Raw genomic sequence first — 243,793 nt, forward strand, 5'->3', positions numbered from 1 at the left:
AAGGCAGCAGTTGAAGTGCTAGCAATTTAGCCAAGCTTGCATTCAACCGCTGGGCATGTGGATGGCTGGGAGTGAACTTCTTTCGCCATTCCAGCAGCTGGGGCAGGGACATTTGCCTGCTATAATCGGACATCGGTGTACTGCTAGCAGAGTGCCCGGAAGCACTTGGCTGTGACACACCTAATTCTACACCTTCATTCCTCTCATAGCAGGTTTCCGAGAGGACTGAAGGTCTAGTGGGGTTGGAGATCCCAGCTGATGAGGAGCAAGGAGAGGTCCGCTTTGTTCTTTGGTGTGGGTCTTTGAGGTACGCTTGCCAACGAGCTGCATGGCAGGTCAACATATGTCTGGTTAAGCATGTGGTGCCCAAGCGGCTGATGTTTAGGCCACGCGAGATACGCTTGAGACATATGTTGCAAATAGCAGCGGTGCGATCTGATGCACTCGTCTCAAAAAAGGCCCACACCAAAGAACTTTTAGAATAACGCGCAGAGGCAGCACCCTGCACAGGCGGAGCTCTGCGGTGTGATTCAGTCGGTGTGCTGCCCCTAAGCTGGCCCCCGGAGGGCATCCTGCCTTGTTGGACATGTGCCTCCTCCTCCTCCTCCTCTCTCCTACCAGGCACCCACGTGGAGTCAGTGCCCTCATCATCCCCTCCCTCTTCATCTCTTGAGCAAACCTGGCAGTATGCTGCAGCTTGTGGAACATGACTGCCAGATTGCTGTCCTTCTTGAGCATCCCCTCTCTCTGCATTCACGCTACTACCTTTCTCTAGCTGAGTATCATCATCAGAGCCTACAAAACACTGGGCATCCTCCTGGAGCATGTACCCAACACTGTGCTCAAAGAGTTCAGGAGACTCCTCAGGAGGACGTGGTGGGTCTAGGGAAGGAGTCACTGATGATGACATTGAGAGGAGGGAAGACGATGCGTTGGCAGCTGCTTTGCTAGTACCCAGAGCCTGGGTGAGAGAGGATGAGGAGGATGAAGAGGGCTTGGTCATCCACTCTACCAAGTCATTGGCATGTTGCGGCTCAACATGTCCAGCTGCCGAAAAGAAGGACACGCGTGTCCCATGGCCACGTGCTGATGATGACGATGCACCGCGTCCACGACCAGCACCGTTGTCTCTAGACACAGAGCCTGCTTGCCCTCTTTTATCGGCTCGCGCCTGTCTGCCTCTCCTTGCTGACCTTCCAGACATGGGAAAACCAGCAATTGGGTAGTATATATTGTGCTGGAGGCACACACAACATCCACTAATTCCTGCAGATGGCAGATGGCTCAATTAGAGAAGAGCTATGTAGGTGGATATAATGGTGTATACTGGGTTAAGGGCACGCAGACAGCACGCACAATCTCCTAAAACTGACTGCAAGCTCTATTTAAAACGAGCAAGATAGTTAGCTATATAGGTGGATATAGCGGTGTATACTGGGTTCAGAGCACGCAGACAGCACGCACAATCTCCTACAACTGACTGCAAGCTCTATTTAAAATGAGCAAGATAGCTAGCTATATAGATGGATATAGCGGTGTATACTGGGTTCAGAGCACGCAGACAGCACGTACAATCTCCTACAACTGACTGCAAGCTCTATTTAAAAAGAGCAAGATAGTTAGCTATATAGGTGGATATAGCTGTGTATACTGGGCTCAGAGCACGCAGACAGCACGCACAATCTCCTACAACTGACTGCAAGCCCTATTTAAAAAGAGCAAGATAGTTAGCTATATAGGTGGATATAGCGGTGTATACTGGGTTCAGAGCACGCAGACAGCATGCACAATCTCCTACAACTGACTGCAAGCTCTATTAAAAAAGAGCAAGATAGTTAGCTATATAGGTGGATATAGCGGTGTATACTGCTGTCAGGGCACGCAGACAACAACCACTACAGAAGAGCAAGAACGCAAAATCGGCCGAATTTGGCGCGAACGGCCCATAACGTTCGGAATTCGCCGAACAGGCTAACAGCCGATGTTCGAGTCGAACGTATGTTCGACTCGAACATGAAGCTCATCCCTAATAGGGATATCCTTCAGCAAAACCTGTACCACTCTGTGATTTGGGACTAGGATGGAGGTTCACTTTCCAGCCGGACAATGACCCCAAACACACTGCTAAAGCAACACTTGGTTTAAGGAAACATGTAAATGTGTTGGAATGACCTAGTCAAAGCCCAGACCTCAATCTAATAGAAAATCTGTGGTCAGACTTAAAGATTGCTGTTCACAAGTGCAAACCATCCAACTTGAAGGAGCTGGAGGAATGGGCAAAAATCCCAGTGGTAATATGTGGCAAGCTCATAGAGACTTATCCAAAGCGACTTGGAGCCGTCATAGCCACAAAAGGTGGCTCTACAAAGTATTGACTTTAGGGGGGGGGGGAAGTTATGCACATTGACTTTTTTTTGTTATTTTGTCCTATTTTGTGTGCTTCACAATAAAAAAAATCTTCAAAGTTGTGGGCATGTTCTGTAAATTAAATGATGTAAAGCCTCAAATAATCCATGTTAATTCCAGGTTGTGAGGCAACAAAACACAAAACATGCCAGGGGGGTGAATACTTTTGCAAGGCACTGTAAATAAAAGTCAGAAGCTACAATTGCTGTAGCTGCTGACTTTAAAAACAAAACAAAAAACACTTACCTGTCCTGGGAACCAGAGCCATCCTCACTCAAGCCGGTTTTTGCTGGTCTTCAGGTCCCCCTGTGGTTTCATAGCCAGCTTCCCACTGCACACACTCAAGCCGCCCTGCTCTTTATTAATGGTCCCGCAGCCTCATGGGACCTGTGACTTTTCCAAAAAGTTTGTGGGGGGGGGGGGGTGGGACATCCACTCTAACTGCCCAGGTGGTTGGAGCAGAAGAGGAAGCAGGTGCCTGCTAAAACTAGGTATCCACCCCCGCCCCCCCCCCCAAAAAAACCCTCCAAAAGTGGGAGGGGAGGGGGAAGGGGGTATTACAGAGGAACTTCCCTTTTCCCTTTATCATTGACTGTCTAAACTTAAACTAAGCTATAGTGCTCAAAAAAAACTTTTGTTATCCATTGAATTATTACTAGTAAAACAGATATTGTATACTATATAATATATTTCATAAGATTAATCTGAAAGGTTACACTATTATCTTCATCTGCAGTTCATCAGTCCAGTAAGCATTTTAATCTTTGCAGGTCAGAGTAAAAACATTTGCATAGGTGTTCATCCATTAGAACTGCATTAGATGTGTTTTGTGGAAGTGGGGCAAAATAAAATGTTCTCAGGCTATTTTCTGCAGGTCAAACGTTATTTATTGAAAAAAACTGTGTCAACCGTGAAAATACCGAGTTATGGCCACTAGCTTGCGATGAGGATCAGTGCATATAAGTATTTTCCTCAGCTCCATATTGTGACCAAGCGGTATTTTCCCCAATCACACTTTTTTTTAACAACTTAAATTCAGTTTGTAGAGAATAAGGATGAGCCGAACACCCCCAGGTTCGGTTTGCACCAGAACTTGCGAACAGGCAAAAAATTCCTATTCCAAAGTCTATGGGACACTAACATGAAAAATCAAAAGTGCTCATTTTAAATGCTTATATGCAAGATATTGTTATAAAAACTGTTTGAGGACCTGGGTCCTGCCCCAGAAGACATGTATCAATGCAAAAAAAAGTTTGCCACCACCATATTTCACTGTGTGGATGGTGTTCTTTGGGTGATGTGATGTGTTGGGTTTGCGCCAGACATAGCGTTTTCTTTGATGGCCAAAAAGTTCAATTTTAGTCTCATCAGACCACAGCACCTTCCTCCATACATTTTGTGAGTCTCCCACATGCCTTTTCGCAAACTCAAAACGTGCCATTTTGTTGCTGAAAGTAATGGCTTTCTTCTGGACACTCTACCATAAAGCCCAACTCTATGGAGCGTACGGCTTATTGGTGTCCTGTGTACAGATACTCCAGTCTCTGCTGTGGAACTCTGCAGCTCCTTCAGAGTTACGTTAGGTCTCTGTGCTGCCTCTCTGATTAATATCCTCCTTGCCCGGTCTGTGAGTTTTGGTGGGCGGCCATCTCTTGGCAGGTGTGCTGTTGTGCCATGTTCTTTCCATTTGGTCATGATAGATTTGATGGTGCTCCTAGGGATCATCAAAGATTTGGATATTTTTTTATAACCTAACCCTAACTTGTACTTCTCAACAACATTGTCCCTTACTTGTTTGGAGAGTTCCTTGGTCTTCATGGCAGTGTTTGGTTAGTGGTGACTCTTGCTTAGGTGTTTTAGCCTCTGGGGCCTTTCAAAAAGGTGTGTATATGTAATAACAGATCATGTGATGCTTAGATTGCACACAGGTGGACATCATTTCACTAATCATGTGACTTCTGAATGTAATTGGTTGCACCAGAGCCTTTTTATGGGCTTCATAACAAAGGGGGTGAATACATACGCACATGCCAGTTATCAGTTTTTTTATTTCTGAAAAATTGTTTTATGTATATATTTTTCTATTTTTACTTCACCAACTTAGACTATTCTGTTCTGATCCATCACATATAATTCAGATTAAATAAACATTGAACTAAATGCTGTAATGTAACATAATATGTAAAAAGCCAAGGGGGGGGGGGGGGGGGGTGAATACTTTTGCAAGGCACTGTGTTTTTTTAAGACTGAAGAGCCTTTTATTATTATTTTTATATATAGATATATTTTTAGTCCAGATGGTCTTAAATAATGGTTACTACTCTATCTGCAATTGTGCCTCAGCACAAATGTGCGCAGTCCCATCAAAAGTCCATGCCGAAGAACAGTTGGAAGACAGAGTGTTGTCACTCTCTAACTGAAGTGCCTGCATGACAAGATCACCAGGTGTTATTTTAATTAAAGTTGCATATTTAAAAACAGTGAAAATGTCTTTTGAAATAACAATAACCTGTCAATGCCTACAGTATATAAGTTTTAATGATTGGTTTTACAATAAGTTTAAATAGATGATAAAGGATTCCCAACGAGCAAATGGACAGCAAATAGTGGCTGCTTGCTGTGTGGCTCGGTTTGAAGGAAACTTTAAACCAGCTGTACGATAAGGCAGGCCATAGACATTGCAAATTCCTTTCCTGCAACCCAAGAAATTTGCACGATTCCCACATCAACACAATCAGTGCTGACAAGGGAATCCCTCCTGCCAAGCAATTATCTGCTCCCAGCGGGACGACGAGTTAAAAGACAGTGATTATTGCTAGCTGCTATAATAGCCACTAGCGATAGTCACAAGTGAATCTGAATCCATTAATCCATCAGGCTGGTTTAACCCAAGTCAATTGATCGATTAACTTGGTACATTCAGCCTGCACACACATGGTTTGAACCTTGGCCGGTTCCTGCAGAACCAATCGAGATTCCAACTGTCTATGGCTGGTCTAAGGGATAAGTCACTGCTGATTTGACATATCCATCTGGGGCAGTAATTTTACAGTCTGTATAAAAAAAAAAAAAAAAAAAGGAATTTTGTTTTGACTTACCTCTAAATTTCATATGTTGGAGTACAGTATAGGGCTGGATGTTCATTGATTATAGGCTGCTACTTTCAGGTAATTGGACACTGGCAAACCTTTTGGACACATCCTCTTGACATACACCTATAAACCTACTACATTCCATGAGACTTCTGTTTTTTTTTTTTTAGCAAGCAATGCAGAATAACACATTAACAGAAGGGAGGGTACTGTACTGTACTCCATGACATGAAATTTACAGGTAAACCAAATTCCTTTTATCTTAGTTGTACAGTACAGGATATAGTTTGATCATTCATAGATTTGGGACATCCCCAGGCAATGAATCAGAGAGGTGGCAAACAACAATTACAACAGACGAGTGCCAACAGGCCCAACAAAACAAACTAGGGCCAAAGACTCAACTCAGAGTGCTGCTAAAAGAACCAACCTGCGTCCAAATCCAAGAACAGGCTACATCCACGGAGGCCTGCATGTTCATCTGGAGAAGTTGTGTAACAAAGACCACGTGGCAGCCTTACAGATCTGGGCAACAGAAGCTTAAAGTAGTATTAACCTCCCTGGCGGTGTGATTATGTCTGATTTTTGAATGTCAAAGTGGTACATTGTTGCATGGAAATTTGTTTTATACTGTAGGCCTGTAATTCTTAGGAATAACTCACTTAAATCTGCCCAAACAAGAGTCTAGTAGACATCAATAAATAACTATAAATAATTATAAAAAATAATAATATAATAATAATAATAAAATTAATTTCCCCATGAATCACTATTGCTCAATTATGTAAGTGATTCCAATTCGCTATTGCTGTTTTCTAGCTGGCCTAAAACCTCTTGACGCAGAGGGACGCTTTTTGGATGCCATGAATGTTCTCAAGTTTCCAGCCAGAAAGAATGTTTGAAAGAATAGTAAAAGTGTAGGCAGGGCACTGGACAAAGCACTGGGAACAAAATTGAGGTCAAATGATTTGATACAGTAATGTAATCCTAACAGATTACAATGTATTGTGTGTGTTATGAATTTGCCGCCGGTTGCTCCTCCATGCGTCGCGACGCTTGCAGGGAAAGGAACCCGGAACACAGAGGCATTGGGCGGAGGATCCAGCCGGAGGACATAGCATTAGTACATTGCGGGCCTTGCTCTATCCTTCTATAAAACATATAGAGGCATGGCTCGGCCCAACCCCCTATCTCTCCTCATTGGCTCACTGGCTGTGAATGACTCAGCCAATGAGAGGGAGTCCCGTGACAGCTGAGGCTCTCGTGCACATTGCTGGATTGAGAGGGAGCTCATGTGAGTATTAGGGAGGGCTGTGGGGGGAGCAGCACACAGGGTTTTTTACCTTCATGCATAGAATGCATGAAGGTAAACAACTTTCAGCCTTTGCAACAACTTTAATGTCGGAAAGCCCAGGAAACTCCAACTTGATTTGGTGGAGTGTGCACATAGAAGTACTGGAGGTACCATATACTTACAACCACTTGGTTATATTGCTATAATCGCCTATGTTAGATAATGTTGTGCCCCACTGTACGTGCTGTATAAAAAACATGATGATTTGTACCTTATTTCAGAGAGCCTCCCGGCGCTCTCGTGACTGTTCACCTCTTTCCTCCTCTGTAATAATACCATGATCAGTTTACAGGGGGGAGGGCAGAACCAGGCAGGACCAGCCAGGCATTTTAGATTATACAAGGAGCCAAATTATACAGCACAAGCTCTATGCTGTTATTCATGGTTTAAGGTAACAGGATCAAATTTTTATTTTATGTTAGGATTACAAACACTTTAAGAGCATTAAAGTGATAGTGAAATCAAATATGTAAAAAACAAACATGTTATACTTACCTGCTCTGTGCGGTGTTTTTGCGCCAAGCAGCCCCAATACTCCTCTTCTCATGTCCCCCTGCCAGCCCTCCTGGCCCCTCCTTCCTGTCAATTGCCCCCAGAGCAAGCAACTTGCAATGGGGACACGCAAGCAGGGTCGCTCCCAAGCCACGGCTCTGCATGTCCATTCACACACAGAGCTGTGGCTCGGCCCTGTCCTCTCTTTCTCCTCATTGGCTCACTGTCTGTGATTGACAGCAACTGGAGCCATTGGGTCTCTTAGCCAATGAGTAGGGATAGTCCCCCGAGAGCCGAGGCTCTCATGCACATCGATGGAGGAAGATCTGGCTCAGTATTAGAGGGGGCTACTATTCAGAGAAAGTTTTTTCATAGAGAGGGGGAGGGGCCAAGGGAGAGGGGGGTTGAAAGAAGGGGGCTGAGAGAGGGCTAAGCGAGGGAGGGCTGAGAGAAGAGGGTTTAAAGGCAAAGGGGCTGAGATAGAGAGAGAGAAAGGAGTGAGGGGGGAGATAAGAGAGACCCCTAGCCCTGTCCCTATCTGCAGTCCCTCCTCTGTCCCGGTTTTCGTCTGCAGATCTACAGGCCAGGTCTGTGTATGATGACTGTACCTTCCATGATGCCAGTTTGTACCCTTCTTGATGTGCTTTGATCCTTCCAGTGGCTCCCGACCATACTCTGTGCTCCCCAGTCAGCCTGTCCTCCGGGCCTCACATTAGAGCGCAGAGGAAGTTGGAGGAGTCCATACTCTGGAGGCGTGGGGTACATTGTGCCCACTGTTTCTCACAGCTTCAGAGGGGTAAAGTCAAGGAAGAGGCAGCTCTTCTTCCGAGTCCCAGGCTCTCACTGGTCACCTTGGCCCCCGTGGGGCGATGGATGCCCGGCCGCCTGCACCCCAAGGATGCTACTGATTGCTGAACCTGATTCTCTGGGATAACAATGGGCTATTTGCCCCGTAATAGATTGCCCACACTCGGGACAGCACCCCTTTAAATTGTGTACAAGGAGCGGTAGACCTGCCTGACCCCCCCTCCCCATGCTATGCCACTGGTCACACTATGGGGTAGCGGATGGGGCACTGACAAGCTCCAGGCACCCCCATCCTCCCAGTGGAGAGTAGATAAGCCAGTGGCCGTGGCTACACCCTAGGTGGCTGCCTAGTTTGCCTAGCGGTAGCACCAGCCCTGGAAGCAATTAGGATCCTGACTTGAGGGAAGTGTTATTATGAGGCTTATGAAAAAACAATCTTGCAATTAGAAATATATTTTAGTTTGATCAATGTGGATGTGTAATATTTCTTTATATTTATCCATGTTCTGAAGATGATTGGGAATGGTTTGATCTGAATTTAAAGCTGGCCATAGATGGACTTAAATAGACTGATCTTAAAGATTGCTTTCTCATGAAGGGCTTGCTGGAAAATGTTGCTTTGATCAGCACATGCAGCCACTTGGAGGAGTCCAGATGTCAATACAATGACACAGCAGGCTAGATTCGTGCATCCACCTCAAATTTGTGGATGGGGGAATCTTTTCAATATTTTATTTCCAACCCTCTGGCTTAATGAAAAAAACCGAGCCATCTATGGTCATCTTAAGATGCCAAGGGAATGAGGAGCTTCTAGCACAGGGGTCTCAAACTGGCGGCCCTCCAGCTGTTGCAAAACTACAAGTCCCATGAGCATTGCAAGACTTGGCAGTTACAAGTATGACTCCCTTTAGGCACAGGCATGATGGGACTTGTAGTTCCACAACAGCTGGAGGGCCACCAGTTTGAGACCCCTGTGCAGATCATCCGGGGCCATGTTAGTTTATCGAGAATGCAGATATCAGCTTCCTTTGGTTAGATAAGCAATAACGGGAGACATTTGCAGCTACAAAAAACACCAGCCGATATTCTGCCCATGTGTCCGGTCTGGCCGGTGTTCTGGCAGATAGTGTCCTGCCATCATATAGTGTCCGCCCCATACTGCGCATGCGCAGTACGGGGCAGAAGAAGCTTCTAAAAATTTCCGAAGATGAACGGCGCCTGCGCCGTGAGTGGAGGCGGTAGCCCCACCATCCAAGCGGACATAGGGTTGTGAAAATTAGAGGGCCCCTTGCGGGTGAGCTTCGCTCGCCACGCTTCGGGCTCAGCCTCGCCACGCTTCGGGCTCGGCCTCGCTCAGTGGGGGAAATCACTGAACTAATCTCGCACGTTTAGTACAGCAGCTCCTAACTGGAGCTACCAGTCTACTGTACAAATGCAAATATTTAACATACTGTACATAAATCACAAAAATCAAGGTTCATAAAGACATGGATGAGTGAGATTGGGGTGGAGGAACTTGACTGGCCTGCACAGAGTCCTGACTTCAACCCGATAGAACACTTTTGGGATGAATTAGAGTGGAGACTACGAGCCCGACCTTCTCATCCACATCAGTGCCTGACCTCACAAATGGGCTTCTGGAAGAATGGTCAAACATTACCAGATACATTCCTAAACCTTGTGGACAGCTTTCCCAGAAGAGTTGAAGCTGTTATAGCTGCAAAGGGTGGGCCAACTCAAGATTGAACCCTACGGACTAAGACTGGGATGCCATTAAAGTGTGTGCAAAGGCAAGCATCTTAATACTTTTGACAATATAACGTGTGTATGTGTGTGTGTATATATATATATATATATATATATATATATATATATATAGTGTTTTTCACCTGCTTTGCCAGTTTGGGAAAGGCAGGGGGGCTTTTTTACTGTCTTGGGGGGGGGGGGGGTGTCTGATTGAGGAAGAAGGAAGTCAATAATATTCCTCCATACTCAGTTTTCTAGGGATTCTTTTTTCCCCCCCGATTCTCCACCTCTGGGCTGGTGCAAGGATTCTGACAGATATTGCCAGTGAAGTGCCGAGATTACACCTTCATAAACTGTCCGTTTGCATCAATGATAGACTCTCTGCATGCTGAGATAAGCGGAGAACATGTCCTCCACTGGATCATCTCAGTTTCATAAACCGCTAATGTTCTGACCGCTAATCATCAGGATCAAAGCTCAGCTCAGTTTTATAATTAGATACCTAAATGTGAGTCAATGGCGATCTGTCACACATTGGGGTTGATTTATTAAAACCGAAGAGTGTAAAATCTGGTGCCGCTCTGCAAAGAAATCAATCAGCTTCCAGGTTTTTTTAGTCAAAGCTTAAAGAAGCTGAAGTTAGAAGCCAATTGGCTACCATGCAGAGCTGCACCAGATTTCCTACGCTCCAGTTTTAGTAAATCCAGTATATTAACGATGCAGGGAACCAAAATATTTATTTTTATATTCACATGGTGTGCTTGTGAACCGTCACAAAGTGAGTCATGAAGGAACATCTGACATTACTGTCGGGAGTGTGCTGAGTGGGTGCAGGCGTGAACAGAGAAGGCTAGTTCCACGTGTCTATGTAGTTGCATTGAAGAGCACATTTAGCATCTTTTTTGGTTTGCGACATGCTTTAAAAGAAAGCAAAAATCACAAGGAACCCCCATTTTATTGGGCTGTAGGGAATGGATATTTGCACTGTATGTCACCCTCTCAAAGCCACATCATCATTCACTCTTCACATCAGAGTCCCTTTAATGCATTAGCGCCCCCCCCCCCACCCCTTTCACACCAAAGCCCATAATCACATCATACTCCTCTCCAGATTAGGGCTCCCCTCCACACATCAAAGTTCCCATCACAACGTCCTCAGTCCCCCCCCCCCCCCCTTAAAAAAAATAGTCCTACCTTCAGAACTTTACTGTGGCATCATGGCAAGGGGGTGGAGGGTCTACAGCAGGGGTCTCAAACTGGCATCCCTCCAGCTGTTGCGGAACTACAAGTCCCATGAAGCATTGCAAGGCTGAAAGTTACAAGCATGACACCCACAGGCAGAGGCATGATGGGACTTGTAGTTTTGCAACAGCCAGAGGGCCACCAGTTTTAGACCCCTGGTCTACAGAGAATAAGAACTTATGACTACTTGATGACTGCCTGGATCAATGTCATCTCTTTGCATCGTACAAGCAAGCCTGCTGCCAGCACCATGGCAACAAATAACATAGTACATGCAACCTGTATGTGTGACTGCCCTCGATTAGGATAGAAGGTTGTCAGACAGTAGGGTGCTGACAAGGGACCCCCACTTCTCTAATTTTGGGTGGTTCATCAGAAATGCATGGCCAGTTTTACAATGGTCTTCCTCATTGTATCCAAACCAAAAGATTACAAAGCAATTGCCATCATTCTAATTTGTATTTTTTTTTTTTTTTTCAAATAAAGATGTGTATCTTCAGACTAAAAACGTGCAACTATCTCCTGCAACAAGAAATATACTATAGCACACATTGACACCGAAATCAGTAGCAACAGAGTGAATTTCCTTCCTCTAGGAAGACTTCTTTAAATACTTAACACTGCTTTCAGGTCATTTCAAGTGAATAAGCTTAAGCTTTAAAACCACTTATGTAGATTAAGTTGGCCAGAAAGATAATTAGGATAATATTTGCAGGGGCAACTTAAAATATGTGAACCTTGTAGAAGCAATCATTTGTGTTTGAGTTGATATTTAGGAAAGTTATAAGTCTTTAAAATGAAAACTGAAGTACCCTGTGAAGAAAGCAGCGAAATACTTAGCTGTCTGGTGTTTGCTATGTAGCAATATTCCTGACACTGAACCTATTCCACACTTATGGATATGCAGAATATGTCCACTGCTGTGGTTCCTCCCTTTGGCCCCTTCTTTACCATTGACACCAGGAAGACTAAAGCACAGCAGCCATTGGGATGATGTGCTTTTTGACCAGCAAATGGTCCATCAGACAAGTATAATGCTTGTTTCTTCACAGGGTACTTCCATTTTTATTATTTAACTTCTAATCTATATCCTGCTGTAACACTGGGCTTACCTAGAGCTCCATTCACACTTGGAACCATGGCAATTGCTGCGCAACGCGCATCAAGGGGCCATTATCCCTTAATGACACCCCAACCCGCGCCTTTCAAAAGTGCAGGCCTTAGGAGCCCCAGGAGCAGGGCTGGAGGGGGGTGTCATATGTACTATGACAGGGCAATACACACCTGTGTGCTGCCAATGGTACATGTGCTGTGCCTCCATTGCAGGACTATAAGTTCCCAGCATGTGCTGTACCCCACTTATTACAATTTTAATTTGACTAAAGTGTTTTTTTTTTTTTTTTTAAAGCCAGCAGCTACAAATACTGCAGCTGCTGACTTTTAAAATAAGGACACTTACCCGCCCAGCACGCCCGCAATGTCGGCACCCGAAGCCGATCTCTCGATCGTCTCTCGGGTGCTGCCGCCGCCATCTTGGGTATGGGAATCAGGAAGTGGAGCCTTGCTGCTTAATTTCCCGGTTCCCTACTGCGCATGCGCAATAAGGATGGTCCCCGCTGTCTCTGGGATCTGTGCGTTTCCCAGCAGACAGCAAATTCTGCGGATATCTATGCCGAAAGTGGGTGCAGATACCTGTACTGTACAGGTATCTGCACCCCCCTCCCCCCTGAAAGGGGTCAATTGTGGCGCCGGGGGGAGTCCCAAAGAGCGGAAGTTCCACTTTAGGGTGGAGCTCCGCTTAAGTTCTTAGGGATCCCAAGAGTGGCTCGCAGCAGGAGGTCCGGGGTGTGTCCCCGTTCTCCATTTCAGCTGCGAATCAGGTCCGAATTGTTGCCTGAAATTGATCCAAAGAAGCACAGGACCCTTCTGCAGTGGGCTCCATGGTCGTCTCAGAGATCTGTGAACTGGCTCCATAGAGAGCTGGTCACACTCTCCTGACATGCAAATTGGATGCGGCAAAAGCCACATACAATGCGGATCAGTGTGAACCCAGCCTTCTAGACAAAAGCTGAAAGGCATAAATGGTGTATAAATCTGAAAAAAATAAAATATATATGTACACATATGAGAAGGGGTTATTCGTTAAAAATAAAGCTTAATTTAAGCTGGCTTCTAGATTCAAAGCAGATATAATTTCATAAAATTATTCTGAAGCAACTATGACAAGTCATGTATAGTAAAATAAAATATTTATTTAAAAAGGTAACATTTGTATGGGTAATAAAAACTTAAAAAATAAAACGTTAGGGATAGACTTTCTAACCACAATGTGGCTCATCCCCAGCATATATAGATACTGCTGCACAGCAGCAAATTCAGTCATTAATCCACAAGGTTGCTAGACATTCATATATACACACAGGCATTCAGTTACGTCCTCAAGACACACAATGCAACCCCGCACTCCAGCAGTCTATGCGTGAACAAGAAGTCTTTATGATGCATGGCCCCTATGAGCAACACTTCTCCCCCTCACTGCCTGGGGGTTGGTCTTCTCCACTAGCACCTCTTCTTTTTTTTGTGGATGTGAAGGAGCTGGCAGCGGTGCCAAATGCTTGATTTCATCAAAGTCTGTGTCGTCTCTCCTTGCAAATGGACTGCACACGGTCTCCACCAATGCAATCATCACGCCAAAAAAGGCCAGCACGCTGCCCAACACATACATTTTCACCATCTTCTTGTTGGGTTTCTGGCTCATTAGCTCTTTGGCGAAAGGGATCAATTCATTCATGGTTTCCATAGTGAAGAGGATTATGTAGACTGAAGCAATCTCCTACCTGCAGACAAACAAAAAAGGAAACATTACTTGTCAGTTTTCAGAAGTGATTACACCAAACTATGTACAACAAAAAATGCTACAGTGTCCAAATAACCAAACATACATACTTGGGTTCATTCTTATTACAGGTAACCATGTGCAGCTGACAATTTACACAATATAGACTGCAAATTCACATCAGTCCCTGCCCTCAAGTACCCAGAAGAAACCTACATAAGCAAAGAGAACATGCAAACTCCATACAAGGAGTTCACTGGGATTTGAACCAATTACCCCAGTACTGCAAGACAGTAAATTTTTACCCACCAAGATGGCCTTTTCCCAATGTCTAACATAGAGAACCTTTTAAAATAGCTTTCTGGTCTCAGGGAAACCTTGCCAACAATCGCCATACACTACAGCTCAGTGTACATTATGGTGTGATGATCAGAATGCTCCTTATGTTTGTGTTCATTAAGGAAGAATCCCCTCCCCCGCTTCCCTTACAGATCGCTAAAAAGGTCACTGGTATCCGGTTTTACTTATCCCATTAGGAATCCCCAGCAAACTTTGAGGGGAACCCTAAGGTTCCATGTAACCCTGGTTAAGAAAGGCTGCACCGATGATTACCAATCCATACATAGAACAATTTTCTATATGATCATATTGTCAACAGATTTACCATCTAGTAAAACAAACTTTTTTTTTTTTAAATCATCTAAAAGAGGAAAAAAAAAAAAAAATCCCCACCCCCCAGTTTAGAATATTTTTTTTTTTTACTCCACTTTAGGAGATAAAAATAAGTCACTTAAAGAAACAATTCTAATTAACCTTTCTGCAATCGGAATCAAGGATTTGGGTTTTGCTCAAAATCAAGTAATGACACAGTTGAGGGGGGGGGGGGGGTTTACTTAACCGGAGGACTCAGAATCCGGTGCAGCTTTGACAATAAAAAAAAAAAACTTGGAAGCATCAATTTGCAGAGCTGCACACAGTTTTGCACTCTACAGGTTTAGTAAATCCCCTCCTACAATGTGCCTTTTCACCAACTCTTGGCTTCAATGACATTGGGTTCGATTTACTAAAACGGGAGCGTGCAAAATCTGGCACAATTGTGCATGGTAACCAATCAACTTCAGCCAAAAATTAGCCTGGAAGAGGATTGGCTTCTGTGAAGAGCTGCACCCAATTTTGCACTCCAGTTTTAGTAAATCAACCCCATTGCCCGACAAAAAAAAAAAAAAAATTATATATATATTGTGCAACCAGATCATTAAGTGTATGGTCATCCTTCGATATTGGCAATCAATATAATCCTACATTGTGCATTTACAGGGAGAGTACAGTACAGATCCAAGTTATTCTCATCAGATACCCAAAAAAGTATATATATTATGCATACACTTCATTTAAATGACTGACTGCACACAAATCATTAAATTACAGAAACTGAAAGATGGATTATTAGATGTTATGTGTAGGAGAGATTTTCTGAAAGAGGACCAGCAATCATGTAATCTTACCTGCTTGTACAGATCGTGCTGCCTGCTTTGCTCTCTTGCGATCATGAAGCAGTAAAGTCATCTGGCTGCATGTTGAGTCCCTGAAGCCTTTTAAATGCCAGGCCCCGCCCCCGTGGTGTGAGGCCCCGCCCCCGGAGGGTGACCATGTGCTGATCACGCAGAGTGTTGAAGTGCCGTGCGCTCCTCCTTGTAGCCAGGTCTACGTGTTCCTTGGACTAGCGGGATCTGTGAAGGGCTCGTATTCCCAACAGCGTGATCAGTGCATGCACACAGCGGGCGGCTATTGTCCTGGGATGTGTCTGTGGGGGGGTTGCTCCTATTGTAGCCATTCCTTACACTCTCCTAGTCACGTAGTAAACGTGCAGGATTCTTCTTGTGACCTCAACATCAGGAAATCCCCGGATGGACGGTGCTGTGGTCACTGCTGGGTGACCTGTCCTGGGGCACGTCCCTATCATTAAGTATTACTAATAATACATGATATACACCCTCCGGTGTTATCATCTAATGACAGGAGAAAAATATAAACTGCCCTGTTTGCTTGTGTTTTGCCTCAAATACAAATTTGCAAAATAGTAAATAGTAAGATCCATGTTAATATTCTTACCAGCACTGTTCGGGATTGGTAAATTGAAAGTAAAGTCAATTAAATTTATTTCATAAAACAATAATATATTATGTTACTAACCACTTGCCTTTCGGAAGGATTTACCCCCCTTTTAATGCCCAGGCCATTTTTTGTGATACGGCACTGTGTTGCTTTAACTGACAACTCCACGGGCGTGTGACGCTGTACTCAAAATTGATGTCACCCCCCCCCCCCCCCCCAGAAGGCTGTGGGACCATTTACAAGTGCAGTGTGGCTCCTGCATGTGCAGTGGGAAGATGGCTGTGAGTCACAGCTAGCTTCCCACACTAGACATGGCGGTATCGTGAACCCGAAGACTGGCGAAGAACTGTGCCAGGTGAGGTCAGTGACAGCAGCTACAATATTTGTAGTTGGTGATTTTTGAAGGGGGGGGAGAACCAAAGATCTTCTTTAAATTCTTTTTTACATTAACTTAGGGCCAGTTCACACCACATGCAGTCCAGGGTGTTTTTTTTTTCTGCATCAAAAATGCATGGAAAGTCGGTTGGGTGGTTTTCAATGTTATAGTTCACACCAGTGTTTGCAGTTCCAGTGCGTTCCAGGTCCAGAAAAAAAAAAAAGAAAGTAGAACATGCTGCATTTTTTCTGCACTGGAACGCTGTAAAACGCATCAAAAACGCACTGGAACACACCTAAATGCACTGCATCCCACTTGTCCTTATTTAAGGTTAAGAAAAAAGAGAAGGAGGGGGGAAGCACTGGACTGCATCAACAACGCACATGCAGAAAAGCACCTGGAACGCATCTGAACTGCGTGTCTATGGTGTGAACTGGTTTTAAGGATCAGTTCACACCATAGAAACACAGTCCGGATGTGCTCCAGATGCTTTTTGGCATGCGCATTTTTGATACGTTCCAGTGCGTTTTTGATGCAGTCCATTGCATTTCCCCCCCTTTTGTTTTCTTAACCTAAGAACATGGGTGTTCCAGTGCATTTTTGGTGCGTTCCTGTGAGTTTTTGATGCTTTTTACAATGGTTCAGTACAGTCCAGTGCGGGAAAAATGCAGCATGTTCTACTTTTTTTTCTGGAAGTGGAACGCACTGGAACTGCAAGCACTGGTGTGAACTACACCATTGAAAACCATATAACCTACTTTCTATGCATTTTTGATGCAGAAAAAAAATGCACTGGACTGCATGTGGTGTGAACTGGCCCTTAAAGAGGAATTCCACACTGTATAGATTATCCACAAAGGTAATGACATGCGCAGCAATCCAGCAGTGCTCTGTAGGGATCTTTAGCACACCGGGCCCCATGCTGGCTGTCTTTTCTGGGTTCTTGCAGCCAGCCTCCTGATGATGTGCATGCACTGTGGCTCGTCATCAGGGTGCTGGCTGCAATAACCAGGAGTAGACGGTTGGTCCCTCTGATGACACGACACATGCGTAGTAGTGTAATGGGATTCATGACAGGGCTGGGAAAAAAAAAAATCGAGTTGAGAGGTCAAATCGATTCAAATTTTCAGCCAATCATTTTTTTTCGATTTTTTCACCAGGACCGGCGCTGACACCGCGCCAGTCCTGAGGAGCTTTTTAGGTGAGGCTGCGGCTTTGGCCTAGTCCGCGAGGCTGGATGCCGCAGACTAGGCCGAAGCCACAGCCTCGCCTAAAAACTCCTGGACTTGAGCTGACACCGCGCCAGTCTTGAAGAGCTGCAGGCAGGAGTTTTTAGGTGAGTCTGCAGCTTTGGCCTAGTCCATAAAACAAAACAAATAAATGTTGAATCGTGAATCGAGTTAAAAAAAAAAAAAATTATATATAGAGAGATATAGATATATATTTATATATATATATATATATATATCTATATCGCAGATTTTTTTTTTTTTTGAGAAAATTGCCCAGCTCTAATGCATGACATGGGTATCCCAGGAGGCAAATCCACTGTTTGTTATCTAAACAAAAGATGTTGTTATGAGCATACACAAAGTGTATAATAACATAGTCCTGGAAGCCAGAACATCCAGTCATATAAAAGGTGATATATCTGTAATATCTGTATAATTACTTGTATAACTGCCCCCAAAAATGGCTTCTCTGAATATCCGGGGGGGGGGGGGGGGGAAGAGGGCAGCATTTACATGTGTGATACACACTGATCTCTATTTGGCAATATAAATAATATTGATATGTTAGGATTAAAATGAATATGTTTATCAGTTCCTGATTTGACTATTTATGAGGATCTTTCTACCTATAGACAGTATATGTTCTAGTAGCTGTCTTGTACCAGGATTGCTATGTGTAGAATTCTCTCAGTTGCGGAGCATGTCCTCTGTGTGTATACTTGTTACCTTTCACCTACATAGGATCTGAACTTGCAATCATAGGATGGCTTGTCTGTGAAATGAGTCTTGGTGTGATGTAGAATCTTACGACAGAGTCCTGGGGCCATGCTGAATGAAAGTTCTAAAACAAAGTTACGACTTTTGAAGTCAAAATTCTATGTTTTAAAGTCTAATTATGTGATAACTAAATAAATAAAAAAAATACTTTATAATCACTTATTTTTTCAGATGTTTTAGTTGACTATTAATGAGCTATAAAAGTAACTTTTAAAACATAAATTCTTCAACTATAGAACAAACATGAATTTCCTTGTTCTTATTTAGTGGTTAATATTTTTTTGCAAGTACAGTGAACCTGCGTCAACCCAATCTGGTTAACAGCGAGTCCGATGTTGACCTGTGTGTTGAATGAAAGATATCCAACGGATCCCTCCGACCAGTGGCAGGCCCGTCCATTGCGTCCCCATGCATCCAGCCGCCTGATCTACATACAGGGCGCTGGTCCATGGATTACAATTGGGGGGGGGGGGGGGGTTATAGCACGTGATTAGAGCCAGAGGCTCTAATATGCTTAAAAAAAGAGTAGACTCAGGGCGCAGAGCACTGCACTCAGAGTCCACCCAGTTGTGAGACAATAGCGAATGAATATTTGCAATTACGACAATGATTCTCCTCCCGGCCAATCAGGAAGCGGGTTGGGAGACCGTTTCCTGATTGGACGAAGGGGGAAACCATCCTATTGGCCGATGAGGAGGAAAAGTACAGCCGGGGAGACGCATCCCAGGACACGGAGAGACTGAGGGGGGAAGCCGCCACCCACTGTTAGCACAAAGTGAGTGAGCTGGCGACAGGGGGAGGGGGTGCAGTGCGGGCTGAAGCGACAGGGGCCCCTCCGATTGATGGCAAACCAGCTGCTACTGCCTCCAATCTTGCTAAACAGCGCAGATGGGCAAATCTCTCCTGTCAGCTATTGTTCTGTATCTCTGCTGGCACTCACAGCTATCAGAATACCTGATCAGTGGCTGCTTCTGACTGGATACGGTCAGTGTTTTACCACCAGGCTCTTTTGACAAAAGTCAATTAAACAGTCTTTTTTTTTTTTAGCTGGGTGATGCCAATTGGGGCACCCATGGCTTGAATTTTGTCAGATTCAGTACAAATTGGCTGAAATACGAGCCCTGTATTACAGCCTTGACACAATCAAAGTTCCATTGTCAGTATTACCGTACACATTGCCCCATTGTTCATTACCCCACAGTCTAAAGACAGCTTGAATTTTGATTGCTTTGTACTGTGAGATGTGAACCATAAGTGGCCTGTAAGTACTGCTGGCTCAACAAAACTAGATTTAAAAATCCACTGAGCCGGTTTGAAAATTATCTGTTGAACAGTGATAGCATTCCATTAAAGTCACTGTTCAACATCACCATTGTTTTCAGGCAGCCCCAGGTGCCATAACTGCCTGAATACAATAACTGGCAGTGGAGCTTGGTCATTCAAAAGGAGATTGTACAGATTGTAACGTGTGCTTAGCTTTAGACACACGGTAGATTTCCATAACTTTTTTTTAAATCTATGAATAGGGTAAGGAAGTGTTGAAACCCATCACATGTCTTGTTGTCTTTGCTCCTACTGAGGAAATTTACCCTCATGTCCCCTGATTCTAAATTGGGCTCGTCCATAGTGGACACCTGTTTAGGTGACAGCTGTCCAAGAGGGGTTTTCTCCTTACTTTGAAGAGATTTCCTTTTACTTCATGTTGCTTAAATCCTAATCACTGACAGGAATGAACTTTGTTGGGCTGAGGACTGAAGTCAGGGGAAATTTCTCCAACTGACCACCAGTGTAAGGGGCACATCTTTTAGTGACCATTAGTTTAGGTTAAAACTTCTTCTCTCAATGACCACCAGTGCAAGGGGGCATTTTGCCACTGCCCCCCAGTGTAGAAAGTGGTTCTGTTCCCACTGACCACCAAGGGGACACTTTTCCCTCTGAACACTAATGTAAGCGAGTATCTTTCCCACTGGCAACAAGTGTAAGAAACCATCTCTCCCACTATCACTAAATGTAAGAGGGCATTTCTCCCGTTAAACACCAGTGCAAGAGACCATCTCTCCCACTGGTCACCAGTGTAAGGGAGCACTTCTCCCTTTGAGTACCAAGGTAAGAGGGCACTTTTCCCATGTAGGACATTGACCACCAAAATTTCTAGAGCTTACATGGTGCCAGTAAGGTAGTGGGTAAAAATAACTGATTGTTCATGCCAGTTGGTTCCTTATAAGAATCCTTCTCCCTCACATCTTGCTTTAATGCAGGTGTCCCCAAACTGCAGCCCTTTGCTGGTCTTAATTGGAACTTGGTGCACTATTTCTTCCACTGGCAGCAACAGTGAGATCCTTCCCCTGAAAATAATGATGATGCACCATTCCTCCCTCTGACCCCACTGATGTGACACTTTTCCTCCCACTGTCATCAACCATGGGTCACTATTCCTCAACACCGATACCAACAACAGGACACAATTTCTCCTACTGACATCAATGATAAAATATTATTCCATTCCCTGACCAGCAATGGGCCATTTTTCCTCCCAATGACTCCAAGTGGCACTATACCTCCCACGTCCCCCCAAGAATGAGGTACTATTCCTTTCACTGACACCAACAATAGAGCCTCCAACTGACAGCAACCATGGGACACTATTTCTTCCACTGACACCAACAATGGGGCATTATTCCTCAATCCACCACTGACTGTTATGAAATTTATAAGCCCACTGATCACTGATCCTTGGCCTTTTTTTTTTATTTTATTTTTTATCACTGATGCCAGGGCCCTGAACTGGCCTTTAGTTTGGAAAAGTTGAGACCGCCACTAAACAGGGCATGCATTCACATGTCTTTATTTGATGTAAAACATAGACTAGCTTTTCTGTATAAGGGATTGCAAGAGGCCGATATCAGGTTAAATGCAGGTGCGTGCATTCAAAAATGATATGCAATATATGATGTATAGATGTGTTTTAGAACACAGTCATATGTGCCTTTTATATCTACCCGCTTTAAGCCAGTGCAAGTTTGCAGGTCAATATAGTGGTGGTGAAAGGATTTTCATAGTTGTTTTTTGTAGAACTGGCACTGAGTGAAATATAGGCAAGACTAAATGAAATAAAAAGCTGCTTCACAGAATCAAATATAGCACAAGTCATTAACAGAAAAATGTGACACTTGCACTACATTGGTCTTTTGGTCACAGCATGCTGGCTGTCATACAGGATGTAACACTGATGTCTACACTGATTGCAGCTAGATCTACCCAGATGTCATGTGTTTAGAGAAAATGTCCCAGATGTTGCAAGTCACAAAGCCTTCAAAGTACATTTGCGAAAAAAAATAAAAAAAATCTCTTTTGTAGAAAATGAAGAGCTAACAACTTTGTCTCCTATATTGTTACATATGTGATACCAAAAGGCAACCGCTCAGAGTCTCATACCTAAAAAGCAGACACCATTTGGATCAAAGGCTATGTGATAGCAAGCATGCTAAGAGTATTTAAAATCCCCATTATCATACATTTCTTTATTCCCAACAGAAAGGGCAAATATACTGTTTTGAATTTGATGGAGATATCCATTTTTTTTGTTTCTTTTTTTTTTAATTAGACATTTGCCTGTCTGGGCAGTCTAAGCGGTCATTTTTCTGGTGATTATTTGTAGCTGGATAGCAATATTTTTTACCATTTTTATTATTATTTGCAGAGCCTCCGAATTCATTGGACATCATATAATACTGTTTTCAGAGCCATCCTTAATATTGATTTGACCCTATGCAAACTTTTTCTTGGGCTCCCCCAGCTCCCTACACGCAATTTCCGTTCACCACCTGCTCTGAGACATACAAAAATAGCAGTTGCGATTGGTTTCCAGAGGTTACATTGTGTCATTACTGCTCACTGATGGTTGCTAGAGGTTACAGCACTCATTATGCCTCATTGATTATTTGCTAGGCACATGACTTCTGCTTGTTGATTGGTTGCTAGAGATTACTGTACATCAATACTGTACTGCTTGGTTACTAGACATCCTTACCAGTCACAAATATTTTACTAGAGTTTACTTCACATCATTACTGCTCACTGATTGCTAAAAGTTACAACACATGATCTCCTCACTGCCTGCACATCATTGACTGGGGAGGTGAGGGGACCCATCAATAGACAGAAAACTCCTAGGGATCCTAGAACTCCTGGGATCAGTGGCAATGCTGGGGGGGTTGATGGGATTAGTGGCAGTGGTGGATCAAATTAGTTAGGAGACAGTACACTGTTGCAAATTTTGAATTATGTAGAGATGGAAATCTTTGGCAAATATATAGTGGTGGATTCTACACTGACCACCAATGTAATGGGAAATTTACAATGACCACCAATGAGAGGGGGGATTTACACTGACCACCAATGTAATGGGAAATTTACAATGACCACCAATGAGAGGGGGAATTTACACTGACCACCATGTAACGGGGAATTTTTTACGCCATCCACCAATATAAAGAGATTTTTTACACTGACACCAATGTAATAGGAGCATTTACACCAACCACCAGTGGAAGGGGGAATTTACACTGACAACCACTGTCAAGAGATTTGTACTGACCACCGATGTAAGGTGAAACTTCTACACCGACCACCAAAGTTAAGGGTAATTTACACTCACCACCAATATTAGGGGGATTTACCCTGACCCCCAGTGTAAGGGCAATTCTGCACTTACCACCAATGTAACAGGAAATATACACTGATCACCAATGTAATGAAGAATTTACACTGGCAACCAATGTAATGGGGGATTTAACATCAACAACCAATAAAGGGGGATTTCTACTCTGGCCACCATTTGTAAGCAGGGATTTACACTCACTACCAATTTAAAGGGGGCTTCTACATGGACCACCAATGTAAGGGAGGATTCAAAACTGACCACAAATGCAAGTTTGGATTTTTTTACTTGATTACCAATATAAAGAGGAGTTTTTACACTAGCCACCAAAGTAGTGGGCATTGCACTAACTACTAATGTACGTATTCAAATGCACCAAAATTCACGGTGCTGTGGCACCATGTTATTTTGAAAAAGGGTTCCACCTCCAATTTGCTTACCTTTGCAGAACAGGCTGATGCTGGGCTTAGCCACTTCAGTCCCAGAAGATTTGGCTGCTCAAAGATCAGGCCATTTTTTGCGGTATGGCACTGTGTCGCTTTAACAATTGCGCATTTGTGTGATGCTGTACCGAAACAAAATTTACATAATTTTTTCCCCACAAATAGGGCTTTCGTTTGGTGGTATTTGATTGCGTCTGCGGTTTCTATTTTTTGTGTTATAAACAAAAGAAGAGCGACAATTGAAAAGAAAAAAATATATATATCTTTTACTTTTTGCTATAATAAATATCCCAATTTTTTATTTTTTTTAAAAACTAATTTTTCCCTCAGTTTAGGCAGATATGTAGTCTCTCTTTTTTTTTTTTTTTTTACCAAAAATGACACAATAAGCGTATATTGATTGGTTTGCGTAAAAGATATACAGTCTACAAAATAGGATATAGATTTATGGCATTTTTATTATTATTTTTTTTTCTTTACTAGTAATAGCGGCGATCTGTGATTTTTTTTTTTTAATCGGGACTGCTATATGGTGGTGGACAAATTGGACACTTTTAACACATTTTTGGGACCTTTGACAATTATACAGCGATCAGTGCTATAAAAATGCACTGATTACATTATAAATGTCACTGCCAGGGAAGGGGTTAACACTAGGGGGCGGTCAAGGGGTTAACTGCGTTCCCTAGGTGTGTTCTAACTGTAGAGGAGATGGGACTGTCTAGCAAGGGAGAGAGGGAGAGGCAGAGATCGGTGTTCATACTTAGTATGAACACACGATCTGTCTCTACTCCCCTGAAAGAACTGGGATTTGTCTGTTTATACACACAATACCGGTTCTCGCTCTGTCACGAGCGTTCGCGCGTGCTCGGTGGTCATCGTGCCTGCCGGGCACTCGCATTGTCTCCGGGAACATGCTGCGCGTGCGCCCCCAGTTACCAAAGTGCGAAGCGATGTAAGGTAACCTTGTTTCACTCAGCCGTGCCAACTGAGGCAGCAGGTCGGCAAGCAGTTAATGATCACAGTTGTAGGCAGGACTTTCAAGAATGTTCCTTTACCTCCCCAGTGGGAAGGATTCAGCAGAAGTGATGGATATGAATATGACCTCAGGTGGGCATGATATACATATGAATTATCAATTACTTATCAATGCCGCCGATCCATGGCTATTTACATATCAATGCCACTGCTATTTACATATCAGTGCAGGTTATTTACATGAGTCTGCAGGTGAGCCATCTGAACACAGCAATAGGGCAGAGCTGGACAGCATTAGTAACAGAACTTCACACTGAGATATCAGGAAGCAGCGCTGGACTAAAACTTTAAGGGATAAGAGAATTTAAACTGGGAGAGTTGGCAAGTATGAGGCAGCTGCTTTGGGCCCCACGACAATGATGGGGCCCAGGGCAGCTGCCCCTTTTGCCCAGCCTTGGCTGTTTTAATAATGGAGTTTGCTTGTAATGTAAATGGCACAGGCTCAAATGGTATTGGTAAACCATGCACAAGGCAGGGTGCCAAGGAACAGTCCAATCAGGTGTGACCTGTAGTGATGGACGAACTTCCGACGGGACGTTTTGTGGACCGCGAACGCGGCCAATAGTACGCGAACCGGAACGTTCGCGGCGGGCCCCATTGACTTCGATGGGAGGCGAACTTTGCAAACCTACAGGTCAAATTTGCAGCCACAAAATAATTAAAAGCTGTGCAAACATAGTCCCACCACATGGCCAATGACATAACACATGTATGAGGTGAATCTGGGATCGACAACTACAAGCATTCTTTTTTTATATGGGAAATTGTTGTGACAATTCGGGACTGTGGAACGCATGAAGACAATGGAGGAGCGGGAAGGTCAGGGTAGGCAAAGAGGGTGCAGGAGATGATCACCAGCAGCGTGACATACAGCAATGACACCTGCACCGTGATAGAGTTATCTGACAACAGCACCGTGATAGAGCGCACTGACATCAGTAGCGTGACATAAAGCACTAACACCAGCACCGTGATATACAGCACTGACGGCAGCACCTTGATAGAGAGCACTTACATCAGCAGCGTGACATACAGCAATGACACCTGCACCGTGATAGAGTGATCTGACAACAGCACCGTGATAGAGCGCACTGACATCAGTAGCGTGACATAAAGCACTAACACCAGCACCGTGATATACAGCACTGACAGCAGCACAGTGATAGAGTACTGACATCAGCACCGGGATATACAGCACTGACACCTGCACCGTAAGCAGCCCCAGAAGGAAGTCAGCATAGCACAGGGATGGTGGGAGCCCCTCATAATGAGCATAGCACAGGGATGGTGGGAGCCCCTCATAATGAGCATAGCACAGGGATGGTGGGAGCCCCTCATAATGAGCATAGCACAGGGATGGTGGGAGCCCCTCATAATAAGCAGCCCCAGGAGGATGTCAGCATAGCACAGGGATGGTGGGAGCCCCTCATAATAAGCAGCCCCAGGAGGAAGTCAGCACAGCACAGGGATGGTGGGAGACCCTCATAATGAGCATAGCACAGGGATGGTGGAAGCACCTCAAAATATGCACAGCAGAGGTACAGCCCCAGGAGGAAGTCAGCACAGCAGAGGGATGGTGGGAGCCCCTCATAATAAGCAGCCCCAGTAGAAATATGACACCGCTCAACCTCTTCAAAGAGGAGGGTACGGGCATATAGTACGGTGTGCTTTTTTTGGACAAGGAAGTGAGCCAAATGAAGAAAGAAGGTCTCTGTGCTCGATAAAAAAAATTGTTTATAGACATATACATGGTCTACTGGTCACATGTGTTGAATTCCTCCGAGATCCATGCCTCATTCATTTTTAGAAATGTGAGGTAGTTAACACTGTCGTGAGCTAGGCGAGTATGCTTATCGGTCACGATCCCCCCTGCTGCGCTGAACGTCCTTTCGGACAGGACACTGGATGAGGGGCAAGCCAACAGTTAGATTGCAAATTGGGCAAGCTCTGGCCAGAGGTCAAGCCTGCCCACCCAGTAGTCCAGGGGTTCATCACTCCTCAGAGCGTCCACATCGGCCGTTAACCCGATGTAGTCGGACACCTGACGGTCTAGGCGTTCCCTGATGCTGGATCCGGATGACACCTGTCGATGGGTCGGCTGAAAGAATGACCTCATATCCGAAGTCACCAACACATCTTCAAACCGGCCTCTTCTTGCAGGCGCTGTTGGATTGGTACCCGCAACTCCTTCTCTGGGAGTGGGAATTGCTCCTCTGCCAGCGCACGCAAAGGCAGAATGCAGCATTTCTCCAAGCAAGGCCTGGAAGTGCTTCATTCTGACAGCCCTCTGTGACGGCGGTAACATTTCCGCCATTTTGTGTTTGTACCGGGGGTCTAAGTACGTTGCCACCCAGTACTGGTCCTTGACCCTTATGCTTTTTATACGGGGTCCCTATTAAAACACTGGAGCATGAAGGCCCCCATTTGCGGTGGAAGCGGTGTGGTGGTCTGGCTCCTGCTCATCATCCAGGATAATGTTGTCCTCTTCATTCTCCTCTCCCCATCCACGCACAACAGGACAACAGGGATCCGAGAAAGGGTTAAAGCATGCTCTTCTTGCTCCTCCTCATCCGCCCCGGCACCATCCTCCTGACTCCTCTTTAGACTCCTGTTGTTCACTTGTCTCAGATAGAGTAGCCCCCCCCGGGAATTCATCCAGCATTGCGACTTCCTCATCTTCCCGCTCCTGATCCTCCACAGCTTGATCAATGACACGACGCAATGCACGCTCGATAAAGAAGGCATAAGGTACCATGTCACTGATGGCGCCATGGCTGCGACTGACCAGTTTGGTGATCTCCTCAAATGGGCACAGAAGTCTGCATGCGTCGCGCATGAGCAGCCACTGGCGCGGTGAAAAAAAACCCAGCTCCCCAGAACCTGTTCTGCCGCAGAGTTCATGCAGGTAGACATTAACTGCACGTTTCTGCTGGAGCAGCCTATCAAGCATATAGAAGGTTGAGTTCCATCACGTCGGGCAATTGCAAATAAGACATCTGACCGTCAGATTGTGTCGCCGCTGAATGTCAGCAAGGCGAGCCATGGCCGTGTAAGATCTTCTGAAATGGGCCGAGATTTTCCTTGCCTGCCGCAAGATGTCCTGGACCCCAGGGTATTTGACAACGAATCGCTGCACGACCAAGTTTAAGACGTGTGCCATGCATGGCACGTGCGTCATTTTGCCCTGTTTCAATGCGCTAAGCAGATTGGCACCGTTGTCACACACCACTTTACCAACTTTCAAATTGAGCGGTGTTAGCCACTGATCTGCCTGTGAACGCAAAGCTGAAAGGAGTGCCGGGCCAGTGTGGCTCTTGGCTTCCAGGCACAACAGACGCAGCACGGCATGGCAACGTCTCACCTTCCATGTCGAATAGGTTCTGGGGAGCTTGGGCGGCGCAGCGGAAGAGACTCTAGCAGCGGAAAAGGAGGAGTTAGCCGAGGAGGAGAGGGAGGAGGATGGAGTAGGAGGAGGAGGAGAAGAAGAGTCAGGCCTGCATGCAATCCGTGGCGGTAAAACCAAATCTACACGGGTGCCACGGGTTACATGCTTGACGGCCGTCAGAAGGTTCACCCAGTGGGCAGTAAAAGTGATATACCTTCCCTGCCCGTGTTTGCTAGATCACGTGTCTGTGGTCAGATGTATCTTGGCACCAACACGGTGTGCCAGAGATACATTCACTTGCCGCTGAACATGGCCATATAGCTCTGGGATGCCCTTCTCTGAGAAATACTTCCTTCCTGGGACCTTCCATTGTGGTGTTCCAATGGCCACAAATTTGCGCAAGGCCTCCGAGTCCACCAGTTTATATGGCAGTAGTTGGTGGGCTATGAGTTCTGACAAGCCAGCCGTCAACCGCTGGGCAAGAGGGTTATCCGGCGTCATAATTTTTTTACGCTCGAACATTAGGCCCACGGAAGCCTGCCTTTTTGCAGAAAAACGTGAGCTTGGCGTGATGGAAGGTGGAGTGGAGGACAATTGTGAGGAGAGAGGAGAAGGAGAAGTAGAAGACGAGGCTGGACGGTGAGAGCCTGGAGTGTGGCTTTGTGTGTTCCATTGCTCCCACTCGGCTCGGTGATGGCTGCTCATGTGCCTTCTTAAGGCGGTCGTCCCTAGGTGAGTGTTGGGCTTACCGCAACTAATGCATTGACTGCAAAGATTGCAGATGGCAACGCTATTGTCAACAGCGGACATGTTAAAAAAAAATCACACTGCGGAGCCATGTGCCAGTGTCCTGGGAGCACCAGATGTGACCGTACATGGTCGATGACTCGCTCCTGATACATTTGCAGTCTGCTTTGTCCCTCCTGTGCAATGTAAGTTATTCCTGCTTCTCCCCCCTATCTGCTGGCCCATATCTCCCTCTGAACTCCCCTCCTCTTCCTCTCTTGTGGGCACCCACGTGACATCACTAGACACGTCACCGTCGACGTCACCTTCCCCACCGCTATAAGTAGAGATCTTGGAGTAGGCAGCAACACCGGGGTCCAACCTCCTCCTTGGGCTGATCTGGGTACTGTCGTCAGACTGCTGAGTAGCGGTTGTTGCTACCTCCTCTTCCTGATCCGATACCAAGAGTGGCTGCGCATCAGAAATGTCTTGATATGGATTGGAAAATAATTCCTGTGACACAAGCGGAAGGTATGTGGTGGTGGTGGTGTTGGTGGTAGTGTCTTTGGGGGTGCACATAGCAGAGAGTGAAGAAGAGGGTGCAGATCGAGAGGATGAGGAGGGTGCAGAAGAGTAAGGCTGAGTGAGCCACTCAACCAAGTCTGGTGCGTCCTTTAAAGTAATTGAATGCACCTTCTGCAACTTCCCACTTTGGCTCAAGCCTGTTGCTCCTGCCCTACCCCTACCACCCCTGCGGAAGGGCCTGCCTCTTCCTCTGCCTGTCATTTTTTAAATGACCCTGTGACAAAACTCTACGTCCCTATACCGATGAAGGACTGCTGCAGTATAGGGCAGCGGTCAGCAGCAGTGCACCTCAACCCTATGTATTGGGGACCTATACCAGTCCTTATAGAATAGCAGACTGTACCTCACTCAACCCTATGTACTGTAGTACCCTATACCTTACCAGTCCTTATAAGGACCTTTGTGGAACAAGTAGGTTGTGTGTGAGTGATTAGCATACTGTACGTCAGTCCCTATACCGATGAAGGACTGCTGCAGTATAGGGCAGCGGTCAGCAGTAGTGCACCTCAACCCTATGTATTGTGGACCTATACCAGTCCTTATAGAATGGCAGACTGTACCTCACTCAACCCTATGTACTGTAGCACCCTAGACAGACCAAGTTACCAGTCCTTATAAGGACCTTTGTGGAACAAGTAGGTTGTGTGTGAGTGATTAGCAGACTGTACGTCAGTCCCATTACCGATGAAGGACTGCTGCAGTATAGGGCAGCGGTCAGCAGTAGTGCACTTCAACCCTATGTATTGTGGACCTATACCAGTCCTTATAGAATGGCAGACTGAACCTCACTCAACCCTATGTACTATAGCAACCTACACCAGGTTATTACCAGTCCTTATAAGGAGCTTTGTGGAACAAGTAGGTTGTGAATGATTAGCAGACTGCAGCAGAAGGGCAGCAGTCAAGTATAATACTCTTTCTATATTTGGAAGAAAGAATATTATACGTGTACAAGCCTATTACCATACCACTGATTTCAGTCCTGAAAAGAACCTTTGTGGACCTAATATAGTAACAGCTACTGATTAAACTGACCCTCACTGCCTCACACACTGCTTCCTGCCTGTCCCTGTATAAACTGACAAAACAGAGGCTACTGGAACAATAACTGGAATAGCACTTTTGTGGACCTGATAGTAACAGCTAATGACTAAACTGACTGTCCCTACATCAGACACACCGTCCTGTCCCTTTCTCTAAACTCACAAAAGACACTCAGGCTGCTGCAATAATCAGTAGCACAGCAAACCTATATCCTGAACTGTGAACTACACCTAACACCTATACCAGTCCTGAAAAGAACTTTTGTGTACCAAATAGCTAGCGATTTGGGTCACTGCAATCTCTCCCTGCTCCACAGAGCAACCTCTCCCTATAGTGACAGAAGAAACAATGTAAAATGGCCACCGGATCGGGTCTATTTATAAGTTAGGGGGAATGTCCAAGTGTCCATGTGCTGTAATGTCTCAATTGGCTGTCCTGTACCCCATGATGGATGTGTCATCATAGGTCAAAGTTCTTTTACACAGTAAACACGGAAGTCCGCCGGGCGAACGGCGCCAATAGTCCGCTGAACGGGCGGACCGGGAACAGCCGAAATTCGCCGCGAAACGACCGCCGGGCGAACCGTTCGGCCATCACTAGTGACCTGCACTTTAATTTAGCAATGTAGCAAGTAAACACAGTTTAACCTCCCTGGAGGTATGATTAGTTCTGATTTTAGGTGCTGAAAGCGGTACAATTATTTTGCATGGAAATTTGGCGCTTTATATTGTAGGCCTGCAATTCTTAGGAATAACTTTCTTAAATCTATTCAAAACAGAGTCTAGCAGACATCCCGGGTATGATAAAGTTTATAATATAATAAATAATGATAATAAATAATAATACAAATTATTCAATAATGTAATCAAATCCAAAAACACTGAAATTTGCTCATTTTCAGAATTGTCGCTGTCATTAGATTTAGTGTTTGACGAATTTCCCCACAAATCGCTATCGCTCAATTGTGCAAGTGATTATAATTTATTATCGCTGTTTTCTAGTTGGTCTAAAATCACTTTTGACATAAAAGGGACAGTTTTTGGTTGCTATGGGCAATCTCAAAATTCCAGGCAGAAAAAACAGTATTTATAATATAAAAGTGCACGCAGGGCACTGCATAGACCACTAGGGACAAAGGGTGTGTGTAATTTTTTTTATTCAGTACTGTGATCTGTAAGATTACAGTACTGTGTGTGTTATGTGTTTTAAATTTTTTTAATTTGGCGCCGGTCTCCGCTCCCGTGCGTCGTAACATCGCAGGGAACGGAGCTCGGCGGCACTAGGGCACTGTGTGAATCGAGCGGAGGACATCGCTGGATCCAGGGGACAAGGTAAGTAACCTCTCCCTGTATCCAGCGATGCGATCCCGAGTCTGGCTTGGGGTTACTGCTTATGGTACTGAAATCCCAACCCGTGCCAGACTCGGGATCACCGCCAGGGAGGTTAAGTGCAGGAGGGCTTTTTAAAAGTCTAGATCATTAAACAAACAAAACATCTGCTTGTCTTTGCCACTCACTACACTTAAAGTGGACCTTCAGTTGTTTTTTTTCAACTTTCCATCTAATAAATCCTCTGCCCTTGTTGTTTTAACTTTGGATAGTAAAATCTTTTTTTTCTGCCAGTAAATACCTTACACAGCTCTCTTCCTGTTTCTTGTCTGGTAAAATGGCTAGACTTATGACATCATGCCCTCTCACTCTCACTCTTGCCAGGAAGGGTGGAGGGATGAGTCATAAGAGGGCCAATGAGAGCAGCAGAGCTGGAGGTGTGTGTCTGTGTAAATCCAGGAAGTTAACAGGAAGCAGCTTCAGCTACCCACAGTTAAAATGGCTGCAGCCAGACTTAGTAGAGGGAGATTTCTGCAGAATGCAGTATTTGGCAAGTACAGAATTACAGTATATATAAAATATGCAAAGTGGATGGAGGGAAGTTTCAGAATGGCAAAGATGTTTTTATTACAAATTAGGTGAGCAGACTGCAGTTCCTCTTTAAGTCAGTTCCTGACTAGCAGGGTGTCTTCTAATGCCCCTTTCACGCAGCCTTTGTGATCAGGTCAGCCTGTCAGTTTTCAGGTGGACCTTATCTGAAGGTCCATGTATCTCTATGGACAGGTGGGTGTAAATAGACTTGTGTCCAATTATGCCCACCTACCTCAGGGTGTTGACAGACATTTTACCGCATGATAAAACATCTGTCATCGCAGGCACACACGGGAAACAATTGTTTTATAAGTGTCCCATTCACACTGCAACACAGTCTAAAGCTGCTTTAAATGGAGATCTTATCGCAGTGCACTACCCAGAATCACACTGCAATGTCAGCCAGCGCAGAGCATCGCGCCACTCGACATTGCAGCGTATGAAGTCTATGTTTTGTACAATTCACATACATTTTGTTTAAATAAAAAAATAAAAAACAAAGGGGGCAGTGTGCTGAATCTTACACCACACTGCTCCCTAGCCAGCCGGCAACACAGAGTGCTCTGCAATATGACTGAAGGACATTATTAATTGGCATTCAGAGTCCGTTCGAGTCCATTAAAAAAAAGTTGAGGACTGTGTAGCCCAATGTAAATGGACATCAAAGTCCATTAACACCCTGCCATAGAGGAGAGCAGGGTCTCCCTGTGTCTGTTCTGCATAAACTGAGTGGACATGGATGTGTCTTCCATTTCGAACTGCTCCAATCTCCGGGGATCAGCTCACAGGTCACAACAGAGTCTGCCCCATTTGAAAGGTGCCTAAGAGTATAATCAAAACAAACAGGGAGCGCTTGTATCTTTTTATTGTTCTGTCAGTACTCAGCCTTTTCACCCAGGAGTAAACACATACACATATACACACATTTTTATGTCAGCAGAGACTAATAATGAGGTCTAACTACCAGGTAAGATGTGGACCTAGGAATGGAGACTTTACCCCCCACATAGTAAACCCACAGTCTCCAGGACCCAGGACATGAGCTAGTAAGGCCCTTTGCAGACATGGATGTGCAGATGCAGTGTGTTCCTCCTGGAGTTTCAGTGCACCCAGTTGATGTGTCCAGCCCTGCTGTAGGCAGCCTGCCAAAGTCCATCATGTGTGGATGCACAGGGCTGAACACTAAGGACTGGTACCAATATTTAGGGCCTTGCTCGTTCAGGGATGAAGGTCTGGAAGGCAAGATGGATGACCCTGTGTGCAAGTTTCCTAGGTTCTGAGAAACTAAAACATTTAATGTGGAGAAAACAGTCATAAACCTTGAGCCCCTCACCATGTGTATGTGAGAAACCTAGAGGACACATACTCACCATCCACAATCCTGTCTGCCAGCACCTCCCAGTATCTAGGAATTGTGGTGAGGGATGTAGAAAAAAAAAGAACTTGTACAATGCATGCTCAGTGCATTAGCCCCTAAATGCGCTGGGCCCTTAAGGTGAATATCATGTAAGGATTAAGGTATGTTGAAACAAAATGGTTGACCTTATGTCTTATATTTTTCTATCCTTCTCTGTAAAATCCACACTCGTCATCTATTGTCACGTACTCATCAAGAAGAGGCAGCATCAGCCCTAAAAAGCAGTCTACGCCCAGAAGATTGTCTTATCAGCTGATAACACCCGGAGAATTGTCTTTCCTTTGCAAAAATGTTGTTTTTTTTACATTTGCTGATGTTTGCCCTTTTCTGTCTATAAAAGATGTAATAAAGAAGCCTCAGAGCCACAGTCAGTCAGAGACAGTCAGAGTTAACGACGGACTTCTGAGCAGAAATACTGAATATCTCCGTGTCTCTTTGCTCGGATAAGAACTCTAACTAACAATTGGGAAACGGTAACATAACCTGACAAATAGGTGACTTGTTGAGGTCACACCTAACATTTCTGGCGCCGCGAACACGGACTCGCTGAAGACACTACAAGAGGCGAACGAACATAAGGACGGAACGAAATGGTCGGGCACATCAAAGAACCACAGACAAATCCTGCGCAGGTAAGAAAAGCTTTATTTTCTTATAAACTCTGTGCTTCTTAGATTTGTGCCCACCTGATCTGTCTGAATTGTTCTTCAGGTAAAAACCAACCTCTGTAGTATGCGGGTCTTGAACTTAATATTTTGGCTTATGTTACCGTTGTTTCTTGTCTGTCTACTTGTCATCTGTCTGTTGTGAATGAGATAAGCCCTGTTTGTATGGTGTGAATTGAAACATATATCATCCCAATGGGTAACGGAATGCGCCCTTAACTCGTAAGAGTACTTTGGGGGTCCGACACTTAAGTTTGATATACGCTTTTTGATTCATGAGCCTAAAAACGGGTTGAAAGTATAAGTCCTGACTGCCTCGATAAAGCAGGAATAAGAAACGAATGCTGAGAGATTCCATGGTAATGGGAACGGAAATAAGGTCTCCACAAAGTCCCGGAGACCTAGTCATATGTGTTTGGCCACCAAAAGGGAATGCTTGTATATGTTGTAGCCGTCAGTCTGGTCATAATATTTGTCAGTTGGCTAGCATATAAGGTAATTCGATTTCAGAAATCTCATCCAGGAGAGGTTTTTAGTATTTTGGCACCCTAGGAGGAGAAGGCAACGAGACACTTAGTAAGTGATCCAAACGCCACCTAGGCAGGACTGTCAAAATGGGCCAGACACATGGTAAACCCCAGGAGGAATCTCAGAAATGTTATGCTGTTAAAGACATAATTACAATGTTGTATGGGAAGGATAAGGCACAGGGCACAAATAGGATTCTCAAGAAATTGGGGATGGATGGAGAAAATGGATTAAGTGTAGAAGGTTGGGAAGAAATAAAGAGAGATAGACAGGGAGAGATATTGCAGAACAGATGGGTATCACAAATACAATGTTTAATTAAGGTTTCCAACAGGGCTGAAGAGGAGGGATGGGAGTATTGTCAGGAAAAGGGTGGATGGGATATGAAGGTCCGACACAAAAGTCTTCCTTGCGATAGGGTAAATACGGAAGGTACTCCACCTCCTTATAACACTACCACACCAGTTAGCGAAAGACCAAAACTTTATCCTTCCTTAAGAGGAAGAGGATGGGTATGCCGAGTATGCGGTATCCAGAACCCAGACTGGGCACAGGAATGTGTACATTGCGGCGCTCAAAGACCAGAGCCCGTAGCTCCAGTCCATAGTCGGACTAGGGTAATACAAGTAAATAATCCAAATGCGGGTCAAGCAGGACAGCCACCTACAGTGACCCGACAAGTCGTTCTGAGGACATGGACACCTTGGTCGGCTGACACTCTTATGGCATTAATACAGAATGCTCCTGATCCCGTAGCAAAACCTGCCGCATTCTGTAGATTCGTGACACAATTACTAGACACACATGAAGCAACTTGGCAAGATGGGGAAGATATATGTAGACATAAAATGACACTAACGATGTTTAATCAATTTATGAATGAAATTGCTCCACATAGACCACAAGGGGATCCTACCACAGATCCACCAGGAGTACATCCTCGTCATATAGACTCTAGACCCCTGTTTATTGCTCAGTTACGAGAATTTTGCCAAGGGAAACAGCAGGAAAGGGGTTCGACAGCGCCCATAAAACAGGCCCCAGGTCAGACTGTTACAGAATTTTACCTCAACATGGAAAGCATGATGGCTGACGAAGGTCTAGATTTAGCCTTACCCGTCACCATTAGGGCTTTCAATCGACAGTTTATGGAAGGACTAGTACCCCAAATAGGTGACAAACTGAAGGCATGTACTCCCGAATGGAGAGCCATACGGGACAGAGGAACATTGTTGCAGAAAGCACAAGGCATAGAGGCTGATTTAGCAGAAACTAAACCCAGAAGGACACCGGGAGTTAACACTGTTGCCCGGGTCAATGAAGGAGGGAATTCCTCCCGTAAACCCCTTACCTGTTATTACTGCAACAAGGTGGGACATATAAAAAGAGACTGTAGGAAAAGGATAAAAGACGAACAGGAAGGAAACACGGACAGAGACACGAGGGACTACAGACAGAGGCGTACCAATGATAGGGACGATCCGACCGCATGACTTGCCCCAGTCCTAGCTGAATCAGAGAACAAAATGCTCCACATGTTGATGAAGGTGGAAGGTAAACATATTCCTTGTTTGGTTGACACAGGAGCGTCACGCAGTCTGTTGTCTGATTCAGTAGTCCCTCCACACATGACGTCCCGTGACACCATACCCATAAGTGGTTATGACGGTCTTTTGTCCGATGCCCCACTGACTAAACCTTAAAAGGTAAAAATAGGGGGAATGGCAACCGCCTGACACTTGTGTATTGTTGCAATATGTAGATGACCTATTGTTATGTTGTCCGGATAACGATACTTGTTTAAAAGCCACTCTCTCATTGTTACAATTCCTGGCTGAAAAAGGGTGCAAGGTGAATAGAACTAAGTTACAGGTATGTCAGAAAAAGGTTGTCTTTTTGGGCCACTGTATATCCCAGGGTACTCGACATCTCACTGAAGACCGAGTCCAGGCCATAAGACAAATGAATATCCCACGCAACTTTAAGCAACTTCGTATGTTTCTGGGAATGGTATCATATTGTAGACAATGGATACCACATGCCAGTTCTCTGATGCAGCCATTATATGATTGCTTGAAAATAGTACCCTATGTACTCACAGAAGCAGGTCATGAATCTTTTAGCACCTTAAAAAGGTTACTAATTTCGGCACCTGCGATCGGGATCCCTGATTATACCAAAACATTTCATTTGTACATTGCTGAAATCACGGGACACGCAACAGGGGTGTTGACACAACAACACATCAAACAAAGGCCGGTAGCATACTTCTCGGCGGCCCTCGATCCTGTCTCTAGAGGATCACCGTCCTGTGTACGAGCAGTCGCAGCAGTGTCAATTATCATTGACAAATCCTCAGAAATTGTCTTAGACAATCCTGTAGTGGTACATACCACACATGACATACACGCCATCTTATCACAGGTCCAACCAAAACACATATCAATGGCAAGGCAGCTGCGTCTACAATGCACTTTGCTCCTACCCCCCCAATGTTACCTTTCAGCGATGCACTTCTTTTAACTTAGCACAGCTTTTACCATTACAGACAGATTTGACAGGGGGGAGTAATGATGATAATGGTGTAGATACAGCACAAGATACTCAGGATTCTGACACACTTTCATTTCATGACATAACATCTGATGAACACGATTGTTTCCAACTTATGGAACAAGAAACCACGGGGTTCCCACATGTCACAGACATACCCATTGCAAATGCAGAACACACACTGTACATAGATGGTAGTAGATTTGCCGATGACAAAGGTAAATATCACACAGGTTATGCTGTGGTAATGGACACACAGGTAATTGAGGCAAAGTCACTACCAGCACACATGTCGGCACAAGAAGCGGAACTAACCGCTCTAGAGAAAGCCCTAGAACACTTGGAGGGACAAGAAGGGAACATTTACACTGATTCCGCATACGCCTACGGTGTGGCACATGATTATGGCCACATATGGAAAGCTAGAGGTTACCTTACAGCAGCAGGCACACCTGTTAAACATGGTGAAGGAATCAAAAGAGTCCTGAACAATCTTCAAAAGGTTATAAGAGTAGCCATCATGAAGATAGCGGCACACACGAGCGCAAAAACAACTGAGGCAAAAGGAAACGCATTTGCAGATTTAACTGCAAAGAAGGCAGCTCTAGGGGAAGTAAGCCCTGAGACCTTAGCCACGGTACAGGTGAGTATGCCCGAAACCACATGGCAGCAGCTAATGGAACTACAGGAACAAGCAGGGGCTATTGAGAAGGACCGTTGGGTTAAAGAGGGAGCTGCACCAGGCCTTGACAATGTATGGAGAGAAAGAGACAAAATTTGTCTACCCGCTTCTCTATACCCCGCAATGGCAGCGGCTGTTCACTTACCCACTCATGTCAGCTCCAATTCTATGTATAGGATTGTAAGCCAAGGATGGCTAGCCCCTGGATTCAGTAGTACTGCAAGGAACTACTGTGCTGCATGCCAAATCTGTCTGATTAATAACCCAGGACAGAGAGTGAAAACCCCACGTAAACATCAGGTTCGGGCCCAATATCCCTTTCAGAGACTGCAGATTGACTACATACAAATGCCTAAGAGCGGCCCCTTTGAATTTGTTCTCGTGTGCATCTGCCTATTTTTCAGGCTGGCCGAAAGTTATCCTGTGAAATCAGCTACGGCAAAAGCCACCGCCAAGAAACTGATTACTGAGCTGATACCTAGGTTTGGTCTCCCAGAAACAATAGAATCAGATAGGGGGACACATTTCACGGGAGAAATAATGCAAAATGTGATGGCAATGTTAGGGGTTCAACAAAGTTTTCATACTCCTTACCACCCACAGAGTTCAGGATCAGTAGAAAGAGTAAATGGTACAATCAAGCTGAAAATACAAAAAGCTATGCAGGAGTTGAACAAACCATGGCTTGAGTGCCTAGCTTTAGCTTTGTTCTCTATTAGGTACACTCCAACAGGAAAAACAGGGTTATCCCCATATGAAATACTGTTTGGAAGTGCACCTAGATTAGGTTTATATTTTCCTCAAAGTATGCAATTACAATGTGATAGTTTAACTACGTATGTAATACAGTTGCAACAGCGTCTGACTAAAATCCACAAGAGTGTGTATTCTTCTCTTCCAGACCCTAATTCTGTCACAGGTACACACGATCTACAACCAGGAGACTATGTGTATGTAAAGAAACATACCAGAAAGACACTGGAACCAAGGTTTGAAGGTCCTTTCCAGGTGCTATTGATTACAGCAACCTCAGTGAAATTGGAAGGGAAACCTACCTGGATCCACGCTTCTCATTGTAAAAAGGAGCCAGTTGGCAAATGACAACATGTATCTTTTTATTGTTTCAGTAATTCTGGCTAATAGTTTGGTTACCTCACAGAATAAAATATACAAGGATGAAGGATTTTCTAAAAAAATGTTATTACTGAAGTTTAAATATGCTTATGCCCAGAAGTCAGGATATGAGAAATGTTGGATTTGTAGCAAATTACACCCCAGCACAGCAAGTATACCACTGATGGCAGTTCCTATAAACTATACTGATCTTGCTAACAGTAGCATTAACATAATTAAAACAAATACCAGTGAGACAGTAATGTTTAAGTCAAATGGTCTCGCCTTTTTCCCTGATTGGTGTTTCAACTTAGGGAACACAACGGGAGGAAATGGAGAATGCCAAGACAGCAAGTTTAATTTGTCCATTGTCGTATTAAATGGAAGCTTCTATCCCAGTAATTCCAGCACACACCAGACATTATCTGACTTCCTCACTAACATTGTGGATAATAATGTTAGGTGGTTAGTATCCAACTTATCCCTCTATGGATACACCTCTCGTTATAGAAATGATATCAGTTCAAGATCAGTAGCTCTAGGAAATAATATATACATCTGTTGTGAGGATAAATGTTATACTTGGATACCTAGAAAAGCTCAGGGATGGTGCTACCTCGCAAGTTTAGTACCAGTAATGGGAGTAGTAGGTGATGAACGAGGTGATCACCTATTAGAAGCTAGCATGCACCCTAGATATCCCCTCAGGTATCGTAGTAAAAGAGAAATATTCCTGAAGAAGGACATGGCATGGGCTTGGTTCCCGTCCTGGACAGGATGGGGTATAGACTTAATGAAAAGACTAAATAACTATACAGGAATTATTAATGATGTTTTGGAGAAAAACTCTGATGACATTACTAAGTTAAATCTGGAGACCAGAGCCATCAGACAACAATTAGAATTACATGAATTAGCAATTGAAAGTATGAGTGCAGCACTGACAGGACTCTGTGAAACTACTGAGGACTATGAGTGCTGTACTTGGATACATAACACCAGCATTGAGGTACCTGACTATTATGACATCATTGCACAACACCGTACGGAAGTAAAGAATTTACAAGAGAAGGCCCGAAATATTGGTCGCGACTGGGATCCGTTTGGTGGAACTTTTAGTTTCTCAGGGTTATTCTCTTGGGTTAAGAAGGCAGCAATGACGATTATAGTGGTGCTCTTATTCGTATTTTTCTTTTATGCATGCTTTAAGTTGTTTATGTGCTTTTGCAAGAAAGCCAAGGTAAATGATGCGGAAAAGATGGAACTTTTGTGAAGATAGGTAGATTTAGATCCTTGACATCACCCATCTGTCAGAAAAGCCACTCTTCCTGAATTTTAGATGTTGGTACTGTCCAGGGGGATGGGTGTATACCCCTCTGACAACTCGCGGTCAGGGAGAGTACTCTGGATATAGGCTGACTAGAACTTGTTCAGGTGGACCCAGGGCAAGAGGGAGGGGTGATGTCAAAGGGGGAAATGTAAGGATTAAGGTATGTTGAAACAAAATGGTTGACCTTATGTCTTATATTTTTCTATCCTTCTCTGTAAAATCCACACTCGTCATCTATTGTCACGTACTCATCAAGAAGAGGCAGCATCAGCCCTAAAAAGCAGTCTACGCCCAGAAGATTGTCTTATCAGCTGATAACACCCGGAGAATTGTCTTTCCTTTGCAAAAATGTTGTTTTTTTTACATTTGCTGATGTTTGCCCTTTTCTGTCTATAAAAGATGTAATAAAGAAGCCTCAGAGCCACAGTCAGTCAGAGACAGTCAGAGTTAACGACGGACTTCTGAGCAGAAATACTGAATATCTCCGTGTCTCTTTGCTCGGATAAGAACTCTAACTAACAATTGGGAAACGGTAACATAACCTGACAAATAGGTGACTTGTTGAGGTCACACCTAACAATCACTTGCTACAGTATTCAGCCCTATCCAGCCACAGCCTGCCATAGACTTCGTCAAGCTGCAGACAGCAGGGCTGGATACTGCACTTATTCCTCCTGGACCCACTGCACCTAGATAGTCTCATGCAAAGAGATTAAAGCTGGCCATAGACAAGTCCATTTTTTTTTTCTATTCAACCAGTGGCTGTTTTTGTATTCTGACAGTGGGGATGCTTGCCCTCCGTCAGAATACACTAATCAGCCTGAAGCGCTGATTGAGCAGACATTTTCTGACAGTAAATCCACTTTGCACTACAAGTGCACTTGTAGATCTGAGGGGGGCATGTAACTAAAATAAAAAAACAGCATTTTTTGCTTGCACATGATTGGATGATAAAATCAGCAGAGCTTCATCTCATTTCAGAGCTTACCCTCAGATTCAGAGCGACTGCACTTCCAAGTGCACAACGGATTTGACTTTAGTAAATCAACCCCTATGAAACATTTGTAACTAGTCAACTGGCACAGTTGACTTTTTTTATTATAACTTTGAAACAAACAGCAGTACAATGTTAAATAGAACAAAATATCCATCCATATATGCCTTGTTTCAAGCTTATGTAAAATATGGCATTCAAGAAGTAAGCTGTGCAAACACAGCCTACATTCTTTTAGCAAATAAACCTCTATAAGGAGGAAGATCAAAATGTATGCAAATTATCTGTGATTCAAATTTATAATTCCCTTCAGAAGCATTATTGTTATCTCTGTTGGGGGTCTAGGTCCACCTAAATCCATATATAATATTGCATCAGTAGCTTCTGTTACAGATTGCATCAGACAGCACTGAACTTGCTAACCTCTGCCTATGGTAATATCAGGAAATATGCTGGCTGTCCTTACTGCACATAACCGGCTTTACATAGCATACCAGGGTTAACTCTCAGCGTGCTAGACCTGGGACATACATCCACTATTAAAATCATTTCTATTCACTGAACCAACCACTTTAGCTCCAAAGCTGTTTTCTACAATATATACTCCACAATATGCGGCCTGCTATATACTTCACTCATCTCCGTTGTATACTTTCTACTATATTTTATATGTTATGTCACTGCATGTTGTCTGCTCTAGAATTTGCTGTGCGTACATTAAATTTTATGAACTCTTCTGGGTCCACATGAGCACCATTTTATCTTATATTATAAATCATTACCGGGGTGGACTGATAACTTATAGGGCCTCCGGGCAATAAGAGATCATGAGGCCCCCTGTGTCCCTGTTTATTATAGAAAATAAAGACAAATACACACATTATATTGTAAAGTGCTGCGTAAATTGCTGGCGCTATATAAATCCTGAATAATAATAATAATTAAAAGTGCAACAAAGGTACATTTCCAAAAATAAGGTATGCCATTCGTATTGACACTTCCTAAGAAGAAACTTCACCTCAGAGATCTCCCTTGGATCTCCTCTATATGAGACAAGACAATCAAGCTTCCTCTGCAAATATTGGTAGGCAATGTACATACCAAGCTGCTTCTTCTTACTTATGGCCTTGAAAAATCCAATTGCCTTTTGTTTCACAAGTTCCCACCACTCTGACTTACTGCTGCAAAAGTTCAGAATAGAAACCTGTGCCTGAAAAAAAATCCTCAAAGGATTGTCTTACCTCTACATCTTCCACAAGAGCTGAATTTAGTTTCCAGGTACCCCTTCTCCTGGGTGGAGTGTCCGAGGCAGAGTCACAGATAGCATACAGTGGTCAGTGAACTCCACCGCCCTCAACTCAGGAGCCAAGAAAGCAGAGTTCTTCTTTAAAAAACAAATATCCTACTCTGACTATTCCCTCTCTGAAATGTGAATGCCGTGCTGCCAGGGCAGTGCTTAATATGCACATTTACCATGCCTGCTTGTCTCACCATATCTCTAAGAAAAATGCTATCATAACCAGGCATGTCTATGGAGCCTCTCCTATCCTCAGGCCTAATTATGGTGTTAAAGTCACCTCCAAGGACAACCTGCTGGAACATAAAAAGGAAGGGCTTGATCTCTGTGAGGAGACATTTCCTGCCCCATTTAGACTGCGGTCCATAGATATTGATCAGGCGCAGGTCCTGCCTCCTAACAGAGACGTTCAAGAGCATGCATCTCCCCATTTCTACCTCAATTACCCGTCGGCACATTACCATATCAGTTTTAAGAAGGACCGCAACTCTGCTGCAGGGCTCAGCCGCAAAAGACCAAAAAGGAGGGACTGCCTCTCCACTCATTTTTTTGCTAGATGGACATCGGCCAAAGTATTGAGCCAGGTCTTTTGCAAAAATTAAAATCTCGGCATCAAACTTGCTGAGAAAAAAATAAGGCAATATCACGAGCTCTTGCAGATTTAATGCTGGCGTCATTAACCGCTTGCTGACCGCGTTACAGCCGAATGACATCTACAGCATGGTCGGATAACTCTGGGAGGGTGTGCATTGACATCCTCCCAGAATCCCACTCTTGCGTGCCCCCTGGGGTTACGCACCCAGGAGCATCCGTGACCGCCGGGTCCTCTAGCATCATGGTAAACGGCTGCTGATAGCGTCAAGTGATGGAACGATCACTAGTAAACAAACCAGCTCCACGTCTGGTTCCTCTCTCCCCTCTCTATACCTATTGGTGCAGTGCGAGGGGAGAGATCGGTGACAGCAGCACTGTGGGCTGAATGTGTAGTGCCCACAACACTGATATGTGCCCATTGCAGCCTCAGACAGCCATCCATGCTTAGCATACTCATCCATCCATATCCATCCAGCCATTCATAATCGGCAATACTCATCCATCCATCCATGCTCAGCCATCCCATGCACCCCCATCCATAATCAGCCGTACCTAGTTATACCCAGCCACAGCTCATCCATCCCCATTCATGCCACTACAGTGCCTCACAAAAGTGTAATAGGTAGTCAAATTAGATTTGAAACGTATGCCCCTAGAACACCTGACGGTGCTCCCTGCACGTTGTTCCTCTCTATGTGGCCACGCTGTGGAAAAGTCTCACACATGTGGTATAGCTGTAGTCAGGAGGAGTAGGAGAATCTATTTTGGGGTGTAATTTTTGGTATGTACATACTATGTTAAAAACATTGTGTAAATGGACAACGTTGTGTAAGGAAAAAAAAATGTTTTTATTTTCTATACACATTTTCCAAAAACTTGCAGAAAAAAATGACAAGCTCAAAAAACTCATTATGCCTCATAGATTATACATTGGGTTGTTTTCTTTTCAAAATTGGGTAATTTTGGGGGCGTTTCCATTGTCCTGGCTCTCCAGGGCTTTCAAAATTGTAAGAGGTACTCAAGAAATTATATGTGTCATTTATGCTCCAAGAACGTCTGATGGCGCTCCCTGCATGTTGTGCCTCTGTATGTGGCCATGCTGTGTAAAAGTCTCACACGTGGTATTGCCATACTCAGGAGGAATAGAAGAATGTGTTTTGGGGTATAATTTGTGCTATGCATTTGCTGTGTGTGAGAAATAGCCTGCTAATATAACAATTATGTGAAATATGTGGGAAAAAAAGACAAAAAAAAAAAAAATGTTGATTTTGCAAAGAATTGTGGGAAATAATTACAACTTCAAAAAACTCACCATGCCTCTAACAAAATACCCTGGAATGTCTACTTTCCAAAAATGGGTAATTTGGGGGGTATTTGTACTTTCCTGGTGTGTTAGGGTCTCAAGAAATGAGATGTGATCAATTTTCAGTGATTGTGGACTCTATAACTTTCACAAAGACCAAATAATATACACCGATTTGGGTTATTTTTACCAAAGATATGTAGCAGTATAAATTTTGGCCAAAATACATGAAGAAAAATTACTAATTTAGTAAATTTTATAACAGAAACGAAGAAAAATGCTTTTTTTTTTTTTAAACAGAATTTTCAGTCTTTTTCTTTTATAGTGCAAAAAATTAAAAACCCAGCGGTGATTAAAAGCGGTGATTATACCACCAAAAGAAAGCTCTATTTGTGTGAAAAAAGGACAAACATTTCATACAGGTGCAGTGTTGCATGACTGAGTAATTGTCATTCAAAATGTGAAAGCACCAAAAGCTGAAAATTGGTCTGGTTAGGAAGGGGGTTTAAGTGCCTAGTGGTCAAATGGTTAATGGTCGACACCTTTAGTGGAGTGGGAACTGCCATCAGGATGATTGGGGTAGTCATTTCTTAACCTTTACCACACTCTCATCACCATAAACAGCTCTCTTCAGACGTGACCTGTTAGGTGACTCCTCCTCATCCATGGATGATAAAGAGAAAAATAATCAGACATCTCATCACCTGACAAAACTGAAAAAGTGTTACCAAGAGGAACCACTCCTGGGTCCGACTGAAGAAGAAATTACCACTTTACTTGTCTTCCTCTTCTTCCTCCTCCTAAACTTCTCCCACCCCTCATCATCCGAATCCCCCTCAACAGATGGTGAGACCCTTCCATCAGCCCCACCCCCACACTACCCTGACCATGTTTGCGCTGCTGAGGGACAGGGACTGGAGGCTGAGAGGGAAAATCTGCTAAACCTGCCCCCCTCCCAGCAGCTTCTGCAGTATGGAGGATTTACGTACAGAAGGATTAGGGACTACCACATTGGGGACAGACTCAGGCACCACATCACTGGGGGAAGCAGAATCTGAAACAACAGCTGTAACAGACAAAGGAGGGACAACAGTTTCAGGGGCCTCATCCTCCTTATCATGCCTCTGAAACTCAGCCTCCAATCCTGGCAAGTTATGTAATGCATCCAGGCACTGATTCTAAGGATGACTGAGCTTTTGGCACAAATTGCACCAAATTTCGGTACAATCCTTAGCCAAATGGTCCAGATCCTGGCATAGTGAGCATTTCTTACGGTACAGGTGGATGCAAAATGGCCTTTTTCACCACATTTATTACTACAAATGTTAGGCTGACCCTGGTAAAAGATGGTCAGCCTATCCCTCCCTAGAAAAGCTGAACAAGGCAGGTGTTTAACTACATTTCCCAGCACCCCCACTTTTAGTGACACTGTCCAGGCCCCTGTCCATATTCCATATTCCTCCAGGACCTTCCGCAGTGGAGCGAGGACCTCACCATTAGGGATGAGCTCAGGCGTGTTCGCATGCTCCACGTGCAAAGCCCGCCAGGAAGTCGGTGCAGCGCTGAGCTAATCACAGGCAGTGAGACATTGCCCGATCTCTGCAGCCACGCATTGGGGCAATGTCTCACTGTCTGTGATTAGCGCAGCGCTGTGCCAACTTCCTGGCGGGCTCTGCCTGAGCTCATCCTTACTCACCATATCGGCATAGCCATACTATGAAATCAGCCTCTGGTATGGATGCGTTACGCACCAGGATCGTCACAGATTTTATCAGAGGCTACCTTGAAATCACCTTTGGCACCAAACCACCCACTCCAGAAGGCTCTTGCACCTCCTATATCGTTCCCGAAATAAATCAGACCCTCAGGTTTACAAAGGAAAAATCAAATTCATAACTCCCCACTGGGCAAATATATCCAATTTCCAAAACCAACCCAGCCACCCTCCCCTTTACTGGTGGGGTCCCCTCCCCTCCCACTTCAACTGAATCACATTCCTCCTCCTGTACCCACCAACCATCCCACCACCAAACCTCCCCAAATTGTGACCTCTAATATTTACAAAATTCCCTCCACCCTCCTTGGTGCAACTCCTCAAAACTGACGCGTAACTCCCCACATTCCTCCGAGCAGAAAAACCATTTGTGTGTTTTGAACCATCTGACACATTTCTAGCAGATATCAATTTGGTCTGCACAATCGATGAGTCTTTACTCTGCTGAGCAATGTCATTTTTATTTTCCCCAGCCTTATTAACCCCTTCACCATCACATTCATTGTTATATTTTTACCATCATTCTTAATACTTGCTGGTAGGGATGAGCTCAGGCGTGTTCATATGGACCACGTGCTGAGCCCGCCAGGAAGTTGGCGCAGTGCTGCGCTAATCACAGGCAGTTAGACATTTCCCGATCTCTGCAGCCGCACATCGGGCAATGTAGATCACTGCCTGTGATTAGCGCAGCGCTGTCTTCCTGGCGGGCTCAGCATGTGGTCCATGCGAACACGCCTGAGCTAATCCCTACTTGCTGGCATATTCACAGTTCCTGCAGTGTTCCCAACAGTATCAGTTCCCACTGCTGTGCTGGTGGAATCTTCAGCTGGCCTGTTCTCTTCCATCAGGATGAGACTTTCACATAGTTGCCAACATTGTAAAAAAAAAAATCGGGACACCTTTTTGGCAGTAGGAGTTGTGTTATAATTAGGGGGCGGGGCATGCGGTTATAGGTGTGGCATAGGAAAAGGAGAAAATGTGGCGCGCACAGAGCGCCGTGGCAAATCATGGGCATGGTTTATGTAAAATAGTGGGCGTGGCTTGCATGGGCGTGGCTCAAAGGGGTGTGGCTAGTGTCTGAGATGAATGCGGAATGGAGAGGGAAAGGGAAAGGGGTGGATGGAGGGACAGCAGCCCCCCGATCCTACACCACAATAGAAATGTGTTTTCCAGAGTTTGACAATCAGCAGATAAAGATACTCCAAATACCTGGTGTTAGCACTTCAATCATCCCGGCGCCATGATTGTTATGGTGTCAGGATGATTGAAGCGCATTATTTCTATTATTACATTGTAATATGAAATTAAATCATTCAATTCACCATAATGCAGAATCACTGGGAGCGATGAGCGCGTCACTAGCCATGTTGCCTGCCACCAGATGCCATCAGGTGCCCCCAGCAGAGTCCCTCCTTACATCAGGTGCCCCATCAGAGCAGTCTTCCTCACATCTGTGTCCATCAGAGCAGCCTTCCTCACATCTGGTGTCCATCAGCAGAGCCCCTCCTTACATCTGGTGTCCCCATCAGTCCTCCTAACATCTGGTGCCCCTCTGACATCCAGACTCTGACTGCGCCCTCTGACATCCAGACTCTGACTGCACCCTCTGACATCCAGACTCTGACTGCGCCCTCTGACATCCAGACTCTGACATCCAGACTCTGACTGGTGGCCCCGACATCCAGACTCACTGGCCCCCTGACATCCAGACTCACTGGCCCCCCGACATCCACACAGACTGGCCCCCGACATCCACAGACATGCCCCCGACATCCACAGACTGGCCCCCGACATCCCGTTGTTGCCGCGTGTAGACTTTGAACCAGACTGGCCCCCGACATCCACAGACTGGCCCCCTACATCTCGTTGTTGCCGCGTGGAGACTTTGAACCAACTGTGGCGCCGCCCACTACACACACACACACACTGGCAGCGGGGGTGGGCGGCGCCACAGCATCTCTATTGAAGACCAGCTTCTGGTCTTCTTAAAAATGGCGGCCTGCGGAGACATTGTCTCTGCCCATTGCAGACCTCTAGCAGCTGGCGGTGAAAAACTGGAAATTTGCATTTCCCGGGACAAACCGAATTTCCCGGGACATTATTAATTAGGGACAAATGTCCTAATCCCTGGAATGTCGGGACCCTTGGCAACTATGCATTCAGCAGAGGATAGTGCAGGCCGGTCTTATACTGCAACAGGTAAAACATCCATCCAGCTTCTACTGCACATGGTGCAATATGCTGATTCCCTCCCCCACCAGCATCAATCAGCTCTGCTGGAACACAGAGAGGCTCAGGTGAGGCATTCTCTTTGCAAGCAGCAGGCATACCTTGTGCAGCAAACTTAGCAGAGGAACTACAGGTCTCAGCAGAAACATGATCAGAAAAATCCATGTCCGGGGTGCTTGCGGCAGGTTTATCTGATGGTCCAAAGGCATCTCTGTCAGGACTTTTCCTTCCATATCTTTCGCAGGGGGATCTTTTGCAGCAGAAACTCCAGGCAGCTCTTTGCACAAGGCCTTCTCTTTCTGCTCCTTAGCCAGGACACAATCCACCACAGCAGGTGGAGCAGACTTGTTGGAAGTGGAAGGCAACCTGATGTACTGGCCTTGCTGGTCTGTATTTCCTCTGCTCATCTTCAGGGACTTCTAATGGATCATCAGAAAAAGCAAGTTTTCTGCTCTCAGGGGTGACTCCATCTGCTGGATGAAGGTCAGGGATCCATGCTCACTCTCAACCCCCTGGCTGGTTGCCACTGGCGATTCCAAGCCCTGACATGGGGGGGGGGGGAGGTGCAGAGGCAGATGGACTCGGGTCACCCATAACTTGAGGCTGCTGATCCATGGAAATTGCTGATGTCTGGATGGCAAATCTTCTCTCATTATCAAACTTTTCTTTAAAACCTCCACTTCTGTCTTTCAGCTTTTCCAATAATAAAGATTGTTTCTTCACCTTTTCTTCTAATTACTGCAACAGAGGCTTCATGGCCAAACAATTATTATTATTGGCAGTATTTGGTTCTGAAGGATTTATGTTCTGCCTTCAAAACTTGGAAGAGACATTCTTCCCACTGACCACCAAGGTAAGGGACATTCTTCACACTGACCACCAATGTAAGGGACATTTTCACTGACCACCAGTGGCACTTAGTGTACAGATATCAGTGTTCACTTAATGTGCTAGGGAATAGCACCTGGTAGATGGGCACTGGGCAAGAAAGAACACTGATTCAGCTTGGCTGGTAGTAAACTGTGTGATCAGGGAAGCCATCACAAATATTGAGGCCTGACCACCAACATTCTACAGGGCCTGCCCATTGGCCATACCTCCGAATCCAGCCAATGGCCAAATGTGTACACATTTTCAGTTTGGGGGTGGCAAGACCCCATAGTTAAACCCTGTTTTTACACCCCCAAACCCCACACCCTTTAACAACAGTGAACAGGGGTGTACACATGTCACAGCCGCAGCAGGAATTATACACACCATCACACTTAACAGGTGTAGCGCCTGCCAAGCGTGACCCATTCAAGTGAATGAGGCCACTCTGCAATTGCCCTGCAACTGTGTGCAATGCATGCAGTTGGGTATGCTAGTGCGGGATCCAAGGGGTTAAAGCAGATGGTGAGGAGGTGATAAAATACCTCTTCACCACCTTCTTTACCCCCTTGGTTGCTGTACTGCACAAGGTTGCAGGGCGCTTGCAAAGCAGCCCCATTCACTTTAATGGGTCACCTGCGGCAGGCGCTACACCTGCTAAGTGTGACAGGGTGTAGAATTCCTGCTGTAGCCGAGACATGTGTGCACCCCTGGTCACTGCAGTTAAAGGGAGTATGGTTTTGGGGGTGGTAAAACAGGGCTCAACTATGGGATTTTACTGCCCCCAAACTGAAAATTTAAGCAAGTACTTACAGTCCTATCATAGTTGCTTTTGAGGGAAAAACCCTGAAAGGAGGGGCGCTATGGGAGAAGGATGGGGGGGACACAGTGACAGGAGGACAGAGGGGGGTGATGTGGCAGGAGGGTGCAGTACCCTTTTGATTTTGGGGGAGAGGGGGAGTAAGAGGATAGGTATTGGGGGGTGTTTGGGAGTGGAGAAGATCCCTCTCAACAATCTCTACCATGTGTGCATCCGTGCTACTTGCCCCTCCTTGTCAGTTACTGTGTCCCCCTCCACTTTATGGGAGGATGACAGAGGGGGATGCCATGGGATGAGGACAGTGAAAGAGGCCGTGGGATGAGAATAGAGAGGGATACTATGGGAGGAGGGCAGAGGGACGATGCTGGAGGACAGAGGGGGACACCGTGGGAGGAGGACAGAAGGACGACGTTGGTGGAGGACAGAGGAGGAAACCGTGGCAGGAGGACAGATGGGGACAATGTGGCAGGAGGATGCAGCACCTTTTGATTTGGGGGAGGGGGGTGAGAGGTTAGGTATTGGGGGGTGCTTTGGGAGTGGAGAAGACCCCCCCCTCAACAGAGCGGGATGCTGTGGGAGGAGGGCAGAGGGATGATGCTGAGGACAGAGGAGTATGTCGTGGGATGAGGACAGAAGGACGATGTTGGAGGAGGACAGAGATGGACACCGTGGGAGGAGAACAGAGAGGGAGGCTGTGGGAGAAGGAGAGAGTGGGATGTTGAAGGACAGAGTGGGGTGCTGTGGGATGATGACAGAGAGGTAGGCTGTGGGATGAGAACAGAGAGGGACACTGTGGGAGGAGGACAAAGTAGGATGCCGTGGGAGGAGGACAGAGAAGGACACTGTGGGAGGAGGACAGAGAGGGAGGCTGTGGGAGAAGGAGAGAGTGGGATGTTGAAGGACAGAGTGGGGTGCTGTGGGATGATGACAGAGAGGTAGGCTGTGGGATGAGAACAGAGAGGGACACTGTGGGAGGAGGACAAAGTAGGATGCCGTGGGAGGAGGACAGAGAAGGACACTGTGGGAGGAGGACAGAGAGGGAGGCTGTGGGAGAAGGAGAGAGTGGGATGTTGAAGGACAGAGTGGGGTGCTGTGGGATGATGACAGAGAGGGAGGCTGTGGGATGAGAACAGAGAGGGACACTGTGGGAGGAGGACAAAGTAGGATGCCGTGGGAGGAGGACAGAGAAGGACGCTGTGGGAGGAGGACAGAGAAGGAGACTGTGGGAGAAGGAGAGAGTGGGATGTTGAAGGACAGAGAGGGATGCCGTGGGATGAGGAGAGAGAGGCAGCGGGATGAGAACAGAGAGGGATGCTGTAGGAGGAGGACAGAATTTGACACCGTGGGAGGAGGACATAGGGGAGAGCCGAGGCAGGAGAACAGAGGGGGACTCTGCCATAATCCCCATGGCTCCATGATTTCTCTCTAATCCTGGCCAGCACTGGTCCTTTCATATAGCCGCATCACTTGCCACCAAGGATGCCATAGTTCACTGCCTCCTCGGAGCATACACTTCCTCTATTCTGCATGATAAGTTGTGGGCACCTCCAGGGGCGGACTGAGTCTCTCATAAGGCCCCCCTGACCCCGGGCCTCGGGCAGTACCTTAATGCCCGAATGGTCAGTCCGCCCCTGATCATTACACTGCCTTAACTGCTGCAGCACTATAGCCTTCTCCTTACAGGACCATAATTTTTATTTTTTTAAAATATTTTTACATTTTAGGATAAATATATATTTTTTAAATCTCAAATAACTGTAGTGTTGCATCATTTTTGTATGTGTTTATGTTGGAACAGAACTCAGAAAGCCATTTCAGTGAGCAAAGGACACTTATCAAGCTTAAAGAATTAGTGCCATTTAGGCTGGCCAGGGATGGGTCCATAAGCAAAGTGGTTGGAGAAATCCTCTTGGCAGTGCTATTGTATTCTGACAACAGGGACTCCACTGTCATAATACATTGATCTGCACTGTAGCAGACTGGCTTTTTCCGCTGCTCAAACAAACATTTTCCAACATTATGATTTGAGAGAAGCCAACTATTAGATGGATCAAATTGGGTTGGTCCTTGCTGTACTTGCTGATTTTCAATCCATCTATGGCCAGCTGGGTATATCCTGTGCTCCCAGCACGCTAACAGAGCTTTAACATCAGTGCTCCTGATCAGCGGGAGGGACTCCCAATCATGTGATCACTGTCACACCAGTTATGTGATTGGGAAACTGCTGCTGCCTCCTGGCGTCAACACCCAATTATACGCTGCTGGGATATTGCAGCTAGGGGGTTAATAAATATTGTATATTTAAAAAGATGACAAATCATCTCTGAAATATCAAGCTTACATGAGATTTAAGGCTGGTTGAACAGAAAAAACTGACACGATTCCCCACATCCACACATTCAAGATGAATGGGGGAATCCTCTTCGCTGTGTTATTGTAATCTGACAGTGGGCCATCAGAATCCTGGCTATAGCCTGGAGAGCTGATCATGCAGGAATTTTCCAACAGTCTGGTTGAACAGAAGTTGATTGGTAGATCGATTTTTGTTCAACCACATTACTCATACTGAAACAGCCAAATTTCATTCCATATATGGTCAGCTTAACAGTCATCATAATTTTGGGTATAGAGCTGGTAAATGATTGGGTAAAGAGCAAGTGACACAACTAGGGGATTAAACTTGGATAGGGTTTAGGAAGTATGGGATGCCCAGTGAATTATTGGGACAATTTATATATACCCTGTTATATACAGGTCTCTCTCTCTTCCTCTGGCACAAATCTTACTGCAGACTATTACTCCTCAGCTCCTCCAGCACAACTCTTACTTGAGCTTCCTGGCACAGCTAGCAATGCATGCTTAGGCCTGACACTGGCTCAGCCAGGCCTTAGAAACTGCCTTTTGCAGGCAGGGACTGCGGGCCCCTTTAGTGTAGGAACGAAAAGTTCTTGGTGCTAGCTGCCCTAACTTTGATTACTAAGCCCAGTAACCCATTTTCAGGCCCTGCCAGCCCATCTGACTGCAGCTGCCTCTCTCCACTGCCAATGGCAGCACTGACTCAAAAACAAAGCATCACAATCACTTTAACCACTTCAGCCCCGGAAGAATTGGCTGCTCAATGACCAGGCCATTTTTTGTGATATGGCACTGCATCACTTTAACTGACAAATGCGCAGCTGCGCGACACTGTACTGAAATAAAATTTGTGTAATTTTTTGTCCCAGAAATACAGCTTTCTTTTGATGGTATTTGATCATCTCTGCGTTTGTTTGTTTTTTGCTCTATAAACAAAAAAAAGAGTAACAATTTTGAAAAAAACACAATATTTTGTACTTTTTGCTGTAATAAATAGCCCCAATTTTAAATAAATAAATAAATAAAAATTTCCCTCAATTTAGGCCGATATCTAATCTTCAACATATGTTTGGTAATAAAAATTGCAAAAAGCGCAAATTGATTGGTTTGTGCAAATGTTATAGTGTCTATAAAATAGGGGATAGATTTATGGCATTTATTATTATTTTTTTTTTTCTAGTAATGCCCGCAATCTGCGATTTTTATTGGGACTGCTACATTATGGCGGACATATCAGACACTTTTGACACATTTTTAGTACCATTGGCATTTATACAGTGATCAGTGCTATAAAAATGCACTGATTACTGTGTAAATGTCACTGGCAGGGAAGGGGTTAACACTAGGGGGTGATCAAGGGGTTAATTGTGTTCCCTATGTGTGTGTTCTAACTGTGGGGGGTGGGACTGATTATAGGTAGGAGATGAGAGATTGTGGTCTCCAGCTCGTAGGAACTCACAATCTGTCTCTCTCCTCTCCTCACAGAACTGGGATGTGTGTGTTTACACACACACATCCCTGTTCTGCCTCTCGCGCCCGCAATCGCTCATGGCTGGTCTGGTCACGAACATCGCCCCCCCCCCCCCCCACTGTGCAGCGGATGTGTGCACGCCTGCTATCCTGCTTAAAGGGACCGACGTACAGCTACAGCGGTTTGTGGGATTGTGCCAACCTGTCGCAGTATAATGACGGCGGCTGGTCGGCAAGTGGTTAAGGAGGCCTGCCCCCTGCCAATCCAAGTTGGGTATTGGTCAGGGCTTCTTACAGTACCCCAGACAGCTCCACCTCTCCTCTCCTCCTCTCCTTCCAGAACCCTCCAGAAGGAAGAGGAAGGTCCTAGTGATGCGGCCTGTGAGTCACCAGCTGCTACAATAAAAAATAAACGAACAGGCCTGACTGCCAGCCAGCCAGTCCTGCCTAAATTTACCTAACCTACCGAACTTCTCTCTCTAGCACCTACCTAGAGGGTGCTACAGCTGTAAGAGACAATGCACATACAGTGTACTACATGGTAAGTGAGAGCCACATTTGTACACGTGTTAAAAATTTCCATGACTTGTGTAATAAGCAGCATAAACTTGATGGAAATCTCAGTGTATGCACATTATCTTATATGTAGTAGAGAAATAAAAGTCAGGTGTTGGATTACAAAGTATAAAGTAATCATCCCATACTGTCGACACACGTTGTCCCTGAACATTGCCTGCCACATCGATGACATGTCAAACTTGTTAATAGTTCAGAATTCTGAACAAAGCCAGTTCAGCCAGACAGTAGTTAACAATTAACTTACCGCACTGTTTGTAAACAGTAATAAAATGTGTGAATAGAAGAAATGTGTAGGAAGGGAAAAAACCCCTATGTTCCTCCTAAGTAAGTCAGAATAAAGTTTATCACATATACAATGTGCCTGTACAATTTCTATTATATCTACCAACCATGAAATGCAAGGACCTACATGAGTGAATAGAAATTAAACGGATCTCCTAGGCAGGGCCTCATATTACATATGCTTGGTAGATTTTAAGAAGATTCTACAAACATTGCACTGTCAGATTGTAATGTATATAGTAAGATTTAAAGAAATGGGTGGTACTGCATAATTGCATCATTTACTGTATGACATTGTTCCCGATTTAACAGAATTTCTGAGCTGAATAGTAGGGGGTTCATGTAACTCTGATTTTCTCCCACAAAAAAAGTCATTCAGTTTCTTTGGCCCATTTTAGCCTGCTTAGGGATGAACAGTTCCATGGCTGTCCCAAAGCACTTACTGACCCACCAGTGGTGACCAACTGAGTGCCTTCCACACTATTGATCTTTTGCTTGTAGAGAACATGTTCATTAACTTTGAGGGAGAGAGGGCTAGAGCCAGATTCTGGTGGTTGGACATACTCAGCCTTCACAGATGAAGAACCTTTAAGCTGACCCAGTAGCTTGTGAAGCTCCTGGTTATAGAGTAGATAAGGTTGTAGTATACTTTTGAGGTAGACACCATACTTTATACTTCAGACGATCCTTCAGCTTCTCATGCACCTCCAGCTAAAGCTCCTACACAGTGTCCCTTTCCAGGGCACAGTTCCACTCCTCCAAAGAACATCATATTCAGCAGGGCAGTGTGAAGCTAATGCCTGGTACACACAGGCAGTTCTTTTTTCATTCAGCCCAGCTTACAAGGAGCTTGCTGTACTAACTATGCAATGTTAGTACACCGATCTTCCTGCTGAGCTATTGTGATCTGACAGGGGGACTGCCCTCTACCAGAATACACCGCCAGCGGTCAGCGCTCGCCGCCATTAGCTGCCAGAGCTGATTCAGATTTTCCAGCATGCCTACTTGACAGAGGCTGGACAGGCTGTACACTTTGGCCGATTTTTGTTAAACCGACTGATACTGGCCAAAATATTCAGCCAGTGTATATCAGCCTTAGGTCCGGGATGCTGGTCTTGTGTCCTGAGAACATGATGGTCATTGAATAAAAGACGTATCCGTCAACTCCATAACATCAAGCGTATTTATTTTCAACCCTTCACAGTGAGTACAGTCAGCAGCAGACTAGTTTCGGCGATAAGCCTTGTTCACAGCACTTATGTATGTTAAAAAGCATGAACATTTACAAGACTGTCACGTGACTACTGCTCCTCTCCAATCAACAATATGTTCAATTAAAGTAAGGTGATTGGTTACAAACTGTCAACAGATGTGTAGATGACAAATGAGAAGCAAATAGTCTAGCTATAATGCAACACTTGAGATACAAAACATACAAAATCTATATTGACATGTGAGAAAATACATTTTTTTTTTTTAAATTAGATTTTATTGAAAGATATCACTGTAAAATTTACAACGATAACAGATTTTTCGTATAAGTGATGTAGTTTCAAGGAGGATACAAAAATGCAAAACAAACATAATGCAGTGCACATGGATTGGTAAACAGAATGCACCCCTTTGGAAGAAAAAAAAGGGGGGTGGGAGGGGGGATTCAACTGGATGGATCTGTAGTAGCGGGCACCTATGTTTACCAAAGAGAACCAGTAGTTGAGTCCAACCATAACATAAGAAGGGAGGGTGGGGTGGTAGAGAGAAAGAGGAAGACGGGGGGGGGGGGGGGGGGGGGAAGATGCGCCCTGAGCTCCGTTGTGGGAAGAGACAAGAGGGTAGCTGATAATAGTCACTGAGTCAAATGGAGTAGTTCAGTCTGAAAGAGTTGAGCTCATGCAGGAGCCTGCGGTTCAGCGGACTGTAGCGCTCGTGGTGTAGATAATGTAGGCGAGGGTCCGTGGTAGAAGAAGGAATGCTCTTCAAGTTGTGTTTGTTCCCGAGGAGTGAGTTTTGAGGCCAGAAAGGGTTCCCATCTGTAGTAGAAGCCCTGTTTAGCTTTGTCATGCGATAGATTTGTATTGAGTTTGTCCCGGAATAGGAGCTGCAGAAGGTCTCTATTGACTTGAGGAATGGTTGGCTTTGAGGTGGAGATCCAGTTAGTTAGGGTGGCTCTCCTGGTGAGCAGGAGGCATATCAGAGCCCAGTCCTTGCCAGGAGGTGTAGGAGTAAGTGACCAGGGAATCAATTGGGGGTCCCAGTGCCCAAAGATAAGGAGCAAAGGATCTTTAGGTAGCTTTAGCAACGTTATCTCGAAAATATAGGCTAATATTTGGTCCCAGAAAGTGGAAATAAAAGTGCAGGTCCAGAAACGGTGTGTTAGAGAGGGCTTGGGGTGTTGGCACAGAGGACACGTCGAAGTTGAGTGTAACTGAGGTGTGGAAAGGAAGGGGATATGGGCCCGATGGCCAATTTTCAATTGGGTTTCCCTCCAGGTTTCATTGGGGACCAATTTGTAAACAGTATTAAGGCCTTGAAGGATTTTGTCCACCAGGTCAACGTCCGGAAAGTCTTTTGCCCAGTTGGCCACTGACAATGTTTTGAGGGGAGGAGTGGTTTTCAAGAGAAGAGGAGCATAAATGTCTGAGATCTTGTAGGAATCCTTTTGTAGGAGAACATCTGTAAAGGATGATTTAAACCTTGTGAAGTCATCTCTGCAGGTTTTTCGTAGGAAGCTGACGCATTGACCGTAGTGGAAAGCATGTGATTTTGGAAGCGAAAACTTGAAGGCTAGTGTATGGAAGGCGATTGGGTGTCCAGACTCCAGATCACATAGGGAAAAGAATGTTGAAAGACCCCTTTGCCACCAGGTGTCATAGGGTTGGTGGTCCATACCCAGGGTAAAGTTTGGGTGACCCTGTATCGGAAGATTACTGGAGATAAAGGGTGAAAGCTTGAGACTTTTCCTTGCCTCTCTCCAGGCATTGGCAGTGTCCCGTAGCAGGAGGTTGTGCTGAAGTGAAGGTGGCAGGGATTTCCATTTACAATGGAGGAGTGCCACCAAGGAATACGGGTGAGTCATTGCAGCTTCCAGATGGTAATTAGAGTAGCGAGATTTTTGGGTTATCCAATCCATGCCCACCCTTAATAGACAAGCTAGGTTGTAAGTTCTAACATTAGGGAGACTAATTTTCTTCATGGAAATCACAAGCTCCCAGTACCAGGCCCCATGTCCGCAGCATTTACGTCCGCCCAGCAGGGGGATAAAGTACGCTGTCGGCCTGGGCAAATGCGTGGGGAGCGCAAGTAGGTCAACACAGGGAGGCCATAGAAACTGCTTACAACTCTAAAGAAGGAAAAGAGAGCATGTAATAAAACCAATGTGAACATAAACACAGTAAACGACATTTGGAACATATACCAAAGCAGACTAAGTAACTGTCCTACCCATACTTAGTAGTTCCTGTGGGGAGTGAATTGCCGCAGGAGGGGGGTGCAATTTCAGTCCACTTTACCCAAGTCGGATCATTAGGATGATCAGGCCTCAAGGGAGATAAAGGTCTCAACAAACATTTGAGTGGTGCCATCAACAGGGTAAGGAGGCGTTTTGAATCGGGGCAGAAGCCCTGAAGCGTTTCGGGGAGTCTTTTCGTGGTCTCCTTTAGTCCATAGCTCGGTTTATGGGAGCCGTTTTAGACGTGGGGCTGAGATGAGGACCCGAACGTAGTGATCTCAGGAAGGCCGTTGCCTCAGACGGTTCTTGAAAGGAGAGCTGTTCGCCATTTGGGGCTTTGAGCCGAAGGATGGCAGGGAAAGCAAGAGTGAATTTAAGTTGTCGTTGGTGGAGCTCCATGCAGATTTGTTGGAATGCCTTTAGTTTTTTGGACACTTCCACGACTAGTCAGAAAATATTAGGATTTTCACTCCATCGATCTGAAGGGATCTGGATTGTCTGTATTGCTGTAGGATGGACGCTTTGTCCGAGTAGTTCAGGTACTTAGCGATGATCGGGCGGGGCAATTTGCGCTCTGAGTTGAAGGCTCCCACGCGGTGGGCACGTTCCATGGTACAAGGGCCTGTGAGGCCTAGTGCTTCAGGTACATGTCTGGCGCAGAGCTCTGAGAGGGCGGATTGTTGTAGCGATTCCGGGACTCCCACGAATCGCAGATTGCTCCTCCTGGACCTATTCTCAAGGTCATCCAGTTTTTCCAGCACATATCTGTCTGTTCTGTCTTGGGCCTGTTCCAAAGCTTGTGCCTGGTAGAGTTCTTCTTCAATATTGGATATACGATGCTTAGCCTCATTCAATCTGGAGGTATGCTCCCCTAGTTGGGCTTGGATTTTTTGCATGCCTGAGCTGACAGCTTTCTCCACTGATGCAGCTATCATAGGGGAGAGGAGAGCAGCTACTGCCTGGGCCAAGAGCTCTGTGTGGTGGTCCTGTGCCAACTGAGGCATTATGGTCTGCTGCACAGACATAATTTGTGGGGGACCAGTGCTCTGTGGTGGGGCAGGGATCAGCTGCTGGTAGATGTCCTGCTGTGTTGTGTGTGGCGATGAGCTATCCCCTACCTCCATCTCTGGCGCTGCTTCTGCTGGAGGGGCCGTGTAGGCCTGAGCCGTGTAGGCCAAAGTCGGGCCTCAATTTGCGGCTGTGCCGACCGTGCCGTGGCGGGCGCATACAATCGCGGCCCGGTTTTTTCCACAAACCAGTCCATGCTGCTGCCGGCGTCATGGCGAGAGGCTGCCGGTGTTCGGGCAGATTTGCAGTTTTTTTAGGCAGATTTAGGGGCCGGTCTGCGGGAGCTGTGCGGAGGGACAGCTACTCCATGCAGCGCCGGAACAGGAAGTAGAAAATACATATATTAAAAGCTCTATCAGAGAATTTTTAATGAAAAAATGTATAGGTTAAAAAAATCATATTGCTTGATGTGAAATATAAAGACTATACATAAAAGATGCAGTGCAAATCACATGCGATGTCCATGCAATGCGACTCCAGCCATACAGATAGTATGGCTGAAATGACATCACATTCAGCCTAAACTCGCACAGGACCCATGCGATCCGATTTTTTTTTTTACCCGAACTGAGAGCTCGCAGTGCGACAAGCAAGCTGAAATGGGGGTGTCACTACTAATGTATTGACACTCCCCAGCAGTTTACATATGGCAGTGTGAACTGCTGTGCGAGTCAGTGCAATGCGGGAACCCGCAGTAGATTTGCAGGGTTCCCGCATCGCAGCAGTGTGAACTGGGCCTCCAATCGATAATACAATGTCCATTGCTCCAGGACTTTTTAAAACTTATTTCATAAAAAGGTCCACATCATATCGGTGGTTCAGTCCCGCAGGTGCCCTTGTCTGTAGGTGGAAAGTCCACCAAACTTCATGTAAAAGAAGTGCACGGTGGATCCCCCCCACGTCAGGATAGTTTAACTCTTTCCAATCCTGAGTACGAGAAGGATGCCATATTGCCATTATGTTCATAAGTGCTTAGACACATTTGATAAGCCTTTATCTGTGCTGATATTGTTCGCTGATTCGAGTCCTCAGTGGTCTCATGGTGCAACCCACATATTGTTTGTTACATTTATTGCATTCCACAACATATACAACATTGCTAGTGCCACAGTTGATATATTCACGGATCGTGAATTCTAGTCCTGTGGCACATGAAATTACTGTCTTGTGTTGTCTGGAGTGTCTACTAAAATGGCATGTGTTATTCCCACAAATGTAAGAGCCCACAATATTCAACCAAGTTTTTTTATGTTGCTGCGACTCAAACAGACTTGGGGACAGAAGACCTCCTTTAGCATGTCTGACTGGAAACCTACAGCCCGACTTAGTATTGTTGCCAAATCTCCATCCGTGGAAAGTATTGGTAAGTATTTATCTACAATGTTTTTTATTTTGTTAAATTACAAGGAGAAGGCAGTTACAAAAGTGATTGAACTTGTTTTCCTGTCATTAGAACTCCTACTATTGCTATAGCTCTTTTTGCAACCAGCATTTCCCAAGAGAGTAATTGTATTTTTCTCCCTGGCCAGATCTATATTCCATTTATCATATTCTCGTGAATGGAGTCGTGAGGCTATAATGTTGCACTCCTTGTTAAAACCTCCCTCAGTGGAGCAGTTACGTCTGGCCCTGGTGAACTCCACCATTGGGATGGATCGTTTGGTGTGTGCAGGATGGCAACTAGTAGCCAGAAGCAAGGCATTGCCTGCACATGCCTTATGATAGGTACATGTTGTAACCAAACCCTGGACTGCACAGCCTATTAAAGGAAGATCTAAGAAGGTAATGGCATCCTTCTGATTATCAAAACTGAATTCTAAATTGAGATTATTTTTGTTTGCTAAGGATACAAAGGTGACACAGTCCGCAAGGGAACCATCCCATACAATCAAAATGTCATCTATGTAGCGACCGTAACTTACTATAGAACTTGCACATGGGTTGTTTTGGGAGAAGAGAAAGCTCCCACCTGTCAAAAACCCCCATATCCACACCTGTGTCCAGAAGATTGGTCATTTGCTGTCTGAAGACGGGAGTGGGATCCCTATCCAAAATTCTATATGTGGAGGTGTCTTGCAACTGGCACAAAGCCTCTTCTTTATAATTAATTGCATTTAGAATGACTGTGCCTCCCTTTTATCACTAGGTCAACACGTGATTTGAGACCAACAATAGCATCTCTTTCTAATTTAGTGAGATTGTCCTTATGCTGGATAGGCTGGGTCGCCACTCTATCCGCAAGTTGGACTAGATCCTGCTCTACCAAGGCTTGAAAGGTGTTTATCCTGAGGACATGATGGATGGCTTGCCTAGTCAGTGAGCCTTGGAGGAAAAAACATCCAACAAACACTGTGCCCCAGGTAGAAGCTCAGACAAGAAGAAGAGCTTCAAAGGGTCCCATCCAAATAATTATATCTTCTTCCAGCTATGCAGTGGTGCACACTGGCAATAAACCTTCTAATGGTTGGGCAAGGGAAACAAAAAAAATCATAACCTACCACTTTTAGGGTTTTTGTGCTCTAATGCCAAGGACACTGCCCTGCAGCACACGAAGGTAAACTGGGCTTATGGGAGACTAAGCCAATACTGAACACAGGCTAATTACAGCCAAGTAGCACTAAATTTAAAGGGCAGGGTTGCTACATAACATTTTCTTCATGTCATATACAGTATATAGAAGAGAACAAGTAAGTTTTGACTTTGTATTATGAATTTTAGGGTTGTGTGGCCTGCCCCATGCATGTTTTCTGCTATTAGCAACTGTAGCAGGAAAATCTCATATATATATATATATATATAAAATATATATATATATATATATATATATATATGAGTTTATTGGCAAATATCTTCATATCTATTGTTTTTATGGGGTGATATCTACCTGTCTATTACCATCTTTGGTCTTATGCTCACTGGGTTTAAAGGTATGGGTATGCAGCTGCGCATACTAACCAATCAGCTTCTAACTTCAGCTTGTTCAATTAAACTTTGACAATAACACCTAGAAGCTGATTGGTTAGTATGCATAGCAGCGCCAGTTTTAGTAAATCATCCCCTATGTGTTCATGAACACGTAGATGTTTACAGGTGTATTAGCCCACGTACACACGGTCTGAGATTTTGCCAACCAAATCCGTCGGATTTTGCCCGTCGGATTTAGTCCGACGGATTGTGTCCGAAACTGTTGCATACACACGGTCGGGCCAAGTTGGCGAAAAATACGATCGTGTGTGGGCTCCATCGGACTGTTTCCGTCGGAGTAGCCGAAGGACCAAGTTTTCCAGCTGGGCTATAAAATTTTCCAAAACATGATCTGATCGGACTTTGTCCGATCATGTGTAGAGAATTCCAATCGGACAAAGTGCCATGCATGCTAAGATCAAATTCCTAGACCAAAGCTATTGGCTACTAGCCTGAACGTAGTCCCATCCTAACGAAATAACGTCATCACATAAAGTACGATCGGATTTTCTGACAACTTTGTCCGACTGTGTGTATGCAACGGACGGATTTGGTTGTCGGAATGTCCGACCGTGTGTACAAGGGCATAGATATCTGTAACAAAAAGTTGTTTGTATTTCAAGAAAACAAGTTTGCGCTTGATTTAAGTTCTCTGTTTCTGCTGACCTTTGATTTGCTTTATCATGTTGCCTTGACTGTCTTTCTATCCTCCTTTGTGGTGGTCTAGCCTATCCCAAAACCAGTTGGATGGGGTTAAATCATCAAACAAAGTATTAAAAGTTAAGTATGGGTTTAGGCTTTTTTCCAGTTTTATACTTACCTTGGTGGATGCAACATCGGTCCAATGCTGCATCTTTTCCTTGACACCTCTACACTAAGAACCGAGCGATCGAACACCACCAATCGCTCAGTTCTGACAGCTCCGTGAGCAGAGAGCTGCAGACTATCAGTCGCAGCTCTCTGCTCTGCTTTCTCCTAGCTCATTGGGGCGATGGGCTGTGAAGGGGTGGCCAGCTCAGCCTCTCAGTGTCTTGCTGAGAGGCTGAGCCGGATGTCGGTCCAGGCAGCTGGCATATCCATAGTTCCTTTGTCATGATGATGCGGTGCCTGGACTGACTTCTGTGACGTCAGCAGAGAGCAGACTTCAGCCCGCTTTATGCTGAAAATGGGTCACAGGAGTGCAAAAGGAATTGTGATCCATAGGAGAAGTACAGCCAGACGAGCTTTGGCTATACTTCTCTTTTAAAGTAATAAACTGTTTGTACAGGTTATACACTAAAATAAAATGTATGGGGAAACATAAGAAAGAGGAATTATCTGTTCTTTCCACCCTAAAAAACCCTAAACAAGCCTATGGTTTTCAAAATTAGCAGTTTTGGTTGTTTAAAACTAGATTGCAGAAACAAACTGAGTTCCCCAGAGGGAAACATACTTTAAAATATTCTATCTTAAGCTGGCCATACACCTATAGATTATCTTCAGATTTTCTACGGTTAGATGTAAAAAGTGCAACAGATTTCTCCATGTTCACTAAACTGTGTGGATGGAGGAATCTCCCACTTTTTCCATCTAACCATAGAAAATCTGCAGATAATCTATAGGTGTATGGTCAGCTTTATATCAGTTTTCTTAGGGCCATTATTGCCAAAGCACCTAACATGCATAAATGTGCCTTGGTGTAATGTGTCCATTACTGCAACACAATAGTATGAAAGGGCCCAAACCATAATGAATTAATATTATGTACCAACGATTTTTGTTGTTGGGAAAACAAAATTTTTTTGGAATGAAAAAGTTACAAAATAAAATAGATTACACTCTTTTTTCTTCATGTGACTTTGCAATCACAGCAGTGATTTAGGCTGCGTGAACATCCTAGTCTGGTTGACCATTGTAACTTCCAGCTCCACATGTTCTACTTGTGAACAAGGGTCAATTTCCTCTGGACTTTGAATACAATAAATACTCTTACCATTGCACATGTTGGAAGCAATTCAGCATCTGATGTTTATTACTATTGGGTTAGTGTGGAGTTTAAACTTCATTTCCTTTCTTGACAGTTATAAGTATATTCACACAGATAGACATAGATTTGTTCACAGATATAGACTGCTGCACTCATTGACCCGAAGCAGAATATCTGCTCAATAGGTATATACAGGAGGCTGTGATATTTTAGCATACAGCATCAGTTTAGAGAGCTGAGAGTTATGCCGCTTACACATGACTGGACTTTTTGATGGTCTAGGTCCAACAGTCTTCCCGACGGACTTTCTGCGGAGGTCCGACCGGACGTTCTGAACGAAACGGACTTGGCCACACACATCCGGACTAAGTCAGTTTGAAAGTCTATTTGTTTTGAACGTGATGACGTAAACGGGACTAAACAAGGAAGTTCAATAGCCAGTAGCCAATAGCTGCCCTTGCATCGTATTTGGTCCGTCGGACTAGCATACAGACAAATGGTTTTCCTGATTTTTAGTCCGTCAGAAAGATTTGAAACATGTTTTATTTCTAGGTCCGTCTGACTTTTAGGAAAAAAAGTCTGTTGGAGCCCACACACGATTGAATTGTCTGACGGATTATGGTCTGCCGGACCAAGTCTGCCAGAAAGTCTGATTGTGTGTATGCGGCATAACTGATCATTTGCGTAGGTAAGCCCTTTTCAACTAGGGTGTCGCAATATCCTGGATTCTTCAGAGGTGCCTTGGCAAAATGCCTAAAAATTGCCTCAGGTTGCTCAAAAATTGTGTCATCCCAAAGGTGTTCAATCGGGTTGAGGGTTTCAGGTCAGTCAAGTTCCTCCACCCCAAACTCGCTCATTCATGTCTTTATAGACCTTGCTTTGAGTGTGAGGTTGGGTTTGACCCCCTAGTTCCAGTGAAGGTAACTCTTAAGGTGTCAGCATAACAAGCCAGTGGGTGGATCAAGCCTACAGATTTTTATTGTGCATTACAACCTGCGGCAGGCCATACATGTGTCGAATTTCGAAAGAATTTTCTTTCAAAAATCTTATCTAAGAATTTTAGTTCGCATTTCACACCATTAGTAGCCAATTTTTATGTGGCCATCAAATGTTGGAAATTTTTTGAAAGACAAATGATTTTCTAATGAGTGATGGGAAAATTGTGCGAGAAATGTAATTGAAAAAGAAATGCGCATGTACAAGAAAATTCCTGGAGAGAAAAGAAGATTCCCAGCCATGAAAATTCTTTTGTGTAGCAACATGGGGTGAAATTGAAGGCTTGGTTGGCCAAATTTTGAAATCGCTGGTGGCACCATCTAATCACAAAACTCAAACATTTTCTGATTTTCAAAAGAAAATTCTTTTGAAATTCGACAATGTATGTAAAAAAATGTAAAAAATGTAATTTCTTCATCAATTTCAGCCAATATATATTCTGCTACATATTTTTGGTAAAATAAATTCCAGTAAGCATATAATGATTGGTTTGCGCAAAAGCTACAGCATCTACAAACGATGGGATTTTTTTTTACTAGTAATCACAGCGATCAGCAACTTATAGCGGGACTGCGATATTGCAGCGGACAAACGGACAATAACCAACACTTTTGACACTTTTTGGGGACCAGTGACACTAATACAGTGATCAAAAAAAATGATGTACTGTCACTGTACTAAAAAATATGCACTGTCACTGTACTAATGACACTGGATGGGAAGGGGTTAACACCAGGGGCTATCATAGGGTTAAATGTGTGCCTAGCCTGTGCTTTCTCACTGTGGGGGAGGTGCTTTTATTATGGGAAAGCATTGATCAAAAAAAAGGGTCCAGTGATGTCGGCAGCAGATGACGAGCAATCTCTCGTCTCTCAGCTGCCCCCCCGCCGCCATCCTCTGTCAGGGAATCGGGAAGTGAAGTGTTGCGGCTTCACTGCCCAGTTCCCTACTGCGCATGCTCGAGTCGGGTATCTGCGGCTAGCTTGTCCCAGAAGTGGGTGCAGATACCTGGATTATACAGGTATTTGCACCCCCCTCCCCCCTGAAAGGTGCCAATTGTGGCACCGAAGGGGGGGAGGGTTCCGATGAACGGACCTTCCACTTTGGGATGGAGGTCCGCTTTGAAAAAAGGGATCAAAGTTGCTATAGTATAACTGTAGTTGCTAATTCCTTATCCTCTTGCCTTGCCTTTGCCAACCATCCATTAGGCAATGTGGCCAAAATGTAATCAAGAAGAGTAGGAAGAGAGAACCATAGTGTGACCACTGCAGCTCCAGTCACTTTTTGCTGAAATTATGTTGAATTTCCAGCCTTGTGTTGTCATTTTGATTTGTATAGTAAACTATAAATAGTAAATGTATCATCTTGTCATCTCTGACAATTTCACAATTTGTTAGGAACTGGGAAGAGTGAGCACAATATATTCTCATCACATTCTTGGTGTAGCACCCTCTAGTGTGCTACTAGAATAGTGCAGGTAAATTTATTGACTTGCAGTAAAGTGAGTCTGAATCTGGGTCAGGGTTTACTGAAGGTCAGGCTGGATTAATCACAAAAGCAAGTCTCTGGTACCTCCTCCTGGATTTGGAAGTTTGGAGAAACTTCTAGAAGTTAGTGGGCGGAGGCCAGGAGGGTTGATCTGCATATTTGAGGGAACCTAGCCAGTCCCCAGGGGTACTGTCCTAGCAGGATGGCTAGGTCAGCCCTTAAAGTGTTACTAAACCCAGGACCCTGCATTTACTATATCTGGTCTCCACACAGTACACATAACATGGAAATGCAATAGTTTTAGTTAAAGTTAAAGCTTGTGGGAGGAGTTTTCATTGTGCTCTGACTGTCCTATAAGGCTGCGGGTTCCCTGACCCTCTGTCTGGACAGTGCTGATTGGCCCTGTTCTGATCACATTTACTCTTCCAAGAAAAAAACGCTCCAGCAATACACACCAAACTGAGCATGCGCAGCTTGTTCCCTAGCCTCTGTTCTATCAGGAGATGGTTTGGGGACTGTGGAAGAATTGGGGGGGACCGAGAAGACTTTACTTTTGTGGGTTTATTAACACTTAAAATATGAATAAGTCATGCTACCAGGAGAGTCGGGAGTGCCGAGGAGGCTTTCAGTGGCCTAGGAGGGGTTCTCCTAGGTCTAGGGAGGTTGGGCTTGGGCTGACTTAGGAAGATCCATCCATTTTAACAGGATTCTTGCCTTAGAGCAGTGGGAGCAAGGAGGACGGCGTGAGTACATCAGCGCACCCAGAAACTTAGAAGGGGTGAGACTACTACATGTGGCAGGCCTTCTAAAGGACAGAGTTGTGCTTAACCCTTTATTATCCTTGCCCTAAGAGATCTTCATAGCAGCCAGGAGGATTGCTAGTGCCTGCAAGCAGTGGAGCTGGGAACGGTTCTACAATAAAAGAGGCTACACTCCTGCATGCAGTTTTGCCTCACTTTGTGCCATTTTTAAGAGGGGCTAAGAGCATCTAGTCTGTAGTGGACTTTTGCTACTGATTAATAAAAGACTGTGTGTGTACATGACTGTTGTATAACAGATGTGCTGTGCTTCCACACTGCCTGACCATTGTTAGCTACAGCCCCTTTACCATTTTCCCATTAATAGAGACCACACCAGGTTGGAGTAAACTTTGGCCGTAGCAGCCCCTTTATTAAACCATAAATGTAAATGAACATAACCATCAACATCTGATATTTGCATTGGTCTTTGCATGCACTTCTCATACCATCTGTTTAATAATAGTAATGCACTGCGGTACCTTTTAAATCAGATAATAGGCCTCTCGCCGACATACTGGCTCGGAGACGACCAACTGACCGCAGTGCACCCGTTAACCAAATTCCAGTTAAACCACCGTTAGCTGTAATACCACCATCGGGAACCATACCACCATGGGTCCCGGACTCTCCATTTTCCGAGGTTTCTTCATTCACCTGCAAAGACCAACACCCGCCAGCTGCCACGACAACCTGAGACAAACCAATCTGTAAGAAAAAAGAAGACAAATTTATCCAAGAAAGCAAAAAAGGGAGGGTGGGTGGGAAGCTGTCTCCTGCACGTTGACTGATGCCTGGGGGAGGAGCCAGCTCCTTTTTACTCTCCTATCCCCTCCTCCCCAGTCTCCTCCAATCATGCGAGCCCTCGCACCTCTGGCACCCCCTGTTAACCCAGTCATGCCCAGCCCTACGCTATTTCTTCATTTTATTTCTTTTCGCTCCGGGCTTTCCTGGAAGGAAAGCAGTCCAGGATCTTTTGTACAGAGGAAGGAAGTTGTCCTTCTTTTTGTTGTTCTTTGATTCAAGTTGGGCATCCCATAAATCCCTTCACTCCATCCAAGTTGTCTCCCCTAAAAAAACATTGAAACAAAGCCAAGGGACTGACTTCTTGTGTTTGGATGCAAGCAGAGAATGTATTGTTGCTTGGCTGTGCAGGAGTAGGGGAGCCAGTTACAATCAGCCCCTGCAGGGGTAGAGCTACATTGGCATTACATACTAAACAAAGAGGTCCTGTGTGGCAAAAACATTGCGATGATGCTGTTTTTGATCAGACCTCTTTAATAAACATTTGGACCCATTGATTATGGTTTCCTGGTGTGTTCTTATTGTTGTTATTATATGTTCCTATTCATGGGAACAATAGAAGGTAAAACTTTGCCAAGAACATATGAGAAATATAATTAAATATGCAGAAAGCACTACCTGGGGTAGTTTTGATGCTATGACCCTGTGTAACTCAATCTTGTATGCCAAAATTGAGTATCTATGATATTTAAAATTTGGTAGTTTGTAGGATGGTTCAGTTTTTCTACACTGGGTCATATAGGACAATTTGAGCATTTGAAAAGCGAATAAAGTATTTCCTGAGATCCATTTACCATTGGACTTTATGGCTGGATTTAGAGAATATATTTTTTTTACAATAGCAAGTTCAGCTTCCTTTTTTGGAATGGAGGTTGTAAACTGAGACCAAACAGTTGTACTGTTATTGATAGCGGGGCAGCTGTGAGTTAGGATATAGTGTAAAACTTGTAGTCATTTATAATGGTTGTGTGTGATTATGTCATCTAAAAGTTTGTTTCTCTTATTACCCAAGGAGTGTGGTGATAGATTTTCAACTAAATGTACACACAGGGTGGTATATTGCAAAGTAGCCCTACCGTCACTAGTGCAGAGAAGTCCTCAAGGATGCTGTAGAGACCTGTAAAAGTATAAAAGTAAGGAGTTTGCATGTTTGTCTGTTGTTGTGCTTGAAGAAAGAGTTTTAACTCATGGCCAGTAGGGATGGGCCGAACCCCCCCGGTTGTTTCGCTCCAGAACATGCGAACAGGCAAAAAATCTGTGCGAACATGCAAACCCTATTGTGAATGGGTATGACGTACACTGTACCCCTACCCATTCACCAAAAGGTAAAAACCACAATAGACAGTTTTTGACAAATCCATTATTAAAAAAATAAAATAATAAAAAGTGTCCACGATGTCCATCCATCTTCAATCACATTGCCTGATGGACCCAAAAAAATAGAAAAAAAAAACCCAGGAAAAAACTCTGGGCTCCCAATGACTGTTGTCTTTTGGCTGTGATAGCTGTTTTATAGGCAAAGGCAGGGCCATCTGCTGAGGTAACCAGATGACCTGGCCCCTTCTGATGTCACATGATGTCAGAAGGGGCGGGGTCACTCAGTTATGTCCCTGGGTGACCCCACTGTTGCCTATTTAACAGCTTTCACAGCCAATAGAAATCAGTCAGAGGGAGGCCTCCCATCGAGGCTGAGCTTTTTTTTTTCGGGTCAGTCGGGCGCCGTGATTGAAGATGGATAAATTAATTTTAAGTAATTTTCAAAAACTGTCTATTGTGGTCTTTACTTTTTGAGGAGCAGGATCTGGGAGCCCCCTTGTAAAAGGGGGCTTACAGATTTCGATAAGCCCCCCACCTGTAGATCCCCACAACCACTGAGCTAGGGTTGTGGAGACGAGACCCTTGTCCCAATCCACATGTCTATTATGATGTCACAGTCCCAGAGGATGCTGGGACTGTGACATCATAATAGGCGGGGACATCATCCGGTGATGTCCCTATATAAGTCACCGCGCGCCGCGTCCCTGCCATTGTGAGCGGAGGATGCGACGAGGCAACATCTGAAGAGAAGAAGAGAAGAACAGAAGACGGCGACAGCGGCGACAGAAGACCAGGCCACAGCCTATAAAAAAGCTAGAAGAAGGCGCGGTGGCCCGGCAAGAAGAACCGAAGAGGGGGACAAGACCCCCAAAGTCAGAAGAAGAGGGCGGCGGTGGCGAAGAAGAAAGCAGGGGTTCTCCGCTAATAAAAAAGTTAGCAGAAGATAGCGGAGGAGTCCGGCGAGAAGACCCCCGAAGACGGACAGAAGACCCCCGGAGCTGTGCAATAAACTATTTTAACCCTTGTGTGTTGTTTTTTTTTAACTTTTTTTCACAGGTGAATGGGTAGGGGTACATTGTACCCCATACTCATTCACATAGGGTTGGGGGCCGGTATCCGGGGGCCCCCTTATTAAAGGGGGCTCCCGGATTCCAATAAGCCCCCCGCCCGCAGACCCCGACAACCAACGAACAGGGCTGTCGGGAAGAGGCCCTTGTCCTCATCAACATGAGGACAAGGTGCTTTGGGGTGGGGGGTCGCGCGCCAAGGCACCCCCCCATGTTGAGGGCACGCAGCCTGGTACAGCTCAGGAGGGGGGGGCGCTCACTCGTCCCCACCCCCTTTCCTGGCCGCCCGGGTAGCATGCTCGGATAAGGGTCTGTTGTGGACCTGGGGGGACTCCCACGCCGATATTTTGGCATAGGGGTTCCCCTTTAAGTCCATACCAGGTGACGGGGCCAGCGACTCCTCCTTCGCTGGCCCTGGCTACCTGGAGACGCGCTCAAAATGAGAGGGCTTTTCTCCGGGCGGGAAAAGTCCGTTCATTTCAAAAGTATGGCGAGTCCGGCGGAAAGATTGGAGTGCAAAACTACTTTCTAAGTCCGCCAGACTTTTGGGTAAAAAAAAGTCCGCCAGAGACTACACACGGGGGGATTGTCCGGCGGACTTGAGTCCACCAGACTTTTCCACCGGATTTTGTTTGATCGTGTGTACTAGGGATGAGCCGAACACCCCCCGGTTCGGTTCGCACCAGAACTTTTGAACGGACCCCACGTTCGTTACGAACGTTAGAACCCCATTGAAGTCTATGGGACTCGAACGTTCGAAATGGAAAGTGCTAATTTTAACGGCTAATATGCAAGATATTGTCCTAAAAAGGGTTTGGGGACCTGACTCCTGCCTCAGGGGACATGGGTCAATGCAAAATAAAGTTTTAAAAACGGCCGTTTTGGCGGGAGCACTGATTTTAATGACAATTAAAGTGAAAAAAAAAGTGAAATATTCCTTTAAATATGGTGCCTGGGGGGTGGCTGTAGTATGCCTGTGAAGTGCCACGTGTTTCCCGTGTTTAGAACAGTCCCTGCACAAGATGACATTAAACGGAAATAACACCATTTAAAACTGCTTGCGGTTTTAATGTTATATCTGATTCCTGCAATATGGTTGAAAATCATTCAGAAAAATGGCATGGGTAGCCCTCCCTGCCCATTACCAGCCTATTTGGGTCTTGTACGCATATTAAGGGGAACCCTGTACCCATATTAAAAAAAGGAAATGCGTGTGGCCCCCAGGCCCTATATACTCAGAACAGCAGTATACAGGCGGTGCAAACAAGACAGGGACTGTGTAGGTTTGTTGTGGTAAGTTGAATCTGTTTGTAATTTTCAACTGGTACATTTTTAAAGTGTAGCTCCAGTCAAAAAAACTATTTTTAAGCTTTTTGGAAAACATAGGGAAGGGTTATCACCCCTGTATAATTTGTTTTGTCGTCCATCTTTTTTCATCTCACTTTCTGCTGTCTCCTTGCGTTTGCAAGTAGATGTTTGTAAGTTGGATGTTTGAAAGTAGGGGCTATATGCTCTGCAGAAATGGCGGAACAAGGTGTTGGTTTTGCCACAACATTGTAAGCCCTCAAAGTGACTCTTGGTGGGCGCTGGAGCGCCCTGCTGTGAACGATTATATCAAGAATTGTAATTACATGCCATTGTTGAACAGTGGTCGAAAAATTGACCTTTGGTGGTTGTGGTGCTGGTGCCACAACACTATAAGTCCTCACCGTTACTCTGGGTGGGCACAGGAAGGTGCCCTCCTGTGAAATATTATATCAAGAATTGTAATTACATGTCCCTGTTAAACAGGGGCAGAAAAATTGGGCCTTAGGCACTGGTGCCATCACACTGCAACCTCTGCCATATACTCTAGTTTTATTGCAGGAATTAGCCCTGCTGCAAAGCATTGCATCAAAAATTGTACTTAAACGCCCCTGTTAAACAGGGGCAGAAAAATTGGGCCTTAGGCACTGGTGCTGGTGCCATCACACTGCAACCTCTGCCATATACTTTAGTTTTATTGCAGGAATTAGCCCTGCTGCAAAGCATTGCATCAAAAATTGTACTTAAACGCCCCTGTTAAACAGGGGCAGAAAAATTGGGCCTTAGGCACTGGTGCTGGTGCCATCACACTGCAACCTCTGCCATATACTCTAGTTTTATTGCAGGAATTAGCCCTGCTGCAAAGCATTGCATCAAAAATTGTACTTAAACGCCCCTGTTAAACAGGGGCAGAAAAATTGGGCCTTAGGCACTGGTGCTGGTGCCATCACACTGCAACCTCTGCCATATACTCTAGTTTTATTGCAGGAATTAGCCCTGCTGCAAAGCATTGCATCAAAAATTGTACTTAAACGCCCCTGTTAAACAGGAGCAGAAAAATTGGGCCTTAGGCACTGGTGCTGGTGCCATCACACTGCAACCTCTGCCATACACTCTAGTTTTATTGCAGGAATTAGCCCTGCTGCAAAGCATTGCATCAAAAATTGTACTTAAACGCCCCTGTTAAACAGGGGCAGAAAAATTGGGCTGCTGGCATCACCCAGAACCAAAAATGTTCTTCCAACATATCAGCGGAGGAGGAAGAGGATAGACAATCAACATAACAGGACAGTCACTCAGCATCAGCATAGGCAGTCTTGAAGGGATGTGATATTTCAAAAAAAATTATTCGGTTACATCAGCTTCAGGTGCTTGGTAGCTGTGGGTGATCCAAGACTGATTCATCTTGATGAAGGTCAGTCGATCAAGTGATTCGGTGGACAGGCGCACCCTGTGATCGGTAACAAAGCCACCAGCAGCACTGAAGGTGCGTTCCGAAAGAACGCTGGATGCAGGACAGGCCAGTAGCTCAATTGCATACTGTGCAAGCTCTGGCCAGTGATCCATTCTCAAGACCCAGTAAGCCAGAGGATTTTTGGTGGGAAAGGTGTCCAAGTCTGACCTTGCCCCTAGGTATTCCTGCACCATGTAAATTAGACGCTGGCGATGGGTGCTGGAACCAATCATACCTTGGGGCTGCGGACTAAAAAAATTTCTGAAAGCATCAGTCAGACTGCCACCTTCTCCACCGCTCCTTCTGACTGATGCCTCAGCAACACGTTGTCCAGGACCAGGAGTTTGTGACCTCCCAGTCTCTGGGAACGCGTTGCACAGAGCTTTCTGCAAGGCCTCCCGGAGATGTCTCATCCTCTGCTCCCTCTGCGATGGCAAGATAAGGTCGGCAACCTTACCCTTGTACCGTGGATCAAGGAGAGTGGCCAGCCAGTAATGGTCCCTCTCCTTGATCCGAAGAATACGAGGATCCTTCCGCAGGCTTTGCAGGATCAGGGAGGCCATGCAGCGTAGGTTAGCTGAGGCATTCGGTCCGGAGTCCTCTGGGTCACTAAGGACAACATGATCCGCAGCTACCTCCTCCCAGCCACGTACAAGTCCACGTGTTTCTTGGGACTGTAAATCATCCCTATAAGACTGCTGCTGCTGATGCTGATGCTGAGTGCCAGCCTCCACCTCCATGCTGACACAATCATCCTCCTCCTCCTCTTCCTCCTCCTCACCCTCTTCCTGTGTGATGGGTGGCACAGCAGGAACACTGTCTGGATAAAGGGGGCCTTGAGAGGCAAGGAAGTCCTCCTCTTCCTGCCTCTGTTCTGCCTCAAGTGCCCTGTCCATTATTCCACGCAGCGTATGCTCCAAGAGGTGGACAAGAGGTACAGTGTCACTGATGCATGCACTGTCACTGCTCACCATCCTTATGGCCTCCTCAAACGGTGACAGGACAGTGCATGCATCCCTGATCATGTCCCACTGGCGTGGTGAGAAAAAACCAAGCTCCCCTGACCCTGTCCTGGTGCCGTAGTCGCACAGGTACTCATTCATGGCCCTCTGCTGCGTGTGCAGCTGCTGCAGCATGGCCAATGTTGAGTTCCATCTGGTGGGCATGTCACATATAAGGCGGTTCTTGGGCAGGTTCAACTCCTTTTGGAGCTCAGCCAGCCGAGCACAGGCATTAAATGATCGGCGGAAATGCACACAGACTTTCCTGGCCTGCTTCAGGACATCATGTAAGCCGGGGTACCTGCCCAAGAACCGCTGCACCACCAGGTTAAGGACGTGAGCTACACAGGGCACATGGGTCAGTTGTCCCTGTCGGAGGGCGGAGAGGAGGTTGGTGCCATTGTCGCAAACCACCATTCCTGGCTTAAGCTGGCGTGGCGTCAACCACCTCTCGGCCTGCCCCTGCAGAGCTGACAAAACATCCGCCCCAGTGTGGCTCCTGTCTCCTAAACAAACCAGCGCAAGCACGGCATGGCATCGTTTTGCCTGCGTACTTGTGTAGCCCCTGCAACGCCTACGGAGCACAGCTGGTTCTGAGGACAGAGCACTGGAAGAGGCCATGGAGGAAGAAGAAGAGGAGGGGGTGGAGGAGAGAGGTGTGTCACAACCAATAGTAGCATTTTGGAGGCGTGGTGGCGGAACAACCTCCAACACTACTGCACCTTGTCCTGCATCCTTCCCAGCAGCCAGAAGAGTGACCCAATGGGCCGTGAAAAACAGGTAACGTCCCTGTCCATGCCTGCTGGACCATGAGTCAGCGGTAATATGCACCTTACCGCTGACCGCCCTGTCCAGCGAGGCAAGGACATTGCCTTCCACATGCCGGTAGAGAGCCGGAATCGCCTTCCGTGAGAAAAAGTGGCGTTTGGGGACCTGCCACTGAGGAACCGCACATTGTACAAACTCACGGAAGGGGGCCGAGTCTACCAACTGAAAAGGCAGCAGTTGAAGTGCTAGCAATTTAGCCAAGCTAGCATTCAACCGCTGGGCATGTGGATGGCTGGGAGTAAACTTCTTCCGCCGGTCCAGCAGCTGGGGCAGGGACATTTGCCTGCTATAATCGGATGTGGATGTACCACTAGCAGAGTTCCCGGAAGCACTTGGCTGTGACACACCTAATTCTACACCTTCATTCCTCTCAGAGCAGGCTTCAGAGAGGACTGAAGGTCTAGTGGGGTTGGAGATGCCAGCTGATGAGGGGCAAGGAGAGGTCCGCTTTGTTCTTTGGTGTGGGTCTTTGAGGTACGCTTGCCAACGAGCTGCATGGCAGGTCAACATATGTCTGGTCAAGCATCTGGTGCCCAAGCGGCTGATGTTTTGGCCACGTGAGATACGCTTGAGACATATGTTGCAAATAGCAGCGGTGCGATCTGATGCACTCGTCTCAAAAAAGGCCCACACCAAAGAACTTTTAGAATAACGCGCAGAGGAAGCGCTCTGCGCAGGCGGAGCTCTGCGGTGTGATTCAGTCGGTGTGCTGCCCCTAAGCTGGCCCCCGGAGGGCATCCTGCCTCGTTGGACATGTGCCTCCTCCTCCTCCTCCTCCTCCCTCCTTCCAGGCACCCACGTGGAGTCAGTGCCCTCATCATCCCCTCCCTCTTCATCGCTGTAGCAAACCTGGCAGTATGCTGCAGCTTGTGGAACATGACTGCCAGATTGCTGTCCTTCTTGAGCATCCCCTCTCTCTGCGCTCACGCTACTGCCTTCCTCTAGCTGAGTGTCATCATCAGAGCCCACCAAACACTGGGCATCCTCCTGGAGCATGTACCCAACACTGTGCTCAAAGAGTTCAGGAGACTCCTCAGGAGGACGTGGTGGGTCTAGGGAAGGAGTCACTGATGATGACATTGAGAGGAGGGAAGACGATGTGTTGGCAGCTGCTTTGCTACTACCCTGAGACTGGGTGAGAGAGGATGAGGAGGATGAAGAGGGCTTGGTCATCCACTCTACCAAGTCGTTGGCATGTTGCGGTTCAACATGTCCAGCTGCAGAAAAGAAGGACAAGCATGTCCCATGGCCAGGTGCTGATGACAATGCACCGCGTCCACGACCAGCACTGTTGTCTCTAGACACAGAGCCTGCTTGCCCTCTTTTATCGGCTCGCGCCTGTCTGCCTCTCCTTGCTGGCCTTCCAGACATGGTAATGGCCTGAAGGGAGTTGGGTAAAACAGCAGTTGGGTAGTTTATATTGTGCTGGAGGCACACAACACCCACTAACTCCTGCAGATGCCTTTTTTATAGAACAGCAGAGATAAACGGGTATATACAGATGTATACTGTGCTGTGCTGGAAGCACACACAACTTCCAATAACTCCTGCAGATGGCAATTGGGCCCAAATAGAGAACAGCTATGTAGGTGGATTATAGCGGTATGTACTGGGTACAGAGCACGCAGACAGCACGCACTATCTCCTGACACTACTGACTGCAAGCTCTATTATTAAAGCTAGATCACTAGCTATATAGGTGAGGTGAATATCACGGTGTATACTGCGGTCAGGGCACGCAGACAATAACCAGAAAACAGCAGAGTTAAAGGGGTATATACAGATGTATACTGTGCTGTGCTGGAAGCACACACAACTTCCAATAACTCCTGCAGATGACAATTGGGCCCAAATAGAGAACAGCTATGTAGGTGGATTATAGCGGTATGTACTGGGTACAGAGCACGCAGACAGCACGCACTATCTCCTGACACTACTGACTGCAAGCTCTATTATTAAAGCTAGATCACTAGCTATATAGGTGAGGTGAATATCACGGTGTATACTGCGGTCAGGGCACGCAGACAATAACCAGAAAACAGCAGAGTTAAAGGGGTATATACAGATGTATACTGTGCTGTGCTGGAAGTACACACAACTTCCAATAACTCCTGCAGATGGCAATTGGGCCCAAATAGAGAACAGCTATGTAGGTGGATTATAGCGGTATGTACTGGGTACAGAGCACGCAGACAGCACGCACTATCTCCTGACACTACTGACTGCAAGCTCTATTATTAAAGCTAGATCACTAGCTATATAGGTGAGGTGAATATCACGGTGTATACTGCGGTCAGGGCACGCAGACAATAACCAGAAAACAGCAGAGTTAAAGGGGTATATACAGATGTATACTGTGCTGTGCTGGAAGCACACACAACTTCCAATAACTCCTGCAGATGACAATTGGGCCCAAATAGAGAACAGCTATGTAGGTGGATTATAGCGGTATGTACTGGGTACAGAGCACGCAGACAGCACGCACTATCTCCTGACACTACTGACTGCAAGCTCTATTATTAAAGCTAGATCACTAGCTATATAGGTGAGGTGAATATCACGGTGTATACTGCGGTCAGGGCACGCAGACAATAACCAGAAAACAGCAGAGTTAAAGGGGTATATACAGATGTATACTGTGCTGTGCTGGAAGTACACACAACTTCCAATAACTCCTGCAGATGGCAATTGGGCCCAAATAGAGAACAGCTATGTAGGTGGATTATAGCGGTATGTACTGGGTACAGAGCACGCAGACAGCACGCACTATCTCCTAACACTACTGACTGCAAGCTCTATTATTAAAGCTAGATCACTAGCTATATAGGTGAGGTGAATATAGTGGTGTATACTGCGGTCAGGGCACAGACAATAACCACTACACAAGAGCAAGATAGGAAATCAGCCAAAAACGATTGGTGTGTAACTGTGTTGAAGGTACACAGAACACCCACTGCTTCAGATGCCAACACACTACACGAGGCCGCCTCAAAGGCGGCCTTATATAGTGTGGGGCGTGCACTACACAGCCTGAGCTATGATTGGCCACAGGCAGGATGCCTGTGGCCAATCATGGCTCTCGTCGCTGCTGGCGCTGCGATTGGCCAAGCATGCGGGGTCACAGTGCATGCTTGGCCAATCATGAGCCAGCAATGCACTGCGCCATCGCAGTGCATTGTGGTCCGCGCGCGCCATACGAATTTTGACGCGAACGGACCAAGAGTTCGGATTTCGCCGAACGCCCGAACAGCCAATGTTCGAGTCGAACGTACGTTCGACTCGAACACGAAGCTCATCCCTAGTGTGTACACGGCATAAGTTTACATACCCTGGCAGAATTTATGATTTCTTGATCATTTTATTTTTCAGAGAATATAAATAATAACACAAAAACTTTTCTTTCACTCATGGTTAGTGTTTAGCTGAAGTCATTTATTATCAATCAACTGTGTTTACTCTTTTTAAATCATAATCACAACAGAAACTACCCAAATGACCCTGATCAAAAGTTTACATACCCTGGTGATTTTGGCCTAATAACATGCACACAAAGGAGTTTGAATGGCTATTAACGGTAACCATCCTCACCTGTGATCCGTTTTTGTGACCATCTTCTTCAGCCGGCGGAGAAGATGGACATGTAACTGAGAGATCCCGCAGCCTCACACTCTCAGAGACACCCAGTTACAACAGGGAGAGGTCTCCTGGAGTTCAGAACCGGCTCAGAACAAGTATAACATCTGCGGGAACGATGTCCAAATGGCGGAAGGGAAACAAGTTGCCACAGCGCCTCATGGACTTATACCCAGCGGCTCCTCAGTAAGGTAGGTAGGCACATGGGCGCTGGCCCCAGCTCCATAGGAGCAGCAGCCTGAGTAGCATGCCACAGGGAGACACATATTATCCAGTCTGGGGAGCTAGATGAACTCTCTCCCCCCTCCACTCGCACCACACACAGCCCAGTGAAGTCTAAGCAGCACAGGGAGGAGGATGAGGTATCCCCTGGACTGCAGCACATTGCCCTGCAGACATCTCTGCAAAGCAAGTATTTAGAATTGTCAATTGTAGGGATGAGCTTCGTGTTCGAGTCGAACGCATGTTCGACTCGAACATCGGTCGTTCGTGCGTTCGCCGAATTCCGAACGTTTGGGCCGTTCGCGGCAAAATTCGTGTGGCCCACAATGCACTGCGATGGCGCAATGCATTGCTGTCTCACGATTGGTCAAGCATGCACTGTGACCCCGCATGCTTGGCCAATCGCAGCGCCAGTAGCGGGAAGAGCAATGGTTGGTCACAGGCATCCTGCCTGTGGCCAATCATAGCTCAGACTGTGTAGTGCACGCCCCACACTATATAAAGCTGCCTTTCAGGCGGCCTCGTGTAGTGTTTGTTAGCATCTGAAGCAGTGGGTGTTCTGTGTACCTTCAACACAGTCACACACCAATCGTTTTTGGCTGATTTACTATTTTGCTCTTGTGTAGTGGTTACTGTCTGTGCCCTGACCGCAGTATACACCACTATATTCACCTCACCTATATAGCTAGTGATCTAGCTTTAATAATAGAGCTTGCAGTCAGTAGTGTTAGTGCGTGCTGTCTGCGTGCTCTGTACCCAGTACATACCACTATATACACCTACATAGCTGTTCTCTATTTGAGCCCGATTGTCATTTGCTGGAGTTATTGGAAGTTGTGTGTGCCTCCAGCACAGCACAGTATACATCTGTATATACCCCTTTAACTCTGCTGTTTTCTTGTTATTGTCTGCGTGCCCTGACCGCAGTATACACCGTCATATTCACCTCACCTATATAGCTAGTGGTCCATCTTTAACAATAGAGCTTGCAGTCAGCAGTGTCACTCAGGAGATAGTGCGTGCTGTGTGCCTGCTCTGTACCCAGTACATACCGCTATTATCCACCTACATAGCTGTTCTCTATTTGGGCCCGATTGACATCTGCTGGAGTTATTGGAAGTTGTGTGTGCTTCCAGCACAGCACAGTATACATCTGTATATACCCCTTTAACTCTGCTGTTCTCTTGTTATTGTCTGCGTGCCCTGACCGCAGTATACACCGTCATATTCACCTCACCTATATAGCTAGTGGTCCATCTTTAACAATAGAGCTTGCAGTCAGTAGTGTCACTCAGGAGATAGTGCGTGCTGTGTGCCTGCTCTGTACCCAGTACATACCGCTATTATCCACCTACATAGCTGTTCTCTATTTGGGCCCGATTGACATCTGCTGGAGTTATTGGAAGTTGTGTGTGCTTCCAGCACAGCACAGTATACATCTGTATATACCCCTTTAACTCTGCTGTTCTCTTGTTATTGTCTGCGTGCCCTGACCGCAGTATACACCGTCATATTCACCTCACCTATATAGCTAGTGGTCCATCTTTAACAATAGAGCTTGCAGTCAGTAGTGTCACTCAGGAGATAGTGCGTGCTGTGTGCCTGCTCTGTACCCAGTACATACCGCTATTATCCACCTACATAGCTGTTCTCTATTTGGGCCCGATTGACATCTGCTGGAGTTATTGGAAGTTGTGTGTGCTTCCAGCACAGCACAGTATACATCTGTATATACCCCTTTAACTCTGCTGTTCTCTTGTTATTGTCTGCGTGCCCTGACCGCAGTATACACCGTGATATTCACCTCACCTATATAGCTAGTGGTCCATCTTTAACAATAGAGCTTGCAGTCAGTAGTGTCACTCAGGAGATAGTGCGTGCTGTGTGCCTGCTCTGTACCCAGTACATACCGCTATTATCCACCTACATAGCTGTTCTCTATTTGGGCCCGATTGACATCTGCTGGAGTTATTGGAAGTTGTGTGTGCTTCCAGCACAGCACAGTATACATCTGTATATACCCCTTTAACTCTGCTGTTCTCTTGTTATTGTCTGCGTGCCCTGACCGCAGTATACACCGTGATATTCACCTCACCTATATAGCTAGTGGTCCATCTTTAACAATAGAGCTTGCAGTCAGTAGTGTCACTCAGGAGATAGTGCGTGCTGTGTGCCTGCTCTGTACCCAGTACATACCGCTATTATCCACCTACATAGCTGTTCTCTATTTGGGCCCGATTGACATCTGCTGGAGTTATTGGAAGTTGTGTGTGCTTCCAGCACAGCACAGTATACATCTGTATATACCCCTTTAACTCTGCTGTTCTCTTGTTATTGTCTGCGTGCCCTGACCGCAGTATACACCGTCATATTCACCTCACCTATATAGCTAGTGGTCCATCTTTAACAATAGAGCTTGCAGTCAGTAGTGTCACTCAGGAGATAGTGCGTGCTGTGTGCCTGCTCTGTACCCAGTACATACCGCTATTATCCACCTACATAGCTGTTCTCTATTTGGGCCCGATTGACATCTGCTGGAGTTATTGGAAGTTGTGTGTGCTTCCAGCACAGCACAGTATACATCTGTATATACCCCTTTAACTCTGCTGTTCTATAAAAAAGGCATCTGCAGGAGTTAGTGGGTGTTGTGTGCCTCCAGCACAATATAAACTACCCAACTACTGTTTTACCCAACTCCCTTCAGGCCATTACCATGTCTGGAAGGCCAGCAAGGAGAGGCAGACAGGCGCGAGCCGATAAAAGAGGGCAAGCAGGCTCTGTGTCTAGAGACAACAGTGCTGGTCGTGGACGCGGTGCATTGTCATCAGCACGTGGCCATGGGACATGCTTGTCCTTCTTTTCTGCAGCTGGACATGTTGAACCGCAACATGCCAACGACTTGGTAGAGTGGATGACCAAACCCTCTTCATCCTCCTCATCCTCTCTCACCCAGTCTCAGGGTAGTAGAAAAGCAGCTGCCAACACATCGTCGTCCCTCCTCTCAATGTCATCATCAGTGACTCCATCCCTAGACCCACCACGTCCTCCTGAGGAGTCTCCTGAACTCTTTGAGCACAGTGTTGGGTACATGCTCCAGGAGGATGCCCAGTGTTTGGTGGGCTCTGATGATGACACTCAGCTAGAGGAAGGCAGTAGCGTGAGCACAGAGAGAGGGGATGCTCAAGAAGGACAGCAATCTGGCAGTCATGTTCCACAAGCTGCAGCATACTGCCAGGTTTGCTACAGCGATGAAGAGGGAGGGGATGATGAGGGCACTGACTCCACGTGGGTGCCTGGAAGGAGGGAGGAGGAGGAGGAGGAGGAGGAGGCACATGTCCAACGAGGCAGGATGCCCTCCGGGGGCCAGCTTAGGGGCAGCACACCGACTGAATCACACCGCAGAGCTCCGCCTGCGCAGAGCGCTTCCTCTGCGCAGAGCGCTTCCTCTGCGCGTTATTCTAAAAGTTCTTTGGTGTGGGCCTTTTTTGAGACGAGTGCATCAGATCGCACCGCTGCTATTTGCAACATATGTCTCAAGCGTATCTCACGTGGCCAAAACATCAGCCGCTTGGGCACCACATGCTTGACCAGACATATGTTGACCTGCCATGCAGCTCGTTGGCAAGCATACCTCAAAGACCCACACCAAAGAACAAAGCGGACCTCTCCTTGCTCCTCATCAGCTGGCATCTCCAACCCCACTAGACCTTTAGTCCTCTCTGAAACCTGCTCTGAGAGGAATGAAGGTGTAGAATTAGGTGTGTCACAGCCAAGTGCTTCCGGGAACTCTGCTAGTGGTACATCCACGTCCGATTATAGCAGACAAATGTCCCTGCCCCAGCTGCTGGACCGGCGGAAGAAATTTACTCCCACCCATCCACATGCCCAGCGGTTGAATGCTAGCTTGGCTAAATTGCTAGCACTTCAACTGCTGCCTTTTCAGTTGGTAGACTCGGCCCCCTTCCTTGAGTTTGTACAATGTGCGGTTCCTCAGTGGCAGGTCCCCAAACGCCACTTTTTCTCACGGAAGGCAATTCCGGCTCTCTACCGGCATGTGGAAGGCAATGTCCTTGCCTTGCTGGACAGGGCGGTCAGCGGTAAGGTGCATATTACCGCTGACTCATGGTCCAGCAGGCATGGACAGGGACGTTACCTGTCTTTCATGGCCCATTGGGTCACTCTTCTGGCTGCTGGGAAGGATGCAGGACAAGGTGCAGTAGTATTGGAGGTTGTTCCGCCACCACGCCTCCAAAATGCTACTATTGGTTGTGACACACCTCTCTCCTCCACCCCCTCCTCTTCTTCTTCCTCCATGGCCTCTTCCAGTGCTCTGTCCTCAGAACCAGCGGTGCTCCGTAGGCGTTGCAGGGGCTACGCAAGTACGCAGGCAAAACGATGCCATGCCGTGCTTGCGCTGGTTTGTTTGGGGGACAGGAGCCACACTGGGGCGGATGTTTTGTCAGCTCTGCTGGGGCAGGCCGAGAGGTGGTTGACGCCACGCCAGCTTAAGCCAGGAATGGTGGTTTGCGACAATGGCACCAACCTCCTCTCCGCCCTCCGACAGGGACAACTGACCCATGTGCCCTGTGTAGCTCACGTCCTTAACCTGGTGGTGCAGCGGTTCTTGGGCAGGTACCCCGGCTTACAGGATGTCCTGAAACAGGCCAGGAGAGTCTGTGTGCATTTCCGCCGATCATTTAATGCCTGTGCTCGGCTGGCTGAGCTCCAAAAGGAGTTGAACCTGCCCAAGAACCGCCTTATATGTGACATGCCCACCAGATGGAACTCAACATTGGCCATGCTGCAGCGGCTGCACACGCAGCAGAGGGCCATCAATGAGTACCTGTGCGACTACGGCACCAGGACAGGGTCAGGAGAGCTTGGTTTTTTCTCACCACGCCAGTGGGGCATGATCAGGGATGCATGCACTGTCCTGTCACCGTTTGAGGAGGCCACAAGGATGGTGAGCAGTGACAGTGCATGCATCAGTGACACTATACCTCTTGTCCACCTCTTGGAGCATACGCTGCGTGGAATAATGGACAGGGCACTTGAGGCGGAACATAGGCAGGAAGAGGAGGACTTCCTTGCCTCTCAAGGCCCCCTTTATCCAGACAGTGTTCCTGCTGTGCCACCCATCACACAGGAAGAGGGTGAGGAGGAGGAAGAGGAGGAGGAGGATGATTGTGTCAGCATGGAGGGGGAGGCTGGCACTCAGCATCAGCAGCAGCAGTCTTATAGGGATGATTTACAGTCCCAAGAAACACGTGGACTTGTACGTGGCTGGGAGGAGGTAGCTGCGGATCATGTTGTCCTTAGTGACCCAGAGGACTCCGGACCGAATGCCTCAGCTAACCTACGCTGCATGGCCTCCCTGATCCTGCAAAGCCTGCGGAAGGATCCTCGTATTCTTCGGATCAAGGAGAGGGACCATTACTGGCTGGCCACTCTCCTTGATCCACGGTACAAGGGTAAGGTTGCCGACCTTATCTTGCCATCGCAGAGGGAGCAGAGGATGAGACATCTCCGGGAGGCCTTGCAGAAAGCTCTGTGCAACGCGTTCCCAGAGACTGGGAGGTCACAAACTCCTGGTCCTGGACAACGTGTTGCTGAGGCATCAGTCAGAAGGAGCGGTGGAGAAGGTGGCCGTCTGACTGATGCTTTCAGACAATTTTTTAGTCCGAAGCCCCAAGGTATGATTGGTTCCAGCACCCATCGCCAGCGTCTAATTTACATGGTGCAGGAATACCTAGGGGCAAGGTCAGACTTGGACACCTTTCCCACTGAAAATCCTCTGGCTTACTGGGTCTTGAGGATGGATCACTGGCCAGAGCTTGCACAGTATGCAATTGAGCTACTGGCCTGTCCTGCATCCAGCGTTCTTTCGGAACGCACCTTCAGTGCTGCTGGTGGCTTCGTTACCGATCACAGGGTGCGCCTGTCCACCGAATCAGTTGATCGACTGACCTTCATCAAGATGAATCAGTCTTGGATCACCCACAGCTACCAAGCACCTGAAGCTGATGTAACCGAATAATTTTTTTTGAAATACCACATCCCTTCAAGACTGCCTATGCTGATGCTGAGTGACTGTCCTGTTATGTTGATTGTCTATCCTCTTCCTCGTCCGCTGATATGTTGGAAGAACATTTTTGGTTCTGGGTGATGCCAGCAGCCCAATTTTTCTGCCCCTGTTTAACAGGGGCGTTTAAGTAAAATTTTTGATGCAATGCTTTGCAGCAGGGCTAATTCCTGCAATAAAACTAGAGTGTATGGCAGAGGTTGCAGTGTGATGGCACCAGTGCCTAAGGCCCAATTTTTCTGCCCCTGTTTAACAGGGGCGTTTAAGTAAAATTTTTGATGCAATGCTTTGCAGCAGGGCTAATTCCTGCAATAAAACTAGAGTGTATGGCAGAGGTTGCAGTGTGATGGCACCAGTGCCTAAGGCCCAATTTTTCTGCCCCTGTTTAACAGGGGCGTTTAAGTACAATTTTTGATGCAATGCTTTGCAGCAGGGCTAATTCCTGCAATAAAACTAGAGTGTATGGCAGAGGTTGCAGTGTGATGGCACCAGTGCCTAAGGCCCAATTTTTCTGCCCCTGTTTAACAGGGGCGTTTAAGTACAATTTTTGATGCAATGCTTTGCAGCAGGGCTAATTCCTGCAATAAAACTAGAGTGTATGGCAGAGGTTGCAGTGTGATGGCACCAGTGCCTAAGGCCCAATTTTTCTGCCCCTGTTTAACAGGGGCGTTTAAGTACAATTTTTGATGCAATGCTTTGCAGCAGGGCTAATTCCTGCAAAAAAACTAGAGTATATGGCAGAGGTTGCAGTGTGATGGCACCAGTGCCTAAGGCCCAATTTTTCTGCCCCTGTTTAACAGAGGCGTTTAAGTACAATTTTTGATGCAATGCTTTGCAGCAGGGCTAATTCCTGCAATAAAACTAGAGTGTATGGCAGAGGTTGCAGTGTGATGGCACCAGTGCCTAAGGCCCAATTTTTCTGCCCCTGTTTAACAGGGGCGTTTAAGTAAAATTTTTGATGCAATGCTTTGCAGCAGGGCTAATTCCTGCAAAAAAACTAGAGTATATGGCAGAGGTTGCAGTGTGATGGCACCAGTGCCTAAGGCCCAATTTTTCTGCCCCTGTTTAACAGGGGCGTTTAAGTACAATTTTTGATGCAATGCTTTGCAGCAGGGCTAATTCCTGCAAAAAAACTAGAGTATATGGCAGAGGTTGCAGTGTGATGGCACCAGTGCCTAAGGCCCAATTTTTCTGCCCCTGTTTAACAGGGGCGTTTAAGTACAATTTTTGATGCAATGCTTTGCAGCAGGGCTAATTCCTGCAAAAAAACTAGAGTATATGGCAGAGGTTGCAGTGTGATGGCACCAGTGCCTAAGGCCCAATTTTTCTGCCCCTGTTTAACAGGGGCGTTTAAGTACAATTTTTGATGCAATGCTTTGCAGCAGGGCTAATTCCTGCAATAAAACTAGAGTGTATGGCAGAGGTTGCAGTGTGATGGCACCAGTGCCTAAGGCCCAATTTTTCTGCCCCTGTTTAACAGGGGCGTTTAAGTACAATTTTTGATGCAATGCTTTGCAGCAGGGCTAATTCCTGCAAAAAAACTAGAGTATATGGCAGAGGTTGCAGTGTGATGGCACCAGTGCCTAAGGCCCAATTTTTCGGCCCCTGTTTAACAGGGGCGTTTAAGTAAAATTTTTGATGCAATGCTTTGCAGCAGGGCTAATTCCTGCAAAAAAACTAGAGTATATGGCAGAGGTTGCAGTGTGATGGCACCAGTGCCTAAGGCCCAATTTTTCTGCCCCTGTTTAACAGGGGCGTTTAAGTACAATTTTTGATGCAATGCTTTGCAGCAGGGCTAATTCCTGCAAAAAAACTAGAGTATATGGCAGAGGTTGCAGTGTGATGGCACCAGTGCCTAAGGCCCAATTTTTCTGCCCCTGTTTAACAGGGGCGTTTAAGTAAAATTTTTGATGCAATGCTTTGCAGCAGGGCTAATTCCTGCAAAAAAACTAGAGTATATGGCAGAGGTTGCAGTGTGATGGCACCAGTGCCTAAGGCCCAATTTTTCTGCCCCTGTTTAACAGGGGCGTTTAAGTACAATTTTTGATGCAATGCTTTGCAGCAGGGCTAATTCCTGCAAAAAAACTAGAGTATATGGCAGAGGTTGCAGTGTGATGGCACCAGTGCCTAAGGCCCAATTTTTCTGCCCCTGTTTAACAGGGGCGTTTAAGTACAATTTTTGATGCAATGCTTTGCAGCAGGGCTAATTCCTGCAAAAAAACTAGAGTATATGGCAGAGGTTGCAGTGTGATGGCACCAGTGCCTAAGGCCCAATTTTTCTGCCCCTGTTTAACAGGGACATGTAATTACAATTCTTGATATAATATTTCACAGGAGGGCCCCTTCCTGTGCCCACCCAGAGTAACTGTGAGGACTTATAGTGTTGTGGCACCAGCACCACAACCACCAAAGGTCAATTTTTCTACCACTGTTCAACAATGGCATGTAATTACAATTCTTGATATAATCGTTCACAGCAGGGCGCTCCAGCGGCCACCAAGAGTCACTTTGAGGGCTTACAATGTTGTTGCAAAACCAACACCTTGTTCCACCATTTCTGCAGAGCATATAGGGCAGGCCCCTACTTTCAAACATCCAATTTACAAACATCTCCTACTTGCAAACGGAAGGAGACAACAGCAAGTGAGATGAAAAAAGATGTACGACAAAACAAATTATACAGGGGTGATAACCCTTCCCTATGTTTTCCAAAAAGCTTAAAAATAGTTTTTTTGACTGGAGCTACACTTTAAAAATGTACCAGTTGAGAATTACAAACAGATTCAACTTAACACAACAAACCTACACAGTCCCTGTCTTGTTTGCACCGCCTGTATACTGCTGTTCTGAGTATATAGGGCCTGGGGGCAACACATATTTCCTTTTTTTAATATGGGTACAGGGTTCCCCTTAATATGCGTACAAGACCCAAATAGGCTGGTAATGGGCAGGGAGGGCTACCCATGCCATTTTTCTGAATGATTTTCAACCATATTGCAGGAACCAGATATAACATTAAAACCGCAAGCAGTTTTAAATGGTGTTATTTCCGTTTAATGTCATTTTGTGCAGGGACTGTTCTAAACACGAGAAACACGTGGCACTTCACAGGCATACTACAGACACCCCCCAGGCACCATATTTAAAGGAATATTTCACTTTTTTTTTTCACTTTAATCGTCATTAAAATCAGTGCTCCCGCCAAAACGGTAGTTTTTAAAACTTTTTTTTGCAGTGACCCATGTCCCCTGAGGCAGGAGGCAGATCGCCAAACCCTTTTTAGCACACTATCTTGCATATTAGCCGTTAAAATTAGCACTTTCCAATTCGAACGTTCGAGTCCCATAGACTTCAATGGGGTTCTAACGTTCGTACCGAACGCGGGGGTCGTTCGCAAGTTCTGGTGCGAACCGAACCGGGGGGTGTTCGGCTCATCCCTAGTCAATTGATATGTTCCCTGCCACAGAGCAGGCTATCTCTGAAAATTCAATGCAAAATATACTTCTCTCCCTCAGGAATATACTATTTTATGATTTTTTGGACATGTACATGAGACTGTCCAAACACATGCTCACAAAATCCACCACCTAGAAACTAAGATGGTAGATCTTTACTCTGCACATAATGATCTTGTTGATGCCTATGCTGATCAAGACTCTGAGATGCAACGCCTCCAAAATAAAATAGCGGACCTTGAAGACCGCTCGAGTCGCAATAACATCAAATTTAGAAACATCCCTTAAACTATTCCACCGAACAAATTAACTAACTTTGTACAATGCCTCATGAAGGCTTTTATACCGGCTCTAAGTGATATTGAGCTGTGTGTGGATAAAGCCCACCGCATACCCAAACCCAAATTTCTACCTGACACTGCATCCAGGGACACCCTGGTATGCATTCACTACTACCATGTCAAAGAACGCATCATGGCAGCAGCTAAGCAGAACCCTGTGGTGCCAGACGTATTTAAGGGCATCTCATTATACACTGACATATCGCAGCAAACAGTGATGAACAGAAAGAAGCTCAATCTGCTCACAAAGGTACTCCGTAACAACAGCATCATTTACCGATGGGGTTCCCCCACAAAGTTGCTTGACACCTGGATTGGCAAGACATATCTCATATACAACGTGGAGAAAGGCATCCAATTCTTTAAAGAATGGCAATTGCTCCCTGCAGATTCACAACCTCCTGCCTCATCCTCCCCAGAATGCCTGCAAACAGAATGGTCCTGATTTAATTTTCTTTGTCACAACTACAATCAGGTACCGAGGAGGCAAATGGTTTGAATCAGATCTTGGGTTCTATACAATCGCGCCTTCAGTTTATACCTATTTTCTTGGGTTGAGACGTTCAAGGATCCTTTGTGGATATATAAATGGATGCACTCCAAGCTAGCCTCATTTAACTCGCTCCCCAGTGCGTTCTCGCAGAATGTGTGATCAGTAAAAGAACAGATGGACTCTCAAATATTGCAGCATAAAGCATTGAAATCATGTGATTTTGGGGGGAAGATCAGGATCAGAGTGACTCAAACACTGTGAGTGATTTGGTGAAGCCTGTTCTACAGGATGGACAATCCACATAATGTTGGAGTTGAAGGTATGACCAGAAGAGAAAGGCATTCGTATTGGATATTTCCTCAAGTTTGATGAATTGGCCTCTACAGAAAAAATGTTTAGCCAGCATCTCCACATGCGGCCATTCTGCTGCTAGAAAGGTCCCAGCTAAGCCTAGAGGGAAGTCTGGGTTGTTTCACACTGGAGAGATCAGGTACTGCATGCTTGGCACATGCTCTATCAAAGGCATGAAGGATAGCTCCTATCAGGGGTTGAAAATTAAGCTGTGCCGAGGCATGGTCTTTAGGGAGCCAAGGAGTAACCCGTAAAGCAGCGTTCGAAACTAGATGCTCCAGATTCACCCAGCTTTTACATTGGGCATGAACCCTCCAATCAACCACTCGGGCAGGATAGACAGCCCAGTAGTAGCGTTGCAAGTCCAGGAGCCCATTCTCACCACAAGACTTAGGCATTACAAGTTTTAACCAATTCATATGCGCAGAATTGTTGCACCATAGCAAGGCTCTACACATGGATTTGTACAATGCAAAAAAAGCAGGAGGTAGGTGAATTGGTATAGTCTGTAACTTATAAAGCAAGCATGGAAGGACCCTCATTTTATGATGGATGCTCATCCAAACCAAGAGATAGTGGGAGCATCCCATTTTTGTAGATCATGACGCTTGGAATTCCACCAAAAAGTTCCTGCTATAGAGTTCTAGTTGTATACCTAAATAGGTAATAGTATCTGGTTTCTGAGGACCAAGTGATCGAGTACTTTCATGAGGCTAGGGAGCGACATCAATGTAAAGAAAGAGCAAAACATTGTCTGCAAAATCTGCAACGTAATCCAGAAAGCGTATACATATGTCTTTAATATCGTGGTGAGCTTGAATGCAGCAGAGAAGGGGTTCCAGTGCAAGGATGTAAAGCAGGGGGGAAAGAGGGCATCCTTGTCTGGTCCCATTATGGATAGAGAAGGCACCCAACAGGTGGCCATTGACCCTCACTCTAGCTCTGGGGTTGTCATACAAAGAGAGGATAAAGGCTCTCATACGTGTCCTGATCCCCAGAGCACCCAGAAGCACCTCCATAAAGTTCCAGGCCACTCTGCCGAATGCCTTCTCATCATCCATTGCAAGACGGAAACCCTCTTGCTGGCTAGATGTAACCCAATGATGTAAATTCAGGGCTTTAATAGTATTGTCCCTGGCTTCTCTGCCCGGGACAAACCCCACTTGATCCAAACCCACCCAGGCTGGAACGTGCTAAGACAAACATGTCGCCAAAATCTTGGAGAACAACTTGATGTCCACATTAAGAAGAGAAATTGGACAGTAATTGGCAACATTGGTAGGTTCTTTCCCTTCTTTAGGGATAACCAAAATGAATGCCTAATGAAGGCTCACGACATACACAGCCCAATAGACAGAGAATTGAATGCCTTAAGAAAGCCTGAGACCAAAGAGTCAGGGAACGCCTTATAATATTGTGCCGGAAAACCATCTGGGCCTGGGCATTTACCCGGTTTCATAGTCTTCATAGCTGATTTCCATTTTTCCATCAGCGGGGCTTCCAAGGCCTTTGAGACCTCTGCTGATAAAGCAGGGGGACCATATTGTTGCAAGAATGTCTGTATCAGTTCAGCACAATTACTCACTCAATTACTCAACGACGGACTAGATTCAATGGTCTTTAGGTTATACAGCTCACTGTAGAAGTTTTGAAACTGTTGGGCAATGTCCTCATTTTTAGAATGAGTCACACCTGATGTATCTATAATATGGTGAATTGTGTAAGCGAGGATGCGTTGCTGAGTAGCTCTAGCAAAAAGCCTACCCAGTTTTTTTCCCTGTTCATAGAACAATTTCTGGGTTAGGGTATTCCGACGACGAGCTCTTTACACCACTTAGCAACCGGCCCATATCTGAACCCGAGAACTTCTGTGACTGCCGGATCCTCTGGATCGGGCAGTCACCACATGATTGCTCAGTCAAGTGATGGAGCGATCACATGTAAACAAATCGGCGTGATTTCCGGTCCCTCCCAGTCCAGTGTGAGCGGAGAGGGGAGAGATCGGTGTCAGCAGCATTGTGGGCTGCATGTGTAGTACCCACAGCGCTGCTCAGTGACAGATCCATCCATCCATCCATCCATGCTCACCCATCCATACTCTGCATACTCTGCATACGCAGCCATACTCTGCATACACATCCATACAATGCATACTCTGCATACCTATCCATACTCTGCATACCCATCCATACTCTGCATACTCTGCATAACCATCCATACCCATCCATACTCTGCATACCCATCCATCCATACTCTGAATACCCATCCATACTCCATACTCAGCATACTCATCCATCCCTCCATGCTCACCCATCCATACTCAGCATACTCCTCCATCCATCCTCATCCATACTCATCATCCATCCCAGCCGTACCGAGCCAGAACCAGCCGTACCCTACTGTACTCAGCCAAACTCAATCGTACTCAGTCATACCCAGCCGTACTCGGCCATACCCAGTCATACTCAATCGTACTCAGCCATACCCAGCTGTACCCAGCCATACGCAGCCATACTCAGCTATACGCAGCCGTACCCAGCCATACCCAGCCAGACCCAGCCATACCCAGCCTTCCTCAGCCATACCCAGCCATACTCAATCATGCTCAGTCATACCCAGCCATACTCAGCCGTACCCAGCCATGCCATCTATACCCAGCCATACTCAGCCGTACCCATCCATACTCAGCCGTACCCAGCCATCCCATCTATACCCAGCCATCCCATCTATACCCAGCCATACTCAGCTGTACCCATCCATATTTAGCCGTACCTGGCCATACTCATTCATGCTCAGCCATCCCCAGCCACAGCACATCCATCCCCATTCATGCTCATCCATGCCACATCCATGCCACTACAGTGCCTCACAAAAGTGTAATAGATAGTCAAATTAGATTTGAAAATTATGTCCCTAGAACACCTGATGGTGCTCCCTGCATGTTGGTCCTCTGTATGTGGCCACGCTGTGGAAAAGTGTCACACATGTGGTATCACCATACTCAGGAGGAGTAGGAGAATCTATTTTGGGGTGTAATTTTTGGTATGTACATGTTATGTGTTAGAAATATTGTGTAAATGGACAACGTTGTGTAAAAAAATAAAATGCGTTTTAATTTTCTTTACACATTTTCCAAAAACTTGTAGAAAAAAATGACATGTTCAAAGGACTAGATATGCCTCATAGATTATACATTGGGTTATTTTCTTTCCAAAATGGGGTCATTTTTGTGGTGTTTCCATTGTCCTGGTTCTCCAGGGCCTTCAAAATGTAAGAGGTTGTCAAGAAATTATATATATATATATATATATATATATATATATATATATATATTTGTACTTTCCTGGCTTGTTAGGGTCTCAAGAAATTAGATGAGGCCGTCAGTACTTCAGGTGTGATCTATTTTCAGAGATTGGCACCATAGCTTGTGGACTCTATAACTTTCACAAAGACCAAATAATATACACCGATTTGGGTTATTTTTACCGAAGATATGTTTTTGTATACATTTTGCCCAAAATATATGAAGAAATATTACTAATTTGCAAGATTTTATAGCAGAAACAAAGAAAAATGCACTTTTTTACAGAATTCTTCAGTCTTTTTTCTTCTATAGCGCAAAAAAATAAAAAACCCAGCGGTGATTAAATACCACCAAAAGAAAGCTCTATTTGTGTGAAAAAAAGGACAACAATTTAAAATAGGTACAGTGTACATGACTGAGTAATTGTCATTCAAAATGTGAGAGCACCGAAAGCTGAAAATTGGTCTGGTTATTAAGGGGGTTTAAGTGCCCAGTGATCAAGTGGTTAACATAATGTTTTATCCAGTCTCTAATGCCATGTACACACGACAAGACTTTCTGGCAGACTAGGTCCGAAGGGATTAGTCCGTCGGACAATCCGATCATGTGTTGGCTAGTCTGATCGTTTTTCTAAAAAAAAAATCTGACGGACGTAGAAATAGAACATGTTTCAAATCTATCCGACGGACTCAATTCCGACGGACTAAAATCAGGGCAACCGTTCATCTATGTGCTGGTACGACGGACCAAATACGACGCAAGGGAAGCTATTGGCTACTGGCTATTTAACTTCCTTGTTTAGTCCCGTTTACGTCATCATGTTCAAAATGAATGGACTTTCGAATGGACTTGGTCCTTTCGTGTGTGTCCAAGTCCGTTCGTCCGTCGGAACTCTGCCGAAAGTCCATCGGACCCAGTCTGCCGGAAAGTCTGGTCGTGTGTACACGGCATAACACTTACTTTAGTGTTTTTTACATAACATGAGATTGATCCCCCCCTTTTTTTTTATATTGCATATGCTATTAGGGAGCAATGTGCAATCTGGCTGCTGTGTCCCGTTCTATATCCATATGTCAATTTCACTGGCAGTCTGAGCTCCATATTCCTCCTTTATGTCTATTTTGTGATGTCCTGCTTGTCTTGTTATGCTTGTTTTCCCTTCCTGTGTAAAGGATACTTCTTGTGCTTTCCTGCGCTTCTCTGTGCAGCACATATTTTAATCCTGGGATAACGTTGCACTATTGTCCTCCTACACTCCCACCCACCCATAGTCCCACCCACAGTCTCACCCACAGTCTCACCCACAGTCTCACCCACAGTCTCACCCAGAGTCTCACCCAGAGCCGCCAAAGGGTTATAAGAAGCTATGCTTCTGCTAACCCGTAGTCATTGGCTTGAAGAAGGAACCAATCAGCAATTCCGAAATGATTTTGATGACCTACTTTTGGTTTACGGTCCATGCTGGTTGTCGTCCCCTCCCGCTGATGTAATTTCTGGGATTCATGTTCCACACTGACTCTGACAGCGCGATTGCTCCACCAGTGCTTCCAGAGCTTGTGGCATCCATCTGCTGGTCACTCTGGGATCTTATGCTGCTGCATAGCAACACCCCTGGAAACCTATAACACACTGGGACCTTTCTGATCCCGGATCACCTGCCTTAAAAACATATGAAATGCTCCCTTCATTCTTATATCCTGTAATAGCGCGTACACACGATCGGCCTATCCCCCGTGCGTTGGCTCCAGCAGACTTTTTTTTTCTCAAAAGTCCGGTGGACTTAGAAAGAAGTATCGACTCAAAATTGTCCGCCGGACTGACAATCTGGCCGTCTGTGCGCTAGTCCGCCAGACTTTTGAAATGAACATCCACACACGGAGAAAAGTCCATTCATTTTGAACGCGGCTAGACAGGACTAGCGCAGGAGGTCAATGTCACCGCCTCCATCGGCGAGATTGACACCTCGCTGGTCCCGTCACCTGGTATGGACTTAAAGGGGAAGCCCTACGCCAAAAATACGGCGTGGGGGTCCCCCCCCAGGTCCATATCAGACCCTTATCCGAGCACGCAGCCCGGTCGGTCAGGAAAGGGGGGGAAGAGTGAGCGCCACCCCCCCTGAGCCGTACCAGGCCGCGTGCCCTCAACATAGGGGGTACTTTGGGCACTGCGGCCCTCACACCCCAAAGCACCTTGTTCCCATGTTGATGAGGACAAGGGCCTCTTCCCGACAACCCTGGCCATTGGTTGTCGGGGTCTGTGGGGGAGGGCTTATCAGAATCCCCCCATCCTATGTGAATGAGTATTGGGGTACCCTGTACCCCTACCCATTCACCTGGTGAAAAAAATTGTAAAGAAAAAAAACACACCACATGTTTTTAAAATAATTTATTGCACAGCTCCGGTGGTCTTCCGTCTTGGCGGGTCTTCTCGCCGGACTCCTCCAATATTTTCTGCTAGCTCTTTTACTAGCGGACTTCTTCCGCCTTCGGGGGTCTTGTCCCCTCTTTGGTTCTTCTTTTCGGGCCTCCACTATCTTCCTATAGCTCTTTTACTAGCGATGGCCTGGTCTTCTGTCGCCGCCGCCTCTTCTTCCGACTTTGGGGGTCTTGTCCCCCTCTTCAGTTCTTGTCGCCGCCGCCACCTTCTCTTCTTCATCCTTGAGATGTTGACTCGACGCTCTCTCCAGCCGCAATGACAGGGACACGTTGTGCGGCGACTTATATAGGGACAAGGTGCGGGGTCTCCGGGACTGTGACATCATAAGGGGGTAGGGTCACCATGTGACATCACCCGGTGACCCAGCCCCTATATAAGTCACCCCTGACAACTCGACCCTGTCATTGCAGCCGGAGAGAGCATCTAGTCAACATCTCAAGGAAGAAGAAGAGAAGAAGAGAAGGCGGCGGCGGTGACAGAAGACTGGGCCACCGCTATCTTCCTATAGCTTTTTTACTAGCGATGGCCTGGTCTTCTGTCGCCGCCGCCTCTTCTTCCGCCTTTGGGGGTCTTGTCCCCCTCTTCAGTTCTTGTCGCCGCTGCCACCTTCTCTTCTTCATCCTTGAGATGTTGACTCAACGCTCTCTCCAGCCGCAATGACAGGGACACGTTGTGCGGTGACTTATATAGGGACAAGGTGCGGGGTCTCCGGGACTGTGACATCATAAGGGGGTAGGGTCACCATGTGACATCACCCGGTGACCCCGCCCCTATATAAGTCATCCCTGACAACTCGACCCTGTCATTGCAGCCGGAGAGAGCATCTAGTCAACATCTCAAGGAAGAAGAAGAGAAGAAGAGAAGGCGGCGGCGGTGACAGAAGACTGGGCCACCGCTAGTAAAAGAGCTATAGGAAGATAGCGGATGCCCGACAAGAAGAACCGAAGAGGGGGACAAGACCCCTGAAGTCAGAAGAAGTCCGCTAGTAAAAGAGCTAGCAGAAGATAGTGGAGGAGAACGGACTTTTCTCCGTTTGTGGGCAAGTCCGTTCATTTCAAAAGTCCAGCGGACTCCCGCCATAGTCTGGCGGTTTGTCCACTGGACCTGCTCCACTGGCAAAGTCCAGTCGTGTGTGGGCAGGTCCGCTCGTTCGGAAAGTCTGGCGGACCTTCACTGCAAAGTCCAGCGGTTTGTCCTCCAGATTAAGTCCGCCGGATAGTCCGATCGTGTGTACGTGGCATAAGTGTTTTTAATCCTTTTTGGGGATATTAAAAGTTTTAATTCTGCACTTAGAGGCACCTTTTCTTCTGTTTGTCTTTTACTAGAGATTGCTCCCCTCTTTTAGTGCTGCCCTAAGTGTTTGAAGACCTCATCATTTGAATACCTCTACTCAATATAGACATTATCTGCCTTGTCCTGCTATTCAGCGTGCCCTTATATACACTCTTTATCCAGAACAAGGTCAATACCCACCCTACACTCACACATGCCCACTGTCAGCTCCTGTTACCATCCACTTAAAGCTGCCCCTATTTTTATGAAGGTTTGTCCAGACCCAACTAAATGCACCTTTGGGAGGCTAATGCCGCGTACACACGAGAGGACTTATGTCCGGCAGACTTCCAAAGGAGTTCCGCCGGAGTTCCGCCGGAGTTCCGACGGAGTTCTGGCGGACTTTTCGACCGAACGGACTTGGACACACACCATCACACCAAACTCCGACGGAGTCGAACGTGATGACGTACGACTGGATTCGAATAAGGAAGTTCATAGCCAGTAGCCAATAGCTGCCCTAGCGTCGGTTTTAGTCCATCGGAGTAGCATACACACGAGCGGATTTTTCGAAGGGGACCGGGTCCGGCGGAGTTCCGTCGGGAAAATTTGAAGCATGCTTCATTTCTAAAGTCCGTCAGACTTTTGCGAAGCTAAAGTCCGTTGCAGCCCACACACGATCGAATAGTCTGACGGACTCAGTCCGTCGGACTTTGGATGTTGAAAAGTCCGCTCGTGTGTACGGGGCATAAATGAATATTCTGATAACATTGTTATAGTTCACCACATGTACACTGTAAATGACATAATATCATACGTGTTTCTGCTGGTAAAATCTTTGCAAAATTATATCACCCCCAGGTCTGTTTGTTTTGTGGTTACTCAGGGAAGTGACTTCACTATGAGCTATTCGTAACTGAAGGAGACTTTTTTTTTTCTTTTAGATTTATACCTGCAGACATTTGACACACCCTAGGAGGTACAGTAATAAAGAGTGTACTTTAAGCAGCACAGGAAATCAGACAGTCAAACATGAGCTATTTTATACCTTGAGGGCAACTTATTTATGTCATTAGGGTGCTGGTTTCTGCGTATGAAATCTATATTAACTCTTTGCTTTCTAAAACAATCAGCTCCTGTTTTCAAGAAATCTCAGCCCTTTACATTATCAACATAAACACACTTCAATAGATTACATGAAAAAATGTTAATAGTAAATCACAAATTTGAAATCAGAAAAATGTGTCTTTCAATATTATTATACAGGATTTATATATCGTCAATAGTTTGCACAGAACTTTATAAAGTGGAGGGAGACAGTATAGTTACAGTGCAACTCAATACAAGGGCCATGCTCAATAGAGCTTACAATCTAAATACAGAAGGATTAGAACTTCTGTCATGTTTTATTGCTATCCATGTTCATTAAGTTTGCCATAAATGGATCAAAATTCAGCTTGTTCAGAAGGGATCAACCAAATTTTGATCCAGATATGGCTGTTCTAACAAATGACTTCTGTTGAATGGGAATGTTGGAAAATATATTGTCGGGCTGAAGCGCTGATCAGTGTATTCTGACAACAGAGGGGTCCCATTGTCAGAATACAATAGCACAGTGGGGAGGATTCCTCCATCCACCTTGCTTGTGTGGATGGTGGAATTCATTCTTTTTAATGGCAAATCTTGTCATAGGAACAGGAGGTGAACTGATATCTTCCAGTGGGTAAACCTGCTTTGGTGACAACAGTCTAGGAGGTTATATAGTCTTGCATTGGAAAGCTCTCCTCTTAAGCTGGGTTTACACTAGTAAATTTGTGTTTACATTTTTTTCATTTTCAGAACATTCATTAGATTTTCATTTGATTTTCTAATTGTTAGTGGGTTCAAATCAACATTCGTTTTTGACAGTAATTGTGGGTGGGGCCAATGGGTTGGTGCCAAATATAGAAGACTGGCACACGGAGACAAAGACAAGTGGCAAATTTATTATCTGGTTAAGTTTTAGGTAGACAGATAAAAAGTGAAGTAACAGAGGCAAGGTCCTTGACGTAACAGTTTCAAGATTTGTGGTATCAGCAACACAATAACAGAAGAACACAGATGTGCCTAATTCCAGCAATTAAAAGGTTATCACTTTGGTTAGGCTTACGTTAGCAGAGCAGCATCTGTGTAGAGGTGCAAATGGCAATTAGAAGACTGATGTAGGCTCAAAGTCACAGCACAGGAGACTTGGGATTTGTAGAGCTGGCAGCGGTATCCCTAGTCTACCCATCCTCATGAGGAACCTTGCCCTAGGGCCCCATTCTATCAAAAACTAAGAAAAAAAGGGTTTTGCTTCATATACACTTTAAATGTGTAAAAATTGCAGTGTCAGCATTGCTACTTTTAGCATGGTCTTGTGCACGTGGTTTAGACTTTTTGCTTACAATGTATTATCATTGTAAGATGAAAATATTAGTCAATAACCTCATTATTTTAAACTTAAAATAGTACTTTTGAACTCAGTAAGAAAAACTGTGCTATTTATGTTTATATTGCACTGCAGGGTTGATTTGCTAAAGGTAAATAGACCATTCACATTGCAAAGGGAATTTTCCCTAGAGCTTAGTGAATGTGGTAAAGATTCACTTTGCAAAGAATATCCAATCATGTGCAAGAAAACTTAAAACACAGTATTTTTGATTGCGCATGATTGGAGGATGGAAGTCAGAAGAGATTCACCTTTTCACTATGCTCTGGTGCAAATTTCCTTGCAAAATGAACAGTGCATTTGCCTTTAGTAAATCAACCCTTGTTACCTGAAATACCAGTTTTTGTTAATTCTTACAGACCAGACAATCAGGATGGAAATACGAATCTAAACTTGCAAGCCCAGTAGTTCCCTGGCACAGAGTTTTCTACAGTCGAATTGCAGAGCAGCTTTACCTTTTACCTTTTACTTTCCTTAAACAAAAACTGAGTTCTAGCCTGTAAAAAAATTAAAGTCAGAAGCTATAAATACTGTAGCTGTTGATTTTTAATATAAGGACACTTACCCGTCCAGGTATTGTGCGATGTCGTCACCCCTAGCTGATTCATCAATTGGCTTTGGGTGAAGGTGCCCACAACTTCAAGGGAAACAGGAAGTGAAGCCTTCACAGCCTGTTTCCTACTCCCCCCCCCCCCCCCCCCCAAAAAAAAGGGATGTAGCTCTGCTTTAACTAACATTATATGGCCAGCTTAAAACCCACCTGACCTGAAGTGAGCTTTTGCTGTGTACCCATTCAATGATATTTTTTGACCTTTTTCTTGGTTTCCTGTGTGGCGGCTGCTAATGTTAGTGGTGTTTGTATACATTCATCAAATTTGATTTTATGCACATAGATGACTATACTTAAGTTTGATGTATGCTGTATTTTAGTTTTTCCTAATAAATACTACACTATGTTAACTTTTTTGTATTGGTTGGTAACCTTCCACGTGGGCAAGCTTATACCACTGGCCCCAGTGGAAGAGTGGATGAGATTTTATGTTCAAGAGTGGATGAGAGATTCTTGCTCTGATTACCTTGAATGCTGTTAGCTGCTTATTTCCTAGCAGCACTCTGAAATTCTTCTGTTCATCCAGCGAGTTTGCAACTATTCTGTTGGTGAGAGGTGGGGACATTATGTCTAGTAGATATCTTTCAACACTGTGGTGGAAGATCTTTAAAGGACTGTCACATATTAATAAACAATGGACTTTTTTAAGTGGATCATTTTGATTTAATTCAATTTATTGGTATCACATTTGACACTTGTTTGTTATTATTGCACTACAATCATTTTATATATTCAAAATTTTAGGTGTGGGTATATCAACCTAGATTAAAAAAACACAGGTTGAGGGCAAGTGACATTAAATCAATAAAGGTTAACCACTTGCTTACTGGGCACTTAAACACCCTTCCTGCCCAGACCAATTTTCAGCTTTCGGTGCTCTCAAACTTTGAATGACAATTACTCAGTCATGCAACACTGTACCCAAATTAATTTTATGTCCTTTTTTTCCCACAAATAGAGCTTTCTTTTGGTGGTATTTGATCACCTCTGGGGTTTTTATTTTTTGCGCTATAAAGGTAAAAAGACCGAAAATGTTGAAAAAAAACGCATATTTCTTTGTTTCTGTGACAAAATTATGCAAATTATTAATTTTTCTTCATAAATTTTGGCCACAATTTATACTGCTACATGTCTTTGGTAAAAATAACCCAAATTAGTGGATATTATTTGGTCTTTGTGAAAGTTAGAGAGTCTACAAGCTGTGGTGCAAATCGCACAAAATTGATCACATCTGATGTACTGGTGGCCTATCTCACTTCTTGCGACCCGAACGAGCCAGGAAAGTACAAATATCCCCCAAATGACCCCTTTTTGGAAAGTAGACATTCCAAGGTATTTAGTAAGAGGCATGGTGAGCTTTTTGATGTTGTAATTTTTTTCCCACAATTCTTTGCAAAATTAAGATTTTTCATTTTTTTCCCCACAAAATTGTCATTGTAATAGGTTATTTCTCTCACATGGCATGTGTATACCACAAATGACACCCCCAAAAAAATTCTGCTACTCCTCCTGAGTATTACAATACCACATGTGTGGGACTTTTTCACAGCCTGGCCACATAGAGAGGCCCAACATGCAGGGAACGCCATCAGGTGTTCTAGGAGCATAAATTACACATCTAAAGCCGCGTACACACGTTGCGGACTGTCTGGCCAACTTAGTCCGTCAGACAATCCGACGGACAGCCCGTCATACTTTCGAATGAACGGACTTGCCCACACACGGCACTTTTTGAGCGGACTAATACGGCGGACTAAATCCGCCATACTATCCGCCCTACTTTTGAAATGAACGGACTCGCCCACACACGCGAAGGAAAGTCCGCTCATTTCGAGCGCGTCTCCAGGTAGGCGGGGCCCGCGAAGGAGACGTCGCTGACCCCGCCGCCTGGTATGGACTTAAAGGGGAACCCCCAACGCTGAAAAAAATCGGCGTGGGGGTCCCCCCCAAGTCCACAACAGACCCTTGTCCGAGCACGCTACCCGGCCGGCCAGGAAAGGGGGGCGAGCGAGCGCCCCCCCTCCTGAGCCGTACCAGGCCGCGTGCCCTCAACATGGGGGGGTGCCTTGGGGAAGGGGGGCCGCGCGGCCCCCCCCACCCCAAAGCACCTTGTCCCCATGTTGATGAGGACAAGGGCCTCTTCCCGACAACCCCGGCCGTTGGTTGTCGGGGTCTGTGGGCGGGGGGCTTATCGGAATCCGGGAGCCCCCTTTAATAAGGGGGCCCCCGGATACCGGCCCCCCACCCTATGTGAATGAGTATGGGGTACAATGTACCCCTACCCATTCACCTGTGAAAAAAAGTACAAAAAAAACACAACACAGGGTTAAAATATTTTATTGCACAGCTCCGGGGGTCTTCCATCTTCGGGGGTCTTCTCGCCGGACTCCTCCACTATCTTCTTGTAGCTCTTTTGCTAGCGGAGGAGTCCGGCTTTCTTCCTCGCCCCCGGCCTCTTCTCCCGACTTCGGGGGTCTTGTCCCCCTCTTCGGTTCTTCTGTCGCCGCCGCCTTCCGTTCTTCTTCTTCTTCTTCTTCTTCTCCAGGAGATGTTGCCTCGACGCTCTCTCCGGCCGGAATGCCAGGGACGCGCTCCGCTGCCACTTATATAGGGACAATGGGGCGGTGTTACATGGCTTTATGTCACATGGGTTGGTCACATGGTGACCCCGCCCCCTTACGATGTCATAGTCCCCATGTGACACCGCCCCATTGTCCCTATATAAGTGGCAGCGGAGCGCGTCCCTGGCATTCCGGCCGGAGAGATCGTCGAGGCAACATCTCCTGGAGAAGAAGAAGAAGAAGAACGGAAGGCGGCGGCGACGGCGGCGACAGAAGACCAGGCCACCGCCTGTAAAAGAGCTATAAGAAGGCGCGGTGGCCCGGCAGAAGAACCGAAGAGGGGGGACAAGACCCCCGAAGTCGGGAGAAGAGGCCGGCGGCGAGGAAGAAAGCCGGACTCCTCCGCTAGCAAAAGAGCTACAAGAAGATAGCGGAGGAGTCCGGCGAGAAGACCCCCCGAAGACGGAAGACCCCCGGAGCTGTGCAATAAAATATTTTAACCCTGTGTTGTGTTTTTTTTGTACTTTTTTCACAGGTGAATGGGTAGGGGTACATTGTACCCCATACTCATTCACATAGGGTGGGGGGCCGGTATCCGGGGGCCCCCTTATTAAAGGGGGCTCCCGGATTCCGATAAGCCCCCCGCCCGCAGACCCCGACAACCAATGGCCAGGGTTGTCGGGAAGAGGCCCTTGTCCTCATCAACATGGGGACAAGGTGCTTTGGGGTGGGGGGGGCGCGCGGCCCCCCCTTCCCCAAAGCACCCCCCCATGTTGAGGGCACGCGGCCTGGTACGGCTCAGGAGGGGGGGGCGCTCGCTCACCCCCCTTTCCTGGCCGGCCGGGTAGCGTGCTCGGACAAGGGTGTGTTGTGGACTTGGGGGGGACCCCCACGCCGATTTTTTTCAGGGTTGGGGTTCCCCTTTAAGTCCAAACCAGGCGCGGGCCCCGCCTACCTGGATACCCGCTCGAAATGAGCGGACTTTTCTCCGGACGGGAAAAGTCCGCTCATTTCAAAAGTACGGCGGACTGGCACACACACGCCGAAATGCGAGTCCAGCGGACAGTATTTCCAACATTCCAAAATACTTAGTCCGCCAGACTGCACGCTGAAAAAGTCCGCTGAAGCCCACACACGAGCGGACTGTCCGCTGAAATGTGTTTCGGCGGACTAAGTAGGCCAGACAGTCCGCCCGTGTGTACGCGGCTTAACTTGACTACCTATTACACTTTTGAAGGCCCTGGAGCACCAGGACAATGACACTTGACACTGATGACACATGGCACTGATACGTGGCACTGATGACACGTGGCACTGATGACAGATGGCACTAATATGTGGCACTGATGACAGATGGCATTTATACGTGGCACTTATACGTGGCACTGACACGTGGCACTAATACGTGGCACTGATGACAGATGGCACTAATACGTGGCACAGATGACAGATGGCACTAATACGTGGCACCGATGACGCGTGACACTGATGACAGATGGCACTGATAAGTGGCATTGATGACACGTGACACTGACAACAGATGGCACATGACACTGACAGGTGGCACTGATACATGGCACTGATGACAGATGGCACTAATATGTGGCACTGATGACAGATGGCACTATGTGGCACTGATAACACGTGGCACTGATGACAGATGGCACTTATACGTGGCACTGATGACAGATGGCACTGGGGACAAATGGCACTGACAACAGGTGGCACTGGGGACAGATAGCACTAACAGGTGGCACTGGGGGCAGGCAGCACTGGGGGCAGGCAGCACTGGGGCGGAAGGCACTGGGGCGGATGGCACTGGGGTGGATGGCACTGGGGTGGATGGCACTGGGGCAGGATGGCACTGGGGCAGGATGGCACTGGGGTGGATGGCACTGGGGGAGCATGGCACTGGGGGAGCATGGCACTGGGGGAGGATGGCACTGGGGCGGATGGCCCTTTTTTAATTTATTTTTTTATTTTCCTAGTTATGGCCGCTGCAGCCGTTCATCTCTCCTCTCTCACACGCTGTCACACGATCATCTCACATTGGACACGCCGATCGAGCTGTAAACGGCCGCTGTGATTGGCCGTTTACAGCGATCTGTGTTTGCCTGTCTCCGGGGACACGGCAAACACAGAACTTTCCTGATGCATGCCCGCGGCGGCATACATTGCGGAAGTAAACACCAGGACGTCCAGGGACGGCCTCCCGGATGAAAGCGCCTGTTCTATAGCCGTCATTCAGCTATAGGGCGGGCGGGAAGAGGTTAATAATACCCTAAACAATCACAGCTTACCTATTGAGGTAGTATCACTCTAGCCTCTGAACTGCATATGAACAAAGGGTATCCCCATTCAGAGGTGTGGAGAAAAGAAGCCAACCATATGAGTGACATGGCATACAGTGTTCGGGTTTACAAAATTATTTTATTATATAATATATTAAAAGGTTTTCAGGGTCACGTGAGGCCACTTTCAACATGTCCTGGGAAGGGAGCTAGTGTTAGCCTGGGAAGGTGAAGTGACCGTGGAGATTGGGGAATGAATGTAAGGTAATGCATCGGCAGATGTGGGGGAACCATCGTTCCTAGTGCGTGCTGAACATGGATCCACCTACAGTGTGAAATACACAGAGAAGTGAATCGTCCAACTGTATCAACAAAGGGTAATGTACAGCCACTGATGTTAGTGGACAAGTGTTTTTTTTTTATACATTCAGCAAATTAGATTTTATGCAGGTGAATGACTGTACTGGCATTTGATGTATGCTGTATTTTAGTTTTTCCTAATAAATACTACACTATGATAACTTTTTTGTATTGGTTGGTAACCTTCCATGTGGACAAGCTTAATTACCGGACTGCCATACGGATAGAACGAACCCATGGTTTATATGGACAGAGTGACGGCTAATTATCCCAGCGCCATAGACGGAACTTCAAGCTGCTCATTCACCCCATTTATATGGCAATATAGCCGATTTATGGTGAACATGAACTATATTAGCCTTGTCTGCATTATTAACTTATTAGACATACTCCCCCACAGGAGCCATTGATTGTATCACTGTCTGTCCACATGAGATATATTTTTGGAGATCCTCTAAGCACAATCTCATGCTGTAGGATTGTAGTAATCAGCCACTCGTGGATTTGGACTCTTTATCATGTCAGGAAGATATTTCAGCAACATGCTCCCCCTTTCCCCCTATGAATGAGGCTCCAGTGACTGCTCATCTCCATCTCTCTCTCCCCCCACTTTCACCACCCACCATCTCCCCACCCTCTAGTGGCTCAAGCACTCAGGGACCTCTGCACAGATGGTTAAGCTATATATTTATCATTGTTATTTAAGTAGCCGTACGGCGATTCACCATGGCTTGGCCACCTTGATCATCTGGTGTCTGGACGAATGTTTTATTTGTTATGTGTCAATGTTCTTTATTTTTATGTTTTGTTTGTGACCATTGGTCTATGTCTGAGTTGCCATACAGACTGGCCATGTTGTTTCAGTGACTATCTGATATACACCAAGCTTGTCATTAGATGACCTGTCTCTAACCAGAGTCTAATATGACCTTTTAATCTATTATATAATAAAATATTTTGTAAACCCCAACACTGTATGCTGTGTCACTCATATGGTCAGCTTCTTTCTCCACACTTCTGAGAGGGGATACCCTTTGTTCATATCAGCCTAGATTGCAAGCTGCACTCAGTGGTTTCTAGTGCAGACTTTTTTCAGTTTTTCATATTTTTTTTATGATGTTAGGGGCATCTGACCTCAGGGAAGAGGCTGAAGAGATCAGTCTAGCTAACAGCACAGAGGAGCTTGCAGGAGTGGAGGATCTGGTAAATAAAGCTGCTTTACCTGGTCCCCTGGATATAAACAAATAGTTAGCCCTTGCAGTGCAGGTGTAGTCCCACTACAAGGGAGGACTTTTAGTTTCCCTGGAGCTCAGCTTTAACATTGTAATTTTAGGTGGGTAAGTGACTGCGGCTGCCACTGTACCTGGGGAGCAGTGCCTTTGCACCATTGGGCGGCAGATGACAATCCAGAGATCACACAATCACTTCCTGGTTAGCTGACAGTAGTAAACAAAGATATCACAAGATCATTTTTCGTTACTGGGGCTAGGGGGGAGCCTGGCAAAGGACTAATGTGTTTTCTGCTATGGACTCTGGGGGCAATCAAAATGGACACAGTGTTCTCCAGAGATTTTATCAGCCACCATGGGCACAGAGGGCCCCTAAGCCTTGTGCAACCTCCCATATGTAAGCTCTGCACCATTGCTCTGCATTTTTTTTTATTATACAATAGTTACTGTGTTGTTCAGAAGTAAATAAGGAGAAGAATTCCATATTATTGTAACTGCAGAGTATTCTTCCATAAACCATTTAAAGGAGAAATTGTGTCACCTGTATCCTAACCTTTGCTGCAAGGTAAGCACTTGCTACATAATAAAAAATGAAATTAAAGTTACATGAACAAAAATGGCTTCTTATTGGCTGTTAAAGGTTCCTGCACTTCATCTACACAAAGATGTTTATCTCTGCATCCATTGGCTAATAAATCTATAGCGGATGTATTAGTAATCTTTCAAAGACGTTTTTTTTTATTGAGCGTTAAAAAAAGAGTTAAAAAATTCTAGCTAGAGCTTAAAATTCACACCAGGTCACTAACTTCTTAGTACTGTAGAATCTATAGATGTTAAAGCAATACTGCAATGCCAGGCCCCCTCCCAGAAGTTATGGGTAACTCCTAAGTGTTACAGTTTTGTTCAAACCTGTGGATGAGTGTTAGGCTCATAATAACTAACTGTCACGGTGCCAGAAAGGCTGGCAGTCTCATCTTGGGCAGACTGAGATTTAGTAGCTTGATAATGTACTGTGCATAGAGCTTTACCTGTGCAGCTGGCGTGCTGTGTCTAAGGTATGGTATGTGATGAGTAACCATGTTTGGGTGTGTATGTCTAATGAGGATACTGACACACACCCTTATCACATACACTGCGTAGACTTGTAGGTGTACCTGGCTTTAAAAACCCAGCTCAAGAAGGAGCATTACAGTAGGGATTTGGGGTGGAGGAGGAAACAACTTCACAGAATTGGATATCAGGAAAGTGAAAGTCAAGGTGAGTCTCACAACAATGCTGAAAGCTGTGCACAGTTCTCCTGTACATTTTATTTACCTAAGGCTGATTTTTGTATAAAGGGAGAAATCTTCCACTGAAAGCATACAGCGATGTTTCTCTTCATGTACATTGAGAGAAAATAATCTGTATATGTTTCTTCCTGCAAGTGCACCAGGGCTTAAAGATAACAGTATTTGCAGGTACTTATAAGAGAAAACCTGTTAATGACTGAAGAATATTTTTAGTGATCTGTACGGTAATGGTAATTAGTATAAAATTAGCTAGTAATCATATTAATACTATACATAAAGGAATCAAATTTCATTAAAAATTATTTCTAAGGAAAAAATATTAAACCAAGAAAACTATTTAGTCCCATTGGTCTTATATATGCAACCAAAGGTTTATTAGGCTTATTAACAAGAAAGTGCAAAGTAAATTGATGATGGGCAAAGTTCAATAACCCAGAGGAGATGTAACCCTTTTTAGTTAAGAATAGTTAGAAGATTGATTTCACATTACGCTTTGCACTGTTCTATAACACGATACTGGATGTATGTTCATTTATACTACAGTAATGTATATGGTAAAAACTGATAAGATGTTGTTTGTTGGCCATATATCTCATCATTGTGCAAATAACGTTTATATCTATGCTTTGAGAAAATTATTTATGAACAAAAAGAGTATATTTACAACATTGGGTGATCTCACCTAAGGTAATAAGCAAGAAAGGCCCAAAATATAATAAGGGACCGCATTACTTTGATGTGCTCTTGTAAATTAAAAATATTACCTCATTGCCACAAACTGTACTAGTGGCATAGATGACTGCAAATTGTCCATTGCCTAATTTGATTTTAACTAAGCAGAGCAGAAATATTTTCAGTTGCCCTCACCATCAGCTCTTAAAGTGATATTAAAGTCTTGTTTTTTTATTTTTTTTATTTCAAAATAACAAACATGTCATACTTACCTGCTCTGTGCAGTGGTTTTGCACAGAGCAGCCCAGATCCTCTTCTTCTCTGGACCCTTTCCAGCGCTCCTGGCCCCTTCTGTTGAGCCACTTGCTATGGGGGCACCCAAGCCGAGCCGCTGATCTGTGTGTCCATTCAGACATGGAGCTGCGGCTCAGCCCCCCTCTCTTTCCTCATTTTCTAACTGACTTTGATTGACAGCAGCAGGAGCAGTTGGTGCCCGCTGTGTGTTTCAGACAATCAGGAGGTAGAGTCCTGGACAACCGAGTGTCTTGTGCAACATTGCTGGATCGAGATGGCGCTCAAGTAACTATTAGGGGGGCTGCTGCACTTGTAAGGTTTTTTAAATGAATGCATATAATGAATTAAGATAAAAAAGACTTCTGCCTTTAGAATCACTTCAAATATAACTGACATGTCAAGGTGTACTGCCATGACAATATTTTTAAGCCTAACCCCACCAAAAATATAAACTGTACCATGGTGAAAGTCAAACTCCAGCCAAAATGTTTTGGCAGTTTTGGATAGATTTTGGCAGGGCTAGAACCTGCATTAGATTTTTCTTATAGTGTGTGTAACCACTTTAAGAAATTCCCCACATTTTGTATGGTCCCTGGGACAGGAAGTTAAGAAAAGTTCAAGCTTAATGATTTTTGTTTTGAGTTTATTAAAAAAAAAAGTTCTAAGTTCGATCAGTTGCTTTGAACAACAATTTATATGTTTTTATTAGCTTTTTATAGAATTAGCTTTTATATCAATAATTTAGAATTACTTGAATTTATTAGAGTTAAGCTGCACGTGATAATTCTACAGAATATGATTTACTTTCTTAAAATCCATGGTATTATATTATGTTTTAGTGTTGATTTTGAGACATGTACAAGAAACATCTAAAACTTTGAGGCAATTGTAAAACAAAGGCATATTTACTTTAAATCAGCTGTTAGGGTTACATTGGTCAAGTTATTGAAAATATGAGATGTGTTTCCTTTAAAATGTATTGTTTCTGTTTGTGGGACATATATTTGGGTTTTAATAGAAGCTGTGTATATTTTGGAAGGTTAACCCCAATAAGGTCAGCTGGAAGTCAGGTCAGTTGGAAAATTCTCTTTTAGTCCTGTACCAAAACAAGCCAGGGTTTGGACAGCCTAAATAGATATAGGTGGTATGTTGGTCAAAGATGTAACAGTGTAATAATTGAATATAACAAGATTTTTCTTGAATAGTCAATAGTTTTTGGAAATCAGTGGCATATCTTAAATATATAGTTACAGTATTTCCTGTCTATGGGTAAATGTACATGGGAGTAACATCATCATATCTTCAATGTTGGCCACAAATCATGTTTATTTCTAAAATGTGACAATTAGAAATAAGCCAACTGGTCCAGGAATTGTAACAAAGCACCCTAAGCTTTAATCAGATTCTTATTTATTAGACATATCATTATTAATGTTGGGGTTTTGTGATGTTCAGATTAAAGCCCAAATGAACCTTTATGTTTTAAGAGTGAGATGCAGTCAGGCTGGCTTAAAAAAAGTAAAGATTTTTTTATTTATTTTTTCATTATTATTGTGTTTACTTTGTGTGTACTTTAACATAAATGACTGTATATAAAAACTATATATGTATAGAAAACTGCCATATAAAGAGCGTCGTTGTCTGGTCATCAAGTGCTCTGATACACAGTCCCAGCTACTGGGATCCAATCAGCAATGCTCACACTTGAACATCAATGTTGACTGAAGCACTGTGGATTGGAGTGAAGGTTAGATTGTTGGCGCTCCATACAGCTGGGCTGTGCGTGAGTGCAGTGGGCCACGTTTCCAGTGTGCAGACATTTTTTTTTACGCAGTCTAAAATTACTAATAGTAAATAAAAGTTCAGTTGGGCTTTAATTCCTTTTTTTGTATTTCCCAATAAATCCTTGCATGTGGAACAATTAAAAAAAAAATCAGACTGTGCTTTGAATTCCAAAGCTTTACATTCACATTTACAATTTTCACTTACAGGTGTGCAGTGCTGAAGAACAAAGAATGTGGCTGTGTATTGTACTTTTTGGTAAGCCTTGCTTTGTTTGTTATCCCTTCAGGGTAGATTATTTTGTACCAGTAATTCTCATTGTGTGTGCGTTTTATTCGGTGCATTAGTAAATGTTAAGTTAGGTAATGTTTGTTATGAAAGACTTCACAGATTTCTTTACAACAATAATACATAGAGTAAAAAGAAATGTGAAGCCTGGCACGCTAGGCTGTCTCAATTGCAAGAGATTACAAACAATAGGTCTGCAGCTATGCTGATTGCAGCATGCATGTTTTCCAGATATAGGATGGTGTATTATGTATTAAAAGACCACAAAAGTGGTACCTCATGGTGCCCAGCATGATCGTGAGCATGTGGTCTATAGGAAATGAAGGCATTTGGTGATGGTGGTGTCTTATGTACAGCTTGCCTGCCCCAGTGGGAGCAGTTATGCTGCCTTACTTGATGAAGTGGGGTTGATTTACTAAAACTAGAGAGTGAAATATCTGGTGCAGCTGTGTATGGTAACCAATCAGCTTCTAACTTGAACTTGTTCAATTACGCTTTGACAAAAAAAAAAAAAAAACTGGAAGCTGATTGGTTTCTATGCAGAGCTGCACCAAATTTTGCACTCTCCAGTTTTAGTTTTACAATCTCTAAAATTAAGTGCCATTAGTAGTCAATAATAAAGTGATATTAAACAGATAAGTGGTAATTTCCATAATTCATTCACATAAATCATATATATTATGCCACTGTATTTATTTATTTTTAAATCCTTTAAGTACCTTATTCCTGCAGCGCTGTTGTGTGGTCATCTGCAGGGAAAGGGGCTTCTACTACTCGTTGATGTATGCTGTCTACACTATGAGTCTGTGTCTGCACAGCTCTGATTGGTGCTGTGGCAGTCGCATGATTAAAAAAGAGCAATTCAAATTAGATTATAAAATATCAAATAACAGTTTTTTTTACAGCTCCCTATAAATCTTTATTAACCACTTCATCTCCAGAAGGTTTTACCCACTTCCTGACCAGGCCATTTTTTGCAATATGGCACTGCGTCGCTTTAACTGACAATTGTGCGGTCATGGGATGCTGTACCCAAATAAAATTGATGTCCCTTTTTTTCCCACAAATAGAGCTTGCATTTGGTGGTATTTGATCACCTCTGCGCTTTTTATTTTTCGCGCTATAAACAAAAAAAGAGCAACAATTTTGAATAAAAAAATAATATTTTTTACTCTGCTATAATACATATAAAAAAATGTAAAAAAACAAATTTCTTTATCAGTTTAGGCCAATATGTATTCTTCTACATATTTTTGGTAAAAACAAATACCAATAAAGCTATATTGATTGGTTTGCGCAAAAGTTATAAAGTCTACAAACTAAAGGCTAGATTTAGGGACTTTTATTTTTAGTGGGACTGCGACATTGCGGTGGACAAATCTGACACCGAGTGACACTTTTTGGGGACCAGTGACACCAATAATGCGTTCAGTGCTATCAAAATGCACTGATTACTGTATAAATGGCACTGGCAGGGAAAGGTTTAACACCAGGGATGATCCAAGGGTTAAATGTTCCTTAGGGAGGTGTTTACTAACTGTGTGGGGCAGTGTCACACTGAAGGAAAAGAGATATCCGTGATTCAGCAATCGCAGCACAGAATCACATACAGTATGTGACTTTTTGCATTCAGGCCGCCCTGCCGTAGTAATTGTACTTGGGGAGGTCCAGGAGCGGTTAAACATTACATTTGTATTTTTTGTGCATTAATATGGTGTAGGCAGAGTCAGACATGACTGACACTAACTTTTATTTTGTTCAGACAGCATCTGTATCCAAGGCTTCTTTTTTCACTTGCTAATCAGCATACTATATCCCATCCCGTAGTGTTTAACGAGAGTTAAAAGGAGGGAGGGGAGTATCATTTACCACATGTGTGACTCTATACTCATGTGGGCTACACATATAAGAAAAAAGAAGGAAGGGAACTGAAATTTAGCATGCTCAGTGGAGGGCAGCAGCTGGTTTACACAATCTCAGGCTGCAGTAGGGACATAGAGAATATAGGAGGGACAGCTGAAGACAGGATCAACCAGGTATATTTCACTCTACACAAAACAAATGCTTTAGTGGCTTAGTAACTATGAACACTCTCATGTAATGAGCATTTTTCATAGCCTAGGTTTAAGACCACTTTAAATAAAAATGATGTCAGTTTTGAAGAAGGTGACAGTTCTTATTTTTTACATCAGTCATTTATAATTTCTTAATGTAATGTTCATAACATATTCATTCTTTTGGACAAATGCATGGTTTTACTTTTCATAGGCTTTCTGTCCTTTGCAAATGCTCAACAAGACTGTGCTCGCGGAGCATGCTACCCTGCAGCAGGAGACCTATTGATTGGAAGAACCAATCTCCTAAGAGCTTCCTCAACATGTGGAATGGAGAGGCCTGAAAGCTACTGTACGCCCTTTGGAGAGGTATGTGCAGTGTAGGCAACAGTATGTCTTTATGTTAAAGGATTTTAAACTCTGATATGCCCCTACTAGTGTATTGATAGGTGGTGTTTTGTAGTAAGCTGTGTAATGCTTATTTTATATAGAAATGTTATACAGAATTTGTCTGTTAAATCTGGTAAAATCATAATATACTGTAGTCTGTTAATTCTCTTTCACTTTCTTTTCTGGGGAAAACCTTTTACCAGACAGGAAGCAAGGGGAAATCTACAACAGGGAAACAATAAAAAAATTCAAAAGTGATTCTAACATTCCTCTAATTAACTTGCAAAATATATACAGTATCTCACAAAAATGAGTACATCCCCCATTTTTGTAATTTTATTATTATATCTTTTGATGTGACAATGACACTTTGCTGCTATGTAAAGTAGTGAGTGTACAGCTTGTGTAACAGTGTAAATTTACTTTCCCCTCAAAGTAACTCAACACACAGCCATTATTATCTAAACCACTGGCAACAATAGCGAGTACACCCCTAATTTAAAATGTCCAAATTGGACCGGAAGTGTCAATATTTTGTGGGGCCACCATTATTTTCCAGCACTGCCTTAACCCTCTTGGGCATGGAGTTCACCAGAACTTCACAGGTTACCACTGGAGTCCTCTTCCACTCCTCCATGACAACATCACAGAGCTGGTGGATGTTAGAGACCTTGCGCTCCTCCACCTTCCGTTTGAGGATGCCTGACAGATGCTCAATAGGGTTTAGGTCTGCAGACATGCTTGGCCAGTCCATCACCTTTACCTTCAGCTTCTTTAGCAAGTCAGTGGTTGCCTTGGAGGTGTGTTTGGGGTTGTTATCAAGTTGGAATACTGCGGCCCAGTCTCTGAAGGGAAGGAATCATGCTCTGCTTCAGTATTGCACAGTACAGGCATTTATGGTTCCCTTAATGAACTGTAGCTCCCCAGTGCCGGCAGCACTCATGCAGCCCCAGACCATGACACTCCCACCACCATGCTTGACTGTAAGCAAGACAAACTTGTCTTTGTACTCCTCACCTGGTTGCTGCCACACACGCTTGACACCATCTGAACCAAATAAGTGTATCTTGGTTTCATCAGACCACAGGTCATGCTTCTAGTAATCCATGTTCTAAGTCTTCTGGCTTCAGCAAACTGTTCTTTTGGCTTTCTTGCCTTCTGGGATGACAGCCATGCAGACCAACTTGATGCAGTGTGCGGCATATGGTCTGAGCACAAACAGGTTGACCCCACACCCCCTCAACCTCTGCAGGAATGCTGGCAGCACTCATATGTCTATTTCCCAAAGACAACCTCTGGATAAGACACTAAGCATGTGCACTCAACCTCTTTGGTCAACCATTGCGAGGCCTGTTCTGAGTGGAACCTGTCCTGTTAAACTCCTGTATGGTCTTGCCCATCGCACTTCAGCTCAGTTTCAAGGACTCGGCAATCTTATTATAGCCTAGGCCATCTTTATGTAGAGCAAAAATATTTTTTTACAGATCTTCAGACAGTTCTTTGCCATGAGGTGCCATGTTGAACTTCCAGTGACCAATATGAGAGAGTGAGAGTGAAAACACCAAATTTAACTGATCCCCATTCACTCCTTGTAACACTAATGAGTTACATGACACCAGGGAGGGTAAATGGCTAATTGGGCCAAATTAGGACATTTTCACTTAGGGGTGTACTCACTTTTGTTGCCAGTGATTTAGACATTAATGGCTGTGTGTTGAGTTATTTTGAGGGGATAGCAGCCTAAAAGTTATGCTGTGAGCTTGGGGGTGGTCCAAGCTCTGGGAGGTTGAGTGCCGCTGCTTTCTGAACCCACAGAGGGTGATGGAGGGGCAGAGGTGAAGTCTTCACTGTCTGCCTGCGACATGGCTTTGGCTAAAAGATAGGGAAAGTGAAAGTGCATATGATAAGATAAGTTGAAAACTCAAAAGAACGCGTGGCAACCGAGGGGAGCCAAAAGGTGACTGGCCAGGTAACCGATAGCGTGGTCCCTTCTGTGTTGGCACAAACCTGTGAACCAGAACACCCAGGGTGTACTGGGGCGGGGAGCTGCAGTCTGGTATTCTAAGTAGAAATGTTGCGATCTGTAGCTTATTGACATATATTCGGCCTGCTAACACTTGCACTGCCAGTAAGCTTGAAATGATATGGTATGTAGAGCCAAGGATTTGGGTCGTTATGTCGCTGGTGGGACTAGATTCAGAACTGACTGAAGTGTAAGTAAGTGGCGTGGATTCGAATCATTCATGCCATCAACTCGACTCGATACGTATTGGCCTGAGCAGTGGACTGGCACGAGTCATTAAGTCACCGGTGCTACTGGACTCGCATGGGGTGTAGAATATTTTACAACTGGGTGGTAGTCATTGTTGAGAAACCGACTAGGTACGAATACATGCAAATGATATGGTAAGTTAAATGAAGGTAGTGGGGATATGTATATATATATATATATATATATATATATATATATATATATATATATGCAGGGTTTAGTGTTTAGGCAATGAAGGGGCATCAATATGTGGTTCCCCCAAAAGGAATAATGCCCGGTACATCTGTGCAGTTTTGTAGAGAACACAGACCATCTAACAATGTGTACAAACTGAGGATTAACATCCTGCAGAGGGTTTCATGTAAAGAACATTATATTTTAGTTGCTGCGGTTGTTTTTTTCCATATACAGCAATATACCCCAGATGGAGGGATTGAAAGTTGCTAAATGCCGTTTGTGGAAAAAAAGTAACTTACTGGAGCCACAGGTGTTGTTTTTGATGTAATCTTAAACATTTGAAATAGCAAGAAATTATTTTTAGTTTGATTACAACTATTATACTGAATACAAATTAAAGGGGATGCCATGAGTGTGAAATTTACTCCTGGCCTGGCCAATCTCTATATGGCCAAGCAGGATGAAGAGAATATAGTTAAAGTTTCGTCAATGTATGTATTAGCAAATGATTCATGCTATAGTCAGTTCTGAGATTTCTCACTTATTGTTGCATTTATTTTTATGTGTTTTATTTTCTGAGGCTTTTTTAATGATTACTATATCTGCATGGAAAATTCCCCTTCGATTACAATGTGTTCCATACCAGTGAGGCCTTAAAGAGGAACTGCAGTCTGCTCACATAATTTGTAATAAAAACCTCTTAAAAAATTAAAGTTAAAAGGTCTGGCTGCATACATTTTAACTGTGGGCAGCTGAAGCTGCTGCCTATTCACTTCCTGGATTTACAAAGACACCCACCAACAGCTCTGCAGCTTTTATTGGCCCTCTTATGACTCACCCCCCCTCCCTTCCTGGCAAACTCTCACGAGAGTGAGCTGTGCATGATGTCATAAGCCTAAGCTAATGACCAGACAAGAAACAGGAAGTGGGCTGTATAAGGTATTTACTGGCAGAAAAAAATGTTTTACTATCCAAAGTTAAAACAACATGGGTAGAAGATTTAAGAGATGGAAAGCTGAAAAAAATGATTGCTTTAATGGCATGTGGTTTATGCAAATGTTTACCCTTTAAAATTCATTGCAAACAATAGTTTTATTCGACTATCCATTGTAAGCTTACTTGAAAAATCGCTTTTTTTTCTCCATAATGTCTCTTATTTATGAAGAAGAACAGTGTACAAACAGTAAGAGCAAAAAGTGTACATTGAAAATCATACAACAATTTAAAACAGCAAATGTTAGAAAGTTAACCATGCATAGACCATGCAACAGTAGTGGGAATATTTATGTCTCAATAGGGGAAGGGGATGTGCCTGCAGACGCTTACCTAGGGTCTCCAGCTCCCTTGATGAGAATCTGTATATTTGTTGCAACAGAAAGGACAATTACATTGCTTCTCATAAAAAAACATAAGATTTCCAAAAGGAGAACCTAACATTTTAGAAATTACTTTTTATTTTTTTGAAAGCTATGTTTACACAAGCCTACACTGCAAAATGCAGCATTTTACCAAGTGAGTTAGTGTCAGTGCTGGTTCTGGTAGGCAACAGTGTGATGCACAATACAGAGCATCACACTGCTTGTTTTATTCTTCAATTTTATCGAAGTGACTTGTAGACACTTCATTCATGGCACTGCACAGCAGCAATGATGTATTGAGCTGTTGTGTGGTGACATGTGGTGTCATCCAGTACATCACATCTATGTGCTCCAGCAGTTCATTTAGTTTATCCAGTGCGAAAAAAAAAAATAGGCCATCAGACATAATGTGAATGAGCCCTAAGGCTAGGTAAAATGATTAATTGTCAATAAGGCTTTTTTTTTTTTTTTTTACTTTTCATAAAGAATATCAATTTTCGAAGTAACTTTTCTTTAGGGTAGCCTAAAGGATTTATTGTAAATGCAATCTTTTCTTTCTGTTAGTTTTCATAAAGAATACTAGCACCCTTGCCCAGGACATTGAAACACTGTAACCTCCCATTAATCCATGACTGTTTGGCAAACGAAAATGCCTGTCTTCGGTTTTTGAAATCAAGTTATTGCCAGAAGGTCCATTTATAACAAGTGACCCTTCATACACTTACAGCTGGTAATGTTTTAATGCTAGATGTGGGACTAGGGTTTTGGTTTCGAGCCTTTTTAACAAATACAAATAGGGAGTTCACAATGGAAATAGCTTAGAGGGCACTGCCTCTTGCACAGAGTTACAAGGGAGGGAACTGCAGACTGGTTGTGTAAAATATGTCTGGTCTTTCTAACCTTTGGATTTAAAATAAGGTATTACATGCCTCCCTTATGCCTTGTATTTAGCTGGCAGCTGAATTATCAAAAGTATGTTGTCCCAGAATTGTCTATACAGTCATAGACTAAATTGTCACTTAGGTTAACTAGAGAGCTGAACGCTGTACTTGACCCTGGGTTCTCGCATCATTTATTTACTACAAGTATTATAGCACTGACATTTTATGCAGGATTTTACATATACTGTACATTCGTCCCTCTACTCACTGAGATTACAATCTAATTACAATTACAAGTGTGGCATTCTAAAACCTGTAGTCTTGATACTTAATATAAATGACACTTAACTTGTCATATGTGGGAGTCGTTGGATCAAAACAATATTAGAGTTCAGTGTAAAAGAGTAATTGTTTTAAAAGGGAACTATTCACCTCTGCCATATTGCTTTGACTGAAGAGAATACATTTAAATTGCACCTCATGCCCATTCAGCAGTCTTGTATTCAAAAGTGATCATGCAAGATAACCACTTCAGCCCCTAAAGGATTTGCCCCCTTCCTGACCAGGCCATTTTTTGCGATACGGCACTATGTAGCTTTAACTGACAATTGCGTGATTCTGTGATGTTGTACCCACACAAAATGTATGTCCTTTTTTCCTCACAAATAGAATTCTTTTGGTGGTGGTACTTTAGCACCTCTTCGGTTTTTATTTTTTGCAATATAAATAAAAAAAGAGTGACAATTTTGAGAAAAACACAATATTTTGTACTTTTTGCTATAACAAATATTCCCCAAAAAAATAAAAATAAAAATTTCTTCATCAGTTTAGACCAATATGTACTCTGCTACATATTTAAAAAAAACAATTTCAATAAGCGTATATTGATTGGTTTGCACAAAGGTTATAGCGTCTACAAAATAGGGGATAGATTTATTATTATTGTATTATTATTATACAGGATTTATATAGTGCCAACAATTTACGCAGCGCTTTACAATATAAAAGGAGACAATACAGTTACAATACAATAAAATACAAGAGGATTAAGAGGGCCCTGCTCAGAAGAACTTACAATCCAATAGGGTGGGGCAGGTGGTAATTTTTATTATTATTATTCTTTTTTTACTAGTAATGGTGGCGATCTGCAATTTTTATCAGGACTGTGACATTGCGGCAGACAGATCAGACACTTTTGACAATATTTTGGGACCACTGACATTTATACAGCGATCAGAGCTAAAAATAGCCACTGATTACTGTATAAATTTTACTGGCAGGGAAGGGGTTAACACTAGGGGGGCGATCAAGGGGTTAACTGTATTCCCTAGGTGTGTTCTAACTGTAGGGGGATGGGACAGACTGGGGGAGGAGACTGATCAGTGTTCCTATTTAGTAGGGACACATGATTTGTCTCCTCTCCCCTGAGAAAACCGAGATTTGTGTTTACACACACACATCGGCATTCTCATTCTGTTACGAGCGATCGTGGGTGCCCGGTGGACACTGCTCCCGCCGGGAACGCGCATCGGCTCCGGGGACACGCAGCGGGCACGTGTGCGCACCTGCCATGACGTCTTAAAGGAGCAACGTATAGCTATGGCGATTTGCACAGCCGTGGCAACCTGCCACAGTATAACTGCAGCTGCTGGTCGGCTAGCGGTTAAACATGGCTTAAACTTTGGCCAATCCCTGCTGAAATTGCCTAAATTCAAGCTGTAGATGGGTTTATAGGCACCAACTTGGCTTGACAAATTTCGTATTGAAAATGGAAGGAGTTGGGTGGAAAATTCAAATGCAGAGCAGGTATACAGATCATCACGAGTGTGCGGCTATCTGAATACATAAGTGGGCAGGGGAGATTCCTCCATCCACACTGTTTAAAATGGTTAGGGGAAACAAGTGATTTCTCCAGTTCAAGCCACAGGGCTGAATGAGAGCAATATAATAATGTTTGAATAGATTTAGAATAGGCTAGCATTTACTGCTGGAGGATATAAAAGAACTTGTCCTGTGCAAACAGGGGAACTGAATTAATACTAATTTAATTTTAAAGGTGCATGCATCCAGGGGCAGACTGGCCATATGGGTACTCAGGCACTGCCCGAGGGCCCCATGCCACTAAGGGGCCCCATCAGGGTTGCCAGCCTCAATAAAACCAGGGACTGTATGTAAAAATCTGTGTATTTTAAAAAATCCCAAGATTATAGCTGCCCTGCCTCTCCAGTACCTTTGTGCATTGTGTGTGTATACTGTGTGTCTGTGTGTTTATACTATATGTATGGGTGTGTATACTGTGTGGTCCTATAATCTATTGCCCAGGGGCCCATAATATCCTATTTCCTGGGGCCTTCCATAATCTCCTATTGCCCAGGGGCCCCATAATCTTCCCCTATTGCCTGGGGGCCCCATAATCTTCTATTGCCCGGGGGCCCCATGAGTTGTCAGTCTGCCCCTGCATGCATCATAAATGCTGCCTATAAAAGGGAGTTTATTATTATAAAAGTACAGCTATAGACTAATAAACATAAACTTACATGTAGGGATTCTTACATTATTTAAATAAAGTATCACTTCACCTGCTTTACAGACTTCCATATTCCTTTGTTTGTTACTCTCAGCTTGAAATATAGATTGAGGCTCTCAGATGAAGTAAGACTGATGCATGTTATTGGGAAACCCCCATAATGTTACCATCTGAAATACATCATATCCTAATTTTGTACCCAGAGATTACATCTGTATCTTAAAAAATTCTTAAAGTCTTCCTACACTTAATACATGATTAGGGATGCCCATATATAAAGATAAGTTTACAGAAACTTGAACTTGCTTCATTTGAAGGATGAAACCTGATTAGCTACTTTGAACACCTGCTCTGGTTTAGACTCAGTTTAAATTGCAAGTTTTTTGTAGACCAGTGCTACTGCGATTATATTCAGCACTCTATGAAACTTGTTGGGAGGTTCAATTTATTTGTTCTGTTGACTTAAAAAGAAAATAGATGGAGTTTTGGGTAACCCATCATGCTGTTTGTGTCCTCTAATTATTGTTATTTTTAATTTCTTGCCTATAAATGGTAATTAAGCTCATGACTTGTAGATACTTGGCTGTGCATGTGCTGTTAAGTTTTGTAATAGACACAGAGGTCAAAGCTTGCCACACACTCCACATCTTTGTGTACTGTCTGGATTCTGTGCCAGAATCAATGGGATCTAAGTGTGTTATTTTGCAAGCTCCAGTAAAACTAGCATATGGCATAATCCCCATTTTAAATACATCTTCTCGTCTGAAAGATCAACATATTTATTTCTGTATAAATGTGTTCCTACTGTTTACTTATCACAGTTCTGGACTTTTTATATTTTTTTACTTTCAAAGTATCAATGGGAAAACTTCAGGCCTTGGAAGACCCAATAACAAAGGAGGAGATTAGAAAAGCAATAAATAGTACAGCAGTAGGGAAGTGCCCAGGACTTGATGGATTTACAAAAAGATATTATAAAAAAAAATTCAGGGAACAACTTAATCCAAAACTATGCAAATATCTAAACGGCCTGGCTGAGGGGGAGGTAAGGAGGAGAGCATCACTATGGGCACATATTATGGCAACACCTAAAGAGGGAAAATATGTCACACTATGTTCCAACTATAGACCAATAGCATTGTTAAATGCCGACACTAAACATTTTGCAAAAGTACTAGCAAGAAGATTAAAAAATGAATGCCGGAGACCAAATGGGGTTCATACTGGGAAGAGAAGATAAAGATAATGGGACAAGAACACTGTTAATGTCACAAAAAGGAGAGAAGTGGGAAATCCCCAGTACTACTCCTGTCAATAGATGCGGTAAAGGTATTTAACAGGGTAGACTGGGAATTTATGATGGATAAAATAGAAAACTTGGGATGTCATCATCTTTTGAGATGTTTAATGGAAGAAAACAAGGATGTCCATTGTTGCCCCTTCTATATGTACTATTGTTGGTACCCTTTCTGGCAACCATCCGGAATAGTGCAGATATAGAAGGGGGGGGGGGGGCAAGGATTGGAGATAAAGAACATAAGGTGGCAGCAAATGCCGACAACATTTTGTTTTATATAGCTAAACCTAGGATAACACTTCCCAACTTAATGAAAGAACTGAAAAATATGGAGAACTTTCACATTTTAAGATGAATCCAATAAAATCAGAAATCTTAAGTATAAATAAAGTAAAAAGGAAGTATTGGCATTAAAATGGGAATTTACATTTACACGGAAGGGGAAAGAATTAAATTATCTTGAAATAAAATTGACAACATCCATCTGGAAATTGTACTCTATTATATAGCTAATTATATCCCTCTGCTCAATGAAATTAAAACAGAAATCAAGAAAGTATCAACACGCCCTCTGTTGTGAATAGAAAGGATAAACATGTTAAAAATGGTAATACTCCCAAAAATAGTATATCAAGTTCAAGTGATACCAATAACACTTCCCTGGGTCTTTTTTAGAACAATTAAAATAATGTTTTTGAGATATATCTGGCAGTATAAGAAGCCAATAGTACAATACGTGATCTTAAGTAGGGATAAAATGCACAGAGGATTAGCAGCACCAGATATAAAAAGATATAATGCAGTAATAATGGCATGGATGATAGAATGGGCAAAAACAAAAAATGGAAAAAGATGGGTGGATATGGAAAGCACACAGTAGAACACAGTTAGATAAAAATATATGGATATCGCAAAAGTATAGAAAACTGGATGAAGGCACACATGATTTGACAAGAAATGTATTTAAAGTATGAGATATAATTTATAAGAAGGAAAAATGGGAATATATATATATATAATATCACCACTAATTGCACTTTCTGGGACAAATATTTTTTTACCTGGTAAATGGACATTTTTTGGAAATTGGATAGGAAATGCACAATTAAAGGATGTGCTTGCTGAGATGGTATATAACACCTGAAAAAAATAAAAAAATACCAAAAAGATAAATCCCCACTATGCTGGAGAGAATGTAAACAGACAGGCAACATTACCCATATGTGGTGGAACTGTGAAAAAGTAAAGCAATATTGGCAAGAGATCCAACAATATATAGGAGAAATTATAGGGAAAGTGATATCAAATAATCCATGGACATGTTTATTCCATAAAACAAGTAGTTCAAAAAAACAACATAAGAGAACTTTAATCCCATTTTGCTGAATAAAGCGAAAGGTACAATACCAAAAAATGGTTACACCAAGAGGGATGGGTAGAAAGATTTAACAGCATATGGGAAAAAGGGAAAGCTTTGCAGAAAACCAAAAAATACACAGAAAAGTGGATGGAGTAGGTAGTGGATTAGATGGAGGGATAGAGAGAGAGGAAGAAATGAGAAAAGGGAGACCGACAGGTAGTGGGGAGGGGGGAATTATTTTTATTTTTTATTTTATTTTTTTATATATATATATATACAGATATATATATATATATATATATATATATATAAACAAAAATACAATCACAGTTGTGCACTTACCACTTTTGCTGTTGAGGTCTTAAATACCCTGTTTCCCCGATAGTAAGACACCCCCGATTGTAAGACGTATCGGGAGTTTCAGAGGGGTCGGCTAATATAAGCCGTACCCCGAAAGTAAGACATATGTCTTACTTTCGGGGAAACACGGGGGTATTGCCGCCTCCCTCTCATCTAGCTGCGCGCCGCCTCCTGCCCACGTCCGCACCGTCCCCCTCTCCATACGTCGCCGCGTCTGCCATTTCCCTCTGATCTTAATGAGCGCCGCCTCCTGCCCACGCCTGAGCCGTCCCCCTCTCCATACGTCACCGCGCCGTCCCCTGCACTTGTCACTGCCGCCTCCTGCTTAAAATACGGTAATGCACACAGTATTAATCATACATCAGTAAAACATACACACTGGCATACTGGGGTATCATCTGCTGTATGTAACCCAGTGGGTATCAGCAGGTGTCACACTGGATTAAATACAACAGGTGGTACTGTATCACACATAAATCTGTTTTATCCTCCAGTATTCCACTGTTCGTTCTTACCATTTTTCATTGTTTTACATGTTATGCAATGTTGTAACAAGACATTCTTGGCACTTCCTTTTATAAAACTGTTTTGTGGTGAATACAATACTGTTCAGGTTGTTAATAAATGTTAATTTTATGGTTAAAACAAAAAATTCGACAATTTTTTTCCAATATAAGACATACCCCGAAAGTAAGACATAGTGGGGCTTTTGGGGATAAAAAGAAAGTAAGACACTGTCTTACTTTCGGGGAAACACGGTATATTTCTGGTGTTGGAGGCAGTGGCGGCTCGTACATTGTGGACACACGGGTGCCGCCCCCCCATCCATACGCCCGGCCCTTTTCAGAATGCCAAATCCATGGACTCCCATACGGGATGGGAGTTTTTTTTTTACGCACCTGATTAGAGCTCTCAGAGGCTCTAATAGGCTTTAAAATAGGGTGGGCTTGGGGTGCAGAGAGTGTGCCCTGATCCCACGCAAGTGTGTGATGATAGCGAATAAATTTTCACTATTTTCACACTAACGTTCCTCCTCGCCAATCAGGAGGCAGATCAGTGAGACCTGTTTCCCAATTGGCTAAAGCGCCAGCAAGAGGAGACACGTGCTGGACTGGAGGAAGGATACCTCTATCCACCGCCACTGCTGCTCTGGTGGAGACACAGGCAGGAGCACCTGGAGATGATAGCACAGCCCCGTGGTAAATGCCTGACCCCCCATGGGGGGATGCCATCACAGCCAGGAGCCTGGGGGGCTGCTGTTCTGTCAGATCCATGAGACTCGTAGGGGGCTACCGTTAGAGCCACCATGCCCACGAGCCTGGGGGGCGCTGCTGTCAGGTTAGAGCTGCCACTAGACCCGTGGGGGGGGGTGCTGTCAGGGTCGCAAGACCTGCGGGGGGTGCCGTCAGAGCCACCTGGCCCACGGGCCTGGGGGACTGGTGTCAGGTCAGGGCCGCAAGACCCGCGGGGGGTCTCGAGCCCTGTTCTACAAGTGGAGTGTATACCCTGATCTGCATACCTGGAGCGGTATGCCCTGATCTGCATATCCTTAGCAGTATACCCTGATCTGTATACCATGAGCTGTATACCCATCCTAAAACGTCACCAGCCAGCACTGATCCAAGGAGTAAAAGACGACCGTCAGGGAATGATTAGTCCTGGGGTACTCAGATGCCACTCTGCGGGCTCCACTGGCCGGTCACTATCACTGGTGCAGGGCGGGCATCACAGGTGAGGATTGTCAATTGAGGAGAGGATACAGGCTACGTGCTTGAAGCTCACAGCTCCTTCTACTGGCCTCTAGAAGGAGTTGTGAGCTCAGAGGGCATAGCCTGTATCCTCTCCTAATTGATAATCCTAAACTCTCATACCCGCCCTGCACCAGTGACACCACTTTGACTTCCGTATTCCAGGCCGGTCATCCTGGATTACACAGACAGCCAGAGACAAGATCCACTATTTCAACAACTGCCCAGCAGAGCCCGCAGAGCAGCATCTGACTACCCCAGGACTGATCATGCCCTGAGGGGCATCCTTTACTCCTTGGACTCTGTTAGTGTCCTTTTTGCACACTTCTTAAACTGAATTTTATAGCAATCATACTATAGTTGGTGCCCCCCCCCCCCCCCCACTATTCATCTAGAATTTATAACATGTCTCTCCATGTCTCCCCATGTTTAATTTTTCATAAGAAATCATTTTTGCAGCCCCCTTATTTAAACATGGATGCCACTCTCAATATAATAGTCCCATGTTTAAGCCAAACAAATGAAAAAAAAAATTTCTGCACATACATGTAAAAGATCGGTAACATCTGTTTTATATACCTCCCTCCTCGTGAGAATCTCCAGGTAAAGTTTACACATGCTTGTGGCCTAAGGGATAGGCTTGAAAATACCTGTTAGTATTTACTAATCCTGGCCTATAAATTCTTAACGCGATGTATGCTATTTTTATATAATTTAGATTGACAACACTCTTGCCTTGGCTTGTATAAAAACAGTATTCAAATGGGCAGTCTTAAATTCACAGGCACACACATGAATTGGATAAGTGATTAAGGTGCATTTAGATAAAGTAGGGTGAAGCTTAATGCCATACATTTTGGTATAACTAAAAACAAAACAAAAAAACAACCACCCCCCTCCACTGCCTTACTGAACTCCTGTGTAGGGCATATGTAGGGATTGATGTGCTAGTAAATGTAAAATACATTTGAAATGTTATGGTTTCCAGGGCTCCTGCAAAAATATAGTCCCTGTGATCCACTTCCAATTTGGCAGCACAAGTATTACTACACTATCAAAAATGTGTACTCCATTTTCTCTCTCTGCAGCTGGAGGTTGATAATATTCTAGAAATGTATTTTAACAGGGGGAAAAAGGTAATGATTTGCAAAAAGCATATGGCCATATATTCCATTACCCTGGGGAGGTAGGCAACATTAAAGAATTTTCACAAACGTATCTGTATTTTATTTATCAAATATGCACGGCTTGTAGTAGTCACTTAGATTTTCATGTTCAATTGTTGCCCTATAGAGGTTCTTTCCCTATTTCATTTAAATGGAATTCCACTCAAACAGCTAATTGCACAGTTTAATACAAATTCCATATGTCTTTACTGGTTTAACTACCAAAGCATTTGTAATCTATGCAAGCCAAATTGTGCTAATCACACATTTTCTCGTTACAAAGATTACTCTGCTACTTACTGCTTTGACATACTGCTTCCTGGACCAGCTTAAGGTTCATGTCACACTACAAATTTGAAAATAATGATTTTTATCAGCTACAAATCTCTTTTCTTATAATCACGGGCACGTTGCAGCTAGCTACATATGTACTGCTGTAGCTGGCTACAATGCTTGTCTATGCAGCTACACATCACTAGTGGGCTTTGATGACCAGCAGCTGCCTTAGATAACTTAATTAGCTCCTGAAGCTAGCCATTCTTTTGCTAGACCCAAGCACTGCAGAAAGTCAATCACTCTGCGGTTAAGCTACAAATCACATAGCTCACATTTCGTGTTTCCTTTAAAGCCAGGTACACAGTTTTTTTTTTCTTGCAATCCAGCGGGATTGACGTTAACACAAAATTTGATTGAACATGATTTAATCTTAACTACAAATAATCTAAATAAGGCATTCCAATGAGGTGTTGCACAATTTAACCACTTGCCGCCCGCCCTATAACAAATAGACGGTGGCAAAGTGGTTGCATAATCCTGACCAGACGTCATATGACGTGATCAGGATTATGAGCCGCTGCGCGCCCCCGGGGGCGCGCATCGCGGCGATCGTTGTTGCGGGGTGTCAGTCTGACACCCGGCAACTACGATCTCGGTAAAGAGTCTCCGACGGAGACTCTTTACCATGTGATCAGCCGTGTCCAATCACGGCTGATCACAGTGTAAATAGGAAAAGCCGGTGATCGGCTTTTCCTCACTCGCGTCTGTCAGACGCGAGTAGAGGAGAGCCAATCGGCTGCTCCTCTGACAGGGGGGGGGTCTGTGCTGATCGATTATCAGCACAGCCCCCCCGAGGATGCCCACACTGGACCACCAGGGACGCCACCAGACCACCAGGGATGCCCAGGACAAGGTATGCCACCCTAGACCACCAGGGATTCCAGTCAGTGCCACAATGGATGCCAATCAGTGCCCATAATGGATGCCAATCAGTGCCCACAATGGGCATAACTGATTGGCATGCATTATTGATTGGCACTGATTGGCATCCATTAGTACAATATATTAGAATACAATGCCGCCTATCAGTTCCCATCTGTGCCGCCTATCAGTGCCCATCCATGCCACCTATCAGTGCCCATCCATGCCCACCTGTGCCACCTACCCATGCCCACCTGTGCTGCCTACCCATGCCCACCTGTGCCACCTATCCATGCCCATCCATGCCAATCCGTGCCAGCTATCAGTGCCAATTTGTGCCACCTATCAGTGCCCATCCGTGTCGCCCATCAGTGCCACCCATCAGTGCCGCCTATCAGTGCCACATATCGGTGTCCATCAATGCCACCTCATCAGTGCCACTTCATTGGTGCCACCTCATCGGTGCCCATCAGTGCCGCCTTATCATTGCCCATCAGTGTAACCCCATCAGTGCCCATCAGCGAAGATGAAAACGTACTTATTTGCAAAGTTTTGAAACTGAAACAAAAAAACTTTTTTTTTTTTTTAAATCGGTATTTTTTTATTTGTTTAGCAAAAAATAAAAACCGCAGAGGTGATCAAATACCACCAAAAGAAAGCTCTATTTGTGGGAAAAAAATGATAAAAATTTCATTTGGGTACAGTGTAGCATGACCGCGCAATTGTCATTCAAAGTGCCACAGCGCTGAAAGCTCAAAATTGGCCTGGGCAGGAAAGTGCCTCGTATTGAAGTGGTTAAACATGAAAGTGTTTTGATAGGAAGTGATGTAAAAAGAGAGATTCTGTGAGATTGCAGCTTGCAATACTTAAGTAAAATGGAAAGGTTTCCAATTAAATCCACCTATTCAAATGGTATGTAAACTCTAATGCTTTAAAGTGCATTTGTTGATATATTGTAAAAGCTTGAGTGAAGAGCAAAGTGAAAAGGGGATATACCGTACCCTTGAAGGTAACCCTGAAGAAAAAAAAAAAAATTTCCTGCCACCTTGAAGAGATATGTTTGCTTTGACCTTTAGACAGGACTTTGGGTTGGCTCCAAACCTTCATATTAAGGTGACTGTGGAATATACTCAAAGAGAGACATATTGCCAAAATGCCAAAACAGAATCTGAGAACCTGTCCACGATCAGCCAGGTCTTTATCACATTCTATTTATAAACTATCTTGCAGCAATTCTAAAATTAGTAAGATTATTATGAAATATGCTTATTCAGTTGCATGGTTTATGTCTTGATAAAAATATCTTGAAATATAATATTATAATAGCTCTGAAGGGTGAGAATTCTTGGCACCAGTGCTAAATTTTAGAAATTGTATAGAGAATGGTCAATTTATTAGTCAACTCTGATTATTATCTGTTTACAACATATGTAGGTCATTATTGTATTTTCATTTTCCTTGGACAGCTAAGCTTGGGAGGTTTAAGCTATTAAACTAATATTTTTTTTAGCTTGGTGGATATGTATTTTTAATTGAGATTAGCTTACTGAAATGATTTGTAGTTTGCTGCAACTACAGACAAGTAAATGGAACATTGTTAAACTAGAACATTGTTTAGAATTGTATTGATCATTCTGGTGATCTGCGGTCTGAATATATCTTTGCAGTATTACTTGAATATCCAAAAAAGGCCTAATATAACCCCTATAATTACTAGAACAGGATGTCAATTCCATTTTTTGGTTAGACAGAATGGTCTTGGATATGTCAGGTTGGGGGATCTTTTAGAGAGGACTGACCTCATTGCATTGGAGAGATCAGGCATGCCACCATGACACCCTAGGTACCCACTTACAAGCCTGGGTGCTGTCACAGTCACGTAGGAGTCTGAAGGATGCATTGATGTTGCTTACAGTAAAACTGCAAGCAAACCCACATATATGGTGCATACAATATAGTGTGCCTACCATTGTCAGTAGGACAGAGAGTAAGGGGAAATGGTAAATTTACTGTTGTCACTGACACAAGCTTAGATATCTTCCAATAGGGACACCTGTTATAGTGACAACTGTAAATAGTGGTATTTCCCCTAATTTTGGGAAGATGTCTTCTCATTTCCAATGATGTCTCTGGTAGATGGAGTGAAAGATATGTTTCTGATGGGGAAACAGACAGCAGATAAACTCCTCACAGACTTTCTATATCAGTGGACTCTAAACTGTGGTCCTGGGGCCGTGTTTGCCATTATCTGGCCCTTGGGGCACTATTCCATCCACAGCTGACACTAATGATGGAGCACTATTCCTCCCATGGACACCAAAGAGGGGGTGCTATTCCTCCTACTGATAAACAAAGGAGTAGTATTCAGTCCACTAAAACCAATGATGGGACATTGTTTACTTCAACTGTTCCAAGGCCTTTGGGCATTTCCTACTCCCACTAGCCACAGTCTGACCCCCCAAATGTCTGAAGGACAGTAAGCCGGCCCTTTGTTTAGAAAGTTTGGTCACCCCTGTTCTATATCAATGCTATATGCTAAAACAATGTTCTGGCTTTCTGGCCTAAGTTGTAAAGAAAAGATCGTTTTATCAGAAAGAGTCATTTTAACCAACATTATTACCTTTAGTTTCATGCTACACATAATCGAGCATTGTCATAAGTCATAGCAGATGTTCTCAGAATACTTCACTAGCACGTTGACAGTGAAGTACGTTTGGTTTGACAGAAAGATGGCAGATTATATGTTATGCTGTGCCCAGTATTGAGAAAATGTGCTAATCTTACCATGTTATTTGAGGTTTCTATTGCACAACTTCAGTCTGCAACTTTATGAAAATTCAGCTTCTGGTTGATCGTACGTGCTTAGGCTCTCAGCTTCAGAGAGTGTGTGGCTGCCAGCCAGGCACTGCTGGTTCAGCATTCATAGGTTGACATTGTCATATCAATGATCCCACTAAAAAGTATTAATAAAATATCATTTGTTGTTTAATAGTAGCTTATTTTGCCTTCCAATTTAAAGGAATACTGTCATTTAGGTCAGTATTTAATTTAACCACCTGCTGACCGCTCACAGTAAATATACTGTAAGTGGGAAGCAGGTATAGGCACAGCCACGTACATGTATGTGACCAGCCCTATTCTGTGTTTGGGGCACGCATGGCCCATGCCAATCTGTGCTGTGATTAGGCACAGCACAAGTTTGGCAGCAGATTTCAGCCACTGATTTCAGTTGAAATCTGCTGACTAAGGTGTGTCCAATCACACAGAGTTCTGTGTTTACAAAAACAGGGAAAAGCCATCTAGCTGTTTCTTCTCCCTGAAAAACAGGGAGTCAAAACAGCCAGATGAGAAAGTAAATGCAGCACACATTAGACATTAGGCAAACAGTTAACCCCTCTATTGCTCCTAGATGTTAACACCTTCCCAGACAATATCATTAGTACAGTGTCTGTGTACAGTATTATCACTGTATTAGTGTCACTAACAGCATCAGTTAGTGACCCTTCCAGCCAGTGTTTGTTAGAACCCAATTGCCCAGCACCCTATCACAGTCCTATTATAAGTTGCTGATCACCACTATTACAGTAAATAATATAAATAATAATAATATAAATATGCACTTATTATTTTTTTCCCCAAAGACTTATATGAGAATACATTTTGCCTAAATTTCTGAAGAAATTAGGGTTTTTGATTTTTATTTTTAGTGGATATGTTTTATTCAGAAAATAGAAAATATTGTGTTTTTGTCAAAAATTTTATTCTTTCTTCATTTGTATAATAAAAACCTAGTGGTGATCAAATGCCACAGAAAGAAAGCTCTATATGTGAAAAAAAAACAATGAATTTAATTTGCGTACAGTAATGCATCATTGCGCAATTGCCAGTTAAAGTAGCACAGTATTGAATAGCAAAAAATGCTCTGGTCACCGGAGGTTGAGTATTTAAAAAAGAACCTGAACAGTTGTCTTTTCCCAATTACTGACTTACAATGCTTTGTTTTGCACTGTGTCTCTATGTGGAAGTGGACATCTTGGTTGAAGGAGGTCTTTGCTTCCTCATAACAAAATTGTCCCCTAATGACTGATGATCTGGTTGGGGGGGGGGGGTATTCAAGAACCAGCAGAAAGCACACTTCCAGGGAATTGAAACAGAGCCAGTGAGAACCTTGCCTGCAGGTCTTCTGATACAGCTTTCACTCCAGCAAGGAAAAGAGTGAACAGCACAGTAGTGACATCTCCAAATCATCCTCCAAATCTCAAGAGACTATCAGTCAACAGCACATTACCTTGGCTGATCTCTAATTAGAACTATACAGACATGAGGTTGAAATAAAACTTCTGGACCCACGCTGGAAAGATTAAATGTTCAATAAGCCTAGGGGTGCATGAGTAAGGTGTAAAAAACTTTCCTTATTGCTTGCTCCAGCTCCAGACCTTGGCATTGTGTTACATTCGGTATGATGCTGGTGAGTGATCTGGGTCGTGCAATGTCAGCTTTTTTATTCTTGTATATGTGAATTATTCAGTTGCCAACTTCTGTCCCTTTCTACCTACTGCCTGTCAGAACTGTATCACAGAGCTAAAGGACATGCTCTAAAATTCCCAGCTCTTTGCTACATGTCTGAGAGGCAGCATGAGGGGATAGGAAGGGGCAGCTGCATATTTCACAAAATTAAACCTGATATAAAATGTTGTCTTGTATGTGCAGGATAATGGAGAATTTTACAAGGATTAATAGTGACTAGTGATGGACGAACTTCCGACGGGACGTTTCGCGAACGCGAAATGCGAACGGACCCAAACGTTCGCGAAACCGACCGTTCGCCGCGGGCCCCATTGACTTCAATGGGAGGCGAACTTTGCAAACCTTCATGTCGAATTTGCGGCCACGTGGTAATTATTAGGGGGTAAAACGTAGTCCCACCATCTGGACAATGACATAATACATGTATGAGGTGAATTTGGGATCGATAACTACAAGCATTTTTATTTTATTTGGGAAATTGTTCTAACAATTCAGGACTATGGAGTTAATGAAGGCAATGGAGGAGAGGGAAGGTCAGGGACCAGGGTAGGCAAAGAAGAGGGTGCAGGAGATGATCACCAGCAGCGTGACATACCGGAATGACACATGCACCGTGATAGAGGCATCTGACAGCAGCACCGTAATACAGAGCACTGACAGCAGCACCGTGACATACAGCGCTGACAGCAGCACCGTGACATACAGCGCTGACAGCAGCACCGTGACATACAGCGCTGACAGCAGCACCGTGACATACAGCGCTGACAGCAGCACCGTGACATACAGCGCTGACAGCAGCACCGTGACATACAGCGCTGACAGCAGCACCGTGACATACAGCGCTGACAGCAGCACCGTGACATACAGCGCTGACAGCAGCACCGTGACATACAGCGCTGACAGCAGCACCGTGACATACAGCGCTGACAGCAGCACCGTGACATACAGCGCTGACAGCAGCACCGTGACATACAGCGCTGACAGCAGCACCGTGACATACAGCACTGACAGCAGCACCGTAAGCAGCCCCAGGAGGAAGTCAGCACAGCACAGGGATGGTGTGATCCCCTCATAATAAGAACCCCCAGGAGGAAGTCAGCACAGCACAGGGATAGTGTGATCCCTTCATAATAAGAACCCCCAGGAGGAAGTCAGCACAGCACAGGGATATCATAAGCAGCCCCAGTAGAAATATGACACCGCTCAACCTCTTCAAAGAGGAGGGTAGGGGCATATAGTACGGTGTGCTTTTTTGGGTCAAGGAAGTGAGCCAAATGAATTAAGAAGGTCTGTGTGCTTGATTAAAAAAATAGTTTATAGACATATACATGGTCTACTGGTCACATGTGTTGAATTCCTCCGAGATCCATGCCTCATTCATTTTTAGAAATGTGAGGTAGTTAACACTGTGGTGAGCTAGGCGAGTACGCTTATCGGTCACAATCCCCCCTGCTGCGCTGAACGTCCTTTCGGACAGGACACTGGATGAGGGGCAAGCCAACAGTTCGATTGCAAATTGGGCAAGCTCTGGCCAGAGGTCAAGCCTGCCCACCCAGTAGTCTAGGGGTTCATCACTCCTCAGAGCGTCCACATCGGCCGTTAACCCAATGTAGTCGGACACCTGACGGTCTAGGCGTTCCCTGATGCTGGATCCGGATGACACCTGTCGATGGGTCGGCTGAAAGAATGACCTCATATCCGAAGTCACCAACACATCTTCAAACCGGCCTCTTCTTGCAGGCGCTGTTGGATTGGTACCCGCAAATCCTTCTCTGGGAGTGGGAATTGCTCCTCTGCCAGCGCACGCAAAAGCAGAATGCAGCATTTCTCGAAGCAAGGCCTGGAAGTGCTGCATTCTGACAGCCCTCTGCGACGGCGGTAACATTTCCGCCATTTTGTGTTTGTACCGGGGGTCTAAGTACGTTGCCACCCAGTACTGGTCCTTGACCCTCATGCTTTTTATACGGGGGTCCCTATTAAAACACTGGAGCATGAAGGCCCCCATTTGCACTAAAGTGGAAGCGGTGTGGTGGCCTGGCTCCTGCTCATCATCCAGGATAATGTCGTCCTCTTCATTCTCCTCTCCCCATCCTCGCACAACAGGGATCCCAGAAAGGTTTAAAGCATGCTCTTCTTGCTCCTGCTCATCCGCCCCGGCACCATCCTCCTCTGACTCCTCATCAGACTCCTGTTGTTGACTTGTCTCAGATAGAGTAGCCCCCCCTGGGAATTCATCCAGCATTGCGACTTCCTCATCTTCCCGCTCCTGCTCCTCCACAGCCTGATCAATGACACGACGCAATGCACGCTCCAGAAAGAAGGCATAAGGTACCATGTCACTGATGGCGCCATGGCTGCGACTGACCAGTTTGGTGATCTCCTCAAATGGCCGCAGAAGTCTGCATGTGTCGCGCATGAGCAGCCACTGGCGCGGTGAAAAAAAACCCAGCTCCCCAGAACCGTTTCTTTCGCAGAGTTCATACAGGTAGACGTTAACTGCACGTTTCTGCTGGAGCAGCCTATCAAGCATATAGAAGGTTGAGTTCCATTGCGTCGGGCAATCGCAAATAAGACGTCTGACCGGCAGATGGTGTCGCCGCTGAATGTCAGCAAGGCGAGCCATGGCCGTGTAAGATCTTCTGAAATGGGCCGAGATTTTCCTTGCCTGCCGCAAGATGTCCTGGACCCCAGGGTATTTGACAAGGAATCGCTGCACGACCAAGTTTAAGACGTGTGCCATGCACGGCACGTGCGTGATTTTGCCCTGTTTCAATGCGCTAAGCAGATTGGCACCGTTGTCACACACCACTTTACCAACTGTCAAATTGAGCGGTGTTAGCCACTCATCTGCCTGTGAACGCAAAGCTGAAAGGAGTGCCGGGCCAGTGTGGCTCTTTGCTTCCAGGCACAACAGACGCAGCACGGCATGGCAACGTCTCACCTGGCATGTGGAATAGGTTCTGGGGAGCTTGGGCGGTGCAGTGGAAGAGACGCTAGCAGCGGAAAAGGAGGAGGCAGCTGAGGAGGAGAGGGAGGAGGATGGAGTAGGAGGAGGAGAAGAAGAGTCAGGCCTGCATGCAATCCGTGGCGGTAAAACCAAATCTACACGGGTGCCACGGGTTACATGCTTGACGGCCGTCAGAAGGTTCACCCAGTGGGCAGTAAAACTGATATACCTTCCCTGCCCGTGTTTGCTAGACCACGTGTCTGTGGTCAGATGTATCTTGGCACCGACACTGTGTGCCAGAGATACATTCACTTGCCGCTGAACATGGCCATATAGCTCTGGGATGCCCTTCTCTGAGAAATACTTCCTTCCTGGGACCTTCCATTGTGGTGTTCCAATGGCCACAAATTTGCGAAAGGCCTCCGAGTCCACCAGTTTATATGGCAGTAGTTGGCGGGCTATGAGTTCTGACAAGCCAGCCGCCAACCGTTGGGCAAGAGGGTTATCCGGCATCATCATTTTTTTACGCTCAAACATTAGGCCCACGGAAGCCTGCCTTTTTGCAGAAAAATGTGAGCTTGGCGTGATGGAAGGTGGAGTGGAGGACAATTGTGAGGAGAGAGGAGAAGGAGAAGTAGAAGACGAGGCTGGACGGTGAGAGCCTGCAGTGTGGCTTTGTGTGTTCCGTTGCTCCCACTGGGCTCGGTGATGGCTGCTCATGTGCCTTCTTAAGGCGGTCGTCCCTAGGTGAGTATTGGGCTTACCGCGACTAACGCGTTGACTGCAAAGATTGCAGATGGCAACGCTATTGTCAGCAGCGGACACGTTAAAAAAAGCCCACACTGCGGAGCCATGTGCCGGTGTCCTGGGAGCGCCAGATGTGACCGTACATGGTCGATGACTCGCTCCTGATACATTTGCAGTCTGCTTTGTCCCTGCTGTGCAATGTAAGTCATTGCTGCTTCTCCTCCCTATCTGCTGGTCCATATCTCCCTCTGAACTCCCCTCCTCTTCCTCTCTTGTGGGCACCCACGTGACATCACTAGACACGTCATCATCAACGTCACCTTCCCCACCGCTATAAGTAGAGATCTCGGAGTAGGCAGCAACACCGGGGACCAACCTCCTCCTTGGGCTGATCTGGGTACTGGCGTCAGACTGCTGAGTAGCGCTTGTTGCTACCTCCTCTTCCTGATCCAATACCAAGAGTGGCTGCGCATCAGAAATGTCCTCTTGATATGGATCGGAAAATAATTCCAGTGACTCAAGCGGAAGGTATGTGGTGGTGGTGGTGGTGGTCGTGTTGTTGGTGGTAGTGTCTTTGGGGGTGCACATAGCAGAGAGTGAAGAAGAGGGTGCAGATCGAGAGGATGAGGAGGGTGCAGAAGAGTAAGGCTGAGCGAGCCACTCAACCAAGTCTGGTGCATCCTTTAAAGTAATTGAACGCACCTTCTGCAACTTCCCACTTTGGCTCAAGCCTGTTGCTCCTGCCCTACCCCTACCACCCCTGCGGAAGGGCCTGCCTCTTCCTCTGCATGTCATTTTTTAAATGACCCTGTGACAAAACTCTTAGTCCCTATACCGCTGAAGGACTGCTGCAGTATAGGTGAGCGGTCAGCAGTGGTGCACGTCAACCCTATCTATTGTGGACCTATAGCGGTCCTTACAGAACAGCAGACTGTACCGCACTCAAGCCTATGTACCGTAGCACCCTATACCAAGTTACCAGTCCTTATAAGAACTTTTGTGGACCAAGCAGGTTGTGTATTAGTGTTTAGCAGACTGTACGTCAGTCCCTATACCGCTGAAGGACTGCTGCAGTATAGGTGAGCGGTCAGCAGTGGTGCACGTCAACCCTATCTATTGTGGACCGATAGCGGTCCTTACAGAACAGCAGACTGTATCGCACTCAAGCCTATGTACCGTAGCACCCTATACCAAGTTACCAGTCCTTATAAGAACTTTTGTGGACCAAGCAGGTTGTGTATTAGTGTTTAGCAGACTGTACGTCAGTCCCTATACCGCTGAAGGACTGCTGCAGTATAGGGCAGCGGTCAGCAGTGGTGCACGTCAACCCTATCTATTGTGGACCGATAGCGGTCCTTACAGAACAGCAGACTGTATCGCACTCAAGCCTATGTACCGTAGCACCCTATACCAAGTTACCAGTCCTTATAAGAACTTTTGTGGACCAAGCAGGTTGTGTATTAGTGTTTAGCAGACTGTACGTCAGTCCCTATACCGCTGAAGGACTGCTGCAGTATAGGGCAGCGGTCAGCAGTGGTGCACGTCAACCCTATCTATTGTGGACCGATAGCGGTCCTTACAGAACAGCAGACTGTACCGCACTCAAGCCTATGTACCGTAGCACCCTATACCAAGTTACCAGTCCTTATAAGAACTTTTGTGGAACAAGCAGGTTGTGTGTTAGTGATTAGCAGACTGTACGTCAGTCCCTATACCGCTGAAGGACTGCTGCAGTATAGGTGAGCGGTCAGCAGTGGTGCACGTCAACCCTATCTATTGTGGACCGATAGCGGTCCTTACAGAACAGCAGACTGTACCGCACTCAAGCCTATGTACCGTAGCACCCTATACCAAGTTACCAGTCCTTATAAGAACTTTTGTGGACCAAGCAGGTTGTGTATTAGTGTTTAGCAGACTGTACGTCAGTCCCTATACCGCTGAAGGACTGCTGCAGTATAGGGCAGCGGTCAGCAGTGGTGCACGTCAACCCTATCTATTGTGGACCGATAGCGGTCCTTACAGAACAGCAGACTGTACCGCACTCAAGCCTATGTACCGTAGCACCCTATACCAAGTTACCAGTCCTTATAAGAACTTTTGTGGAACAAGCAGGTTGTGTGTTAGTGATTAGCAGACTGTACGTCAGTCCCTATACCGCTGAAGGACTGCTGCAGTATAGGTGAGCGGTCAGCAGTGGTGCACGTCAACCCTATCTATTGTGGACCGATAGCGGTCCTTACAGAACAGCAGACTGTACCGCACTCAAGCCTATGTACCGTAGCACCCTATACCAAGTTACCAGTCCTTATAAGAACTTTTGTGGACCAAGCAGGTTGTGTATTAGTGTTTAGCAGACTGTACGTCAGTCCCTATACCGCTGAAGGACTGCTGCAGTATAGGGCAGCGGTCAGCAGTGGTGCACGTCAACCCTATCTATTGTGGACCGATAGCGGTCCTTACAGAACAGCAGACTGTACCGCACTCAAGCCTATGTACCGTAGCACCCTATACCAAGTTACCAGTCCTTATAAGAACTTTTGTGGACCAAGCAGGTTGTGTATTAGTGTTTAGCAGACTGTACGTCAGTCCCTATACCGCTGAAGGACTGCTGCAGTATAGGGCAGCGGTCAGCAGTGGTGCACGTCAACCCTATCTATTGTGGACCGATAGCGGTCCTTACAGAACAGCAGACTGTACCGCACTCAAGCCTATGTACCGTAGCACCCTATACCAAGTTACCAGTCCTTATAAGAACTTTTGTGGAACAAGCAGGTTGTGTGTTAGTGATTAGCAGACTGTACGTCAGTCCCTATACTGCTGAAGGACTGCTGCAGTATAGGTGAGCGGTCAGCAGTGGTGCACGTCAACCCTATCTATTGTGGACCGATAGCGGTCCTTACAGAACAGCAGACTGTACCGCACTCAAGCCTATGTACCGTAGCACCCTATACCAAGTTACCAGTCCTTATAAGAACTTTTGTGGACCAAGCAGGTTGTGTATTAGTGTTTAGCAGACTGTACGTCAGTCCCTATACCGCTGAAGGACTGCTGCAGTATAGGGCAGCGGTCAGCAGTGGTGCACGTCAACCCTATCTATTGTGGACCGATAGCGGTCCTTACAGAACAGCAGACTGTACCGCACTCAAGCCTATGTACCGTAGCACCCTATACCAAGTTACCAGTCCTTATAAGAACTTTTGTGGAACAAGCAGGTTGTGTGTTAGTGATTAGCAGACTGTACGTCAGTCCCTATACCGCTGAAGGACTGCTGCAGTATAGGTGAGCGGTCAGCAGTGGTGCACGTCAACCCTATCTATTGTGGACCGATAGCGGTCCTTACAGAACAGCAGACTGTACCGCACTCAAGCCTATGTACCGTAGCACCCTATACCAAGTTACCAGTCCTTATAAGAACTTTTGTGGACCAAGCAGGTTGTGTATTAGTGTTTAGCAGACTGTACGTCAGTCCCTATACCGCTGAAGGACTGCTGCAGTATAGGGCAGCGGTCAGCAGTGGTGCACGTCAACCCTATCTATTGTGGACCGATAGCGGTCCTTACAGAACAGCAGACTGTACCGCACTCAAGCCTATGTACCGTAGCACCCTATACCAAGTTACCAGTCCTTATAAGAACTTTTGTGGAACAAGCAGGTTGTGTGTTAGTGATTAGCAGACTGTACGTCAGTCCCTATACCGCTGAAGGACTGCTGCAGTATAGGTGAGCGGTCAGCAGTGGTGCACGTCAACCCTATCTATTGTGGACCGATAGCGGTCCTTACAGAACAGCAGACTGTACCGCACTCAAGCCTATGTACCGTAGCACCCTATACCAAGTTACTAGTCCTTATAAGAACTTTTGTGGACCAAGCAGGTTGTGTATTAGTGTTTAGCAGACTGTACGTCAGTCCCTATACCGCTGAAGGACTGCTGCAGTATAGGGCAGCGGTCAGCAGTGGTGCACGTCAACCCTATCTATTGTGGACCGATAGCGGTCCTTACAGAACAGCAGACTGTACCGCACTCAAGCCTATGTACCGTAGCACCCTATACCAAGTTACCAGTCCTTATAAGAACTTTTGTGGACCAAGCAGGTTGTGTATTAGTGTTTAGCAGACTGTACGTCAGTCCCTATACCGCTGAAGGACTGCTGCAGTATAGGGCAGCGGTCAGCAGTGGTGCACGTCAACCCTATCTATTGTGGACCGATAGCGGTCCTTACAGAACAGCAGACTGTACCGCACTCAAGCCTATGTACCGTAGCACCCTATACCAAGTTACCAGTCCTTATAAGAACTTTTGTGGAACAAGCAGGTTGTGTGTTAGTGATTAGCAGACTGTACGTCAGTCCCTATACCGCTGAAGGACTGCTGCAGTATAGGGCAGCGGTCAGCAGTGGTGCACGTCAACCCTATCTATTGTGGACCGATAGCGGTCCTTACAGAACAGCAGACTGTACCGCACTCAAGCCTATGTACCGTAGCACCCTATACCAAGTTACCAGTCCTTATAAGAACTTTTGTGGAACAAGTGAGTTGTGAATGTTTAGCAGACTGCAGCAGAAGGGCAGCAGTCAAGTATAATATCCTTTCTATATTTGGAAGAAAGAATATTATACATGTACAAGCCTATTACTGTACCACTGATACCAGTCCTGAAAAGAACCTTTGTGGAACTAATAATAACAGCAAGTCTTTAAAATTACCCTCACTGCCTGACAACACTGCTTCCTTCCTGTCCCTATACAAATTGGCAAAAAAAGAGAACGATTAGTGGTTACTGGAACAGCTCTTTTGTGGACCTTGATAGTAACAGCTAATGATGATGATGATGATGATGATGATGAAAGACTAATCTGGCTGTCCCTGTAGCATACACCGTCCTTTCCCTTTCTCTAAACTAACAAAAGACACTCAGGCTGCTGCAAGAATCAGCAGCACAGCAAACCTATCAACACCTAACACCTATACCAGTCCTGAAAAGAACTTTTGTGTACCAAATAGCTAGTGGTTTATCTCTCCCTACTCCACACAGGAACCTGTCCCTATCTTAACAGAAGAAAGAATGTAAAATGGCCACCGGATCGGGTGTATTTATAGGTTAGGGGGAATGTACAAGTGTCCATGTGCTGTCATGTCTCAATTGGCTGTCCTGTATCACATGATAAACGTGTCACCAAAGGTTAAAGTTCTTGTATACATTAAACACGTAAGTCCGCCGCGGCGAACGACGGAAAAAGGCGTTCGAACGTGCGGACCGCGAATGTCGGAAATTCGCCGCGAAACGACCGCCGGGCGAACCGTTCGGCCATCACTAATAGTGACTATATATAGTCTATTTTAAACATTTTTATCAACATTACAGTAAATGCATATTTGAACTAAATGGACATTGTTGTTGTATAATTGTTTAGAGTGCTTATTTAACCACTTAAGCCCCAGATATTTTGGCTGGCCAAAGACCAGAGCACTTTTTACGATTCGGCACTGCGCCGCTTTAACTGATGATTGCGCAGTCGTGCGACATGACTCCCAAACAAAACTTTTCCCCACAAATCAAGCTTTCTTTTGGTGGTATTTGATCACCTCTGCGGTTTTTATTTTTTGCGCTATAAACAAAAAAAAGAGACAAAAGAAAAAAAAACGCATTACTTTTTGCTATAATAAATATCCCCCAAAAATGTATAAACAAACTTTTTTTCCTTGGTTTAGGCCAATACGTATTCTTCTACATATTTTTGGTAAAAAAAATCACAATAAGCGTTTACTGATTGGTTTGCGCAAAAGTTATACAAAATAGGGGTTCGTTTTATGGCAATTTTATTAATATTTTTTTTTTTACTAGTAATGGTGCCAATCTGTGATCTTTATCGTGACTGTGACATTATGGCAGACACATCGGACAATTTTGACACATTTTTAGGACCATTGTCATTTTTACAGCGATCAGTGCTATAAAATTGCACTGAGTACTGTAAAAATGACACTGGCAGTGAAGGGGTTAACCACTAGCTGGCTAGGAAGGGGTTAAATGTGTCCTAGGGAGTGATTCTAACTGTTAGGGGGCATGGCTATGAGTGACATGTCACTGATCACCGCCCCCCTGATCACAGGGAGCTGTGATCAGTGACAGTGTCACTATGCAGGACGGGGCGATGCTTATTTACATTAGCATCTCCCTGTTCTTCCTCTCAGTAAGGCGATGGCGGGTACCCTCACGGACATGGAGTCCACAGGACCCATGATCCTACTCATGGAGCTTGCGGTGGGTGCACGTGCTCGCCGGGGTGCACGCGATGGCACGGCAGCAAATTCAAAGGACCGTACAGGTACGCCCATTTGCGCAGTCATGCCATTCTGTCAATGTAAATGTACAGGCGGCGGTAGTCAAGTGGTTAACACATAATTAATAGAGTAACGGAAGCTCTTTGTGAGTTGGGGTGGCTGATCCAGCCTTAACACATTTTCTAGAACATGCAAGGGTCTAGTTTTCCATGTGTTAATGCCACTTTCGCTATACATGTCTTCATTGTGATGAAAAAAACGGTACCTTTCTAGAAACAACTTGCTTAACAGGAAATTGCTCTGAGCCCAGGGAAATGCTCTGGAACTCTTCCTCTGGTATATGGTACAGTTCTGATAGAGGCTGCAGTGCAAGCGGGCCCATGAAAGGTTAAAGTAGCCAGCAACTGCAGACCTAGTGACATACTGAAGAAAATACTGAAGAAAAAAAAATGCACTGCACTTTACCAGTTTGGAGGCTTTCTGCGTATACCTTTGATAGCACAGCGTTTTTAATGCGATTTTAGTACTTTTACATGGTTTTGAGACATGCATGCAGCTGATTCAAAGAGGACTGAGCCCTTGTACACACGGTCGGAGATTCTGACGGAATGTGTCCTATCAGACCGTTTTGTCGGATATTCCGACTGTGTGTGGTCTCCATCGGACTGATTCAGTCGGAATATCCGACGGATCAACTTTTCCAACTTGCCGGTAAAATTTTCTGACAAAATGCTCCGATCGGACATACTCCGATCATGTGTAGCCTACTCCGACAGACAAAGTGCCACACATGCTCAGATCAAATTCCTAGACCAAAGCTATTGGCTACTAGCCTGAACGTAGTCCCGTCGTAACGAAATAACGTCATCACGTTATGTACAATCGTATTTTCCGACAACTTTGTCCGACCGTGTGTGTGCAACAGTTTCGGACAAAATCCGTCGGACAAAATCCAACGGATTTGGTTGTCAGAATGTCCGATCGTGTGTACAAGGGCTTATTGGTTTATTATTGTTAGTGGAGGCTCACAGGACGTTCTATATAATTTTAGGGGCAATGCACTTCCATCAAAGCAGATCACATAATAACCATAAGGTATATATAGATTTAAGGGTTACATTAATCCATTCCAATATCTCTGTTTGATGACATGGTCCATGGCCTTGCAAAGATTAACGCCTGGTAAACGCATTTAATAGATCAATGCAAAGATGACATGTTAAGCCAATGTTATGATTATGTAAAGTGGGCAATTTCATTTTACTGAACTTAGAATATCGAACTATGAATTCTTTGCATTGTTTTTACAACGATGATAATGTTGATAATTATTTTAAACAGGATTAGGCAAGAATTCCATCTAGTATCTGTTGTGGTACTACAAGCCCTGTGTGCCTGTCCAAACCTGTTTTAAAGAAAAGAATTAAAAGTTTTTTTAAAAACCTCTACAGACTAATAACCCATAGTGGAATGAAATATATGAAATTAGGATCCCCTCCCTTTTTTGCTGGATTTTGTAGCACTTTTTTTCATGATTTCAGAATAGATTTCTTATGACTCATGTGTTCCCAGCTGTAAAATACAAAACGTGCTGACTCTAGCACTGCTGTAGATTTGTACCAGTTCCAGAGTAAGAGAACATTTAATCACAAAAGACATATTTTGAAACTAATCTACCCTGAAACAAGACAATCTTTATATTCAGACAGTTTAAAAGATATTTTTTATCAGTAAGCAAATGGTGTATACTGTATTTATGAATTCTATTTTGTGTTTGTGCTTTATCAGTAAGAGCGAATTTCCTTTTTCCACTGCATTTTCTACCCAGACATCTGTAATAATACTAGTAATTTTACATATTTTTCAAAAAACTAATTTGTACTCAAACATGTTATAAAATATAATTGACCAATAGGAAATAAGGAAGGACAAATTGGTCCCCTTGAATGTACCTACAAAAACTAAATTCTGTGCTCTGAGGAACATCTCTGTCCATCTAAATAGTGGGGAAAAGGTAGCAATTTTGGGTGTAACCGTCCTATCTGTATTTTAAAAAAGGTATTCCCTTTTATAATTGATTGAGTTCTTCCCACTAAGGCTCCATGCACACTGAAGCTCATTATGATCCGACTTCTGGTGTGACTTCTATTCATATCAATGGGCTCCCATAGGGAACCATTGATTTTGACGAGGCAGAGAAACGTGGCTAAAAGCTAGCGTGCCTAAATGTGCATTGTCGCCAATGCAAAACGCTGATAAAATTGCATTTTTAAAACAGAATATTTCTGCCAGCCAACATCCGATTTTTCAAGCTGACATCCAGAATGACTTTGAGCTTCCTGTGCGCATGGAGCCTAAAAATATATATATTTTAACTGACAAGATATACTTGTTTAAGATGACTACAAAATCAGCTTCTGGTGACATATCAAAAGTTAGAATTAATTGAACAAATTAGGTATTTTGCAGTTATTGAAATATTCCAAATATCTTGGTCCCCAAACAAAAAACTGAAATCCAATAGCAGATAAACTATATTGGTATTCATTTCAAACCCATCCCACTCTTCATAAACACCACCTGAAATATAATCACTTATAGCTTATAGCCAATCAGCTTGAGCTGAAACTAAATTCCTGCATATATTAGAGGTGGTGATGAATGAAGTAATAAAAGAGAGGCGGGGCAATCACCCTTTAGCTAATGACCTCTTCATCTACCTGTTTAAAGATGGGATTGAACTCTTTACTGTGACTCCCTTTAGTGTTGGAATGATGTCTTTGGTGTTAAATTGCCTTATCTGTTTCATCATAATTCACTGTAATGATGGTGAGTTGAGTTTTGGTAACAAGGATTTTTTCATTAATGTTAAATAATTTAGGTAACTTGTAGCATACCTTTAAGAAATATTTTGATGCAAGAGCACAATAAATTGTATGTGTTTAGTTTGCACTTTTGTTAATGTGCCTTTTTTTTAAATTTCATTGAAGAATTAACAATCGATCTAAATAACAATAAAAATATAAAAAACCTTGTTAAAGCTAAAGTCTTATAAAAACTTAAAACACTCATGATTGATAAAATTTGGCTAAAACACCAACAGTTTTATTTACAATACATGCTTAGTTTGCTGCCTTCTTATCACCTATGCTGGTAATTATCTTCCTAGCTCATGAAAATGTGATTTATTTTAATACAAATGGATCAAAGAGGAAAAAATAAATACTTTTTAACTTGCATAATTTTCAAGATGTAATGGGCAACACTTTTACCTTTTCCTAGCTTTTCATAAATAACTGGGTATACCTGGACACATAGGGGTTGATTTACTAAAACTGGAGAGTGCAAAATCTATTTCAGCTCTACATATAAACCAATCAGCTTCCAGATTTTTAATTTTTTTTGTCAAAGCTTAATTTAATACGCTGAAGTTAGAAGCTGATTGGCTACCATGCCCAACTGAACCGGATTTTGCATTCTCCAGTTTTAGTAAATCTCCAATACTGTATGCTGTTATCTAAGTCAGATTAATTCACCTGTAACTTAAAATTGGCACAGAAATTCAATGTATGGAATCCATTTGTTACTTTGATATCACACTAAAGGCATTTCAGTAAAACAAAGACTAAAGTGCATATGAAACAACATGCTATGCTATAATGTCATGCGGAACAAATTTTTGATACCCAGTGCCACTATGTACTGATCTTTCTACAGACCTTCTATAGAAATCAGACTACTCTGCAGTACTGCTTTTGATACAGATATGATCATACTATGGTAAAAGAACTTCCATAATACTTACCACCATGATCTAGCTCATTTAAGAATGTAACAGAAGAATCAATCATGATGAAAGATACAGTCTCTCATTATAAATTGATTTAAATTGTGCTGTACATACGTTTTTCATATTGATAGTATTATCTTTTTGTGGTCTATGTCCAATTGGGGAAATTTTTCTCAATTGGCAAGAGAAAGTGACGGAAAATTCTTATAAGAAGTTAAATTTAGGATGCCCCAGTTTTAGGATTTAGCTTTACCTGTTCTGGTGACAATTGCAAACTTTTGGATTTTCAATAACTTTCTAACCTAATGACTTTGGTCACCAGAAAGGCTGAATCTCCCCGGCAAAGGCAGGCAGAGATTCTAATCCTTGTCTACTCTATCCAAAGCAAAGAAAAAAAAAAGCAAAAGTTTAGCTACACATACACTTTAAATGTACAATATTAAGATCAGTTAAGAAAGAGATGCAATAGTAATCTTTAGATACAGCTACATAATATGAAAAGCACTAACATTGTTGTAACCCCCCCCCCCCCCCCCCATGAAGACAGATACTTTGTATCAAGTAAATATCTTAATATCTTACCATACCTGCAAAAATAAGTTGAAAATCGGGAGATGTTTTTTCCCCAAATTTTAACTTTTATGCATCAAAAACTTGTCATATGATTCTGAATAAATATATAGAATAATATAAATTGTTTTGTTGTGTAAGTAGCCAAAAAAAATGATATTGAAATTTTGTTATGTGTGGTTTAGTTAAGAGTTACAGTACAGTAGCTCTTATCTCTACTGATTTCACATGTTCTATTTACATATTAGAATTTGCCGATAGGTTATCTGTCTGTAGTCTGGAGTTTGTTGTCCTCACTTGAAATTTGTGTGCATGGTTGCTCATGCAGACTTTGTATTCTGCCAGTCAGAGTACCACAAGGCAAAGGAAACCATTTATTAAAGTAGGGGTGGCAGTGACAATAAATGAAGCACAGTGACTACAGGATTGACTGTAGCGTAAACTGAGCTGAAATTAACCTGTGCTCACATCAAATATCCAATCCCGTGGAAAAAAATATTTTTTTTCATTTACACATTAATAAATTATGTTTTTAGTTTGAAACATACATTTCTTTTGGCAAAACACTATGGGGCGAATTCGCTAAATTTTACCGCATGCGATAAGGGTATCATGTTACTCATTTGCATAAATTATCAAATGCGGTAAATTAAGTCAAATTTACACAATGATTATGTGGTATTTACCTGAAAAAAATAAATGTGTTGGTAAATAGTGCATAAAAAGCTCTTAATGCCAATTCACAAACGGATCAGATAGTAAAAAAGCATGCAATTATTACCACCAGGGTTTTGCCAGCGGTATCACATATGGTATTTGTCAAAAGATTTTTTGGACAAATAGTTGGTTGCCAAGCAGTGGGCCGGGAAGCTGGCCGCCACGTCCTTAAAGCAGAGCTCCACCCGAATTCCTACTCCTATGCCTATAGGATTATCTTGTTCTCTAGTTGCTGGATATCCCCCTTACCTTACTGCTGTCATCTTGTGTTTTTTTATTTTTTTAAATTTACTGCTCCTGGAGATTCCGGAAAGGGGCGGTGCTGCTGCAGATATGGGTGGGGCTTAAGCGGCAGGTCAGCGCTTCCTGTTGGCCGCACTGGCTCCTTGGATCGTTTTTTCAATTTCCCAGGAGTCTGTGCGGCGCACGCGCAAGATTGTATATTATACGGGCGGTGCATGCTGGGACAATAGCAGCACAGTGTCCCGGAAGACAATGCCTGTGGGCTTCACATGCCCACAGGCAAAATGGAAAACGTCAGGAGACGTTTTTATAAAGTCTCCAGAATACCGAAAAACGTCAGCAGGAGGATTAGAAAAAAAAGTAAGTTAACCAATTAGAAAACATACTTCATGCAATTAACAGCAAAATAAAAAAGCGGCGGTGGAACCCCGCTTTAACAACAGATGACTCTTCAGCTGTGAGTGGCTTTCCTGCTAACAGCTGATTGTAAAAAAAAAGCAGATAATTAAAAAGCATGAAAAAAAACTGAGTGGGGTCTACCCCCAGTCCATACCAGGCCCTTATCTGGACATGCAGCCTGGCAGATCAGGAAAGGGGGTGCGAGGGAACCATACCGTACCTGAACCATACCAGGTCACATGCCCTGAACGTGGTGAGGCTCATCCTCATAACCATGGCCGGTAGTTGTGGGGGTCTGCAGGTAGGGAGCTAATCAGGATCTGGAAGCTCCCTTTAAGAAGGGGGCCCCAGATCCCCCCTATGTGAATGAGTATTGGGTACATAGTACCCCTACCCATTCACCAAAAAAAGTGTCACAAGGTAATAAAAACATTGTTTTTGACAATTCCTTTATTAAAAAAATAAATAAATAAAAAATAGTGTCCCCCAATGTAAATTCACTGTCTATCACGCTACCTGCCGGACCCAAAAAAGTAAAAAAAAAAAGATGCTGATGACATTACTTCTGCACATGCTTGCTGACATTACATTGTCCTGGCATCTGGCTCCAATATCATCAGATGTCAAGACTTAAATGGGTATGTACACTGCACTGCGCATGTGACAAAGGCAGTGCACACAAGAAAAAAAAATGCTAGGAAAAAAGGGGAAATATATTTTAGGCAAAAGAGGCATGCCAAGTATTATCCACCAAAAAGTTCTACAGCCTAGTAATTTTTTTAGAATTTTAATTTTGTTTGCTTTATGTACTTTGATTGTATGCAAGGAAAGCTCAGTATTCCTGGCAATAAATACATCAACAGATGGTTTGTTGGACAAAACTAAAAATAAGACATTTTATTTATTGCTCAAATATCAGCTGATAGATACAGCAAATCCCTTGTTTTACTTTTTTTGAACACAGTACAATTAAGAAGTGACAAATATGTTTAACTTTGGGATAAAGGTTATACTATTACGGAAGTTTGTACAATGTGTGACTGACTTACTATATTGGCACTTATGGGAAACAGAACGTAATATGCAACAGACAGAGGTCATTCTGCTGGGCCTCTGACATACTTTTTTCCTTGTGATGAGATTTGTGGTAATGAGGCAGAGGGCTGGAATGTTGACTTATAATTTGCACCATTCATATTATTTTGTCCACTAGGCCATAAAGTCTGAATCACTTGTATGAGTCCACATTTTTCTAGATGTTATTGTGCAAATGAACATTATAAGAAACCTGTACTGAGAAACTATATAGGGTTCCAAAGGTGAGCTCTGTTTTTTCCAAATACTAAATATCTGTGATGCTGATCCAAAGGCATCAGTCATCTCTGGGTCTTTGTTAGCACTGAGGTAATGTTAGTGTTAGGTACAACTGATAGAACTCTTCATGATTTGCTTAATGCTCCCCTTTTACACAATTGGAAATTACTTTTGGGTTTAGGTACTTTTTAAGTGGGTCCTGGCCCTGCTACTTTCTTCTTGCCCAGAAAACCAATCCGCATGTGCCCCCATGTGTCATCAGGGGCTGGCTCAAAGAACCCAGAAAAGAACTTCCTCAGATAGCATCTGTAGTCAAAATGGTGGTGTAAGACCCAGAGAGCAAAAAATAAAAAATAAATAAGCGTGGAGTAAAGTTTCTCTTTAAATGTTAGCTGCTTGCTTTAAGAGTTAAATTCTGGAGTGAGTTAAGTGTTGAGGCTTGTGTCAACAATATTTTGTTCACTTCAAATTGATTTTTAATTTCCATACAAGTCTATGAAAATGTAAAATCCAGTTGAAGCAGGTCAGAATTAAACTAACTGAAGGATAATTGCAACTGCAATTGAATTCTGAATAATCTCAAAAGTGTCTCAAACTGATGCCATAGACACCAGGATTGTCGAACACAAGCCCTAAAAAAATCCTTTTAGGGGATAGTTGGAGGGGGGGGGGGGTTAAGATTTATTTTGGGTAGGGTATTTTTGAGTTTGGAATGTTACGTGTTTTTTGGTTATGGGTTCCCTTTAATTTGGTTATTTTGTGTTATGCTTTTTAGTTCTCACCGTTGGCACTAAAAGGCACTAGTGCCAGGGTTTCAGGCTTTAAAAAAAATAAAAAAAAAATAAAATGTCAATAAATGTATTGCTAACCACTTCTTATGCTTCATGCACACTGGGTCAAAACACACTTTTTAAGGGCATTTGATGTTATTTTCTGTTTCTAAATGCCCCTCCATGTTAGCCTATGTGTCCTTGCACACATAGGTGTTTACAGGCATTTATTATTATTATCATTCTACAAGATTTATATAGTGCCAACAGTTTGTGTAGCGCTTTACAACATGAGGGCAGACAGTACAGTCACAACACAATTCAATACAGGAGTAATCAGAGGGCCCTGCTTGTTAGAGCTTGCAAACTAGCAGCATTTAGATGCAGAAGCCTTTAAATGCCTGTAAACAATCCTCTGGTGCATTCAGGAGTGGAAAAAATGAAAAATGTGCATAAACACATGTATACATGTCTAAAAGTGCCTAAGCACTAGGTGTGGTTTGCGTTTGAGCATATATTCATTTCAATGACCAGAATTAATATTCTGGCCAATGAAATAAAAGAACGCCCAAAAAAGATTTTTCTCTGCCGCCAGGAAAAGTGTTCAGAAGAGCTGGGGGAAGCCCATTGTGCACGAAGCCTTGGATATGTGTTTTTGGGAAAAACTGATGTACATACCATACAAAATATGTTGCAGATGATTTCTAAAGTGTTGCAGTTTGCTGCTCAGGTTTACAAGTGCAATAGATGCTGCTTATCTAAAAAAACTTGCTGATACATCAGTTTCTTCACACAGTAGAGCATCTTTCACATGTCCGCTTAGGTGTATCCACCAGATTCCAGCAGCAAGAATTAGGCGTGTAAACATATGTGGTGTGTAGATGAAATAATTCTTCATCTTCTAGCCGCAATTTTTGCAGTTTAAGCATATATGCCTATTTATGATCAGAGCCCTATGACCGGAGAGATGTGAATCACATAAACACACCACAAGACTAACATCATAAAGTAGACCTAAAGTGTGCCCTGGTCTGCTGGACGGTATGCCAAGAGAAGAGGGCATACCCAAGATAAATGAGTGGATGGTTGTAGAGGAAGTGTATTCAAGAGAAATAAAAAAGATGTGTAGTAATGCGCTAACAAGAGAAGTGCCCTGAGAAGGTGAGTGGGTGGGTGGGTACCACACACTGGAACCGATAAAAGACTACTGTGGGTGGTCTGCTTAACCACTTCTGGACCAGCTTGGCTCGACTGGGCAAAACAACGTTACCTTACATCGCTTTTCCTTTTGGCCAAGCAGCGTGTGGCCAGAGCCGATGCGAGTGCCTGACCGACACAATGACTGCTGGGCGATCGCTTGTGACAGAGCGAGAACTGGGATCTGTGTGTGTAAACACACAAATCCTGGTTCTTTCAGGGGAGTAGAGATGAACACCAATCTCTCTCTCCTCCTAGACAGTCCCCCCTACAGTAAGAACACAGTGAGGGAACACAGTTAATCCTTCGATTGCCTCCTAGTGTTAACCAGGCATGTACTGGCCATTGGGACTACCGGGAGTTTCCCGGTGGGCCGATGGCTCAGTGGGCCACTCTGATGTAAGGGGGCTGGTGATGGGACAATCTGATGTAAGGGGCTGCTGATGGGACAATCTGATGTAAGGGGCTGCTGATGGGACAATCTGATGTAAGGGGGCTGGTGATGGGACACTCTGTTGTAAGGGGGCTGGTGATGGGACACTCTGTTGTAAGGGGGCTGGTGATGGGACACTCTGATGTAAGGGGTGGTGATGGGACACTCTGATGTAAGGGGTGGTGATGGGACACTGATGTAAGGGGGCTGGTGATGGGACACTCTGATGTAAGGGGTGGTGATGGGACACTGATGTAAGGGGGCTGGTGATGGGACACTCTGATGTAAGGGGGCTGGTGATGGGACACTGATGTAAGGGGGCTGGTGGTGGGACACTGATGTAAGGGGGCTGGTGATGGGACACTCTAATGTAAGGGGGCCGGTCTGGATGAAGTCCAGGGCCAAATTTCTGTCCCAGTCCAGCCCTGGTGTTAACCCCTTCCCTACCAGTGACATTTATACAGTAATCAGTGCATTTTTATAGCTCTGATCTCTGTATAATTGTCAATGGTCCCAAAAATGTGTCAAAAGTGTCCAACTTGTCTGCTGCAATATTGCAGTCCTGATAAAAATCGCAGATCACCACCATTACTAGTAGCAAAATAATAATAATAAAAATGCCATAAATCTATCGCCTATTTTGTAGACGCTAAAACTTTTGCGCAAACCAGCCAATATACATTTTTTGCAATTTTTTTAACCAAAACTATGTAGAAGAATACATATCGGCCTAAACTTAGGAAAAAATTATTTAAAAAAAAAAAATGTGGTATATTTATTATAGAAAAAAAGTAAAAGACATTGGGGGTTATTTACTAAAGTAAAATCCATTTTGCACTTAAAGTGCACTTGAAATTACCCTGAAAGTGCACTTGGAAGTAAAGTTGCTGTAGATCTGAGGGGGACATGCAAGGAGAATAAAAAACAGCATTTTAGTTTGCACACGATTGTATGATAGAATCAGCAGAGCTTCCACTCATTTCAGATCTACCCCTTAGATTTAGAGCGACTGCACCACTTCCAAGTGTACTTTCATTGCAAAGTAGATTTGCCTTTCGTTAATAGCCCCCCCCCCCCCCCCCGTGTTTTATTCAAAATTGTCGCTCTTCTTTTATTTATAGCGCAAAAAATAAAAACTGCAGAGGTGTTCAAATACCACCAAAAGAAAGCTCTATTTGTGAGGAAAAAAAGGGATGTTAATTTTGTTTGGGTACAGCATCACATGACCACGCAATTGTCAGTTAAAATGACGCAGTGCCGTATCACAAAAAAGGCCTGGTCATTGAGCAGTCTGAACCGTTGTGCTGTTGCAATGTCACGCCGATGCAACTAGATTTGGATTGGGCTGAAGAGTGAGTAAATGGTGTGGAGTGTAGAGCTTAGAATTTGCAACTCGACACTTGCTGACATGAGTTGTTATGTCGGCGGTGAGACTGGACTCGAATGGGATGTAGAATATTTTACGACTGGGTGGTAGTGATTTTGAGAAACTGATTACCGTATATACTCGAGTATAGGCCGACCCGAATATAAGCCGAGGCCCCCAATTTACCCCCAAAAAACTGGAAAACTTATTGACTCGTGTATAAGCCGAGGGTGAGACATGGCTGTCCATCCCTGTGTGTCCGTCCATCCCTGTGTGTGTGTCCGTCCATCCATCCCTGTGTGTGTGTCCATCCATCCATCCATCCATCCATCCCTGTGTGTGTGTCCGTCCATCCATCCCTGTGTGTGTATCCATCCATCCCTGTGTGTGTGTGTGTGTGTGTGTGTGTGTGTATTCATCCATCCATCCATCCCTGTGTGTGTGTGTGTGTGTATCCATCCATCCATCCATCCATCCCTGTGTGTGTGTGTGTGTGTGTGTGTGTGTGTGTGTGTGTCCGTGCAGCCTTGTGTGTGTGTCCAGCCTACCTGTGTCCCAAGCCTCCGTCCCGAGCCGCCGCCGTCGTCCCGAGCCTCCTCTGTCCCGTGCCTCCTCTGTCCCGTGCCTCCTCTGTCCCGTGCCTCCTCTGTCCCGTGCCTCCTCCGTCCCGTGCCTCCTCCGTCCCGTGTCGTGCCGATGGATCGCCGCTCTTCTCGGCGGCCATTCTACAATTCAAAAGCTGCGCCTCCGTCCTCCGCCTGTGATAGGCGGAACACTCAATTTCCCAGCAGCCTGTGTTCCGCCTATCACGGACATCCTCTCATACTCGTCCGTAGTATGAGAATGAACGGATGTCCGTGATAGGCGGAACACTGACTGCTGGGAAATTCAGTGTTCCGCCTATCACAGGCGGAGGCGGAGAAGGAGGCGCGGCTTTTGAATTTTAATGTCCGCCGTCTGTCTGCTCGATACGCTGATCGAGCAGTCAGACAGCGGTGACTCGAGTATAAGCCGAGGGGGCACTTTCAGCCTCAAAAAAGAGGCTGAAAATCTCGGCTTATACTCGAGTATATACGGTAGGTAGGAATACATGCAAATGATATGCTAGAAGGCTGGCCAGAGACTAGCCTGAATTTGTAGGAGGAGTCTGAAGGCCTTATACCCTCCTCCTCTATCAGATCCTTTTTCGGCCCATTTCTGGGTTACCACCCACCCGTTCCCCCATACTTTCATTATTTCAGTTTACATCTTACACATTTCATACATATTCATTCAGGGTATGCCCTCTTTTAGGCATACTGACCAACTAGGCCAAGGCACACTTCGGGTCTTGGCAGTTAGGGTTATCGCATTTCCAAGTGAAAACTCTGACTACAAGGTAAGTTAATGAAGCAGTGGGGATAAGGCAAGTAACTTATGAAATGTGGTAACAATAGTTTTACGAATGGGGAACATGATAGACAATGGTTTCGAAAATATGCAATGTATCTGAGTTGGCTGTAAAGAGAGATGACTCCGATACGAACTGGCTGGGCCGGATTAAAGTGGTTGTAAACCCTTACTAACCACTTTGACCTACAGGTAAGCCTAGATTAAGGCTTACCTGTAGGTCCAAGAAATATCTCCTAAACCTATACGGTTTAGGAGATATTTGCCCGAAGACAGGCACCGCTGTCTACGGCGCATGCGCCGTAGACAGCGGCGCACAGGCGCACTGAGCGCAGCATTTCCAACAACGGAGCTGCCGCACGTGTCTGCTGCCGTGCGCATGCGCGGGAGTGATGTCATCGCGGCTTCGCCGAATGACAGCGGCGGAGCTGCGAGATCCCACCGAGAAGATGGACGCTCCGGACTACAGGGGACAGCGGTGACTTTGCTGGCTCCTGTGTCAGGTAAGTGACACATAATGGACTACTATGCGATGCATAGTAGTCCATTATGCTTTGCCTTTGCAGGGAATGAAAGAGGAAGTAAACTCATCAGGGTTTACTTCCTCTTTAACATAGAGGCTATTGGAGCTGCAGCCCCTTTCTCAAGTTAGGCCCATTTGCCCAAAAAAAAAAAAAAGATTGACTTAGAGGATTGTAGCTCGTGATCAGGAGTCACAGAGTCCCCACATACCCTCCCTCCACACTCCTCTCCTGTAACTACTGCTTACTGTCCTATTCTCCACACTTCTCTCCTGTACATAGTGCCCACTGTCATACCCTCCACACTCCTGTACATATTGCTCACTGTCATACCCTCCACACTCTTCTCTTATACATAGTGCCCAATGTCATACCCTCTACACTCCTCTGCTGTGCATACTGCCCACTGTCATACCCTTCACACTCCTCTCCTGTACATAGTGCCTTCTGTCATACCCTCTGCACTCCTCTCATGTACATAGCATAGTGCCCACTGTTAGACCCTCCACATTCCTCTCCCTCACCTGCACATACTTCCCACTTTTATACCATACATACTCCTCCCCTATGCCTCTTACCCACAAAAACTGTTCTTTAAAATTATACTGAATATCCTCAATGTTACCACCTCTGGAATGGGCACACTTTTGTTAGTTCAACTAAAGGAAATCTCACAGTCCTCATATTTGTTCTGCCCCATTATTAGTACTTATTTAATTTTGTAATTACTATTGTGATGTATAGAGGAACACGGGGGATGTCAGCTACTCTAAATATAGCACTTGTAAAAAAGCGTCCCTGAAAATATTTTTGAAATGTTGACAACTACGCACTTAGGCACTGCCCAAGGGCCACAGGGTCAGTAGGGGGCCCCATGAGAGACTCCTGTGATATTAAAGCGGTAGTAAACTTTTCTAACATTACTACTTTTTAGAGGCCCTGGGGTAGGTTATGCCATAATGTACAAGTATGCCCAGCATATTAGCACATTAGGGCACACTTAAATTGTCAGACTGAGCCCTCCAGTGCTGTGTTGTGATCAATCCGGAGGGGGCCCGGACACTTTCATCTTCACCCGGTCTTCCTTCTGGGTTCTGTTGCCTTGGCCAGGCTGCGTTGATGTCATTCCCATACATGCTCATGTGCATCTTCTCTCTCCTATCCCCCCTTTCTCTCTCATCCTCCCTCCCTTACAAGGGAGGGCTGGGCCAGGGGGCAGGGATGCAATTGCCCCCTGGGCTGCTCTGATATGCGGTGGCAAAGGCTGCTGTGTCGTCAGCTCAAAACCGCAACATGCACAGTTATTGAGCTGGCGAGTCCAGTACTGTGAGCCAGCAATGTCTTCATGTCAGGGCTGACAGTCTGTGTTACACAGCACAGCCCTGCTCAGCCCCTCCCTACTCCACACCATTGGCTGGCAGAGACTGGACCTGCTCTCTGCTCAATCTGAGCAGTTGGCTGGAATCCAGTGAGGCTCCTGGGAGGCTGGGACCATCCAAGTAAGTGAGCTCCTCCTCTCTCCTCCTCCCTGCAGCCAAAGAGTTTTTTTCTAGCATCCTGTGCCAGTACCTTGCCCTCCTAGGGTTAGGTGGTATGATGAGGGCTCTCACTGACACGCTGCAGTTTGGCTGCAGTGCTGGTGTACTGGCAGTCATCCTGCATGTGGCCCCTGGGACATAGAGGATGCACATTTTTACTGCATGTTCTGAAAGTGCACAAAACGTCCTGCATGCTGCATGTTTGGTGCACTTTCAGAACATGCAGCAACAATGAGTAACCTAAAAGAAGTCTGAGGGGGTGTGACACCCGCCAGTACACCCGCACTGCAGCCAAACCGCAGCACACCAGTGTGAGCCTAAATGCTTGTATTCACTTGCAGCAGCCACTGCCACTCCTCTGAAAAGTGATCCATGCTCAGGTCACTTTTCAGAGGCATTTGACAGGCAGTGAATAGTTGATATCACATTTCATCCCTGCCTGCTTTAACCCCCCCTAAATGCCAATCCCTGCAGGTAATGACACAGTTCACTTTGAACTCCACCTTATTTCCATTACTCTCTGTAGGTATTAGATGTGGTCTCACCTTTTTGTTTGCACATCTAATACCAAAGGGTACTTTCACACTGGGGCGACGTGGGCAGTAGTGGTACAGCGCTGCTCGTTTTAGTGGCGCTTTATCATTGTTTTAGTGGCGCTAGCGGGGCACTTTTAACCCCCACTAGTGGCCAAAGAAAGTGTTAAAAAGGGCCGTGTTGCATTCATTTCAATAGGCTGGGCACCTCTCCCAAACCGCCCCAATAATGCTGCTTGCTGGACTTTTCAGAATGTCCTTCAAGCGCACCGCCCCAGTGGGAAACCTGGGGTGGCATAAGAAGCGCTTTACAGGTGCTATTTTTTAGCACTAAAACGCCTGTACAGCACCTTCAGTGTTAAAGGACCCTAAAGAGAGTTCTGGAAATAAGGTGGAGTTCAAAGTGAATTTCTACACCTAAGTGGAGCCCCCTTTCAAAAGATTTGAGGATATTATTAAACCCAGAGACTGGTGAACTTAGGCCACAATAGACAGATTGAAATTCTGCCGGTTCAGCAGACATTTCAATCTATCTCTGTGCAGACTGGTTGTACAGAATTTGACTCCATTAACACAACCAGCGTGTCTTTATGTTTTTTAGCGATCAGTGCTGGCTGCTATAGCTGCCAGCAGTGATCACTGTACTCTGATGGCTTGGAAACTTTCACCTCAGAGCACACACCGACACATGGCTCTTACGGAAGCTTGGTAATTCAAGTTCTGGGCTTCCCTAACATTACAGCCCTGTGGGGCTGTGACCAAGTCTGGGCAAGAGCTGGGATATGACATTACTTACCTCATATCCCTGCCACTCCTAAACCTGCTCCACTGCAGCACCAGGCCCACAATGCCCTTAATCTGGCCTGTGCTCTGGCATGCGCCTGCATGTGCATTTCTTACTATCCGCAATTGAGACAGGAGGAACCTGCACCCTGGTCAATCTGGTGTTCATGCCGGGGAGACAGCAGGACTTGCGTGTTTAGCCTGCTGCGCTCACTGTGACTCTCAGCTACTCTGCTTGCTTGGCTTGCCCAGTGGTGTGGTGCTCACTCGCCAGAGAAGCTCCGGACTCCACAGGTAGTGCTTAGTGTGGTGGCAGTGACAGCACAGTCTTTAGTCTTCATCTTCCTGCAGTCTCATTGGTCTGTGTACTGGGTGTGGGGAAGGGGCCAGCTCTTTTTCTCAGTCTCTCTGGGGGCAATCATGCATGCTCCATTCTCTGAGAGACTGCTCCACTTCACACTGCCTGTACAGAGACTTACTGCTTCACAGTGCCTGCACAGTGACTGCTCTCTCTGTGCAGGCAGTGTGAAGCGAGGTCTGTGCAGGCAGTGTGAAGCGGGGTCTCTCTCTGTGCAGGCAGTGTGAAGCGGCTTCTCTCTGTGGAGGCAGTGTGAAGCAGTCTCTCTCTCTTTGGGGCAATGTGGAGCAGTCTCCCTTTCTCACTGTACAGGGAATGTGGTGTAGATGGGTGGTGAGCTGATTCAGTGGTTCAATGGGCCACTTGACTAGACTTGCCCCCCAGGCCTAAGGCTGCCAGCCCTCCCCTGCTCCCTTACCCCTCACACCTCTTTTATCCCCTTTCTCTCTCCCTCTCTCATACACCCTCTCTCTCTTTAATTGAATTTGTTATAACAAAAAATAGTTTGCATTTTTATTTATTTATTGTTTATAAAAGGCCCCACCAAAATCCTCAGCACCAGGCCCATGATGTTCTTAATCTGGCCCTGCGAACTGGTTATAAATGTATGAAATTAAGTATTATTAAATGGATCTGATACGAATTGGTTGTAGAGAGTATGCCACCCTTTACTCTGAAACCAAACACATACCAACCACCCAACCCCCCAGGCTAATTAAGGTGCAGGCAAAGCACCAGGTGGGTCTAATAACCACCTCAATCAGCCACAGGACCCGTACAAACAATACATTCTCATTTCCAAACGAATGAGATGGCAACCCCATGGACAGTGAATCCTATAACCAGTGAAGCCTATGTTGAGTGATATTGGACAACGACCAACAGTGGCTCGGAGGTTTGGATCTATAAATGAATCGTATGTTTGTAGATGGGATGACAAACAAGACAGAAGGAACGACTGTACTACTACGCCTGTGCCAAATGATGTCGGGACATGACCGACAACAACTCGGAGGCAGATTTTTAATAAAAGGGATGCGGGATAAGAAGCATAACGAATCACATGATTGCACATGATAAAAAAAGGTCCAAATCCTACCTGCAACAGTGAGCGGGAACCGCCGATGAAGACTACGAACGCAGAAGCCGCAACGCACTTGTGATCGAATGCACAGACTCACAAACATGAGGTGAGCTGGGAAGAGTCAGCCCAGTGACATGTAGTACCGCACACTGAAACTGACAAAAGACCACTGGGGGGTGGTCTGCTTAAATACCCCCGGGCTCCTCCCATAATTTCAGGCCACCATACTGGCCTTCCTATATATATATATATATATATATATATATATATATATATACTTGTGTATACATGCATTTGAGCAGAAAATACTGCACTCAAATGTAAAATGTTCTATTTTTTTACAGCTCTGAATGCATTGCTGCATTGCGATCTGTTTGCAGTTGTGTGCATTGTCCCATAGATAACACACCTGTGTTCAGATGTAAAAGTAAAAAGTTACACGACTATACACACAGCTTTTTTTTTTCTTGCCTGTATGCAAGAGGCCTTAAACATTCGGATTACATTTATATTCATCTTTATTAAATGTATAATTATAAAAAAAACTGGTTACAATGCACTCTGATTCATTGGTCATATGAAAATGCAAATGCAAAACAAATGTGACCAAAAAAAAAAAAAAAAATAGGTTATTTCACTGGTCTTTAAATAGGTACCTTTGTGTGAGACATATAAAACTACAAAAGTATTGTAGTAGAAGCAGCTGTGTCTGTGGGAATTCTTAGCACACAGCTTAGAGTGAAGCACAGACAAGCCTGAGCCTTATACAGGCTGACTTTTTACCCACTAACCTTTCACCTACTTCATGCAGCAGAGCCAGACAAAGGCCACTACAAAGGCTTGTTTGTGGGCCTTGACAAATTTCACTTCATTACCCTAGATAACTTTCACCCTGTTATCATAGGAATCTATTAACAGACACAATTCCCGAAACCTAAATTCAATCCATGTATATAGGTCATTTCTTCTTTTAGACAGCAATGGCAAAAAATTACGAGTGCTTGGAAAAATGATCTTTTTTTACTCTAGCTGTAGTATATATATAAAACATAAGAAACAGTTCTGGCCAACTCAGTAGATTGCTTTAAAAAAAAAAAGGCTGGATGCTTTCCTAAATGCACAAAAGATATGCCACATTTGGCTTAGTTTTTTAAAATTTCCAATAAACTATTTTGTGTATGAAGTAAACACTGTAATTATTTGTTATAATAAGATGTAAACTGTACTGAAATACTCTGTACATTAGGACGTGCAGTACTGCCATTCTTAAGTCTCCAGTGCTCAGTAGTTTGTAGTCGTTAACATTCTACCACTCTATCTCTTCCAGGGCCAGCTAAAGTGTTGTCGCTGTGATTCACGAGACCCTTATTCAGCACTCAGTCACCGAATTATTAATGTGGTGTCACCCATTGGTCATCTTCGTTGGTGGCAATCAGAAAACGGTATGTAATTTAGGAACGGGTTCAAACGTATTGGGAATATTTAAACGTGTCCTTGTAATACGGGTTTCATTCACTTCAGTTTCCAAACACAGCCTGTTTTATGAACAGGCACCAATATAATCGCCAAGACATCAATTCACAAACAGATAATACGGGGAATTCAATAAAGCTGCTGTGCCACTTTTCTGGCATTAGCCAGTTAATGTATTGAGCCAAAATCATAAATGTGCCACTTTCACATTGTGTCACATTGAATGCGCAAAATGTAAAAGTGTGAGAAGGGGTCCCCCATACAGGATTGGGATTTTAAGGGCAACTGGATAATGGAAAACAATAAAGTAATGGTTTATAACAAGTTTTCATTTAGTAAATATTGTAAAAAGCCAATATCTGCATAAACATTGCAATTTGACTGTTTAAGAACAATATCAGAATGTACAAAAAATACACATACTAAATAAGTATTGTGGTAATTAAGCCCAACACATTTTAGGAACTTGTCCTTTCTTCAGGGGCGGTTCCTCGTGGAAGACAATGTACATCTATAATAAAAATATGTATCAACATTGAGAAACATATTTACAAAATACACAAAGTGAGCATCTTAAAGGGCAGGGGAGTGCACAACATGATTCCAGCCCATGCAAAACTGACCCCACCTCCAAAAAATAAAAAAATAAAAAATAAAAGTGGAGCTTATTGACACACAATGTCATTTTGGCCTTAATGGGGTAAGTGACAAGCTTTATATAAAGGGTTTCTCAACCCTCTAATATTCACCTTGCCAGCTACCTCAGCCAGCAAAAGTACCCAGTGCTTCCTGGTATAGGGGATCATGTGACTTGATCCCATTTGACAATACTTGACTCTAACCAATTGCTAGGCCTGGGCACTGTCAAATGACACTGGCAAGGTTAATATCAGTTGGGGTGGGGAGAGAGAGCCTACACAGACACTGTCACTTTGCCCCAAATGGCCATGTTTAGTTTATTCTTTACCAGATCTTTGGGCACTAAAATCTACCATGTCTGCACCAAGATCTTAAAACTCTGCAATCTTAGTGTCAAAAACTACTGATGAAAGTTGAATTGTTCACCTATAAATTATCAGATACATGTGATTTATATAATAAAAAAACTGTATTAGGCCAGGTTCACATATGTGAGGCTGCAGGTTCGTGCCTGGGGTCCAGTGCGTGTCTGTTCACCGGTTCGGACAAAACCAGAGAAAATTCCCAGCTCAACTCACCAACCAGTCTGCTCTCCAACCAAATGAACCTGTTTAACCAGTTGCCGACCGCCGCACGCCGATGTACGTCGGTACAATGGCACGGGCAGGCATAAGGACATACATGTACGTCCCTTGCCTCCCGCGGGTCGGGGGCCCGATCGGGCCCCCGCCCGGTGCCTGCGGCGGTCGGAATTCGTACGGGAGCGATCCCGGACGAGGGGACGGCCATTCATTCATGGCCACCCCCTCGCGATCGCTCCCGACGAATAGAAATCCCCGGTGACATCACTTCCTCTCCTGTAATGTAAACACAGGAGAGGAAGTGATGTATTCTCTCCTCCGTGTCGGTATTTTCCGTTCCGACACGGAGGAGAGCGGATCAGTAAGTTGCACCAACACTCACACACACAGTAGAACATGCCAGGCACACTCACACCCCCCCTTTACCCCCCGATCACCCCCCCAATTACCCCTGCCCCCCAGTCACAGTGACACCAATGTCATTTTTTTTTTTTTTTTTTTTTTTTTGCATTGGTGTCATTTGTGACTGTAATAACTGTTAGGGCAGTTAGAGTTAGCCCCCTTTAGTTCTAATGTACCCCCCTAACCCCCCCAATAAAGGTTTAACCCCGTGATCACCCCCCGTCGCCAGTGTCACTAAGGCTGGGTTCACATTGCAGCGGTTTATGAGAACGAATGTGATTCGCACCGCACTGCAGTGCAAATCACATCCGATCTCTGTGCGATTCGAGTTCAGCCATTCGCCGCACCCGCCGCACCCGCCACACCCGCCGCACCCGCCGCAAATTCGCACGGGACCCTTTTTTTGGCCCGCAGCAGAATCGGATCGCATGGGTGTTCACACCATGCGATCCGAGTTTGCAGATCGCACTGCGATATGCGAACTGATCTGGGGGTGTCAGTAACATTTCACTGACACTCCCAGCAGTTCGCATAGGGCAGTGTGAACTGCCGCCGGGAGGCATGCGATGCGGGAACCCGCCGCGGATTCGCGGCGTTTCCGCATCGCTCCAGTGTGAACCCAGCCTAATAAGCGATCATTTTTCTGATCGCCGTATTAGTGTCACAGGTGACGCTAGTTAGGCAGGTAGGTATTTAGGTTCGCCGCAGCTTTTTATAGCGCCAGGGACCCCCATATACTACCGCATAAAGCCCCCTGATTGCCCCCTAGTTAACCCTTTCACCAGTGATCACCATATAACTGTTACAGGTGACGCTGGTTGGTTAGTTATTTTTTTATAGTTTCAGGGCACCCGCCATTTATTACCTAATAAAGGTTTAACCCCCTGATCACCCGGCGGGTGTCATTTGTGACTAATAACTGTTAGGGCAGTTAGGGTTAGCCCCCTTTAGTTCTAAGGTACCCCCCTAACCCCCCCAATAAAGGTTTAACCCCGTGATCACCCCCCGTCGCCAGTGTCACTAAGGCTGGGTTCACATTGCAGCGGTTTATGAGAACGGATGTGATTCGCACCGCACTGCAGTGCAAATCACATCCGATCTCTGTGCGATTCGAGTTCAGCCATTCGCCGCACCCGCCGCACCCGCCGCAAATTCGCACGGGACCCTTTTTTTGGCCCGCAGCAGAATCGGATCGCATGGGTGTTCACACCATGCGATCCGAGTTTGCAGATCGCACTGCGATATGCGAACTGATCTGGGGGTGTCAGTAACATTTCACTGACACTCCCAGCAGTTCGCATAGGGCAGTGTGAACTGCCGCCGGGAGGCATGCGATGCGGGAACCCGCCGCGCATTCGTGGCGTTCCCGCATCGCTCCAGTGTGAACCCAGCCTAATAAGCGATCGTTTTTCTGATCGCTGTATTAGTGTCACAGGTGACGCTAGTTAGGCAGGCAGGTATTTAGGTTCGCTGCAGCTTTTTATAGCGCCAGGGACCCCCATATACTACCGCATAAAGCCCCCTGATTGCCCCCTAGTTAACCCTTTCACCAGTGATCACCATATAACTGTTACAGGTGACGCTGGTTGGTTAGTTATTTTTTTATAGTTTCAGGGCACCCGCCATTTATTACCTAGTCTCACTAGTGTACCCCTAAATTTAGGGGTGTCTACTTTCCAAAATGGGGTCATTTGGGGGGGGTTTGTGCCATCTTGGCATTTTATGGCCTTCAAAACTGTAACGCCCTTAGAAAGCCTGAAGGCGGTGCTTGGTTTTCGGGGCCCCGTACGCGGCTAGGCTCCCAAAAAGTCCCACATATGTGGTATCCCCATACTCAGGAGAAGCAGCAGAATTTATTTTGGGGTGTCATTTCACATATGCCCATGGCATGCGTGAGCAATATATCATTTAGTGACAACTTTGTGAAAAAAAAAAAAAAAAAAAAAAAGTTTGTAATTTTCCCGCAACTTGTGGCAAAATATAAAATATTCCATGGACTCAACATGCCTCTCAGCAAATAGCTTGGGGTGTCTACTTTCTAAAATGGGGTCATTTGTGGGGGTTTTGTGCCATCTTGGCATTTTATGGCCTTCAAAACTGTAATAGGTAGTGAGGAGTGAAATCAAAAAATTACGCCCTTAGAAAGCCTGAAGGCGGTGCTTGGTTTTCGGGGCCCCGTACGCGGCTAGGCTCCCAAAAAGTCCCACATATGTGGTATCCCCGTACTCAGGAGAAGCAGCAGAATTTATTTTGGGGTGTCATTTCACATATGCCCATGGCATGCATGAGCAATATATCATTTAGTGACAACTTTGTTAAAAAAAAAAAAAAAAAAAAAAAGTTTGTAATTTTCCCGCAACTTGTGGCAAAATATAAAATATTCCATGAACTCAACATGCCTCTCAGCAAATAGCTTGGGGTGTCTACTTTCTAAAATGGGGTCATTTGTGGGGGTTTTGTGCCATCTTGGCATTTTATGGCCTTCAAAACTGTAATAGGTAGTGAGAAGTGAACTCAAAAATTTACGCCCTTAGAAAGCCTGAAGGCGGTGCTTGGTTTTCGGGGCCCCGTACGCGGCTAGGCTCCCAAAAAGTCCCACATATGTGGTATCCCCATACTCAGGAGAAGCAGCAGAATTTATTTTGGGGTGTCATTTCACATACGCCCATAGCATGTGTGAGCAATATATCATTTAGTGACAACTTTGTGTAAAAAAAAAAAAAAATTTTTTTTTTTGTCATTATTCAATCGCTTGAGGCAAAAAAATAAAATATTCAATGGGCTCAACATGCCTCTTATCAATTTCCTTAGGGGGTCTACTTTCCAAAATGGGGTCATTTGGGGGGGTTTTGTACTGCCCTGCCATTTTAGCACCTCAAGAAATGAGATAGGCAGTCGTAAACTAAAAGCTGCGTAAATTCCAGAAAACGTACCTTAGTTTGTAGATGTGACAACTTTTGCGCAAACCAATAAATATACAATTATTGACTTTTTTTTTACCAAAGACATGTGGCTGAATACATTTTGGCCTAAATGTATGACTAAAATTGAGTTTATTGGATTTTTCTAATAACAAAAAGTAGAAAATATCATTTTTTTTCAAAATTTGCGGTCTTTTTACGTTTATATCGCAAAAAATAAAAATCGCAGAGGCAATCAAATACCATCAAAAGAAAGCTCTATTTGTGGGAAGAAAAGGACGCAAATTTTGTTTGGGTACAACATTGCATGACCGCGCAATTACCAGTTAAAGCAGCGCAGTGCCAAAGTGTAAAAAGACCTCTGGTCATTTACCAGCAAAATGGTCCGGTCTGAAAGTGGTTAACAGTATGTTTTAAAAACAGGGGTTTAGTTAGCACACATGGTCACTGATTCAGGTGCGATTCAGATCAGAATTTTTTCCTGAATTTGCACCTGAACTGGACCCAAACACGCACAGGACCCTTTTGCAATCCACTCCATGGCCACCCTGGACCTGTGTGAACCGGCTCCATTAAGCGTCGGTCACACTTGCATGTCATACAAATAATTGGTAATTGGTCAGTTGAAGTCAACTATATCACCCAGCTGATATGTGAAAAAAAACAATGGATATTGGAAGTCTCTGTATATTATACAACTGCTGCAACTGGTTATAGTTTCCTGTAAATGATTATATTTCCTACTCCAATTAATGAAAAGTTGACATGTTACAGAGAAAGCTATTTTTTTTAATTTATTTATACAACTTAGTAAGGTACATTGTTTTTTTTTCAATAAAACAAATATCTGTATTTGTGATTCTCTGCACAGGTCTTCCTTCAGTTTACTTGCAATTTGACACGGGAAGGAAGTTTCAGCTCAGTGATGTCACTCTGGATTTCAGGGTATGTTTTATTCAGTATGGGCTATGTCACCATGGAAAATTGTAGTTACGCACAGGAACGGGCTTGTTGTATCTCAATAATTGTTGCTTAAACTTCACATGGTTTACAGCTGCCTTGTTTAGGACAGAAAATTGCAGTAAGCAGCAAGGTAGTTTGTGAAAATTAGCATTCTGTCATATCAGAAAAGGTTGTCATAAGTATATAATAAAGTACATAATTTTCTGTTTAATCTTACCTCCCACTTTAAAGCCCTCAAGGTTTTTCACCTTAATGCATTCCATGCATTAAAGTGAAAAACCTTCTGTAGTGCAGTAGCCCCCCAGAGCCCCCCTTTTACTTACCTGAACCCGATCGTTCTAGCGACAAGAACGAATCCAGCAACTCCAGCTGCAGTCTCGGGTCCTAATTGGACAGACTGATAGCAGCAGGAGCCTTTGGCTCCCACTGCTGTCAATCAAATCCAGTGACATGGGAGCCGGGGGGCATAGCCAAATCCTGTCTGTGTCAGTGGACGCAGCAGCAGGACTCTGGAGCGTGCCCGCACGAGGGCCCCCTTAGAAAACCAGCCTCTGAGGGGGCATTCGATGCAAGGAGGAGCCAGGAGCGCCTTTGGGGAACCCCAGAAGAGTTGGATTGGGGCCTTGTGAAAACCCTTGCACAGAGGAGGTAAGCATTCCATGTTTGTTATTTAAAAAAAAAAAAAAAACTTTACAACCCCTTTAAATGTACATGCTGGGTAATTTGATTGGAATTAAAATATAAGATTTGCCATTCTTCAAGTGATCTTACTGTAAACCACTATGTATGCAGTACCATGTGCCTACTGACATACGTGAATCTGTATGTACTTACCTTGTAACATTAGCCCCGCCCTTGTCACATGGGTGAGTAAAAATGCCCAGAAGTACTGGGTATATCCCTCAGCTCCCAGTGAAGAAGGAAGAGGAAAGCAAATGAAAGGTACATTTTTTGCTGATGGGGTTGGAGGTAAAACCAAACCCATTGCTCTGGCCTGAAGGAGCAAGTCCCAGGTTTCCATTAAATGCCATTCAGTTGTCTCAACAGAAATCCTCCACATTGTGTTTACTTTGATACTGTCTAACAATTGTTTAATGGAATTGTTGTTTCAGAAAGCTGGCAAGTATCTTAATTTCTGCACATTTTCAATAAAAAAAATGTCTTTAGGATCAATGCACTTATACAGCTGTCACAACCAGATCCAAGGTGGTTGTCAAAGAGTTTATATATAGGAAAGGGGCAGGAAAAAAATGTTTTATTAGTTATACCTCTTACCAGTCATTTAGAGCCTACCAGAGAAGCCTTCCTGCTATTCCTGCTTTCTCTGTCTCTCACACATGCTTTATGATATGTTGTAAAAGGCCATAGGACTCCTGATGGTGTCAACAGAAAAGTTTATGAATGTCTCTGTATAGCTTTGCATGATGGATGGGATGTATAATGCATACACATGTCTATGGAGAGCTTTTCTTTCAAAGCATTTTTCTTTTTCTTTTTTTTTTACCTCTCACTCACAGGATAGTCTATATCACTTTTTACAGACTTTTTCTCTCATTGCATACTTTCACAAAGCATTTTCTCTAAAAAGGCGATCTTCAACAAAGGGCATTTCCCACAAAACAATCTGTTTCATGGGAAACATGAACAATCTTTCTCTTTTAAAACACTGACACAGTTCACTCTTTTCCTAAAGCACTCTCTCACAGGACATTTTCACATGGCATATTATCAGGACACTCTCTCTTAGGCCGCGTACACACGCGCGGACTGTTCGCCCAACTTTGTCCGTCAAACAGTTTCGGCAAACAGTCCGCTCAAACTTAGCATGGACGGACATGGCCACACACGACGGACAAACAGTTTGCTGAAACCGTGCGCGATGACGTGAACGGCACGTACGACGGGACGAAAAATACGACGTCCTATACACTGCATTATAGCTTTCGGCGTGAAAATCCTTTCTGAGCATGCGCGCAACTTTGTTTGACGAACAAGCCTACACACGAGCGGACTGTTCGCTGAAACAAGGTTTCAGCGGACAGCATTTCGGAAATTCCGAAAAACCTTGTCCGTCAAACTGTCCGCTGAAACTGTCCGCTGAAAGCCCACACACGAGCGGACTGTCCGCCCAAACACTGTTCAGCGGACAAAGTTGGGCGAACAGTCCGCGCGTGTGTACGCGGCCTCACAGGACACTCTTTCACATGGCACTATATTAGGGCACTCTCTCACAGGATACTTTTACTGGACATTATAAATAGGCACTCTCTCTCACAGAACACTCTTCCACATGGCATTATAACAGAGCAATCTCTTCCACAGGACACTCACATGGCACTAACATGGGACACTTTTACATGGCATTACAACAAGGCATTCTCTCACCAGAAGCTCCTTCACATAGCACTCTTTCTCACAGGACACTCTTCCACATGATGTTATGACAGGGCAACCTCTTCCACAGGACACTTTCACATGGCATCATAGCAGGACACTTTTTCTCATAGGCACTGTCTCCCACAGGATACTCTTCCATGTGGCATTATAACAGGCCATAGGACACTCACATGGCACTATCATGGGACACTATTACATGTCATTACAACAAGGCATTCTCTCCCCAGATACTCCTTCATAGGACAGTCCATGTTTCACAGGGTAGTCGCTTAGTTGGCACTACTATAGGGCATCTTTTTTTCACTAAACAGTGTCCTATGTGGCACTATCACAGGGCAGGCTGTCTGACAGGGCAGTTTTCACAATTGTCTCATTTTCAGAGGGTCTTCTTTGGTTTGTGGGCTTGTGGGGACATTAAAAGCATTTTTATTTCTGTTATATAAATGCAAAAATGATTTGTTTATTCTGCCAGAAATGTGATCAGTCAACACCTTCCTGTGCTTTCAGGATCACTAGGTAAAATTAAAGGGAAAAAAAGCTTTGGGGAAAAAGGAAAATAAATCTAGTTTTGCAATATCATTTGCAAAATTTTCTATATTAAACTGTGGTTTTTGGGCTTAGTTATCCTTTAAAGATTTGCAGAGATGTTGTATTGGTTAAAAAAAATCATCTACTGATCATCCCCCACAGCTATTACCTTTTTGTTTCACTTGACCCTCCCTTCTAGATTGTAAGCTCTAATGAGTAGGGTCCTCTGAGCCCTCTGTATTGAATTGTATTGTAACTGTCTGCCCTAATGTTGTATATATGCCATTCAGTATGTTGACCAAAATCCTGCAGTTTCTAGAAGGAATATAATCTCTATAAATGTATGTATGTTAACATAGGTACTGTTGTTTTTAACAAGCAGTAAAGGAAATAGAAGCTGTAGCTGAAAAATGGTTGGTGATAATAACTGAAACATGGAAGCTGACTCGAAATATCATGATTTTGAGTGGTGACAGAACTGTGCTCCTATGTGTAACATATGTAATATTGATTTAGCTATCTTAACATGTCCTCCTTCCTTTCTTTGGCTGTCATTTTACAGAGCCCCCGACCAGCTGGCATGATAATAGAGAGATCTTCAGACTTTGGCAGAACATGGCATGTGTATCAGTATCTAGCTTATGACTGTGCCACTGCTTTTCCACACATTAAACGGAGCCGTCCCCAACACCTAGAGGATGTGCACTGCCAGGAGCTGTATGGCAACCCAATGCATGGGGGCAAGGTAGGACACAGCTATAAATCTGAAAATGTACAGACGTGTTAAATATATTTGTGTCAGGGCTTCTGTGTTGACTGGTCCTTCATCCACCCCCCCCCCCCCCCCACCTAGTTTTCTGCCGGCAGCCTGTAGTGTTAAAGCTGCTTGGCCTCTCCCACAGTTCTGTTTTGTTGCCAGGATATGTACTGTACAATAATGATGTCACTGCTACTTTAACGAGGTAATACATGGATTTGCAAAAGCATTTGATGCACTCAAAGTGGATAAATCCTTTGTGGTGATTGAGGAATATGTTTAAATAAAAGTTTTAAATTATACACGGTCAGTATAATTTAGAAAAACAGTTAAGAGGATTTAATGTATGCAAAGTATAATTGTTGATTTGCAGCAACATTTGTCTACAGGAATATCTTTTGGAAGTGTCTTAATTCACATACTGTACAAAGCTACCTTTTTTATTGCAAAAAGTAGTAAAAGTAATATGAACAGCCCCGCCCCACTATTAGCAGGTATTAATTAAAAGTAAATCAGCTAGCATTTTCCATCCACTGTGTGGGTTTGGTTTAGGGAGATACATTTTCAAGCTTTGGAATATATCAACTTTATTTTGAAATAAATAACAAAACATGGTGCCTATATATATATATATATATATATATATATATATATATATATATAATGAACTAGCCAGCAGAAATCCCCACTAAAATGTTCAGATATCAAGTATGAAATTGGATTGTGGAGCTCGGGACCCATATATATTGGTGGCTGGTGATGTGTGGCTTAATCTGCACTTATTCCAGATTTTCTTATTTAAATTATAATTTATTGAGGTGGAAACTGATTTTAAAATATTCTCTCATTCATATTCAAAAGCCAAACTGAGCATAACACATTAAAGCATGATGCTAGTTTGATGCCTTGGCTCCTACCATTCCATTTGGCATCATTCACTAACCATGCTTTTAGAGTCACAAAGTCTCTTTGGCAGCTAAATCACAGCTAAAAATATAGGCCAGCTCTTGTTCATCAAACTTAAAGATACTTTTTCGATATTTCTTGCATAATAGTTTTTTTTGTTCATCCAGGTATATCTTGGTTTTAACTGCAAACTAAGGCCTCATGTGCGCTGGATGTTTTTTGCAGCAACTTCTATTTTTTTCCTTTTTTTTTCCTCTAGACTCCTCTGCATGTTAGCCTATGTGTCCAGGCACACACATGGGGGTTATTTACGAAAGGCAAATCCACTTTGCACTACAAGTGCAAACTAGAAAGTGCACTTGAAAGTGCAGTCTCTATAGATCTGAGGGGCACATGCAAGGAAAATAAAAAAACGCATTTTAGCTTGCACATGATTGGATGATAAAATCAGCAGATTTTCCCCTTATTTCACATCTTACCCTCAGATCTACAGCGATCGCACTTCCAAATGCACTTGTACTGCAAAGTAGATTTGCCTTTCGTAAATAACCCCCATAGACTTTTAGCAGTGTTTAGTTGCAAGGACTTTCGGATGCAAAAGAAAAAAAAAACACTGCCAGTGCATCCTGTTTGAATGTGTGTTAATGCTTGTTAGCGTGTTAATGCTAGCTGCATTTAGCGCTCAAGCGTAATTCTTTTAAATGGCCAGAATAAATTATTATAATTTAATATTATTATTAAAAATAAATTAACAGCCAAACGCTTGACATCTGTAAATGCACCTTAAAGCGGAGAGCCACCCTAAAAAAAAAAAATAATTACATAAACTTTCCTCAAAAAAATAAAAAAAAATTACTTACCAGAAACCCCTGTTGCTAGGCAGTCTTCTTAATCTGCCTCTTCCTATTCTGCGGCTGTTCTTCCTCTTTGGCAAGCTGCCCCATTGTCTTCTGGGACATGTGTGTCACAAAATGCCGCACGACTTGTGCATGCGCAGTAGGAAACAGGCAGTGAAGCCCAAGGCTCCACTGCCTGTTTCCCTTTGTTAGGATGGTGGCACCAGCACCCGATCCGATGGACGGATCGGCCCCGGGTGGCCAACACTGCGGGCTCGCTGGACAGGTAAGTGTCCTTATTAAAAGTCAGCAGGTACAGTGTTTGTAGCCGTTGACTTAAAAAAAAAAAATCTCGGCTGGAACATTGCTTTAACCTCCCTGGCGGTATGATTCATTCTGGTTTTAGGTGCTGAAAGCGGTACAATTATTTTGCATGGGAATTTGGCGTTTTATATTGTAGTCCTGTAATTCTTAGGAATAACTCCCTTAAATCTGTTCAAACCAGAGTCTAGCAGACATCCCGGGTATGATAAAGTTTATAATATAATAAATAATAATAAAAATTATTCAATATTCAATGTAATCAAATCCTAAAACACTGAAAAAGGGACACTTTTTGGTTGCTATGGACAATCTCCAAATTCCAGGCAGAAAAAACTGTATTTATAATATAATATAAGTGCAATTCGGGGGCGCTGCACAGACCAAGGGGGTGTGTATTTTTTTATACAGTACTGTAATCTGTAAGATTACAGTACTGTGTGTGTTTTGTGTAGTTTTACTTTTTTGAATTTTGAATTTGGTGCCGATCTCCACTCCTGTGCGCTGTAACGTCGCAGGGAGCGGAGCTCGGCGGCATTCGGCGCGGAGGACAGCTCGATCACACAGCGCGGAGGATCCAGGGGACAAGGTAAGTAATTTCTCCGTGTCCTCCCTGTATCCAGCGATGCGATCCCGAGTCTGGCTCGGGGTTACTGTTTATGATAGTAAAATCCCAACCCGAGCCAGACTCGGGATCACCGCCAGGGAGGTTAACTCATTACACACTTTTACTAGCGTCACATGTTTTTTCTGTCAAAATGCTGCTGCTAGAAGGAAAGGCTTTTAGGAGAGTATCCAAAATGTCCTGTTTGCATGAGGCCTAAATATGAACAACTACCTGAACATATTTTGTTATGGTCTCACATTAGTGCTTTCTCCCACAGCAGAAAGCTCAGGTACAACTAATATTTAAGTAATGTTACTTCTCCTTTTTTGACCGTTAGTACATTTTTAATAAGCTCTTTTATTTTCTGTTTTAGATAAGCTTTAGCCCAATGGCAATGGCTTTTACAGTTCCTGTATCTAAAAGTCAACAAATTCACAGTAAGAACCTTTTCATATCATGCTGGATTCTGTTGTTTAATTTGTAAAATGTAAAAATCTATAGAAGACCTTGATTTGTGAAGATCAAGCCTCAATTATGATGTGTAACACTTTGAATAATTATAGTTGATGTTATTTTTTGGATTTTCACTAAAGCCCCATACACACTATCAGATTTTCTGCTGATTTTTGTATTCAGATTTACCAAAACCATGTAGTGCAAGGGCCTGCCTGATTGCATACAAATTGAAACTCCCAGGGCTTATTTTCTGAGACAATAGGTGCAGGAACTCCCCCTTTCCGAGTCACCCCTTTTCTCCACCCCTATCCACCTCCCTGCACCATCCCTTTTAGACAATATAGAAGCAAGTATCATTTTGAGGTGCTAAGTAATTTGTATGGAATTTGGTAATGATATCAAGAAAAGCAGTAAAATAGATCCCCTGCTGCCAGCAACAGTAGATCCCCCTAAGAATAATGGATCAACCATAACAAAATTGCCCCACCAGCATCAACAGATCTCCGCACAGCCGGCATTAATAGTCTGTCTGGCTGTCATCAACAATAGACACCTCCACCAACAGTAGATCTCTTTCAGCAACAACTGACCCCCCCCAGCAACATAAGACCCCCACCAGCAACAATAGACTCCCCTTGCAAAAATAGATTCCCAGCAGTGAGCATCAATAACCTGCAGCACACCCCAGCACCCCTTGCCGTTACATACAGTCAGTCCAAGAGGTGCCGGAACTGCGTTCCCCCACATTCCCACTGAAAAAAAGCCCTGGAAACTCCTAAGGTTTGACCTCATGTTATATGGTTTTGGTAAATCTGAAGGAAAAAATCTGCAGAAAATCTGATAGTGTGTATGGGGCTTTTGCTTACCACAGCTTCTAGAAGAAATGTAGAGTAACTGAAGACTTTAAAGTGGCCAGTTAAATAAGTTCAGGGAAGTGGAGGTACCTGCACACCCTAGGAGCCATTAAACTCACTTAAGGCCAAAAAGTAATGGTCTACCCAATGCTATATCTCAGATCTCAATATTGGTCAGCAATTATGATGGAAAGTTGCAGTAACCAATTATGAGGCCCAGGATGTGGAAGGTAGTTGCAAATAAACACGAATTTGAGTTTTTTCATGTTTACAATATTTCAAATGTAAACCTACTTTGCTCTGATTAAGTTCCCAGGTTCCCACACCTGTACACCAGAAATTGAAAGTGAATTCCTCTTTGTTAGGCTATTCCTTCATTTTATATCCTAGAGAATTTAAAAATAAAAAGGCACCAGTATAGAGCAGGACAAGTCAGACTTCCAGGTGGGAACAGTATAGTGCTGGCTCCTCGGGAGATAAAAGTAGAGAGTGGAAGACTCACCACTTCAGATTCCACTTACAAATGAAATGTCAGCTTTGCGCTTGCTGACCCTTTACATGCTCTTAAATGTTACAGTAGCACATAAATCTATTCCTATAATTAAACATAATTCAAGAAAATCTTAATTCAAAGTGCATCAACCCATCGAATCAGAATTAATCTTTCACTTATCAGATTTCAGTAAGCTGCAGAATAATTGGTTGCTATGGCTTACTGTACTTCATCTTTGCACACTTTGCACTTCTTTGGTGATTTAGCCCAAATAAATGCATGTATAGTTATATCGTATGGTAGCTATAAAATAAAAACCAATTGTGACTGTAGAGAAATATCTCATGGCTTCTCTTTTCAGAGCTTGGAGAGTTCACCAACCTCAGGATTAATTTCACCCAGCTGACACGCCTGCCACCACAAAGATACCGGGAACCCAGTGCGTTCTATGCAATAGATGAGATGCATGTCCATGGCAGCTGCTTCTGTTATGGCCATGGAGACAGATGTGTACCTGGTGCCCTGCAAGAGAGAGACCCATTTGGTGATATTCAGGTAAATTTTTCAGAGCAAGGTGCCTTTACCACAATTGTAATATAAATATGGATACAACAGTCCTGATATATGTTACGTTATATAATATTCATAATTGTGGAATAAAACATATGCAAAAACAATATATTAGTTTTTGGGGTTAGCTAGGCTTTACTCAAGTATAATATTTTCCTTCAAATATGAAAGCACTGAGTTTACAATGGGATCTGCAGTGATACATTGATTTTCATTGCAGAGGTCATGTTTGACAAATTGGTGCAAACACTTTCCATTCTTGACTGTGCTTCTATGTCTGTATTAGAAGTACTATTGTGCAGAATCCTTTGACAATTTGGTTTGTTTGGTCCATGTTTCCCTTTTATGGCATATTTCTGTTTTCTTCTTATCTATTCCACAGTGTTTTACATGAAGGGAAAGTGTAGCAGCTCATAGTTCTTAGGCTGTATTGACTCTTGAGCATTGCGTTTTTGTGCAAGTTTGTGCGCCTTTTGTTACAGCATTTGAGCTTTGGGAATTATAAGGAAAACGTGTAAAGAAAATAACTGCATTGTATCCTATAAATCCCTAAAAAAGGGGCAGCTGCTCTATTGTGAGATATACACAAAAAATAAAGCAATTACATTTGGGAGCTATGCTCTTAAAAAAAGGGAATAAGGTGACAATGGGGGTTATTCCTGAAAGGCAAATCCACTTTGCACTACAGTGCAGTCACTGTAGATCTGGGGGGAAGATCTGAAATGAGGGGAAGCTCTGCTGATTTTATCATCCAATCATGTGCAAGCTAAAATGCTGTTTATTTATTTTCCTTGCATGTCCCCCTCAGATCTACAGCGACTGCACTTGAAAGTACATCTGAAAGTGCACTTTCAACTGCACTCGCAGTGCAAAGTGGATTTGCCATTAGTAAATCAAACCCTATGAACTGTTGCATGATTGACAAATAATATGCAATGGGGGTTATTTACAAAAGGCAAATCCACTTTGCACTGAAAGTGCACTTGGAAGTGCAGTCACTCTAAATCTGAGGGGTAGATCTGAAATGGGTGGAAGCTCTGCTGACTTTATCATCCAATCATGTGCAAGCTAAAATGCTGTTTTTTCTTTTCCGTGCATGTCCCCCTTGGATCTTCAGCGACTTTAATTCCAAGTGCACTTTCATTGCACTTTCAAGTGCACTTGTAGTGCAAAGTGGATTTTCCTTTAGTAAATAACCCCCAATGTGTGAATCAATAATCTGGATTAATCAGTCCCAAAAGATTGATATGAAACTTGGACATATGAATCCTTCAAGAATAGTGCTGGTGAACAAGTACATCATGTAAACAGACACCAAATATTTAATGTCCTCCTCGTGTAGATAACATATTCACACCGACATGGAAAGTGGAAATTCACCACCACATGAAGTGCACACTTACCAGCTTGCACAAGCTGACTCGCTTGTGGTTATTGGCTAATACCCAGCCAGGGCCTTGATTTCCAGAGATGGCAAATGGATTGCAAATCCAACCAGAACAGCCTCCAAACACCACTCTCAAGCGGATGATCTTAATTTTTTACAGTGGCTAGAAAGGATCCAGGATCGTCTCTCAATATTTGTGTTCACTGGTTTGATGGAGCATTCCTCACTGTGGACTACAATGAGATGCCAGGTTCGAGACGGTTGGTTGGTGGTCAGAATAGCGGCAGATTGAAGGCGACTCAGCTCCAGCTTCACCCTTCGCCTTCAATCTGCCGCTATCCCCACCTCCAACCTCCCGTCCCGAGCGTGGCATCTCATTGTAGTCCGCAGAAAGGAGTGCTCCATCAGACCAGTGAACGCGAATATCAAGTGATCCTTTCCAGCCTCTGTGAAAAATTAAGATCCTCCGCTTGAAAGTGATGTTTGGAGGCTGTTCTGGTTGGATTTGCTATCCGTTTGCCATCCCTGAAGATCAAGGCTCTGGCTGGGTATTAGCCACAAGCGAGTCAGCTTGTGCAAGCTGGTAAGCCTGCACTTCATGTGGTGGTGGCTTTACACTTTCCATGTCGGTGTGAATATGTTATCTACATTATTATTATACATGATTTATATAGTACCAACAGTTTACGCAGCGCTTTACAATGTATGGGGGGACAACACAATTACAGTACAGTATAATACAAAAGGTATAGAAGGGCCCTGCTCATAGAGCTTACATTCTAGGGAGGGGGTGGTGGTACAAAAGGTAATAGCTGCAGAGAATAATTTGATGGGGGTGGCTCGGGGACAGTTATTAGGTGGGTGTGGGATAGGCTTCCCTGAATAAATGAGTTTTCAGGGATCTCCTAAAGGTGGACTGGGTAGTGGCTGATCAAACAGACTGGGGCAGGGAGTTCCAGAGGATGGGAGAGGCCCTGGAGAAGTCTTAAAGGCGAGCATGGGAGGAGGTAACAAGGGAGCTAGAGAGCAGGAGGTCCTGGGAGGACCTATATCTACATAAGGAGGACATTAAACATTTGGTGTCTGTTTATGTGTTGCACTGTTCACCAGCACTATCCTTGAAGGATTTATCTGTCCATGTTTCATATTAATCTTTTGGGGCTGATTAATCCATATTGTGTACACATAGTATATTAATTGTCAATTATGCAAAAGTTCATATTGTTATTTTATTCGTTTTTTTTAAGAGCACAGCTCTCATATTTCAATATTTTTGTATTAGGAAAACAGTATCATCTTTTACATCACTTGTTGCTGTTTGGACATATCATTTTAAAAACATGCAAGAAAACAGGCGACATGTGTATTGCACATTTTTTTCACACACCGATGCGGTTCTATGGGACTCTAAATGTCCCAATACGCAATAATCTGCCCAGACTGAGCTACAAATATAGCTCCAATTTTTTTTTTGAGCTTTAGGTGTTTGGTTTCAGGCGTTTTGAAGTGAAAATGTGAACCACTGCCATATAGATGCATTGCTTTTTTTCTGCCCTGGTTCACACTGATGCAATTTCTGATGCATTCCAGAATGCATGGAATTGCATGACAAGTGAAATAACATGAGTTTCTATGTAGGCTATTTACTTGTATGTATCTATGCAGTGTGATTCAAATGAGATTTTGAAAAGGGTTCTGTGCGAGTATAGTGCAGTGTGGTGTGATTTGTAGTTACATAGACATGAATGGAAAGCGCATGCAGATCGCTTATCTGTCGGAAGATAACACGCTTCCAGCGTGTTTTATGCAAGTCTTTGCTTTTTTCCTTACAGTATCTTCCATTCCTGGTCCCTGTTAGGAGAGAGAGACTGGCTGTATTCAAATCACAGTAAAAACTTATTAGAATTGCTTATCAAACCGCATCAGCTAGTACTGTAGCTGTTCCTTGAAATCGCACTGAATAAAGGATTCAACTCTAACCTACGCTAAGCATTTTGGAGCTGCAAGCTCCAAAATGCTCAACTGTGAATGGGCTCTTAGCCCTTGTACACACGGTTGGAGATTCCGACAACCAAATCTGTTGGATTTTGACCGAATACTGTTGCATACACACGGTCGTATAAAGTTGTCGGAAAATCCGATCGTTCAGAATGTGATGACGTAATTTCGTTACGATGGGACTACGTTCAGACTAGTAGCCAATAGCTTTGATGTAGGAATTTGATCTGAGCATGCGTGGCACTTTGTCCGATCGGAATTCTCTACACATGATCGGAGTATGTCCGATTGGAGCAGTTTGTCGGAAAATATTTCCAGCAAGTTGGAAAATTTGGTCCGACGGATATTCCCGATGGAAACAGTCCGATGCATACCACACACAGTCGGAATATCTGACAAAACGGTCCGATAGGACACATTCCGACGTAATCTCCGACCGTGTGTACAAGGGCTTAGTCTTACCTGCAGAAGTGACAGCTGCATAGAAGATGGGGCATAAAGCTGGCAAAAGTAATGCATGGGGCAAGCAATGGAAGGAAGTGTATGCAATAGAACTGAAACTAACAATGTCTCTGCCATGAATTTTGCCTACAACAAGCCCATTTTAAAGAGGAAATACCGGTATGTACAGGTAGAAGCTATTATCTCACATTTATGAACAGGAAAAAAATAAATAGATCAACGCCTGATGTTATTTCTTTGCATGTTTGCATTAATTAAGGAATATGCCACTGGTTATTGTCCTCATTGATAACCTTATAAAATGTAAGCCCATATTTGTGAAATAAATTACCTGTTAGATATGCTTTTGCTATAATTCTGCAATTGTATTCTGTATGCTCCAGACCACTTGCAAATGATGATAGATTTTGTTTCAGGTACATGATACGTGTGTGTGCCAACATAACACTGCTGGAACAAACTGTGAACGTTGTGCTGACCTCTACAATGACATGCCTTGGAAGCCAGCTGATGAAACCAACCCCAATGTGTGCAAGAGTAAGTTTTATGAACAGCTTTTCAGAACTCACTACATACACTATAATTTATTTAGAATTCTACTGAAATTGCAAGAGGAACTTTGTTTTTGGGAAGTTTGTTTGCTTAAGCATAAATGGTTATTGCTTAATAGCTGCATCTGTTTAGAAAAGGTTAGACCCTTGTCACATCTTTATTGCTGTGTGTTGTTATATTGGCAATTCATCCCTTTTTAGCCTGCTAACCGTTGTCACCAAGAAATAGAGAGAATAAAAATTAAACATTTTAGAGTTGTTTTTAGAACCTGAAGTAAAAGGAAATCTTCTATTAGGTTTTTATTATCTATTGTTGTTGGGCAACTCTCTAAGGGTTAATGTACATTATTATTATTATTATTATTATTATACCAGATTCATATAGTGCCAACAGTCTGTGTAGCGCTTTACAACATGAGGGCAGACAGTACAGTTACAATACAATTTACAGGTGGAATCAGAGGGCCCTTCTATGTTGGTCTGTCAATAGCGATAAGTGGTGGATACTTTGGTGGTTCTTTATGATTAAGCCCCAATGGGTGTGGCAAAATGCATCCAATTCAGGGCTCAGGAGGTGCTCAAGGCTGAAGCCTTTCACATTTATCTTCACCTGTTGAGCTAGTGGTGTGTAGCGTCTCTCATCTCCTCATAAGCGGTGGATACTGCTTATCCCTTTTTATTGACAGCTAAATGGGGCGTTTAAACAGAAATACTGCACTGCAACCATTCACTTGAATGGCTCGCATTTAGTGGTGGTACTACCTGTGGAACGCATCAGAGAGCAAAAGTTTTGCAGCACTTTAAAAGCAAAAATAAGCCTGCATTGGACACGAGGAAGCTGAGGAACAATCCACTGCCATGTAGTAGGGGAGTACAGGAGAGTGACATTTGCCAGAGAATCAGGTAAGTAAAACACATTTTTAGGGTACCCTAGACGTAATTTTCAATAATGCAACTTTTGTAGTATGTAAGCAGCCCCACTGAAAGGAAAGATTTTTGCTTTCCCCAGAGATAGGCTTTTACATTTTTAAAGTTCTCCTCTGCCACAGTCTGAAAGCTTACATGGTAATGTCTTTATACTATAAGCTATTGTCATTTTGGGTCTTTCTATGAAATGCTTATAACAAGAGATCTTTATATTTAATGCAAATGTTTTGATAACTTAAAATGCAATTGAAATACTACTAAGGAACTTCTTAGATTGCAGCTAAACTATTCTTTTCATCATATAGTTAGGACTAAATGCATCATGCTTATTCACAAATAAAACAATGGCAACTCTTTTAAGTGAACATATACTACACACTTAAAAAGAAGTCCCATATTCTAATTGGAGAAGGTGTCACTCTATAATCAGCTTTTTGTAGTCTTTGTAGATCACCTGATTTAGATTTTAGTCTGTAGTGTCACTTTGGTAGATTAAAAAGGACAAGAATGAAATAATTTGAAGCCAATGCTTGGTCCCCATCTACTGGTAACTTTTTTGAACTGCATTGTGTTGGAATGACATTGGAATTATCATCTTTAACTAATTATCACAATAGTTTGGGGACTTTTGAGGTTTTGTGGTATCACTGATTTACAATGTATTGCCACGGTCTATTTTATACAATGTGTATTTACTAAAAGTGAATAAAAGCCACTCAATTTTCTTTTTTTTTTTTTTATTTAAGGTAATCAGCAAAACATAGTAGTATGACCTGACAGTATATGATTAATGATATCCACCAGCAGTAATATATTTACCGACCGTGTACAAACAAGGAGTTAAAAAATATCAATAAAGTAATAGACCAGGTTCCAGCACAGTAACATGCAATTCCTAAAGACTTAGGGCTATAGTTTCCAGAGCAAACAAACCCTGCATTGTGGTAGAAGACATCTAGGAAAGCATTTGATTTTCAATAGGTAGCTAGTAGTTGTATATACATGTTATTAGGGATATCTTATGCCACACAAACTATTCTTTTATGGGGTTAATACACACCCAAACAATATTTTAGTTTTTGATAGGCCCTGGAAAGTGGACATAAGCTACCTTCTTATATCTATTAGACTTGGTGGGGAGAACCTAACACCTAAACTTTGAGGCCTGTACACCAGAATCAACCATTGCAAGGCCCTGCACGATCCTACAATTTTATTTTATTATACTAAACCCCACTGGAATACAGAGAATGCAGAAACAGCTGGAAACTTTGCCAAAGAGATCTTGCCATTAGAGTCTCCTAGACATAATAAAGGTTAGCGGATATCTCATTTTACCAGACCACAGTGTCAAATCTGGGTGCTTTAGCCTTTTAATAAAATGACAGAAGAAACCGGTGTTTTATTACTACTGTTTATGTTATATCAATGTTTTTTTCTTCCCAGAATGCAACTGTAACAATCATGCTGACAAATGCCACTTTGACCCTGAAGTATATGAAGCTAGTGGCAGAGTGAGTGGGGGTGTATGTGAGGATTGCACTGATGGCACCACAGGAACAAACTGTGAGCGTTGTAAACCTGATTACTACAGGAATCCCAATCGAGATGTTAGCCACCGAGATGCCTGTGTTTGTGAGTAACATTCATAGTATGGCTATTTATAAATATTAATCATAGCAAACCTCCCAGCTTTCTGAGATGGGAAAGAGGGGCGCAATGGAGCACAATCTATGTAGGCAAAGGCAACACCCTACCATGCCCTTAATTTTGTGGACCAGGAAGAATTAATATGCAAAAAATATTGAACTTCATCACTATTTGTCCTTCTTACCAGCTTTTTGTAATTGTATAGTAGTATAATACAGTTTTACACATACGCCCAAACAAAAGGGACAACTAAGGAGAAAAGAGAGGCAGAATGATCTGGTCCCAAAAGAGGGAAAGTCATGCCGAATGAAGCACAATTGGGAGCTATGTAGTAGTGAATAAAACAAATAAAACCAAGAATGTTGCTCACTGAATTTAGTATGGTGTTTTCACTGCCTCGTGTGACAGCCCGTATCTAGTTTATGTGGGGAAAGGCCCTTCCCCACAATAGCAATCCCCCCCCCACCCCTCACCCCCCCCCCGGGAGAACACAATGGCTCAGCAGGAAGGATTCCCCATTCAATGCAGAGTGTGTTGATGGGGCAATCAAGTGATTTTCTTTCCTGCAACCCATGGATGCAGAAAAGAAAACTGCTCCATCTATAGCTGGCTTAACAATGTACATATAAAAATTGCCAAACATCCCCACCCCTTTCCATTACCTATATGCTCCTATTGACCAGTGAGACCACTAAAACCCTGGTCATTAGGAAGGCCTGGGTGGTGGGAAGGCAGAAGACTACAAGGCTGTGGTTGTTGTGTTCTTTAATAGAGCACCTTGGGATTTTAGATTATTTGAACATCCTGCATGAAGTGCCTACTATTGACAGCAGCACATCCTTGCACATAAGGGACAGATAAAGTATCAAACTACAGAAAAGCAGCAACCAATACCATTATAACAGCAGCTGCACAGGAATCATATTATTGAATCAGAACCACCATGAAATGAATGAATCATTGCGAGTGGTCGAAGCAAATTAACCAAAATATCATCCAAAGGCATATACAGTACACAATCATTAGAAAACCTCTGATGAAGTGTTTCAAATGAATGCTTATTCCAAAATCAAGAAAAATGTTCATTACTTGAAACTTTTTGAAGTACAGTAACTGAAAACCTCATAAGAGTCTGACACCTTTTAAACAAACTTTTTTTATGATTGCTGATGAAACTTCAATATAAAATGATGTTATTTTACAACAAAATGAATTAGCTACATATGTAACAATGCTTATCTCAATAGAGGGTGATCATTTAATGTAATTCTCATTCCATCTAACACCCTGAATCATTGTCTACAGAATGATTCAGGTCTTTGGTCACCAACACATTTTACCTGCATTGAATTAGCATGGAAGCATGCACTCCACTGTGAAAAACAGTGCTATTAAAAGGGAAAATTATTATTTAGAATAAGTGCGTTCATTTTAATGTTTGTTTCAGCCTGTGATTGTGATCCAGAGGGTAGCATTGATGGTGGCAGCTGCGATCAAACAAATGGAAGATGTCTTTGTAAAGAAAATGTTGGAGGAGAGCGTTGTGACCAGTGCAAGCCAGGATTCTATCTTCTGAGTGCTTCCAATCCATTGGGATGCACAAGTAAGTGACAGACATATCACCAATCACAAAATAATTATAATCGTGCATATTGTGTGCTATTTTTATTATAACTACTAGGAAATTGTGAATACATTTTCCTAGTGCAGAATTCTTTGCCTGCTGCAGAATTAAATCTATTTCCGCTCATATAAAGTTCTTAATCTTTGTGCTTCATATTTCCAATCTCTAAAGGAAGAACAGTTATTGTTGCCTAGAATAATGAGTTATTTGCCCCCCTTCATGCCCCCATATTGCATTGAATGAATATGAGAGTTAAGTAGCAATATACATACATGGTGATACAGGGTGATTAAGCTCAGTGTGGTAGATTTAGTAAAGCCACGTCAGTCTGAACTGTGCTTAAGGGCATTCTGGCCGACTTTTATTAGGAAAAACAGAAAGAAAAGCTCACATGCGGTTGTCCACTCCCCAGACCATGACCCTTCAGCCTCACGCAGCCTTCAGTTGCAGCACCTATCTGCATGGGCCCACTACTCCTAGCTCCCCAAGCTTGCTCAATCTTCCAGATTCCCTCTAGTCCTCTGGACTCACTATCCACATCAGCTTTCTCAGCCACTCTTAGTCTTCCAGAATCCCGTAGCTGTCCTAACTTTCCCAGTGCTATGATAGTTTGCGCCCAACATTGGGTGCAGTCTCCGGAAAGGAAACCAAGCTCTTCTGACAGGACTCTGTCTCCAAAATGGGAGCCCTGAGCTATGATCAGGTTTGGCTTATAATGACTAGTATGTACACTTTATGGAAGCTATTGTTTACAGAGTATCCCCTAGTGGGAGGCTTCCTATTTTAAATACCAATTGACAGAGGTACAAATATTATCAGAACCCCATAATTGTTTATACATATTTTCCATGCAAAACAAATGTTTTTAAAAAAAAAACTAAGAAAAGATTAATAAATCCCATTTCATATAGCCTTCATTTTAGTTGCATAAAATTGTAAACTGTCTTGATAAAAAAAAACATCAGAAGAAGCATTAGCACCCCATGAGGACACAACAAGTACCCCTTTTAGGACATACCAATGTACGAACATTAGCTTTATCGATTCCTGCTTGTAATACAGAGCATTGCTACTGGGGCCCACAGCACCAGCTGCTGTGATACCCTCCCCATAGCTCAATGTACTTTTGCTGTTTTGTAGCCCCTGCATTTGACAATTTGCTCAATGTGAACAGAGGTTCCTCTTGCATCATATAGTGCACAGATGAATTATTTGTCTGCCTTTATGCAGGCCAAGCTGAGTCACACTGTGATACAAGAATTACCTTTCAGAGAAGAGGTGAACAGAGGTTCAGTATTATTCAATTATAGTTGTCAAAGTAGCCATATTTCTATAGATGTTAAATTCAGTGGAAGCAAACTTAAGCTTTCTTGTTAGAACATTTTACAGCTCGCTAAGTGTACACCACTAGAGGGCAACAATAATCCACAAAAAACATACAAAGTATTAATTATTTTTAACACTGCTATGTAAAGTTTATAATTCAAGGATTAAAATTTCAATTTGGAATATTTATATATAAAAAAAAAGATTTGCATCTAGCGTTAGTTAGTTTTGTAAAACTACTATATTAGATACATTTTCCCCTTTTATATATCATTGCAACTACAGAGGGAATCATGGAAACATTATATATATTGGTGTATTCTAAAAGCGTTGCTTTGTTGATTGCTCAATTATATGTTTAATCCATGTATAGTTATATCTCTTGGAGCTTTATCATTTCATTGTTTTAATTATTTTTTTCTAATAAATTTAGAGTTTTTTAAATAACAGAAAGCAAACCACAAACCATATATCCTTATGTGAGTAGTATATTGTTAAAGAGATCTTAGCAACCATGTAAGTATGACCTTCAAAGGAAGGACAGATTTGTAAATTGCATAGAAGGGTGTCCATGGAGCAAAAAATTGCCATGTGTATAGTAAGAAAAAAAAAAAACTATGACAAATATGTGGACAGTACAGTAATTTAGTGGTTAGCACTTCTGCATTGCAGCACTGGGGTTTTAGTTCAAATATCAACCATGACACTATCTGCACAGAGTTAGCTTACCTTTAAAAAATAAATAAATAAATAAAAATATGACAAAATGATAAAATTGGTATTTTAGATAAATCACTAGTGGTAGCCATTACAGCAGAGTTCTCTTATCCCTTTTAAGACCTGACAACATGAATAAACATGGGCAAATTCCAACTTCCCTACATTCTCTGTATGAGATCTGCAGCTATAATGGCAAAATTAGGCACATCATTGCCTAAAAGTTTGGGTGGTGTACACATGAGACGTAAATATAATCTGGTTGTTTAATGTTAAGAGGTTTGATTTTTTTCATTTTTTTCAGAGTGTGATTGTGATCCTCAGGGGACAGAGAAAGGCCAATCTTGTGACAGTGAAACAGGACAGTGTCGTTGTCTTCCAAATGTTATAGGCCAACGGTGTGATCAGTGTGCCACCCAACATTGGAATCTTGCTAGTGGAAGGGGCTGTCAACAGTGCGGTTGTCATCCCAGGAACTCATACAGTCTGCAGTGTAATCAGGTACAGGGTCTAGCAGCTATAGTAAGAGGATTTGCATCTATGTTAGAAAAGTTTCAATTATCAATATATAAACTAAATATTTTTGATTTAAGGCAGCAGCATTACATGTCTTGAAAAGTTCCTGTTTTGGCTGTTTAATTGAAAGTTTTTTTTTTGTAGTTTATAGATTTTTCTTATACTGTTATAATATAATATAATATTCTACTTTGTTTAGGTAACTGGCCAGTGTCTTTGTAGAGAAGGCTTCGGTGGTCAGCGCTGTACTGAGTGCCCAGTAAGGATGTATGGAGACTTGCAGGCTGGATGTAAAGGTTTGTATGATATGCTTGCACGCTACAGCACATAAAGAATATTTGATAACATTGCAAAAAAACAAATATTGATATTTCGAATATGTAAGCCCCAGGCAGATGTGCTGATTACATGCACACCCATGAAAACCACTAATGCATAATGCTATTTTAAAAATCTATTTTTTTATAGACAAATGGAAGTAAACAAATTGGATGTTTTTTTAGTCCAGCACAGCTGGTACAGCTGCTGCCTCAAAGTGCTTGCATAACACTTCCTAGTTTCAGTGGGGATTCTCTTAATTTGCAGGGATTTGATTATCTCTTCCTGTTTTGGCCATGGGACAGGAAGTGAAGGTAAATTTCTGTAACACTAATGGCAGAAAAAAAAAACTCACAGGGGTTATAAACCTCCCTTACTTACCAAAATGTTTTGCCTATAATTATACTTTAAGTACATAGAGTGCATAACTATAACATAGACCTGTCTACAGTATCAACTTAAACTGGCCGTGAACATCAGCTGATGTTTTGACTTCAGGCAATGATCCAACTACTAAAGACATCTCTCCATGCAGACATGCAACATATAACTTTTATCTCTGGGAAATAAATGCTTATTAGCTGCAATATTCCAGCTTAGTTGATGTTCCAGAAAGTTGCGTCACCATTTGCCCAACAGAAGATAAAATGCATCCCCTAGGAGAAAAGTGCAATAGAAATATAATAAAAAAAAAAAAAAAAAAGTTTAGGCTGCAGTGCTTTAAAACTTACAACCAACATATGGCATTTCATTTTACAAAGCTCCATCCTGTCAAGGCACCTTTAACCACTTCAGCTCCGGACCAATAAACACCTTAAGGACCAGAGGTCTTTTTCCAATTTTGCACTGCGCTGCTTTAACCCCCCTGACGGTATTCCCGAGTCTGACTCGGGGTGGATTTTTTATACCAAGAGCGGTATCCCCGAGTCAGACTCGGGACTGCCTCGCTGGATCCAGGAGGAGGTTTACTTACCTTCTCCCTCGGATCCAGCGTTGTCTCCCCGCTGTACGAGCGAGCCGTGTCTCGCTCGATGCATTACATCGCGATCTCCGTGCCCTGCGAGCGTTGCGATGCACGGGCACGGAGATCGGCACCAAATTCAAAAAGTGAAACAAACAGTAAACATACAGTATAATGTAATCTTACAGATTACATTGCTGTATGTAAATATTTCACATCCCCGTTGTCCCTAGTGGTCTGCCCAGTGTCCTGCATGCAGTTTTATATAATAAAAACTGTTCTTTATGCCTGGAAACTGGAGATTGCCCATAGCAACCAAAACTGTCACTGTACATCAAAAATGATTTTAGACCAGCTAGAAAACAGCGATAATAAATTAGAATCACTCGCAGAATTGAGCGATAGCGATTTGTGGGGAGATCCGTCATCAAATACTGAAAAGTAATGACAGCGACAATTCTGCAACTGAGCAAATTTCAGTGTTTTTGATTTGATTACATTATTGAATAATTTTTATTATTGTTATATTATTATTTGGTACAATTATTTATAATGATTTATTATATTATAATTTATGATTTAATTTTTCAAACTTTATCATACCCGGGATGTCTGCTAGACTCTGGTTTGGACAGATTTAAGAGAGTTATTCCTAAGAATTGCAGGACTACAATATAAAACGCCAAATTTTCATGCAAAATAATGGTACCGCTTTTAGCACCTAAAATCCGAAATAATCGTACCGCCAGGGAGGTTAACTGGTAATTGCGCGGTCATGCAATATTGCACCCAAACGAAATTTGCGTCCTTTTCTTCCCACAAATAGAGCTTTCTTTTGATGGTATTTGATTGCCTCTGCGATTTTTTTTATAAATGGAAAAAGAGCCAAAATTTTGAAAAAAAAAGATATTTTCTTCTTTTTGTTATAAGAAAAATCGAATAAACTAAATTTTAGTCATACATTGAGGGCAAAATTTATTCAGCCACATGTCTTTAGTAAAAAAAATGTCAATAAGCGTATATTTTTTGGTTTGTGCAAAAGTTATAGCGTCTACAAACTAGAGTACATTTTCTGGAATTTACACAGCTTTTAATTTATGACTGCCTATCTCATTTCTTGAGGTGCTAAAATGGCAGGGCAGTACAAACCCCCCCCAAATGACCCCATTTTGGAAAGTAGACACCCCAAGGAAATTGCTGATGGGTATGTTGAGCCCATTGAATATTTATTTTTTTTGTCCTAAGGGATTGAATAATGACAAAAATAAAAAATAAAAACTTTTTTACAAAAAGTTGTCACTAAATGATATATTGCTCACACATGCCATGGTTATATGTGGAATTGCACCCCAAAATATATTCCGCTACTTCTCCCGAGTATGGGGATACCACATGTGTGGGACTTTTTGGGAGTCTAGTCGCGCACGGCACCCCGAAAACCAATCACCACCTTCAGGATTTCTAAGGGTGCAAATTTTTGATTTAACTCCTCACTACCTATCACAGTTTCGAAGGCCATAAAATGCCAAAATAGCACAAAACCCCCCAAAATGACCCCATTTTGGAAAGTAGACACCCCAAGCTATTTACTGAGAGGCATGTTGAGTCCATGGAATATTTTATATTTTGCCACAAGTTGCGGGAATATTACAAACTTTTTTTTTGCACAAAGTTGTCACTAAATGATATATTGCTCACACATGCTATGGGCATATGTGAAATGACATGCCAAAATACATTCTGCTGCTTCTCCTGAGTACGGGGATACGACATGTGTGGGACTTTTTGGGAGCCTAGCCGCGTACGGGACCCCGAAATCCAAGCACCGCCTTCAGGATTTCTAAGGGCATACATTTTTTATTTTACTCCTCACTACCTATCACTACCTATCACAGTTTTGAAGGCCATAAAATGCCAAGATGGCACAAAACCCCCCAAATGACCCCATTTTGGAAAGTAGACACCCCAAGCTATTTGCTGAGGGCCATGTTGAGACCATTGAATATTTTTTTTGTCCCAAGGGATTGAATAATTACAAAAAATAAATTTTTTTTTTTTTTTTTACAAAAAGTTGTCACTAAATGATATATTGCTCACACATGCCATGGTTATATGTGGAATTGCACCCCAAAATATATTTCGCTACTTCTCCCGAGTATGGGGATACCACATGTGTGGGACTTTTTGGGAGTCTAGTCGCGCACGGCACCCCGAAAACCAGTCACCACCTTCAGGATTTCTAAGGGTGCAAATTTTTGATTTAACTCCTCACTACCTATCACAGTTTCGAAGGCCATAAAATGCCAAAATAGCACAAAACCCCCCAAAATGACCCCATTTTGGAAAGTAGACACCCCAAGCTATTTACTGAGAGGCATGTTGAGTCCATGGAATATTTTATATTTTGCCAAAAGTTGCGGGAATATTACAAACTTTTTTTTTTTTTTGCACAAAGTTGTCACTAAATGATATATTGCTCACACATGCTATGGGCAGAAGTCAAATTACACCCCAAAATCAATTCTGCTGCTTCTCCCGAGTACGGGGATACCACATGTGGGGGACTTTTTGGGAGCCTAGCCACGTACGGGACCCCGAAAACCAAGCACTGCCTTCCGGATTTAAATATAAAATGCTACCAAAAAAACTGTTAGCGATCGCAGGGATCAGGCCTGACTCTGCGATCGCTGCAGTTATGTGTTTAGTGTTTTGTAAGTGACAGTGATCGATCGATACTGCACTTGGGTGGGCTGGGCAGAGGGGCAAAACGCAGGTGCTAGCAGGTATCTGGGCTGATCCCGCTAACAATGCGTTTTTTGGAACCCTGAACTGCTGGGGACGCTAGTATAGATCTGATCAGATCAGATATTGATCTGTTCAGATTCTATACCACTACGGGAGGTGTATGCTTTGCGCGTGGGTGTTAGCGGTACTGGCACTAACCTAGCGCTGCCTGGGGCGACGCAGACCCTGACCCTAAAACCTAATTGATATCACCCGCCGGGTGATCAGGGAGTTAAACCTTTATTGGGTAATAAATGGTGGGTTCCCTGATGCTATAAAAAGCAAACTAACCAGAGTCACCCGTAACACTTATACGGTGATCAGTGGTGAAAGGGTTAACTAGGGGCAATCGGGGGGTTCAAATTTTTATTAGGTAGTATATGGGGGTCCCTGGCGCTATATAAAAACCTGACGGGGAACCTAAATAACTAACTGGCTAACCAGCGTCACCAGTGACACTTATACTGTGATCGCTGGTGAAAGGGTTAACTAGGGGCAATCAGGGGGTTAAAACCATTATTGGGTAGTATATCGGGGTACCTAGCGCTATAAAAACCTGGCGGTGAACCTAAAAAAATAACTAGCTACCTAGCGACAGTAGCGACACTGATGCAGCGATCAGAAAAATTATCGCTTAGTGACACTGGCAAAAGGGGGTGAAAGGGTTAACTAGGGGCAATCAGGATGTTAAAACCATTATTGGGTAGTATATCGGGGTACCTAGCGATATAAAAACCTGGCGGTGAACCTAAAAAAATAACTAGCTACCTAGCGACAGTAGCGACACTGATGCAGCGATCAGAAAAATGATCGCTTAGTGACACTGGCAAAAGGGGGGGAAAGGGTTAACTAGGGGCAATCAGGATGTTAAAACCATTATTGGGTAGTATATCGGGGTACCTAGCGCTATAAAAACCTGGCGGTGAACCTAAAAAAATAACTAGCTACCTAGCGACAGTAGCGACACTGATGCAGCGATCAGAAAAATGATCGCTTAGTGACACTGACAAAAGGGGGTGAAAGGGTTAACTAGGGGCAATCAGGATGTTAAAACCATTATTGGGTAGTATATCGGAGTACCTAGCGCTATAAAAACCTGGCGGTAAACCTAAAAAAATAACTAGCTACCTAGCGACAGTAGCGACACTAATGCAGCGATCAGAAAAATGATCGCTTAGTGACAGTGGCAAAAGGGGGTGAAAGGGTTAACTAGGGGCAATCAGGATGTTAAAACCATTATTGGGTAGCATATCGGGGTACCTAGCGCTATAAAAACCTGGCGGTGAACCTAAAAAAATAACTAGCTACCTAGCGACAGTAGCGACACTAATGCAGCGATCAGAAAAATGATCGCTTAGTGACAGTGGCAAAAGGGGGTGAAAGGGTTAACTAGGGGCAATCAGGATGTTAAAACCATTATTGGGTAGCATATCGGGGTACCTAGCGATATAAAAACCTGGCGGTGAACCTAAAAAAATAACTAGCTACCTAGCGACACTAGCGACACTGATGCAGCGATCAGAAAAATTATCGCTTAGTGACACTGGCAAAAGGAGGTGAAAGGGTTAACTCTAGGGGCAATCAGGGGGTTAAATCTTTATTGGGGGGTGATAGGGGGCTACCCTGGACCTAACACTAACTGCCCTGACAGTTTTTACTTTTACAACTGACACTGAATGCATTGATCAGTAAAGAAATGATCAATGCAATCAGTGACACTGTGACTGGGGCGGGGGAGGGGGGCGGGGGGGGATCGGGGGGGGGGGGGTTTGTGTACCTGTGTGTACCTACATGTCAGTGTAGTGTTGGTGCACACTTACTATTAGTCTTCTCCTCGTAGTCCGCCCCGAGGAGAATGACATCACTTCCTCCTTCCTGTGTAAACAATACACAGTGGGAGGAAGTTCGTCATTGGCCAGGAGCGATCCAGAGGGGGTGGCCAGAAACCAACGGCCATCCCCTCATCACGGATCGCTGCTGGAGGGAAACGGACCGCCGTATCCAGCGGGAGGGGGTCCGATCGGACCCCCCACCCGCTGGAAGGCAGGCACGTACATCTACGTGCTTGTGCCTGCCTGTGCCATTCTGATGACGTATAATGGCAATACGGCGGTCCTTAAGTGGTTAAAGCAGCATTTAGCTCTAAGATTTTTTAGGGTCCTCAGGAGGTTTATGCTATAAAAACCCTGCCTCTCAGTATTTTTTTTTCACTATGAAAGTTTAATATTGCTTTAAGTATTCAGGAGCCACTATAATATGAGTGTTACTTTTTGCTGACTGACGTTTTTTTAAAATAAATATCAGGTACATACAGTATAAAGCAGTTGCTTTGGTTTTTGTAGTAGGAGATCAGGGATGTATCCATTTACTTGGGAATGCTGCTGTAGTAATTCTTTTGGCTAAGATGTTAAAACCAGCTAACAGTTATATCTTCTTTTTATGTAGCGTGCAATTGTGACTTCGAAGGAACCACTGATATTGGTTGTGATAAAGCAACTGGAAAATGCTTGTGTCGTCAAGGCATTATTGGAGTACGGTGTGACTCTTGCCAAAGAGGATATGCGAACACATACCCAGATTGCAGACCATGCCATACCTGTTTCCAGTTTTATGACAGTGAGTTTAGAGCTCTTGGCACGCAAATGCAAACTCTACGAAACACAAGTGCCTTCCAAGGGGGACAATCTGCTATAGACTTTGAACCTCGGCTAGCCATGTGCAGAGATGAACTTCAGCGTATTGAAAGACTGTCAAGTGGGTCAGGTGTCTCAGACAACAATCTTTTACAGATGGAGAACCAATTGACAAAAATCAGGTAAGACAGTAGTGGGTCCTACACCTCATTTATTGGCAGAGGAGCTAGCAGTTACCATGTTTATTTTTGGAAATTTATAAACTAATTTGTAGAACCTGAACCCAAATACACCAGATTTCCCTTTTTCAAGTTGTTGTGCAATGTTTCTGGTAGAATTTCACCCAGCAAAAATTTACTAATGGTGTAGTCAGAAGAACACTAGTATATGAGAACTCAATACAGGGACTATTTTCTCTCCTGATCTCCCCCCTCCCAAAAATATTGGGCTACAGAATCAATATATATAGGTAAATCTTCAACATTGGGAATTTTTGTTTACCATAAAAGTGTGGCTTTTACAGTGTTTACTGCCTTTGAATGGTTGTTTGCAGTGGTAAATAATGCAGATATTAACTACCCAAGAGCTCAGAATTAATAATGATACATAAAGTATGTTACTACAATGACTTTCTTCTACAGGGAAATTATAACGGTTGGAGGTCAATTTAATTTTAATTGTGTTATTAGAAGTTTATACATTGTTGATCTGTTTTTATTTTATTTTTTTATATTGTATATGCAGTATTTGCTTTACAAATAAATATTTTGTACACAACACAAGGGTTCCTAGAGCAATATGGGCTTTGTAAGGGGCCGTCTAACATATCTGACTACAGATATTTAAACAAGTTTTTTTTTTTTTCAGTAATGGCTATAACATACAAACAAAGAAAATATATACAGAAATACAAAATAATTCCCTTTAACTTTAATTTCTTCAGTCATGTTATCTATTACATATTGCTTTCTTTTACATTATTCATCACATATTCCTTTCTGTTACATTATGTATTACATGTTCCTTTCTGTTACATAACAATCACTGAGCATCTTACACAATGTTAACATAAAATTCAAAGCAGGATTATTACAGAAAATTTAAAAATGTTCCAGTTATGCAACCCTTCACAGGAAATGTCAGTGGTAGAATGCTACACCCTTTGTGCTTTGTGTAAATTGCCATAGTACTAAATCAGATGTATGTATATTTCCCGTAAATGCCCTAAACACATAATGGGAGTTACTTATGTTTATTTATATCTAGATCATATTGTTTTCATACAAACATTAACAAAGGAGATAACAGAAGAAACCACAGAACTGGAATTAACAGTTAATTCATTAAGACAAATGTACTAATTTTGCCCCACAGCAAGACAGTGCAAAACAGTAGTAGTTAGTCAGATTACATTGTAAGAATAACAAGATTGCAGCTTGATCCATGCATTCTTCTCGCTGCTGCTTGAGTAGTAATACACCTATAACATGCCTCTAACTACTTCAGATTGAATGTATTGTATAACTTTCTTAAATCTGTATGTGGTCTTATTGCAGTTGTCTAAACATGTCTGCTGGCTTTATGAAGATACCTTGTTTCACTTATTTTCTATGGTCAAGGTGTTCCAGCTATAGTTAAAAAAAAACCTGGGCAATAGCTTACCAGGCAGTGTGAAGGACCACCCTATTATAGGAGTAACCTCGCGCATATGGGCGTCTCTCTTCCTTAGCGCCAGGCTTGTATCGCAGGCTTCCCCGCTCCGCCCGATTCTGGGGACCCCAGAGTTTTCTCCCGGCCTTACAGACCCAACGTATCATTCACTTAGGCAGTCGGGGATCTTCCAGGCGTCTCACTTCCTTGCGGGGGGTAAATGGCCCACTGCTGCTGTCCTTATGGACCTGCAAGGACAGTACAAATTGGATTTTTTAAAAGCATCACAACTGCTCCATTTTTTTGCAGTCTCTGTCTCCCCCTGGTAGCTTCACCCAAAATTTTACCTCTTATGAAGTCTACTGCTCGGAGGAGGGCGCCATACCCCATGCCTTGTCTACCACGTATCAATTATTGATCACGTCGCCGGACGATTACAATTTGAGCTGCCTCGGGGCTTGGGAGAGAGACGCGCAGTGCAGATTCTCGACCCGTCAGAAGCAGAATATCCTATATTTTACACACAAATCTTCCATCTGCACAAGAACACAGGAGACTAATTTCAAAATTGTAACCAGATGGTACAATACTCCGGTGAAACTGCGTCGGATCTTCGCGACATCATCAGACAGATGTTGGAGGTGCCGGAGGGAAGAGGGGACGATTCTCCACATCTTTTGGAGCTGCCCTCTGCTGGAGCGGTTCTGGAAGACGGTTCGGGAAACGATATCGAAATTTACTGACATTCCTGTTCCAGATGATCCTACCTTTTTTCTGCTCCATGCCACGAATATTTTCTGAAAGAGATATAAGACTTCCTTGATCCGTCATCTATTAGATGCCACCAAAGCGTGTATTCCTCTAAAATGGAAGCACGCGCAACCACCGACAATTGGTATGTGGCTTAAAAAAGTCGAGGACGTCAAAAAAATGGAAGACTTAATCCTTACAAACAGGGGCCAGAACGAGCGATTCACTAAGACATGGTCGGGTTGGAATGTATTTATATTCTCAAGGGAAGGTAGGGCTCTTTTGGAGGAGGATGTATCCCGGATATGATTCTCTGAAAGAGCGGATGGGCTGCTGATGGCAGGCCGGGTGCTTGGAGATGGGTGATTGATACGGGGGGTTGTGCTGCCTCCGTGGACCCCATCTTATCCCTACCCCCCCTCCACTACCCTTTGTATTCCCACCCCCCCTTCCTTTCCCATTCTCGCACCCTTCCTTCCCCATCTTCTTCTGCCTTATTTTTCTGCTAACTCTTGTCTTATCCTCTAATTTCCCTTCTTTTCTCTTTTAAGGATTTGGGCTTGGAGAGAACGTTGGAGTGTCCTCCACGCCCATGTTATCTTTTCTTTCTAAAAAATTTGAAAATCAGGGCGAGATTTATGGGGCAGGTTGACGTCTTAGGAATGTTTTTGGTAAAAGACTCTGTCCTTTGCGGCACGGAGGAGGAGACACCGTAACGGGAGAAGCTCTTCATTATGGAGCAGAAGAGAGACTTACAAGGACAAAGTTGAGGTATCGGATGACCCTCTTTCTTTGCTCCACAGGTTCGTGTGCCTCATGTGCAGGATGTATATCTCACCTGTTGATGCAATAGATTCTTTCTAGTGCTATCTGTTCACTGTAACATTTACTTGTTTTGCTCCGTGTTTCTCTGCCCTTTGAATAAAGGAAAAATGTGAAAAAAAAAACCTGGGGTGGCAGCAATTGGAGGGTCAGACTGTTACTCCAACACAAAAGTGACAGCCCAGCTCTCTGGCATGCCCTCCTGTACAACGCTATAATTAACAGTCCTGCTCAAGAGTGATGTTGATTAGAGCAGTGAACAATGGGGTCCGATTTTCCTTTGGGCGGAAAGTACAGGATTTTTAAACCTCTGCTGCAGCACTTAGCTAATCAAAATGTAAAAAAGAGGCATATTTGTTATTGGTTTTGAAGCTCTTGTGTGTGGTTATATCGTGAATATTAAAATGCCTAAAGATGTAAACCCTCACCCTGTACAACAACCCATTCAGTTTAAAATAGAAATAAAAGGCAAAACATTTGTGTATAGATATAAAAAAATATAATAATTACCCTTTTCCCCCTATATGTGATCACATATACCATGGTGACCACCTCTGTTCTTAGCTGCTTAAGGCTTCATTTACACGGGACGTTGTTTAACCTCTCCTGAACTATTTAACTTGACAGCTAGAAACTGGCATCTAAAAACGTCCATTTAGCCACGTTTGCATCTAAAAGTGTTTCTAAAAAAAAAGATTTAATTTTTTTGCTAAAATGAAAAATGTCTGTAAATGAAACGCTGCTAAATATAGCAGCGTTTAAAGTGGTTGTAAACCCTTACAAACCATTTTGACCTACAGGTAAGCCTAGATTATGGCTTACCTGTAGGTCCAAGAAATATCTCCTAAACCTATACGGTTTAGGAGATATTTACCTGAAGACAGCCACCACTGTCTACGGCGCATGCGCAGGTAGACAGCGTCGCGCAGGCGCATTGGGCAAGCCGCAGATCGTGGCGATATGCCACGAGTGTCGGCTCCCGTGCGCATGCGCAGGAGTGACTTCATAGCTGCTCCGGCGAATCACAGCGTGACCCCGCCCCCTTACGATGTCATAGTCCCCATGTGACATCAACCCATGTGACCAACCCATGTGACATATACCATGTGACACCGCCCCATTGTCACTATATAAGTGGCCGCACAGCGCGGCTCGGGCATTCCGGCCGGAGAGAGCGACGTGTCAACATCTCCTGGAGAAGAAGAAGAAGAAGAACAAGAAGAAGAACGGAAGGCGACAGCGGCGACAGAAGACCGGGCCACCGCCTCTAAAAGAGCTATAAGAAGGCGCGGTGGCCCGGCAGAAGAACGGAAGGCGGCGGCGACAGAAGACCGGGCCACCGCCTGCAAAAGAGCTATAAGAAGGCGCGGTGGCCCGGTAGAAGAACCGAAGAGGGGGACAAGACCCCCGAAGTCGGGAGAAGAGGCCGGCGGCGGGGAGGAAGAAAGCCGGACTCCTCCGCTAGCAAAAGAGCTACAAGAAGATAGCGGAGGAGTCCGGCGAGAAGACCCCCGAAGACGGAAGACCCCCGGAGCTGTGCAATAAAATATTTTATCTCGTGTGTTGTGTTTTTTTTTTGGGTACTTTTATTTTACAGGTGAATGGGTAGGGGTACATTGTACCCCATACTCATTCACATAGGGTGGGGGGCCGGTATCCGGGGGCCCCCTTATTAAAGGGGGCTCCCGGATTCCGATAAGCCCCCCGCCCGCAGACCCCGACAACCAACGGCCAGGGTTGTCGGGAAGAGGCCCTTGTCCTCATCAACATGGGGACAAGGTGCTTTGGGGTGGGGGGGCCGCGCGGCCCCCCCTTCCCCAAGGCACCCCCCATGTTGAGGGCACGCGGCCTGGTACGGCTCAGGAGGGGGGGCGCGCTCGCTCGCCCCCCTTTCCTGGCCGGCCGGGTAGCGTGCTCGGACAAGGGTCTGTTGTGGACTTTGGGGGGACCCCCACGCCGATTTTTTTCGGCGTTGGGGTTCCCCTTTAAGTACATTCCAGGCGGCGGAGCCCGCGACGTCTCCGTCGCGGGCCCCGCCTACCTGCACACGCGCTCAAAATGAGCGGACTGTTGCCTCGTGTGTGGGCGAGTCCGTTCATTTCAAAAGTTGCGCGGACTTAGTACGACGAACAAAGTTTGCCGTATTTGTCCGCTCAAAAAGTGCCGTGTGTGGGCGTGTTCGTTCATTCAAAAGTTTGAGCGGACTGTTTGACGAACTTAGTTTCGGCAGACAGTCCCCGCGTGTGTACGCGGCCTAAGAGGCTTGGAGGATCTCAGCCAGGATGAAAGTTTAGAGGAACTGAATGTATTCCCTCTTGAGAATAGGAGATTAAGGGTTGATATGATCAACAAGTACAAATACATAAGTGGTCCATATCATGAACTTGGTGTTGAGTTATTCACTTTAAGGTCATCACAGAGCACAAGGGGGCACTCTGCATCTAGAGGAAGAAAGATTTAATCTCCAAATACGCAAAGATTTATTCACAGTAAGAGCTGTGAAAATGTGGAATAGACTCCCTCCAGAGGTGGTTCTGGCCAGCTCAGTAGAATACTTTAAGAAAGGATTGGATTATTTCCTAAATGTACACAATATAACTGGGTACTAACATTTATAGGTAAAGTTGATCCAGGGAATATCTGATCGCCTCTAGGGGATCAGGAAAATTTTTCCCCTGCTGTAGAACATTGGAGCATGCTTTGCTGGGGTTTTACACCTTCCTCTGGATCAACTGTGGGTGAAGGATTGTGTATATGGGACTGTATTTATTTTTATTTTTTTAGTTGAACTAGATGGACTTGTGTCTTTTTTCAATCTAACTATGTAACTATGGTTGGCTGAGGTGGAGAGGTGTGCAGATGATATCATGATCTTCACCTCAATCAGAGGAGGCCTTTTATTTATTTTGTATCACTCAGACTTGAATTTATTTTGGGAATGGGATTAGAAATCCCTATTCTGTGGCTGGAATAGAGCGCTCTATACTGTAAACTATTCTACATACAATGTATACAACACTAACAGTGGCCACATTTATTAGTAACACAAAACTTGGAGTTAGGCATTATTACCATTGCCAATAGCTTATTTTGAATGAATTCTATAGATGTTTATTAGCTAATGCTATTGTACATTAATACCAATATGAGTTGGTAAGGTGCTCATCCTAAATAAAAGCAAAACACCTTTTTTTTTTGTTTTACAGAGGAGACGTGAGACAGCTTAATCCTGACCTGCCACCCTTGGATGATTTGGAGTCTCTTCCAAGTGATGTAAACTCGTTGGGGATCCACTATAACAACATTAATATACTTTACCAGAGGAAAATGACAGAGCAAGGAAATGCCATTGCACAAAATGCTTCAGGTACATTGATGCCTTTGTGTTAGTAGTTAAAGATCTTGAATTGAAAGAATGGATAAGTCCACACAAAAGTCATATTTTGAATATAAACACATCCTGTGGGCTGACTGAATGCCTGGATTCATGTTTGTCTTGAAGTCTCCAATAGCAAGGTATTCCACATTCCTTTTCTTTGAGCTTGTTGTTTATTTCTTCCCATCTTTGTGTGTCCTGTTGCATTCTCCTTGATATATATACATGAAAATTAGTCAGGGGGAGCAGCAAGCATGCACACCCAGGAACTTAAGCACAGAGATCTCATTATTTTAGTCTATGTGGGATATAAGAAACCTTTAGGTAGTTTGACTCTTCAGCATCTATCAAGAACTGAAATTTTTGGGTGGATTGAGCCTTTAAATAAGGAAACTGTTATACTGAGTATTATAACAAAGATACTTGTGCTTTCTTCACAGGTTTATTTACCATTGTGAGCTCTGCATACCAGTCATCGCAGGAGTCTGCAAAAACTGTGGTAGCAGCCATGGCAACTGTATCCACATCAAGGGAAAGTAGAAAAGGGTTGAATGGGCTTGAAGGGAAGATCCAAGAGGCATTGGAGGACTTGAAGACACTAAAAGATGAACTGTCCTACCCAGACCTTACACCAACCATTAACAGGGTACCTTTAAAAAATAACTGTGCTACCTAAAGTATATATCAACCAAATAATGTACGTTTTTTTGCCTTTGTTTTAGATGGTGTGAGGAAGGACTAGAAGCCCTGTTTGGTTTTTACTTCCATCCCAGGCTCTATTTACTTCCATCCCATGCTTTCTATCCCACTGACTATGGTTTTTGCCAGACAGGAAATTAAAATGTGCAATAGGGATACAAACAGTAATACAAATCTAATAGGGGTTCTAGTCTTCCCTTATGTTACCAAAAAATTGGAGAGTTCCTCTCAATATCTGTCTGGTAAAACTGTGTCAGAATGACAGGAAATGAGGGAAAATCTCTCTAGCAGTACCCTGGAGAGCAGTAACAACCCATCTGGGGTTCTAACCCTTCCTCACTAAAAATTGAGAAAGACATTTTCTGCAAGTAAAGAAAAATACGCATCAATGCAGGCCAGGCACCAGATTAGTGGGTGGCGCTGCACTGGCTGGATGCAAGGAGAAATCCAGCACCACGGCGTGTCCTGCTGCAGCCCTCTCACTTGTCAGGCAAATCATTCTGCAGACTGCAGGTCACACTTCAGTGGGCGGCGTCGCACTGGCCAGTTTAAAGAGAAGGCACTGGCAATGCATAGGAAAATGCGGCTGCCATTGCTGACTACACCCATTAAGAGACTCGGGCCATGGTCCCCATATTTGGGGCTATAGCCCCAGTAGCTACCTCCTGGCAATGCCACTGCTGTATGTATTTCTTGCAGTTGTACTATTCTTGTAGAATGTTGACATGTGCATTTCTTAGTACACCTTATGAAAACTAAAGACACAAAACCAGCATTTTTTGGCTGTTTAAATCTCACTGAAAACTAGGACACATGAGTTATCAAATTTGTTCTAGGATCATGTGTGTACATCACTTAGGCCCAATGCATGAAAGTTCTCTTCTCAAATTTTTATTTAGCTGTTGTTGCTCTAAAAATATGTATTTCTTGAACAATACAAAGTTATAATTATTCTTCCAAAGGGTCCATTTAAATTCATATGTTTGGTGTCAAAGACAAACCAAACATTTTGAAATGCCTACAAATAAAATTTTCTGTGTACTGGCTTGGAACCACTGCTGCCCTGGCTCTAAAATGATTATTACAGGGTGTTTTAAAGAGGCAGAAAATATTATACAGCGAAATGATGACACAAAGAAAACGCGTCATAAATAAACACTGCCGTCCCCTCAGTGGCGTAGCGTGCGTTGCCACTTGTCAACACCCGGGGCAAGTCAAGTAATTTGCGCCCCCTAACTTGTCTACTTTTAGTACTCCCTTCCACTAGTACAGTATTAAACCCTTTATCCCATAAGCACATGTATGTAATTAAAAAAATGCATCTGTGTCACTGCCCCCCCTCCCCCCATCACCCCATGTATTATACATACACTGACCCCCCCATCACCCCATGTATTACACACTGCCCCTCCATGTATTATGCATACACTTAGCCCCCCCATCACCCCATGTATTACACACTGCCCCTCCATGTATTATGTATAAACTGAGCCCCCCATCACCCCATATGTTACACACTGCCCCTCCATGTATTATGTATACACTGAGCCCTCCCCTCCATCACCCCATGTATTACACACTGCCCTCCCTCACCCCATGTTTTATATATACACTACCCCCCATATATTATATATTTACTGACCCCATCCATTAACCCATATATTTTATATGCACTCAATTTTATATATGTATACTGACTCCCCATATATTATATATACACTGGTCCCCATGTATGATATATACTGACCCCCCCCATGTATTATACATATACTGACCCTCCTATGTATGATATATACACTGCCTCCCACCTTCATGTATTACATATACACACTGCCCCCCATGTGTTATATATATATACTGCCCCCCCATAATCCCATGTACTATATATATATATATATATATATATATATATATATATATATATATATATATATATATATATATATATACGCAGACCTCCCCATGTATGAAGCACAGAGCAGAAAGCTCGGTACATGTTGGCAATTATGGTTTCCAAGTCTGTGGGAATGTGTCCCCTTCCCAGGATGTGATGTGTTCCAGAAGTAGAAGAGCGGCACTTCAGATAAACTTCCTCACTCCATCTCATTTCAGCCTGGTAGAGAACATTCACCCTGGCCACCCCCATCCTACCTGATCCATTACGTATTCACTGCTGAGCCTGCTAGTCTCCAGCCAGCCCAACACGGCACGGCAGTACACAGCCCCTACCCACCTTGGCTCTTCTTGTCTCCCATATGTGGACTGTTGAGTGTGGTGGAAGCCCGCCCAGGCACAGCCAGTAATGAGACCTGGACAGCAATGCCGGAGCAAGCCACGATCACCCTCCAAAGCCAGCCAGAGCTAGGGAAGCTCCGGCAGCACTAGCACAGAAACATGGAGAGTGGCAGAGGTGGGGAGCAGACAGTGGCACACTCGGTACTCCCAGGTGTGGAGTCCCGAGTTGGAAGTCGGAATGACAGTAGTCGGGATAGCGGGAGTCAGGACTTCTGCTCCCCTCTAGATATTCCGCTCGGGGCCACGCCCCCCGTACGCCCCACGCTATGCCACTGTGTCCCCTTTCTATCAGCCTAGGCAGTGTAGGTTAAATGGTCTGGCTAATAAGTATAAATACAGATGATATATTGTTTTCAATTTGTAGTGAGATAAGAGGATCAAAAATGCTGTCTACATGTACATAGATAATTAAGAACTCAGAGCATCAAGGTTTTCATACGCTAACACACAGGGATATGACTGTTTATACATAAAGACTTTAGAACTTCTGGTTCATGGGTCTGACCTTTTACAAAAAAAACCCTGACACTGCTAACCTCTCATCTGGTGCAGGCTCCGCACAGATTTTATATGCTGCTGTCTTAATTTCCTATTCTACCAAGGCCAAGACATGGTGTAAGGGAAAGGCACTGATTGGCTGCCTTTGCCTTTTAGGCCCACTTTATTTTGATCTTTCACATGTATATCTAAAAACATTATAGAGTCTTTGTCAGACCCTGGAAGTATGTAACATTCCAATTATTTGTTTCCTGCCCTTGAGGGAGAATTATGAGATTATTTGAAATATTTTTCATTGCTGTGAATAGTTCAGTAACCTACTATACTATATATGTTATACAGTAATGATTTTAGACATGTATGCACACCAGATTTGTGGAGGCCACTTGAGCTATATACAATGGTAGAAATTATTCGAAAGACAGCTTTAAATTTTTTTATCATTCTCTTTTTTTTTCTTTTCTTTAAGTCTACAGAAGAAACAAATATCAGTTTGTTGTACATTACATGTTTATACACTTATTTATGTTATATATAATTGTTATTAGAAAGATTAATGATCTTAGGGGTCAACATGATATAGTGGTTTAGATGCTAATGAAAGGCCAATAAAAAATGCAGACACTGGATTTCATGGCATTGGCTTTCTTTGTTGTAGGTCTGCGAGGGTATAAGAACAGACTCCTGCACGCCTGAAAACTGCCCTGGAAACATATGTCAAAGGAATAATGTTACCTTATGTAAGGTGGGAACTCTTTGCAGAGGGGCATTTCCTTTGTCCATGAATGCACTAAGGAGCTCAGAGAAAACTTCCAAGGACCTATTGGACCTCAGCAACAAACTGATGAAGAATGCTCAAATGGTATATACACAAAATAATATAGTTCTTTTAGGAAATTAAAAAAGAAAAAATTAAAGCAAAACAAACATTTTAAAATAGAATGTATTAAAGTGTAAGTGCAGCCCCAAAGTTTAGTTATAATGGCAAAGGATTAAAACCCCTGTCTGTTTTTTTTACGGGCTATACAGGCCACCGTTATACCAGCATAAAAATATAACAGTGGTTTAAATGATTCCATACGCTACTAAAAAATGCAGATTTATTGCTGCTGTGATGCTGCTGGATATTTCCCTTCATTTCCTGTCTGGTTAAACTGTCACCAAAACAGGAAGTGAAGTGAAATCTCTCTAAGCCCCTGTACACACGGTCAGAGATTTCGACAACCAAATCCATCGGATTTTGCCTGTCGGATTTTGTCAGTCTGATCTTGTCCGAAACTGTTGCATACACACGGTCGGACAAAGTTGTCGAAAAATCCGATCTTTCAGAACGTGATGACGTAATTTCGTTATGATGGGACTACATTCAGGCTAGTAGCCAATAGCTTTGATGATGTAGGAATTTGATCTGAGCATGCGTGGCACTTGGTCCGATCAAAATTTTCTACACATGATCGGAGTATGTCTGATCGGCCCAGTTGGTCGAGAAATATTTCCAACAAGTTGGAAAATTGGGTCCGACGGATATTCGACATAATCAGTCCAATGCATACCACACACAGTCGGATTATCCGACAACACGGTCCGATAGGACACATTCCGACGGATTCTCCGACCGTGTGTACAAGGGCTTACAGAGCCTGATAATAATTGTATCATCCTAAATCCAAAATAAAATATGTTTTGTCTGGGCATATATTTTAAGCTGCTTTTAAAAAAACATTCCAATTTGTTATGTACCAGCTTATAAAAAATAATATAAATAATATGTTCTGCTTATCTCATGCCACAAGAAAAAAGTTATTTTGAAATGATAAAAATTAGAAGTTGTTTGTAAAACTAGAGAAGATCGAAAACAATGTTTTTTGAACATTACATTTTTTATTCTAAAGCATCTGTTCAGTTCAGTAGTTCATATGTTTAGCTATTTTGCATTCCAAATCAGCAGAGAAATTGACAACTTTTTGCTTGCTTTAGTTTTATAAATGTTCACATGTATTTCATTTAACATGGTGATGCTTTCTTATAGTGAAAAATGACTGCCCTAAGAGGCAAATTGACAAAAAAAATTTTTACACAGAAAACCATTTGTCATCTTTATAAAGCACATTTGCAGTGTTGGTGAATTAACATTCATTTACCTTTCAACATCTGTTCTTGCACAGGAAAAGAAAGTGCCCTAATGCCCTAATTATAATGCAGCAAATGCCCCATTTCATTGTGCATGTTAGACGTAAAGTGTGTTATTTTGGATGTCCCTGTGCTATACCATAATGTCCATGCTGATGTTGTCAGATCTCTTATTCTTTGACCAGAACTGATATGAAATGATATTCTGCTTTTTTGTTAAGCTGTAGATAAAAATAATGAGCAGCTCTCTCAGGGAAAATATAATTGTACATTTCCCCTTTTTCAGACAGCCCTTTCTCTTTAGAGCACATTCCCATTGCTTTGGACTAGATTTTTGATGATAAAATAGTTTGAAAGTATTTAAGGGAAAAAAGGGAGTGGTTACATATTTTATGCATAAAACCATTTGCTGAAATTTAGCAAATCGTTTGCAAATCCAGCAACAAAATATATGATTTATTGGAACCTTTATATAATACCTCCTAGTGTTGACTTCATAGGAACCTATAAAATATGTCTTACATTCAAATGAAATGAAGCAGGGATGCAGGTATTTTCTGGAAAGTTCTTAGATTGATGATCAAAGGTTAACAAAATAATTTCCAGGTGTCACAGATGGGATGAATCCAACACTTTAGATACAAATCATAATTTCAATTTAATAGAACGATCTTTCTCTGATGTCTGCAAATGATGGTGCGTTTTAAAAATTCGTGTTTAGATATTTAATTAAAATCTGCTAGATGTTATTTATCTGTGCAACATTAGTCCAGCGCACTCCAATTCATTAGTGGCTCTCTTAATTGCGATGTATAAACAGCAAACGTACCTGTCTCAATAACATTGAAAGGCAGTTAGTAAAGTTGTACTTATGTCTCAGGGAAAATTTAATTTTACTTTATTTGCATGTGTTTTAGATAACAGAAGCAGAAAAAACGGCCAATGAGATTAAAGATAATGCACAGAATTTGATAAACCAAGTTACTCAGACCAGGAAAGATATGGAACAACGCATAGGAATCACCAAGCAATTCATACAACAAGTCCGAGATTTTCTGACAGGTAAGAGAGAACAGGGGCACTGATTTTAATACTTCTATAGTACACTATTGAAAAAAATGTAAAACTATTCCTTATGTATTAACCCCACCATCCCTCATCCCAATATCCCCCATTCCCTACTTTAGCTTTTTAAAGTGAGCTGCTACACTACTTCTGGGGCTACCATGACACTCAGACCCACTTGGCTAACTCTGGCACAGTGAGGACTAACATAGTTAATAAGGTTGAAAAAACTTGTGTCCATCAAGTTCAACCTTTCAAGTCTTGTTCCAAAGGGCAGCGAAATGAAATCCAAAGTCATAGACTAAGACTGAACAGACATCCTGCAATGTACTAGGTCTAAGTTGTGCAGATGTCAGTGTCTATTTCATCCACGTGAGCCAGTTTCTGGTGCTACCTGTGCAGACTGTTTAATCAGACTACATGTCTGAGCAACAAGCCAAGCTGCTGACTTATTAAAATGTCAGCTTATTATATTAATACGCCTTTGAAGGATTACTTTGATCAGCCATTGGAAGCAACTGGCTAGTATTTTGCTTTAAATTGTGAATAGGTAATAATTAGTGAACATAATAAAGGCAACATTTACAGCCATAACTGCGTGATAAGACACCAAAGCAAAACTATTAGGGGACCCCATGTCTGTCATTTTCATCTTTTGGGCAATACTAATTGTATGCATAGCCTTGTATAGAGGTTCCAAAACTTTATATACAGTAATTTCATCCACGGGAAGCCCAGAGCTGTGAGGCTATGTGATTTATGCAGGTAGCAATGACAAATTATTGTAGATATCAATTTTCAGTCTGATTGCTATTGTTAGTAAAGGGGATAAAAGCCTAAAATGTTTTGTGTATCACAACAAAGAAAACTCAATTAACTTTATTAACTTAGACAAAATATAAGCACAGAAAGAGCTTACATATAAAAAAACAATTAACTTGTGGGGCCCCTTATTTGCTACCAAAGCTGTTCAAGTTTATATTCTTGGAACACTTTGAACAAGTGCAACAGACTTTTTAGTCACTATACTGTACTTGGTATTACTTTGCCCATATGTTCCAATGGTATATTTTGACCATCTGACCATCAAGTACCCAGGGGGCTACGTGTGTGTGACACTTCCTTGTGAATTCAGTTGTTCATACTGTTGTGATACACGCACACATGTATCCCCTATGGTATTTACACTGAAAGCATGTTATACAACAATTTTAATAATTTTGTCATTCTTAACATCAGGCATCAATTAGGCAAAAATCTTACTCTCCAATTCACAGGTTTCTATAGTTATATGTGTCATCAGTGCTTTATACAACTAAGCGATGATTCATTGAACAGATCACATACAGTATTTTCAATCAGCGCCTGAAATGAAGTCTACAGCCATGTAAATACAGCAGCATTATTTTTATTTAAAATGCTGTTTGGTTCATTTTTTTAAATTCACGTGCGCCGATCATCTGTTTAAAGGCCTCTGAGTTGAACCTACTGCTTCCACGTGCATGTTACTGGAGACAATGTGACAGGGAGATCAGAGATGTGCAAGGTATTACTGTCAGATCATAAGAGCTTCAGACAGGATTTAAATACTGCATCACTGCCAGCTTTTTGAGTACATGGTGATCCCATAGGATGGTATGAAGGTGAAGCATAAAGTATAAAGATTTATGAAAGGAAGCTTTAAAGAATAGGGTTGTAATAGATTCTTATTTTACGCTGCCCTGTATTTTGTGAAATCCAAAGATCATCATTTTTGTTTAATTTATTTCACCTAAATAAATTACAGTTGAGTGCACCAAATTAGGTATGCTGTTCCATTAGGACTGTAGGCATTATCAATGCAACAACAGAAAAGCACCAGCAACAACCATTTACAGAACTGAGTGGTCCAGTGTAAACCAAATGATGGTGTGCTGAATTATAAACCTTTCAATGATTAGATACTAAATTATTTTACAGTAGTGTATAGTGGAAAACTGGGCATGTTCAGGACTGTAAAATAACACATCTCCTAGCTTTTTTCCAGAGCGAAATCTTGCTCAAAATTCAATCCCAAATCTTAAAGGCAAACTTCATTGTCTATAGAAAGCAAACCTTGTTGTTAAATTCTGGTAATTTTGTTAGGGCTAATAGGAACTTTTGCCAAAAGAGGCAGGCGAACCAGGGCATTGCCATGCGGGGCATGTACCAATGAAAACAACATTTTCAAAACATTGTAAACAGCTAAGGGTCTTTTTATGCAAATTTGAGAGCAACCTTGAAAATATATATTGTACAGTCTAATTTTAATTTTAATATAAAAAACATGTTATACTTACCTACTCTGTGCAATAGAATTTCCACAGAACAGACACAATCCTCCTCTTCTGGGGTCTCCTGCTGGTGCTCCTGGTTCTTCCTCTTCTTGGCATGCACACCTGTGGCCTTGATCCCGAGCAACATCGGGGCATTGTTCTTCTGTGCCACTGCAAGAGGGGATTAGGGGGGATATGATTAACATGTATAAATACATATGTGGTCCATATTGTGAACCTGGGGGTTATTTACTAAAGGAAAATCCACTTTGCACTGCAAGTGCACTTTAAAGTGTGCTGAACGTGCACCTGAAAGTAAAGTTGTGGTAGATCCGAGGGGGACATGCAAGGAAAATTAAAAATAGCATTTTAGCTTGCACATGATTGGATGATAAAACCAGCAGAGCTTCCACTCATTTCAGATCTACCCCTTAGATTTAGAGCGACTGCACTTCCAAGTGCACTTGCAGTGCAAAGTGGATTTGCCTTTTCGTAAATAATGCCCTTGGTGTTGAGTTATTCACTTTGGGGTCATCATAGAGGACACAGGGGCTCTACAGAAAGATTTCTTCACAGCAAGAGCTGTGAAAATGTGGAATAGTCTCCCTCAAGAGCTGGTTCCGGCCAGCTCAGTAGATTGCTTTAAAAAAGGCCTGGATTCTTTCCTAAACGTACATAATATAACTGGATACTAACATTTATAGGTAAAGTTGATCCAGGGAATATCCAATCTCCTCTCAGGGGATCAGAAAGGATTTTTTTCCCCTGTTGTAGCAAATTGGTTCATGCTTTGCTGGTGTTGTCTGCCTTACTCTGGATCAACTGTGGGTATAAGATTGTGTATTCAGGATTGTATGTTTTTTTTTTTAGGATTTTTGTTTTCCTTTTTTCAACCAGACTATGTAACTATATAACTACTTGTTTTTGTCTAGGCGATTTAAAAGGCAAGATTTACTTACCTAATCTTCCAATCCTCCCAGTGTTAGATTGGTCCCTGTGGCTCCTGTGGTCTAGCAGTCTTGTGCTGTGGAAGGTTCCTAATGTCATTACACCCATAGACCGGCTCTTAATGTTAAGATGTTAGGAACAGTCCACCGCTGGATGTGGGGGAGAGGGGTTTTCCAGAGCATCAAAGGATCTGCTAAGCATAGGCTCTGCGTTCACCCCGAGACAAAACGAGCAGTTAACCCATGCAGTGGGAGCCCGGGGGGGGGGGGGGGGGTGACGATAGTTGGGATTTAAGATACTGAACAGGATACAGCAGTGTAAAATTGGCCAGCAGCAGAAAAAGTTTAATTAATCAGGGATAATAGACCTAACTTGTGAATGCCTACATTTTATTAAATCTACAGTATATGAGTATAATGAGGTGGTTTGAATGCATACTATTCTTGCTCTTAGCTTTATTTTTCTTTCAAACAGTGAAGTGGCATGCTGCTAAAAAAATGCAGCTTGAAAAATTGATGGACAGCAACAAGTGAATGTTCTACTTTAAGCACACCAACCTAAATAAATGTTCTATCAGCATGAAATGAAAACTAATAGATACCCAAGATAAATGAAAATTAAAAATGCCTCTCCTTGAAACAAAAGCCAATTTTTAAGTGATGCCTTACACCCAATGAGAGACTATGCTTTTCCCATAACAGTATCCAATGCACTGACACTATGGCTGCTTTGTGCCTCTCCTTTTATAGTGAATGTTCTGGCTTACCCAAAAGCCACCTTGTTAGCTCTTCTAAACTTGATGACTTTAGTTTAACCTCCCTGGCGGTACGATTATTTCAGATTTTAGGTGCTGAAAGCGGTACAATTATTTTGCATGAAAATTTGGACTTTTATATTGTAGTCCTGTAATTCTTAGGAATAACTCACTTATATCTGTTCAAACCAGAGTCTAGCAGACATCATAATAAATTTTGAAAAATTAAATCATTAATTATAATATAATAAATAACTATAAATAATTATACCAAATAATAATATAACAATAATAAAAATTATTCAATATTGTAATCAAATCAAAAACACTGAAATTTGCTCAGTTGCAGAATTGTCACTGTCATTACTTTTCAGTATTTCATGACGGATCTCCCCACAAATCACTATCGCTCAATTCTGCGAGTGATTCTAATTTATTATCGCTGTTTTCTAGCTGGTCTAAAATCATTTTTGATGTAAAGGGACAGTTTTGGTTGCTATGGACAATCTCCAGATTCCAGGCATAAAGAACAGTTTTTATATTATAAAACTTCATGTAGGGCACTGGGCAGAATACTAGAGACAAAGGGGATGTGAAATAATTACATACAGCAATGTAATCTGTAAGATTACATTATACTGTATGTATACTGTGTGTTTCACTTTTTGAATTTAGCGCCATTCTCCGTCCCCGTGCGTCGCAAAGCTCGCAAGGAACGGAGATCGGCTCCGTGATAGATCGAGCGGAGCATGGCTCTCTTGTACAGCGGGGGGACATCGCTGGATCCAGGGGACAAGGTAAGTAAACTCTCCCTTGATTCAGTGATGCGGTCCCGAGTCCGGCTCGGGGATACCGCTTTTGGTATAAAATCTCCACCCCGAGCCAGACTCGGGAATACCGCCGGGGGGTTAAAGGTGCATTATGGTTAAAAAAAACTCAGGTAAATCTGCACAAAAATTGCATAAAAATTCATAACAAGTTGCAAACACATTTGGTGAATCTGACATTGCAGCTCAGTCAGAAAATGCAGTGACATAATTTCAGTTACTAGGTCAGATCCCACTCCTCTTAGTACAGCAAGCAAGACACAAAATACTTATTGTTATTTGCTTTTCTTGGAAATCAATTTTAATATCTTAAATATTCTATGAAAATAAATAACTTAGGCGGCACAGTGGTATAGTGGTTAGCACTCTCACCTAGCAGTAAAAAGGGTTGCTGGTTTGAATCCCAACCACGACACTACCAGCCTGGAGTTTGCATGTTCTCCCTGTGCCTGTGTGGGTTTCCTCTGGGTATTTTGGTTCCTCCCACACTTCAAAAACATGCAGGTAGGTTAATTGGCCATGGTATATTAATGGGGACCTTGGATTGTGGGCTCCTTGAGCATAGGGACTAATGTGAGTGTGCAATGTACAGTGATAGGGACAATTGTAGACACTCACTCAGGATGGGCTGGTGTCTTTATTCAACCTTACTATGTAACTTACTGTATTTATTTTTTGTCTCAGAACCCTCAACCGATCCAGCCACTATTCAAGAAGTTAGTGAATATATTTTGTCCCTCAAACTTCCTGTTGATGCATTATCTCTTCAAAGAAAAATAAATGATATCCGCAACATAGCAGAGAAGTTGCCTAATGTGGAATTAGTGTTGTCACAGACGAGAGAAGATATAGCCAGAGCAAAGAAACTACAAACGGATGCTGAGGATGCCAGGTCTGTAAAGTGTTTTTAGAGGAAATAAACAGGTTCTATCACAAAAAAGTCCACACATATCCAGTTAGTATTTTTAAGAAACATTAAACTATAAATTGTGCATACATGATATTAGAAAGTATTATTTTTATCACACACATTAAATATTGGGTATGCATTCATTGTTTTAAATAATTTTTACAATTGATGAAGATTACTTTATTGCCACAATGGAGGATTACCTGATGGATCACACTAGAACAATATAACAGCTGCATGATGCCTAGATATAGGTGTAATTGTGGGATGCTAACCTCATTCATTTAGTCAACATTTGGAAAAGGGGAGTCTCCCATATTTTTTGTTATAAGAAGGAGAAGTAGAACTCAAAATGAAGGCCCTTCATTCTGACGGTTAAATGGATATATGACAATTAATTTAGGCACATAATACCAACAGGGAGGGCATTAACAATGGTAAAAAAAAAATTTGACATAAAAAAATATTTTAATTCAAGTATGTCTATGATAACTATTTGGGACCATAATTGGGCACATTATTAATTCTCCTACTCATCAGCGAGAATTAACTTCTTTTTCACCTATGAGGGTTTATTAGTGCCCTAGCCTGCTTACAAAGTACTGATGCAGGTAATATAAGTAAAAAAATTATTTTCAATTAGTAATAATAAGGTAGTACCAACATAAATTCCTACATAATATAACTGGGCACTAACATTTAGGCTACTTTCACACTGAGGCACTTTAGAGGCACTACAGCGCTAAATATAGCGCCCGTATACCGCTTGTAAAGCGCCTCTCCTGTGTCTCCAGTTTGAAAGCCTGAGGACTTTCACACTGGAGCGGTGCTCTTGCAGGATGGTCAAAAATGTCCTGCACCACTCCTAAAGCGCCCCTTCCCATTGAAAACAATGGGGCAACGTCGCAGACGCGCTAGCGGCCGAATAGCACTACTAAAACGACGGTAAAGCAGGGCTATATATAGCCCCACTTTACCGCTGACGTCCACACCGTCCCAGTCTAAAAGTAGCCTCATAGGTAAAGTTGGCCCAGGGGGAATCCAATTGCATCTCAGGGGATCAGGAAGGAATTTTTTTCCCTGCTGGAGCAAATTGGATCATGCTTTGCGGAGGTTTTTCGCCCCAACTGTGGGTGAAGTATTGTGTATATGGGATTGTATGATTTTTTATTTATTTTTTGGTTAAACTGGATGCACTTTTTTTTTTTCAACCTGGCTAACCATGTAACTATGTAATTACTGCAGCCCTCCTTTATCTACAATATCGAACTTTATTCCTGAGCACAAATCTATATTAGGTTTGCAGAAACAGCCTGTCAATTACAGCTCTACAATGATTGACCTAGCACTGACAGCTCTATAAAATTTTCTGCCCCAACAAAAGGGTTTGTTCATTGCTACACCCCAGTCAGCCTCAACCAAAAGGAATAAAGACCCTAGCTTTCTTGTACAGTATGTACTCTTTTGATTTGCTTAAACCTGCAGTAGAAAACATTGAGGTACAGATTGTTGTACAAAGCAAAAGTTTCTGGACCACTTTGATGACTCTGTCAGCAACTTGACAATGATTATACTGTATGTCACAAAAGTGAGTACACACCTCACATTTTTGTGAATATTTTATTATATCTTTTCATGTGACAATACTGAAAAAATTATACATTACTACAATGTAAAGTAGTGAGTGTACAGCTTGTATAACAGTGTAAATTTGCTGTTCCCTCAAAATAACTCAACACACAGCCATTAATCTCTAAACTGCTGGCTACAAAAGTGAGTACACCCCTAAGTGAAAATGTCCAAATTGGACCCAAAGTGTCAATATTTTGTGTGGCCACCATTATTTTCCAGCACTGCCTTAACCCTCTTGGGCATGGAGTTCACCAGAGCTTCACAGGTTGTCACTGGAGTCCTCTTCCACTCCTCCATGATGACATAACAGAGCTAGTGGATGTTAGAGACCTTGCGCTTCTCCACCTTCCATTTGAGGATTCCCCACAGATGCTCAATAGGTCTGTAGACATGCTTGGTCAGTCCATCACCTTTACCCTCAGCTTCTTTAGCAAGGCAGTGGTCATCTTGGAGGTGTGTTTGGGGTCGTTATCATGGTGTGGATTCCTGCCCTGCAGCCCAGTCTCCGATCATGCTCTGCTTCAGTATGTCACAATACATGTTGGCATTCAAGGTTCCCTCAATGAACTGTAGCTCCCCAGTGCCAGCAGCACTCATGTAGCCCCAGACCATGACACTCCCACCACCATGCTTGACTGTAGGCAAGACACACTTGTCTTTGTACGCCTCACCTGGTTGCCGCCACAAATGCTTGACATTATCTGAACCAAATAAGTTTATCTTGGTTTCATAAGACCACAGGACATGGTTCCAGTAATCCTTGTCCTTTGCTCGTCTTCAGAAAACTGTTTGCAGGTTTTCTTGGGCATCATCTTTAGAAGAGGCTTCGTTCTGGGATGACAGCCATGCAGACCAATTTTATGCAGTGTACAGTGTATGGTCTGAGCACTGACAGGCAGACCCCCCCCCCCCACCCCTTCACCCTCAGCAGCAATGCTGGCAGCACTCATACATCTATTTCCCAAAGACAACCTCTGGATATGACATTGAGCATGTGCACTAAACTTCTTTGGCCGACCATGGCGAGGCCTGTTCTGAGTGGAACCCGTACTGTTAAACCACCGTATGGTCTTGGCCACTGCTCTGCAGCTCAGTTTCAGAGTCTTGGCAATATTCTTATAGCCTATGCAATCTTTATGTAGAGCAAATATTATTTTTTTCAGATCTTCAGAGAGTTCTTTGCCATGAGGTGCCATGTTGAACTTTCAGTGACTAGTATGAGAGAGTGAGAGTGATAACACCAAATTTAGCACACTTGTTCCCCATTCACACCTGAGACCTTGTAACAGTAACTCACAGGGTGGGGAAATGGCTAACTGGGCCCAATTTGGACATATTCATTTAGGGGTGTACTCACTTTTGTTGCCAGCGGTTTAGACATTAATGGCTGTGTGTTGAGTTGTTTTGAGGGGACAGCAAATATACACTGTTATACAAGCTGTACACTCACTCACTACTTTACATTGTAGCAAAGTGTCATTACTTCAGTGTTGTCACATAATAAGATCTAATATAATATTTCCAAAAATGTGAGGGGTGTACTCACTTTTGTGAGATACTGTATGTTAGTGTTGCCACATTTTGTCTGCACTGATTTTTTTCTGTGTTTATCTTCTGGTCTTTTTCCAAAGAAGAATAAATGATCAGCAGGGAAAATATCCTGATCAAAAGACCTCATGTAACTGTTCCACACCTTTGTATTTGTGGACCTCTCTGCAGCAACATAGGCTTCACGGGCATTATGTCCACTCATGAACTTCATTTACTTTACTGTTTTTCTGTTTGAAAATGACATTTACCAAGTATACATTTTCTAAAAATATTTTATTAGCAAATATATGTAAATGTTAAAGTCATAAGGAAGACATATTTTCACCTATGGGTAGTTAGAAAAGGCTTTAGCAATCATGATGGCATACTTCAAGTACTAATGATAGAGTTAGCCTAGAATATATGTCATTATCGCCATGACAACTGTTTTAGTTTCACAGTGAAATAATGTTTCAGAACAGACTTTTTATTGATTTACCTCAATAGTGTATATGGCATTCTGTGGGTGGCACACTAACTCAAATATGATTGACTAAATATTGAGAAATATGTATACATCATTAAATATTTTTTGCACGTTATTATGGTTTGTCATTCTTCATGTCATGCGGCTGGATTTAATTAATTAACATAAAGCATGTTTTGCAAATCAATACTCATTTCTAAAGTCTGGCAGTTTCTGTTTCATTATTGTCATTTAGGAACAAAGCAAAGACAGTTGAAGACAATGTAGATGGTGTGGTACAGAATATAGGAGTAGCAAAGAAAGCCCTCCAGGAAGCTGAAGATAAAATACGTGGATCCAGCTTGTCTTTGCAGCAGATACAAGATCGTGTGCTAGAGGTGAGATTGAAATGTATTTATTTATCTGCATAGTGGTACTGCTATACTTGGTATCATTCAATGATTTTCATTTTTTCAATGCGATCTAAAGGGCTAGGACATATTTTATATATATATATATATATATATATATATATATATATATATATATATATATATATATATATATATATATATATGCAGTGGTTAATAGTGATGGACGAACTTCCGACGGGACGTTTCGCGAACGCGAAACGCGAACGGGCACAAACGTTCGCGAAAACGACCGTTCGCCGCGGGCTCCATTGACTTCAATGGGAGGCGAATTTCGCAAACCTTTAGGTCGAATTTGCGGCCACGGGGTAATTATTAGGGGGTAGCACGTAGTCCCACCACCTGGACAATAGCATAATACATGTATGAGGTGAATTTGGGATCGATAACTACAAGCATTTTTTTTTTATTTGGGAAATTGTTCTGACAATTCAGGACTATGGAGCTAATGAAGGCAATGGAGGAGAGGGAAGGTCAGGGACCAGGGTAGGCAAACAAGAGGGTGCAGGAGATACAGAGCACTGACAGCAGCACCGTAATACAGAGCACTGACATCAGCACCGTGACATACAGCGCTGACAGCAGCTCCGTGACATACAGCGCTGACAGCAGCTCCGTGACATACAGCGCTGACAGCAGCTCCGTGACATACAGCGCTGACAGCAGCTCCGTGACATACAGCGCTGACAGCAGCTCCGTGACATACAGCGCTGACAGCAGCACCGTGACATACAGCGCTGACAGCAGCTCCGTGACATACAGCGCTGACAGCAGCTCCGTGACATACAGCGCTGACAGCAGCTCCGTGACATACAGCACTGACAGCAGCTCCGTGACATACAGCGCTGACAGCAGCTCCGTGACATACAGCGCTGACAGCAGCACCGTGACATACAGCGCTGACAGCAGCTCCGTGACATACAGCGCTGACAGCAGCTCCGTGACATACAGCGCTGACAGCAGCTCCGTGACATACAGCACTGACAGCAGCTCCGTGACATACAGCGCTGACAGCAGCTCCGTGACATACAGCGCTGACAGCAGCACCGTGACATACAGCGCTGACAGCAGCTCCGTGACATACAGCGCTGACAGCAGCTCCGTGACATACAGCGCTGACAGCAGCTCCGTGACATACAGCGCTGACAGCAGCTCCGTGACATACAGCGCTGACAGCAGCTCCGTGACATACAGCGCTGACAGCAGCTCCGTGACATACAGCGCTGACAGCAGCTCCGTGACATACAGCGCTGACAGCTAGTGATGGCCGAACGGTTCGCCCGGCGGTCGTTTCGCGGCGAATTTCCGACTTTCGCCGTCCGCGGGTTCGAACGCCTTTTTCCGTCGTTCGCCCCGGCGGACTTACGTGTTTAATGTATACAAGAACTTTAACCTTTCGTGACACGTTTATCATGTGTTACAGGACAACCAATTGAGACATGACAGCTCATGGACACTTGGACATTCCCCCTAACCTATAAATACACCCGATCCGGTGGCCATTTTACATTCTTTCTTCTGTCACTGTAGGGAAAGGATCCTGTGTGGAGTAGGGACAGAGAAAACGCTAGCTATTTGGTACACAAAAGTTCTTTTCAGGACTGGTATAGGTGTTAGGTCAGCAGCCTGAGTTTCTTTTGTCAGTTTAGATAAAGGGACAGAGCGCTGTATGCTGCTATTTTAGGGACAGCTCAGCCAGATTAGTCTTTCTTCATCATCATCATCATCATCATCATTAGCTGTTACTATCAGGTCCACAAAAGAGCTGTTCCAGCTAATCGTTCCAGCCTACTCTTTTTTGCCAATTTGTATAGGGACAGGCAGGAAGCAGTGTGTCAGGCAGTGAGGATAATTTTAAAGACTTGCTGTTACTATTAGTTCCACAAAGGTTCTTTTCAGGACTGGTATCAGTGGTACGGTAATAGGCTTGTACACGTATAATATTCTTTCTTCCAAATATAGAAAGAATATTATACTTGACTGCTGCCCTTCTGCTGCAGTCTGCTAATCATTCACAACTCACTTGTTCCACAAAGCTCTTTATCAGGACTGGTAACTTGGTCTGTCTAGGGTGCTACGGTACATAGGCTTGGGTGCGGTACAGTCTGCTGTTCTGTAAGGACCGCTATCGGTCCACAATACATAGGGTTGCCGTGCACTACTGCTGACCGCTGCCCTATACTGCAGCAGTCCTTCATTGGTATAGGGACTGACGTACAGTCTGCTAATCACTAACACACAACCTGCTTGGTCCACAAAAGTTCTTATAAGGACTGGTAACTTGGTATAGGGTGCTACGGTACATAGGCCTGAGTGCGTTACAGTCTGCTGTTCTGTAAGGACCGCTATCGGTCCACAATACATAGGGTTGCCGTGCACTACTGCTGACCGCTGCCCTATACTGCAGCAGTCCTTCAGCGGTATAGGGACTGACGCACAGTCTGCTAAACACTAACACACAACCTGCTTGGTCCACAAAAGTTTTTATAAGGACTGGTAACTTGGTATAGGGTGCTACGGTACATAGGCCTGAGTGCAGTACAGTCTGCTGTTCTGTAAGGACCGCTATCGGTCCACAATACATAGGGTTGCCGTGCACTACTGCTGACCGCTGCCCTATACTGCAGCAGTCCTTCATTGGTATAGGGACTGACGTACAGTCTGCTAATCACTAACACACAACCTGCTTGGTCCACAAAAGTTCTTATAAGGACTGGTAACTTGGTATAGGGTGCTACGGTACATAGGCCTGAGTGCGTTACAGTCTGCTGTTCTGTAAGGACCGCTATCGGTCCACAATACATAGGGTTGACGTGCACCACTGCTGACCGCTGCCCTATACTGCAGCAGTCCTTCAGCGGTATAGGGACTGACGTACAGTCTGCTAAACACTAATACACAACCTGCTTGGTCCACAAAAGTTCTTATAAGGACTGGTAACTTGGTATAGGGTGCTACGGTACATAGGCTTGAGTGCGGTACAGTCTGCTGTTCTGTAAGGACCGCTATCGGTCCACAATAGATAGGGTTGACGTGCACCACTGCTGACCGCTGCCCTATACTGCAGCAGTCCTTCAGCGGTATAGGGACTGACGCACAGTCTGCTAAACACTAACACACAACCTGCTTGGTCCACAAAAGTTTTTATAAGGACTGGTAACTTGGTATAGGGTGCTACGGTACATAGGCCTGAGTGCGTTACAGTCTGCTGTTCTGTAAGGACCGCTATCGGTCCACAATACATAGGGTTGCCGTGCACTACTGCTGACCGCTGCCCTATACTGCAGCAGTCCTTCATTGGTATAGGGACTGACGTACAGTCTGCTAATCACTAACACACAACCTGCTTGGTCCACAAAAGTTCTTATAAGGACTGGTAACTTGGTATAGGGTGCTACGGTACATAGGCCTGAGTGCGTTACAGTCTGCTGTTCTGTAAGGACCGCTATCGGTCCACAATACATAGGGTTGACGTGCACCACTGCTGACCGCTGCCCTATACTGCAGCAGTCCTTCAGCGGTATAGGGACTGACGTACAGTCTGCTAAACACTAATACACAACCTGCTTGGTCCACAAAAGTTCTTATAAGGACTGGTAACTTGGTATAGGGTGCTACGGTACATAGGCTTGAGTGCGGTACAGTCTGCTGTTCTGTAAGGACCGCTATCGGTCCACAATACATAGGGTTGCCGTGCACTACTGCTGACCGCTGCCCTATACTGCAGCAGTCCTTCATTGGTATAGGGACTGACGTACAGTCTGCTAATCACTAACACACAACCTGCTTGTTCCACAAAAGTTCTTATAAGGACTGGTAACTTGGTATAGGGTGCTACGGTACATAGGCTTGAGTGCGGTACAGTCTGCTGTTCTGTAAGGACCGCTATCGGTCCACAATAGATAGGGTTGACGTGCACCACTGCTGACCGCTGCCCTATACTGCAGCAGTCCTTCAGCGGTATAGGGACTGACGTACAGTCTGCTAAACACTAATACACAACCTGCTTGGTCCACAAAAGTTCTTATAAGGACTGGTAACTTGGTATAGGGTGCTACGGTACATAGGCTTGAGTGCGGTACAGTCTGCTGTTCTGTAAGGACCGCTATCGGTCCACAATAGATAGGGTTGACGTGCACCACTGCTGACCGCTGCCCTATACTGCAGCAGTCCTTCAGCGGTATAGGGACTGACGTACAGTCTGCTAAACACTAATACACAACCTGCTTGGTCCACAAAAGTTCTTATAAGGACTGGTAACTTGGTATAGGGTGCTACGGTACATAGGCTTGAGTGCGGTACAGTCTGCTGTTCTGTAAGGACCGCTATCGGTCCACAATACATAGGGTTGCCGTGCACTACTGCTGACCGCTGCCCTATACTGCAGCAGTCCTTCATTGGTATAGGGACTGACGTACAGTCTGCTAATCACTAACACACAACCTGCTTGTTCCACAAAAGTTCTTATAAGGACTGGTAACTTGGTATAGGGTGCTACGGTACATAGGCTTGAGTGCGGTACAGTCTGCTGTTCTGTAAGGACCGCTATCGGTCCACAATAGATAGGGTTGACGTGCACCACTGCTGACCGCTGCCCTATACTGCAGCAGTCCTTCAGCGGTATAGGGACTGACGTACAGTCTGCTAAACACTAATACACAACCTGCTTGGTCCACAAAAGTTCTTATAAGGACTGGTAACTTGGTATAGGGTGCTACGGTACATAGGCTTGAGTGCGGTACAGTCTGCTGTTCTGTAAGGACCGCTATCGGTCCACAATAGATAGGGTTGACGTGCACCACTGCTGACCGCTGCCCTATACTGCAGCAGTCCTTCAGCGGTATAGGGACTGACGTACAGTCTGCTAAACACTAATACACAACCTGCTTGGTCCACAAAAGTTCTTATAAGGACTGGTAACTTGGTATAGGGTGCTACGGTACATAGGCTTGAGTGCGGTACAGTCTGCTGTTCTGTAAGGACCGCTATAGGTCCACAATAGATAGGGTTGACGTGCACCACTGCTGACCGCTCACCTATACTGCAGCAGTCCTTCAGCGGTATAGGGACTAAGAGTTTTGTCACAGGGTCATTTAAAAAATGACATGCAGAGGAAGAGGCAGGCCCTTCCGCAGGGGTGGTAGGGGTAGGGCAGGAGCAACAGGCTTGAGCCAAAGTGGGAAGTTGCAGAAGGTGCGTTCAATTACTTTAAAGGATGCACCAGACTTGGTTGAGTGGCTCGCTCAGCCTTACTCTTCTGCACCCTCCTCATCCTCTCGATCTGCACCCTCTTCTTCACTCTCTGCTATGTGCACCCCCAAAGACACTACCACCAACAACACGACCACCACCACCACCACCACATACCTTCCGCTTGAGTCACTGGAATTATTTTCCGATCCATATCAAGAGGACATTTCTGATGCGCAGCCACTCTTGGTATTGGATCAGGAAGAGGAGGTAGCAACAAGCGCTACTCAGCAGTCTGACGCCAGTACCCAGATCAGCCCAAGGAGGAGGTTGGTCCCCGGTGTTGCTGCCTACTCTACTTATAGCGGTGGGGAAGGTGACGTTGATGATGACGTGTCTAGTGATGTCACGTGGGTGCCCACAAGAGAGGAAGAGGAGGGGAGTTCAGAGGGAGATATGGACCAGCAGATAGGGAGGAGAAGCAGCAATGACTTACATTGCACAGCAGGGACAAAGCAGACTGCAAATGTATCAGGAGCGAGTCATCGACCATGTACGGTCACATCTGGCGCTCCCAGGACACCGGCACATGGCTCCGCAGTGTGGGCTTTTTTTAACGTGTCCGCTGCTGACAATAGCGTTGCCATCTGCAATCTTTGCAGTCAACGCGTTAGTCGCGGTAAGCCCAATACTCACCTAGGGACGACCGCCTTAAGAAGGCACATGAGCAGCCATCACCGAGCCCAGTGGGAGCAACGGAACACACAAAGCCACACTGCAGGCTCTCACCGTCCAGCCTCGTCTTCTACTTCTCCTTCTCCTCTCTCCTCACAATTGTCCTCCACTCCACCTTCCATCACGCCAAGCTCACATTTTTCTGCAAAAAGGCAGGCTTCCGTGGGCCTAATGTTTGAGCGTAAAAAAATGATGACGCCGGATAACCCTCTTGCCCAACGGTTGGCGGCTGGCTTGTCAGAACTCATAGCCCGCCAACTACTGCCATATAAACTGGTGGACTCGGAGGCCTTTCGCAAATTTGTGGCCATTGGAACACCACAATGGAAGGTCCCAGGAAGGAAGTATTTCTCAGAGAAGGGCATCCCAGAGCTATATGGCCATGTTCAGCGGCAAGTGAATGTATCTCTGGCACACAGTGTCGGTGCCAAGATACATCTGACCACAGACACGTGGTCTAGCAAACACGGGCAGGGAAGGTATATCAGTTTTACTGCCCACTGGGTGAACCTTCTGACGGCCGTCAAGCATGTAACCCGTGGCACCCGTGTAGATTTGGTTTTACCGCCACGGATTGCATGCAGGCCTGACTCTTCTTCTCCTCCTCCTACTCCATCCTCCTCCCTCTCCTCCTCAGCTGCCTCCTCCTTTTCCGCTGCTAGCGTCTCTTCCACTGCACCGCCCAAGCTCCCCAGAACCTATTCCACATGCCAGGTGAGACGTTGCCATGCCGTGCTGCGTCTGTTGTGCCTGGAAGCAAAGAGCCACACTGGCCCGGCACTCCTTTCAGCTTTGCGTTCACAGGCAGATGAGTGGCTAACACCGCTCAATTTGACAGTTGGTAAAGTGGTGTGTGACAACGGTGCCAATCTGCTTAGCGCATTGAAACAGGGCAAAATCACGCACGTGCCGTGCATGGCACACGTCTTAAACTTGGTCGTGCAGCGATTCCTTGTCAAATACCCTGGGGTCCAGGACATCTTGCGGCAGGCAAGGAAAATCTCGGCCCATTTCAGAAGATCTTACACGGCCATGGCTCGCCTTGCTGACATTCAGCGGCGACACCATCTGCCGGTCAGACGTCTTATTTGCGATTGCCCGACGCGATGGAACTCAACCTTCTATATGCTTGATAGGCTGCTCCAGCAGAAACGTGCAGTTAACGTCTACCTGTATGAACTCTGCGAAAGAAACGGTTCTGGGGAGCTGGGTTTTTTTTCACCGCGCCAGTGGCTGCTCATGCGCGACACATGCAGACTTCTGCGGCCATTTGAGGAGATCACCAAACTGGTCAGTCGCAGCCATGGCGCCATCAGTGACATGGTACCTTATGCCTTCTTTCTGGAGCGTGCATTGCGTCGTGTCATTGATCAGGCTGTGGAGGAGCAGGAGCGGGAAGATGAGGAAGTCGCAATGCTGGATGAATTCCCAGGGGGGGCTACTCTATCTGAGACAAGTCAACAACAGGAGTCTGATGAGGAGTCAGAGGAGGATGGTGCCGGGGCGGATGAGCAGGAGCAAGAAGAGCATGCTTTAAACCTTTCTGGGATCCCTGTTGTGCGAGGATGGGGAGAGGAGAATGAAGAGGACGACATTATCCTGGATGATGAGCAGGAGCCAGGCCACCACACCGCTTCCACTTTAGTGCAAATGGGGGCCTTCATGCTCCAGTGTTTTAATAGGGACCCCCGTATAAAAAGCATGAGGGTCAAGGACCAGTACTGGGTGGCAACGTACTTAGACCCCCGGTACAAACACAAAATGGCGGAAATGTTACCGCCGTCGCAGAGGGCTGTCAGAATGCAGCACTTCCAGGCCTTGCTTCGAGAAATGCTGCATTCTGCTTTTGCGTGCGCTGGCAGAGGAGCAATTCCCACTCCCAGAGAAGGATTTGCGGGTACCAATCCAACAGCGCCTGCAAGAAGAGGCCGGTTTGAAGATGTGTTGGTGACTTCGGATATGAGGTCATTCTTTCAGCCGACCCATCGACAGGTGTCATCCGGATCCAGCATCAGGGAACGCCTAGACCGTCAGGTGTCCGACTACATTGGGTTAACGGCCGATGTGGACGCTCTGAGGAGTGATGAACCCCTAGACTACTGGGTGGGCAGGCTTGACCTCTGGCCAGAGCTTGCCCAATTTGCAATCGAACTGTTGGCTTGCCCCTCATCCAGTGTCCTGTCCGAAAGGACGTTCAGCGCAGCAGGGGGGATTGTGACCGATAAGCGTACTCGCCTAGCTCACCACAGTGTTAACTACCTCACATTTCTAAAAATGAATGAGGCATGGATCTCGGAGGAATTCAACACATGTGATCAGTAGACCATGTATATGTCTATAAACAATTTTTGGAATCAAGCACACAGACCTTCTTAATTCATTTGGCTCACTTCCCTGACCCAAAAAAGCACACCGTACTATATGCCCCTACCCTCCTCTTTGAAGAGGTTGAGCGGTGTCATATTTCTACTGGGGCTGCTTATTATGAGGGGTTCCCACCATCCCTGTGCTGTGCTGACTTCCTCCTGGGTGTTCTTATTATGAGGGGCTCCCACCATCCCTGTGCTGTGCTGACTTCCTCCTGGGGGTTCTTATTATGAGGGGATCACACCATCCCTGTGCTGTGCTGACTTCCTCCTGGGGCTGCTTACGGTGCTGCTGTCAGCGCTGTATGTCACGGAGCTGCTGTCAGCGCTGTATGTCACGGAGCTGCTGTCAGCGCTGTATGTCACGGAGCTGCTGTCAGCGCTGTATGTCACGGAGCTGCTGTCAGCGCTGTATGTCACGGAGCTGCTGTCAGCGCTGTATGTCACGGAGCTGCTGTCAGCGCTGTATGTCACGGAGCTGCTGTCAGCGCTGTATGTCACGGAGCTGCTGTCAGCGCTGTATGTCACGGAGCTGCTGTCAGCGCTGTATGTCACGGAGCTGCTGTCAGCGCTGTATGTCACGGAGCTGCTGTCAGCGCTGTATGTCACGGAGCTGCTGTCAGCGCTGTATGTCACGGAGCTGCTGTCAGCGCTGTATGTCACGGAGCTGCTGTCAGCGCTGTATGTCACGGTGCTGCTGTCAGCGCTGTATGTCACGGAGCTGCTGTCAGCGCTGTATGTCACGGAGCTGCTGTCAGCGCTGTATGTCACGGAGCTGCTGTCAGCGCTGTATGTCACGGAGCTGCTGTCAGCGCTGTATGTCACGGAGCTGCTGTCAGCGCTGTATGTCACGGAGCTGCTGTCAGCGCTGTATGTCACGGAGCTGCTGTCAGCGCTGTATGTCACGGTGCTGCTGTCAGCGCTGTATGTCACGGAGCTGCTGTCAGCGCTGTATGTCACGGAGCTGCTGTCAGTGCTGTATGTCACGGAGCTGCTGTCAGCGCTGTATGTCACGGAGCTGCTGTCAGCGCTGTATGTCACGGAGCTGCTGTCAGCGCTGTATGTCACGGTGCTGCTGTCAGCGCTGTATGTCACGGAGCTGCTGTCAGCGCTGTATGTCACGGAGCTGCTGTCAGCGCTGTATGTCACGGAGCTGCTGTCAGCGCTGTATGTCACGGAGCTGCTGTCAGCGCTGTATGTCACGGAGCTGCTGTCAGCGCTGTATGTCACGGTGCTGCTGTCAGCGCTGTATGTCACGGAGCTGCTGTCAGCGCTGTATGTCACGGAGCTGCTGTCAGTGCTGTATGTCACGGAGCTGCTGTCAGCGCTGTATGTCACGGAGCTGCTGTCAGCGCTGTATGTCACGGAGCTGCTGTCAGCGCTGTATGTCACGGTGCTGCTGTCAGCGCTGTATGTCACGGAGCTGCTGTCAGCGCTGTATGTCACGGAGCTGCTGTCAGCGCTGTATGTCACGGAGCTGCTGTCAGCGCTGTATGTCACGGAGCTGCTGTCAGCGCTGTATGTCACGGAGCTGCTGTCAGCGCTGTATGTCACGGTGCTGATGTCAGTGCTCTGTATTACGGTGCTGCTGTCAGTGCTCTGTATCTCCTGCACCCTCTTGTTTGCCTACCCTGGTCCCTGACCTTCCCTCTCCTCCATTGCCTTCATTAGCTCCATAGTCCTGAATTGTCAGAACAATTTCCCAAATAAAAAAAAAATGCTTGTAGTTATCGATCCCAAATTCACCTCATACATGTATTATGCTATTGTCCAGGTGGTGGGACTACGTGCTACCCCCTAATAATTACCCCGTGGCCGCAAATTCGACCTAAAGGTTTGCGAAATTCGCCTCCCATTGAAGTCAATGGAGCCCGCGGCGAACGGTCGTTTTCGCGAACGTTTGTGTCCGTTCGCGTTTCGCGTTCGCGAAACGTCCCGTCGGAAGTTCGTCCATCACTACTGACAGCAGCTCCGTGACATACAGCGCTGACAGCAGCACCGTAAGCAGCCCCAGGAGGAAGTCAGCACAGCACAGGGATGGTGTGATCCCCTCATAATAAGAACCCCCAGGAGGAAGTCAGCACAGCACAGGGATGGTGGGAGCCCCTCATAATAAGAACCCCCAGGAGGAAGTCAGCACAGCACAGGGATGGTGGGAGCCCCTCATAATAAGAACACCCAGGAGGAAGTCAGCACAGCACAGGGATGGTGGGAACCCCTCATAATAAGCAGCCCCAGTAGAAATATGACACCGCTCAACCTCTTCAAAGAGGAGGGTAGGGGCATATAGTACGGTGTGCTTTTTTGGGTCAGGGAAGTGAGCCAAATGAATTAAGAAGGTCTGTGTGCTTGATTCCAAAAATTGTTTATAGACATATACATGGTCTACTGATCACATGTGTTGAATTCCTCCGAGATCCATGCCTCATTCATTTTTAGAAATGTGAGGTAGTTAACACTGTCGTGAGCTAGGCGAGTACGCTTATCGGTCACAATCCCCCCTGCTGCGCTGAACGTCCTTTCGGACAGGACACTGGATGAGGGGCAAGCCAACAGTTCGATTGCAAATTGGGCAAGCTCTGGCCAGAGGTCAAGCCTGCCCACCCAGTAGTCTAGGGGTTCATCACTCCTCAGAGCGTCCACATCGGCCGTTAACCCAATGTAGTCGGACACCTGACGGTCTAGGCGTTCCCTGATGCTGGATCCGGATGACACCTGTCGATGGGTCGGCTGAAAGAATGACCTCATATCCGAAGTCACCAACACATCTTCAAACCGGCCTCTTCTTGCAGGCGCTGTTGGATTGGTACCCGCAAATCCTTCTCTGGGAGTGGGAATTGCTCCTCTGCCAGCGCACGCAAAAGCAGAATGCAGCATTTCTCGAAGCAAGGCCTGGAAGTGCTGCATTCTGACAGCCCTCTGCGACGGCGGTAACATTTCCGCCATTTTGTGTTTGTACCGGGGATCTAAGTACGTTGCCACCCAGTACTGGTCCTTGACCCTCATGCTTTTTATACGGGGGTCCCTATTAAAACACTGGAGCATGAAGGCCCCCATTTGCACTCAAGCGGAAGGTATGTGGTGGTGGTGGTGTTGTTGGTGGTAGTGTCTTTGGGGGTGCACATAGCAGAGAGTGAAGAAGAGGGTGCAGATCGAGAGGATGAGGAGGGTGCAGAAGAATAAGGCTGAGTGAGCCACTCAACCAAGTCTGGTGCGTCCTTTAAAGTAATTGAACGCACCTTCTGCAACTTCCCACTTTGGCTCAAGGCTGTTGCTCCTGCCCTACCCCTACCACCCCTGCGGAAGGGCCTGCCTCTTCCTCTGCCTGTCATTTTTTAAATCACCCTGTGACAAAACTCTTAGTCCCTATACCGCTGAAGGACTGCTGCAGTATAGGGCAGCGGTCAGCAGTAGTGCACGTCAACCCTATGTATTGTGGACCGATAGCGGTCCTTACAGAACAGCAGACTGTACTGCACTCAGGCCTATGTACCGTAGCACCCTATACCAAGTTACCAGTCCTTATAAAAACTTTTGTGGACCAAGCAGGTTGTGTGTTAGTGATTAGCAGACTGTACGTCAGTCCCTATACCAATGAAGGACTGCTGCAGTATAGGGCAGCGGTCAGCAGTAGTGCACGGCAACCCTATGTATTGTGGACCGATAGCGGTCCTTACAGAACAGCAGACTGTACTGCACTCAGGCCTATGTACCGTAGCACCCTATACCAAGTTACCAGTCCTTATAAGAACTTTTGTGGACCAAGCAGGTTGTGTGTTAGTGATTAGCAGACTGTACGTCAGTCCCTATACCAATGAAGGACTGCTGCAGTATAGGGCAGCGGTCAGCAGTAGTGCACGGCAACCCTATGTATTGTGGACCGATAGCGGTCCTTACAGAACAGCAGACTGTACTGCACTCAGGCCTATGTACCGTAGCACCCTATACCAAGTTACCAGTCCTTATAAAAACTTTTGTGGACCAAGCAGGTTGTGTGTTAGTGATTAGCAGACTGTACGTCAGTCCCTATACCAATGAAGGACTGCTGCAGTATAGGGCAGCGGTCAGCAGTAGTGCACGGCAACCCTATGTATTGTGGACCGATAGCGGTCCTTACAGAACAGCAGACTGTAACGCACTCAGGCCTATGTACCGTAGCACCCTATACCAAGTTACCAGTCCTTATAAGAACTTTTGTGGACCAAGCAGGTTGTGTGTTAGTGATTAGCAGACTGTACGTCAGTCCCTATACCAATGAAGGACTGCTGCAGTATAGGGCAGCGGTCAGCAGTAGTGCACGGCAACCCTATGTATTGTGGACCGATAGCGGTCCTTACAGAACAGCAGACTGTAACGCACTCAGGCCTATGTACCGTAGCACCCTATACCAAGTTACCAGTCCTTATAAAAACTTTTGTGGACCAAGCAGGTTGTGTGTTAGTGATTAGCAGACTGTACGTCAGTCCCTATACCAATGAAGGACTGCTGCAGTATAGGGCAGCGGTCAGCAGTAGTGCACGGCAACCCTATGTATTGTGGACCGATAGCGGTCCTTACAGAACAGCAGACTGTAACGCACTCAGGCCTATGTACCGTAGCACCCTATACCAAGTTACCAGTCCTTATAAGAACTTTTGTGGACCAAGCAGGTTGTGTGTTAGTGATTAGCAGACTGTACGTCAGTCCCTATACCAATGAAGGACTGCTGCAGTATAGGGCAGCGGTCAGCAGTAGTGCACGGCAACCCTATGTATTGTGGACCGATAGCGGTCCTTACAGAACAGCAGACTGTACTGCACTCAGGCCTATGTACCGTAGCACCCTATACCAAGTTACCAGTCCTTATAAGAACTTTTGTGGACCAAGCAGGTTGTGTGTTAGTGTTTAGCAGACTGTGCGTCAGTCCCTATACCGCTGAAGGACTGCTGCAGTATAGGGCAGCGGTCAGCAGTAGTGCACGGCAACCCTATGTATTGTGGACCGATAGCGGTCCTTACAGAACAGCAGACTGTAACGCACTCAGGCCTATGTACCGTAGCACCCTATACCAAGTTACCAGTCCTTATAAGAACTTTTGTGGACCAAGCAGGTTGTGTGTTAGTGATTAGCAGACTGTACGTCAGTCCCTATACCAATGAAGGACTGCTGCAGTATAGGGCAGCGGTCAGCAGTAGTGCACGGCAACCCTATGTATTGTGGACCGATAGCGGTCCTTACAGAACAGCAGACTGTAACGCACTCAGGCCTATGTACCGTAGCACCCTATACCAAGTTACCAGTCCTTATAAGAACTTTTGTGGACCAAGCAGGTTGTGTGTTAGTGTTTAGCAGACTGTGCGTCAGTCCCTATACCGCTGAAGGACTGCTGCAGTATAGGGCAGCGGTCAGCAGTAGTGCACGTCAACCCTATGTATTGTGGACCGATAGCGGTCCTTACAGAACAGCAGACTGTAACGCACTCAGGCCTATGTACCGTAGCACCCTATACCAAGTTACCAGTCCTTATAAGAACTTTTGTGGACCAAGCAGGTTGTGTGTTAGTGATTAGCAGACTGTACGTCAGTCCCTATACCAATGAAGGACTGCTGCAGTATAGGGCAGCGGTCAGCAGTAGTGCACGGCAACCCTATGTATTGTGGACCGATAGCGGTCCTTACAGAACAGCAGACTGTACTGCACTCAGGCCTATGTACCGTAGCACCCTATACCAAGTTACCAGTCCTTATAAAAACTTTTGTGGACCAAGCAGGTTGTGTGTTAGTGATTAGCAGACTGTACGTCAGTCCCTATACCAATGAAGGACTGCTGCAGTATAGGGCAGCGGTCAGCAGTAGTGCACGGCAACCCTATGTATTGTGGACCGATAGCGGTCCTTACAGAACAGCAGACTGTACTGCACTCAGGCCTATGTACCGTAGCACCCTATACCAAGTTACCAGTCCTTATAAGAACTTTTGTGGACCAAGCAGGTTGTGTGTTAGTGATTAGCAGACTGTACGTCAGTCCCTATACCAATGAAGGACTGCTGCAGTATAGGGCAGCGGTCAGCAGTAGTGCACGTCAACCCTATGTATTGTGGACCGATAGCGGTCCTTACAGAACAGCAGACTGTACTGCACTCAGGCCTATGTACCGTAGCACCCTATACCAAGTTACCAGTCCTTATAAAAACTTTTGTGGACCAAGCAGGTTGTGTGTTAGTGATTAGCAGACTGTACGTCAGTCCCTATACCAATGAAGGACTGCTGCAGTATAGGGCAGCGGTCAGCAGTAGTGCACGGCAACCCTATGTATTGTGGACCGATAGCGGTCCTTACAGAACAGCAGACTGTAACGCACTCAGGCCTATGTACCGTAGCACCCTATACCAAGTTACCAGTCCTTATAAGAACTTTTGTGGACCAAGCAGGTTGTGTGTTAGTGATTAGCAGACTGTACGTCAGTCCCTATACCAATGAAGGACTGCTGCAGTATAGGGCAGCGGTCAGCAGTAGTGCACGGCAACCCTATGTATTGTGGACCGATAGCGGTCCTTACAGAACAGCAGACTGTACTGCACTCAGGCCTATGTACCGTAGCACCCTATACCAAGTTACCAGTCCTTATAAGAACTTTTGTGGACCAAGCAGGTTGTGTGTTAGTGTTTAGCAGACTGTGCGTCAGTCCCTATACCGCTGAAGGACTGCTGCAGTATAGGGCAGCGGTCAGCAGTAGTGCACGGCAACCCTATGTATTGTGGACCGATAGCGGTCCTTACAGAACAGCAGACTGTAACGCACTCAGGCCTATGTACCGTAGCACCCTATACCAAGTTACCAGTCCTTATAAGAACTTTTGTGGACCAAGCAGGTTGTGTGTTAGTGATTAGCAGACTGTACGTCAGTCCCTATACCAATGAAGGACTGCTGCAGTATAGGGCAGCGGTCAGCAGTAGTGCACGGCAACCCTATGTATTGTGGACCGATAGCGGTCCTTACAGAACAGCAGACTGTAACGCACTCAGGCCTATGTACCGTAGCACCCTATACCAAGTTACCAGTCCTTATAAGAACTTTTGTGGACCAAGCAGGTTGTGTGTTAGTGTTTAGCAGACTGTGCGTCAGTCCCTATACCGCTGAAGGACTGCTGCAGTATAGGGCAGCGGTCAGCAGTAGTGCACGTCAACCCTATGTATTGTGGACCGATAGCGGTCCTTACAGAACAGCAGACTGTAACGCACTCAGGCCTATGTACCGTAGCACCCTATACCAAGTTACCAGTCCTTATAAGAACTTTTGTGGACCAAGCAGGTTGTGTATTAGTGTTTAGCAGACTGTGCGTCAGTCCCTATACCGCTGAAGGACTGCTGCAGTATAGGGCAGCGGTCAGCAGTAGTGCACGGCAACCCTATCTATTGTGGACCGATAGCGGTCCTTACAGAACAGCAGACTGTACCGCACCCAAGCCTATGTACCGTAGCACCCTAGACAGACCAAGTTACCAGTCCTTATAAGAACTTTTGTGGAACAAGTGAGTTGTGAATGATTAGCAGACTGCAGCAGAAGGGCAGCAGTCAAGTATAATATTCTTTCTATATTTGGAAGAAAGAATATTATACGTGTACAAGCCTATTACCGTACCACTGATACCAGTCCTGAAAAGAACCTTTGTGGAACTAATAGTAACAGCAAGTCTTTAAAATTATCCTCACTGCCTGACACACTGCTTCCTGCCTGTCCCTATACAAATTGGCAAAAAAGAGTAGGCTGGAACGATTAGCTGGAACAGCTCTTTTGTGGACCTGATAGTAACAGCTAATGATGATGATGATGATGATGATGAAGAAAGACTAATCTGGCTGAGCTGTCCCTAAAATAGCAGCATACAGCGCTCTGTCCCTTTATCTAAACTGACAAAAGAAACTCAGGCTGCTGACCTAACACCTATACCAGTCCTGAAAAGAACTTTTGTGTACCAAATAGCTAGCGTTTTCTCTGTCCCTACTCCACACAGGATCCTTTCCCTACAGTGACAGAAGAAAGAATGTAAAATGGCCACCGGATCGGGTGTATTTATAGGTTAGGGGGAATGTCCAAGTGTCCATGAGCTGTCATGTCTCAATTGGTTGTCCTGTAACACATGATAAACGTGTCACGAAAGGTTAAAGTTCTTGTATACATTAAACACGTAAGTCCGCCGGGGCGAACGACGGAAAAAGGCGTTCGAACCCGCGGACGGCGAAAGTCGGAAATTCGCCGCGAAACGACCGCCGGGCGAACCGTTCGGCCATCACTAGTGGTTAAAGTAAGTATTGAACACATCACCATCTTTCTAGGTGTATATATTTCTAAAGGTACTATTGACATGAAATTTCACCACATGTCAGTAACAACCCATGCAATCAATACATACAAAGAAACCAAAACAAATAAGTTCAGAAATGAAGTTATGTGTAATAAAATGGAATGACACAGAAAAAAAGTATTGAACACACAAAGAAAGGGAGATGCAATAAGGCATGGAAAGCCAAGACACCAGCTGAAATCGATCAGTAATTAGTAATCAATCCTGCCTCTTGTCGGTGCAAATTAACCACTTCAATACTGGGTACTTTCACCTCCTTCCTACCCAGGCCAATCTTCAGTTTTCAGAACTGTCACAATTTGAATGAGAATTGTGCAGTCATGCAACGCTGTACCAATTTGTACCAGTGTACATTTTTTTTTTCACACAAAGCTTTCTTTTGGTGGTATTTAATCACCACTGGGTTTTTTATATTTTGTGGTACAAATTAAAAAAGAATGTATACTGCTTCATTTCTTTGGTAAAAATAAGCCAAATCAGTGTATATTATTCTTATGTGAAAGCTTTATATATATATATATATATATATATATATATATATATATATATATATATATATATATATATATACATGTATATATATATATATATATACATATATATATACAGTACAGACCAAAAGTTTGGACACACCTTCTCATTCAAAGAGTTTTCTTTATTTTCATGACTATGAAAATTGTGGATTCACACTGAAGGCATCAAAACTATGAATTAACACATGTCCAATTATATACTGAACAAAAAAGTGTGAAACAACTGAAAATATGTCTTATATTCTAAGTTCTTCAAAGTAGCCACCCTTTGCTTTGATTACTGCTCCGCACACTCTTGGCATTCTGTTGATGAGCTTCAAGAGGTAGTCACCCAAAATGGTTTTCACTTCACAGGTATGCCCTGTCAGGTTTAATAAGTGGGATTTCAAGCCTTCTAAATGGGGTTGGGACCATCAGTTGTGTTGTGCAGGAGGTGGATACAGTACACAGCTGATAGTCCTACTGAATAGACTGTTAGAATTTGTATTATGGCAAGAAAAAAACAGCTAAGTAAAGAAAAACGAGTGGCCATCATTACTTTAAGAAATGAAGGTCAGTCAGTCTGAACAATTGGGAAAACTTTGAAAGTGTCCCCAAGTGCAGTGGCAAAAACCATCAAGCACTACAAAGAAACTGGCTCACATGAGGACCGCCCCAGGAAAGGAAGACCAAGAGTCACCTCTGCTGCGGACGAGAAGTTCATCCGAGTCACCAGCCTCAGAAATCGCAGGTTAACAGCAGCTCAGATTAGAGAACAGGTCAATGCCACACAGAGTTCTAGCAGCAGACACATCTCTAGAACAACTGTTAAGAGGAGACTGTGTGAATCAGGCCTTCATAGTAAAATAACTGCTAGGAAACCACTGCTGAGGACAGGCAACAAGCAGAAGAGACTTGTTTGGGCTAAAGAACACAAGGAATGGACATTAGACCAGTGGAAATCTGTGCTTTGGTCTGATGAGTACAAGTTTGAGATCTTTGGTTCCAACCACTGTGTCTTTGTGCGACGCAGAAGAGGTGAACGGATGGACTCTACATGCCCGGTTCCCACCGTGAAGCATGGAGGAGGTGTGATGGTGTTAGGGTGCTTTGCTGGTGACACTGTTGGGGATTTATTCAAAATTGAAGGCATACTGAACCAGCATGGCTACCACAGCATCTTGCAGCGGCATGCTATTCCATCCGGTTTGCGTTTAGTTGGACCATCATTTATTTTTCATCAGGACAATAAGCCCAAACACACCTCCAAGCTGTGTAAGGGCTATTTGACCAAGAAGGAGAGTGATGGGGTGCTGCACCAGAGGACCTGGCCTCCACAGTCACCGGACCTGAACCCAATCGAGATGGTTTGGGGTGTGCTGGACAGCAGAGTGAAGGCAAATGGGCCAACAAGTGCTAAGCATCTCTGGGAACTCCTTCAAGACTGTTGGAAAGCCATTTCAGGTGACTACCTCTTGAAGCTCATCAACAGAATGCCAAGAGTGTGCGGAGCAGTAATCAAAGCAAAAGGTGACTACTTTGAACCTAGAATATAACACATATTCTCAGTTGTTTCACACTTTTTTGTTCAGTATATAAAATGGACATGTGTTAATTCATAGTTTTGATGCCTTCAGTGTGAATCTACTATTTTCATAGTCATGAAAATAAAGAAAACTCTTTGAATGAGAAGGTGTGTCCAAACTTTTGGTCTGTATATATATATATATATACACACACACACATATATATATATATATATATATATATATATATATATATATATATATCTACAAGAGTCCCCAAGAGCTATGGTGCCAATCATTGAAAATTGATCACACCTGATGTATTGGGGGGTCTATCTCATTTCTTGAGGCCATAACATATCAAAACAGTACATCATTTTCATAAATTACCCCTTTTTGGAAAGTAGACAGACAGTCCAAGGTATTTAGTAACAGTAAATATTTCTCTTAAATTACCCCTTTTTGGAAAAGTAGACAGTCCAAGGTCTTTAGTAACAGGCATGACACATTTTGTGAAATTGTAATTTTTTCCCACAATTCTTTGGAAATGTAAGAAATTATAATTCTTTTTTTCACAAAAAAATAACATGAACAAGTTTTTTCTCACACACAACATATGCATACTTTCAACTACACCCCAAAACACATTCTGCTACTCCTACTAAGTTTGGCGATACCACATGTAGCGCAACATCCAAATAGCACCTTTAGCCACTATCCACTTTAGGACCAGGCCTTCTTCTGACTTTTTGTTTACAAGTAAAAATCTGTATTTCTGCTAGAAAATGACTTAAAACCCCCAAGCAGTAAACAGTATATTTTGTAGCAGAGGCCCTAGAGAATAAAATGGTGGGTTCTGCAAATTTTTATCTCACGCGGTATTTGCGCAGCCGTTTTTCAAATGCAATTTTACACACTATCTAGATGGTGCAGGTGTGCGCTGGGTTCTTTAGGTAATCAGTACTAAGGTCCTGGACTCCACCCTCCCGAGAATTTAATGTGGTTGCAAGGGAGCATCGGGAGGTCTGTGTGGTGCAGTTGGGGACAGGAAAGACAGAGGCCCAAGCCGGAGGAGCAGGAAGCTGCAACTAAAATAGACAGACAACGGAGGTACAGCATTTGTGATTGAGTACAGACATATTGTGTTAGATGGTCATGAAGAACCTACCCCCAAATGTCAAAATGTAGATTATTTTTTTTTAATTGTACCTGTGCACATACTTTGGGAATTAAAAAAAAATATTTTCAACAAGGCCATTCCTGAACTCTCTAGCTGCTTAATTTGTGAATTTATTCATCTTGCAAAAAAATCTGCAAAGATCACAACAAAAACTGTAGAATCAGGTTTAAGGCTGGATTCACACCTATGCATTTTTAGTGCTTTTTGCATTTTGCAGATTTGCACTACAGAACATGTTCCAAAGGAAACCATGTATTTAACTGTAGTGCAAATCTGCAAAAAGCACTAAAACTGCATAGGTGTGAATACAGCCTCAGTCAGTTTCTAGAAGCTTGCATGCACTTCCTATGTATTTTTATTAGAGAGTTGGAAGACTGCAAAATATCTGTCTATAGAAAATAACTTTGAATTCCGTGCCACTGCTGCGAATTTTGAAAATAAAAATTTTCACAATTACTTGCTACAAGTAAATTAGGGTTTGTTTTAAAGTACTCTTATTGCTTTTTCAGGGTATGTTAATACTTTAAGGTTTACTTTAATCCTGCAAAACAAGAATGGCTAGGTATTGGCACCATGGTGCTACCAAATAATAAGACAGCAGAGGTTACTACATTATCTCACTTATTCTATAAGACAGTGTCAACAACAATGAAGTGTACAAAGCTGTGTACCCAATAGCAACCTATATCATTTCAGGGCACTGTAGTCAGACCATTGAAATAGAGTTTCTGGTTTGTTGCTGCAGGTTCCTGAACTTTGGCACATGGCTCTTTGTTTTACTAAACAAGATTATCTTGCTTCCCAGGAATAGTGACCTTTATTAACTATCAATTTAGAAAGATCATTTTTTTAAGCAAGAAAATGTTATTATTGTATCACAATGTACTGCAGGGAACTAACCAAAATTATTTATCTGCACAGGTCGGGCAAGTTTTGGATCCTATAAAGAAAGGGATGAATGAAATGCATGATCAGCTACAAAGCTTTGCACAGCAAACAGAGAACCTGCGTGACAGAACTGCAGAAAATCTACAACAGGCAGGTCAGGCCAACCGTGCAGCAGAAGGAGCTCACAAAAAAGCTGTGGATGCACAACAGGTACTGGTTTACATTATTTAATGATTGCAAAAGGCATGGCACTATTTATACAGCACTATAAGTCAAATTTATATTAAAGTTATTTTTTAACAACAGTCTCAATTGTGTTGACAAGGCCATTTGTAGTCTTAGCCAGAGGCACATGTGACAGGGTGACAATGCATGAGAACAGTTGAGAGACAGTTGTCACTACATAACAGAAAGTGCCTGAACAATGATCCTCATGGCAGGATCACTAGGTATTCTTTTAGTGAAAGCTGAAGATTTATAAAGGCTGGAAACAACTTAAAAAAAAATAAAGTAAACATTGATAAAACAGGTTAATAAAGTAAAAATGTAGTAAACAGAACATCTGTGCGGTATACAAATGGTGGAGATTTACTATAACTGGTGTACACAGAATCTAAAGCAGCTGTGCATAGTAACCAATCAGCTTCTAACATCAGCTTGTTCAATTAAGCTTTGACAATAAAACCTAGAAGCTGATTGGTTACTATGTGCAGCTGCACCAGAGTCACCAGTTTTTTTTAGTAAATCTCCCCCATTTGTATACCACACAGATATTCTGTTTACTGCACTTTTATTTTTTTATCCTGGTTTATTAATGTTTAATGTTTTTTTTTTTTTATATAGTGAGCAGCACAATAGTAACATCACCAAGTCTCACTCCAAATCTCCAGCCAAAGGCAGCAGTGCCTTAGATCTCAGATATGCAGCCATGTGGCTGTATGCAAAGGTGTGTCTAGGACCCTCACATACCATGAAAGGAAATGCACTATTTTTCACAAGGAATTAAAGACAAAATGTAAAATTTCAGGGATTTTTTAGACACGGTTAACACTTCTAGATGTTCCCTATAACATAGCAAATTTGTACTTTTTAAGTTTATTGCCACTTTAACTGAGACACCTAAAGGGAATGTATAATGACTTTGTTCATCATTTCTTTCTTTATCTTATGAGGTCAGGACTACATAAAAAGCATGTTAAAAATCAGCTGATATTCGCAAACATCCAAAAGCTTTGTATTTATTTAATCAACAGTCATCACATTTCGGCCTTTTATGAAAACCAGAAAAATCATAAATACCTTTGTCATTCAGGGTCTAGATGCTGTCATGGAAAAATATGCTCTGGTGAAGAGCCGCCTAGGACAAGCAACTAATATTGGAGCTCATGGACAGCTGGTTGCAAAGATTAAGATGGATGCAGATGATCTTTTCAAAGAATCCCAGGAAACAATGAGAAGGATGAAGGGTAAGACTAATGTAACTATATCAGTACCTGCTATCCCACTTTTAATTGTGAATTGCAAGCAATAGGGTATTATCTGTAAGGCTTTGTGTACACGGGACGTTGTTTAACCTCCTGAACGATTTAACTTGATAGCTAGTAACCGGCGTCTAAAAAATTTCTGTTTAGCCACATTTATATGCCGCGTTTAGCCGCATTTGCATCTAGAATTGTTTGGAAAAAAAAATAAATTTTTTTTTTCTTAAAATGAAAAACATCTGTAAACGAAATGCTGCTAAACACGAGTTACCATGTTTAGCAGCATTTACAGGCTGTTACAAGCATTTGGCGTTTCAAATGCCTCTGAACATCTGTCCTGAACCCATTTTTTTTTTTGGCGTTCCAAAAAATGCCTTTAACCTCAACTGCATATAAATGACTATAAACGACCCTGTGTACTGATAAGATAACATAGAGGAGAGTTCAGGGGCAGCTGAAAAAAATGCCCAAACATCAGTTTACCAGCAGCAGTATACATGAGGCCCTAGGCTGGATTCACACCTATGCAGTTTTAGTGCTTTTTGCATTTTGCAGATTTGTACTACAGAACGTGTTCCATAGGAAACCATGTTAAACGAACTGTAGTGCAAATCTGCAAAATGCAAAAAGCACACAAACTACTTAGGTGTGAATCCAGCCTTATGGCAAATTTAAAGTGATAATTTTGATAAAAACACAATAAAATGATTATTAGTGCAAATCAATCCAACAAAATCCCACTAGAAATACTACTAAGCAAAATAATAAATATATTCTATAAAAAGACCGCACAGAGCAAACAAATAATAAATATATACGTTTTATGTTATATACAAGGTAAGTGACCTTTACTATTTCATCTAAAATGATTCCCGTAGTTTTTATGTACTTCTTTGTATGATAATAATAGTATCAATAATCATAAAAATCTGCATTGTTTTATAAATTCTATGTAATTCTTTCTCAGATTTAGAGGCCCCTTGTTACAGTATATACAGGGTGTGGCAGGTCCTATTTAGGGAGACATCAAGGAATCAAGGGTCTACATAGAACCCAAATGTTTGCTTTTTTGTTTCTTGCTTGACACCCAGACCTGAACTGAACATGAGCCCAAAAGGGTTTGGACCTAATATTTCTGGGCTCATTCAAAGCTGCAAGGAAACTGGAGAACTTAAATCATGATCAACAATTTCCCCACTCACCATCTTGTGTTCTACTGTCTTTGATGAAGACTGGGAACATGAGAGCACATTTCTAATTGCTGGTGGTATAGGTGAGAGATCTTGCTTTAATTATTTGACTGCTTTGAAGTATTGCAAACATCATTGACTACCAAAAAGAAGTCATGGAACATGTCTTTGGCAGTCGAATCGTTAATATCACCACTGGTACTATGCTGTGAGAGAAACTGGTGTATGATGTAAACAGTACCAAAATGGTTAACTTAACATTATACATGTTTATGAGAACCCACATAATATGGAAGCAGCAAGTTGAATGGGCATGACGTTTTCTGTTTTTATATTCAGCAGTCAGCTTCCCACACATCTTGTATAAGCATCTGAGAGACTTAGCAATATGTTCCTTCCAGAATAGTCATAAGCACCTGCTGTTCATTCTGAATCTGCCCTGTCTGATGTAGAAGCCATGGATTTTGTTATCCATATTCTCCTTAGTAAACACACCATCATAGATTAAGAGATGACACATAAGCAGCTTCCGAGCATAAAAATGAAAGCACAGCAGCCAAGTATGTTGTCATTTAAAAAAGCAACCAAAAGAATGTTTTCAATGAAGTCAGAATATGCAGGGAACATTCCTTATTAGAGAAGAGAAGGCTATAGTTTACATAAGAAACATAACTGCTAGTCAAGGGCACTCCTTAAAGATGGCCATCCATGGAGCGAAATTCAGATGGTTCAGCCGGGACCAGTTGAATTTTCGATCCATGTATAGGCAGGCTGGTTGTACACAAGTTGATCTATCGATTGACATGTAAACAACCAGCCTGTCCGGTTTTTGAATGATCAGGGCAGGCAGCTATAGCTGGAAATGCTAATCATTGCATTCTGACAGCAGGGAGTGCTCCCCACTGTCAGAACATAATAGAACAGCAGGAGCAATTCCCCTATTCACCTCAAATGTGTGGATGGGGGAATCAGATCTTTTTTTTTTTTTTCAACACAGTGGTTGAATAATAATAAAAAAAACGATTAATGTATGGGCTGCCTAACATACAGTATATCTGTTTCCAGAAAGCTAAAATAATGTTTATTTTTCTAATAGAATGGAGATCACTCCACCCAACTCTTCTTCCTCACTCCCTAGTGGAGCTTTATGGTAGAACAGAAGGGTCTGCTAAAGAATCCCCTCTATCTTCACTTTTGCTAGTGTACATTATCATATTACCCTCATATAATCCCCCACTAAAACCAACAATTTACTACCACAACTTAATCTAAAAATAGTTTACATAATCTACAAAATCTATACTAAATATTTACACAAAATAGAATACTAACATTATTCAAACTTCCGCTTTCCATATCTATTATAATTTTCCTATGTGGCCAATACCTGTCTATTAATGTGCCCAAGTTTTGGGGATTGCCGGAAATTCTGAGCATAAAATAAACCAGCAAAAAAGGCACCTGAACCTCTCTCAAGTTTAGACCTGGGACCATCTTATAAAATAATGCAAACCTACAGGATAACTTCAAGATCTGGGGTTAGATTTGCACCTATTCTACCTTAGCTATTTTTGAATGAATGTTACTATTACTTTTGTTTAGGCTGATTTTTAAATAACTTCACACAAATTTGGGAGGAACATATACAATTACCAGAGAAAGTATGTGGCTACTTTTGACCCCAGGAACACTCTTTAGCACAGGATCAACACTCTTCAGTTTAAATTCCCAAAAGACTTCTAGGAGACAGGTTGCTCCAAAGGCTGAATTACTGTATATCTGCTACTGCTCTTGCCTAGGCACCCTAAGCTTGACCAGACGTGCCACTAGTCCCATCCATCTATCATTGTATCCCTGGTAGCATTATTAAAAGCATGATCTCATCTGGCAGGGCTGGCAGAATCTTCCCAAACTATTATCTACAAAATGCATATTTTTGCTGATCTGTAATACACTCTTGTGCTGAGCCTGGCTCAAATTCTCATTGATTTGAACAGGAGTTTAAATGAATTTCAGATTGTTGGGGATTTTTCTTTTATTTCAGCATAACTACTATTGATTGAACTTTTTAGCAGTTTTCTTATCTATATTACTAGCCATTATACAATTGCATTATCCTTTTTGCTTTTACCATTTTTTAGCTCTAAGTTTTTTGAACAATAATAATAATAATAGAGTAATAAAGAATGCACTATTCTGTGAAAATAAATCATATTACATGCAGGTACAAGACAAACATCTTGATTGCTTCATACCCTGTTTCCCCTAAAATAAGACCTAGCGTGATTGTCGGTGTTGGCTGCAATATAAGCCCTACCACCCAAATAAGCCCTACTCTGTTTCCTCAAAAATAAGCCCTGAAAAGAAGACCTACAAGGACTTTAACTAGGGCTTATTTGGGGGTAGGGCTTTTATTGCAGCTATCACCGACAATCACACTAGGTCTTATTTTAGGGGAAACAGGGTATGAAATGCAATTGCCAAGATAAAGATTGTTTAGATGTAGGTTAATTCCCCTAGTGTGTGCATGTATGATTTTCCTGGCTACTCAAAGTTTGAATTATTTGCTTTCTTTTCATTGACTAAGTTAGAATTAACCCTTGTATGTACAGTATGTCCTATACATGTTACTGCTAGCTGTTAATGACATTGATATTGTTTTCATTTTTAATCATTTATTTTTACACACTAAAAAAAATTACTTATTTGTAAATTGTAAAATTATAGATGGAAAACAATGAAAAACAATGTATGACTTTAACCATTTTACTAGACAAGACTAGTCAAGATCCCAGATTCCCTGTCTTCGAACCTCTAATTTCATTGATTGCTTTGCCTATTTTCTAAGGTTACATGTACCTTTTCTTTCAGAAATTGAAAGTGAATTGCTTAAGGACCAGCAAAATATGATACAGAAATCCTCAGAACTTAATGACTTGGAAGATGAGATCAGGAAGCTTCGAGATGACATCAGTAATAGAGCTGTCTTCTATTCAACCTGTAGGGATTAAAAAGAACATTGTAAATGTCCACTTTGGTGTCCTTTCACAGAAGACATATATAGACTCGTGGTAACACAATACTGTGCAAAAATATATAAAAGTTACCCTTTTCAGTATACACACCAGGCAATAATTGCCCAATTCTGGGCATTCACGTATTTATTTAAACACTCTTCCCCCACTGATAAAGAATTGAATGATTGTTTTATTTTTCTATTGGATGATAGACAACATAATATTACTTATCTTAATACCTGGTAACCTTTTCTTCTTCAATGCATTCATGTTGTGACTATTCATTCTCTGAAACCGCTGTTCTAATAATTTATTAATTTAAACAATAAGTAATACAATGCCTGAAGGAAGATTTCTGTAAGGGTTTTGGTCAATTGTATTATTGGTGTTTTGTATTTTTAAAAGTTTATAAACTGAAGTTTTATACCATTTTTAATTAATTGTATGCGCTGTAAAATGTTTATTTTACAAATAAATATTTTTCTGTCAATCTATTGAGGACACAGAAAGTCTTAGATTGTTGGTTTATACTTCCACCTACAAGAGAGATGGACTCGGACATCAAAAATAAACATTGACTTGCACAGAACAACCCTGCCAACAACTGTCATCTCTCAATTATTTGCTAGTGTCCTCGGGAGAGCAGATGTGTGATGTTTTTACCGCTCTGCTGTTCTCTGTTTGGAAGATTGTATACTATCAACAGCTGCTCTTAGATTCATGTTAGATATGTTAAATCCTGTAAGTGTCTTCAGTTAGCCAATGAGCACTAGTAGATTTATGCCAGATATATTAAATCCTGGAAGTCTCTCTAAACAGCCACAAAGTGCAGATTTCCCAATTTATACTCATGTTCTATCTGTGGCTTGAATTTCTGAAAGTTTCTCCAATCAGCTAAAGCTACTGGCAGATTCATGCTGGATATACAAATCATGTACAGCTTTGAGGTAAGTGAAGTAGTTCAGGTTCCCAGTTATTTATTCATACTGGTGTCTTCTCTGTGAGAGTTCTGCAGGCGTCAGACCAATATGTCTGGGTTATCGTTTTCCTTATCCAATCCAGAGCTGAGACAATTTTCCCTGTCTGACTGTCCCTATCTCTGCAACTAACTATTGTGACTAGCAGTCTTACACTTGATTGAGGTTTCCTTTGTATCATTAGTGCTGGGGCTATGTATGTGGCATTTGCTACAGAAACAAGTATAGCTGACTGGCCATTTTGTGAGAGGTTGGTACTATTCTTTATTTATGCTAGAGGCTTTATGCTCTGGAAGGGCATGGATGAGTGTGAGAACATGTGGGTGGGGGATCTGGAAGTGTGAGAGAATGCGCAGATGCTCTATACTTGCTTTCTTTGTAATAAAAATAA

General features: G+C 43.8%; 1 protein-coding gene across 3 annotated transcripts; it reads left to right on the plus strand.

The window, feature by feature from the left end:
* Positions 1 to 107,713: 107,713 nt before the first annotated feature.
* On the plus strand, positions 107,714 to 243,017 carry LAMB3 (laminin subunit beta 3). 3 transcript variants are annotated; one of them, XM_077481156.1, is made up of 23 exons: positions 107,714 to 107,797; positions 110,989 to 111,037; positions 113,336 to 113,490; positions 160,690 to 160,804; positions 166,250 to 166,323; positions 169,829 to 170,011; positions 173,067 to 173,130; positions 174,858 to 175,051; positions 179,330 to 179,450; positions 181,838 to 182,026; positions 183,489 to 183,644; positions 186,013 to 186,209; positions 186,424 to 186,520; positions 192,733 to 193,102; positions 199,349 to 199,509; positions 199,959 to 200,164; positions 203,669 to 203,872; positions 206,058 to 206,202; positions 211,713 to 211,920; positions 215,823 to 215,964; positions 236,771 to 236,947; positions 238,050 to 238,203; positions 242,280 to 243,017. In XM_077481156.1, the coding sequence occupies exons 2-23, from the start codon at positions 111,013 to 111,015 to the stop codon at positions 242,417 to 242,419; spliced, it is 3,477 nt and encodes a 1,158-aa protein (XP_077337282.1). In that variant the 5' UTR covers positions 107,714 to 107,797; positions 110,989 to 111,012; the 3' UTR covers positions 242,420 to 243,017. The 3 variants fall into 3 exon arrangements, with proteins under 3 accessions (XP_077337282.1, XP_077337281.1, XP_077337283.1); XM_077481155.1 differs by lacking the exon at positions 107,714 to 107,797 and adding an exon at positions 107,804 to 107,999; XM_077481157.1 differs by lacking the exons at positions 107,714 to 107,797; positions 113,336 to 113,490 and adding an exon at positions 107,804 to 107,999.
* Positions 243,018 to 243,793: the final 776 nt, after the last annotated feature.

This window comes from Lithobates pipiens, unplaced genomic scaffold, assembly GCF_037356315.1.
Source record: "Lithobates pipiens isolate NorthernLeopardFrog02 unplaced genomic scaffold, aLitPip1_a1.2 Scaffold_16, whole genome shotgun sequence".
Lineage (NCBI taxonomy): Eukaryota > Metazoa > Chordata > Amphibia > Anura > Ranidae > Lithobates > Lithobates pipiens.

Coding starts and splice junctions, on each gene's coding strand:
- LAMB3 (XM_077481156.1), top strand. CDS start 111,013: ATGTGGCTGTGTATTGTACTTTTTG. Junction 173,131..174,857: donor TAAAAGTCAACAAATTCACA/GTAAGAACCTTT, acceptor TTCTCTTTTCAG/AGCTTGGAGAGTTCACCAAC. Junction 193,103..199,348: donor AACCAATTGACAAAAATCAG/GTAAGACAGTAG, acceptor TTTGTTTTACAG/AGGAGACGTGAGACAGCTTA.